Source organism: Uranotaenia lowii, chromosome 1, assembly GCF_029784155.1.
Source record: "Uranotaenia lowii strain MFRU-FL chromosome 1, ASM2978415v1, whole genome shotgun sequence".
NCBI lineage: Eukaryota > Metazoa > Arthropoda > Insecta > Diptera > Culicidae > Uranotaenia > Uranotaenia lowii.
The window spans coordinates 207,363,755-207,648,607 of NC_073691.1; the positions used below are offsets into that span (position 1 = coordinate 207,363,755).

Sequence of the window (284,853 nt, forward strand, 5' to 3'; positions counted from 1 at the left end):
GTTGAAAATAGATGGGGCGTACTTATAACGTGCTTAGTCATCCGCGCTGTTCACATTGAAATCGCACACTCTCTCAACACCAGCTCTTGTATTCTCGCCTTACGAAATTTTATGGCTAGACGAGGAACACCACTGGAATTATTCAGCGATCGTGGAACGAACTTCGTAGGCTCCAATCGTGAAATCACGGAAGCCGTACGCTGCTTGGACGAGAATAAGATGATGGAAGAGTTCACAACAGCTAACACCAAATGGACCTTTTTACCACCGAGTAGTCCTCACATGGGAGGAAGTTGGGAAAGGTTAGTTCAATCTGTCAAGAAGGTTTTAAGAAATATGAAAATCCCTAGGAACCCTACTGACGAAGTGCTCCACAATACTCTTTTGGAAATTGAGTTTATAATCAACTCGCGCCCCCTCACGTATGTACCAATTGACAATGCAGACAGTGAAGCCATAACCCCGAACCACTTTCTACTTGGATCCTCGAGCGGATCTAAACCGTTAGTTCCTTTCGAAGACAACCCTAATATCTTGAGAAATACTTGGAAAACGTCACAAACATACGCAAACCAATTTTGGAAAAGGTGGGTACAAGAATACCTGCCTTCAATCAACCGTCGAACGAAGTGGCACTACCCGGTGAAACCAATCGAAGTTGATGATGTTGTGGTTATTGTGGACCCCGACCTCCCACGGAACATGTGGCCCAAGGGACGTGTTGTTAAGGTCAACAATCGTGATGGACAAGTTCGAAGCGCCTTGGTGAAGACCGCATCAAACATCTACGAGCGACCAGCAGTGAAGTTGGCAGTTCTGGACGTCGGCGTATCTGATCGTAAGCATGATTCTACATCATGCGTACCGGGGGGGAGTGTTACGCAATGCGCGACCACGCCTCCTATTCCAATCAGCCCCCACTAGAAGACGGCTCCACTGGTTACTAGAAATGTAAGAAGTGTAGGACAGCATAGGCAAAGAGAAGTGAACAATAAGTAGGTAGATCTGTCAATCGTTTACTCAACTAAATTTAGCAAGTCATCATTGGAGTAAGAAGCGAATTCAGAATTTCTGTGCTGATTTATTTAGATAGCTCCTTATTTGAAAACTTCTACTGTACTTCAATAAATTTAAAACGCTAAGAGACGTGAACTAAAATACCAAAAGGTGAATTAATACAATATACATTTATAGTCGACATAAAAAGTTATACTTACCTATTCTACAACACAAGGTTAGTGACACGACAAGTGAAGGAACCGTGGTTAACAAGATTACGATTAACCAGGACACGACAGAAAACAGGTACTAGTTTTATTCTACACAATCATTGAAATTAGAAGCTAAAAACAAATCGTCTTATAGCTAGAGCTGCTATCGATCGTACCGTTGGTACCGTATAGGACTAAATACCGGATAGACGACAAATACAGAAAGAAACACTAAACGTAAGTCACTATTAAACATTAAAACTGAATCACTACTGTAACATCAATTATAATCCACATGCACAAGATTATAACAACGAATATGTATCAATTTCAGGAGAAATTTAACGATTATAATAAAATATCAGTTCAAATTTGCGGAACAGTTTCTGTCTTGTGGCCCTTACGGGAACACTTGTTTTCTCTTGTTGTTTTATTTTTGAATTGCGATCTCTCTCTCTCTCTCTTTGTGATAAACAAGAATTGTCTGTTTTGAGAAATAGTTCACCTTGACCTGTGCTATTTTTGATGATAAACCGTTCAAAAGTTATCTTCCTTGTAGGTTTTACAATCCGAAGTATGACCACAAAGATGGAATTAGTCCAACTGTTATAACATTTAAAATTCTTTTGTTTTTTTTTTTGGTTTCGTAAGATTTATCGTTTCAAGCTTTTCAGCTTATTAAGGATTCGTATTTTTACATATTAATTTTTTTAATATATTTGTATTCTTCTATGAAACATTTAATGCCACAAGCCACGGAGGAGTAGAGAGGAATAACACGATAGTGTTAAAATTCCAGAAAAAAGAACAAACAATCTATGAAACATTTCGTTTTTTTACAAATGCTTCTCAGGGCAACCATTTACCACGGACTGTACATTTACTTCATTTGATGCAACTCGCCTCAGCGTGTATGCAAATAATTAATGCTCCAAAACAAATCCAAGAGTAATGATGGAAAAGCTTCACCATCACTAAAAACTTAAGGTTTCAGTAAAACATCTTATTTGTATCTGTGTATCTTTCACTGAAGATCGTGCTGAAGGAATACTGTCAAGTATCGCTTCATACTTTGATTATCATTTGTTGTAGATTTTATGGATATACCCGGGGTTGGCCATACATTCAGTGATGAACTCGAGAAAAGTAAAATCTGACAAGGATGCCCAGATATTGTTATAATCTTCCCGGATTTTTCCCGGGTTTTTCCACGTTATTATTTGAATCAAATAAAAACATCCAAAGCAAAGTCCATTTTGAAAATTTTAGTTTTTGTGTCCATAAACGATTTTATATTTAGAGTAGATGTAAGTATTTATACCGTTTTTAATCCTTAGATGGTTAATTAAACCCCCCCCTCTTACTAACTCAAAGTAAGGAACAATACTGCCGGCACATACAAATTTAAAAAGTTAAATGCCTGAATAAAACAATTTGTAAATAAAAAAATGGATTGTTTAAATTTCAAATATTTTCTCTCACTTTGGTCTTGTATGTTTTGGAATAGTGCCCAGATTTTGTTCAGCTTTCGTCATGTTTTATTCTAAATTTCATTGGAATTCATTCCCTTTTTGATGAAAGCTCTAGAAGCGGCAAGTGATTTGATGTTTTTTCAGTAATTGGTGACGTTTTGAAAATCATCCCATCTTTCAATGGAGTGCGCTGGAATGAAATTGAACTCTTGAAATCATTGATAGTCAAGCAAGAGATCCATTCTTGAAAAAGATCTTTCACATCTGTTTAATTTTTGCTATTTGATGGATGAATAAGCAGGAAATTGAAATAGGCTTTGTTTTTTTTCTTAAAAAATCGATAAACAACATTCCTTGACTTCAAATATCTTCACATGCCAAATTTGGTTTGATTTGTATGATCAGTTTTCGAGCTATGCATACAGTTGCGTTCAAAAAAGAATGAAATCGCATTAAGCTGCGCACCCACTTCCAACTTTGACAAGCTGTCATTTCTCTCTCGGTTTATATTTTTTCATGAAAGTTTCACACAATCTAGTTCAACTATCCGACCAACACTCCACAAAATTTAAAGTCTTTTCAATGACGAGAAACAAAGATACAGCTTTTCCCGTAAAAAAGGGAAATTTGGAATGGCTTCACTAAATTTCCGGTATCTTTGACAATATTCATCGAAAAGTCTTGAAATTTGGTCCAAAAATGTAAAAATGTTTGATCTAATATCAGGCCAAGTTTCGTCAAAATCGATGAACGTGATCAAAAATGGTGCCGGATTGAAAATGAGGTTCATTATCGCCTAGCAGACGATTTCATTCTTTTTTGGACGGATGTTTGTATGGAACAATCGTAATCTATGTATTCTTGGTTTTTTCTTCCACAAAACCAACATTTATTACAAAGAATGTTGTAAATTAATAGGAACTTCATCCTTGCTTTGTTAAGAAATAGAAATTGTTCCAACAGAGCTGGTATTGAAACAAAAAAGCGAATAGAATATTCGCTTTGTGGATCAAATTTGTTTATCGGTATAGTTAGCAGGTCATTTCTGAAACTCTGTTTTTCTTATTTTGAACCCTGTTAAAACATTTTCTCTTTCGAAACAAAATACGAATGAAGTTTTTAGCAATTTACAACATTCTTTGTGATAACTTTTGGTTTTGTGAAATAAAAAACCAAGAATACATGGATTACGATGTTTTCCATACAAACATCCGTCCAAAAAAGAATGAAATCGTCTGCTGAGCGATAATGAACCTCATTTTCAATCCGGCACCATTTTTGATCAGGTTCATCGATTTTGACGAAACTTGGCCTGATATTAGGTCAAACATTTTTACATCTTTGGACCAAATTTCAAGATTTTTCAATGAAAATTATCAAAGATACAGCAAATTTAGTGAAGCCATTCCAAATTTCCCTTTTTTACGGGAAAAGCTGTATCTTTGTTTCTCGTTATTGAAAAGACTTCAAATTTTGTGGAGTGTTGGTCGGATAGTTGAACTAGATTGTGTGAAACTTTCATGAAAAAATATAAACCGAGAGAGAAATGGCAGCTTGTCAAAGTTGGAAGTGGGTGCGCAGCTTAATTCGATTTCATTCTTTTTTGAACGCAACTGTACATTTGTCTTTTATTTAGGAGACCCCCTCCCTACTTCCAGTGAAAGGGAGGGATCTCAAACCATAATAAGAACCTTTCCAGGCCACAGAAGCATCCGCCTGCAAAGTTTCAAGTAAATCGGTTCAGCAGCTTCCATTTTCGCTGCACTGAAACAAATCCTACTTGATTTGATAGGAAAACGGTTATTTTTAACGGTTAGTTTTGACATACGGTTGAAAAATAGTCATAATCCAAGTTTTTATTTTTGTTGTTGTTTTTTTTTTGTTTTTGTTTGGTTTAAAATGGCACTGATAGGGTCTAGAACAATGTTGCTTGTTATTCAGGTGGTTCGGTTTGATTAATTCACTAGTTTACAAAATTCAAAAAAAAATCATGAACTTTATTGATCAACTTATATTTTTAATGTGAAACCGGGTGCTGAATCCGAAAATGAAATTAAAAAAAGTCTCAGTAGAACAGTTTTTGAGTTATGCTCCAATTATGAAAATATGAAAAAATAAAAAAAGTACTTTTAGTAAGATTAAAATAACTGGGACTGCGTAACAGTAATTGGAAATCCATTTTTTGCTTATTAAAGGTGAATAAATTTTCTATAGATCATTTGAACTTCATTTCAGCGTATAATCAACAATATTGTTGATATTCGTGACTTTATGATAGAAAAAACTATCAAAAACGCATTTTTTTTAGAGAATTTTTTTTTTCAGTTGAAGTTTCAGACTCGATGGTAACATTTAAAAAATCTGATTTTCTATTGGTCTTAAATGTCAATTGAAAACAAAGATTCGAGTAGTTATTTATCAAAATCGGTTGAAAGTTGAAGAAGTTATGGTTACTTTACCATAATAGTAGGGGAGAGTGGGGATACTTGATCCCCTTTTCTTATTTTCACCATATCTTTTTTGAAAAATTTAGCAACTCGCCGTCTTTGACATTTTCTGACAGCTTGTAACTTCAAGTTTGTATGCTCCAAAAATAAGAACGATACTTGAACCCGTTGATAAACTAGAAGCATTTTCGTGGGAGTAAAAAAATTGCGATTTTTCTGAAGTTAGGGGAGATTTGATCCCCTATTGTAGGAGACTTGATCTTTTATGCAGGAAGCAATAATCCTTGTATAAAAATGAAACAAAACCCCAAGATAGAATGTTAATTGGCTATTTTGGTCATGTTTGTTCTCGTTTTACAATTTATAGCAGACATAAGAAGAAAATTCTATAACTTTGTCTCAACGCTAATAACATTGCATACTTAAAGGCGCTATTTTTTATAATTAAGAGAAAATTAATTATTTTTGCTCTTTTCTTCAGACAATTGTTTGATAAATATTAGTTTTTGGATAAATATTTGTAATTTCGTAATCAGCAATCATAACGATGAATTCAGAAGAAGAATATGCCGTTTGGAAGGGGGATCAATTGTACCCAACTCTAGGGGATCAATTGTACCTATAATCAACATTTTAGAAAACTTTTTCTGAAAAAAGTTGAGAATTTTCCATTGCTTTGAAAATGTGGCATTATGAAGTTCATTTTACGCTCGAACGATTGATACATTGGAACAAATATTTTTTTCATAATTTTCCCATGTAAGGAACATTTTAAAGTGATGAAAAAAGATCTTCAAGTAACATTTTGTGAAATTTTTCAAAAAAAGTTCAATTACTCAAACAATTATTTTGTTAAAATTTTTTGAACAACAAGCATTGTTGTTTTGCTCATTTTGGCACATTTTTCTAGAACATTTGATCTTTGTAAGACATTCCAGTTTCGAGATATAGCTAAGGAATCAAGTATCCCCAGGGATCAAGTATCCTCATTCTCCCCTAATGTTTACAACCAAGCCGTCGACGAACAAATCGAATTCACACTAATACGACGGCCGATTAGGAGCATCTATCTGACGTCGGGCAAAACAAGTTGTGAGTTTCGCGACAGTGTGCACTAGAATAATTTTTTGAAATTTTGAATTATGTTATTAGAAAATAAATTAATTGTGAAAAAACTTTCGAAATTTATATTATACTAGCTGATCCCGTACGAACTACGTTTCGTTTTTAATTTTAAACATGTGATAAGTGTGTGTAAATGGTAATCGGGATGCATTTTCAATACCATATTGCATAAAATATTAGTTTTTTTTAAACGACCCTTTTGATTGTCTATCAAACATCTGATCTGAAACATCTGAAGCTTCCGTGTATGAATTTCCGTCTCGATTCGAAGAATAGTAAGGTACTTATTGCAGAAACTTTTAATAATTAATTTTTGCTGACACCTGCTCCAATTAAGACTTCTGAAATCAATTTCCCATGCTGTAGAATTCTCATGTACTTTTTTCATTACAATCCGATATATAATCATGACAATATCGCGATAACAGTTATATTTCATATGGATGACCCTTTTTTCTGATCCCTGAACCAAAATTGGGCACCTGAAATAAATTGCCTGCCTTTCAAACCTCCCATGAAAAAAGTTCATCTCAATCTGATGCGTAACCACGGCAATGTAGCAAACAATTAGTCGTCCCTTAAAACTTACATGTGCAAATTTTCACCTCGATCCAATGTGTATTAGCCTCAAAATCGCAAAGATGGTGAAAAAATCATATGGACGACCCCATATCATATGGTCAAACCCTCAAAAATCAATTGCTCGTTCTTCAAAACACCCATGTGCAGATTTTTATCTCAATCCGATGCATAATGACGACAATATCGCGAAAACAGAGAAAAACTTACATAGACGACCCCTTTTTTGGACCACGATCCAAAACTTGATACCTGTAATCAATTATCTTTACTGTAAAACTCCCATGTGCCAATTTTCATTACAATTCTACACACAATCCAGACAATATTGCAAAAGCTGTTAGCAGAAAATATGGACGACCCCTTTTACCGACCCCTAACTCAAAATTTGAAACCTGAAAGCAATAGAGCGTCCCTCAAAACTCATATGTGGAAATTTTCATCTCAATTTAATGTAAAATAACGTCAATATTGATAAAACATTAATAGGTTGATATGGACGACCCCTTTGGCCGACCCCTGATCTTAAACTAAAAACCTGGAATTGATTGCTCGTTCCTCAAAACACTCATGTGCTAATTTTCATCACAATCCGATGTATAATACCGCCAATATCGCAAAAACATTCAACAGTTTATATGGACGACCCCTTTGGCCGACCCTTGACCTCAAATTTAATATTGGAATCGATTGCTAGTCACTTAAAACTTCTATGTGGAAATTTTCGTCTCAATCCAATGCATAATAACGCTAATATCGCAAAAACATCAAACAGTTGATATGGACGACCCCTTTGGCCGACTCCTGTTCCTAACTTTGATACATAGAATCGATTGCTTGTACTTCAAAACACTCATGTGCAAATTTTTGTCACAATCCGACAAAAAATAACGTCAAAACCGCGAAAACAATCTTTGTCTTGTATGGACGACCCCCTTCAGAAGGAGCCATCCGAAAATCTGAAAACATTTTTCATCATTCCTGGTCCTAATGAGCATCCATGCCAAATTTCAGCTCTCTAGCTATTAAGACGGCTGAGTCTATAGAGGACAAACAAACAAACAAACAAACCCACAGAAATTGCTTTTTATTTATATAGACTAGCTGATCCCATACGAACTTCGTTTCGCTTTCAACTTAGAATATGTCATGAACAGTTTGTTAATTGCCAAGCATTTTCTAGATTCATTGTTAAGTAATAATTGCAAAAATATTGGACGATCGCTTCGTCTGCCGTCTGCTACTAAATATGAAATCAGGAATCAAAAACCACATGTATAAATTTCGACTAAATCATTGCATAACAACGCAGTTATTGCCAAAAAGCTAAACCCCTATCGGGGGCTCTTATATAAACTTTGATATCTGAAATCGATTGCCCTTCCCTCAAAACTCCCGTGTGCAAATTTTCAAAGCAATCCATTGAACAATAACGTCAATATTGCTAAAAATAGTGAAAAATTAATTGATATGGAGGACCTCTTTCGTCGACCCCTGGCAAAATATTTGACATCTGAGATCGATTGTCCATCCCTGAAAACTACCGTGTGGAAATTTTCATCCCAATCCGATGTATAATAACGTTGATATTGCAAAAATATTGAAAGGTTTATATGGACGGCCCCCTTTTGCCGACACCTTAAACTGTATTGAATACCTGAATTCCATTGCTCATCTCTCAAAGCAAATTTTCAAAGTAATCCATTGAATAATAACGTCAATATTGCTAAAAACATCGAAAAATTAATTTATATGGACGACCCCTTTCGTCGACCCCTGGCAAAGCATTTGACATCTGAAATCGATTGCTCGTCCCTGAAAACTACCGTGTGCAAATTTTCATCCCAATCCGATGTAAAATAACGACGATATTGCAAAAATATTGAAAGGTTTATATGGACGACCCCCTTTGCCGGCCCCTTACACTGAATTTAATACCTGAAATCCATTGCTCATCTCTCATAACTCTAATGTACCAATTTTCGTCTGAATCCGATGTGTAATAACGACAATTTTGCATCAACAGTGAATAGTTAATATGGACGACCCCTTTGGCCGACCCCTGATTTCAGTTTGGATAAGTGAAATCAATTGTTTGTACCTAATAACTCCTATGTGCAAATTTTCACCCCAATCCGATGTATAATAACGTCATTATCACTAAGATACTGAAAATTTAATATGGACGACCCCTTCTGCCGGCCCCTTACACTAAATTTGATACCTCAAATCGATTGCACGTCACTCAAAACTATCATGTACCAATTTTCATCTGAATACGATGTATAATAACGTCAATATCGCAAAAACAGCGAACAGGTTATATGGACGACCCCTTTGGCTGACCCCTTACACAAAATTTGACACCTGAAATCGATTGATCGTCTTTCAAAACATTCATGTACAAATTTTCAACGCGATCCGACGAAAAGTAACGTCAATATCGCGAAAACAATATTTGTCTGCTATGGACGACCCCCTTCAGAAGGGGTAATCCGAAAATCCAAAAACATTTTTCATCCTTCCTGGTCCTAATGAGCATCCATGCCAAATTTCAGCTCTCTAGCCCTTAAGATGGCTGAGTCTATAGAGGACAAACAAACAAACAAACAAACAAACAAACAAACAAACAAACAAACAAACAAACAAACAAACAAACATACAGAAATTGCTTTTTATTTATATAGAGATGTATAGATTTCTTTTTAATTTAAATATATTTTTCCTGAGGATGGCTGAAATTCAGTAAGCCGAAACGTAAAAAAACAGCAGTTATATTTATCGTCGTAAATCACCGAAAAATATCAATTAAAGAAAACCACAAGAAAGTGCGGTGATCAAAACCACACAAAAAAAAAAGTGAAATTATAAAACAAAAGATTACAAAAACCAAATTTCTTACAGTTGGTGTGGAGTAGTTCAGGTTAGAATTTGTATACAGCATCGGATTATAATCAGTTCAATCAACCAGATTGTAAGTCACTTAAACATACATGTTTTATATCAATTTACTAACTAAACTCAACTGTATACAATAGATCTACGGGAGCAGATATAAGAAAAGTATCTTTGCATAAAACATATGCACGAGGATCGGGAACTAATTGTAAGTTACCGAAACTTAGTTATCATGGTGTGTCGAAATTATAATTGCCTCCTACTTCTAGCTTAGATCTTCACAATAAATTTTGTTTACAAATATTGCTAGGACTTATTCCGTCAAACGCTCCGAACAAACGGTTACGGTTTTAAAACATTGTTTAATGTACGGGAACTTTATAGTCAGGGTGTATATAAAAGTGTGTAACATGCTATCACATTGTAACTGTATGTCATAAAAAAAACTTTACCAAGTTAGGTGTTTTTAATGATTAAATCCAGTCAACCGAGAACTGCACTTTGCGTGTAAATCCAGCATCTTAAAGGTACCAGAGAAATAGGTCACACTGTTTTTGCGTGTCACCAAAACATCATCTTACACATGTTGGCTTAGTAGGAAACATACTTCTCTTCCTCAGCAGACCGTCATGGTTGTTCGATTGGATTCAGGTTTTCGGCGCTGCAAAACTGGTATTGGCTGGAAGACGTTTTGCGCACCGGATGATCGTACGGTACCGAATTGGCATTTCGGGATACGAGATTGACCGGACGGGCTTTTAAGCGCAGTTTCCTAGGTTATCTGCTTGAAAGTAAAAATAAGTAGGGAACATGTGTATGCGAGTTTGGAGCCACATGGAGACAAGTTTACTTTTGGGAATCGAAGCGGGAAATCCGTTGTTTTGTTTGGCTTGGCTAGTGAGATGCTGCAGGGGGTCACATTGGCTATCGATGCTAAGCTGCGACGATCGAGCGAACAGTTTCGCTGTTGTTTTCTAGGTTATGCGGTTAGGAAGTCAATTCGAAAGGGTAAGTCAATTTAGATCGAGCAAGAGTGAACGTCAAGCGCAGGTGAAAGGTTTGTTTTGGTCAGTTCCGCGTAGATTTGAAATTCGGCGAGTGAGGTTTTGTTTTTATCTGACTCACACAATGAAATTCATGTTACTTTCTAGTGGCAAAAAATTCGAGACGGTCGCAATTATGATGAGTATGAAAAGTAAGTATAAATTCAGAATAAATTTTGGAAAGGCTAAAATCATGAATGATTAATGCGTTCTTTCAACATCAGCAAGCAATTCGACTTGAAAGAATTATTTTGAGCTCCCTGCTAGGATGACTATGCAATCTGACTTAATGGAAATTTAAGTCATGTCTAAATGACAATCATTAGTTGCGATGGTATCATCAAATGTAGAACATCTATCAACAGACCACGACGATCAACGGTAGCGCAAGATTATTGCTCATCACCGGTCGTTAAGCATCCGCAGTTCGAGGTGACATTTATTTTTCATTTTTTGCAATCGCTCCTCCAGGCCCTCGTCATATTTGATTTCAGCAAATACACGCCACAGGACAGAAGATGAGTAAAACAAATGGTTGCGGCAGTAAAAGCTAACGCAAACAGCTTCTGTATACAACGGCTGAATTGGCTAAATGCAAGGTTCATACCTAGGTATTGTAGCTCATAAAGTCATTGAACAGAAATTTTGCTCCCCGCCAGTCGAGCCCCATGAACCATAAAGCGTGGATGGCATTTTGCCTCCAATCAATTGACTTCGAGCCAGTCAATAAGAAATGATTTCACGATGGCTTCATTGCCGTTTTGGTTCCATTAAGTCGTCGTTTGGAGCGAGAATGGCACTTGGTTAGCTCCGATTGGGAGGAAACGCCTCGAGGGAACAGCCCGGACCGGGATGGTTATTGTCGGATCGTAAAGGGAAACCGGTAGCTATTACGGTTCTCTTGTCGGGTGGAATGAAATGTGTGTCAGAATGGAGTCATTAGAACCGTTCTCGCGGTATTGACTCGCAATGTCAGCTGATCGGTTGAAAAAGAACATTTAGTTTTTAATATTGAATCTATTATCTCTTAGAATAATCTTAACTGAAAGATTCCGGCATGAAAATCTCCTCATACAAATAGTTGACAAATGAAGTGCTGGCTTACGACATTCAAGAAATGTAATCCAGAAATGGGTAATGCCACATATTTACAATTCCTCCTACAGGTAGGAAATTCATCAACAAGCTGGAGGCATCTCCAGCAGTCTTGACGGCTACGCATCAAGAAACGTTAGTTAGTTTGCCATTTGTTCAGCTGCATCTCGACGTCGTCTTCGCCTATTAATCTATCCATCATCAGTGCAAATCATTCGTTTCGTAGTGCATCGTTTTGGAACTAGCGGATCAAAAATAAAGAGAAAAACATGACTCAACTAGAGTGACGTTTGGGATTTAATTATACAATCCACCCGGAGGCCTGGAGGCGAAAATGGCTGTTTCTGTGTTCTGGGATAGGAAACATGACTAGGGATCCTGATCTGGGTGGCCCTTTCCCATTAACGACAACGGGGTGGACCCACAGCTGAGTAACTGGTTCAGCGCGGACTTAAACTAAATACATCAGGGAGACGTCATCATTCCGGTGGCGGGTGTCTGTCTTGTCTATATCAATCAGTTGATCAGTTAAGATATAGCGGTTTACTCCCCGGAGTCCAATGCGACCGTTAGATTCTGGAAAAATCTAGCTCAAGAATGGGGCAGTAGTATGGGGAGTCTTTTTTATTATCCACTTAATTTCTAACAGTTGTTTTGATTCTATTGTGAATTTTCTTTACAGTAGAATAATGGACATTTGTAAGTTCTATACCTTTGAACAGTTTGGAAAGTCTGCCAATTTGGCAGTGAGAATAGAAATTTGATGTCAAAAGCACCCACCAAAACACAAAACAATAATAACTCCTGCAGTATCCTACTTTTATATTTTTTTGTTCGGCTGACATTTTTAACTTGATACATTTGATTATCATACTCTTAACTAAAGCATGGATCATATTAAATCTGGTCTATCTCGGAGCTTTGTAAACGAAATAAAAAACTTTTCGTCGAGTACCACTCATCATAGTTTGGGCACCCTATTCGCTGACCTCAGCGGCCATTTTGTTCCACAATCTCTTCATCTCTATTGCATCCCGAGTCGTCCTACCATTTTTCTTCATCTGCTGCTTGACAATTGCCCAAATTTTTTCGATAGGGCGGAATTGAGGGCAGTTGGGTGGGTTGATGTCCTTTTTGACAAAATCCACCCGTTGTTCCGACTCCCGACTCCACTGTAGTACTTATTTGCTGTAGTGGCAGCTTGCTAAATCTGGCGAAAACTTAACTGGTCCTTTGTGAGATCTAATGCACGGAAAAAAATGTTTTTCAGGCACTCCTTCTTGTACATTTCAGAGTCCATGGTCTTGTTTTTCTGCAAATACCTTGCCAGATCAAACACTTTCTGGACAACTTATCGGCAAAAACGAATTTGAAATTGGCGGGGATATCACTCCGACCAGTGGAAGCCGTCCAAAATCCATCTTCACGTACGTTTCGTCATCCATGAGGATGCATCCGTCTTACTTCGTTAGAACCTTGTTGTAAAACTTCCGGGTCCGTCCTTTGGCTTCTACATTCTTCTTCAATGTCCGGTTTGATTGCTTACTGGCCCGATAAGATCGTATTCCGTGGCGCTGACGAATCCTTCAGACAATGCATCGGTCGGCATTGAATTTCTTGGCGATGTCATAGTCCGACTGCCCTGGGTTTACCTTGATCGTTTTCAACACCTTCAAATGCAGTTTCCGACCCTATGTCGCTTGGTATGAACCTGCCGATCGATAGTATGCATCTCACGGAAACATTTGAGAACACTGCACACGGTTGGTTTGAGCATTTTTAACGATTTCGCGATTTTTTTAACCCGACCACGTCGGTTTTTAACGTGTGTGTCCAAAATTTATTTTCGTCTCGCGGCTTCCATCACGTGTAACTTTTTTGAACAAAACGAATCGTAATGAAATTTTCAGCACTGATAGAGGAAACATTTCCAAACAAAGTACTGTCAAAACATTCCAGATCCAACAACTAGGAGCGCAATGGTATAATAAACAGTGCGTCCAGATTCATGGTGATCCATGCTTTAGGGGAGAGTGGGGATACTTGATCCCCTTTTCTTATTTTCACCATATCTTTTTGGAAAAATTTAGCAACTCGTCGCCTTTGACATTTTCTGACAGCTTGTAACTTCAAGTTTCTATGCTCCAAAGATTAGAGCGATACTTGAACCCGTAGATGAACTAGAAGCATTTTCGTGGGAGTAAATAAATTGCGATTTTTCTGAAGTTAGGGGAGACTTGATCCCCTATTGAAGGAGACTTGATCTTTTATTCAGGAAGCCCTAATCCTCGTATAAAAATCAAACAAAACCCCAAGATAGATTGTTAGTTGACTATTTTGGTCATGTTTGTTCTCATTTCACAATTTATAGCAGACATAAGAAGAAAATTCTATAACTTTGTCTCAACGCTAATAACATTGCATACTTAAAGGCGCTATTTTTTGTAATTAAGAGAAAATTAATTATTTTGCTCTTTTCTTCAGACAATTGTTTGATAAATATTAGTTTTTGGATAAATATTAGTAATTTCGTAATCAGCAATCATAACGATCAATTCAGAAGAAGAATATGCCGTTTGGAAGGGGGATCAATTGTACCCAACTCTAGGGGATCAATTGTACCCATAATCAACATTTTAGAAAACTTTTCCTGAAAAAAGTTGAGAGTTTTCCATTGCTTTGAAAATATGGCATTATGAAGTTCATTTTACGCTCGAACGATTGATATATTGGAACAAATATTTTTTCATAATTTTTCCATGTAAGGAACATTTTAAAGTTATGAAAAAAGATCTTCTGGTTACATTTTGTGAAATTTTTCAAACAAAGTTCAATTACTCAAACAATTATTTTGTTACAAAATTTTAAACTACAAGAATTGTTATTTTGCTCATTTTGGCACATTTTTCTAGAACATTTGATCTTTGTAAGACATTCCAGTTTCGAGATATAGCTAAGGAATCAAGTATCCCCGGGGATCAAGTATCCTCATTCTCCCCTACTGTTTGTTGTCATCAAAAACAAACAACAGATCGTCTAACTACTGTTTGTTGTCTGTTGTTTGTTTTTGATGACAACAAACAGTAGTTAGACGATCGCTAGATAAAGTCGACTGAAGAGGAGCGAACAACAAAAGTAGCTCGAAACGTTTGGACCAACTGACAAGTAATTTGTTTTATTCCTCGCCGAAAAAAGTCGATGAAAACAACAAACAGTTCATCGCGGCGATTAAACCAGTTTATCAATGTTATTGTTGGCGTCTTTTTCAGATTAATTGTTCTCATCTCAGAATATGATAATATTTGAAATAGATTTTGAAACGGATACAGGAAAACATACATATTTAGAATATCGATGTGCATTACTTATTGGTATTCGGCCAACGTCGATTAACGAATATTGACCTTTCAAACTATTCGGCCAAACGAATATTCGGTCGAGTATTGTATTGAGTTTTTAATTAAACATACAAATGTGATTATTTCAATTCCCTTCTATTTCTTTCATTTCAATGCTCCTCATGTTTTGAGTCGATTATTTTCAACCAGATGATGTATTACAAGATCTTTTTCAAGTAGGGTTCTCTCTTATTTTCAAAATATCATCAATTACTGAAAGGATATCAGATGACTTGTCGCTTCTTGGGTTATCACCAATAGGGTTCCTGTGAAATCTGGGATAAAACATTTCGAAACAAGTGCCAAGCAATTTAAAGTTTCTTGTTCGATATCGAATTTGGGCAAGATGTCTTCAGTATAGTTGTTAAAAACCACGATGTAGACATTATTCTAAAACACACAAAAGAAAAAAAGATTAAAGAAAATTGTATTTTAATTTTGAAATTGGTCAAAAATCGTTATGATCACATAATCTAAAAACTTTCAGAAAGAAATTTGAGTTTTTTATTTGGTTTGGCGATATTCTGAATAAATCCATGTAAAATCCGGGAAGTTTTAAATAACATCTGGGCATTTGCATAATAATACTTTTTAAAAAGTAATATGGAATTGTAACATTTTGTATGCAAAAATAGTAAAAAAAAAAAGGGAAGATGTTCTGAAATAGTTTCAACTATTAAATTGAATATCCTTACTTAGGAATTTGATAACAGCTTGCTACTTTTTGTGGATTATGGATAGACGAACTGATACGAATGAATAACGTAAGAGCAAGTTCACTGGTGTTGGAAAAAAGTGGTAGAAATTTTGACATTTTGAAAATTTTACAATGCAAAAATGTTTTCAAGATCTTTGGGCGTTGTATTTTTTTACAGCACTGTTTCTATTTCAGCCGTATTTGATAGAAATAAATATTGCTATTTTTGCATCACAGCATGCGAAACTACAACACGTGTTGTTAGAACACTTGAAGGCCACAGATCTTGAAAATGTTTTTGCATGGCAAAATTTTCTAAATTGGCTAATAGTGACATAATGTCTACCACTTTTCCCAACACCAGTGAACTTGCTCTAAGGGAGAGGGAGCTGAAAATGATCGAAAATTGTTCTACGAAATATTTAAATGACCCTAAGAGGGTACCGAAGGTGTCGGATTCTTCTAAGGCATCTTCCGTACAATCACTTGGAAAACGTCCGTTACTGCCAAAATTCGTTAATCAACTGATGCCTCACGAACATTTTATTTTGTTCTCTTTTTCTCTATTCTAACCGTTTTTAAAAAGGCCTTTTACACACTCAACTAGAACTTTTCATTTCCATTTGTGTATCGATCAAAATGTTAAATCATTATTTCAAACTTCTCATTTCTGCTATTATTCATCCATTTCCTACAGAAGGGTATAGGGAAAGTCGAAATTTTAATTTAGATTCCAAAGAACCATAAAAGGGTCAAGGCGAGGCTTTTTTCCCAACGCACGTAATTTTTTCATCCGTTCGCAAATTTTCTGAATTTCATCGAAAAACTTTTAAAACCGATGAAAAATCTTACTATTTACCTAACAATCGAGATCCAGTGATTTTGTTGCTACCAGTTTTCAGAAGAAATTGCGGAAATTCGTGTTCTTAAAAGGGAGAAATTCGAGGAAAAACTAAAAAAAATGTTTGTTATAGAAAAACACGTGCAAGTTGCAGAAGTGACTAACGTTCATATCTGGTTGTAAATTTCCTACTTGTTAAGAGTCTTCCTGTTGATGTGTGATCTGTGTTGGATGAGTGCTGTAAAAGTAACGGCGTTGGAAAATGATCATTGTGTCATGAGCGAATTTGAGAATTTGAAGAAGATAACTATTAAAAGCTGACAATGGTAAAATTAATTAATTAATGATATTTAGAGAAAAAACTTAGGCAAACTACAGTGATGTAGAAGTGAGAAGAGGAAGAGAATAGTTTTAGGCGATAAAATGAGTAGGAAGCAAAACGTAACAGATTGGTTATTACTTGATACGGATCGAGTGAGATAACAAACATTGCTTGAAAAATCCGAGGGCTAAAGGAATGCAAAGAAATAGAAAAAGGAAGAAAATATTGTCTAGATAATTTGTAAAGTACGGAAACTGAAAGAGAGTGAAAGAGAATTGCTGATTGCTGATGTCGAGCAGACAAAAGTTCCCTTCAATATTATACTGATAGTTTGAACCGCATTTGACGCTGTGTGATGCACGATTTTTTATCATGGAATTATTTTGAAGAAGTTTTCCTAGGGGAAGGAGGTTTGGGAACACTAATTATGTTTTTTTGTTCGTTTCAAGAGCGAGCAAAGGCGCTATCTCCAAGGTCATAGATCAGAAATGATAGAGCATTGCAATCCAAAACTTTATTTTTTTACTATTACTATCCACGTTCATTCAATACTTAAATCGTAACTTAAAAATACTAATACTAATACTAATAGTTAGTAATATTTAGAGGAGAAAATAAGGAAATTTGGAAGGAAATATTACTTCTACCATGGGGTTTTGGATTTCTGTGCAGAAAATCATCATTTCCATCCACAGAGGGACGCAAAAAAAACATACCTATGTGCTTCCAACGTTAAAATCTTAGTTATTGCCATGGATAGGTACATATGGTACTGTTGTCCACGTTTCTTCCTCCCTGTGCTCCAGCTGTCTTTGCGTCCAATACTGCACAGTGGGCATGGCCAAGTTAAAATGAATAGTAAATGTACATTTACTACTCACCGGGTTGCTGACTAGCATAAGCAGATGTCAAAGAACCTAAAAAGGCATAAAACGTCTAGATCTCTCTTTGGAATGATTCAGGGTTGCCTTGTAATTAAAACTCAAATCGCTTCATTTTCCAACGATTTAAATTTTTGTAAGGCTTCCATGATTTGTAAGTTTGGTTCATTCGCCTTTGAAAAGGATGGCCCAAAAATAATTAAATACCAAAAAATAAAATTATAGGGGAGAGTGGGGTATCGTGGGCCATGGGGAAACGTGGGCCACTTTTAATATCTGTTGAGATAAAAATCTCAAACCAACTGTCATCGCAGTCGCTTTGCGTGAGCATATATTTTTATATATTTTTGACTTAAATACGCATCATATGTTTCTTTTATTTATCAAGCTAAAAAAAGTTAGAGAAATTCTCTTACATAATTGAATAAAACACCCGCTAATTGCATCGATGGGGAACCTAAAGTTCATAACAAAAATAAGCTCATACGCTTATGATCTTAGTTTTGTGATGATCTTTCACGTGGAAAAGGAATTTTTGATGAAACATCAATAAGTCACACAAGCGCAACTAATTTTCAAATCATAGCTTGTGGGGAATCGTGGGCCACACATCTTGAACCTCATATATTTTTATGTTTTTATGCACATTCAGAACTTAAAATACGTTTTTCCTATCTATAATGTTTTCTAATTGCAAATAAAGAGTTATGAAAAATATTTTGTCCTATATGAGAAATTTTGCCAAAACGTTCGCGAGCCAGGTTTCGAAATCAATTCGATCATACACAGCTCTCTTTTTTATTTCACCATCTGAAATTGCTTTGAAATAACAAAATTAATTATGAAATCACAGTTTTGGGTCAACTCATAAACTTTGTATGATATTTGGTCAATTTAAATTCAGTGGCCCACGATTCCCCACCATTTTTTTAAAATCCATAAAATATAGCTTTTTTTTAAAACAGTCAGAATTTGGGGAAAATTACTTATTAAAAAATTTAAAAAAAAACCTTATGATACCTTGAAAATGTAGAAAACCATACCATTTTTTATTTTCATTTTGTCTTTTATAATAAAGAAGTTATGGAACAACGAAAAAAAGTGGCCCATGATTCCCCACTCTCCCATACAATTTTAATTCAATTTCAATGACAAATTATACCGTGCTATTAAAACGGAAAAACTGTATAAATGTTCAATATGCAAAATAAGACAAAATTAGAAAAAAATTATAGAAATGATGAAAATGACGAAAAATTTATTTCCAGTTGCATTAACAAGCCTTCGAAGATACGACGGGTAAAAAATTACGGTTCCATGAGTATTGAATAAACTGATTGAAATCATATACGAAAACAACTTGACCGAAATGTTTTGATTGATTGCCAACCGGTAAGGATGAAAGCATACATATTCTGGTACGAACCATAAAGCCTTCAGTATTCCGTTTCGTTTAGGATGCTTTAGAAAGATGTTAGGACGTGCTCAGCATCTCAATCGAAGGGTCTCACTGCCTAAGGGATTTCGGGTGACACTCGGAGAAAAAAACAATTCAACACAACACACCGAGCTATACTGAGTATTTTCATCATTCTGTTTTATTCATACATACTGGTTCTATAAATTAATTCGGTTACTTATAGCTTAAAGTTGCTACCACTGTTTTTTTTGTTTTCCGCTTCTGTTCTCCTTTATTACTTCAAGTCTTTTTGAGTTACTTTCATTGTGCGCGCGCTTATTTATTGTTTTCGTGTTTTTTTTTGTATTGTTTCCACTTGATTCGTTGTTCGTGGTCAATGAATGCAATTGGGTCGAGAAGCGGTTCCCGAAAATGGATCCCTCTCCTATGCACTTCGATCAGAAAACGACTAGCCCCCCTGCAGGGGGAGGATCAATTAAAATGCGCGAGTACCTACAGTCGAATGGAACCCATTTTCCGAAACCGCTCCCGAAGGTTTTCCGGTTTTTTTTGCCCTACTCGTTACAGAAGCAACCGTCTTTGGAATTTTCCTTGATCCAGTCCAGATACTTGGTCACCCGCGTGTAGACACCCGGATAGTATGGTCGCGCACAGCCATTGCCCCAGGACACCACTCCGATCAGCTCGTACCGTTTATCGGGTCGGGCAGCAATTAGAGGGCCACCGGAATCGCCCTGGCACGAATCCCGCCGGCCAACGCCTAGATATCCGGCACACATCATATTGTCCGTGATCATCGACGCGGTGTAGTTGGTCTGGCTGCTGCAGACGTCATTGGACAGAACCGGTACGTCGACCTCCTGCAGGAGACAGGACGGTTTGCCATCCTCCTTCAGGGTACCCCAACCCGTTACCGTGCCGTTGGTTCCGATGTAAGCTTTCGCTGTTGGTCGATTCGAATGGTGCGGAATTCATCGATCGTAGACCGTCGATCGCCCAGTCGTAGGTGGGATGGAAAGAAATGCAATGAAACGAAAAAAAAAGAAATGTTTAAAGTGTGGTAAGTGACACTGAAAGTCGTTTGTAGGTTCGTGACTGGAATCCGAACGAAGCCGGTTAGAATGTGTGTCATCCGCGTACTGACACAATTTACAGCTTGGAATTGTATGATGAAATAGAATTCCTCGACTAGCTTCAGCGGAAGCAAATTAAAAAAAAAAATCATCGTTAAGGATCGATTTTATCTCTCTGCATATTGGAAGCTTGTTAAATGTTGTGACTTGCATATGTCCTCAATAAACAGTAAAAGTATTTTGGGATCTCAAAAATCAAAGAATTTTGCTGATGTTATCTGGTAGGCATTTTGTGATTGATCTTCTAACCTTCAATGATCTTTTCAGTGAAAGGTACTGAAGCATTGAACATCAATTCACCAGTTGAGAAAAAACACTCAAACATAAATAAAAAGTCATTGCATAGTCATGAAAAAAATTACCTTATTGATAAGCATCCAATAAAACTTGAATAACAAGAATAAAATAACAAGAATGATAACATGTAAAAATTTCAAAATTGAAGACTTTGACAAAATTGATAAAATAAACAAAAATGACAAAAATTGACCAAATTGTAAGAATTTTCGGAAATAAGAATATTGACAAGTTTAAAAATTGACAAAACTAAAAAAATAACAAAAATGACAAAAAGGACAAAAATGACAAAAATGACAAAAATGACAAAACTGACAAAAATGACAAAAATGACAAAAATGACAAAAATGACAAAAATGAGAAAAACGACAAAAATGACAAAAATGACAAAAATGACAAAAATGACAAAAATGACAAAAATGACAAAAATGACAAAAATGACAAAAATGACAAAAATGACAAAAATGACAAAAATGACAAAAATGACAAAAATGACAAAAATGACAAAAATGACAAGAATGACAAAAATGACAAAAATGACAAAAATGACAAAAATGACAAAAATGACAAAAATGACAAAAATGACAAAAATGACAAAAATGACAAAAATGACAAAAATGACAAAAATGACAAAAATGACAAAAATGACAAAAATGACAAAAATGACAAAAATGACAAAAATGACAAAAATGACAAAAATGACAAAAATGACAAAAATGACAAAAATGACAAAAATGACAAAAATGACAAAAATGACAAAAATGACAAAAATGACAAAAATGACAAAAATGACAAAAATGACAAAAATGACAAAAATGACAAAAATGACAAAAATGACAAAAATGACAAAAATGACAAAAATGACAAAAATGACAAAAATGACAAAAATGACAAAAATGACAAAAATGACAAAAATGACAAAAATGACAAAAATGACAAAAATGACAAAAATGACAAAAATGACAAAAATGACAAAAATGACAAAAATGACAAAAATGACAAAAATGACAAAAATGACAAAAATGACAAAAATTACAAAAATTACAAAAATTACAAAAATGACAAAAATGACAAAAATGACAAAAATGACAAAAATTACAAAAATTACAAAAATTACAAAAATTACAAAAATTACAAAAATTACAAAAATTACAAAAATTACAAAAATTACAAAAATTACAAAAATTACAAAAATTACAAAAATTACAAAAATTACAAAAATTACAAAAATTACAAAAATTACAAAAATTACAAAAATTACAAAAATTACAAAAATTACAAAAATTACAAAAATTACAAAAATTACAAAAATTATAAAAATGACAAAAATTACAAAAATTACAAAAATTACAAAAATTACAAAAATAACAAAAATTACAAAAATTACAAAAATTACAAAAATGACAAAAATGACAAAAATGACAAAAATGACAAAAATGACAAAAATGACAAAAATGACAAAAATGACAAAAATGACAAAAATGACAAAAATGACAAAAATGACAAAAATGACAAAAATGACAAAAATGACAAAAATGACAAAAATGACAAAAATGACAAAAATGACAAAAATGACAAAAATGACAAAAATGACAAAAATGACAAAAATAACAAAAATGACAAAAATAACAAAAATGACAAAAATGACAAAAATGACAAAAATGACAAAAATGACAAAAATGACAAAATGACAAAAATGACAAAAATGACAAAAATGACAAAAATGACAAAAATTACAAAAATGACAAAAATGACAAAAATGACAAAAATGACAAAAATGACAAAAATGACAAAAATGACAAAAATGACAAAAATGACAAAAATGACAAAAATGACAAAAATGACAAAAATGACAAAAATGACAAAAATGACAAAAATGACAAAAATGACAAAAATGACAAAAATGACAAAAATGACAAAAATGACAAAAATGACAAAAATGACAAAAATGACAAAAATGACAAAAATGACAAAAATGACAAAAATGACAAAAATGACAAAAATGACAAAAATGACAAAAATGACAAAAATGACAAAAATGACAAAAATGACAAAAATGACAAAAATGACAAAAATGACAAAAATGACAAAAATGACAAAAATGACAAAAATGACAAAAATGACAAAAATGACAAAAATGACAAAAATGACAAAAATGACAAAAATGACAAAAATGACAAAAATGACAAAAATGACAAAAATGACAAAAATGACAAAAATGACAAAAATGACAAAAATGACAAAAATGACAAAAATGACAAAAATGACAAAAATGACAAAAATGACAAAAATGACAAAAATGACAAAAATGACAAAAATGACAAAAATGACAAAAATGACAAAAATGACAAAAATGACAAAAATGACAAAAATGACAAAAATGACAAAAATGACAAAAATGACAAAAATGACAAAAATGACAAAAATGACAAAAATGACAAAAATGACAAAAATGACAAAAATGACAAAAATGACAAAAATGACAAAAATGACAAAAATGACAAAAATGACAAAAATGACAAAAATGACAAAAATGACAAAAATGACAAAAATGACAAAAATGACAAAAATGACAAAAATGACAAAAATGACAAAAATGACAAAAATGACAAAAATGACAAAAATGACAAAAATGACAAAAATGACAAAAATGACAAAAATGACAAAAATGACAAAAATGACAAAAATGACAAAAATGACAAAAATGACAAAAATGACAAAAATGACAAAAATGACAAAAATGACAAAAATGACAAAAATGACAAAAATGACAAAAATGACAAAAATGACAAAAATGACAAAAATGACAAAAATGACAAAAATGACAAAAATGACAAAAATGACAAAAATGACAAAAATGACAAAAATGACAAAAATGACAAAAATGACAAAAATGACAAAAATGACAAAAATGACAAAAATGACAAAAATGACAAAAATGACAAAAATGACAAAAATGACAAAAATGACAAAAATGACAAAAATGACAAAAATGACAAAAATGACAAAAATGACAAAAATGACAAAAATGACAAAAATGACAAAAATGACAAAAATGACAAAAATGACAAAAATGACAAAAATGACAAAAATGACAAAAATGACAAAAATGACAAAAATGACAAAAATGACAAAAATGACAAAAATGACAAAAATGACAAAAATGACAAAAATGACAAAAATGACAAAAATGACAAAAAGACAAAAATGACAAAAATGACAAAAATGACAAAAATGACAAAAATGACAAAAATGACAAAAATGACAAAAATGACAAAAATGACAAAAATGACAAAAATGACAAAAATGACAAAAATGACAAAAATGACAAAAATGACAAAAATGACAAAAATGACAAAAATGACAAAAATGACAAAAATGACAAAAATGACAAAAATGACAAAAATGACAAAAATGACAAAAATGACAAAAATGACAAAAATGACAAAAATTACAAAAATGACAAAAATTACAAAAATTACAAAAATTACAAAAATTACAAAAATTACAAAAATGACAAAAATTACAAAAATGACAAAAATTACAAAAATTACAAAAATGACAAAAATGACAAAAATGACAAAAATGACAAAAATGACAAAAATGACAAAAATGACAAAAATGACAAAAATGACAAAAATGACAAAAATGACAAAAATGACAAAAATGACAAAAATGACAAAAATGACAAAAATGACAAAAATGACAAAAATGACAAAAATGACAAAAATGACAAAAATGACAAAAATGACAAAAATGACAAAAATGACAAAAATGACAAAAATGACAAAAATGACAAAAATGACAAAAATGACAAAAATTACAAAAATTACAAAAATTACAAAAATTACAAAAATTACAAAAATTACAAAAATGACAAAAATGACAAAAATGACAAAAATGACAAAAATTACAAAAATTACAAAAATTACAAAAATTACAAAAATTACAAAAATGACAAAAATTACAAAAATGACAAAAATTACAAAAATTACAAAAATTACAAAAATTACAAAAATTACAAAAATGACAAAAATGACAAAAATGACAAAAATTACTAAAATTACAAAAATGACAAAAATTACAAAAATTACAAAAATTACAAAAATGACAAAAATTACAAAAATTACAAAAATTACAAAAATTACAAAAATTACAAAAATTACAAAAATTACAAAAATTACAAAAATTACAAAAATTACAAAAATTACAAAAATTACAAAAATTACAAAAATTACAAAAATTACAAAAATAACAAAAATTACAAAAATTACAAAAATAACAAAAATGACAAAAATGACAAAAATGACAAAAATGACAAAAATGACAAAAATGACAAAAATGACAAAAATGACAAAAATGACAAAAATGACAAAAATGACAAAAATGACAAAAATGACAAAAATGACAAAAATGACAAAAATGACAAAAATGACAAAAATGACAAAAATGACAAAAATGACAAAAATGACAAAAATGACAAAAATGACAAAAATGACAAAAATGACAAAAATGACAAAACTGACAAAAATGACAAAAATGACAAAAATGACAAAAATGACAAAAATGACAAAAATGACAAAAATGACAAAAATGACAAAAATGACAAAAATGACAAAAATGACAAAAATGACAAAAATGACAAAAATGACAAAAATGACAAAAATGACAAAAATGACAAAAATGACAAAAATGACAAAAATGACAAAAATGACAAAAATGACAAAAATGACAAAAATGACAAAAATGACAAAAATTACAAAAATGACAAAAATGACAAAAATGACAAAAATGACAAAAATGACAAAAATGACAAAAATGACAAAAATGACAAAAATGACAAAAATGACAAAAATGACAAAAATGACAAAAATGACAAAAATGACAAAAATGACAAAAATGACAAAAATGCCAAAAATGACAAAAATGACAAAAATGACAAAAATGACAAAAATGACAAAAATGACAAAAATGACAAAAATGACAAAAATGACAAAAATGACAAAAATGACAAAAATGACAAAAATGGCAAAAATGGCAAAAATGACAAAAATGACAAAAATGCCAAAAATGACAAAAATGACAAAAATGACAAAAATGACAAAAATGACAAAAATGACAAAAATGACAAAAATGACAAAAATGACAAAAATGACAAAAATGACAAAAATGACAAAAATGACAAAAATGACAAAAATGACAAAAATGACAAAAATGACAAAAATGACAAAAATGACAAAAATGACAAAAATGACAAAAATGACAAAAATGACAAAAATTACAAAAATTACAAAAATGACAAAAATGACAAAAATGACAAAAATGACAAAAATGAAAAAAATGACATAAATGACAAAAATGACAAAAATGACAAAAATGACAAAAATGACAAAAATGACAAAAATTACAAAAATTACAAAAATTACAAAAATTTCAAAAATTACAAAAATTACAAAAATGACAAAAATGACAAAAATGAAAAAAATGACAAAAATGACAAAAATGACAGAAATGACAAAAATGACAAAAAATTACTGAAATGCAAAATGACAAAATATAACTTGTCATCTTCACGATAATTTCAAAAAAATTTAAAATAGATGGTCGGGATTCGACCAGACCGAACTGAACGCCATCAGCATTTTTTCGAGATACTTCAACTTTATGTGCAAATATTTTCATCTAGAGAAGAAATCTTTAATGTTTATGGACCAAAATCGACAGTTTATAATCCAAGGAATTCATTTCAGTCAGTCATATTCGTTTTTTTCGATCTTGAATATGATTTACATGAGATTCAATTTGGATTGTTTTTAAATTTTCTCATGGCGCTCAGTTCGGTCTGGTCGAAGCCCAGCCAGATATCATGACAATATTGACAGAATTGAGAAAATTGATTGATGAAATTTACAAAATTGACAATATTGACAAGATGAATATTTTTTTCACTTATTACTTCCAAAAACTGTAAAGATTATCATTATTGTAATTTTGAATCAATTTTTACCATTTTTAGTCATTTTTTCTCATGTTTTAGATGCATGTAGCATTTTTCAGTATTGAATCTGGATTCATAATTCCAGTATTGACCAGTGTACTGCATATTGTTTGCCCAGATGGACAGCTGACCTTTCTTAAATGATGAGAAAAATAAACTCTCTCTCTCTCGAGACCACCATTGATTGTTTTTCACACATTTCCTCAAACAACCTTCCGGGCTTAACCGGGTGTTCAGAAATGAAGCTCACTCGGCGAACGAGGGAAATCAAAACAAAACACAAAGAAAGTGAGCGTTTCTTCTGGTCCGGTTTACTTTGACTCACCCGTATCAGACGGTAAACAGATCGGCCGGATAAAGTCGGTTATCGGGACCCGATCGTTAAGCCGCAGCAGCGCGATGTCGTTGTCGAAGTTGAGGAAGCTGAACTTTTGGGCGATCGCTCGCAGCACGAATCGCGTCTCGGGCCGAACGGCATTATCACATCGATTGTGCTCCCCGAAGGTCACCTTTACCATGAACCACATGAATCTGGAAATTTTTTAAAGATAAAAAAAGAAAGGAAATAAGTTATTAAGAATAATTTTTTAAGCGATATCGATGTTAAACAATCGTGGACTTAACACTCACCCCTTGACGCAATGGGCCGCCGTGAGCACGTAGCGATCGTTGATGAGCACTCCACCGCAATAGAATCGATTGAAGTAGCTCAACCGGGCCATCCAGGGAAACTCGTTCACTCCCGTTGGTTGCCCTCCGACAATCCGAACGGCGTCGTTCCTTTCTCCGCAACCTGTCGCGAGAAATGAAGAAAAACAAAAAAAGAGCAATCGATACCATAAACTTGAAGGAAGTGGCTGAACGTTGATGGGCGATATCTTCGGGTGTTATCAATTCGGTCAGATCAGAAGCGAAATATATAGTTTGTAGCACAGAAAGAGAGAAAAAGAAAAAAATCCGGGAAAGTCAGTAAGGAAATCAACAAGTGCCAATCAAATATTGGCAGCAGCTGCCACACCCCGAGACGGGTCAGGAACGTGTAAGTGATTGAGTTCTTGAGATTGTTGTTTCTGCTGCTTTCTTTTCGAGGTGGGAAAAGTGTGCCCTCCGGCCTTCGGAACGCTGAACGCGGAACGAGCAATTGATTGGTTTGCTACCTACTCTCATCATACGCGAACTAAGCATCCAATTTACCGGTGTATCATCCGCTGGTGAAAATGGATGCCTTGTTCGTTCGCTTGTAAGAGGTAGCAAACCAATCAATTATCTTGATTATAGGGAAAGGTGAAAAGGGCGGTAGTGTTATCGTAATTTGGCTTTGGGGCTTACTGGCAAGATGATTCTGGTCAGAAGGTTCCATCCCATCTCTTGAAGTAACTTTAAGCAAAGTTGAAACATATAAACTAATATATCGCTATGTTTGGATGAGATTTGGCGAACTACGCTAACCTAATATGTTATTGTGGTAAATAAAAAATGATAAAAATTGTGTACCTAGCACTAAGAACAAATGTATCGTGAATAGCTGATCGCATAGACTTCGTTTTATGCCAAATGTAATGAATACTTTAAAAAAAACTTCATCCACACGTCCAGCTTCTTCGAAGTAGCATTTCATGTTCATTAATATTGAATAATGGGAACGTTCAAGCAAATGGATATTTTCGTTGAGGGTGCTATTTCAGATCCTAAAAAAAAGTCAAACTCTCTCAAACCGATCTAGTTTCATTGGGCTTAGATCATCTCGCTGGGTCGAACATTACTTGCTTTATAACTTTATTATTTATATAAGACAAAATGAAAAAAATGGTATGGTTTTCCACATTTTTAACATATTATTTGGTGTGCGTGTGGGTACGAAACTTGGTGCACATATGCGTGAAACCGCTGCCTGCGGAGTATCTTCCGCACTTGGTGGCCTGGCAACTGAATCTCAAATGAGGAACTGCATCGTCGGTGTCATCAAAGGGCGCCAGAAATCGAGATTCGGGAACGTAAGTGGAGATGGATTGGGCACACGTTGCGAAGGGATGAGAACGAGATTTGCAGAGAGGCGCTTGAATGGAATCCAGAAGGACATCGAAGAAGAGGCAGACCCAGAAACTCGTGGCGGCGAAGCCTAGCCGCCGAAATCCGAACTGTCGACGAGAATCTTAACTGGGACCAAGTGAAGACGCTAGCTCCGAATCGTCAACAGTGGAGGTCTTTTACCACGGACCAATGCACCGGAGGATCGGCGCGGGAACATTAAGTTAGTAAGTAAGTATTTGGTGTAGCATCTTAAACCTTCATGATCCGTGATTAAACTATAGTTAAACTATAATCTTTAGTTGACATAAGATAAACAGTATTGAAATACCTGACTTCTTAGATACTACATACCCTCCCCTTTTCTATTCTTCTATTTTTATTTATTTCAGTGTACTTCACCTGACCTATCACTTTGATCAGTAGATGTCACCTCCACTAGACTTGGAGTGGTTCTGATTCTGAATGTACCGATTTGCCTCCAGCCAAGGATTTATTCTCGACTGCATGGAAACATCGAATGTTTCCAGACTTTGAGCAACTGTTCCGAGAAAATTCCCAATTTACTGGGTCTCAGCAACAGTTCTTTAGAATCATGTGATGTGTCTGAGGTATTCCGGCAGCACAAGCCAGCCACTTCCAGCCAGGATTCATAACTCGACTGCATGGCCATATCAAACCGCCATACTTTGGGCAACTAATCCAAGAACTCCCATTTTCCCGAGCCTTAGCAATAAAACTTGATTCATTTAGAATTGGAACAAAAATAATTGCCAGTGTTTCAGTTATTTATTATTGGATTCCAGATCTTTTTTTCCTACAAATGTAGAATTTTTATTATTTTTTAAGAAAAAATACGGATAAAATTATTTTTCACGGCTCATTAGGCGGCGCACACCTTCTTCGTCCATCGTTTCAGCTATCTTATTCCACCAGGTCTTCATCTGATTGATGTCTTTAAAAAACTTTCCCTTTGCCTTGAGTCTTTTCTTCATGATTACCCAGTATTTCTCTACAGGGAGGAACTGGGGGCATTCGGGTGGGTTAAGGATTTTCAGAACAAACTGGACCTCTTTCTTTGCATACCATTCTTGAAAAACTTTGCTGTAATAACAGCTTGCCAAATCTGGCCAAAACATTACGTGATGGTCTTGGGATCGAATGAACGGCAAATTTTGTTTTTGGAGACACGCCATTGTCTTATTTGTAACGAAAACTTTCGTTTTACCACCTTAGCTGCAAATGCCCTGCCAAATCATAAATTTTCGTGCAAATTTGTCGGCAAAAACAAATTTCAATTTGGCTGGATCCCCCCGAGCCGTTGCCAAGTAAATTTTTTGACCTGGGATTTGCCCGAAGTCAGCCTTGACATAGGTTTCATCGTCCATCAGAAGACACCCGTCGAACTTGGTCAGCACCTGGTCGTATAGCTTCCGAGACCGGATTTTGGACACATTATTTTGTTTAATGGTCCTATTTGGCTGTTCGCTAGCTGATACGACTTGATTCCTTCCCGAAGTCGAATTCTCCTCACGGTAGATTTTCTGGTCAAATCACGATCCGGCAGATTGGAATTCCTCTTAATCGTCTACAAAATCTTACCACGCAGTTTCCGGTCGACAGTTCCACTCCGAAGATTGGTTTGAGGCTTCCGAATCGTCGTCAATGTCGCCTTATATCGTTTGATAACGCGCCATACGGTATTTCTGGCATATTTCAGCTGTTTAGCTGGCCTACATGCAGACCACAATGGAATTTTCCAAAAAACTGAGCACAATTTTTTCCTTCTGTCGGCTTCTTTGTTGATTGTTTGCAAAGCACAGTCGATTTGCGGAATGTCAAAAATACATACGCGAAGCTGTCCATCCACCAGGAGCGCCACAATATTAGCAAAAGTATGTTCCAATTCTAAATGAAGCAAGCTTCAGGTCCCTCAATTCGAGAGCCTGTTTCGAAGCTTTACTGTATTGACATACAAACTACGCAATAGAATTGGCACCTCCAGCCATTTCAATTTGTCGACTGCATAGTAATATTTGTGACCATACTTTCGGTAGTTACTTTAAGATTCACCCGTTCCCCGAGTTCAGTTCCTTCTCAGTCTCGGGCGAGGTCCGATGTTTTTTCCCTTCTCGCAAGATAAAGGCAAAAAAAACTTTTTGCAACTCAGGGTTAAAGTTTTAGTGGTGTGATGAATCCACTGCCAGCGGTTTCAGCTTGGTAGGACATTTTCAAACTGGATTGATTTACAGAACCTCCTCTATTATTTGATACTAAAAGCAGTAGATGAGCATGTACTTCCGAAAAATCCCTTTATTGTAGGTAGATCCGTCAAACAACGCTGCTAGGTCGAAGGTGCGTTTCACAAAAGGAGTTGAATGTTCTTAAGCTGCGTAACAAGGAACATGGTAGAGAACTGTAGGGGAAAAGTTCATATAACGCCCCATGTGGCTAATACGCGCCACTATTGTTTTGAAGAATCTGAAACATTTTAAGCCTGCAAAATATTACCAATTTGTTTTAAGTGCTGTGATTGGTCATGGCAAGTATGAATTTTTCCTTAAAATGCCCCTGTGTCGTGATAATTTCACAATTTAGGTTTTTCTTCATTTCGATCTAAATTTCAAAACATTTTTAATAAGGTGTCACCAAGCAGATAAAAACGAATAAGACAATATTTTCTGACACATCGATAGAGGAGAATCTAAATTATGATTTTATGCTAAAAATCAAACTGAACTCGCTAAGGTATGCTTTTCATGGGTATGTTCTATCACGGCCCATGCGTTCGTTATAACGCGCCAATCATAGTAGGCTGAAAATAGCATTAATTTTTCAAAATGGCCTATTTTCATTGAAAATGAACATTAAGTCTAAAACCATATTTTGAGCGTTAATTCAGCCCAAAAAATCAATTTTCCATTTTTTGGTTAAATTTCTATTAGTCCATTTTGATTTTCTTTTCAGTCAAAGTGTCTGTAAGTATTGGTGTGTTTTCGGTCTTCGGCTGCTCTCGGGTGTGTTCGGCTGCTAGGCGCGTATTGAATACACAGCGGCGCGTATTCGCAACACAGTTTTGTTCTGTGGCTTTCAATATGGTTTTTAAAAATCATGTTTTTGAAGAAACTATAGCAATTTAAGTAATGAAAAATCATAGGAATTTGAAGAAAACACTTTTCTTCAACGATTACACACATTTTTAACACAATTTGTGTGTGGAATACATAGAAAGTCAGCGATTCGCTTAGGTGGCGCATAATAGGGCATGTTCCCCTACACGTATAAAAATCGAATACTACCCCCGATTGAACCAGCGCTATTTTTGGTCACTTGCCCAGAATGTGGAGGTATTTCAGATAAAGATTTATTATCCGAACTTTCGTCACAAGGAATAATAGAAGTATGAAGAATCACCAAGAAATCGATACCTCTTACTAGGATCTTCAATTTATCCCTGTCTTCCAGAACACTCCCGCTAGCTTGGAAAATGGCGTCGATTGTACCAGTGCATAAAAACAGCTGCACTCATTGCATAGAAAACTATCGGCAATCTCAATCCTCAACTGTTTAGCAAAAGTTCTGGAGATTTTAGTGTAAAATGCTGTTTACCCATCCGCTAAACAATTAATTGATGATGCTCAACATGGATTTATGACAAAACGGTCAAACACCTCCTGATCACATTCACTAATCTCTTTTTGCAAAAGCTCGAAAAACGTCAGCAAGTAGATGCAGTTTACATAGATTTCTCTCTAGAGCCTTTGACCAAGTGCCTCACAAATTTGTGATAGAGAAAATCAGACACTTGGGACTTCTTGAATGGATTATTATGTGGCTTGAGTCGTACCTAAACTCCCGCTCAGCTTACGTCCGAGTTAACTCCGTCTGTTCTGTGAACTTCGTGATATCTTCTGGTGTTCCCCAAGGTAGTCTTCTTTGCCCACTAATGTTTATGATGTTCGTTAACGATTTGTGCTATCAGCTGTTCTCACAAAAGCTATTATACGCAGACGATTTAATGCTTGTTCGCCAAATCACGACACCACTTGACTGTACCTCATTGCATAATGATCTTGACGCTGTTATAAGATGGTGCACGTTAAACGGGATGTTGGTGAATGTGTGTAAACTAGTGTAAACTAGTGAGTTTCTCAAGATAACGTAACTTGCTCCGCCATAATTACGTTATGAATACTTGGATTTCTTCGTCGCAACACCGTTTTATTTCGACGATATTTATGCTTATAAGACTCTTTATTGCTAGATTTTCAGAAGCATTCTCGAGTACGCAGCTTCTGTTTGGGCCCCGTTTCAATCGACTCTTAGCCAATCTATCGAAGGAGTTCAGCTAGTCTTTATTCGCTTAGCTTCACGAAAATTAGGATGGATTTCAGAAATCGCAACTCCATGCGAATACCGTAATAACCTTATACACTTAAAAACGTTGTCTCGAAGAGGGAAATTCTTATAGTGTCCATTCACATACGACATTCTTAGCGGCAACATCTAAAATAGTGAGATGTTACAAAATGTCAATATGCTCACTCCTACACGCCCACTTCGAGCTCAACAGCTCCTTTGGATTGCCACTCAACGAACAACGTACGGATACTTCAACCCAATGGACATGAGCAACCGTTACTTCAGTGAGTATGCCAGCATTTTTGATTTTGGCCTTTCAAAACAAGTGTACAAAAATTGCTTAAGACGATTTTTAGCTCAATGAATTTGAGCGAAATTATCTTTCGAAGACATGAAATAAATGAATAAATAAATAAATAAATAATCAAATAAACTTATTGGCACTAACACGCTTATACAGTGAGCCAAATAAGAATGGTACCACTATGTGTTTCGCATGTTATAATATGAATGGGTGAAAATCACCAAACATTTTCTTTTACAATTTATTTTAAATTGTTCAACAGATAAATCAAGCTTAAGTATTTTTTTTAAAGAAGCAATTGGCGATGCGGACCAAAAATATGAAAAAAGGTGCGAAATAAGAAGTACCACTTAAAAAAAAAACTCATTATTATTTCTTTAAACTTAATGTGCAAAAGTGAATAATAATGCTTCTACGAACTATTTGAATAGATAACTGCATTTTTACGCGTTTCCTGGTATTCCAAAAGTTTTTAGGAGGTTTTAAAGAGATGCTCCTCTAGCGCTATGGAAATTGATATTTGAGCTATATCACTACTATTCTTAAAAGTTGCCAGTATGTAGATACTTTTAATTTGATGAAATTTTTTAAAACATGCTGTTTCGTATTTAAATACAACAGATTGTCTTTTCACGACAAAAAATTCTTGTGATTTGTCGTTTCAGTTTAAATTAGAAAATTGTTTGAATTGATTGCTAAATCTACCTTCAAAATTAATATCTATTACTCTATCAACTTCCATGATACGAAAGCATGTAAAGTTTTTTTTTCAAATTTTAAGCGTTATTCATTACTGTTAAACATTTTAAATTATTTGGAAGCTAAAAGAAATTTCAACTATTTTAACACTAGTTAAAGAAAACTATCGGAAAAAAATAAAATATAGATATAGAATATTTTTTTAATTACAGTTACTCAAAGTTATTTCCATCAACATAAAAAATTGTTGGACATGATTTTTAACAAACGTTGATTAACTTCTCATTCTCAAATGCCTATCTTATTACGAGTTCCAATAAATTTATTTCAAATCCAAATCTTCCCAACTTCCAAATGACCTTGAGCACATTAGCCTCGCGGTCCCAGCCAGCTAATAAAGGTTATTCCTTTTTTTAAATCAACCGCATCTCACGGATCCAGTCAGCGTAAGCTCATATATTTAAACCACACTTTGCAAATGCCACCAACAAACGGGATGGGAACAGAAACAAACACGAGATAAAAGATTACCTTACACATATGATGATGCCCCCAGCCCGAAAATGGCGCTCTTTTGGCATGAGTGAGTGGGGCCGAAAGCCAAATATCAAACCATCACCAGGCGATGCTCCGTTTTTCCCTGGTTCCCATTTTTTCCTTCCTTCCTCATCGAATCAGGGGAAAGAATTTGCCGCGATGAGGCGGTCGATAAATATTTTGAATTCAGCGATTACTCTTTTCTGGACTTCCAGTTGGGATGCTTTTGACAGAGGCTCTCAGATAAAAATAATTAATTTTTTTTTTTTTTTTTTACTTTATTTAGCGAATATAAACCGTATAAGTTAAAAAAAACTGTTGTCGGTCACTTAGTGGAGTATTAAGATTGTAGCGTGTGTGTGTTTATAAACGAGTGCTTAGATACTATTATTTAAAAAGCTAAGTTGTTTGACTACTACTTACGGAAGGAAAGGATCAAAGGACGGGATAAAGGGAAGGGGAATGGAGGGTAAGGATGAGGAAAGGATGTTTCAAAATTTTAATTTAATGTCACAATTCGTTGAATTGACCAGAAGTATATTTAGGTTTTTAATGGATAATTGAAATTTGGTTATTTTTTATACCGTAACTCGATTAAAAATTTAAAATTAAGATTTCGAAATAGTAATTAACCCCTTTTCAAAAGTTTCTCTCGAATTGAGAAATGCTCGTATCAGATGACATTTCCCCTTTCTCGCTGTAAAATACCAGTGGAAGGCAAAAGTGCTAACAGGTTCAACCGAACTGGTTTGCTATCGGGACAATTCTTTGCGATAATAATATGGCTATTAACTTAATCAGTTGCCGAACATCCATAAGCGAGCCCCGAAAATAACCTGATCTTTAAAGTTAAATGTCATTATTCGCGAAAGAAGTTTCTCTCGATCTTTCCTCGTTCGATTCAGTTGAAACGGGGTGAGTTAACTCCCGTGTGATTCGAGACTCATATTTCAACCACCGTTGGTTAATAATTTTCAAAAATCATTGTCCAACAGACGGTAGCTCACCCTAGGAGAAGGCTGGACTGGACCAGGTTCGTTGACTTAACTTTTTTCTTCTCGTTTTCTTATTTTAAGCTTCCGGCGCGAATACCCGAACCTATTCTTCTTTAACCTTATGCTATTTAAAGATCACAAAATGCTCCCGAAAGTCTCCCTTGCCAGACGGTAGATTTTGTTTTCCCAATTTGGGATATGAAGCGGGCCAATCAACAATGAACCAAACAATTGAGGAAGCGTGAGTTTTTTTTTCGGTCCATCCATATTGGTTTCATTTCTTTTCGAAGCTTACAAATTGGATGCCTACGGCTTACGGAGTCGATTTTTTTTTTCATTTCGATCTTCACTTTCAAAACTCCCTTTCGATTTCAATTCAAAAATTCATTTCTTATTCATTGATGGGAGGGCATAAGCCGAATACAAACTAATTAAAAGCACATTGGATCGCTTATCGGGTGCTAGATTCGACGAATCGAACGAGCCGATAATTTGGAAACGAAAATTTTCGTTGTGTTTGCTTTCACCAAATGGCAGGATGGAACTGTACTGCTCATTATTTAGTGAAATGATTTTTTTTATCTTGGGCAAATTTTAGAATATCTTGTTTACTATTTGAACATTCCAGCGTAACATGAATTGGATCCTAGATGCCAAATTGAATTCCCATTTTTTAAACTAGAATATCACATTATGATCCAGTGGAATAATATCAATGGAGGAATAATTATAAATGGAGGCGTATTCTTTGTAACACCATCACTTATAAACAGTCGGTCTGAATGAATTTAAATTTGTTATCCAAAGGGTTTTTGGGACAAAGATGGTTTGTATTATAGTTAAAAAATATCACTTTTTCTGGAAGCAGGCCTCCGATACAAAATCAACTTAAAATGGGACACAACGTGAGAAATCGGTTCACGAGCACGAAGAAATTAGCGAAAATTTTAAGAACGTGTAGATGAAGTTAAACATTTATAACGGTTTATTAAGTTAAAGGTCACCTTCCGTGGCGTAGAAGATAGCAATCAAGTCTCCTAAGCCAAGGGCCATGATATCGAATCCCGGTCACTGCATACATAGTACACTTTCTGTTGATTGGTGGTTTTAGCATTTGTAAGATGCTAACCATCATTTCCTCGAAAGATGTACGCTTAGTGTTATCTTCATGGAACCTCTTCGAGGAATCATCAAGTTTTATTGAGTTCCTGTATGTGTTCGTATTCTTTTAAAAAAAAGGCAAAACGAAGTTTACCGGTTCAGCTAATTTGTTAGAATTTTTAACTCTGAAGAAATAACAGCGATTTTCAATATTTCAAAAAAAAAAGTTCAATTTTTCCTACTTGTTTGCATACTTTCTTTGATATAGACATGCATTGAAATATCGTCAAAAAAATACCATGGCTCAATTTCTTTTAACTTATAGAAGATTTAATTAAATAAAATTTAATAATCAGCATAACAAGCGATTTTTTGTTTTAAAAAATAACAAGATATTTTTCCCCCTAGCCGAAGAGGGAAAAAGAGCCGCCGCCAATGGAGATGTCCGATTACCAGGGCCGGATTAAGCCATCGGGGGGCCCGGGGCAATTTTTCTCGGGGGGCCCCTTTGATTCGATTTTTTTTAAATGCTATCCTGGAGAATGCAAAACATTTTTAAACGTGTAAAAGAACTGGGGAAGAGCTCAGTATATTGTCTTCAAAAAGCCATGTTTACTGCATAGAAGATAGTTTCTGGTATCTTTTCAACCTTTATCCCCAATTACAATTCTCTGATTTAGGAAAATTCCCGGATAGATAATTTAAATGAATTTCATTTTACCATTGATCGTCTGATTTGTGTTTAACTAGCACCCAGGGCATAATGAGCACTACGCTTTTCTACGAAAGTACGTATTTTCTAGAATAAATTTTCATGAGGATTAGTTTCATACTTCTTATCGTATTTATTTTTTAGCAAAAAAGATATCTCCTTATCATCTCAACAGAGATATTTAAAAAAAACTAGCTTGGTTCTCAAGTTACGAAAATATTATAATTTTTGAGCACCACGAAATAAGCTCTTATGATTTTAAAATAACCTTGATCTATAATGTACGCACTGCAACATGATGTACACATTGTTTCTCAATTTTTACCATCATAAAATTTTTGATTTTTCACTTTTATCAATTTTAAAACACGTTTTTACTTAAATTTGTTGACTAGGGGCATATAGAGCACCATATTATCGAGGCATAATGAGCATTTTCTGCCGTAGAATCTAGCAGCGAATTAAAATTGATTTATAGCGCCACATCTTGACTAGTTTTCATCCGACGATTTAGCCTATTGGTAAGGTGTTGGAGAGGTAATCAAAAGACTAGAGTTAAATTTCTGTTCGAGGTGATTTTTTTCAATTCACAATTCATGATCGATTTTTTTATTGTTACATAATACGGCTAGTAGCATCATCCTCCGAACAAAGCACTTAATGTATGAGCGTGCGTGAATTGTTTGTATTCTACAAACAGACCTAGATTATTTTGTTATTGCTTTGTTTGATGAATCTACGACTCACCTGACTTCATCGAATTGAATTCGCTGCTAGATTCCCCGGCAAAAACGCACATCTTGCTCTGATTAATGGTGCTCATACTGCCTCAGGGGGGGTTCTTATTATGCCTCCACAGTGGCTGGTTTTTAGCTTTTGGCAAAATTTTTTAAAATGCCTTTTTTAACGTTTTCATCTAGTTTTTCACGTTTCAGCCCGTTAGGGAATAGGCTTTTCAAGTGTCTGAACACGAAACAATAATGTAACCTCCATATTATAGCTATTTTCTATGGTTAAATAACCGTTTTCCTTAAGGTGGCCATTATGCCCCCATCTCCCCTAATGACAATTGGGAAGCATCATGAGCAATTGAAATATAGAATACAAAATTCAAAAAATGAACAAAATAATTGAAATCAAGTTTTAGAGAGACACAGATATAAGAGTTTAAGAATTCAAAACTTAAATTATATTTAGAAACACAATTCAGTGTCTCAAAATTAAACCATAATTTCAAATCAAGTTTTGAGAAACAAAATAAGAATTAAATTTAAAAAAAAATCTAAGTTACAATCAGAGTCGAAGTAAAAATTGCATCAAATGTTAATTTCAATTTTATTTCTTTGAAACACGAAAAAACGTTTTCATGAAATGTTTGATAACAATTTTTTTCATCTGATGAGAATCATATTCATTCTCATCAGATAACAAAAAAAAATTACAAATTGTTATTCTAAACGTAACAAAATTTTCATTCCATACCCTCAAAGCCAAAGGGTTATAAGTGCAAAAATGATCGATTGAAAAAAAATTCAGAATAGATATTGAATATTTGAAACACATAATGAGTTATCATTGAAAAAAGTCAGATAAGGCATCCAAATGAGTGTAGTACCTTAAAAAAGATCCTGAGTTCTCAAAATTTAGAAATACTATGAAACTGAATCTCAGTTTCTCAAGAAACAACACAAGACTTGACAATCTTTATTAATTGACTCTGGAAAAAGATAAGATTGAAAACATAGAAATATTCATGTTAAGAGAATCACTCAATAATATTATAAACTCAACTGTAAGAGCATTTTTATGATAATTTGAGAATAATCAGTTGAAAAATGATATGCAGAATTCAGTATATTTACTTCAGTTGATGATAAAATTTTGGATGAATCAGTTTAAAATGTTATCATTCGAATTTCAAGTCAAGGACAGAATAGAGGGAAATTCAATAAAGAAACTCTGTATTATCGATTGGTCCAATTTAGGCAACTACAGTTTTTTAAAGATTTTATTTTCAAAAATAGGGAGAGAAAAGTATTTAGAATTTATAAACCAACGGAAGTTTCAATAATAAAGATTTAAAAATGAAAAGTCATAATGATACCGTAATCTGTGGTTATATTGATCACTTTTTCAGTACTGGACTCCTATGAACGTAAAACATGGTTGCAGAAATTTATTTGATTGCTTTAAATATGATTTAAAAATCGATTTCGTTGCTGTTCAGGAATTAACGCTTTGGGGTAACATTGATCAGTCTTCATTTTGACGGTTTTAACGAATTTTCTTGATCATAAACTATACAGAACACCTTCAACATTATTTACAAATACTAAATTCCCAATTTCACCTTGATTATTAACGTTCTCTTTAAAAAACATGTATAATCGAAAAAAGAACAATTATGCTGCATACATCTAGGGGCAAAAATTATAATAATTGCTAAATAGTTTTAGCTTCAAAACACAAATGAAATTTCACTTTCACACATTCCGCTAGGCCGTCTCACTATTTGCATTTGCATTTTTTCTTCAAAATCAATCATTTGATAGGATTCCTATCCATTTATCCAATAAGGGCTTACTCTAGGAAAATGTCCATCCTTTTAAATATCAAAAATTTATCATTAAATGACTAAAAAATAGCACTATAACTACACATATACAAAGTTTAAAAGTTGATCTTTCACATTCAACCTGATAGTATCCGGGTAAAATTCTGAAATGTTTATCATAAAGTTTCTCTGCTCTCTCTTAGCACTGTTGGCCAGTTTTGGCGAAATTATCTGTTATTTTAGTGCAGTAACCATTACTTAAAGTTAAAGTAATAATTAAGATCATTATTGTGTATGCAATGAAAACGGGAAGATTTTTTTTCTTTGTTTTACCTTTTCTGTACAGAATATCCTGACTGACATATTTCGATAAAAAAATTTAAATTTTAGGTTTTTTTTACTCATATTCTTTTTAAATTTTTCGATTTTTTTTTTCGAATTCGGTTTACATTATTTTTGTCCAGATTTTGGGTTGAAAATTTTGAAATTCAATATCACGTTTTTGATATTTTCAGCACGCGAAATGCGGGAGAACTCCTTCACTGCTTACTCTAGGGGGACACTAAACTCATGTAAGAGAAAAATTATTCTCGATACCTATTATTTCACGGGTGCCCCTTTAGTTGTTATATTTCAAGTTTTCATTCCGATTTTCTAGTGCTGACTTCTTTTCATAGATTTGCAGAAATTAAACTAGTATTATGTATTAAATTTATGTTAAAACTTTTTTTTCCCTCGGGGGGCCCCCCTGAGCCGGGGGGCCCGGGGGCAATTGCCCCTTTTGCCCCCCCCCCTTAATCCGGCCTTGCCGATTACTTTATGACATTTCTCGCCGCCTTAGTGGTGCAAGGACTAATGCAAAAATGCCGCTGAAAGGCCGAGCAGGTCAGTTATTGACCGATCGAACAGATCAGCTCAAACGATGGACTGAGCACTTTGAACAACTCTTCCAAGTCACGAATAGCGATGGCCAACAGAACCCGCAGCTCGAAGCGCCAACAGTAAGCCGCATAAATGGCGTCCTCGCTGGCTGAAATAGAAGCGGCAATCAAAAACATGAAATCTAACAAGGCACCTGGGATCGATTGCATCCCTGCTGAAATGCTGAAAGCCGATCCTGCCCTGTCAGCACAAATGTTGCACCGTCTTTTCGCTGACATCTGGGATACTGCAACATTCCCGGCCGACTGGATGCAGGGTATCCTCGTAAAGGTCCCGAAGAAAGGAGACCTGACAGAGTGCGGTAATTGGCGAGGCATAACGTTGATCTATACAACCCTCAAAGTACTCTGCAAAGTGATCCTGAACAGGATCCAGGAGAAAATCGACGCTACACTCCGACGGCAACAAGCTGGATTCCGATCCGGACGATCATGTGTGGACCACATCACAACACTACGAATCATACTGGAACAAATCAACGAATTCCAGGACTCTCTTCTGCTGGTGTTCGTTGATTTCGAAAAAGCATTCGACCGACTGAACCATGAAAACATCTTGGCGGCTCTAAGGCGACGAGGGGTCCCAGAGAAACTAGTCCATCTCATCGAAGCACAGTACGAGGCATTTTCGTGCAAGGTCTTGCACGATGGTGTCTTGTCCGAACCAATCCCGGTAGCTGCTGGAGTGAGACAGGGATGTATCTTATCACCGCTACTTTTTCTCATCGTAATGAATGAGATTCTGACTGGATCGATCGACTGTGCACCGAACCGAGGATTGCTGTGGAATCCTTCAGCAATGGAGCAACTGAACGACCTTGCACGCCCAAACACAACCGGATATGCAGAGCAAATTCGACGCCTTCACCGAAAGTTCCAGGGCAGCAGGTCTCAAAGTCAATGTCGGAAAGACCAAGTCGATGAAGATCAACACAGGAAATTCCTCCAGTTTCATGGTAGCTGGGCAACAAGTTGACAAAATGGAGTGCTTCCAGTATCTTGGTAGCCAGATAACGCCTGATGGTGGTACCAGGAAAGACATCGAAACCCGGATCAGGAAGGCCCGATTTGCGATTGCGAGTCTCTTTCTACGAACGAAAATCCGAATCTTCAACTCAAACGTCAAATCCGTATTGCTGTACGGGTGCGAAACTTGGTGCACATATGCGGTGACGACGCGAAAACTGCAAGTATTTGTAAACCGAGTGCCTGTGGAATATCATCCGCACGTGGTGGCCTGGCAACTGGATCTCGAATGAGGATCTACATCGCCGGTGCCAACAAAGGGCGCCAAAAATCGAGATTCGGGAACGTAAGTGGAGATGGATTGGGCACACGCTGCGGAAAGATGAAAACGAGATTTGCAGAGAGGCGCTAGATTGGAATCCAGAAGGACATCGAAGAAGAGGCAGACCCAAAAACTCGTGGCGGCGAAGCCTAGCCGCTGAAATCCGAACTGTCGACGAGAATCTTGACTGGGACCAGGTGAAGACGCTGGCTCCGGAGCGTCAACAGTGGAGGTCTTTTACCACGGCCCTATGCACCGGAGGATCTGCGCGGGATAATTAAGTAAGTAAGTAAGATATTTTTCTAAATTTTCACCCAAATTGCTCTTGAATGTCTTTACACAATAAACAAACAAATGCTTGGGTAAAGCTTTCATGTTCATAAATTGTTAGCATGATTTATTTGTTTTACTGTAAAAGTCACATAAGTTAGAATTGAGCACCTCTAAAAATAATAGAAATGTGCAAAGTAAAGACAGTAAGCATTTTATCAGTCTAACTCTAGCATTAACAAAAATAAAATTTTAATGGCAATAGGTATTTTTTTGTTTACTGCAAAACTACGAATTTCGTCATACAGAAAAAATATAGTTGCTACTGATTTGCTTCTCGACACAAACCCTTTCTAAAGGCTAGGTTGCTATCTAAAAGGTTATTAATTATTTAAAAAAAATAAATAAAGAATAAAGAAGATGTTTTTGAAACTGGTTCGCTCATTTTCACCAGGGCCGAAAATAAAAAAAAACAAGATAAGTTAAATTGCGTGTCAAATAATAAAATGGAGCTTGGCCGAAATTAAAAAACTTGAAAAATATTAAAACAAATTAAATATTTTAAATTGCACTCAGTTGTCCAAACCACTTGAAAAGCAATGTTTTGGTAAAGTTTAATGGTTTAATAACTGCCATAAGTGAGTCAAATAAAACCATTTTTTAAACATTTTTGAAGAATTCAATGGATTTTTTTATTCCTAATCAAATCAAGTAGTGTTTAAAGATAAATTGAGGTGCATTCTTCAAGAAATAATGTTTCATACAAAATTAAACCTCGTGAGGTTTCGTGATAAGTGAAGATGAAATACATTTTAAGCACTTCAACGGAATGCTTAAATGTGACTTGCATCGGAAGGATTAAGAATATATATTTTATAGAAATCAGTTATCAAAGAAAGAACAGGAATCATATGTGTGTGTGTTGTGAAACTTGGGTATAGCAGTTAAATCAATTTTAAAACAGAAAAATTATTTTTTTCATTGAAAACTTTGTTGAAAAAATCGGGACAGCGAGACATTAAGTAAATAGGAATCCTTCGAGGAAACATCAAGTTTCATTAAGATCCTGTTTGTGTTTGTGATCGTTTGAAAAATAAAATAAATAAATGGAAATTCAAACATATTTTGGTTGATATTTTCTGCTACTTATTGAATGATCATGTCATAAATATTCCATGCAGGTAAATCCTTCTTCGTACTCTCCAACTCGTGTTATCATCCCAGACTACGACAACTCTTCTGTCCAGTTTGATTTGTCTATGCAGCAAGAAATTCGTGGAATCCCTGATTTCCATCGTCCACTTTTGATTCCAAGAATTTTCGATGCTAAATATAGACACGTCGATGCTGACAAAATGTACTTTACCGACGGGTCTCTAATAGAGGAATCAACCGGATTTGGTGTTTTTAACGAAATAGCTAGCGCCTCATATAGCCTCCATTCTCCATGCTCTGTATACATTGCAGAGTTAGCAGCCATTTATTGGGCGTTGGATTGCGTCGCTTCACGGCCAGCAGGACACTACTATATTATAACGGACAGTCTCAGCTCTGTTGAAGCAATCCGCTCAATAAGACCGGGAAAGCACTCTCCATACTTCTTAGAGAAGATACGAGTCACATTGAGTGCTTTATCGAGACGTTGCTTTTTTATCACCTTTGTTTGGGTCCCCTCACATAGTTCGATAATGGGCAATGAGAGGGCAGACTCTCTGGCAAAAGTGGGGGCGTTAGAAGGCGACACGTATCACCGTGAAATCGTCTTCAACGAATTTTACTTCTTGGTTCGAAGAAACTCTCTTGTCAACTGGCAGCGCAAATGGGACGAGGATGAGTTGGGTCGGTGGCTCCACTCGATTATCCCAAAGGTAAGCCTTAAACCCTGGTTTAATAGATTGAACCTGAGTCGGGATTTTATTCGTATATTTTCTCGTCTCATGTCCAATCATTATTCCTTAGACGCGGTACTCTATCGTTTTGACATTGCTGGCAGCAATTTGTGTAGTTGCGGCCAAGGTTACCATGACATCGAGCATATTGTCTGGTCGTGTGAGGTCCATCTTGTCGCCAGAACGAATTTATTAGACTCCCTTCGGGCCCGAGGAAAACCACCTAACGTTCCAGTGAGAGACGTGCTAGCTGTGCTAGACTTGGACTACATGTTCGAAATTTACCTTTTTCTAAAAGCTATCGATCTCCGTCTATAATTTTTTTTTATTTTTATATTTCCCTTTCTATCTTCTTTTTCTTCAAACAAAAAGTGTTACGATAAGCAAACAATTGTAAAAACAAAAAAAAGGAGTCTGGCTCCTTAAAACCTGAAGGTACGAGCCGTTTCAAATAAAGATCTACAAAAAAAAAAAATGTCATAAATATTTCCGTTCATGCAAGTTATATATGTTAAATAACGGCAAAAAAGAAACTTAGCGTTTAACTTTTATATATTTGAACATAAGTCAGAAAGAAGATTTCATCATATTTTAAAAACATGAGTGACATCAATCATACTGTTTTAAAGTTTTTTTTTCCGGTGATTATAAACATTTTTTTAGAATATAGCAAAAAAATAAAGTTTTTTTTTTATTTCAAGTTACTTTTTCAGTAATATGTCCACAGGGACAATCAGGGAAGGGGGTAGGGGTTTGCCAAACGTCCACGCTTATCCACGAGTTGGGGAGAGGGTCAAAAATCTCTATTTTTTTTTCAGGGATTTTGATCCTATCGGATGATTCATCCCATATACCCTAGCTTCAGCTGGACATATACAAAAATTGGAACGATACAGAGAAGATTAGCATGGCCCCTGCCCAAGGTCAAAATTTTCATTTTTCTGTCCACCTTATATATCAACGACTCCTTCATACACTTTTTCCAAACGGTATAAAATATAAAAAAAAAATCTTCAACGTTTGATAGGCTTCACGGGCCACAAAAAGATAGTGGCGGACCACATGCAGCCCGCGGGTCCAGGTTTGGCCAATATTGAAAATAGACTTAGACTCAACATTATGGTTTTTCCAGAGAGGAACAAAATATAGTAGAACGATTAAATGGTAACTTTTTTCACTTAACTCGAAACTACATTCTGTTTTCGATTGAAATGATCGTAGAGAATACATCTTTATTAACATGTTTTTTTTTTTCAATTTGCTACACTGCCCCTATTCGCATATGAGTTCCATGTGTAAAAACTGCAAACCGAGAAAAACGCTTGTAAAGTTTGAAACTTGTTTTCAAAAAAACAATCAGATAAATCATTTGTTGGCATAACCTATCAATAGTTCGGGTAGAAAACACTTCAAAGAATACTTCTGTTTACTTTTGCGCTAATACTAACTAATAATTACGGAGAAATTTCAATAAAACACTCATGTGACTCATATGCGAATATTCTTAACCCTCGAACAAAGTTTATTCGCAAATGAGTCTCTGGTGCTAAAGCTATCGGCAAGTGGCAAGTACTTTTTAACATATTTTTTTCATTTGTTTACCGTTCTTTTTGATGACAGAAGAAAGTTATCGAAAGATCTTGATTCCAAACTGATTTCAATCAAGGTTTATTCGCCAAGTGGGATGTGTTTTCCAGTGTTTTTCAAAAACTTTGTTTTGATTTGTGTGAAATTGCTGCGAATTTATCATACATCATAATCATTAATTTCAATGTGTGTTACGGATAAGTAGATAACACCAACCAAAAGTCTGCTGGATTCAAGACAAAGAAAGAGATTTCTTCCGGGAAAATTTTCCTAGGTAATAAACGAAAACAGTGGTATTGATATTGTTGTGCATGTAGAAAAAAGTATTGAAAAAAGTTTGTTATTTTGTTACCGAAGCCAGAGCTTCAAGTACCACCCACCCGATCACACATTAGATCGTCGAAATTACCCACGAAGGAACCATCCTGACCGAAGAATGATCTATTGAGCGTTGTTCATCGGTTGATTTTTGTCAAAAATTATTTTGGTAACCAGTTGCTTATGAATTTTTTTTGTGACTAAGAACCAAATTTCTTCGAAATCATTTCGCTACTATACGTTCAATTTTATGTTAATTAATGTTTTAAGCATTAAATTATTGATTTACATCATTTTCTATCTATCCTTTCCTTCAATTGTAAGCTCTGGAGCTGAATTTTGGTCATGGGACTCATATGCGAATATTTTTCACATGGGACACATCAGGGGTCATATTTTTTCGAAATTTTGGGAACAAACTTCGAACAAAAACTTGTTTTATAGGTAAATTGGAGCACAAAGAAGCGTTTTCCATCGATAACTCAAAAACGATGAAAATGCACATGGAACTCATATGCGAATAGGGGCAGTACAGTGTTTAAAAGTTATTTTAAGACTAATTCTAGATAGTTTTTCATATTTTCATATTTTATATTTTTTTCGAAATTTGACGTTTTTGTTTGTTGACGTTTGTTAAAAAATATTTTTTGTTTTTATTTTTTATTTTATTTTTGATATTTTAATTTAAAATGTAAAATTTGGAGTTCCTAGGAAAAAAATTGGCGAAAACAATGTTGCCTATGTATTTTGTTCGCAAATCTTCAAAAAAAAAGTTCTTTTCAGTCCTTAATCGATTTCTTTCCTGAATAGTGCGATGGATAGAGGAGATTTCCTTTATAATGTGACAAATTTTCAGAGATGCCATTTTTTATTTTTAAAGGTAAAAAGATTTACTTTTTAAAGGTAAAGAAAAGAAAAGATATGCCTCTTGAAAGTTGTGCCGTTAATTTACTCATTTTTGACAAAACAGGATTTTGTACTGAATTCACATCACAAAATTTGTTGTTCGCTTTTTCAATTTTAATACGTAATTAATTTAATTTTTTTTTAATGTTTTTTTTTTTAAATTACGAATTATAATAGAATCTGACAAGCGAAGATTAAAGGGACCTATCTTTTTTTCTCGCTTAGGAAGGTTTCTCACATATCCAGGAATTCTCTCAAAATGTGATGTGTGCATTGAACAAAACTCGAAAAAAATCAATATGGCGATATGTGATAGAAAAATCTATTGACACATAAGACAACCCCAGTTCAAAGTTATTCCTAACATGTTTCTATAAAGAATTGTGAATATTTGTTTGAAAAACACTTGCTAATAAAGGTTTAACATTCTCACTTGATAAAATTTTTGCCATAAAAATCATGGGATCTGACAATTCCTCTCACTTGTTGTAGAGGTTTCTTGCTAATTAGATCTCGCAAATCCAGATACGGCTGCATTATTAAAAATTGTCATAATTATGTTAGAGTTTGAAAATCCAACCATCTGAAGAGTCAAAAGAACTTGCATAGCCCGTTTGCCGAGCAACTCTTAGACCACATTTTCCTAAGAGAACCATTTGTGAAGCAAATTCACTCAATCGTGCTTTTGTAACTCAACTGGATTTCGACAGATTTGTATGAAATTTAGTGTTTCAGATTTTTTTGTCATTTTTAAAGAATATGTCTATTCAACGTGTTAGAAAACATCAACGTTTTTTCAACCGTTTATTTAATAAAATAAAACGAGATAATAGATTTTTTTCTTTTTTTTTTGCTCGATGCGTTTTATTCTATAATGTTTGGTAAACTAAAGGAATGTGATTAAACTATGAAAAATAAATTACTGTTTGTGAAAATGGTTTTAAAACAAATGACGCATGAGGTTTACAGCTCAATTTTTGAAGTTGAAGATATACAAATTAATTTTCCATAAGAGAGATCCTTAAATTTTTTACTTGAAATACGCCATTAATTTGTCTATATAAAAAAAACCAAAAATGATTTTTATTTTGAAAAAATAACAACATCACTCGATGAAAAAAGGAAAATATATACAACAATGATAAACATAGCAAGAGTATGAACAAAAAAAAAGAAACACAAATATAAAAAGTGAAACAAATTCCAAAAACGACACGAGTTTATGATAAAAGAAAATTATTAAAGTAAAAAAAGTTTGACAAAAGTTATAAAATTACAGAGAGGACAGTTCATGTACATAAAAAAATAATAATAGCAAAAAATTTTTTAATAGTTTTATCGTGTTTCTTAGTTTTGCATGTTTACTCAAATTTATTTACAATATTAGCAATTTTTAACAAAACAAAAACTAATTTTTAATTAGAAATGTTACTTATTCTACTGGTTAACTACAAAATCTAAAAGTTAATTGCTTCAGAATATGTTTGAAAAATCAAAAGTCGAAGTCCAAAACACGATTTGATTGCTTCTGGTGATGTCCAATAACAAATAAAATGTTTCGCATACATTTCATCTTTGAATTTTTGAGTAGTGCTTTTTTTTTACCGGAATTTCGGATGTAGTCCAGATAAGAAGTGAGAAAATTAAAATTTTCAAATTCTCTGGATATGTGCGGGAATTTCTCAAATCAATTTTTGATCGTCCCTTTTAATTTTTTGTAGCAAATTTTTATTTATTTTTCTCGAGGCTGAGGACAGGATTAACCAGGGTCACCCATAAACACAGCAGGTGGTGAAGCAAAGAAATACTGTTTCATCTTGGATCGACCTTTGGAAGATCTGTTTTTCAAGATTTTTTTATTTTTTATATCGATTTTTTAGCCTGGAAAAGTTTGATTTGTTTGGTTCCTTTTTCAGTAAAAAATTTTCGATGCAAGATAAGCACAACTTTGAAGTTTCCTTTTTCTGCTACTTTTCTAAAAAAGCTGCACCCCTTTTTTAAAATGCAAAAGGTCGATCATCTAGTTCCGATTTTGCAGGTGGCTCGATCCTACGTTTATTATCTGAATCGAACTTGGAAATTGATCTTTTTATGATGATAGAAAGAATACTCAATTTTGGTTTAGAAATTAATAATAGTACACAAAACCCTAATTAAAAATACAGCATCAGAACTCAAAATCCTCAATACGATTCAACTGATTCAACCTTTAAAAATCTAGTTCAAAAATAATATGCAGAATCAGAAGATAGTGTAATCATTAGTTTACAAAACACCTACAAAAATAGTTTAGAAACATCGATAGTGATCCGAACAAAATTGATATGTATGATCTAACTGCAAATATGCTTGACCTATATTTCTTGTGTTGATGAAAATTTCTTAGATTCTTAAATCTGAAAATAACTCACGACAACTGCAGGTACTGGAGGGCGTATCATGTGCTGGTGCTCGTCCACTGACAGCTCCACCAAAAGCCGCCTTCACGTTATCCAGAATACTTCGTTCGTCGACATTTTTGTTCTGCGTGGCCATCATCTCATATTTTCCCCGAGCCATAAGCTTTCCCTCCGCGACTGCCAAAAACACTCCCAGCATCAACGCTTGAACCCACCAACATCGCCGCAACCCATCTTCACCACTTTTGGTTTTGCTAATGGAAAACCTCATTTTCGAAACAGCACCACTTTTTTTTCTACCACTCAAACGCTGTTTTTTTTTGGTTGGCACCGAAGCAGGAAAACGCTTTTTTTCGGAGGCAGATAACAGTTTTTCTTACGGGTGAAAATTGTATTCAGAAATGCAACAAAGTTAAACTCGTCTTCAAGCTACTGGAGCTAGACATTTTACACCAAAAATAAATTATCGTGTAAACCTCTATTTTCAATTTTTCGTTTACTAATATCACTTGTTTTTTTCTTCTATTGACATTCGATTGACTTCACGAAACCAAAAATCTCCCCCAACTATTTCATAAGCGCTTTCTCGACCCACAATTCGGCAACAGGGAAACTTCACACGACCTTCAACACATCACTGAGTCAAAAAAACAACAACACCAAATTTAATTCACAGCTCCCGGAAGCACGAGAAAACACGTCTTAACCGGCCAAAGATCTTGGATTGAACTGTTCAGCAATCGACCTCTCCAGCCGGATTGAAGGCTTATTTTCTTTCTTTTCCTCACGGTTTTGGGTAGGTGGTGGGCAATCTCCGCAGGTGGGTAACTTTATCACTGCGCCAACCAAGGTCTCTCGCGCATTCTCTTGGCTCTCTCGGGTGGAATTGCGCGCTACGCGTGGGACTTGAACTTTCTTCTACGGGAACTTGATAGATCCATCCATCGATCGAGCTATCATCGTTCCATCATCTGGCTAGCAGAAGCGCAGCATGATGAGAGATCTGTGATCAGAGATCCGCGGGATCCCCGAAACCGTTTGCCGAAATTCCTACCTATCTTCTGGCTGATTTTTGCTGCTGTTCCCGGCTGGCTCCCCAAAACTGATGATCGGTTGATAAATGCTCAGAATTGATGATTATAAGCAATTGATCAATTTAAGCAAGCATCGATCGATGAGAGTTTTAAGCACAATTAATTCTTAATAATTAATTTGTTAATTTCATGAAGAGTGGCCAATTGGTTTAAAAAAAAAGACTGTTACATGCAGGCTGACAAATCTGGAAAAGTCAACAACATAAAAACCTTTCATGACTTTTTGTTTTAAGCAGTTTCTTTTCTTTTATTCTTCTATTTATTACTTCTTCACTATGAATGCATTCTTAGGTAATTAAAGTCCAATACACTTAAAGGATCCTTTGAAGTTCGGATTTGACTGAGTAACTCCCTGAAATTCATAAAATATTCAAATTCCTGCCTGTTTTTGACTTTCAGTTTCAGAAGTAAAATAAAAACTGATATAATTAGCTTTAACGCACGTTTTACATGGTTTACGCACGACAGAAGACATTTTAGAGCTAACATGAAAAGCAAAAGCACTAGGAAAAAATGTTTCACTTTTTGCTCTTTTGAATCAAGTTTTGAGACAAACTTTGTATGAGACAGCTGTGACAATTGTAAAACTTCACATCTTCAATGAAGGTGTCAAGTCACTATTTTGAAGTTTAATGGTACTTTCTGGGTGATTTCTTCAAAAAATGGCATGTTTTCATTATTGCAAAAGTTGCAAACAAAAAAACAAAACAATAATCTATATATATAAAAAGCAATTATCTGTATGTTTGTTTGTTTGTTTGTTTGTTTGTCCTCTATAGACTCAGCCGTTTTAAGAGCTAGAGGTCTGAAACTTGGCATGGATGCTCATTAGGTCCAGGAAGGATGAAAAATGTTTTCAGATTTTTGGATGACCCCTTCTGAAAGGGGTCGTCCATACAAGACAAATAATGTTTTCGGGATATTGACGTTATTTTTCGTCTGATTGTGTTGAAAATTTGCACATGAGAGTTTTCAAAGACGAGCAATCGGTTACAGTTATCAAATTTTGCGTCAGGGGCCGGCCAAAGGGGTCGTCCATATTCACTGATTAATGTTTTTGCGATATTGGCGTTATTATACATCGGATTGTGATGAAAATTTGCACATGAGTGTTTTGAGAGACGAGCAATCGATTACAGTTATCAAATTTAGGGTCAGGGGTCGGCAAAAGGGGTCGTCCATATCAACTGATTAATGTTTTTGCGATATTGGCTTTATTTTACATTGGATTGTGATGAAAATTTGCACATGAGTGTTTTGAGAGACGAACAATCGATTACAGTTATCAAATTTAAGGTCAGGGGTCGGCCAAAGGGGTCGTCCATATTCACTGATTAATGTTTTTGCGATATTGGCGTTATTATACACCGGATTGTGATGAAAACTTGCACATGAGTGTTTTGAGGGACAAGCAATCGATTTCAAGTTTCGAATTGCGGATCAGAAGTCGGCTGAAGGAGTCGTCCATACCCAACTTTAATGTTTTTGCGATATTGACGTTATTCTACATTGGATTGAGATGAAAATTGCCGCATAGGAGTTTTTAGGGACGCTCTTTTGCTTTCAGGTTTCAAATCTTGACTCAGGGGTCGGCATAAGGGGTTATTATCTGTTCAATGTTTTTACGATATTCTCTTGATTGAGCATAGAAATGTAATGAAAATTGACACATGGGAGTTTAACAGAAAAGATAATTGATTTCAGGGGTCAAGTTTTGAATCGTGGTCAAAAAAAAAAGGCCGTCCATGTTAGTTGCTCACTGTTTTCGCGATATTGTCGTGATCATGCATCGGATTGAGATGAAAATGTTTAGATGAGGGTTATAAACTATGAGCAATTGACTCGGCGAAAGGGGCGTCTATATTCACTGTTCACTGTTTTCAAGTTCCTGACGTTATTTTACATTTAATTTTAAAAGGAAAAATGGCACAAGGGAGTTTTGAGGAACGTAAAATTGGTTTCAATTATCGAATTTCGGGCCATGAGAGGGAAAAAGAGGGCTTCATCGAATGTTCAGTGTTTTGTGCAATAATTTTGTTGAAAGCAGTTAATTGATACCAATTTAAGTGTGAAGGTCAAGCAAAAGAGTCGTGCACATAAACAAATAGTACATGTTTCTGCCATAATGTCTAGATTTTGCAATCGATCGAGAAGAAAACACTCTCACATAAATTTTAATAAAAAGCTAATCAACAGTTTAATTTGAATTTCAAGTAATAGTAATATTAGCGACTTTAAACACTGTTGAATTTTTTCCCTAAAATTGTCGAAAGAATGTTTCGAATTCATTTTCCAAACTCATTTTGACGTACCAATGATTTAAAGCGAAACGAAGTTCGTACGGGATCAGCTAGTATTTACATAAAAAAAGGACAATCTATTGAACTAATTTCTGTTCTGCGCAATGAGTTTTTGTGAGAAAAGTCCATTTCTCTTGAAAATTTTCTTATAAGAGTTCTAGCAAGCCCCTTTTAATATGAAACGATAATTTTATGATGCATGGTGGTTGTTGTTATTAGCAATTTAATGGATCTGTTTTAGATAACCGTTCAAAACGAACCGATAAAATTTAAAAAATCATAAACTACCAACTTGAAGAGAAATTTTACTTACAAGTTGAAAGTTAAAAATCTACATTAAATTAGAAAAAAATATTTTTCGCAAAAGCTTTTCTTGTAAAGCTAGCTCTTTTAATTACCTTTCTTTTGATGTTATAAACATACAAATTGGATATATAGCGGTCAAGTTATTAACAGATGTTTGCAACAAATTTGAATTGATAAAATATTTTTCATTCAAGTTTTCTCCTCATCAACTTGTCTACAAGCAAAAATATTTTATTCAATCTAGTACCCCAAGACTGGGCCAGGAGTAAAAAAAGCGCGCGCTTTGATCAAATTGTACACAGCAAAAAAAGATGTAACGATGGATGATGTAATTTCTGGGGACTACAGATTTCTGTTGTGATAATACATCTAAATGATGTATACAACGCGAATACGTCGTGAAGTGTAATATCACAACCTTCAATGTGATATCGCATCAAGTAGTCAATGTGTTCCTCTGTTGACGTTCAAATTTGAAGTCATTTCAATAATTAAGAAACGGATTGCAGACTTCAGCTACATTTGTTTGGCCTGTAAGTATTACCAAAAATAATTTAAAATATAAGCAAACCCACAGCTTGTAAAATAATTTCATTATTTTTCATTTTTTAGCAAATTTGGCCCATATGGATCAGCGGTACAAAACATATTCTTTGACTCCAAATAGCCGGGTACATCAAGACAATGTAAAATTAGGTGCCATTTGCGACTCAAGTTATGTGCAGGTATTTGATGTAATATCGCAATACTTTTTTTGCTGTGTATGCAAGTTCTCTAGATGCCACGTTTTTCAGATTGCATGAAGCTAAAACTTGAATAGGAACATAATTTTGATTTAAAAACTGATGCATTAGTATTTGAATAACTTTGTTCCTATTCTTGCGATAATTAAACTTTATACATCAAATGATTGATAATAAACAGGGCTACATTACAAAGAAAAGATTTTGTAAAAAATATTTTTTTCGGATTTACTGTAGATTTTAAACCTTCAACTTGTAAGTAAAATTTCTGTACAAGTTGGTAGTTTATGATTTTTTAAATTTTTTCGGTTTGTTTTGAACGTCTATCTAAAACAGATCCATAAAACAGCTAATAATATCAACCACCATGCATTCTAAAATTAGCGTTTAATATCAACAGGGACTTTCTAGAACTCTCATAAAAAAATTTTCAAGAAAAATTGACTTTTTCACAAAAACTCATTGCGCAGAACAGAAATTAGTTCAATAGATCTAAATTTTGGCAAAAATACTTGAAAATGCCTGAGGAACAACCCATATGAGTCCGGCTCTGATCTGCGAAAAAAGTCGAAAAGTGATCTATAGCATTTTACTCAGCTCAAGTTCTTATCGAAACTTTCAAGTTTCATAGTCGAAGCTCGATAGATGGCTGTTCAACTTTTAAATTATACCATAATAAAAAGTATTTCTAGAGAAAAGGCGATCATTTTATACCTACCTTTTAATTATTACATTCCCCAATTAATATTTTAATATTGCCTATATTCTTGATGTAAATTATGCTTGAAATATTTGGATGCTTGGAGCATTGAACTTAAGCCTTCCACATGATAGCTGAACACGTTTCCTTTGAAACACGACCTGTGGCTGAATTGGTGGTTTTAAAGAACCGGATTAAATAAAAATCTGTAGACTTTTTAAAATTAGCATTTCACCAAGTGAACTGACTTAAAATGGTTGAATTGTTTTTATCAGTCAAGTTACAGCATTTTTTATACTTATTAATATCTAACGCACTTCTAATTTGATCTTGAAAGCATGTCGTATGGAGAAATTCATATATTTATTTTGTTTTTGATATGCCATAAGAACTCAACCAAAGTCATGAAAAATTAAACATTCAGATGTTGAATTTCAAAACATATTTTAGTTATTTTTTTTGTCTTTATTTACGAGGTTTTCAGCATATTTTAGTTATTGCTCATACCTACATTTGATATTTAAATTTATGAGCTTCCCGTTCTTATTATTCACTTTAGCATAGAACAGCTCTCAGGCACCACCCCTCTTTAACAAAAATTTAAAAGATCGATCTTGCTGAGATCGATCCTTTTGCTTCGATTTTTTAGGTGAATCGATCCTGGAACCATTCAGCTAAATCGATCTTTTCCAAAAGATCGACTTATGAGTTTGCGAAACTAAGTTGGTTCATCGAATTCCGTATTTATTTAATTTGGACTTGTACTAGCAAAGCCAAAAAAGAGAAATGTTATAAATTGACTCCTTGACTTACCACTAATTTATTTTAATGGGTATTAAGATAAACGGATCTGCGGAATAAAGAAAATTTTGAATTCAAAAAAAATCGTATGGGCGTGTTTCAAATTGGAATTGCTCTCTCTCAACCTACGTTTTTAATAAATTGGTAAATCTTAATGTTATAGTTTCCTATATTTAAATTCTGTATCGAGGTTAATTGCTTCTATTCACATTTGTTCCCATTAGACTTTCTCCAGAATTTCTATTGCTGCCTTTCACCTCTCCCAGGAAGGTTTCTTGTTTTACGAATCTGATGAGGCTCATATCACACCGGAGATTTTCTGTTCCACTGATTGCGGTATAAGGTTGATGCAGCTGATGGATTGAAAGACCAGTAGATCTAAACAACTTCTGGCGTATTTTCCTAGTTGGTTCGAGTTCAACTGTTAACGAAAAGGTTATTGAATCGCAGTATCTTTATTGTTATTAAAATGCAGTGTTCGGCACAAAAGTGCTAATCCGCTAATCGCTAGTTTGTCCGCTAACTTTTTGTTAGCGGTTAAATTTTGGCGCTTAGTTTTGATTAAACTAGCGAATTGAAAGTTCCTCGAATCGAAGACCGCTAACTTTCATATACTTGCATCAACATTTCGAATTATTACTGATATTATATACTTCTTGTCATTTGTCTTGTGTTTGTCAGTTAAGGTGATATTAAGTTTCATTCTGATCCCAATATGCGCTGCAAGCGAAAATTGGCACTTCTAATGATCTCAGTGGAGGAATGCGTAATAGAGTCAGAGGAAATGTGTATTCTGAGTCATTTTTAACACTTTCTTTTCGCAACATTCATAGCAAACAATAAAACTCAATATGTAAATGGCGTTAAACAATACAGAACGATTTTCAACATCCTTAAATCAGTTGTTTGCTTTAAAGTGGTTGAGACATTTTTTATTCACAATACATTTTTTTTTATTGATTCTACATATCCTTTCATATGAAATTAAGATAAAATCACAATAAAATAAATTGACTGTTGAATTGTTAATAGTTCATTTCTGCCTTCGTTTTAATCTCGATTAGATATTGTATGAATGTCCACGTTTGGCAATGCTCCATGTGTGAAAAAAGTGAAACTGGTTAAACATTTTAAATGAGGAAATTAAAAACAAAATAATCACAAAAACAATTGGAATAAATTACACAACAGATTTCGTGCAACAAAATTGCATACTATATATTTAGCACAAAACCGATATATCGAGTAAATTTTAAATAATGAAGAAAAGGAATATAGTTCACATCTTCCACATTTTTTAAATTTGTTCTTGTGATTGTTCGGAAATTCGATTGATATTTATTTAATTTTTAGAACACATAGAGGTGATTAAATTCTCATCTTCGACAGATTTTGTTTTGCTTATATAGGTAACTAGCTGACCCGGTGTGCTTTGCTACACCTTCGAAAAATTATTGAAATTTGTGGTACCTACTTATTTAACTTTTCATTTATCTGCAATGAATTTTCCATTCAATTTTAAAATCATTCAAATGTTTAATCAAAATAAAATTGCAACTTTTTTATTTTGAAATCTTAATCTTTAAATCCATTTTATGACTCTGGATTTTTTTGCTTCATAAGTTTATAACTTATGCCAGAATATTTTTTTTAGATATCGAATCTTTGCTGCCCCTTTTTAATGTGGAGAGGGTCTCAAACTATCATAGAAACATTTTTTGCAACAAAATAACGTCACGGGACACTTTTTTAACCTATTCGTTCTTGAACTATTATCCGAATTGTGAGAGTGACCCCCTTCCTTATTCCTATATCCCTAATGGAAGGTAGGGGGTCTCATAACAGCAGATAAACACTTCTTGTAAAACGAATAATCCCATCTCATATATGGCTCCATTCTCGATAAGTTCTCGAGTTATTTAAAAAAATTGTTACCCTCTCCCCACTGTATATCTCTCCTCTGGCAAGAGAAGGAGGTCTCAAACCATCGAAGCAATATTGCCCGTACACAAATATGCTCCCATGCAAATTTGGTTCCATTTTCTCGATTAGTTATCGAAATATTAAAAAATAGCTTTATGAGTGACCCTCTTCCCACTTTGTATCGTTCCACTGAATGGAGGGAGGGCTGCTAAACCAACAGGAAAACATTTCTTGTGCTCGATTACCCTTCCATGCCAAATTTGGTTTCGTTTGCTTTATTAGTTGTCGAGTTTTGCTATGAAATTTGTTTCGGAGCCCCTCTTTCTACCTATCCCCTAACTAGAAGGGGGGATCAAGATCAAACATACCGTGTATTCAAATACACTCCCATGACAAATTCTGTCCCATTTGCTCGATTTTATAATCGTTTCCATGTCATATTTGATTCCATTTGTTAGATAAGTTCTTAGAGTAAAAACAATCGTATGTGAGCTCTCGTCTTCTCTAACTGTATCCACAATGTAAGGAAAAGAAGTCTCAAATAAGCAAATAACCATTTTATGTATGCAATTGCATTCCCATGCCAGAGCTGTTTCCATTTGCTCGATTAGTTCTCAAGTTATGCGAAAAATTGTTAAGAAGCCTCATTCTGTTCAAACCTGGAAAGAGGCAGTAGTACCAAATATCCACAGAAACATTACTTGTACTCAAATACCCTTCCAAGCAAAATTTAGTTCCATTCGCTGGATAAGTTTCCGAGTGATGTATAAAATTGTAAAGGAGTACCCTCTTCCCTTAAGATTTTCAGACTGGAAGAACGTAGGGTTCTCAATATATGATAGAAATCTTTCTCGCAATCAAATACCTTCCCACGCTAAATTTGGTTCCATTTGCTTGATTAGTTTTCCAGTAATGCTGAAAATTGTTGAGGAGCCCCCTTCCCCTTTCTATCTCCTCACTGGAAGGAGAATTTACAGAACATCAAATCGAAAAGAAACTTAGTAGTAAAACCTCATACATACGAATGGAACTAGTTGGCACTGCATGTCAAAAAGTTTTCCTGAAAATCGCCTATAACCTACAAGAAGTGATTTCCAAAAATGGAGTTACAAAAAAAAGGGGAAACGATGATATTTTGCAAAATAAAAGAATATCGTTGCGATAGGAATTTCACATATCTTACACAAAACCTCTCTTTTCTGCATAGATAAAATGCTTAAAAATTATAGTTGAATTTCAAAAAAGCCAAAGTTTTCCCCCAAAAAGTATGAATATAAGAAACACTATAAAAAGTTTCGAGCCAATTTGACAAATTTAATCTTTTCTATATAGACAACGGCAGATTGGATCCAATTAAAGTGAAAGTCAGGTACATTCATTGAGCTCATTTGTTAAGTTAAAGCTGCGAAATTTAATTACTGAAAAAACAAAAAAAACCAAAGCTCGTTCCATTTTTTGATCTCTTTGCTCTAAATGCTCAACGTGGGGTCCAATCAACCAATTAGTAGGAGGTACCAACCTATAGATACAGATGAATAGATGGGAAGAAAAACATTCCATCTATTCGAAACGAGATGAATAGCAGCAGCAGCAGCAGTCAATTGAATAGGGCAGGAATGGAGTGTGATCAACTAATGAAACCTGCCCTGGCTCAGGGATTTTTTTCGGAAGAAATGTATAAACCACCTCACTTACTGCTTTAATTTAGGCACTTTGTATTGACGCTTTCGAAGATAATGGGAGCCGTTTTATTTCAGGCTTTGATAAGAATTGTTGAATAGTGGGATGTAGTAAGATGGAATTTCACAATTTTTATTTGATTGTTAATGAATTTAAATAGAAATAATTAATCTGGATGATTGCTTACCTTACTTCTGGTTAACCACAGTTATATTAGTTACTTAAAATTGTTTGAAACTATTGCTGTTCCAAGAAAGCATCACAAAATACTCATTGAAAAGCAGTAACAAACTAGAGAGAAAATAGTTCACTATCCATGGGTTTGTTGCTTTATTGCCCCGAAAGAAATAATTACCATGAATGTCATCTCCATCTTTCGAGATACAGTGCTTTGGATTTGCGATAATTCCATCTTCATTTCCATTTGTGACAAAGCACAATGCAGCCATACATTGTTAAATTACGTTTCAACCATGAAGAGTTACATATGCTCCAAATTGAACTGAACGGGAAAGCTCAGTCATGTTTTAAGTGTTTTTTCTTCCTATCTCTTCCTCTCTTCCACTTTAGTGTCATTCATGTTCGGAACATCAGAGCAGGTTAGCTGGCTAATCACGTTCTCGATTTGTTTCAGATCCTTATCGACCCTTAAAGCTCAACCCACCATACTGAAGACTTCATTCCGTTTCGTGGGGAGCGTGCGCGCTCATTTGCGGGGCATCAGCGACATGAATCTTGTGATCGGCGCTCCAGATTGAGGGTCTGTGCGACTTTAAAAGATTTCATTAACTTCGAGAGTTCTTCGGAAACATCTGTGATGGCATTCGGTACCGTACGGTGGAACAACTTCGACTCCAATTGTCGCTGTTATCTTGGAGTTCTGATACACTCGTGTTTGGGGTTTCTCGATAGCGCCATTCAGGTACCCCACATTAAGATACACCACGAGATTATTGGAATAGTTTGGGAAGTTTGTCTCAACTTTCTCATAGGCATCCCCCAGAGATGTCTCTTGTCTCAGCTCAGAAGCTCGCTGGGGCTCCCTCGTGAGAAGCTGAAACGCAAAGCAGGAAAAAGTGCATCAATTGGCATTGTCGTGCGTGTCATCAGTATGGGGAATTGTTTTTTGGTAGGTATTCAAGATGATAGCAGCGCCTTCATGTTTTAGCTTTTCCTTACTTCTTAGCTCTGGATCTCGTGAACTGATTTGTTTGCTTTAATTGCGCGACTTAATTTTCAACCCAATGAACTCACTCCACTAACCTGAATGTTCCAAGGGAGGCTTTCATGTTGTTTTTCTTTGATTTGGTTTAGAAGAAAAGAAGAGCAACTCAAAACAGAAGAAAAATCATTATTTAGGTTTTTGGAAAGAATAAGAAAAATGACAAAAATGACAAAAATGACAAAAATGACAAAAATGACAAAAATTACAAAAATGACAAAAATGACAAAAATGACAAAAATGACAAAAATGACAAAAATGACAAAAATGACAAAAATGACAAAAATGACAAAAATGACAAAAATGACAAAAATGACAAAAATGACAAAAATGACAAAAATGACAAAGATGACAAAAATGACAAAAATGACAAAAATGACATAAATTACAAAAATGACAAAAATAAATAAAATGACAATTGTCATTTTGTCATTTTTGTCATTTTTGACAGTTTTTTATTTTTGTCAATATTTGTGATTTTTGTCATTTTTGTCATTTTTGTCATTTTTGTCATTTTTGTCATTTTTGTCATTTTTGTCATTTTTGTCATTTTTGTCATTTTTGTCATTTTGTCATTTTTGTCATTTTTGTCATTTTTGTCATCTTTGTCATCTTTTTCATTTTTGTCATTTTTGTCATTTTTGTCATTTTTGTAATTTTTGTCATTTTTGTCATTTTTGTCATTTTTGTCATTTTTGTCATTTTTGTCATTTTTGTCATTTTTGTCATTTTTGTCATTTTTGTCATTTTTGTCATTTTTGTCATTTTTGTCATTTTTGTCATTTTTGTCATTTTTGTCATTTTTGTCATTTTTGTCATTTTTGTCATTTTTGTCATATTTGTCATTTTTGTCATTTTTGTCATTTTTGTCATTTTTGTCATTTTTGTCATTTTTGTCATTTTTGTCATTTTTGTCATTTTTTGTCATTTTTGTCATTTTTGTCATTTTTGTCATTTTTGTCATTTTTGTCATTTTTGTCATTTTTGTCATTTTTGTCATTTTTGTCTTTTTGTCATTTTTGTCATTTTTGTCATTTTTGTCATTTTTGTCATTTTTGTCATTTTTGTCATTTTTGTCATTTTTGTCATTTTTGTCATTTTTGTCATTTTTGTCATTTTTGTCATTTTTGTCATTTTTGTCATTTTTGTCATTTTTGTCATTTTTGTCATTTTTGTCATTTTTGTCATTTTTGTCATTTTTGTCATTTTTGTCATTTTTGTCATTTTTGTCATTTTTGTCATTTTTGTCATTTTTGTCATTTTTGTCATTTTTGTCATTTTTGTCATTTTTGTCATTTTTGTCATTTTTGTCATTTTTGTCATTTTTGTCATTTTTGTCATTTTTGTCATTTTTGTCATTTTTGTCATTTTTGTCATTTTTGTCATTTTTGTCATTTTTGTCATTTTTGTCATTTTTGTCATTTTTGTCATTTTTGTCATTTTTGTCATTTTTGTCATTTTTGTCATTTTTGTCATTTTTGTCATTTTTGTCATTTTTGTCATTTTTGTCATTTTTGTCATTTTTGTCATTTTTGTCATTTTTGTCATTTTTGTCATTTTTGTCATTTTTGTCATTTTTGTCATTTTTGTCATTTTTGTCATTTTTGTCATTTTTGTCATTTTTGTCATTTTTGTCATTTTTGTCATTTTTGTCATTTTTGTCATTTTTGGCATTTTTGTCATTGTTGTCATTTTTGTCATTTTTGTCATTTTCGTCATTTTTGTCATTTTTGTCATTTTTGTCATTTTTGTCATTTTTGTCATTTTTGTGATTTTTGAGATTTTTGGGATTTTTGTGATTTTTGTCATTTTTGTCATTTTTGTGATTTTTGTCATTTTTGTCATTTTTGTCTATTTTGTCATTTTTGTCATTTTTGTCATTTTTGTCATTTTTGTCATTTTTGTCATTTTTGTCATTTTTGTCATTTTTGTCATTTTTGTCATTTTTGTCATTTTTGTCATTTTTGTCATTTTTGTCATTTTTGTCATTTTTGTCATTTTTGTCATTTTTGTCATTTTTGTCATTTTTGTCATTTTTGTCATTTTTGTCATTTTTGTCATTTTTGTCATTTTTGTCATTTTTGTCATTTTTGTCATTTTTGTCATTTTTGTCATTTTTGTCATTTTTGTCATTTTTGTCATTTTTGTCATTTTTGCCGTTTTTGTCATTTTTGTAATTTTTGTCATTTTTGTAATTTTTGTTATTTTTGTATAATTTGTTATTTTTATAATTTTTGTCATTTTTGTCATTTTTGTATTTTTGTAATTGTTTGTAATTGTTTGTAATTTTTGGTAATTTTTGTAATTTTTTGTCATTTTTGTCATTTTTGTCATTTTTGTCATTTTTGTCATTTTTGTCATTTTTGTCATTTTTGTCATTTTTGTCATTTTTGTCATTTTTGTCATTTTTGTCATTTTTGTCATTTTTTGTCATTTTTTGTCATTTTTGTCATTTTTGTCATTTTTGTCATTTTTGTCATTTTTGTCATTTTTGTCATTTTTGTCATTTTTGTCATTTTTGTCATTTTTGTCATTTTTGTCATTTTTGTCATTTTTGTCATTTTTGTCATTTTTGTCATTTTTGTCATTTTTGTCATTTTTGTCATTTTTGTCATTTTTGTCATTTTTGTCATTTTTGTCATTTTTGTCATTTTTGTCATTTTTGTCATTTTTGTCATTTTTGTCATTTTTGTCATTTTTGTCATTTTTGTCATTTTTGTCATTTTTGTCATTTTTGTCATTTTTGTCATTTTTGTCATTTTTGTCATTTTTGTCATTTTTGTCATTTTTGTCATTTTTGTCATTTTTGTCATTTTTGTCATTTTTGTCATTTTTGTCATTTTTGTCATTTTTGTCATTTTTGTCATTTTTGTCATTTTTGTCATTTTTGTCATTTTTGTCATTTTTGTCATTTTTGTCATTTTTGTCATTTTTGTCATTTTTGTCATTTTTGTCATTTTTGTCATTTTTGTCATTTTTGTCATTTTTGTCATTTTTGTCATTTTTGTCACTTTTTTCATTTTTGTCATTTTTGTCATTTTTGTCATTTTTGTCATTTTTGTCATTTTTGTCATTTTTGTCATTTTTGTCATTTTTGTCATTTTTGTCATTTTTGTCATTTTTGTCATTTTTGTCATTTTTGTCATTTTTGTCATTTTTGTCATTTTTGTCATTTTTGTCATTTTTGTCATTTTTGTCATTTTGTCATTTTTGTCATTTTTGTCATTTTTGTCATTTTTGTCATTTTTGTCATTTTTGTCATTTTTGTCATTTTTGTCATTTTTGTCATTTTTGTCATTTTTGTCATTTTTGTCATTTTTGTCATTTTTGTCATTTTTGTCATTTTTGTCATTTTTGTCATTTTTGTCATTTTTGTCATTTTTGTCATTTTTGTCATTTTTGTCATTTTTGTCATTTTTGTCATTTTTGTCATTTTTGTCATTTTTGTCATTTTTGTCATTTTTGTCATTTTTGTCATTTTTGTCATTTTTGTCATTTTTGTCATTTTTGTCATTTTTGTCATTTTTGTCATTTTTGTCATTTTTGTCATTTTTGTCATTTTTGTCATTTTTGTCATTTTTGTCATTTTTGTCATTTTTGTCATTTTTGTCATTTTTGTCATTTTTGTCATTTTTGTCATTTTTGTCATTTTTGTCATTTTTGTCATTTTTGTCATTTTTGTCATTTTTGTCATTTTTGTCATTTTTGTCATTTTTGTCATTTTTGTCATTTTTGTCATTTTTGTCATTTTTGTCATTTTTGTCATTTTTGTCATTTTTGTCATTTTTGTCATTTTTGTCATTTTTGTCATTTTTGTCATTTTTGTCATTTTTGTCATTTTTGTCATTTTTGTCATTTTTGTCATTTTTGTCATTTTTGCCGTTTTTGTCATTTTTGTAATTTTTGTCATTTTTGTAATTTTTGTTATTTTTGTATAATTTGTTATTTTTATAATTTTTGTCATTTTTGTCATTTTTGTATTTTTGTAATTGTTTGTAATTTTTGTAATTTTTGGTAATTTTTGTAATTTTTTGTCATTTTTGTCATTTTTGTCATTTTTGTCATTTTTGTCATTTTTGTCATTTTTGTCATTTTTGTCATTTTTGTCATTTTTGTCATTTTTGTCATTTTTGTCATTTTTGTCATTTTTGTCATTTTTGTCATTTTTGTCATTTTTGTCATTTTTGTCATTTTTGTCATTTTTGTCATTTTTGTCATTTTTGTCATTTTTGTCATTTTTGTCATTTTTGTCATTTTTGTCATTTTTGTCATTTTTGTCATATTTGTCATTTTTGTCATTTTTGTCATTTTTGTCATTTTTGTCATTTTTTGTCATTTTTGTCATTTTTGTCATTTTTGTCATTTTTGTCATTTTTGTCATTTTTGTCATTTTTGTCATTTTTGTCATTTTTGTCATTTTTGTCATTTTTGTCATTTTTGTCATTTTTGTCATTTTTGTCATTTTTGTCATTTTTGTCATTTTTGTCATTTTTGTCATTTTTGTCATTTTTGTCATTTTTGTCATTTTTGTCATTTTTGTCATTTTTGTCATTTTTGTCATTTTTGTCATTTTTGTCATTTTTGTCATTTTTGTCATTTTTGTCATTTTTGTCATTTTTGTCATTTTTGTCATTTTTGTCATTTTTGTCATTTTTGTCATTTTTGTCAATTTTGTCAATTTTGTCATTTTTGTCATTTTTGTCATTTTTGTCATTTTTGTCATTTTTGTCATTTTTGTCATTTTTGTCATTTTTGTCATTTTTGTCATTTTTGTCATTTTTGTCATTTTTGTCATTTTTGTCATTTTTGTCATTTTTGTCATTTTTGTCATTTTTGTCATTTTTGTCATTTTTGTCATTTTTGTCATTTTTGTCATTTTTGTCATTTTTGTCATTTTTGTCATTTTTGTCATTTTTGTCATTTTTGCCGTTTTTGTCATTTTTGTAATTTTTGTCATTTTTGTAATTTTTGTTATTTTTGTATAATTTGTTATTTTTATAATTTTTGTCATTTTTGTCATTTTTGTATTTTTGTAATTGTTTGTAATTTTTGTAATTTTTGGTAATTTTTGTAATTTTTTGTCATTTTTGTCATTTTTGTCATTTTTGTCATTTTTGTCATTTTTGTCATTTTTGTCATTTTTGTCATTTTTGTCATTTTTGTCATTTTTATCATTTTTGTCATTTTTTTCATTTTTGTAATTTTTGTCATTTTTGTAATTTTTTGTTATTTTTGTTTAATTTGTAATTTCTGTCATTTTTGTAATTTTTGTAATTTTTGTAATTTTTGTAATTTTTGAAATTTTTGTAATTTTTGTAATTTTTGTAATTTTTGTATTTTTTGTAATTTTTGTAATTTTTGTAGTTTTTGTAATTTTTGTAATTTTTGTAATTTTTGAAATTTTTGTTTTTTTTTGTAATTTTTGTAATTTTTGAAATTTTTGAAATTTTTGTAATTTTTGTCATTTTTGTCATTTTTGTCATTTTTAAATTTTTTAATAATTTTGGTAATTTTTGTTTTTTTTGTTACTTTTGTGATTTTTGTCGTTTTTGTAGTTTTTGTATTTTTTTCATTTTTTAAATTTATTTTTGTTACTTTTGTAATTTGTGTAATTTTTTTTATTTTTGTTATTTTTGTCATTTTTGTTATTTTTGTAACTTTTGTTATTTTTTTCATTTTTGTCATTTTTTTTATTTTTTGTCATATTGTCATTTTTGTGATTTTTATCATTTTTGTCATTTGTGTGATGTTTGAGAATTTTCTGAATTTTGTAATTTTTGTCATTTCAGTCATTTTTGTGATTTGCTCTAGTTTGTTGTAATTTTTTTTTTATATTCTGATTTTCCTTTTTGGTTTGTTTCTAGTTTTAGACTTTAAATTTTCATTTTTAATGTGAAGTCTTAAAAGCATTTTTCTTTTCATTTCACAATCAGTTCATAGAAATTTTATGCTTAAATAACAAATTCTGATTTTTTCTGCTTGGAGGAAAATGGAAATAGTGGGAGGACTCGGTAGGCTGTGACCGTCGATGACGGAAGTGTTTTTTTCCAGCGGAAAAATTTTCAAGGTCTCTCGAACCCTCATTTTTAAAGTTTAAAAAAAAAAAATTCAAGAACTGAAATGTATTCGCACTTACGAGCAAACGATAAATTGAGTATTACCTACAATGGAATGCAAGCAGGACTGCTACCGGACGTCTAAAGGATCCAAACCATTCTACGACTTATCGAAGCTAAGTATCTTTTGATAAGTGTTTTAATAATTTCTTATTTGGATATGCCACGGGGATATGCCAGGTGACTAGTGTATAAAAATTTATTTCTTTACCTTTACGCCCCCAGAATTGCATTTTTAAAGATTTATGGTTTCAAAGGTTTGATTTAGTATTCCCAAACAGTTATTTGTTTACTGCGTTCTCTGAATCATCGTTATTTTGAGCAAATTAAGAAAACTGTGTGCTGATGTGGATATTCTGCCCGGGTTTGTAGCAGTTGATTCGAGATTTTTAAAGATAAATTACAAAAAGGCAAAGTTCGCGTTTTGATAAGATAGGTCGTGTTCGGTAATTGTGTTTTAAGGATGATTATTGCGTTACCCACTAAACATTCGATTAAATAAAAAAATAGAATAAAAGCTTATTAATGGAATCATCATCAACAACGATAGGAATTTATCTGAGGCGATTGCTAAAAATACATATTTCGTGGAACGTGTGGAACGATGTTGTTCCACAATCCAAGAACCTTTTTCGAAAAAAAAGTTGCTTTAGAGAAACAAATTTAAATTTAGTTGCATAGAAATATGCTAAATTAAGTTGACATATGAGATTTGTTCGAGGTAATCTGAAAAAACTCAAAGAGCTTGCGTGAGATAACTGAGGAAACAGTTCGCGATTTTTTTTTATCAGTTGAAAAAATTTATAAAAACATGATAATGGAAGATTTTGAAAAATTGTACAAAACGAGATACAGAGATTTTTGTGAAGTTATAGTAACATAAGCTCATCAAGTGAAATTTTGTGAAATGTTATATAATTCCAGTAATTACCAAACCCAAAACATCTAGTGGTCAACCTATGTGAAACAAAGAAATTTTAAAAGATTTTTATTCTAAAAATTTAGTATTTGTTTCTTATCATTGCAGCGATAAGATAATTGACATTGACATAATTGACATAACTGAACTCTTTCATTTTTTGAAAGGAGAGAAGGTAGTATAGGAAATGAAAAATTATTTCTAAGGTCTAATCAAAATTATAGTCCGTCAATAAATGAATGTTTAAGACAATTGTGAAATAAAACTTCAAGATAAACAATAACTTTTCCAGACGAACATTTTGTCCTATAAATGACGAAGTTTCCTATAAAAGATCTTGTATTTTCGAAGCATACTTTCTTTCATATCTTCCAGTTGCCGGCAATTGCAGCTGTTTTAAATAGTTTAAGGCAATTTTGAAAAACAAAACATCGTTGGAATGATTTATATGTATTTCTCTATATCTATAAAAACTAGGTTCCATAGAATTATTAATTTTTCATAAATATGTTACTATTTTAATGATTTTGATATTATATAACTATATTGCAATTAATAAGATAATCGTCGATAGAAATGCTTGAGGAATACATTAGAATTTTGTATCAGAAACAAGATCTTTTCCATGACACAGTAGAGACGTTGGTGAATTTATGGTAGAAAACTTAGATCGTTACACTAGTCAAAAGTGTCCCCTTATCATATCCTTTCACCCAAACCTCCAACCCAAAAATTATTTGCTAGGATGCAGAGGTGACCTCGGTCCTAGAGCGCGACATTTGTCTTTCATCCCTTTCTCTGTTTTCCAAACCTATCTATTGACTACTAGGACGTGGCCGGCGCCGTTATTGATGTGTAAATAGAGAGCATCAGTTTTGGGCATTGTGAATGTTTTGTCAATCCCAGGCACCATTCATTTGACCTCTGAACAAAACTGATGGCCTCGGTCAATCACGGAGTAGCAACCATTGGCGATGTGGAACTTGTTCTACTGAGCCACGCCTGCGGTCGTGGAATTTGAAATGATGATAATGAGAAATGGTAGATCAAAATAAAGCTTTGAAGAAGCCGTTTAGAGATCGGTTTAAAAAAATAGAAGCATTTCAGATTCAACGATTAAAGGTGGGTGTGAGTAGTCAATCAAGCTAAGCTAAGCTAAGCTAATTCTGATTTTTTCTGCTTGGAACTTGTTCAAGTTGATATTTCTGTTTCAATTCTAAAACATCTGTTAAGAAATATGAAATTTAACTTACAAATCTAGAAATATGTACTCAAGCATCGCGGAAATAATGGAAAATGTATCACATATCTTGAAACAATAATTTTAAATACTCATTACAAATTCCAAAAAGTAAATTCTAATTTTCACTTCCAGAATAAATCAAAACTTATAAACTTAGCAGTAGTTGCAGACAAACAGAATAGAATATTCATTGTTTAAAATTCTTTTTCAAAAAGTTCAGCATGCAGAATATATAAACATAGCTATTTCATTGATTTAATTATTTATCTATTTAATCTGCCAAAGTTATGAAGTCAATAAATAGCCAGAAATATATCAAACATTCACAAATTTATGATAATGGAATGTGTTATCGCCAGTTCTGTTCCCACTTAAAAATTCTGATAGAAACAAATAAACCTAATTGAAAACAAGTAAACTCCTATTCAACAGATGAAAAATCTCCGAATCGCGTGCAAAATTGCCAAACCGTTCTGAATAAATTTCGCCTAATTTAGTGATGATGGAAATAATCCTTTATTTATGGGTTCGACCTATATGGCCTGTTATGGGGCAACCTGCAGCGAATGCTAACGAAGATCAGTTTCATTGAATTCTTTCGGCTGAATATGCAAATCAACTGGAACCAAAATAGTGTGAACTAGTTTTTCAAATTCTACGATTTGCTCACCAGTGGGGGTTGGGGGCAGAAGTGGAGTTTTCTTGATCGTCAAGAGCCATTGAGCACCCACCCATTGACCTGGAATTTCTTTCCCAATTTTTCCAACTCAAACTCAAACTAGCGGGCGCCCTTCGCTTGTCATCTGGTGGCCGTTCTTTATTTACACCTTTCAATCACATCAATCTCAATTTGTTGTTGTAGGGTCTTTCATCTCGATCTGCATCTTTGTTTCCATCTCAACTAAAAGAAGAAAAGAAATCCGTTCAGCGTCTGTGACTGTTCGAAATTCACGTGGAGCCATCAATGAGAGACAGAGTGCCCCCCGCTTGATCCATCCAACATAGAGGACGTCGATCGAGGGAGGGGGCAAAGAGGGACGATAGAGAGAAGATTTATGCTCACTTGCTGCATATACAAGTATCTTCCATGTTGGCCCTTATCCAGGGTAAGTACCGGACCACTTTCGTGTAGACCCCCGGATAACCGGCTCGTCCACAGCCGACGCCCCAGGAAACGATGCCGACGATTTCGTGTTTATCACCTTTCCGCACCAAAAGTGGTCCACCCGAATCACCCTGGCAAGAGTCCTGCTTGCCCTTTCCGGCGCACAACTAAAAGTTTCAAAAATAAATCAACTTCCAGATCATTTAAATACCAACCTTACCATATTGGAAGTGATTCTCGAGGCGCGATACTTCATGCTGCGGCACTGCTCCAGCGTTAGAATGGGCACATCCACGTGCTGCACGATGCCCGGAAGTGTTCCGCCCTCTGAGGTCCGACCCCATCCCACGACAGTTCCGATCTGGCCAGCTGCATCAAAACGATCCTTGGGCAAACACACCGGTCGTATTGTTTTGGTGAATTCGACCGGTTTCCGCAGCTTGAGCAACGCAATGTCGTGGTTGTACGAATTTTGGTCAAAACTTCGATGCCGGATGATGGCTGTCACCGCCCGCTGAATGGCTTGCGTTTCCGTCGTCAGGAATTGATCGTGATCGCCGAGAATGACCCGGATTTTGTTGCGCTTTAACCTTTAAATTTGAATGAAAATTTGATAATTTATTTTGACCTCAGAATAAGCCATCAATATTTTAAACCTTCTGACGCAATGAGCCGCCGTTAGGACATAATCCCGGGTGAGGAGCGAGGCTCCGCAATGGAATTGGCCATCGTAGACCAACCGGGCCAGCCAAGGGTATTGATTGACCCCCGTTGGACGTCCCCCAACAATTCGAGTTTCCTGGTTGGCGGTACCGCATTCTGTGGATTTGAAAGTAAGAGAAGAGAAAAAAACGGATAACTTAGTGAGCTGGGTACTATGACTGATATGAACATGAGAAATATACGCCCGAAAGGTATGCAATTTTTCTTAAGACTATGGCAGAACGGCGACAATAATTATGTATCAGTGAACAGGTTTCTCGTTTATTATTTCATCCAAATCTTTTTATTACTATGCCACTGAGATCCTTGAAATTTAAAGCTTTTTTTAAAATGATAATTTAAACTTAAACTACAACGTTCAAACTATTGATAATTCAATCGAAGCACTAACAAAAATCTCAAAAGGATGTGAAAATTTCAAAGCATTTGATAAAAGCTGAAAATTAATAAGAGGTTATATCAAAGCCAAAGTTGACAATTACCAAACAAAAATCCAAAATATCGAATGATATAATTTAAAAATATCTCAAAATAAAAAACAATTTAAGAGAAATTCATACAATAATAAATGCATTTATATCAACAGGAAATAGAGATCGTTTTGTTCAAGACAATTAATATACCTAAGTGAGTAAAATAACAATTTAAGCAAAAAGCGAAATTCACCTAAAAATTTTGAAGCTCTTGGATTTTTACCACTAAATTGCTACGTCAAGAATTATGATTACCCACATCTCATAAAAAGAACATATACATTTGTTACGAATATTCTCAGAACCTGTAGTTTTGAGAATAAACAAACTAAGCAAATAAACAGCACATAAAGAAAGTTATAAAACTATTTCAGGACGCAAAAGGTTTTCAAGTATAAAACGAAGAAAAACTAAAACCAAAGTTTTTAATAAATATAGGTGAAATTTTATTCAAAACATCTGTAAACTTTACTCTCTTAAAAACACATGCCCGTTTATTTTTTTTAAATTTTAATTTTGATATTTAGAATTAATCAAAAAAAACGATCAAAAACGGTAAATTTATTGGAATTTTTCAATATATCTTAACCATTTGTAAGAGAGTTTTTCAAAGGTTAAAGCTCATGATTTCAATTCTAAAATTGTCAAGATTTTTTTCCTTAAATGAAAACTCTTATTTAATTTATGTCATATCGGTAAATGGTAATCCTTATTAGGAAGTAATTAAGACAAACATGAATTTTTGGTAGGTGGAAAGATCAACCAGCTGGTGCTTGGGCAAAGAAACAAACAGGTAGTTCAAAGCTGTCCATAACATAAAGCACTTAGCTCACAATTTCAACATCTATTCGTTTCGTCCTCCCAAAGCGCTCTAGCTTCGACCTTTCCACCTATCAGAACTATCATTTCTGTCTTAATTACTCTCTAATAAGAATTAAAATTTGTCGATATGCCATAAACTTAAATAAGAATATAACCAGTGGCAATTAAAATAAGATAACATGAGATGAAAATTACAGGCAACATATTAAAAAAAATTAAAGGTACCGTAAAACGGGATAAGATTGATCACTTTTTTCAAATATTTCTCGATTATTTTTTCTGTTGAGGGGAATGTGGCAAATTTCATATTTTTAAAACCAGTACTGGACTCATATGAACGTAAAACATGGTTGCAGAAATTTATTAGACTTCTTCAATTTGATTTATTTGATTTTGATTGATTTCGTCTCTGCTTAGAATTTGATGCTTTGGGGTAACATTGTTCATTCACTATATTGACGCTTTTAGGTATTCTTGATCATAAAGGATACAAAACACCTTCATAATATTTACAAATGCTAGTTATTGATAAACTAAGGCAGATCGTGTGTAAAGCCCTCGCACTATTCCGTTTTTATTTTTTCCTTCAAACTTTACCGTTTGATAGGGTTTCAAGCCTTTTGTCCTTGACTGGCTTACTGGATCCAGTCGAGATGAGAGTTGGGACTGAAGTTTTATTGTGATTGGAGTACCCATCAAATCCAATTTGACCGAAGTTTGATTGTGATGAGAGTTTCAATCAAAGGTGTTGAAAACGCAAGTTTCAGTGGTGGAATAGAGCTAATCTTTATACGTTTTGTTCGCCAAGTCCATAAATATCTACCTACTAGCTGACCCGTTGTGCTTTGCTACACCTTCCGGAAATAAATATAATTTGTAAAAATTTATTCAAATTTAGATTTTAGAGAGCATTTTTTTAAATAAAACCTCATCATACTTCAGAACCAACAACTTTCAAATGAGAGCTGCAGCTGCAGTTCTGAATTGCAATTCAAAGATGGTATATATTATTTACTGAAACTTGATCTCTAAACTCGTTTTTCAAGATCTGAAATTTGTACTCTGTACCCAAAAAAAACCTTTTTTAATATGGTCCCTTCTTTGAAAAGCTCTTTATCTTAAATTCACATGGGAGCTCTCCCATCTTTTTCAATTTTGTCCCCCACTGCATGAAGAAGGTAGGCAAATTAAAACGGCTCGATACCCAAACAGCACTTATCATGGTAATGAAAAATATATTAAATTAGTTATGTTTTAAATACAGTGAAAATTTCTTTTTTTTTTTTAACTAAATTTACTACGGTAAACATATAAATATTTAAAAAAATATCAGTTGCATCACTAAATAAGTTCTCAGCGTTTTTTTTTATTTTCTCTTTGAAAGTCAAATATTCAAAAATGTAGGCAAAAACAAATTTCTAAGTTTACATTTGTCCCGTATATTGGGGCAAGTGTCAATGCAAAGCTTATTTACAGATGCGTCAGAGTAATGGCTTTAAAATGGATTTAACACGAATTCCTGTTTTATTTCTATCAAGTTTCACTGATATATCTGCAGTATTCCTGCAATATAAATTTATGTTTGTTACTCCACTTTTAACGAATGCTGTTCAAAGGGAATGACCTTCATTTACAAAGACACTTAAGAATTTTCAATATCTGCTGCAGTTTCAACATTCGGAATACCCCTTCTGGTCTTTCCAACATATTGAATCATTTTTAAGATGAATTTCTTAAAAGTTCGACGTTTGCCCTTGTCCCACCGTGTAAGGTGACCGAAGGGAATATTGTTTTTACACTTTAAGGGTAAACTAAAAATTTCTCTTAAAAATTTTGCGCCCAGTTGAATATCAGTTCTAAAGTCTCGCTTTTCAAAAACGAAGCGGATCAAAAGTCTCTTTTATGCAGCCATGTAACACAAAAACACTTTTCATGTTAAGTACGTACTTGAATTGGTATGTAAGCAAAAAGTACGATGGTTTTTTCAGAATTATTTAAAATAAAAAGCTCCCATTTTCACTTCTAAATTCGTTTCAGATGTGTATTTGGGCTGAAGTAACAATTTCTAGAAGAAAACATAATTTTTAATTTTTATTAACAGAAAAAGTTGAACGTTTGAACATGTTCTAATGTTTCTTGAATGAAAAGTCGAATGCTACCTACTACGAACTAAATATGGAAGTATTTTTGCAAATCTTTCAATTGGTTTTGATTCGATTGATAGAATACCAATCCGTGTCACATCTAGGCGTCATTTATTACCACGTGCTGTGTACAAATCAAATAAGCAAGAAAAAAACACATCTAGGTTGTATATCGCCCCACGTGTTTGAGAAACAGGCGCCTTATTGTTAAATTTTCCAGCAATCAATGAACTGCTTTGGTTATCCTTTTGCAACGACGTTTGCTCGCCCATGGAGACGAAAAACAAACCCCTCAAAGAAAATATGCTTGGTTGAGAAATACGCGCCAAAATATTAATACTTAGTATGCTATGCCTGGGTTACTTTCCTTTTGCGACGTTGCGTTGGCTCACGACGCCTCGACCATAGAGACGAAAAACAAACCGCCCAAAGGAAAAAAAAATCTCAAGAAAATGGATGTCATGACTTTAATTTGTTCCAAAAAACTACAACTTTTGTATGGAAGCCTCTCCTTCCTTAAGTCGGATGGAGTTTTGACTATTACAGAAACCATCCCCGGCCTCATAAACCCTCAGATGCCAGTTTTGACGATGATCGGTTCAGTAGTTTCCGAGTCTATAGGGAACAGACAGACAGACAAACATTCATTTTTATATATATAGATAACATAAGCGATAGCTATTTACATTATTCACTGAAGTGATATCCTTACATATTACTTTCCTCATATTCGAGTGAGATTCTAAGCTAAACACTCAGAATATCTAGCAACACTAGTGAGTTACCACGAACCTAAATTGAGTTGTTTGGCTTCACAGTGCACACTGGTATAGAACATCAATCTAGCGGAACTAAATTAATAGCGCCCAGGGATGAAAAGATAGGCTTTTGATGTCTCCAACAATATTGCATAGTTTTATAAGGCGCATACTTTGAAATAAAATATAGAGTCGAGGGGTCCACCAATAGCAAGATCAAAATGCTAACTTTTTTGTCAAGCATTTAAGAGCTTTGGTTTTTTTCTACAAAGTTGTTTATCTCAACGAAATACATAACTTTGCTGAACAAGTCAAAGTTCTACAATTTCATTCTAAGGAGTTACAATGAAATTAAAAATAAAACCTTGAAAAAACAGTTTTTTAAATCTGGATCGATGTAGGTAACGCAAAACCATTTTCAGTCTTCGAACAAAGTTGAAAAAAGTTAATATCTACAATCTTTAAGTAAATTATGATGTATTTTGAAATTGCTGAAGCGCTGTAGAAAGCATTTAGTGAAATATGTTAACGATTTTCAAAGAGAAGTTTATCAAATTTCGCAAATTTTCGCACCATCAGCCAATGTGGATTTTATTTTTGGTGTTAAGAGGAATAATTATCATTTAAAACTAGCGTGGAACTCGGTGGAACTCGAAGCAATTTTAAGATAAAAAATCTAGTATGTTGTTCACAAATATCACTTTTTTTAGACACTTTATTAGTTTCTTAGTTTATTTGATGCAATGAACTTGCAGAATTTGAGAATAAGAAATAATTAGATGATTTAACCGGTTTTCCGTTTCGAATTTATCAATAGAATCTGTTCTAGTACATCATATAAATGATATCTGTAACACGTGAAAGTGATTTAACTCCAAAAGTAAAGTAGCGTTCAGCTTTCAATAGCTGGTGGCAGGTCAATTTTTGCTCTATTTAACGAAAAAAACACTTTTGAGATAATAAGATTTCGTTGGATTACAAACTCAATTTGAGTAAAGGATCTATGACCATTTTGAAACCAGAGCTGTCAACACGTTGATATACACCATTTACTCCTGACCGAAGCAAATGTTGTAGAAACAAGTGTCTAAAAAAGTGATATTTGTGAACAACATACTAGATTTTGAATCTTAAAATTGCTTTGAGTTCCACCGAGTTCCACGCTAGTTTTATATGGTAATGATTCCTTTTAATACCAAAAATAAAATCCACATTGGCTGATGGTGCGAAAATTTGCGCAATTTGATAAACTTTTCTTTGAAAATCGTTAATATATTTCACTAAATGCTTTCTACAGCGCTTCAGCAATTTCAAAACACAACGTAATGTACTAAAAAATTGTAGATCTTAATTTTTTTCAACTTTGTTCGAAGACTGAAAATGGTTTTGCCTTACCTACATCGATCCAGATTCAAAAAACTGTTTTTTCAAGGTTTTATTTTTAATTTCATTGTAACTCCTTAGAATGAAATTGTAGAACTTTGACTTGTTCAGCAAAGTTATGTATTTTGTTAAGGTAAACAACTTTGTAGAAAAAAACCAAAGCTCTTAAATGCTTGACAAAAAAGTTAGCATTTTGATCTTGCTATTGGTGGACCCCTCGACTCTATATTTTATTTCAAAGTATGCGCCTTATAATACTATGCAATATTGTTGAAGACATCAAAAGTCCATCTTTTCATCCCTGGGCGCTATTAATTTAGTTCCGCTAGATTGATGTTCTATACCAGTGTGCAGTGTGATGATGTAAACATTTATACCGTGTTCACCATCATCAGCTGTCATCATCAACCATCACCGCTATTGTTCTCAATAGCGAGTTGGATAAAAACAATCGAACCAAAACAATAATGTGTTGGTTCTCGAGTAATAGCAGATGTCCTCTGCTTAAGCGAAGGAATGTTCCGAACTAGAGATGTAGGTACCGAATATTCGGTCGGCCGAATATTCGGCGCCGAATACCGCCAAAAAACCGTTAAGCCAAATATTCGGCCCACCGAATAGTTGAGCTAAGTATTCGGCCGAATAGGCCGAATAGGCCGAATATCTACTACAGACTTGTAAAGTTTTTCAAATGATTTGATTTGATAATTTATAAAATATCCAAAAATAATGTTGTAAAGCTACACAATCATTGAAAACGTATGGTTTCAACAAAACATCTAAGGTGTATCCACGTATCTTTCAAAGTAGATCGTACAGTTGAATGCTGACAAACATGCTTGGCATCGCTCCTCAGATTAGCCCGTTCAGAGTAAGAGCGTGTATTTTTTTCGCTGTGCTCTTCCCAAACGGAGAATCTGTAAAAAATGCTCAGTTACCTCCAGAGCGAGCAAGCGTCCACCCAAGTGAGGGCCAGAGAAGCAAGCAAACTGATGAAGTGCGTTCTCAGTGCAGATAAATTCGTTGGCACTCGGGCGAAAGAGACGCTTAACAGAAAACTCGGTTTGTCTTCATCGGTTGCGTCTGGATCGATGTTTCGAAGTGCGTCGGAATTTACAATGCAGAACATAAATCTAACGGAACTAAATTAATAACGCCAATGGTAGTCAAGATAGAATGCTGGTGTCTTCGACAACATTGCTCTGTATAATATAGCGCATATTTTGATATGAAAAATAAAGTTAAGAGGTCCACCGATAGCGTGATATAAATCATAACTTTCTTGTTAAGCATTTTAGAGCTTAAGTTTTTTCTACAAAGTTATTTATCTCAATAAAATACACAACTTTGTTTAACATGTCAAAGTTCTACAATCTTTACCCAAGGAGATACGGTTAAATTAAAAAAAAATACTTGAAAAATGCTTTTCTAAAAGTTATTGTTATTATCGCGCTATTTTTGAATCTCTCGACTTTAAATTTTATAAAACACCTATCTGGTCATTCCTGAGCGAGTTCCTCTAGATTGATGTTCTGCACCAGGATCAATGATTAGCTACGAAAGCTTTCTTCGGTCGAAAAATATCAAAAACGTAGCGGTAAAGGAAGATAAATCCTAAATTTTTACGAGTTGTGAAAGTTTTGCATTTTATTATTAAAATTTGTCCCAGATCCCTGCATAATTACGGTTTGTTTAATAGACAAAGATTTTTGGATAATTTTAGTAAATGTTACTTTGCGAATCGCTGCTTTTGTAAATTAATGCTACCCACGTACGATTTTAAAGTACATAAACCTAAGTATACAGCAATTAGCGGATGCCCGGATATTGTGAAAAAACTACTTGGATTTTGCCCTGATTATTTGGAAAATGAAACAAGAAAATCGAATTCAGTTTAAAATTGTTTGTTGAAAATTGGATTTGTGAAAGTTTGTTTCATAAAAAATCAAACCAAAACTTTCCTTCGTATTGTCGCAACACATCAGCAGTGTTAAATTTAAGTTTAAAATTTAACACTGCTGATGTGTTGCGACAAAAAAATGTAAGTCGTTTTTCTTCACTAGATAAATGTCTGGAATTTCCTCAGATTTTGACGGATATTGCTCAGTTTTTGGAATGGAAAATTTCAGATTATTGACCCGGTTTTCCCCATGTTTTTAAATAACTTGCCAGGAAGTGCCCTACCCGGCTACCTACAAAAATAGTTCATACCTAAACCTACATTGGACCTCTTCGACTGATGCTCGGTTCCGCTCTGCATAACGGCTTTTCTGAAGAAAACATTCCTGCATTGAAATCTTTCTGGCTTGATACACTGAGCTACTCAGCAGCGTCGCTAGAGCACAATTTTCTAGCCAGCTCCTTCTCTTTTCTGTAGAGCGAGCGACGTCCACCCGACCGTCAGAGCAACCGCATTCGGGCGCACTCGGCAAAAAGATAAGTGAACGTTGATCGGCTGAGCAGTGCACTCGGGAACCGAAATGATAAAAGTGTAATTCGTTCTCTGCTCTGTTCTGTTTGCGAGGTGTTGGACAAGCATGCTGACAAATATCGCTTTTTACTTTGATAATAGTTTATTCCAGATTTTCTGGATATATTCATGCTTGCCAAAAATCTAATCTGGCCGGAGTGTCCAGGTATTGTTTAAAGCTTCCCGAATTTTGCTCGGTTTTATTCAGATTATTTGCTAAATCAAATAAAAAACTCAAATTTCTCTTTAAAACATTTTAGATTTTGTGTTCAATAAAAATTTATCAAAAATTTTAAAATTAACATAAATTTTGCCCTTTTTTATTTTATTTTTTTTTAAATCGTCCTGGATGCCTGACCGTGTGGATACGTATGGTTGAAAGTATGGTATGCTTAAGGTTAAAGATCACCTTTTTTTTCAACAACTATTTTGAAAATATCTTGCTCAAATTCAACCTTTATCTAATTCAATATCAAAGAAGCAATTTCAAATGGCACCTGTTTCGACATGTTTTGTCCCAGATTTTACAGGAACGCAATCTCTTTGGTGATAAACGCCCTAGAAGCGACTAGTCATCTGATGTCTTTTCAGTTATTGGTGACATTTTTAAAATCAGACAGACCTGCACTCAATCCGATAATATCACCTGATTGAAAATAATCGACTAAAAACATAAGGTGCGTTAATATAGAAGAAATAGAAAGCATTGAAATAATCGCTTAAGTTTTTTATCATTAAAAATTCAATAGAATATTCGACCGAATATTCGTTTGAAAAGGTCAATATTCGGTATTCGGCCGTTCGCCGAATACCACTATTCGGTACATCTCTATTCCGAACCTATCCGAAACCGTACGTATCAACAAAAGGCTTAAGTTTCCAGTCGAAATAGAAGTTCCGACTGAAGTTGAAGATTGCGATGATTGTTCCAATAAAAAAAAGTTCACTTTTCAGTCGCGATTTGAGTTCCGACAGAAGTTGAAGATTGCGATGAGAGTTCCAATAAAAAAAAGTTTATTTTTCAGTGACTTGATCGAGAAGACCAATATGAAGAGTGTTCTAAAGGTTAACTTTAAAACTTTTCGCTGGATCGGGAGGACCAACTTTAATAGTGCTTTTGGATGATGTACAGAAAAAAGGGGGCTTGACAAACCTTCACTGTCGAGTCGTAATGACTAACTTGAATATTGTTTACTGAGTTTAGCTAAACAGTTCCTTGTGTTTGCAGCGTGATGTTTGATACCGAAGGAAGATTTTGTTTTTTTCACAACCTCTTGTGACAAACCGAGATAAATATGTATTTAACTTCGTTTGAAGCAAATGCATTTTGTCAAAGGTACACAATGATTGAGAGGGCAGATATTGTTGCAAATTTCATTAAGTAGACAAAAGACAGGGGTTGACTACTATTCATAGAAACATCATCAGGAGAAATTCCGATTAAATTATAGGCCATATACATATGTGTGTAGCATTTAATGGAGCTTTACATCCACCTAAGTATTTTCACTTCTATTTTAAGTGTAAGGAGGAGATGTGTAGCCGATGACTAGCTTTGCTACAAATACTATCATCCACAGCTTACACAACTGCACCTCAGGCAACACTGTCAGCTACGGTGAATCGACAAACGGTCGACAAAGCTTCTCGCATAAAATATAACGGGCTCACATTTAGGGCCTCATTCGGTTAACATCTCCACAGATACCTTGACTCGCCGTGTTGACTCCCCATACATACTTCAACGTGTCAATATCTACGTACTTGGTCTCTTCGACAACGTCAGTGGTGGATACCCTATCACCGTGCCGCATATGACAGAAATCATTACTATTAACAACTATTTTGAAAGTTTTAACTCAGTATGTCACTTGTTTGATTTTAATATGTGTAAACTAAAGTTGCCAGATTGCTCGGTTTTATCACGTTTATGAAAAAAATTATGAAAGGTTTTTCGGAAGCCTTCTATACGATTTAGAATCTGCCGATGAATTTTGAGGAAAAAAATTTCTTAGTTTAATTATTTTTTTTTCTGCTTTTTGTTGAGTAATTTCTGGGTTTTGACAAAATTTGCCTGGATATTGCCCGGATTTTTGATCGTCAAATCAAATGTCCGGATTTTGCCAGGTTTTTGTATAAAATTGCCCGGAGAAAATTCTTGCAACCTTGGTGTAGTACTAAGCAGAAATTTATAGTATTAAGCTATTAGTCTGAACGGTAATTCAACAAAAGACGATAAATAATAAAAAAAAACAAATTTTGTACAAAAGTGAAGTTGAGATGATAAATAGCAAGTTTATTCATCTTCAATATGAAAAAAGAAATTTCAAATTGATGTTATGTAGTCTGAGAAACTGTTCTACTGAGTTTATTTTTAATTTAATTTTCGGATTAAGCAGCCGGTTATACTTTGTTTAAAAATGCTGTAAACTACACCCCAAAAACAAAATATTGCCAAATTTCAATTCCGATCGGAGCTAGATCGCTTTCCTGTCACTGTCAGAAATGTGAGGGCAAATTTAAACTACTTTATAGAACTCCTCATGCTTGAACCGAACTAAATTTTGCCTCCTCTCGTACCTAATAAATAATACCTGTTGAATTCTGAAGTCAAATGAAAAAGACTTGTTTCATATTATCCGTACCTCACCATGGCCAAAAAGTCCACAGTTGTCCACATAACAATAAAGACTCGAACTCGAGCCCGCAAAATGATGCAGAACCACAAAAACATTCAAACGAAACAAGAAAATGTGTTATGGGATTGAACTCACAAAAATTGTCTACTTTCTTCTTGACCATCCGACAGCTTAACAAATGTACCACCTGAGCTAGATTAGGAACAAGGAATCATTAGCATAGTCTTTCTGCATGGCTCATCATTAAAGAACGCACAGTATCTGGCCTATGGCCGGGGTTTGCCAGTATTGTCTCATGATGGGAAAAAGAATTGGAAACAAGAGATTGTTATTTGGAGGTTTGAAACAAGCTGATGTTTTTCTCTCTACCTTAATCTAGTGATGGGATAAAAAGGGACATGAAAACGTTTTTATTTTGTTTCCTCCAGCCATACGCAATGTGGTTGCGCTGTGAGGTTAATGCCGGCGGCGCGGCGGTCTCAAATCGAATCTTCACCGCTGGCTTTCGCATCTTATGTCAATAGAGTCGAAATATTGAAAGCCCATGATTGGAGTAAAGGCTGAATATTGGACGAAGTGTGACGAATTTAATAAACAAAACAAAAAGAGTTCTTCTTAAATTGATACAAACTTACTTAAAATTGTCAAAAATTGATGAAAAGTGACAAAAATGACAATTAAAGATAGCCAGGAGAAAAAAAAACGGGTAAACCCATTCGATTTTGGCAACTCAAACGTTCATAAGCCAAATTTGAACGCACACTCTCTTACCTAATAATATTTAAAAAAAAGTCTGGTTTTTATCTAACCTCAGACAGTAGCTCATTTTAAATGATGTGTGCTCACGTCAGAACTTTTTTTGTTATTATTATTATTTCTTTTGATAATAGTCGATAACTGTGTTCGACTCTTGGGCTCGAACTCACAGACATCGGCTCGGAAGGAAACCGACATGCCAACTGAGCTATATCACAAGCCCTGTAAGAACTTTTACTAGACACAAAACAAACGACGTATTACAGGACACGACACTAAACGTTCTTAATTAACGGGAAAAGGATTTAAAATGATCTTTTTTGTCGACTGGTTTCGGGCTCGACTGATTACTTGAAGACAATTAACGAAACCAATTTCCTACTCTGCTGATGTATTCGTCGAAAGGGTGTCACATCATGCGAACTTTTGGTTGATCAGGTTGAAAAGTGGGGATATATTCGACGGGTCATCTCCGTTCATCAACGGTTTCTTTCAATTTAAACCTTTTTTCCGTTAAGTAAGAACGTTAAGTGTCGTGTTCTGTAATACGTTGTGTGTTTTGTGTTTCAGACAGTAGTTTAAACTGATACAATAACTTTTTTTTCAACTTTTCATTAATAACAAAATGTGGAATACTCACCACAGTCACAACTTTTGACCGAATTCCCCAGTTCTCCATCATCATCCAACGTGAAAGCTCCCGAGTCCAGCCCAAAGAGCGCATCGAACAGGAATCGACCCCCTCGAAAACCCGCATCCGTTAGGTTATACCAGGACGTTACGGCTTCACATTCCCGCACTCCGGAACCAGCTAACAAAAACATTAATACCACCACCATCACTACCCTAGATCCTATCACAGCTGAGTTGAACTTCATTTTTGTTTTGTTTTTATTTTTTGTGTTAATTAAAAATTTTCACTTTCTTAAGCTTGTATTTGCTATTCTATAATCCTTTCAAAGGATTAGATTTCTTCGCTAGTTACACGTTTGTTATATTTTATTTGTAGCACTTTGAGTTCTGTTCCTGATTTGGTAAGTTTTCAAAAAGGGTTTTGCACTGTTGATATTGATTCACCCCGTTAGCACTTCTTGTCGTAATGTTTCATCATTTCACTTTCTGCTGACAAGCGGCCGGTCTTCGCACGCGCTAAACATTATTTAACAACATTAGGAGTAGTCGCCAACATTTTTTCACTTCGCTGCTGCCATCGTCATTATTTTTCTCTTCATCAGCCTCCTCTACATCTCACTACATTCATCTTGTAGTCGACGCGTTTATCAACGATTACGCGGTTTCGTTCGTTTTGTTAGTTTGTTGGTTATCGTTCAGCTCTTTCACTTTCGTTGAGGCGCTGCTTTGGACTTGGCTGGAGCTTTATTGAGTGACGTCGTGCGTTCGGCTTCAGCAGCTGCCTCTATTAGTTAGGGGGAAAAGATAGAAATGGAAGAAATAAAACAAAAACAAAACTGCAACATGTTGAACTAAACAACTGAACACCGGACCGCAATTCTACTCTAGTGGGTACACTCTACTAAGCCGACCGGAGACCCCTTAGGTATGTTGATGTCTTGCTACCCACTATTAAAGCTGAACAACAAACATAACCTCACATGCGATAGTGAATTCCAGTAGCATACATTAAACGCCTCGAGGGTCTCACGCGGCCACACATCGTTTCCGTTGTTTGTTTTTCCTTCACGTGACCGTCTCAACTAAACTCCTTAACACAGTGGTTTCATTCTATGAAAAATTGTGGCCTAAATGGATACAATTGTTGAAATGAAGGTAAAGCTTTTTTATCCTTTCATCGTTCTATTCATCTATAAAATGACAAATATTTTCAACTTTTTAACCGAAATTACTTTCTTGTCTCACTGTGCGCCTGATTCCAACCACCCCACTACAGGCTAGCTCCCGGTTCGGTAAACGGTTAGCTATAATCGAAGAACTTGGACTTCAAAAAAGGAAATTAAATGCGGTAACGTTGCAAACTGCATTTCTTCGCCGTGTTGGAAAATTGACGGTTAACTATTTGTTAGCTGTCAGCAGCACACACAACACTTCCTACTCCTAATCGTTGTCGGTTATGATTAATGAGCTTATCATTCATATCGGAAAGAGGAATAATAAATCCCTAATTTTCTTCCTCGATCGCACGCCCGAAATCCATTTGAATAATATCTGTGTCACAGAGTTGCGGTTTGGCAAAACCCAAATTTGCAAAATATTTAAACTTTGACGATACCACCTTTAATCGCCCATATTAGCATGACTAGTTTTAGGCCGGTAATTTAATGGCTATCATAAATACGATTGTTGTATACCTTGACTCACATTCACGAATTCCGAAAAAAACTGAAACCATTTTGGTCATCCCCTAGACACGACGATCGCTCCTCCAGCACATATCGTGATGCTTCACAATTTTTATTCCCCACCTACGCACCAAAACAAAAAAAAATGGTATCGCTTTTTGCAAGTCTTCAGTTGCTGCAGCAGCAAGCAGCAAAAGTAAATTATATTGTGGGAAAATCCTACCCTGAGACCTACTCGCGTCGCGAAATTACCTTTCGCTTTCGCGGTGTGGTCCAAAAAATTAAAGCTTTCCGATCGTTTACACTGGCAGTGACCACTCGTAAGCCCCTTCTCCGGGTTTTTTTTTCTTTCATTTGTAGGCCTAGTACATTTCCTGACCGACACACGGGAAACAAAGCTGATCACCCGAGTGTGAACTTTCATCCAAGGGTGACCAGTTTCTGTCGAAAGTCCAAAGAACACCTCAAAACAAGTCTATTTTCTTTATATTCGACTAAAGGGCGAACACAAAATTATTGCGACATTGGGATAAAATCAACTTGATTTTGCACACTTTTTCATTGATGTGTATTGTTTACATGTTGTCAAACTCGAAGTCGTGAAAATGGAGGTGGACCAAGGCGAGTCAAAAGAACAAATTCTTTCCAAACACCTGGAATATCCTGACCTGTCGCACCGGCAGTTGGGAAAAATGTTGAACATTGAACAACCAGCCGTCGGTGTTGAAGCGGTTCCAGGAGCGGTTGACGTTGGACCACGGCAAAGGAGCTGGAAGAAAGCTGGGTCCAGAGAACAAAAAGACGGAGGGAAAGGTGAAGCAGATGCTGAAAGCAAATCCCAACGTCGTAAGCCATGATTTGCCTAAAAAGACTGGAATGTCGCAGAGCTACGTCCAGAATGCAAAGAAGGGAGTTGGACTACATACATACAAGGTACAGAACTTCCCAAACCGCGATGAGCGCAACAATCGATGGCTAAATCACGGGCGCACTGTGAAGTGATCCTTTCGTGACAAACGGCACAGTAAATGTTACAGTAAATGGCACAATAAATCTACAAATCTGAGTACCTCGAAAAGCGCCTCTTGCCGTTCTTGCAGCAGCACTACAAAGCTCCGCTATTTTGGCCAGGTTTGGCATCATGCCACTATTCTAAAAGTGTCCTGAAGTGGTATGAGGCTAAATCTGTCCATTTTGTTCCAAAGAACATGAACCCGCCAAACTGTCCGGAGCTGCGCTCGGTGGAGCAGTATTGGGCATAATGAAGCGGGAACTTGGGAAGAGCAAGAAGACAGTCAAAGACGAGAAGGAGATGTTAAGAAAATGAAAAAAAAAACTGAGAAACTGGTACCGGATGACACTGCAAAGACTTTGAAGGAGGGCATCAAGCGAAAATGCCTTAATTTTTACACTCAAGGCTTCATCGATTAACTTTTCTTTTGATTTTTAAAGTAAATAGATGTAAATAACTACCCTAAAATTTTGGTTTGATTCTAATCATTATAAGAAATTTGTCATAACATTTTCGGTATCGCAATAATTTCGATCGAAATTTTGATCGAAAAGTTATTCAAAATTCTGACCAAAGTTGCGATGTGCGATTTAACCTTCATTCATTTGGATGAGAATCCGTTGAGAATATACAAAAAATACCATAATGCGTTGTCAAAGGATAAAAAACACGATAACTGTTGTGATTTGAATTTGAACAACTCACTTCTTCGAAATAATCGCTTTTTTATGTTAGTGTTTTATTGACTTTACTTAATTACGAAAAATCTATGCCTATGAAAAAACTTAGGTTTCTAAAACCCCCAAACGTATGCAAAGATCAAGCAAACAATCAAGTTTATGGTTATCACTTTAAAATATATTTTTCGAATGAATTTAGGAAAAAACCAACCATTCCTAAGCTTCCAAATGAACCAATCAGATCTGCAATACGATATTAGATGTGAAAGATATGAATGAGATGAATTTGAATGTTTTTAAAAGAATGATCCCAAACTTTTGGCCGATACACCATTCTTAGGGGTGATCCCAAAATTTTGGACGATAACTAAAGTGTCTATTTCATTAATTAAAAGTACATTCTTAAATTTTGCACAATTTTTTTATTGTGTTTTAAGAAGTAAAGAATAAGGACACTAATGCAACTCAAATTTTGAAATTTGGTCCACCCTAACCCGAGATGATCGGCTTTGAATATTGAGTGCGATTTTTTTTAAATGTTCTAACTTTAGGTTGAGTTTAAGGTACAAATCTAAAACATTATTTCTGGGCAAAATACCTTCGAAATAGCTATTGCTTATTATCTTTCAGATGAGATCAGAAGATTTGCAATATGTCCTAAGACGGCTGAGACGGCCGATCAAAATTTGCTATTTTTTTAGCGGGTGATCCCAAACTTTTGGCCGGTAGTGTATATATTTCAATTCAACGATTTTTTTTTTACTCAAATGGAAAGGTTATTCAATAATGGTCAATCACACTTTTTGTTTAGGATTTTTTTTTATCTTAAACCAATTAGGGTTACGGACTTATTTTGGACCGGGTACATATTTTGGACCACCTTTCAGCTTTTTTCCTATATCTCCCTCATAAAACATCATCAATCATTTAAATATGATTTCTTTTTAACAAATAGAGTTCAAGCTGCTTCTTATGATTCTAATCGTACATAACATTCAATTTAAATAAGATGATAAGGGAGAGAAAACTGAAAATAAAGTTTTGAATTTCCACAGTTGAGCCGAATCAAGCTCTTTTCAGGAGGACGTGCCATCATTGGGGTCAATTTTCAAGAAGTTTTCTGCATAGATGTGATGAATTTAACAACTACAAACATGTTCACAGCTATGAAAAAACACTTGAAAACAAGTTTGCAAGCTTGAAGAATCGAAAAAACTTGTTTTGATAGCAAATTTACCCATGTCGAAAATAGGTCTTACTAAATTCCTTAGGAACTTATTTTGGACCATTCAACATAACCTGGCTATTATACTTGCTGTTAAATGTTAATCAACGTACGTATGTTATACGACGATATGAAAAGAATTTTGCAGACTATTTCAAACGCTCATTAAAAATAAAATTTGGAATTTTGGCATTATTTTATTTAATTAACTCGCTAAAGCTCAAACCCGCTTTAAAACGGGGTTTACTCCAATCGGCATAAAACCAAGCCAACGATTGTTTAAACTTATTTTTTAAGGTTAAACCTTGGAAATCAAACAATCCGCATTAATGGCAACTGTTTGATAAGCATTTGTCAAAAGCTACAGCTTAAAGAAGCTTAAAAACATGAAAAAAATTAACATGCACGGTTTTTAATTAAGCCTTTATAATTGATGCTTCATGAAAAATTATTGACAGTTCGGTCTAAGGATTACAACCAAAAATATACTTGGTGAGGTAGAAGAGACGAAATACAAACCCCGTCTAAAGGAGGGGAAAAAAGCGAAGAGAAACCAACAACAAATCGGCAAATATGCAACGAGTTTAATGATTGTAACAGTTGAAATATCTTAATAGTAGAACAATTTCATCAAAAAATATATTTTCAACTATAGCTATGAGATCAGCATTATTATGTTTCAAAATTTAGGAAAATATTGTTGAAATGTGTAAAAATTACAAGCAAAAATGTACTTTTGTGAAGTTTTCAGCGGTAAAAATATATCTTTCAAATGATTAAAACGATCGAATAATTCTCGCATAATTTTATCTTTTTTGAATCTATGTATTCTTCAAAAGTTTAGCCAAACCAAATCCACTAAGGTTTTGGAAGTCAAAATGCATCAACTGATGTCACGGAGTTTTCAAAACATTTGGAACACACTATATAACAGAGGAGTTTTTTCGCTTCTATTCTAATCTTTTCGAAAATTATTGTTTTAAGGGGGGGGTAGGGTCTAACGGGTATAAAAAAAACACCATTTTCACGATTTTTTTCTAGAGCTATCGTTCAAACAAATGTATTCAATTTTTTTGCATTATACAAAGCATTGTTAAAAGATCATTTAGTAATTTTTTCGTAGAAAAATATTGAAAAATGAGCCGGTGACGGAGCATTTTCGAGGATGCCTTTTAGAAAACAGGATTTGCAGTGGACACTGTATCTCAGCACAGAATCATCTGAAGTCAAAAAATCAGAGCAAAATATTTTTAATAGATGTTTTTCTGGACCCCAACGTTTTTATTTAACTTAAAAATATTTTTATGAAATTTTTGTGGTTGTTTGAAGTAAAAACTACGATTTTTCACTTAAAAATCCGCCATTTTTCACCTCTAAAATCTCCCCAAAGTAAAAAAATCAAAAAAATAAAAACGTTGGGGTCTGGTATTTTATATGTAGAAAATATGTTCCAAATTTGAAAAGAATCGGATAAGTAGTTTTCAAATGACGATGTCCACGGACTTTAAAAACGTGCTTTCGAGAAAACCGCGTTTGAAGTTTCTGCTCTTGCTTTCTTGCAGTATTAGATAGGAGGAGATAAAGGCCTATAACTTCTACAGTTTTGCTTCAATTGACTTGAAAATTTGACACAACATTCTTGAAATGTTTTGCAATAAGAAAATAAAAAAATAAATAAAATCGATTTTTTGAAAGTGTTAGACCCTACCCCCCCCCCCCCCCTTAAAGCATTTAAAGTTTTGGAAAAAGGTTGTAGTAAGAAATATTCAACAAACAAGTGTACCTAAATAGAGGCTGGAGAAAAGTTGAAGAAAGTTAGTCCAGGAATAAATAAACGTGAACAAACCAAACTTGTCTACAAGAACAACAAAGGAAAAGCATTACTGAATTATTCGCATAATTTCGCATCAATTGCTGTCGTAAATATGGCAACATTTAGATTAAGTATAAGGGTGGTCCAAAATAGCTCCAGAAGGTGGTCCAAAATAGAAACCTGGTGGTCCAAAATACCGGTCGAAAAAACGAGTGTATAGGCTTGAATCTTGATATATTGCAACTAACGACGATATGTTTCGATAGAAAAAGCCTCGATTTTTGAAATGAATGGATAAAGCAGTCAAAACTGTAACATGTACTTTTTTTTATTCAGAAAATAGCATAGCCACTTCCCTGAGCGGTCCAAAATAGGTCCGTTACCCTATATGAGCTTTAGCAGTTTCTCGAGTTCACCGTACGCGGCACGCTCCTCTATTGTAGAAATTTCTTTTCCCATAAGAATGCTGACGATTTTTATAGAGAGTCAAAATAGGTATCCTGTATTTGTTTATTCTCGGCAACATGTATGATATAACTAACCAATCCAAGAGAGATATATTTGAAGGGCAAGGCACTTTTTTTCTTGAGCCAATATTTCCAAAAACCACTAATTGCGTCGAAACGATCAGATTGCGAGGACTCACTAACGTTACCGCAGATGGAAAAGAAAAATAATATTAATCGCTCTACGTGAATTTAAGTACCACACGAAATCGAGAACTGGAAGATACTTCCGATGATAACTATTCCCATTATTTTTGCAACTCCCTGCTACCGCGGGTGTTAAGGCTATTGTTGCTGTTCATTCTTAGCCTGAAATTTTCTGTTTCCGCTTAAATATTCATGTTTTTTTATTTACTTCGGTAAAAATACCTTTTTATTAAAATGGACAATAGTATTCATTACAAGAAATAAAAAACCAAATACGCAAAACCGTTTTTTCCTAATTATGTCGATAATTTTAAAAAAATGCAGGTCGCTAAAAACTTCCCTGTAAAATACGGTTGAAAAAAACCATTTTTAACTTCTCCTCCAGAATCCCATTTGTTTGAAAAATAACCATATTCGAATTTCTCCGCTAGAGGTCATTTTATGCCTTCTTATGTAAAACTCATAAAATGGCATTTCTGCGGAAAAGGTCAAAAATGGTTATTTTTTAATCATAACTGTTTTAATAATTTCTAGCGTATATAACGACTTAAAATGCATCTTTATTAAAACAAAATGATTAAGTAATTTTCCGTAAGCTGTAATCCTTTCGTAGTTTTTGCAAAAGATGTGAAACAACCTCATAAAATGGAAGAAATTTGTTGGTTTCTCTGATCAAATGTCTTTCAACAAAAAAAAAGAGTACATTTGGTAAAATTTCCCAAAAAGAAGAGTACGCACATTTTTCGATCGAAAAAACGTACATGTACTCTCAAAAGAGTACGTATGGTATCCCTACTCTAGTGCTGCCTTCATTGCTGCTTTTTCTTCGGGCATCAACCAAGGAATTGAAACATCAACTTGCTCCTGAAGAAAAAGTAAAGTAGCATTAGGAAATAGTCTTAAGCGAGCTTCAAAGGTTGGCATAAAACTTGAATTGTACTTGGGTACCCAGGTCCTGACGGTAAAGTGAGATTTGCTACACTTCGTACTGCAAAAGGAGAGGCAAAACTAGGAATTGCTAAACTATGCCCTTTTCCTACGAACGAGTATTAAAATTCAATTTATTCATGGTTTGACGAAAAATATTAAACAATCATTTATATATCCATAAAGAGGGAGTATGAAACCAATGAGAAAATTAATTTCTAATATTCATTTATAGTTCTGGAACTGTGTTGGAAGGGGGCATGTTGGAATCTGGTAAATCCCAGGAGGCCACTTTCGAAGTAGACATAGCAACCCATAATCCATAACCATGGCACCCATATAGTAACCATAATTACGATATGGATTATAATGCCAAACAATTCTTCATATTTCAAACTGTTTTCGATAAATTTTTCAGATTTTTCTAAATTTGGTTTACATATTTTTACCTTCAAAAGGAATATACAAATTTTATCTTAACCCCTTTGACTCCAAGGCCCTTGTAAGGGCCTCATTTAACATATTGAAATTTTTTCTTACATTTATCATTTAACTCCATTAAAAATGTGGGTTATAAAACGAATAGGTATTAGATATAGATTAAAACCTACATAAACTAGAAAGAACGAAGTTTCACCAATTGAGAAGTGATTTAAGCGAACTTTATACATACGGAAAATGACTCATCTTCAAAGTAGTGGCCTTTCTTCCAAATATTTCATTTAAAATTTTTAAAACATTTTTGTTGAAAAATTGAGTGATAAATTATGCTTAAAAACATATCGTTCTGAATTTTCTATCCTTTGCTACTGCGCAATGTTTGAATATTATATTTTAGTGAAAAATTTCGTCAACTTCTCTTAGTGAATTCAGTAAATTAATGCGTAAACTAATCCACGTCGTTGATACAGTTGTTCTGCTTCTTTTTAAACCTATTTCTGTAAAATTTTAGCTTGTTCGAAATGTCTAGGTGAGATATCATCGAAGGATCAACTAACCCAAGGAAACAAGTAATCCTAAATATTCTTACAGACCCACGAGACAAAATACGAGAGTACTGAAAAACATAGATTTGTGAGTTTTTTTTTTAAATTGGCATTGTTTTTCTTTTGTCAGTGAATTTGTTTTAGATGTCTCGAATTATACTTTGATTGTATGAGAGTCCTTTCCCTTAAAGTGAGAGGCTTATAACTTTTGAAATCATTTTAAAAGAATTATCGTTTAAATTCAGTAGTTTTCTAAATCACAAAATGTTATTTTTAATGGTTTCGCCGAAAAGCAGATAAACTTTATTACTTACTCATTCAAAACAAACAGATTGTTCAGAACAGAACCAACGTACTTTCCTGACAGTTTATTCCCACCATGAGTGTGCATTTCACAAAATAAAACTAATCACTGACTAGATTTAACCAGCAACCCGCACAAATATGTACAAATCTTTCTTCGAAAAGATTTAATTAAAGGTAGAATTCAAATAGCTAAATGCTTAATCCTTATCACTCTGCATACTGGAAAGCCACATGCAGTGCCTAGCCAATCATATTTTACGTTTTACACGTAAGTCTGCTTGGAATTCCACTAGCAGCGTCACCGCGCTGTTACTATTTGTAGAGCTTGGGCGTTAGAATTTTAATTAGTTTTTCATTATTTCTCTTTTTGACTTTTAAATGTACTTAGAGCTAAAGCCAAGATAATGGAATTTTTTTAGCGAAAAGGCTTTCAAATGAATAATACAAAACATCAGCTGATCGCCTCTTACAATCTAGAACTGTTCACAGAATTCGGATAAGTTTGTTCGATGAGAAAACGCACTTGAATACACGCTGACTGTCACCGACGACTACAGCTTCCGTCTCGATTGAGCACTAAACTTGAACTGTTTTCTGGATATAAACAGAGACCCCGTCGTTTTTGTTTTGCATCAATCGACCGTCATCGATTTCGTACTGTGCCGAGGTGGGAGTTCCAAAAACAAAACCGCCAAATGCACTTTGACGCTCGTCAATCCACTATTGTCACACGAACAGCTGCTGCCTTAATCTCAAATACACGCACAACGCGCTCGAGATTCGATCCCTCAGAGCGGGTGTCAACACCCTTAATCTCGATCCAATCCGCCCCCGACGTTTTTTTTTGGTTTTTTTGGCCCCCACCGGCAATCCAACACCAGTTTCTTAAAAATATGGCGTTCGAATTTTCTGAACACAAAAATTTCTTCAACGGCGCCCCCAAACAGCAGTTAGCACCTTCCGATGAAATCGTTTTCGTTTCTTCGCGCTTCACTAGCTCAGCTCGCTACATTCAAAGGGTGAAATTTCACTCATTTCCACAAACCAGCCCCCAACCCCCACAAACTTCCTCCAGCTCGCAATGGCCAACCCCCTCGGAGACCCTGGTGACTGGTTGTGGTTTTGCTGTTGCTGCCGCCAAAAAGATTATGTAAATTAGCAAGTATGAAAAAATGCGTTTCACAACCCCATCTCTCGGTCGATCGGATTGCAGACACAGCAGCGTCACACTAACGCGTTGTCGGTGGCTGGGCCAAGATACCGATTATTTCGAACCTTTTTTTTTTCCTCCCATGCAGCTAATAGACGCTCGGTCAGCAAATTGTGTTATGACTAATCACATCAGCTCAAGGTACTTTGCATTTTCACACACACCGTACCGATTTCGATTGCAATTTTTTTCCCAACCCAACCCAAATTTCCCGCAAACACTTTCCCGCGACCCACGATTGCCGAAATTGGACCCAAGGTCCCCGTTACACTTTTTTTTAACAAACCACACTAATCGACCACAAAACGGCCTCAACTGGCAGGGTTCGTCGCTTGCGGAATTGAGAGACTTGGGCCGTCTCCAGGAGACAGACCTTGACAATGCGACCCGATCTACTGCACTGCGATCAATCGATCGATCGATCATCTGCTGGAGGGCGGTTATTGCAATCAGCTTTCTTTCAATTTGCGATTTGCCAACGAATCGAGTCGAATCGAATCAACCCGAGGAGAGTCTTCGTCACCTGTGCCAATGCGCCGGAGGTTCATCCGTTAATGGCCGGCTGTCAAACGGAAAAACAAGGAGACTCTCTCCTCATCGGCTGCTATCTCCCGAACGTCGTCGTCGGTCGGATCATCGACGACGCCCAGTCCAAGAAAGAATCACTTTCATTTTCAGCGTCCGTCACCTGATGGCTCAAACAAAACTAGCGGTGTTGTTTTGCACTTTCGTTTTCGTTCGGACGACCGACAACGAAAAACAAGAGCCAACCAACAGCTGATCAAATCACCACACAGACCCCGGACAGATGGCAAGTTTATCAGCGATCGCAGCCGAATGGGCGAACGATAATGGTGAACATCCACTCTCCGGCTACATCGTCGTTAAGTTAATCGATTCATCTTAGTTTGACGCAGATCCTAATCTCAGTAGCTAAAGCGTAAGATAAGAAAACGGCGAAGCCGCCCAGCCTCGAATCAGATAAACCCATTTCCATAAGAATGTTAAGAGAAAACTTTTCGAGAATTCCCGAAAAAAAAAACTTTTAAAACATCGAAAGATTTCGAAAATGTTGAAAAGTCAGTCGTAACAAAGTTGAATAACAAAACAAAAAATTAAAGTAAAAAAATTAACAACTTAGTAACAATTTAGGTTTTTAAAGGGACTTCATACAAACTGTAGATTAAAGCTATAAAACTAAGGCCATTTATGTAAGGATCAATAAAACTGCAAAACTACGCTTAGTAGCACAAAAAGGCCCTTTTTGTAAGCCAAAACAAATCAAAAGCTCTTTATAAATTGGGCTTATGAAACCTATTGATTATACATATTATTTTCATCTACAAATAATTATGATCCAGGATAAGGATCGTGGTAATAATTTTTAAAATAAATGAATCTCGTTCGAAATAAATATAAAAATAAAACAAAACTCAAAGCTAATACCTGTTCATCATCATTTTATTCAATAAGTAAATGTTTTTTTCTCATCCTTTTATTTTTTGTTTCGATTATAGTCGTTTTACCATCATTATGGCATTCGCGATTTTATCAACGTTTCAGTTGGGAGATCGTTATTGAAAAACTTATCCGGTACAACTGTGTTCAATGATTGCTCTTGGGCTGGAACTCGCGGACATCGGCTCAGGAGACAACAGACTTGCCAACTGAGCTATATCACAAGCCCTAATTTTTTTCTCATCCTAAATTTTCGTTAACTGTTGATTTTTTACTTGCACTTTCAAATTTACCGCAAATAGGTATGAGAAAATAAGGGCCTGCTGAAATTCGTTCTTTTAAAGAATAATAACCCGATTAATTGGATTGAATGAAGTTTGTTTTCAACTTTGGCATCTTGCATGTGGTTGGTATAAAACTTTTCAACTTTATCACAGCTTATACAAAACATGAACAAGATAACTGTTTTCTTTTTCTAAAATAGATAGACATGTGGTTGGTATAAAACTTTTCAACATTATCACAGCTTATAAAAAATATGAACAAGATAACTGTTTTTTAGATAGACATAAATATACATATAATAAATATTCATCATTGTTTTTTCGTACAAATGGTGCTAATGTATGAAATAAGGCCGGAACAATTTTCAAATCCTTCTTTTGTCACTCGGAGTTGGAACGTCGCAAGGGGGGGGGACAATAAAAAATAATGCGAAAAACAAATAAATTGGAATAAATTGCAGGAAAGCTTGTATGCAACAAAATTACACACCATATCATTGCACAAAACCTATAAATCAAGTAATTTCTTATTGATAATTCAATAAAATCAAGAATACAAAAGGTGAAAAAACTTCCACCTTCCTATAGGGGAGATGGGGGCATAATGGCCACCTTAAGGAAAACGGTTATTTAACCATAGAAAATAGCTATAATATGGAGGTTACATTATTGTTTCGTGTTCAGACACTTGAAAAGCCTATTCCCTAACGGGCTGAAACGTGAAAAACTAGATGAAAACGTTAAAAAATGCATTTTAAAAAATTTTGCAAAAAGCTGAAAACCAGCCACTGTGGAGGCATAATGAGAACCCCCCCTGAGGCAGTATGAGCACCATTAATCAGAGCAAGACAAGGCCGTGCGAACGGGGGGGGTTTTAGGGGTTTAACCCCCCCCATGGAGATTTTTTCCAAGTAAAATTTCAGTACAAGAAATGAATTTACCGGGAAATCACTTGATCCCGGAAGGTGTTTAAAAATAAGTGTTGATAAACATGTCAGAAATTCGGCGCGCCTCTGGCGGAATTTCGTCTTTAATCACTCTCTAGGCCTAAGACATTTCATTTTACGGCTCTATATGACGTTCACGAATTGAAACGAATAAATTTTAGATTTCAATTTGCAATTCAGTTAATATCTTTTGTATTGAAAATCAAATCTTGACACACAAAACTCCTGACTCGTGTTTAAAATGGGATTTTACTAAGTAGTGTAACTAAACAAGTTAAAAATTTGAAACCAACCATTTGAACTAAAAATTCAGAATACTAATTTTACACATCATAAGTTGGTAGCCCTGTGAAAGGTGTTGAACACTCACGATAGTCAACAGATTCAGCTTAATCAAAACAATATCCTAGTATCGCTGACTTTATAACTAACCACTTTGATTGTAAAAAAAGGTAAATGTCATTTCGAATTTTATGCTGATATGAAATATTCCTCAAGAAACCAATTTCAGCCTCAATTGTATTTTGTGTTTCTCATTCTTCTAAATCCTATACTCCATATTCAAAAAGTTTTTGACAAATTACTCAAGACCTAAAATTTCACTTTGTTTCTAAGTGCAAAGAATTTAAGAGGTGATTTTGAATAATTTGAGTGCCCGAAATCCGAATACGCAATTAAGTTTTTGTCTAAGAGCTTTGTTTTTGAAATCACTTTTGAAAATAAGTGAAAATCAGGCGACAAAACTTTAAAACATAATAAAAATATTTAAAAAAGGCTTCAAATCGATTATCCACTTTCCCCTAGATCGCAACTAATTTTGGGCTCAGCGAGAAAAGTTATAGCAGTCTTCTACTTGTTCACTTTACTCCATTTAAATCGAATTTAATTTCAGATATTTTTAAGCGAAAAACAAATGCAGGTTTCAACAAATTGATAAAATTAAGTAATATATTTTCTACATTAAATTTCTTCCTAGAATCGGATATGCTTGTAATGATTTAGGCCAAGTGATTATCATCATCATCATTATTATTCCTAAATAAATTAAAATATAATAAACAAATAAGAAATCAGTTTTTTTTTTCAATTTCATGGAGATTTGTTAGTGCATCAGTTTTCAATGATTGATTTCACTTAAAACTGATACATTTTTCAACTTATAAAATCCATATCATAGAAACGTATCTTTTTTAATGCCTTATTTGATATAAATATCCAAATAAAGTAACCCAATTTTATTGTTTTTTTGTTTTAAATTTTCACATTAATCTAACGATTTTTATAGTCGAACATTTTTAATTTCTTTCAAAATAACTTTAATAAGTTTCCCATTGTTTTTCAGTTTTAAATTTTTGTGTTCTGAAAACATATAAGCCTAATAATCTAAATTTTTAAAAAGAAAAACATAGTTTCTACCTTTTATTTTTTCTAGGACTTAGTCTCAATTAACGGATACAAAATATTCAGAGATTGAAATTTTAAACAACAAAACTTGCGCTTGAAAATTTATAAAGGTTTTACTTATTTCTATTCCCTGGAATAATCTTTTTTAATCGTTAATGTTTTTTGAATTTATGAACAATCGAAATTATTCTAAGTAGCAATTTTAAAGCTAAATTTTCATGCACAACATTTATAAAATAAGTATTTGCTTTGGGCTTTCAATATTTACAACAAAACTTCAAATTTATTATTATTTTGTTTTTATAGGTTGATTGATTGATTCAAGATCATTCAAGAAATCACTCATTTTACAACCTGTACTTTGGCAATACAATCAATGATGAACTGAACATGTTGTTTTATAAATATTTGAAGTAATTATTGTGAACTTTAGAAATAAATTATTTCAGTCTTTTAGGTTGATAACTGGACGAAATAAAAAATGTTGTTATTTCTGATTTTTATCACTGGTACTCTTGATGTAAAATTGATATTCTTCTTTTCATCAAAATTAATTTAATCATCAAGTAGAAATATGTTTCGAATAAATTCTCTTAAGTTCAAAATGAATTTTTTCCTTATCAAGAGTTCACAATAGTGATTCAACATTTCTTCAAATTTAAAATATTAGAGCGGAATCAAGCGTTCAATTGAAAATGAAAAAAAAAAGGAATTTTAACTTCGACGATAAATAAACAACAGTTATTATAGTTTTGCTGAACAATTTCAAATCATCGTTTTCTGTGTTTTCTGAAATATTTATGTTAGATTTGTAAACTTGACTGCTTAATATTTATTTTCATGCACATGTGTAACTCAAAATAAGGGACATCATTTTTAATAATTTATCAATGACTTGCCGGAAAGAGCAATGATTTAAAACTTTGAAAATCTTGATTTTGAATTTTGAATTTTGAAAACCCCCCCCCCATGAGCGGGTCCTTCGCACGGGCCTGGAGCAAGATGTGCGTTTTTGCCGGGGAATCTAGCAGCGAATTCAATTCGATGAATTCAGGTGAGTCGTAGATTCATCAAACAAAGCAATAACAAAATAATCTAGGTCTGTTTGTAGAATACAAACAATTCACGCACGCTCATACATTAAGTGCTTTGTTCGGAGGATGATGCTACTAGCCGTATAATGTAACAATAAAAAAATCGATCATGAATTGTGAATGGAAAAAAATCACCTCGAACAGAAATCTAACTCTAGTCTTTTGATTACCTCTCCGACACCTTACCAATAGGCTAAATTGTCGGATGAAAACTAGTCAAGGTGTGGCGCTATAAATCAATTTTAATTCGCTGCTAGATTCTACGGCAGAAAATGCTCATTATGCCTCGATAATATGGTGCTCTATATGCCCCTAGTCAACAAATTAAGGTAAAAACGTGTTTTAAAATTGATAAAAGTGAAAAATCAAAAATTTTATGATGGTTAAAATTGAGAAACAATGTGAACATCATGTTGCAGTGCGTACATTATAGATCAAGGTTATTTTAAGATCATCAGAGCTTATTTCGTGGTGCTCAAAAATTAAAACATTTTCGTAACTTGAGAACCAAGCTAGTTTTTTTTAAATATCTCTGTAAAGATGATAAGGAGATTCCTTTTTCTGTGAAAAATTAATACTATAGGAAGTACGAAACAAATCCTCATGAAAATTTATTTAAGAAAATACGCACTTTTGTAGAAAAGCGTAGTTCTCATTATGCCTCGGGTGCTCGTTATGCCCTCATCTCCCCTATTTGTATTTTGGTCTTGTAATCTTTCGGATATTTTAATTTTTTTGTCGAAATTTACGTCAAATACTTCAAACTTTATTTATTCCCCCCTTCGGGTTTTTGGAAATTCCGAAGGAGAGGGTGACAAAAGAAGAAATTGATATTTGTTCCAGTCTTAATAATAGTCGATATTAAACACTGAAAAACCGATTTTGTTTTCTTAAAATTGATTGTCGAACTAATACACTTTTACATAAGTTTTCTATCTTATTAAGGAGTGTGGAATTACAAAAAGAAGCTTGAACGGCATTTTATAAACCGACATGCGTTTTTTGAAGCATTTTGTTAATTCTTATAAGTACAAACAATTTCAAGGCCCTCTCGAAATCATTCCCAAAAGAACATTACATGTTCTTTATAAAAATGAAATTTTCTAAAACATTTGTTTAAAATTTTTAATATTTTGAAATTTATTCCACAATGTTTTGTGCACATGGGTAGGGGAGAATGAGGATACTTGATCCCTGGGGATACTTGATTCCTTAGCTATATCTCGAAACTGGAATGTCTTACAAAGATAAAAATGTTCTAGAAAAATGTGCCAAAATGAGCAAAATAACATTTCTTGTAGTTTAAAAATTTTTAACAAAATAATTGTTTGAGTAATTGAACTTTGTTTGAAAAATTTCACAAAATGTAACTTGAAGATCTTTTTTCATCACTTTAAAATGTTCCTTACATGGGAAAATCATGAAAAAAATATTTGTTCCAATATATCAATCGTTCGAGCGTAAAATGAACTTCATAATGCCATATTTTCAAAGTAATGGAAAACTCTCAACTTTTTTCAGAAAAAGTTTTCTAAAATGTTGATTATGGGTATAATTGATCCCCTAGAGTTGGGTACAATTGATCCCCCCTTCCAAACGGCGTATTCTTCTTCTGAATTGATCGATTTGATTGCTGATTACGAAATTACTAATATTTATTCAAAAACTAATATTTATCAAACAATTGTCTGAAGAAAAGAGCAAAAATAATTAATTTTCTCTTAATTATAAAAAAAATAGCGCCTTTAAGTATGCAATGTTATTAGCGTTGGGACACAGTTATAGAATTTTCTTCTTATGTCTGCTATAAATTGTGAAATGAGAACAAACATGACCAAAATAGTCAATTAACATTCTATCTTGGGGTTTTGTTTGATTTTTATACAAGGATTAGGGCTTCCTGAATAAAAGATCAAGTCTACTTAAAAAGGGATCAAGTCTCCCATAACTTCAGAAAAATCGCAATTTTTTTACTCCCACGAAAATGCTTCTAGTTCATCAACGGGTTCAAGTATCGTTCAAATTTTTGGAGCATAGAAACTTGAAGTTACAAGCTGTCAGAAAATGTCAAAGTCGGCGAGTTGCTAAATTTTTCCAAAAAGATATGGTGAAAATAAGAAAAGGGGATCAAGTATCCCCACTCTCCCCTATGCTTTTCTTAAACTATACAATGTATAGTTTACATAGACTTTTACAGATCATTTTCTAACTTATATCTTTGAAAATTATAAATTTATTGCGGCTCAGAACAAACGAAATAATTGCACCTGATGAGACTCCAAAACAACACTACGCACTCCTAGCAGGTGATCAAATAAACAGTATGCCACCGTTCCGGATGTTTGAAGAGATGAATTTTATCCTTTGTTGTTCTCATAAAAAATAATTGAACACAATTATTCATATCCTAAAACGAGGTAAGATTGATCACTTTTTTTAATTATTTTTCGATTATTTTTTCTGTTCAAAGTGTTGTGGCATATTTTATGAAATTATTTTATCGGCTATATCGGTAAAATTTTATATTCTTTGACAAAGAATATTTAAGAATTGAAAGATAATAGACGGATAGAAGATTAGAATAAGGTGAAAGATGTTGAAAATGAGCGGAAGGGTAATTTTAATTTGAAAAACTTATCATCACATTTCATCGTTTTGTTCTTTACGGCATGTTGTAATGTGGCATGTTTGGTATTTTTAAAACCAGTACTCGACTCCTATGAACGTAAAAAAATGGTTGCAGAAAATAATTAGACTACTTTAAATATGATTTAAAAATCGATTTCGTCTTTGTTTAGAATTTGATGCTTTGTGGTCACATTAATCGACAATTAAAATCGAAAGATGGACAATGATTAGAATTTTTCTAACATTACTTATAAAACTTTAACAACAAAAATGAAATGAAATTTTGCCTTCATTCAATTCTCTAGGTCCTTGCCCTATTCCCCCTTAATTTATACTCAAAAACTTTACCTTTTGATAGGGTTTCTAGCTTTTTGTCCTAGACCGACTTACTCTTGAAAAACGTCCCTATTTTTTTAAATATCAAAAATTTACCTCAAAATACAACAAAAACTACTCAAAAGCTATAATTTTACTAAGAAAAAAAGTTAAACCGTCACATAAATAAACCTGCTGCTTCTGAACGCTTTGATTGAATAAGGAAAGGTGTTTGTTTGCGAGCCTTCGAAAAAATAGATATTTCAAGATTTTAAAATTACATTTTTGCTTACATTTATAAGGTTTATAAGATAAGGTTTTTAAACGTAGAAAAAAGTTTTGAGATATTTTAATTTTAGACTTAGTTATTGACGATAACGTGGAAATCTCCATGTTGATCAAAGCTACCCCGATGATCAATGTTACCCCGTTTTACGGTGCCATGAATAAGAAAATCACAATATTCTTAAGAGACAACCTTATTAATCGATTACTTTCACGTAAAACTTCAATTATCGGTGGTCAAGACAAATTCCAGTGAGCTGTACATTTCCAGTGTATAATTTCACTGATTCCACGACATCGAGCATATTGTTTGGTCGTGCGAGGTCCATCTTGTCGCTAGAACGAATTTAATAGACTCCCTTCGGGCCCGAGGAAAACCACCCTATGTTCCAGTGAGAGATGTGCTGGCTGTCAAAGACTTGGACTACATGTTTGAAATATACCTTTTTCTAAAAGCTATTGATCTTCGTCTATAATTCTTTTTATTTTCCTATTTCCCTATCTATCTTCTTTTTTCTTTAAAAGTGAACTAGATATAAGCACACAATTATAATCAAACAAAACGAGTTTGGCTCCTTAAAGCCTAAAGGTACGAGCCGTTTCAAATAAAGAATTTACAAAAAATAATTCACTGAGCAGCATTCCATTCCTTTTTTTTTTTTGACAAGGGACGACGTCAATTTCATCCGTTGTTGTTCCTGGCAAACGCGAAATCACTTATTCCTTCCTTCCTTATTGTTGACATTTTGGTCGATTACTGCCTAACTTCCTTTTATAAAACCTTTACCTGGCCAAATACCTCTTACAATCTTATTTTGGAATATAGATGGATTTGCTCCATATAAACGTTTTAAAAAGGCTTCTATCAGTTAATAAATAACATTTATAAAACAGAAGTTTCTTGACTCGCAGCAAGCCGTGCTCGAGAACGGTCGCGTTTTCTGTCGGTCTCGTTTTTGGTCCTGTCGTAATGTGTTTTCTAGAAAAATTATAATTTAGTTTGGCTGATCGGGGATTTTTCATGTTTTGTTGAAGTGATGTATGTGACTGTGGCAGAAGTATACCTCGCGCCTTGCACCTAGATCAGGAGCAATTTTTTGCATGCGCCGCTGGGTGGAGAAAAGGCAACATCTTTGACGAATACGGAAAAACCCGGTGAGGATATTCCATGATGGCTTTTTTTTTCTTTTTTCTAAGGGATTTTAAACCAATGATGGCATTTTTCAAATTCACTCTCTTTTTTCATTAACTTTAACTGTACACTTTGTGTGCAGGGAAAATGAAACAAACACTTGTATATAGTAGGTTTCATAAAAGTTTTTGTTGAAAGACGGCGAACCAGCTCGAAGTGAGTTTGCGGCATTTCATTTACGCATATGGAAACATACTTTGTTAATAATCTTAATGTTCTCTTTTTTATTTCAATATTTTGAGTTTTATTTTCATAATTGCAGTTATTTAAAAAAAATAAATAAGGAGCTAGGGTTCACCCGGCACTTGTCGAGCAAGGACGTTTTTGAGTGTCCGACTCCCACGCGACTTATTTGTGTAGGATGTTTGATTTACCCGTTTTAACCCGGTCAGTGGGTTAGGTTTTAATTTGCGTAACCTGCTTTATGTGCGAAAATGTATTTAAAAGTTTTGATTATTTAAACATTGATTTGTACTCTTTGAGTATCAAAGGTCTTAAGACTTCTAAAATGTGAGGCAAAGGAGAGCAAAAAATCAAGGAGTTTTTTAAGAAAATTTGTCTCTAAATATTAAAATATAATTCATTTTCATTTAAAGTTGCTTTCCGTCTTTAAACAGTGAAGCATTTTTGAAAACTCTTTGCTTCAACAGGGATAACGTTTAGGGAAAAGAGCTAGTTTATCAAAGAAGAAATTTGAATGATATTGATTTGCCTTCAATATTTTATTCGATCCATTTTATTGGACGTTTATCAAATGCCTCAGAGAAATAGGAGTTTCATTAGGAAATGTCTAGGAGCATAGGAGGTGTAAGAAAATCATGATAGCACCATTTACCAAAATGGATCATGATCTCTACCTTTCACCAACTAACACAACTCCTTCCTTGGATACTTGAATATGGATTCGCAGATGTATAGACGGTTTCCATAGTTGATGATACTAGCTTATCTCTGGTTCTGACTATTTCCAAAAATGTTTTTGGAGTATGCAGGAGTGAGAGGTTGCTAGTTGAACTTAAAGAGTATCTAACTAACAATCCTTCCCTTTTCCCCATTGACTACTAGGACGTGGCCGGCGCAGATAAATCATATAAAAAAGGGAGAGCATCAGTTTTGTACAATGAGAATGGCTGCTAATCCCAAGCATAATTCTTTTGGGCTTTGTGCAAAATTGATGGCCTCGATTAATCACGGAGTAGCAACCATTGGCGACGTGGAACTTGTTCTGCTTAGCCACGCCAGCGATCATGGAATTCGAAATGTATAGTTTGAAATCAAATGTTAAAAATACTTCATTCCTTTAAAATCGATTTAAAAACAAAAACCTGTAAATTAAGCATTTCGAGTTCAATGATTAAAGGTGGATATGAGTACCTAGTCAAACAAGCTAAGCTAAGCTAAAACAGAAGTTTCTTGCAAAGATAGTAAAAGAACACGGGCACTGAGAAAGTATATAAAAAGGCTTTTATATATAATAACAGGTTTGTATGCAGGTATTTCTTGACTTTTTCAAATGGTAAATATTTTGAGATATAAAAATGTTTTATAGCAAGCACAAAGAGTCGAATAAAAAATCGATCGGAAAACTTTATTGCTTTTTCATATATTGACTTTTTAAGACGCTTGTAGTTGTCTTGGAGTGAAGTTGTGAAAAGGTTTCCAATGAACTCATTTTAAAATAGTTATCGGTATTATACATCACTTATAAAACTTCTCGCAAAAATTATAAAACCTACATATTTCACTTTTGTGTCTTACTTGGGATAGGTACATTAGCACACATATTCTTGATTTGGATTGTATTGAATTACTATTTGTCATGCGAATCATTTACGACTACCCTGATTCTTTTTGGAATATACTATGACAAAAGTTCTTTGAACTGCTCTTATGGATTGGCAGACCCTCTACGTTGATTTTGAGCAATATGAGAGCTTATACATTGCAGTCAATGCTTTGCGCAGGCAGCTCTCAACACTCTGATGTCAAAACTTTCCACCATTCCCCATACTTATTATGCTCAGATTTCTGGGCGTCCTCAAAATAGTGCTGGCATCGTTCTGAAGATTTAGATGTAAGTCAGAGTTCAGAATTCCTACAAGGGAGTTCAAAGCAGCGTGGGTAATATGGAATTCGGTAGACCAGTTTCGAATTTAATCAACTAGACTAGTGCTGGCAGCTAAAAAAAATCAGACTGTAATTTAAGCATATAGGTGTATAACAACAGTATCTTACAGTTTTCGGAGGTTTCCTGATCCAGTTTCCAGTGAATTTTTATTTTAATCGACAGGTACGATATTGGATACAGCATCGGCCTGGATTTCGGGTAGAAATGTTTCGCCGCCGCGCTCAATGTGAACACTCTGTGAAGAACTTTGATTACCAGCAGATACCTTAGTACTTTTGTATCGCTGAACTAATCGACTGTAGGCCGACATTTTATAATTTTTCTTTTTAAAATATAATCTCTCATTTTAGCAATCTTGTTTGATAGAAAAATGTACTTTCCACTAAGATCTAACACTTGGTTGTTATGATAATATAAATCGTATTTCATGTTAAAAAATCTTAATTTTCGAATTATTTTATGCATAGCACGACTAAATCTGTCAATCACGGATGATCATCGTATATCGGTGCGAATTGTCGTACACAAAGTTCGAGTTCATATGTGCATAAATACGAATCTCTCTTCTGGTCGTAATAAAATCATGCTATGCATTTAAATACGATAATGAATATACGGAGATGAGTTTAAATAACTTTCTCTACGATATAATCTGTAAAATAAAACCCGCCTTCTGCTTGTCTGCGTTAACAATCCATAACCGAAAACTTTGATTGACGATGTGATAAAAACAATTCTGACGAAGCTGCCCACTGATAAAACGAACGAAATAAGGGGGTAAAATCGTGCGCAAAATATCTGGACCACTGGTATATAGATATTTTTAAAAAATTTCGTAATGGACAGCCAAATAAACTCTTCAACGGGCACCTGGCAGGTTTCCAGCCAGGAAATTTTTGGAAGATGCAAATCAGTCAGTGATACTTTGTTTTGGTTAAAGCTGGAATCGTGCCAATATGCGAATACTGTGATGGAGTGATAAAAAGTCAAATATGATGTTTTTTTGCCGAAGGAGGAAACTCAGCTAAATTTGCCATAAATTCTATAGAATTAAAGTTTTAGAATAATTTTGAAGGTAGATCTTCAGAAACAGAAAAAGTGATCAAAAATAGCCTTGATTTGGAAAAAGAGTGATTCATAGTAAGCATTACAGATGGCGAACGAGGCGCTCAAAAATTAAAGTGAACTTAATCTTTGAACGCTATCTCAACAATCACTTGACAGAGCGTCACTTATATTTGCCCATGTGAACATTACAGTACAAGGCAGCTTCACTGAAAATTTCATCAATATTCATCTAAGTTATTCAGAAAACAAAGTGCTAATTTTTTAAATACACTCCTTATGCTAGAGTTATAGTAAAATGGAGTGAATCGGATAGTTTTTTGACCATTTTCATAATAGTTCTGCCAAATTCATCCCTTCTAGCTCACTGTATGCTTCAGATGGTGTTTTGTGGATCATAATCAAATTTAATATAAAAGATTAACTATATAGCATAGAGGACTGAACAGTAAATAATAGCCAGGATTGACTGGCAAATGGTAGATAATGTGCCACTCCAGACCCCATACACCCAAACTTCGGGTAGTGGTCATATCACCTCTGGTCTTATAACTCCGATTCTCAACCTCCCCATTGAAGTTTCTCAAATTCACATAAGTAAAAATTACTTCACCTAATTTAAAGTGACTCGTACTTTAATAATCGATATATTTAAAAAATATTTGGCATTACAACTAGACACTTTTAGGAAATGGTACTCTTAAGTTAAATTTGTTGACTAGAAACAATAAATAGATAACAGCTGTTGGATAGGTCAATTCAATGCAAATGAGATCGTGGAAAACTTCCGGACACCCTAGTTATTCCTTGCAGCAACATCCCGTGGTACACAAACACATTCACCCTCCAGTTTCTGCATAATCCATGGCAAATAGTTAACAATTCTGGTGTAAATCCCCGGCAGATTGGGTCTGGCACAGCCACGTCCCCAGGACACCACTCCAATCACCTCCATGCTTCCGGCGCTACCCATCTTGTGCATCGGACCACCACTGTCACCCTGTCGATTGAGAAACCAAAAAAAAAAGAGTCAAAGTACAATTATTTCAAACATCAATTGAAGATCCCTGACCTGGCAGGCATCCTTCTTGCCATCGTGGAACCCGGCACACATCATGTTGTCGGTGATCTTTTTGTTTCCGTAGCCCGACTCCAGGCACTGCTGCTGGGTCCAAATGGGCACCACAACCGATCGCAGCGTCTTCGAGGGCGGCCGCTGTTCCTCCACCCGGCCCCAACCGGCTACGATCGCTAGGGATCCGGCGAAATCGAGAGTGTCTTGAAAAAGGTGGAAGGTTGAATATGATTAGTTGATCAATGCTTGCAATCAGAAAAATCAGAAAAAGGCTTAGATTGTAGGCGACACATGTCTGTTTTATATTACTTCCGTCGGGTAAACAGGCTGGCTGGATTGTTGGTCCATATCTCAGTGGTTTGTCCAGCTCCAGCAGAGCGATGTCGTTGTTGAAGGTGAAAATATCGAAATCCTCGTGATCGACGATCCGTTTGATTCGTCGCAACTCCGTGTAGTCCTTGGCTATGTTGTGTCCTCCGAGATATACCTTTAATAGAAGAAAAAACTTCAGAATGGACAAACAGATTTCAAACCAATTTTTACCCTGATTTCACTCGGTTCAAAGGAGTTCACACAGTGAGCTGCCGTGATGAGATAGTTTTTGGTTACGACGGAAGCGCCGCAATAGAGTTTACCCTGACGGAACAGTCCAGCTAGCCAGGGATACTCGTGGGCCTCGGATTCCACCCCACCGACGATTCGATTCGATCGACCATTGATGCCGCATACTGTAAAAAAATGCATAAAATCGTTATTCTTTCTGTCTGAATTTGTTTACGTCATTGCTTTCTTTTAACTTATGCTTTCGAAACTATTTCGTTTTAAAGTTTTGTTATAATGAAAATTATCTTTTAACCATCATCAGATGAACATTCCTAACTCAAACCGCATTATCTCTCTTGTTTCTCAATTGATTTGTACAGATTTTATAGTTTCAGAAAGATCATGACCACATAAAATGAAAAAAGTGGTGTTAAACCGTACGTTTCCATCAATCAACCGTCAAAATTGTTTAAATCTTTCTAGATTAATTTTGTAAAGAGGATTGGGAAGTTGACGTAAATTGAAGTAAGTAGGCGTTGACGGAACCGGACGGTAATTTTTTTTTTCACGTGTTTCAAATTTGTAGTCGAAAAATTATAGTTTGTTCAGGTTTTTCAAAAATTAGTGGAATGGCAGTTCCCAGTAATAGCGATGCTGGATCAACCTGATAGCATCGGCATGCTTCTCTTCCCGAAATGTCCTAGTGCGAGTGAGCTAGTCCAATGGGGCGTAGTGTTGTCCCCCAGGCCGGGTGTGGCCTAGCAGTTCGAGATTGCAGACGTGTCTGCACAGTCCTTTCATGTAAAAATTGGAAAAATGAAGTGAATCGAAGCTAAGTACAAATTCATTTTCTATAACGTAGGCATTCTTTAGAAAGAAGAAATTGATTTATTTTTCCTTGCCATTTCGAATTTCTAGTCAAAATTCAAGGTCTATTTTAGGCCCTTTACAGTTTGTTTGACTAATTCAGTGAAGTTCCTCTAGTCTCATTTATTTTTTTTTTATCATATTATGATTTTGGTCCAACAGTTTTTCACGAGTTTTGTATTATTTTTAAATAGTTACAAGGTAAGATTCAAAACATGAGTAAAAATGGTTTTTGACACGGGTTGGATTTGTTTAATTCTTCTAACACGTTTTTTTTGCACTTGGCTTTTTAACCACTAGCTTGGTTCTTTTACACGGTTCACGTGATTTAACTCTCTACTGCATACGAGCCCGTATATGCCCTCGAAGGTTTTATTTTGCATTTTTTAGCATTATTCAGTATTGTAAGAGAATTCAAACAATGTGATTGCTTCAAAAAATCAATTTACATTTTTAAAACCTGAAAAAAAAATTTAAAAAACATCTCATTTCTAACACTCTATAAACAATTATAACTGTTGAAAAAACTATTTTCATTGTCCATGCCGTAGAGGGTTTAAACGATTTCGGAGAGAAAATAGACCAAATCCTATATGTTTATGGTAGACTTCATACAGTGTAAAAAAAAACCTTGGTGTAATCATTTATTGAAAGAACATTCCTATTTTCTTAACTCCATTATCGGAAATTAGTGAGGGGTAGGAGAGGGCCCAATAGGAAAACTGATATACATATAATGGATTGTGGGTTCAAGCCAGCCGAAGGATCTCGGCAAATTTAGAATCATCAGTAATATTCTAAAGTACCTTTCTAGGATTCCTTATTTGTTTCGGACTGTTTTTTTTTATTAGTTGATTACCCAGTTGGTAAATCCTTTTTACAGATTACATTCCAACGCACCGCAAGCCACCGCGTCTCCCCAGTATGCTACTCTGGGTCCATGGGTGCAATTGGTCGACTGTAGATACTATGTACCCTCTGCGCTCATCGGCTTACTCGCTTTCAAGACAAAACTCCAGCATATATACCCTGCCTCTTGTTACGATTCAAGACTATGGACCTCTCCTCTAACGACTTGAGGTCTTAGCTCTGCTTCGTACGGCTCGAGGCCCTCTTCTCTTTGCCCGTCCGTTTGCCGATCGAGAGCAGCTTATCTTGGACACGCGCCTGGCACAGCACACGTCCGTTGCGTTTACGAAGCTAATCAGATGATTTCCGACGAAGACGTCATCCTACACCGACTCGAGTGACTCACCCGCCGACGACATGAAGTTACTCTATTCAAGAGTATTCCACGGCGTGAATACTTTTCTCCCAACGATTTCGATTGCAAAGAAGGTCAAGACTTATCTCCACAGCTTCCGTCGTAGGGAGCACGGTCTGCTCGGTTACTCCGCGGCGATAGAGGCACCCTACACAGCGTTCGTGACGTACCTAGCAGGTCAACATACGCAGAAAGTATAGTCTTATCGTTGTATGCTTTTCTGCTAGGTTCGTACGCACTCTACTCAGATGCTCCCGGCGAAGGAGTCACCCTACACCGGTCGCGGACTGGTGCTGGTTCCAACGCCTCTGCAGAGCATTCATGATTTCGGTGAACCTATCACTGACCACGCGCCAAGTACTGGCATCCTTATGTTGTCGGCTGTCATGTCGGGTCCACAGACGGCAAGCCTCCGTGACCAATCAAGAACTGCGTTTTGCAGAAATCCACCTCTTCATGTTTCCAATCCATCCAAAATTCGACGTTAGGGACCGGCCGCATTCTGAGCTGTCCCACTGGTGCTGTCAATCGGACATCGAGGCCTCTCTGGCATGTTTCCGCATATCGGGCATGTTTCTGTGCTAACAAGACCGAGATGAGCATGACCCCCGCTACAACATCAGCAGCTACCGAGGACACTGTTTGGTATGTGCTGATAACCCGCAGGTTCATCAGCCGCTGCACGCTTCAGAGCTTCTGCAGATTACACTGCCTGCTCAAGACTGCCTTCCTGGGTGCTGCTACGTAGCGCAAAATAGACGAGGTCACGTTCGTCAGAACCTTTCTTCTGCTGCAGTGGATCGCTTAGTTGTTTTGCAGGTGTAGTCGACGTGGGCCGTAAAAGTCAGCCGATCGTCGATCATCACCCCCAAGTACTTGATCGCACGCTTGGATTCGATTTCGAACGGTCAAGCTGCAATCTGCTAGGTTCGTACGCACTCTACTCAGATGCTCCCGGCGAAGGAGTCACCCTACACCGGTCGCGGACTGGTGCTGGTTCCAACGCCTCTGCAGAGCATTCATGATTTCGGTGAACCTATCACTGACCACGCGCCAAGTACTGGCATCCTTATGTTGTCGGCTGTCATGTCGGGTCCACAGACGGCAAGCCTCCGTGACCAATCAAGAACTGCGTTTTGCAGAAATCCACCTCTTCATGTTTCCAATCCATCCAAAATTCGACGTTAGGGACCGGCCGCATTCTGAGCTGTCCCACTGGTGCTGTCAATCGGACATCGAGGCCTCTCTGGCATGTTTCCGCATATCGGGCATGTTTCTGTGCTAACAAGACCGAGATGAGCATGACCCCCGCTACAACATCAGCAGCTACCGAGGACACTGTTTGGTATGTGCTGATAACCCGCAGGTTCATCAGCCGCTGCACGCTTCAGAGCTTCTGCAGATTACACTGCCTGCTCAAGACTGCCTTCCTGGGTGCTGCTACGTAGCGCAAAATAGACGAGGTCACGTTCGTCAGAACCTTTCTTCTGCTGCAGTGGATCGCTTAGTTGTTTTGCAGGTGTAGTCGACGTGGGCCGTAAAAGTCAGCCGATCGTCGATCATCACCCCCAAGTACTTGATCGCACGCTTGGATTCGATTTCGAACGGTCAAGCTGCAATCTTCCCTGTTTGTGCTGAAATCAGGTTTGTGATCAGCACCATCTCTGTCTTGTGGTGAGCCAGACGCGAGCTTTAGGAGCGCATCCAATTTTCCATCTTCTCGGTCGCTACTGTGGCAAATAGCTGTACCACCTCGGTTGGGCCCACCAGACGAACTATGTCGTCGGCGAATCACAAAAGTTTCACCCCCGTGGGGAGACGCAGTGCAATTCTTGCCAAGACACTCCCTGTTTCCAATCCTTCGCTGGCCATAAACTGAAGTTGACGGTTACGGAAATAACACTCCACCATCCTACAGATTCATATATGCCGGAATCCTCATACGAATGAGTGACGACGAAATCGCTACCCAAGGTTTTCCACGTCAAGGGTGACTCTCCTCTCTCTTTCCGTTTGGCTTCGTCTGCTCTTTCCATGACTAGTCGAATGGCATCCACCGTGCTGCGGCCTTTCCGAAAACCAAACTGTTATCGGAAACGCTGTGCACGCCCTCGGTGTAGAACCGTATCCTGCTCTGGACCACCTTCTTCAGTGATGACTGGAACATTTCAGGGTGTTTCATGAGCGCGACTTTCACTGTTACGTTCGGGATGCCATCCGGACCCGGAGCTTTGTTCAACTGGAGCGACTTAGTAATATCCTGCAGTTCTACCTTCGAAATCTGCTTCTTCTCACACGTATCCCAGCCATATGGAAACCCTTGGCCACGTGACTTTTTCGTGCTGTGAGACGCGTTGACGATTTCGAGCAGTTTGTTCGGGCACGTTTCCTGCGGCACACCCCCGCTGCACGTCTTGGCCATAACAATCCTGTAAGCGTCGCCCCAGGAGTTGTCGTTGGCGTCCTCGCGCAGAGTTGCCTGAAACGTACCTTTTCGCTCGTCTTAATTGCACTGCAGGGGGCAGACCTCGCATTTGCGTTTCGCAGTGTTTCGAACAGTTTGAAGAGAGCGAGATGATTCTATAATCGGTTGAAAAACAAACGAGATACAGCAATTTTTAATGAGGATTGTTAAATTGTAAATCAAGGTCTGATTAGTGAGTTTCCAGTCTGGGCTTTCAGGATGCGTTCATAAATTGAAGTTGATTATAATTTTAATGGCATGTTCGGCGTAATGAAAAACTAGTGAGAATTTTATTTTATAGAAATTTGAAAGAAAGGTAGATAGACAGGCATTAGTGCGCCAATAGGAGAAAGCTTTATAGGTGTTGAAATTTTAGGATAGAGGGCATTTTTGATGAAAAGCTCCCATGAATTGTCCCGCCTTTGCTCTACACTAGCTAACTATACATGAGAAACTCAGAAAGAGAATTCCCTTGTATAGCGAGCTCAGTGGTTTGAGAGCGTGTTTTTACGCACACTTCAAACGAGCTGTGCTGTGCTGTGATCACGTGAATATCTTGCTGTTGCGAAAACAAAAGTCTAGGAATGGTATCCCGCAAAACAATTTCGCTGTAAAACTGTGAACTGTGTAGAAATGTGAACTGGAAACAGACATATACCTATAGGTTTTTGTGTAAACGCAACCTACTAGTATTCTCACAATGTTCGCACAGAAGCAACACAGTTCAGTATGTGAATGAAAAAAATGTATCCACTGTGCGAGGTAATACCTAATACTGGGTATTCGAACAGGAACAGATAGGGCCAAATAGAACAGGCTACATCAATCAAAACCTCTGATTTTATCTATATATATAAATTTTATATTCGATAAGGTGAACGACGGGTGTGATTTTTTTTCGCTGCCAATTTTAACTCCTGGAGAAAAATTCATTTTTTTCTTGTCATTTGTGTTGAAAATTTGTTCAAATGTTAGAGATTCTCAATCTGTTTTCAAAAACGCCCGGAACGATTACCACGACGTTAACAGCAGACAGTAGTGTCCTCTGCAATCAATGCAATCAGTATCAGCAATGCTTCGGGAAGTAACATCAACGCTTCGCATCAGGCCAGTTTATTATTAGCTGACCAAAAGGGCTAGCTACAACAGCCCTCGAATTCCTGATCAAGCCACGGGGATTCTGGTGAGGATGTGCCTCATGCGGCCTTTTTTGGTTGCCTAGCAGAGCACAATTACGAAGAACCTCGGGTCGACTTTGACGAGGGGGTGACACTAATCAAGAAATCCAAAATACCGTGTAGTGTGTACCCGAAGAGGTGGTCGGCCAACAGGAAATGCTACTGCGGGATGTCTAGGGGCTCGAAGATCGTACGTGGTGAACCGGGTGGCAATGGTAGTGCCGAACCTTCAATTTCGGAACTCGTTGAACTTTTACGGGTCCCAAATGTTGCTGATCAATTGCTGTTGCTCGCAAGGTGGGTGTTGTTGGTCACTAGCCGTTTCTCAAACCCTTTCACACGTTGGTCAACTCCCGGTAAGTGCAAGAAGAGCGATTGTTGGCAACTGGCGGATTTGTCTGCAGGCTTGCCCATTCCTTTTTTTTTTAATATTCCCGGAAATTATCCCTTTCAACATGTATCCTTTTCAAATGAAATAGAGGTAAGATGTAATAAGTGTTTTTTTTTTTCATATGTTCAAAATAGCTTAACTCTATTATGGGGTTCAGCGAGGGGTTGGACAGGACATCAAACGATCGGAAAACTGATATACAATGGATTGTGGGTTCAAGCTAGCCGGAGTATCTCGACAAATTTAGAATCATGAGAAGGATATTCAAGAACCTTTTCAGAATTCTTTATTTGTTTCGCACAGTTGGAAGGAAGTGAGATGAGTCAAACCTGTCCCAAGCCAGTGGTAACGGACCCCTTGGTTGTGCTGCAATTATTGTTGATGAGTTAAGCATTAACAATATTTGAATATGCGATCGAGACTTCCCGTACCGCCTCGGGTCGAAAGACCTATCAGCCACTGGTGGGTTTTCATACATACATACATACATACATATATAAATTTCATATTCGATAAATCGTTGATGTAAATTTGTTCATTGGCCTGTGATTGGTCAGAGTCTCTAGAATAAAATTGAGCTCATAAAAGAATACGCTGTGTTGTGTTTGAATCATTAACTAACGAGTTATGTTTTTTTTTCAAAATGTACAAAGGCGATCCCCTTGGGCCTCCAAACCATAAGTACTTAACTGGTCATTAGGATGCACCATCAGTATTCAGATTATGCACGCCAATCTGTGACCTTCCGATGCAATGCATATTTATGCCATCAGCGATAGCGTACAATGTATATCTACTAGTTATTGACACTGACCATACTACTGTCATTGAGCTAGCAAGTACTTGTCCAGTAGAGTCATTAAAAAAAAACTGAACATAACGAATGCCCTCAACGAACAGCTCAAGGTAAACAGAGTTATGAAATTTCAATGCGAATGTCGCTAATAATCTGCATGGCAGTTGTTGTCGTGCCGTATTTTTATCGGCCCTTTGTAGCTTAAGTTTCCCCTTTCCTTTACCACCAAACCAATCATACTCAATTGAGATGTGTTGTGATATTCATAGACACAAAAAACAAAAAACAAAAACAGGCCAATAAGTTTGGTTGATGACACAGAATAAACAGAAAACTTAAAAATCTGTTTTTTAATTTAAAAAAAAATTAAATAATTTTCCGTTACAATAAAATTGTCTCTTTATTTTTTAAGAAAAACTCCCGTCAAATACAACTAAGACAGTAAATTTTTTAACTCCATTTCACGAGCATCACTAGACTAGTTTTCAAGCAACTGAATGATTAAAAAAAATTCTTCATTCTCACCGCGAAATTTGTCCAATTGCTCCGTTCACAGGTAAGTTCACTATCTTCGAAAGCGATCAACACTCAATGTTAAACAGTCGAAAATTCGACCCCATTTCATTGGGCCCTCCACCCAAAACCAAAAAAAAAAACGAGCGATTCTCAACACCGTGAGGCGTCCAACACTTCCAGTCAACAACTGAGCCAAAGTGAGACTGAAACCGAGAGAGACCCCAACCCCAACGATCGATCGATCTGTCCACCCGCATGCAAACAAGCCCGGCTTCTAGCAGAAGCGTCTGCCGAACTGCATCGAAGCGGAAGCATCGGGTGGCGGCGCGATCGTTGAACCCTAGGAACGCCACTGATTGGCCATGCAAAATGAAGCGCAAAGCAGTGGGAATTGCCGAACGTGTGAACTTGGCCACCGAAAAGTGAGTAGATGACATTGACAGTGGTGTAGGCTGTCGGGCGCTGCAAATATTACTGTGACGCTCGTAAATCATACTGTTAATCAAAATTTTTGACAACTCGCGTGAATATAATAGGAATCACAATCCCGGTCCCTGTTCGGATTGAAGTGGTGGTTGTCTTACGGCGAGAAAAAAAAAACATGCTTTTGTAGAGGTCACGTGACGTGACACAGTGAGCCGGCATACCTGAGAGACATGGAATCTGGAAATAATATAGTGTTTTGGATTTTTATCATCAACATTATCTCCAACCAGTTTGATAAGCTTCTTCGTCAATTTTCTAAACTACTGAAATTCACATTTAAAGCAAAAGTTCGTGTTAATAACGTGAAAATAGAGTGAAGAAATTATTTTTAAAATACTCTGTAGGCATAAGAATAGGTTTTTATGAAATATTAAAAACACAATTTCAAATCAAATGTCCGCAATAATGAAATTTGTAATTGTTTGAATCAAATAAAAATCATGGCAAAGTTTCAATCTCCCATCCATATTTTTCACCCAGCCACCCCGAGAAAGGAGGCGCCAGAGCTTGAAATCAAGGCTTGCCGACGCTCATCGTTTTGAACGTCGCACATAGGAGTACTCTATAGAAAAAGTTGGGCAAAACCTGTTTTTCTCTTTAAAATGATTTAAAGTCTTGTTTTCGTTGTTTTCAAGTATACACAACTTTTTAAACAAAATATCAGATTTCATAATTTTGATATTTTCGGGTCATTCGCTGCCATTACGAACTCACTATACCGATACCGATCGATAATACTAATATGCAACAACTATCCAACAACCAAAAAAACTAAAAATTAGATTTTTTAAATTTTAATTTTGAGGTTTTGGCCAGGATTTGGGTGAAAATACTAATGTGTGCGTCGCCATTTGTCGCAAATTTCTAGCAACAAATGTACTCTTCACGTGGAACACCGAAAGGATGTTAGATTACTAAACTTTCTCAAGGAGTAAAGAAAAAAAAAGCGTGACCAGCCAGCTAGATTCGAATCCAAAGGTAGTTATTTTTTGTTTTAGAATAAAACAACTTTACAGATGTTGAATCCAATAACAAGTATTTTTGAGTTTTCAACCGATTTTCATGACATTCGTCATACAAGTAAGTTTTGACAAAACGAAATTGCTACGCAATTTATTGGGTTTGAAGACCCTAACTTTATTCAAAACGTGAAATTTCTTGATAAAATCAATTGAATTACGGCGAAACCACAACAGTTATAGAGAAATGTTCATCACATTTCATACACAAGCAATTTTTGACATAAAATGAAAATTTATTGAACTGAATCTCCCCTTTGCTCTTCAATTGTTCCAAAACAGAATCCCATCCCAAAACAGGATAGAGCAGTAGGCGATTGCTTTTGCTAATCACACACGTTTTTCTTTCCGTCCGTTAAAATTTTACAAAATTTTGAATTTCAGTGCGTTAAACAGTCGGGAATTAGCTAGAAATGGCTTAAAGTGAAAGCTGGAAAAAGGAAGACCAGAAGCTTCCACAGGAATTTCCGAAAATTTAGAGGGGAATAAGTGTTATTTCATAAAAAGAATTGCAAACCGGTAGCTGCAGAAACTGAGTGTTTACACAATGAATTTAAATTTTATTCTCGTGTGGAAATCTGGGGTTGTTATCTAACAGGAGAAGCTTTTATTGTAAGGAGTGTGTGAAAGTTTAGAAGTAATTTTGTCCCTTGAAAGTAACATACGTAAATTAATTGTGGAAAGCTTCGAACAAATAGGAATAATTCGACTCTTATGTATTTTATTTGGCCGTTATGGCATAAAGCCCTAAAATAAAAGTGCGACAGACTGTCACCGCGGAGTTTCAATCGAACAGTCAGAAATCGTTCCAATCAAGCATCACGTTTTTTACCATTTCCAATTCGTGGGAAGTATTGTAATCTGTGTGACTGTGACTTTCATTTTTTTCATTGAAATTAATCAAGAATGCTGAGAAAATTCATTGGAGCAAAGCGGAAAGAAGCACTTCATTTTTATTTTAACAATTGACACAACGGAGAACAAATTAAATAATATTCACAAAACGAAAATCAACTTCACAATCTGCGACACAGCTGCACATCCACAAGATGTTATGCGAATGTTTACGTTATTGGCAGTGTTGAAGGATTACAGAAGCTTTTTCAGTGCTGCCAAATCGGTGAGAAATTCAGTCTGCCGTACTTTTACTGTAGGGCTTTATTATGGCGGTCTACGCAAATATTTTTTTCTGCGCTCGGCTTGCTGCGATCGATATTTTTCCTGCGATTCACCTGTACTTATTCGAATGTTTATGAGGTTAAATGAATCTGAAGAAATCTGTTCTGATTCGTTTACATTGCAACGTGATGCCTACTTCCGGTCTCCTAGAAGTATGATCCTTAAATGTGAAGCATGAAAGGATCAACACAAGAACATTGGTGAGATCATTCCTAGTATGGAATTGTAGGAAACACTATGTTCATTCACCATTATGTACAAGTCGATCTTTTACTAGAAAGGCTAAAGTGATAATTTTGATGTAGGTTCTGGTACGGCACAGAAACCTATTCCAAACGCGGTATGTAATCCGTCTCGAATGGGTTGGAATGAATGCTTTGAAATTTCAAAATTGAAAATTTTGATATGATGGTTTAAAAATAGACAAAATTTGACGATCAAAACCTAGCAAAATCCGGGCATTTGATTTAAAAATTATCGATAAAAAATCCGGGCAATATCCGGACAAATTTGGCCAAGACCCAGGAATTACTCAACAAAATTCATTCTTATTTAAGTTTATGGCATTATGGGATCAACAAATATCAAGAAAAAAAACTGTTTTTCATCGAAATTCATCCAAAGATTTATAATCGTGCTAAAAGCTTCCAAAAAACCTTTCATGATTATTTTTATGAAACTTGCTCCAAAATTTCGTTTTGCACGCATAAATTTAAAAAAAATTCAACATAATTTGTTTTATTTGTTTGATTTGACAATGAGAATGAAAACCGGGAGAAATCCAGACTTTTTAAATTAAATCCGGGCAACCGGGTCAGACTGGAAATTTCCAAAATATTATATTAAATATCCGGACAAATCCGGATGAAACCGTTCAATCTGGCAACCTTAGTTTAGAAGCGTGCGCATTCAAAATACGACATTCCGACGCGTCGTAAACGGACACCTTATGGCGCTTTGCTGGATGCTGGATGACGTATCGTTTCGGTGTCTACAACGTCTTGATACTTTAGGACAACAATCAGAGCATTGAAAGAAAGCCCGGTTCCGAAGGGCGACGACCATGACAAGACAAGAAGCCCTGATAGGTGCTCAAAAGGAAGACCAAAGAAAAAGTTGCTACATCATTGCTTGCACTTACTCAGAAGGTCGGTGTTGTGGCCAGTGATGTCAACCTTCCAGATTTTTCCTGGATCTTCCAGACTTTTTGGATATTTGCCACACAATTTTTTAGGTTTCCAGACTTACAGACTTTTGTCATTTCTTCCAGACGTTTCCAGACTGTTGAGTTCCAACTTGAATTTTCTGACAAAACAATGAAAATTCACTCTGTGTGGTATGAGCCTACTTGGTTGAATGATTCAACTGAATCAAAGCAATCGAAAGATTCCTTTTAATTCAACCACGGTAAATGAAAAGTTCATATACCAGTATTTCGATAGCAACTTACTACCTTCTTCAGTGAACGTTTTCGATTGAACTCGATTTCGATCAATCGAAAACGTTCACTGAAGAAGGTAGTAAGTTGCTATCGAAATACTGGTATATGAACTTTTCATTTACCGTGGTTGAATTAAAAGGAATCTTTCGATTGCTTTGATTCAATGATAATTCAAAATTTTTGTTGTAAAATGGCAGGAAATGACTCGAATTAATAAATGAAGAGTAAGGAATGCCACGAAAAACAGGAAGTAAAGCATAAAACGTAGTACCGCCGACATCACCACAATAGTCTCAGGCATTGATAGTGTATAGAATGTATGATTATTATGAAGTAATAAATGTTATAGGCTAATATTGCGATCTGGTGACCAAAAAAAAAGTCATCACCTAGAAAGGTAGAGAGTTCGCCATTCAGACCTTCCAGACATTTTCAGCCATTTCCAGACATTTGCTTCAAAACTTCCAGACATTTCTGAAAAACAGTTGACATCACTGGTTGTGGCATCCTATTATATGCCCTCCTTGCTCTCTCTCAATGAGAGCCAAGTATGAGCGACGTGCTTTTAACATCAGCGATAGCAATTGCTAGCTTAACTGATCTCTCAAGTATCTAGAGATCGATAATGTAGGTTGTACATTATTCTCGAGATGAACCCTAAAAATGGGTCGTCCGGGATTCCACAGGTGCAACCGGTCAAACAGGTGAAAAAGTGCCTGCTTAACATGAACAAACATGTCAGGAAACTGCATTCCCCTCCGCTGGTCTCAGAGCTGCAGGCAGCGTTGCCAGATTGCAAACCGCTCAAATCCGTAAGTTTGTCGAACAACTGAACTGTACTGATATTGGAAAAATGAAACTTGATGACTTTTTCTATGGTCGTCAGGTAGAATTTTCGTTTATCCGAAAAATCCCTATAATTTTTCCGATAATCCGTAATCCGCAGGAAATGCTGAAAATCCGTAGATTCTGAGTCTCGATCCGTAGATCCGTAGAAGTGCTACGTAGATCAAGACAACGCTGACTGCAAGCAAAGTCGCAGCGACAGCGGCTGACTGAATCAATTTTGTAGTGAACATTGAGAAGGAATCAAAAAATAAAACGAGAAAAAAATCTCAATAAGAGGGTTTTGTCCATGTTTTTGTCCACCAAAGGGAAGGTTTCGGTCAAGTCAACATTTTGCAATTCTTATTTGCGAAAATTGAAGTTAAATTTATAAAGAAATCGAAGAAAGACCTTAAAACATGTCGACACGATTGTTTTTGTCCACCTTTTTTTATCTTTTGGAAGAAATATCGCAAGACCGCTCGGAAGCAGGGTTGCCAACAATTTTTTTTTTTCAAAAATCAGGGAACTGGTGAAATAAAATCAGGCAAAATCAGGCTACGTAAGGGACGGAAATTCCGCTCAAAGTGATGACCTTTCTTTGGTCATCACATTGTAACTTTAATATGTGTCGTGAGCCTACTTGGTTGAATTATTCTACTGAATCAAAGCAGTTGGGGGATTCTCTTTAATTCTCTTTTTCAAATAAGAATTAAAGGTAATCTTTAGATTGCTTCGATTCAGCCACATTTTCACTTTTGAACTTCAGCAATGGTACCTAACCCAGTTCCTTACTACTCATTTTTCATCACATTCGCAAAAATCAGGCAAAATCAAGCATATTCTCAAAAATCAGGGAAATTCAATGGCTTATCAGGTTGTCAGGCTGAGCAACAAAAAATCAGGCACTTTGGCATATCTGCTCGGAAGCGTAAACTATATATTTTTTTCCAGTAAGTTTATATTACTACCTTTTATGGAAAATTTACAGATCTTTCTAATCTGTCTTGATTATTTTTGATCACCATTTGAAAAAAGAACATTTTTATGCAATCTATCCTGTAACGGTAACAAGGCGCTTTAACTGTATCCCGAATCTTTGTTGATTTTGAAAAGTTTTAATGCAATAAATTGAGATGAATATAATTAAAAATATTTTTATTATATGAAAAAAAAAACAAATGCTGTATTTGCTATTTCACGATATGTTGACTACAGATCAAGTAAGATTTTGTCAAATTAAATAATAAAGAAATTTTATTTAAAATGGAAGACATTTTTAAACTATTTATAGTCAACCAAATATTCACGATTTTTCTTGTTATCACTGAATCATGAACTTCGCAACCAAAACGAAAAAATAAACTGTAAAATTTGTAAACATTTTAATTTTGCTAAGCACCTTAGCTTTACTAAGTCCCTTTAAACAGTTTTCTGAAGTATTAGAATGTAAAAGTTAAATGATTAGTTCAACTTTGAACTGATGAATATTTCAAGAATCTGCACAATGTCTTTTTTTTATCTTTAAAAAGAAAACATCGACATTTCTGAAAATTCGCCACATTACAGAGGAGGCTCTCCCCTATCCAACGCACTATTCAGGAAAAAAAGTGACGGGGGTCAACTTTTTTTGAAGATTTGTGAACAAAACACACGAGTAGAATTTTCAAGTTTTCGATAATAATTCTTCCCAAGAATTTCAAATTTTACATTTTTGAGCTTAAATAAGCTAAGATTCCTTTAAAATAAAATAATGACTTTAAAATTTTTAAGGAACTAAATTGTTTTCGATTGTGTAATTATTTTTCTTTGAAAGTTTGCATGTGGTATAAAAAGTTTTTGTTTGAAGATTTTGAGTGTTATATTTAGGTTATCTTTAAGATAACCTTATCATTGACAAAAGCGAGTTATTTTGTGATAAATCAAATCAATCAAAACTTGTTGAAGACGATTGAAAAAATCCTTCAAACTTGGTATTCCATTTCCATACTTCTGGTTTCAGTGATTTTGGCTTAACCTTCTCCGTCAATGGTAAGTACACAAAAATTGAAGACATTTTCCAAAAACCTAACATAGAGACAGTTTTAAATGTTTTCAGTTTCACTTCACTTGGTTCGAATATTCAGCTAACATAAACTATTTGTCAAACCGAAATTTCTACACAGTTTGTTAATGTTTCGATTTTCATATTTTTAACGTTCAAAAAAGAGTTTGTTTCCACTATCGCTACGCCACTGTCAACGTGCCGAATGCATCCTCTTCTCACTGCTAGTGCCATTTATTGCATAATTAGCGTCGTTCATGTTGTCACATTCTTGTCACCTTTATCGCCTTTCAACATTCCACTAGGAGTTGAACGAAGAGTTTTTTCGTTTGATTTTTCACTTTCAACTGTTGCTGTCACCTTTTTTAATTTTTTTAAAATTCTCTTCAGAACTCATCCACATACCACAATCACAGGAACTATTCCCACTTGCTGCAACGGTCTGCCCCAATCGTAGGAACGAAATCACACCAATCACCAACGGAAACAGCATCCTGGCAGGAACCTTTTGAAGATCGCACAACAAATCGGGATCACGCGAAATTGTTACTACGCTATCGAACACGGATCGCGACTTGCCTCAATGAATCTGAGGCAAATATGATTATAGTTCTTGATACTTTAACTCGTTTATTAAATGTTTAAAAGGGCTAGAAAAGGTGATTCCGAGTCCCGAGAGAACCACTCTTGTGTGGCGGTGTCGTCAGACGAAACAAGAGTGTGTCAGCATTGTTCTGTGCCTGGGGATTTTAATTCGTTCGTCTTTTATACATAGGCATATGGAATGGATAAGTGAATTTGTCGTGTGCGGTATCTGCGTATAATGTGCGCGCGCTTCGGTACGCCTCAAGTCCGGAGAGCGCGAGAGACCACGCACAGGTTGTTGTTACTGTGCGAGGACAGTAAACCCAAACCACGTGCCACCCTCCGGATGTCCTCTCCGTGGTAACAATTGGAAGAGACGAATTGCGGAAGTTTTTGCGCAATTAGTATCTCTGACTCTGCCGATGTTTCCTGATCCGAGCCGGACCCATGGTTTCTAACTCTCTGGCGCCACCACTATCAGTAGTTTTACTAGTGCTCAGAGAATTTATGTTCGAGGAGAATTGGAGTGATGTGGAGAACTTCTTCTGAGAATGACTTTTTTCTCCATTCAAGCTTCGATTGTCTCACCAAAGTCAACAGTAACAACAACAGAGAACACAACAAAGCCCGATGCATTCGAGGGGTTGAACTTTGCCAGTCATACTTCTCAGCCAATTTAAGAAATGCATTGAGGGGTGATGAAAGGGTGCGATGTCCTTGGTTCTACTAACACCAACCCAACCGAATGGATGGGTTGTGTTCGTCGAAAGCTTTTCGGAAACTATCAATCCCAAGCATATGCTCTCACGTCGTCGTTTCCATTTTGCATCCTCAAGTCATTCGTTTCGGTAGTTGTGAATGCAAAAGTAAACAATTTCCTGTGTGGCGCATTGTTATCTTAATGCGCTTGAGCTTTCGGTAGTAAATCATCTTCGTGGGGAGAGAATGTCTTCCGGGAATGAAACTTTTTCAATTTGAACTCATTTGAATGCAAAAACTAAAAAAATGTGATCATTGTTTCTAGATATTCTGTGACAAATCGACTTTGTCAATAAATTCGTTGGCCAATGAACTTATCTTAAGGGTTAAAACACTTTCTAGCACATTATCCACGATTTGACATTCAAAAATTTTGTTCATTTGCCAAAACATTGATCAGGGCAAAATTTCAAATCGAAAAGATATAATGAATAACTTTCAAAGCGTTCCAAGTTAAGGTTCAGGAACTCGCTAAAAAGAACTAAGGAAAATCTTAAATTTCTTGTCGACTTCCAAGATAACAAAAATGACAAAATGACAAAAATGACAAAAATGACAAAAATGACAAAAATGACAAAAATGACAAAAATGACAAAAATGACAAAAATGACAAAAATGACAAAAATGACAAAAATGACAAAAATGACAAAAATGACAAAAATGACAAAAATGACAAAAATGACAAAAATGACAAAAATGACAAAAATGACAAAAATGACAAAAATGACAAAAATGACAAAAATGACAAAAATGACAAAAATGACAAAAATGACAAAAATGACAAAAATGACAAAAATGACAAAAATGACAAAAATGACAAAAATGACAAAAATGACAAAAATGACAAAAATGACAAAAATGACAAAAATGACAAAAATGACAAAAATGACAAAAATGACAAAAATGACAAAAATGACAAAAATGACAAAAATGACAAAAATGACAAAAATGACAAAAATGACAAAAATGACAAAAATGACAAAAATGACAAAAATGACAAAAATGACAAAAATGACAAAAAATGACAAAAATGACAAAAATGACAAAAAAGACAAAAATGACAAAAATGACAAAAATGACAAAAATGACAAAAATGACAAAAATGACAAAAATGACAAAAATGACAAAAATGACAAAAATGACAAAAATGACAAAAATGACAAAAATGACAAAAATGACAAAAATGACAAAAATGACAAAAATGACAAAAATGACAAAAATGACAAAAATGACAAAAATGACAAAAATGACAAAAATGACAAAAATGACAAAAGTGACAAAAATGACAAAAATGACAAAAATGACAAAAATGACAAAAATGACAAAAATGACAAAAATGACAAAAATGACAAAAATGAGAAAAATGACAAAAATGACAAAAATGACAAAAATGACAAAAATGACAAAAATGACAAAAATGACAAAAATGACAAAAATGACAAAAATGACAAAAATGACAAAAATGACAAAAATGACAAAAATGACAAAAATGACAAAAATGACAAAAATGACAAAAATGACAAAAATGACAAAAATGACAAAAATGACAAAAATGACAAAAATGACAAAAATGACAAAAATGACAAAAATGACAAAAATGACAAAAATGACAAAAATGACAAAAATGACAAAAATGACAAAAATGACAAAAATGACAAAAATGACAAAAATGACAAAAATGACAAAAATGACAAAAATGACAAAAATGACAAAAATGACAAAAATGACAAAAATGACAAAAATGACAAAAATGACAAAAATGACAAAAATGACAAAAATGACAAAAATGACAAAAATGACAAAAATGACAAAAATGACAAAAATGACAAAAATGACAAAAATGACAAAAATGACAAAAATGACAAAAATGACAAAAATGACAAAAATGACAAAAATGACAAAAATGACAAAAATGACAAAAATGACAAAAATGACAAAAATGACAAAAATGACAAAAATGACAAAAATGACAAAAATGACAAAAATGACAAAAATGACAAAAATGACAAAAATGACAAAAATGACAAAAATGACAAAAATGACAAAAATGACAAAAATGACAAAAATGACAAAAATGACAAAAATGACAAAAATGACAAAAATGACAAAAATGACAAAAATGACAAAAATGACAAAAAATGACAAAAAATGACAAAAAATGACAAAAATGACAAAAATGACAAAAATGACAAAAATGACAAAAATGACAAAAATGACAAAAATGACAAAAATGACAAAAATTACAAAAATGACAAAAATGACAAAAATGACAAAAATGACAAAAATGACAAAAATGACAAAAATGACAAAAATGACAAAAATGACAAAAATGACAAAAATGACAAAAATGACAAAAATGACAAAAATGACAAAAATGACAAAAATGACAAAAATGACAAAAATGACAAAAATGACAAAAATGACAAAAATGACAAAAATGACAAAAATGACAAAAATGACAAAAATGACAAAAATGACAAAAATGACAAAAATGACAAAAATGACAAAAATGACAAAAATGACAAAAATTACGAAAATTACGAAAATAACAAAAATCACAAAAATAACGAAAATTATGAAAATAACGAAAATTACGAAAATACCGAAAATTACGAAAATAAGAAAAATTACAAAAAATCACAAAAATGACAAAAATTACAAAAATTACAAAAATTACAAAAATTACAAAAATTACAAAAATTACAAAAATTACAAAAATTACAAAAATTACAAAAATTACAAAAATTACAAAAATAACAAAAATTACAAAAATTACAAAAATTATAAAAATTTTAAAAATTACAAAAATTACAAACATTGCAAAAATGACAAAAATTACAAAAATTACAAAAATTACAAAAATTACAAAAATTACAAAAATTACAAAAATTACAAAAATTACAAAAATTACAAAAATTACAAAAATTACAAAAATTACAAAAATTACAAAAATTACAAAAATTACAAAAATAACAAACATTGCAAAAATTACAAAAATTACAAAAATTACAAAAATTACAAAAATTACAAAAATTACAAAAATTACAAAAATTACAAAAATTATAAAAATTATAAAAATTACAAAAATTACAAAAATTACAAAAATAACAAAAATAACAATAATTAAAAAAATTACTAAAATTACAAAAATTACAAAAATTACAAAAATTACAAAAATTACAAAAATTACAAAAATTACAAAAATAACAAAAATTACAAAAATAACAAAAATTACAAAAATGACAAAAATTAAAAAAAATAACTAACATAACAAAAATTACAAAAATGACAAAAATTACAAAAATTACAAAAATTACAAAAATTACAAAAATTACAAAAATTAAAAAAATTACAAAAATTACAAAAATTACAAAAATTACAAAAATTACAGAAAATTACAAAAATTACAAAAATTACAAAAATTACAAAAATTACAAAAATGACAAAAATGACAAAAATGACAAAAATGACAAAAATGACAAAAATGACAAAAATGACAAAAATGACAAAAATGACAAAAATGACAAAAATGACAAAAATGACAAAAATGACAAAAATGACAAAAATGACAAAAATGACAAAAATGACAAAAATGACAAAAATGACAAAAATGACAAAAATGACAAAAATGACAAAAATGACAAAAATGACAAAAATGACAAAAATGACAAAAATGACAAAAATGACAAAAATGACAAAAATGACAAAAATGACAAAAATGACAAAAATGACAAAAATGACAAAAATGACAAAAATGACAAAAATGACAAAAATGACAAAAATGACAAAAATGACAAAAATGACAAAAATGACAAAAATGACAAAAATGACAAAAATGACAAAAATGACAAAAATGACAAAAATGACAAAAATGACAAAAATGACAAAAATGACAAAAATGACAAAAATGACAAAAATGACAAAAATGACAAAAATGACAAAAATGACAAAAATGACAAAAATGACAAAAATGACAAAAATGACAAAAATGACAAAAATGACAAAAATGACAAAAATGACAAAAATGACAAAAATGACAAAAATGACAAAAATGACAAAAATGACAAAAATGACAAAAATGACAAAAATGACAAAAATGACAAAAATGACAAAAATGACAAAAATGACAAAAATGACAAAAATGACAAAAATGACAAAAATGACAAAAATGACAAAAATGACAAAAATGACAAAAATGACAAAAATGACAAAAATGACAAAAATGACAAAAATGACAAAAATGACAAAAATGACAAAAATGACAAAAATGACAAAAATGACAAAAATGACAAAAATGACAAAAATGACAAAAATGACAAAAATGACAAAAATGACAAAAATGACAAAAATGACAAAAATGACAAAAATGACAAAAATGACAAAAATGACAAAAATGACAAAAATGACAAAAATGACAAAAATGACAAAAATGACAAAAATGACAAAAATGACAAAAATGACAAAAATGACAAAAATTACAAAAATGACAAAAATGACAAAAATGACAAAAATGACAAAAATGACAAAAATGACAAAAATGACAAAAATGACAAAAATGACAAAAATGACAAAAATGACAAAAATGACAAAAATGACAAAAATGACAAAAATGACAAAAATGACAAAAATGACAAAAATGACAAAAATGACAAAAATGACAAAAATGACAAAAATGACAAAAATGACAAAAATGACAAAAATGACAAAAATGACAAAAATGACAAAAATGACAAAAATGACAAAAATGACAAAAATGACAAAAATGACAAAAATGACAAAAATGACAAAAATGACAAAAATGACAAAAATGACAAAAATGACAAAAATGACAAAAATGACAAAAATGACAAAAATGACAAAAATGACAAAAATGACAAAAATGACAAAAATGACAAAAATGACAAAAATGACAAAAATGACAAAAATGACAAAAATGACAAAAATGACAAAAATGAAAAAAATGACAAAAATGACAAAAATGACAAAAATGACAAAAATGACAAAAATGACAAAAATGACAAAAATGACAAAAATGACAAAAATGACAAAAATGACAAAAATGACAAAAATGACAAAAATGACAAAAATGACAAAAATGACAAAAATGACAAAAATGACAAAAATGACAACAATGACAAAAATGACAAAAATGACAAAAATGACAAAAATGACAAAAATGAAAAAAATGAAAAAAATGAAAAAAATGACAAAAATGACAAAAATGACAAAAATGACAAAAATGACAAAAATGACAAAAATGACAAAAATGACAAAAATGACAAAAATGACAAAAAATGACAAAAATGACAAAAATGACAAAAATGACAAAAATGACAAAAATGACAAAAATGACAAAAATGACAAAAATGACAAAAATGACAAAAATGACAAAAATGACAAAAATGACAAAAATGACAAAAATGACAAAAATGACAAAAATGACAAAAATGACAAAAATGACAAAAATGACAAAAATGACAAAAATGACAAAAATGACAAAAATGACAAAAATGACAAAAATGACAAAAATGACAAAAATGACAAAAATGACAAAAATGACAAAAATGACAAAAATGACAAAAATGACAAAAATGACAAAAATGACAAAAATGACAAAAATGACAAAAATGACAAAAATGACAAAAATGACAAAAATGACAAAAATGACAAAAATGACAAAAATGACAAAAATGACAAAAATGACAAAAATGACAAAAATGACAAAAATGACAAAAATGACAAAAATGACAAAAATGACAAAAATGACAAAAATGACAAAAATGACAAAAATGACAAAAATGACAAAAATGACAAAAATGACAAAAATGACAAAAATGACAAAAATGACAAAAATGACAAAAATGACAAAAATGACAAAAATGACAAAAATGACAAAAATGACAAAAATGACAAAAATGACAAAAATGACAAAAATGACAAAAATGACTGACAAAAATGACAAAAATGACAAAAATGACAAAAATGACAAAAATGACAAAAATGACAAAAATGACAAAAATGACAAAAATGACAAAAATGACAAAAATGACAAAAATGACAAAAATGACAAAAATGACAAAAATGACAAAAATGACAAAAATGACAAAAATGACAAAAATGACAAAAATGACAAAAATGACAAAAATGACAAAAATGACAAAAATGACAAAAATGACAAAAATGACAAAAATGACAAAAATGACAAAAATGACAAAAATGACAAAAATGACAAAAATGACAAAAATGACAAAAATGACAAAAATGACAAAAATGACAAAAATGACAAAAATGACAAAAATGACAAAAATGACAAAAATGACAAAAATGACAAAAATGACAAAAATGACAAAAATGACAAAAATGACAAAAATGACAAAAATGACAAAAATGACAAAAATGACAAAAATGACAAAAATGACAAAAATGACAAAAATGACAAAAATGACAAAAATGACAAAAATGACAAAAATGACAAAAATGACAAAAATGACAAAAATGACAAAAATGACAAAAATGACAAAAATGACAAAAATGACAAAAATGACAAAAATGACAAAAATGACAAAAATGACAAAAATGACAAAAATGACAAAAATGACAAAAATGACAAAAATGACAAAAATGACAAAAATGACAAAAATGACAAAAATGACAAAAATGACAAAAATGACAAAAATGACAAAAATGACAAAAATGACAAAAATGACAAAAATGACAAAAATGACAAAAATGACAAAAATGACAAAAATGACAAAAATGACAAAAATGACAAAAATGACAAAAATGACAAAAATGACAAAAATGACAAAAATGACAAAAATGACAAAAATGACAAAAATGACAAAAATGACAAAAATGACAAAAATGACAAAAATGACAAAAATGACAAAAATGACAAAAATGACAAAAATGACAAAAATGACAAAAATGACAAAAATGACAAAAATGACAAAAATGACAAAAATGACAAAAATGACAAAAATGACAAAAATGACAAAAATGACAAAAATGACAAAAATGACAAAAATGACAAAAATGACAAAAATGACAAAAATGACAAAAATGACAAAAATGACAAAAATGACAAAAATGACAAAAATGACAAAAATGACAAAAATGACAAAAATGACAAAAATGACAAAAATGACAAAAATGACAAAAATGACAAAAATGACAAAAATGACAAAAATGACAAAAATGACAAAAATGACAAAAATGACAAAAATGACAAAAATGACAAAAATGACAAAAATGACAAAAATGACAAAAATGACAAAAATGACAAAAATGACAAAAATGACAAAAATGACAAAAATGACAAAAATGACAAAAATGACAAAAATGACAAAAATGACAAAAATGACAAAAATGACAAAAATGACAAAAATGACAAAAATGACAAAAATGACAAAAATGACAAAAATGACAAAACTGACAAAAATGACAAAAATGACAAAAATGACAAAAATGACAAAAATGACAAAAATGACAAAAATGACAAAAATGACAAAAATGACAAAAATGACAAAAATGACAAAAATGACAAAAATGACAAAAATGACAAAAAATGACAAAAAATGACAAAAATGACAAAAATGACAAAAATGACAAAAATGACAAAAATGACAAAAATGACAAAAATGACAAAAATGACAAAAATGACAAAAATGACAAAAATGACAAAAATGACAAAAATGACAAAAATGACAAAAATGACAAAAATGACAAAAATGACAAAAATGACAAAAATGACAAAAATGACAAAAATGACAAAAATGACAAAAATGACAAAAATGACAAAAATGACAAAAATGACAAAAATGACAAAAATGACAAAAATGACAAAAATGACAAAAATGACAAAAATGACAAAAATGACAAAAATAACGAAAATTACGAAAATAACAAAAATCACAAAAATTACGAAAATTATGAAAATAACGAAAATTACGAAAATAACGAAAATTACGAAAATTAGAAAAATTACAAAAAATCACAAAAATTACAAAAATTACAAAAATTACAAAAATTACAAAAATTACAAAAATTACAAAAATTACAAAAATTACAAAAATTACAAAAATTACAAAAATTACAAAAATTACAAAAATTACAAAAATTACAAAAATTACAAAAATTACAAAAATTACAAAAATTACAAAAATTACAAAAATTACAAAAATTACAAAAATTACAAAAATTACAAAAATTACAAAAATTACAAAAATTACAAACATTGCAAAAATGACAAAAATTACAAAAATTACAAAAATGACAAAAATTACAAAAATTACAAAAATTACAAAAATTACAAAAATTACAAAAATTACAAAAATTACAAAAATTACAAAAATGACAAAAATTACAAAAATTACAAAAATTACAAAAATAACAAACATTGCAAAAATTACAAAAATTACAAAAATTACAAAAATTACAAAAATTACAAAAATTACAAAAATTACAAAAATTACAAAAATTATAAAAATTACAAAAATTACAAAAATAACAAAAATAACAATAATTAAAAAAATTACAAAAATTACAAAAATTACAAAAATGACAAAAATTACAAAAATTACAAAAATTACAAAAATTACAAAAATTACAAAAATAACAAAAATTACAAAAATAACAAAAATTACAAAAATGACAAAAATTAAAAAAAATAACTAACATAACAAAAATGACAAAAATGACAAAAATTACAAAAATTACAAAAATTACAAAAATTACAAAAATTACAAAAATTACAAAAATTAAAAAAATTACAAAAATTACAAAAATTACAAAAATTACAAAAATTACAAAAATTACAAAAATTACAAAAATTACAAAAATTACAAAAATGACAAAAATGACAAAAATGACAAAAATGACAAAAATGACAAAAATGACAAAAATGACAAAAATGACAAAAATGACAAAAATGACAAAAATGACAAAAATGACAAAAATGACAAAAATGACAAAAATGACAAAAATGACAAAAATGACAAAAATGACAAAAATGACAAAAATGACAAAAATGACAAAAATGACAAAAATGACAAAAATGACAAAAATGACAAAAATTACAAAAATTACAATTATAATAAAAATTACAAAATTTTACTAAATAAAACAGTTTCAAAAAATGTAAGTTATTATCTTAACAGCATTGTTGGATGAATCAGTCAGTCCGTTTTTTAATGTTCTTAAAGTCTATTCTGACGCCGCCGTGTCGGTTGTCATTCCCAATGAAAAGGGCTTTAGTTCTCCCCATCGCTTATCTTATGGCACACGGTCAAGTGCACCATCACACTCATCCCTTACCAGAATGCTGATATAGGCTGTCAGAAACTAAGCAAACTAATTACACCCGCCCTTTTGATTTGAGAATAGATCAGAGCGTGTTCTTGCCCCAGTTGCCTTAATTGATTTATTTCAAAGGAAAACAAACCTTGGGGCCTAATGAGTTTGAATTCTCCTTATTGCGAAATCGATTCATTCATTTCTTCGAAGCGCCAGAGGATAAAGCGGCTGAACGGATAGCTTCGAATGTCACGGTCGTTCACGATTCGGCTACATTTGCAGGATGAATGGTTTTTAATCTTTATTTCCTAAGCTTCAAGAATGTCGTGTGGGTGCGTTAACATCGGCCTCGCAGGTCCTCGGTCGTAAAAGTGAATCATATGCCTACCGGCCTGAAGCCCTGAACTTAGGAGAGCGTTGATGAACCCAGCTCAACCATATTTTGTTTTGACGCTCTACCTCATCCGAAAGAAGATGACGACGACGCCCGGTAGCTTAGGAGAGAGCAAAAGTAAATGTTGATTCGCGGGTAGAAATATTCTGTTTCTGGTTTTCACCAGACGTCTGCCTATAGTTTGTCTGTCTTCCGAGAGGGACGCATTATGAGGTCTGAGTGCGGGTGGCCATTTTCGGGGGAAAGTTAAACACAGAAGCTCTCTGGCATGATTTCAAGTACAACCGGCAGCTGCATTTGCCTAACTGGAAGCACAACGTGTATTTACCTGTATGTAAAAACCTTATGTTTACATTACGAGACGCTCCGTCAGGTTTGAACCATTTCAAGTTCACCGAGGTGAAGTGTCGATAGTGATGGCTCAGATGCTTCTGATGTCGCATAGTACACATTATCTTGAACTTGTAAGCTCAGGTGGTCCGTTAGTCAATTCTGGGGTCCGGAAATTTTCCCCATTGCCATCAAAATCAGCCGTTTCGGCGTTCAAGTTGACTAGATTTTATTGCTAAACTTTAACGAGAGAAGTTTTTCATACTCAATCTTATCCGCAGTTCAACTTCCTGTACCTTTCGGTTGGATAGACAAAAAGATGCATGGGAGATAGTCCAAAGCTGTACAAAACCATCACCCGCATGGCGCTTTTCCGTCAAAGGTGGGCGTCGCACCAGACGATTAAAATTGTCCCAACTGCGTAGTTCAGTGAAACCTTTTCAGGGCCTAGGGCAGACTGTCGATAACGCCAACCTATAGAGAGTATACAGCCAGCCAGGGTTTCCGGCTTGACTCTGCTCACAGCTACATTAAATATTTCAACATTGACGAAGCCCTGCAATGTCACAACATTGTGAAGAATCGTTGAGTCATCGGATCTTCGAACCGGAAGTACCATTGTATTGAAATTTTCCCTGGATTTTGTTTGAGACCTGCTACAATTTTGAACCGCTCCAAGGTAACGTTCAATCAATAATAACTGATAATCCCGATTTGAATCCGAGATTTGAAAAAAAAAAAAAATAAACAAGTCTCCGGTTGCATCCACAAAGCGGAAGTACACATTTCTCCCGTATTGAAAAGTGAAACCCGCGCTAGATTGTTGACTCTTAGAAGTTGCTCATCTGAATCATATCGGCACTTTGGCAAAGTTCGTCACTCCCTCTGCCACCTGACATTGAACTTGAACGATACATATTTGATGGCGGTTGCCTGCGTTTGTTGTTTTTGTTACGCTCAAAGTGTGTGCACCAAAGTGTCACTGACATCCGATTCAAGCGGGCGACGGCAGCGGCGGTGGCGTTGTTTTGGGGACGATGATGCTGCCGATGATGACGGGCGCAAATGACGACGACGACGACGATATCTTCCGCGCCCGCGAAAAGGTGTAATGAGCTCGTTGAAGGTCTTGCACGGATCATCGAGCGCGGATCGCATGAATCAACACCGAAAGTGTCAACTTGTGAAAGCATTAGCTTTGGATTTTGTTTGGTTAAACTCTGCAGTTCGATCGTAATGACCCGTGAATATTCGAATTTTCGAGGAGTGTTTTATTGAAGTAAAAATCAATAGTTCACAAACTGGTAAGTGTATTTTCTCGTGCAATAGTTCAGTTGATCAGAAATAACATTGCTACATTTGTGCACAATTTGATCTAGTTTATTTAACTTTTAACTAAAACCAAAAAAAAAAAGAAAGTGAAAATTATAACTCTCAAGTAAACTGGACTGTTGTTGATACACTCCAGAAAATTCTGATATTTCAAGCTTAGGAAACATGTTTATCATACTTGATGAGAAATTCCAATGTATGGAATTACAATCAGTATTAAGAATGTTGTTTCGAATTTTTGCAATTTCAAAAACTACAAAGTGCATCAATCAATTTTGCTTTCTTGAAGAAATATGAACGATTCAAAAAAAAAACAAAAATCAAAATTGTAAATGTGTATCTGGTCACTCTAGCACAGATTAATACAGACATGACTCTCATAAGAAAAATTCTTTCAATTTTTCGCAAGGATGATTGCATTGCCATCTAGCGTCGACATTGCCTCGCAATTCTAAAATTCACTGAATGAACCGTGGTAGCCATGAAATATTGACAATTCAAATTCAAACGTAAATATGTCAACAAACGGTAATTTAAATCTTATTGATTGCAGCTGATCGAGCAGCTCAGCTAGCGGAAAATCGGTCGAATCTCCCAGAAACACGTTAGCTTCGACAACAGAGTATGTAACCAACGATGGACCAACAAAAATTGTAGTTCAGTTCGCGTATTTCATCATTATGTTAACTAACGAACGAAGTTTTTTAGAGAATATCCGATTATCAGTGGGAGATTGATTAAACCTAGCTGTGCCAGAATTCGAAATCTATCTCGTGGTTATGTTGCATTAGAAATAGAATGCTACCATGAAACAGAAATGTTGTTTTTTTTTTGTTGTATGCAAATGCGAACGAAACGTCAAAAATTTGAATTCAGAAATGTTTACTATTTTTATCAGAGATATTTTATTAAATGAAACTCGTCAGGTAGTGAAAATATAACTTCTGCGGCACTTAATCTTGGAGTCTTTTCTCTATCTCTTTCTGACCCAGGCCCAGTTTCTAGTCCCAGTACGAGAAATCTTATGGAATCGAGACCAACTCAAGTGAAATCTGAGAAGCTGAAATGAATTATTTATTCAATAAATTACTTATTTAATTAATTGAAAAATACTTCTCAAAAATCTGCGTTTGAATAAGCACCTTTAGTTTTCTCGACCGAATAAACAAACAACAAACAGCTCACGGCAACTTGATTGTATAGTTCAATCAAGGTGTGTGTATATATAGGAGGTGTAACGGTATGCAAAACTCCCGAATCAGCCATTTTGTTTTGGCTACTGCGGAGTTCGTGGGGTTTGTTTACCAACAAAGCCCTCAGCTTAAACAAATTTACCAATGTTTACAAACAAACTCACTGAACTTCACCGCGTTCTCCTCGCCTACTTACTGACAAAGTCAGAAAAAGAGTGAAACAAACTGAAAAAGAGTGTCCTGTCTGTATTGGTCTGTGACTCTAGTGTGTGTGTATGTGTAGAAAGCAGGGACGGGATAATGTCATAATCATGAGCCAAAAATTGCAACTAGTGACCCATTCTTTCCCTCACATGTCGTTAGTTTTGGGATTTTTTCGAAATGAAAGCATGCTATGAATGATTGTTTTGGTAAAGAAACATTTATCCATGGCATTGGTCACTGGGATCTCAAATATTTCGGTCATGACATGATGGTTAAAACTGGTCATGAGATAGATCACCAGTGCTGTTTTTGACAACTTTGTTTACTAATTTTAAATATACTGTACTATGAGTCATGATGACAAAAGCTAACTAACAATAATATAAAAAATGAAAATAGAGATAAAAGTTTACTTTGTTAATTAGATTCCCTTTGGTTTCCAAATTTCATTCATTGCCAACCCTTCTCATACTTGACATCTATTTACATCACGAGAATATGAATGATTCTAACATTCACATTATAGGAAATATTTCTATCAAGGAAAGCCATTTCGTCAAATGGCCGTAGGCGCATTTAACCCGATATGCCCATTTAGGAAACCTTTCCCCTTCACGAAAACGATGATTGGATGGTCAAACAACCAAAATTCACGGCAGTTTTCGAAGTCGTCTATCTTTTTCACGTAGCAGAAGCAACAGGCTCAATAGGGGTCTTGCTACACACACATACAAGAGGTTTGTTGGGTAAACTTCAAAGGTTTTTATATGCAGAAAGAGCGAAATTTATCTAAAATGTTGTATTTTCCAGGAATGTATGTGTATTTTCTCTTAAAAAGAGTCAATTGGTATGTTTGAAATCATCTGCTTACAAGTGAAAATGACTATATGGATGTTTAATTGAAGTTTAGTCGTGAAACAAGCAGAGCAAAATTTAAAAAAAATCCCAAGCATCCATGAAGTGCACTAAGACTGGTTCCTGCAGATACTTTGTAGGCGAACTCTGGTTTTTCTTATAGAGTTTTCAATCAGGAGAATGAAGTTAATATAGGGATGAGATGAAGGATATGCAGAAAATATATCAAATTTAATTAAAAATAAAATAAAATAATAGTTGTATTCGGCAACACTGAAGATAAATAAAATAAAATAAATTTCTCTAACAACGTTTGCTATTTTGACAACACTAGACAAACAAACAAAACAAAGTCAGTCATTAATCTATTCTTGTGAGTGACAGACGTGTCTCAGTGAATTTCTGAATTGAGATTCGTAAAATTACGACAATGGCGTGGTTGGTAGAATAAGCTCAAATAACGCAGATATTTAAGGCTGCCGATTGTTTTGATTTGGCCCTCTGGTGGAATAAGACGGAATTTTTCTGTTATGTTATGATTTGGCTTTCCAGTGGAATGGATTTGGAAGCACAGATTTTCAGGACTGTTGCGGCTAATTGTTTGTTATGATTTGGCCATCCGGTGAAAAAAGATGGAATCGGCTTAGGAAGTGCAGATTTTTAAGGCTCCTGCTTGTTTGTTTTGATTTGGCCACCCTGTGGAAAAAGACGGAATGGATTACGAAGCGCAGATTTTCAGGCAGCTTTTGGTGATTGTTTACTTTGATTTGGCCTTTCGGTGGAAAAAGATAGAATTGGCTTAAGAAGCACAAATTTTCAAGAATACTGTCGAGTTATTCCGGCTCTGGTAAACAGAGACAAAGTGATAAGGAAAGCACAGTTTGAGAAAGCTGTTGTTAAGAATGGTCTCTTTTGCGGATTGTTCCGGCGACAGGAAAAGCACAAATTGGGAAGGCTTTGTAAAGAATATTTTCAGATGAAATGAAATAATAAATAAAAAAAAAAGATAAAAAAAAGATTTAAAAAAAAAGATTGGAAAAGCTTTTGCAGATAATAGAATGTAGAATTGAGATAAGGGATATTTGGGATATAAAATTTCCCAACAAATATTTTTGGCTGAACGACCGCTGAAACATTATTTAGTTCTAATTTTAAATCAGCTATCTTGCTGAAAGAAGGCAACCCAAATTCAGGAAGAAGCTGCTGTTCAGCCATTAAACATCGAGATTTGGAGAAATTAATCAGCGAAGATGACATGAAACGTCAATTGACGGATCATCGAAAAAAAAAACAAAAAGAATGATGTGCGATGTCTGTCCGATGTTTTCCAGCTACTTTTCCCCTCTCGTTTTGTTTTTTCTTCATTTAACCTTGTCTCGAACTTCGAACCTACGACTTCTTGGTCCCATGCCGCAGAACGCCGAACCAACCATGAACTCTGCTGAGCATTAGAAAAGAGTCGTACTTAAACAACCGAAATATCTCGCCCAATCAAGGTCAATTTCATATGAAGAAATTGAAAATGAAATGCTTCTAGAACATTAAAGTTCATGTTTCGGATCATTTTAATTATCAAAATGAGATCGGGTAATGATGAAAAAAAAATTCAATCTATTCGCTATCAAAAATTTTGATCTATTTGCTTTCATGCATTGATTGATAAACAGATGACCAACATATAGTTTGTTATGGCTGAAAAAGCGCTTTCAAAGCTACCTTTGTACAGTTGACGTCTGTCAAATTTGAATGGTGTCAAAAATAATTGAACAAAGGCTGAACAAGCTATTCTATAGCATATTCCCCTCCTACTTTCTAGTGGCTGAAATAAAACTTCCTTACACGCTGAAACAGCGCTGAAGTATTTCTTTTTTCAGCCAACAAGCTAAAACAGCAATCATCACATTACCACAGCATATTTTCAAGGAATTGGCGTTCTAAATCAGCAAAAATTGGGGTTTGAATGAAAAACAAGAGTCTGTAAATTGAGGATTCTATTAAGAATAGAATTGAGAAGGAATGTAGAGCTGAGATGAAGGATATGCAGAAATTAAATAAAATTTGTAGAATGGAAAATAAATATGAGGAATATGGAATAAAAATAAAGGATATTTGATAAATAAATTTTGTTCTAAAGAGAATAAAAAACAAAAGTCGACGCGTAAAAAGTATAAATTGGGAATAGAGGTGAGAAGGAATGTAGGGATGAGATGAAGGATATGCAGAAAATAAATCAAATTTAATTAAAAATAAACAAAAATAATAGTTATATTCGGCAACACTGAAGATAAATAAAATAAAGCTTAATTCTTTTAGAAATGGGACATTTACGAATGTATGTATCTCAAAAACCAATCGTTTGATCGAAATATGAAAAAAAAGCTAATCTTATAATAACTCATGAAAAAAATTGAAAAAATTATTTATCGTTTTTTGTAAGAAAAATTTCTACTGTATTCTTGTTATCTCCAATCGGCCGGCGCACACTTTTTTCAGTACGGTATTGATCAGTTCTTCCAATTTTTACTTCGTCTTATCTGTAATCTAGGTGGTTGCATCCTCCTCCTTCAATTTCTGCTACTTTTCGGTCCAATACTTCTCTTTTAAAAGAAACTGAGGGCAACTTAGTGGATACAGCTGTTTCGAAATTAACAAAATTTGATTATTTTTGAGCCACTTAAATGCGTTTTCAATGGAATTGGAGTAAAACCATCATGAGATTAAAAATGAAGTTTAATCGGTTAGTATAGATCATAGGTTGCAAAGGGTACATAGAAGATTACTCATTTTAGGCTTATAAAAAAGCAAAAACCAAAGTTTGCGTTTTGAAAATTGTCGTTTTTTCCACAGGAGCAGAATCTTGGCAAATCCTTATATTTTACAAAACAACCAGCAAAACCATACTTTAATATGCTAGGGACCTTACCACGAGCAGACATGTTATGGGATTCAAACGCTGGAATTTGTTTGAAATAGGGTTTTCATAAGTTTTGTCGTCCATAAGAAATCATCTGTCTCATAGCCTCGGTACCGGCTATACAGCTTACGAGCTCTGGAACTAGCAAAAATTTGTTGTTTGAGGTTAGGTTTGCATGGCTCATAACGAGGCAACAGTTTCAGCTTATCGGACAAAAAATTTGCTGGACATTTCAGTGATCTACACTTAGTTTTTTGCTTTTTAAAAATTAAAAATTCGGAAATGAGAACTGACTTCCCTGATGACCCTTAACCGTAGTTGCCGATCATGAACTTCACTACAATGCTCGATTTGAACATTGTGGACATTTTTGACAGTGTTTGCATACTTTTCTACCACTCACACACTGTATTTCTTTGAATAATCAACGGTTTTGTCAGCTATCAATTTGATAATGATGGTTTTTGAAGAAAATTGTACAAATATTTTTTTCTTTTTCTCTTGCATCGTTGATAGCTCAAAATGCGTGAATTTAAAATTTTGAATGTCCGACTACTTGTAAATGAGCTGTCAGCAAAATAAAGTGTCCCATTTCTAAAAGAACTAAGCTTTAAAATAAATTTCTATGACAACGTTTGCTATTTTGGCAACACTAGACAAACAAACAAAACAAAGTCAGTCATTGATCTATTGTTGTGAGCGACAGACGTGCCTTAGTGAATCTCTAAATTGAGATTCGTAAAATCACGACAGTTAAGAGCTTCCGTCGTGATATTTATCAAGAAATTTGCAGTATTTGTTTTGCTTCCACTGAAATTGGTGGAATCCATCACAGAATTTTCGTTTTTTCAGCGTACCTCACCCGAAATCGCGAAACAAACTTACACACAAGTAAATAAATATTCTGGCTCCCTATAAATATGCTGTACAGCAGAAATTTTACAAAGCTTTCATAAACTACTTAAAACTATAACTTTCTTCCTTCGAGCCGAATTCATTTTACATGAAGCTGTCACTAGTGTTTGCCCATCGGCTTACTTATACTAAAGTACTGTGCAAAAGCCCTTTCTTCATATTCACTCTCACCTGTGGAAAAAAATATCGGGCGATTTTTGGATGTGCTGGTCGAACAATGTGGAATGATTATTTACGCATGGAATGGAATTCAAACGACTAACCAATACTATTTTTTTGTTCTCCGATCAAACGAGAGTGCTTTCCATGATTATCAAGAACGATGTGTTGAGATTGTCTCAAACGATGGTTACAAGACTGCTTGTTGTCCAGCTACCACGAAATTGTATTAATTTTCTGTGTTGTTTTCCATCGACTTGGTCTTTCCGACATTGACTTTGAGACCTGCTGCCTTGGAGCTTTCGGTGAGGTCGTCGAGTGCGCTCTGCATATCCGGATACCTCTGGGCGAGCAAAACAATATCGTCAGCCAGGTCGAGATCGTTTAGCTGCTCCATTGTCGAAGGATTACATGGCAATCCTTTGTTTGACCTACAGATAAGATCTCATCAATTACGATGAGAAAAAGTAGCGCTGATAAAAATACATCCATGTCTCAGTCCAGCAGTAATCGGGATTGGATTGAACAAGACACCGTCGTGTAAGACCTTGCAAGAAAATACCTCGTACCATGCTTCGATGAAATGGAAATGGACTCGCTTCCCTGGGACTCCTCGTCGTCTTAGAGCTGCCGAGATGTTTTTGTGGTTCAGTCGGTCGAATGATTTTTCAGAATCCAGCTTGTGTAGCGTCAATTTTCTACTGGATCCTGTTTAGGATCACTTTGCAGAATGTCAGCGAAAAGACGATGCAGCATTTGTACTGACAAGGCAGGGTCGGCTTCCAGCATTTCAGAAGGAATGCAATCGATTCCAGGAGCTTTGTTGGATTTCATGTCCTTGATTGCCACTTCTATTTTGGCTGGCGAGGGCGCTTCTGAGTTGGGGTCGTTAATGCGACTTACTGTTGGCGCTTCAAGCTGTGAGTTTTGTTTGCCATCGCTATTCGTGATTTGGAAGTGTTTCTCGAACTGCCCAATCCAACGTTTGAGCTGATTTCTACGATCTATCAATAGCTGACCTGCTCGGTCATTCAGCCGCATTAATCGGATATCTTGATTGGCGTCAGCTCTTTCTTCCTGGATTTGTTTGGGAAATAAATCTGATTTTTTTTTGATCTTATAAATTCTCGTACGCAGAAATAATTCTTTAATAATCATGAACCACACACACACAAATCGTGAATATAAAAAAACGGATTTCAACAATAAGATAAATTGATATAGAAGTCTCCTTAGGTGAAAAAAGTCGGATGTTCGCGTTTAGCCGCAGAATGATGATGTGAAACCAATATTAAAAGATGAATCAAATTCATCCCGTCAATATGTAACTTCAAGATGCCATAAAAAATATCTTTCTGGGGTCTCTGTTTTTGTTAAAAATTTATAAAAACATACACAAAAATAGTATCATTCAGACACAATCCTTAAGGTTTAGCCTAATTGCTAGAACGCTTGTTATCCAGATTTATGATCACATGTATAAGCCCAAAAAATAATAATCGTATTCATTTTACGTTAAAGGTTTTTTGAGTTTATTAACTACAAGGACACGCATCACGAGTGTTAAAATTGATCCAGGACAGAAATCGATTCACACGCGCATATATTCCCGGATACTTGGGCTTAGCACAGCCATAACCATACGAAACAACTCCAGCAACGAAGTACTTTCCCGTTTCCTTGTCGATAATATGCATCGGACCCCCACTATCTCCTTGGCAGGAATCTTTGCCACCTTGTGGAACCCCTGCACACAACATCCGATCGTTGATTTGAAACGAGTAGTACTTGCTCTGATTCTTGCACTCATCATAGGACATGATGGGTACCGTTACTTGTTGCAGTTTTCTGGGGAACTTCCCGTCACCCAGTTTACCCCAACCGGTGATAATGCCCTAAAATAGAAACCACTATTAATTCAATTTTAATTTAGTATTCAATTTATAACTCACATCATAGCCTTCATACGTTAAACCTTCCGGCGGTAGACAAACCGGATAAAGATTGTTATCGATGGGGACCGTTTCGTTCAACTTTAGCAGCGCCAAATCATTCACTATGAAAACGACCGCATTGACGAACCAGTTGGTCATGATGTACGACACCCGTCGTTCGAAAGTTTCCGCTGTGGGTTTGGCTCGATCGTACAGGAGAAATTTAACGGAGAACAATCTTCGATCCGTCTGGACGACGCAGTGGGCCGCAGTGAGGACATAGAGATCGTTTATCAGCGATCCTCCACAGATGAATCGATTATCGTAGTACAAGGCCACCATCCAGGGGTACGTGTCATTAGGTGCATCCGCTCCGCCGACAATCCGAGACGTGTTGTGACGGATGCCACAAGCTGCATTGGATAAATTTGAAAATAAATCATTGGTGATATTTATAGACTAAACTTTCATTGAAGGAAACTCACAACACGCGTTACAATTTTTGGGTTGTCCTCGATAAGCAAAAACACTGACTATTGGAAGTCCGAAGATGGTCGTCATCCAGCTCCATAGGCTATTTAACGAAGGCGCCTTCTGGTTGAGTTGTTCCCTGTTTGGGAAACTATCTATGATAGTGTTGCTGTCTAGCGGATCTGTGGAGTTCTTAGAGGGTAGATCTTGAAATCGCAGTTCACTCTCACTTTACCCTATTATACAAACCAACTCAGGAGCCTCCGTGCCACGAAATCTATTTCCCAACCGAAATCTTCTCCTCCAATCGGCCAACCCTCGATCGTCTCTGTCGCCGACAGTCGTTGTTGTTGCTTTCCAATCGACCAAGATCACCCCAACAAGACACGATGCAACGATGCATCTTCCCAGCGACGGCAAACCAGAAGCCATTCGTTACAGACGACAAGTGAACTTGAACTAAACGGCCGACTCCAGGCCGACCAACAAATTACTATCCCATTTCACCGGATTGTGGAGGCTTCAGCGGTCAAACGAGAGACCAAAAGGTGATGACGGCCAATTTCCCCAAAAACAAACGTGCACGATCATCGATCAGAGCTCACAACAGCAGAAGACGGCAAATGTGCCAAGAGCAGACGGCGAGAGGGAAAGATGTTTGTCTAGTCGCGTGGACTCACGCGCGTCATTCCTATCAAACGGGGCTGTTAGGGAGGTTCATTGATAACTTTCAGGCTTTGGAACTCTTCTATCAAATGTATCTGTTTTATATAGGGTGAGTGACCCTACTTTGAGCCAAGGGCTTATTATGGTCCAAAAGTTTTGAAAATTGGAAATAATTCATTCCGTTGGTATAAATGTAAGATACTCCTATGCAAACAATGAACTCTCATTCTTCCTTCATCCTATCATATCGCTTTTTGTCATATAAAGTATTTCTAATAAAATTCTCAACGTTTTAAAAAAAATTTACTGTTCAATTCGGTGGTAAAACAGACAGCTCAATTAGTGGAAGGCATTTTATGAAAGCAGAGTGAGTAGCAAAAGTTCAAAACCCCAAAAGGGGTATGGGAGAAGGACTATCGACAAAGTTCCGAAAATCACTCATTTTCACTGAGCCATGCTCACCAAGGAATATAGTAGTGCTATAGATATGCTATAGATATGCTAGTATAGAAGGTAGTGCTAAGGCAGCCCTACTCTAGTATTGGTACAAACTGCGACGTCACAATCACGAAAAATCTTTTGATTTACAAGGAAACTTACATTTTTCGTTGATAACACGAAAGATCTGCTGAAAATTTTCCACTTTGTACGCATGTTATTGTAGAATGATTCTTGTTCTTCAAGATTGGTTCTAAAAAAGTTGGACTTTCGAGTAATTTTTCTATAAAAAAGAATTTTGATATTCGAGAAACGCTGAATTTTCCCAATTCAAATTTGCAAGACTTTAGAATTAGTTCAAAATTTTTCATGAAAATGTTAATGTCATGTCTATTGTTCTACATAAGAATTGTATATGATAAACCGGTTGGATAAAAATCTTGCCTATCAGTTGAATACTCGAAAATTAACAGCTAAATCTTTTAAAAGCTGTTTTTTAATTTTTGCACGTTTTAGCTTCAAGCTGACACTGCATCAAAAAATAAAATAAGAAAAGTATGGGAGAGTGGGGAATCATGGGCCACTTTTTTCGTTGTTCCATAACTTCTTTATTATAAAAGATAAAAAGAAAATAAAAAATGGTATGATTTTCTACATTTTCAAGGTATCATAAGGTATTTTTTTAAAATTTATAATAAGTTATTTCCCCCCAATTCTGACTGTTTGAAAAAAAAGCAATATTTTTTGGATTTTGAAAAATGGTGGAGAATCGTGGGCCACCAAATCCAAATTGACCAAATAACATGCAAAGTTTATGAGTTGACCCAAAACTGTGATTTTCTAATTCATTTCGTTATTTTAAAGCAATTTCAGATAATGAAATAAAAAAGAGAGCTGTGTATGATCGAATAGATTCCAAAACCTGGCTCGCGAACGTTTTGGCAAAATTCCTTATACAGGATGGACAAAATATTTTTCATAACTCTTAATTTGGCATAAGAAAACTATACAGATAGGAAAAACGTATTTTAAGTTCTGAATGTGTATAAAAACATAAAAATATAGGTGGTTCATGATGTGTGGCCCACGATTCCCCACAAGCTATGATTTGCAAATTGGTTGCGTTTGTGTGATTTATTGATGTTTCATTAAAAATTCCTTTTCGACGTGAAGGATCAGGAAAAACTATAAGATCATAAGCGAATGAGCATATTTTTGTTATGCACTTTAAGTCCCCCATCGATGTAATTAACGGGTGTTTTTTTTTTAATTATGTCAGTAATCTTTTATAACTTTTTTTAGCTTGATAAATTAAAAAAGCATTTGATGCGTATTTAAGTCAACAACATGTAGAAATATATGCTAAGAACTTAAAAACCGCAAAAACATGAATGGAACAAAATACTATAGACTAAGGTTGCCAGATTGCCCGGTTTTTTCCGGGTTTTCCCGGGTATCTAATACAAAATAAGGGGACAATCTGGCCCGGCCCGGTTGCCCGGATTTCGTTGAATAATGCTCGGATATTGCCCGGATTTATTTACTTTATTTGGCAATAAAAACACAAATTGTGTTCTCATAATTTTTTGAGCAAGTTTTATTAAAATGATTATGAAACATTTTTTGGAATCCTTAAATATAATTTAAAACCTGTCGGGGGATTTTGAAGAAAAAACTGTTTTTCCAGTTTTTTTCTTGATTTTTATTGATTAATTTTTGGGTTTTGACAAAATTTGCCCGGATATTGCCCGGATTTTTGGTCATCAATTTTGAAATCAAATGCCCGGATTTTGCCCGGTTTTTTTTTTATATAAAATTGCCCTAAATTGTCCGGCCCGGCTAGGTGCTGAAAAAATTCTGGCAACCTTAAGTATGCATCTATTTTTAAACAATGAGAAGAAGTCTGCTGTTGAAAAGCATTTCTCTGCTTATGTCATATAGGAGCACCTTAAAATCCAATCGGACAGACTCACTCTGTTCTCGTGAAAAAAGTTGAGAATATCCGTATCGTTGCAGCACAACCGTCGGAGAGCTCTTGATATTTTCCGAAATTAGGTAGTCCCTCGTCCGTTGGTGTCTATACAAATTAAACTCGGAAGTCAATTTTACCGTTTCATTGACATAATTTGGCTCGATCTACCATCCGGAATCGATTTGGGATTTATGCCCCGGCAAGGGCATCTGGTTGACTCCCACATAGCTTGTGTAAGAAACAATTCCCGGTGTAAATGAATCAATTGCTGAAATATTGATACCGTCCGTGGTTGTCAATTCAACGATTTTTTTGTCAGGAGTTGGAATGGTTTGAAACACAGTACAAGCGGCCGTTTGAGAAGTGACGACTGTTCTATCGAAATGACCATTATGATCCGTGTTGGCGGAATCTTTGAATTGTGGTGTGTTAAAATTGGTGATTTGAATGCATCTGAACAATTTTCACCGCATTTGTACATTTTGCTACGTTTTGAAGACTCTTTGGAAGTATAGACATTATAGGTTTCGTAGTGTCTGCCGGCGTTGGAAAACTATCGTCCATGGCGATCGACATCATCGCCACCAATGTGTAAGAAATCTTACGTGTCAGCAAAAATTCCGCTCCCTTGTATTTGTTGATATCGTGGGTCATTCCTAAAAGCTCGATGAAATTTCTCATTCAGTCGAAATTAACTAAACAATCCTTTTTCTCCAGGAATCTGTAGTGGATGATGGTTTCTAAATGAATGACCTGTTTCGGATGAATCATTTCGAAATGAATTTTCAACTCTGAAGGAATTCCGGTAGTCAGATCGTTGGCCCACGTTTGAAAAGAGTTGTATGACAACTAAGTGAACAAACTTAACTTTTCGTTAAACTGTTTAGCTTTTTCGTCAGTGATTGGAGATCCATTTTTGATAGAGTCTTACATTCGAAGAACTTTGCTCTCCAGAAGCACAAAATCCGTATCGCCAATGTTCGGATCCAGGATTATTTTGTTGAGCAATCGCGAAAATGCTTCAGCCCGATCATCCAGATCCGGATAGGCATTGACGAACAGGATCAGGGTAATGATGTTTGAGGTTTTTCGTTCTTCGTACTACCGTTGGATCATGTCCATCAGATGACGGGACTTCACGTCTCGGGATTGTACGTCTCGGTGGTCGAGTGGTTAGCGTGGTAAGACGATGATCGCTGGTCCACTGATGGCATGGGTTCGATTCCCATCTCGGTACTGGTTGTTAAATGTTAATCTTAAGTTGTCCATGTCGTTTATTCAGTCTGTAAAGCCTAAATCGGCTAAGACGGTGTATGTCTTTCATTTACTGCAGGTGATGGTCAGCTTTATCCAGGATTTTGCTGGTCAAGTAACTGTTGCATAGTTCTTTTTAGCAGCGTCAAGCTTCAGCTGGATTGATGATAGTTTTGACCTTAGAGTATTTAGTCGCTTCATTGGTTAGTTGACCAATAGCTCCCTTTAAACTTTCAACAATTCCACTGTTTTCGCTAACTAATTGACTTTGAGGCTTTGTCATTTCAGTCTGCAGAGCACCTAGTTGTTTCTTATGATCTTCAACCATCGTTTGTTGCTCCTTCTTAGTCACATATCCTTTGCTCATAAGTTTGTAACGTTGCGACAAATGCTTCAGTCGCAGTCAGATTCACTTAAACACGTCTGTCGCTCACAAGAATAGATCAATGACTGACTTTGTTCATTTTATTTTATTTATCTTCAGTGTTGCCGAATACAACTATTATTTTAATTTATTTTTAATTAAATTTGATTTAATTTCTTCACATCCTTCATCTCATCCCTACAATTGGCACAGATTGTTCCGACTCTGGTAGACAGAGAGGCTGGAAAAGTATAGCAAATTTTTTTGTAGAATTGAGATGAAAGCCGTTGATAAAAATTTGGTGTAGAATTGAGATGAAAGATATTTGGGAAAATAAACAACAGTTTTTGCTAAGGATGAAATATAATATTAAGATAAAGTTCATTTGATAAATTTAAATTTTGTTCTGGAGAAAAATAAAAATCGCATATAAATTTTTTTCTTGAGAATAAAAGTGAGAAGGAATGAAGAGATAAGATGAAGGATATATAGAAAATAAATAAAGTTTCTAAATGATTAATATAAAACAATGGATGAATTCAGCAACACTGAGAAAAATTATATAAAATATTTTTTTTTATGACAGCATTTTAAATTATGGCAACATTAGGCAAAACCCAGGGGAGCGAGGATTAAATTCACATTCACAAATCGTTTTTGTATCGTTTTTTTAACTGTCCGGCAAAAAGTCAGCAATTTTCGAAAAGATTTGTAATCGTTTGAATTAAAACTTTCGATGATAAATGTAATGTAACTCGGTTGTTCAAGCGCTAAATTTGAGTCTTCAGAGTTGATTGCAGCAGATTCAAAAGTAAACATCGAAATCGATATTACATCAGCTAGATTATCCAACGCCAGCCTGCCAACTCTGTCGTAAATATTAAGTTTTGAACTATATGAAAAAGTTGCTCGGTTTATGGGAACTATCTCTGTCTCTAATTTAGACTATTCTTAAACCAACTTTTAATCAAAGGATTATATTTAATAGCTTCAAAAGCTTCAACGAAATTTTAGCGAAATAACACGCACGAACCTGCAAGAATGTACCAGAACAAAACAAAACCTAATTGAATAATTTTCAAACGCGAAACGGGTTCTTTTCACCATTAAAAAAGTTTTATTGAAAATAACTTTACAAGAAAGTAAAATTGGAACTTTCGCCCTGGTCGGTAGATTGATGAGAGAAATTTAACGTTTGAACGAATTCTTTTATTTTTTTTTTATTCAGTCGTCTATAATAAACAAAACTAAGTCAGTCTGAGTGAATCTCTGAATTGAGATTCGTAAGAATCATAAAATCCTGACACTTTGTAACCGAGTCATCCAGCCATTTTTGAGCCAATCTATAAACCCTCTACCGATTTTTTTTTTAAATGAACAGTTTTACGAAAGAACGTTACTTCTAATCTCTCAACACTGCTCGTGCCTAACGTAAATGGCTAGCAAATAGTCAAGCAATACTTGTGGCACCAGCAGCCTAAAATTTTTATTCGTCTTCTCTACATAATGTGGTTGTAAAGTTTTTTAAACAACTTGAAGTTGTTTAAAAATAACGGAAAAAATTATGATGTTGATACTCAATTCAATTCCGTTAGAACAGAGAACATTAGAAAATCTCTCACATAACCAAAAACTTTAAACCAATTTTTGATAGTTATTGAAAAATGAAAATTAAACGACACTGATCTTCTTGACTGGACCACCTTAGTGGAAGAAATTTCTTGGTTGACTAAGTCCCACTTTATTGTGATCGAACAAGGAAATGCATGATGTGTGAAATGTGTGGTAAGGTTTTTTCCTTCTCTGAGCCAATTTTCATCTCACGTATGAGGCTACGTAATCTTTTCACTAGCATTGTGCTAGATCGACTGAAATTTAAGAGAGCAATATTCAAATTGTTGCGTTGCCACGAGTGTGCTTCTCTTAAGTAACGTATTGTTTTTGAACAATATTGTGTTAACGTATGAACCTTATTAATAAAACCTTACACGAACGACCGTGAACTATAAACAAATTGAAGCCCTAGAATGCATATCACAACCCAAAATCTTGCTTTCACAACAAACACAAAACTCAACTTCAACCAGATCGTTTTCAATACTCAGATTTTCATTAAATTCTAAAATTCTTACACTCCAGGATCATCATATTGCCCTATTCCGGTGGGTCACACAAACATCCGTCCCGTGAATTGTTCTTGATCCACTGCAAGTAGCGATTCACTCGAGTATAAACTCCCGGATAGTTTGGTTTGGCGCAACCTTCTCCCCACGATACGATCCCAACGACCTCCCTCAGGCTAGTATCGCCAATCTGAAGCGGACCTCCACTATCTCCCTGAAATAAAATCGATCAAAAAAAAATCCCGTTAAAATTATATCATCACGTGGCAACTTTCTCGCCAGACTGACTGATGATAGCTCACCTGACAAGCATCGTGACCTCCGTCGGGGAATCCCGCACACATCATGTTGTCGGTAATTCGTGACGCTCGATAGGCGCTCTTTTTGCACTGCGCATTGGTCATGATTGGGACCTGGACCTTTTGCAGAACCTGCGATAGACTACCGTTGGCCAGCTTTCCCCATCCAGTGACGGTTCCTTCCTTGTTAGCGTACGATTTGCCCGGAGTTGGCAAACAAACGGTCACAAATCGTTCCACCACATTGACCGCATTATGCAGCTTGACCAGGGCAATATCATTGTTGAAAGTGTCCAAACTGAACCCATTGTTACCGTGCAATTTTTCAACGGCCCTGATCACCATCTTACTGTGCTGGACGTCGTACAACTTGACCGTGATCTGGGCCGCCTTGAAGTTCAGCACACAGTGGGCCGCCGTCAGGATGTAGCGATCGCTTATCAACGTACCCCCGCAATAATACGTCCCTCGATAGAGCAGCTGGACCATCCACGGGAACTCTTTGATATCCGCCTTGACGCCACCGACGATGCGAGAAGTGATTGGCGAAACGCCACAAGCTGAAAAAGGGTGACACAAAAAATTAGAAATACAATTTTGACAATTTTGAAAATTTTGACAATTTTGACAATTTTGACAATTTTGACAATTTTGACAATTTTGACAATTTTGACAATTTTGACAATTTTGACAATTTTGACAATTTTGACAATTTTGACAATTTTGACAATTTTGACAATTTTGACAATTTTGACAATTTTGACAATTTTGACAATTTTGACAATTTTGACAATTTTGACAATTTTGACAATTTTGACAATTTTGACAATTTTGACAATTTTGACAATTTTGACAATTTTGACAATTTTGACAATTTTGACAATTTTGACAATTTTGACAATTTTGACAATTTTGACAATTTTGACAATTTTGACAATTTTGACAATTTTGACAATTTTGACAATTTTGACAATTTTGACAATTTTGACAATTTTGACAATTTTGACAATTTTGACAATTTTGACAATTTTGACAATTTTGACAATTTTGACAATTTTGACAATTTTGACAATTTTGACAATTTTGACAATTTTGACAATTTTGACAATTTTGACAATTTTGACAATTTTGACAATTTTGACAATTTTGACAATTTTGACAATTTTGACAATTTTGACAATTTTGACAATTTTGACAATTTTGACAATTTTGACAATTTTGACAATTTTGACAATTTTGACAATTTTGACAATTTTGACAATTTTGACAATTTTGACAATTTTGACAATTTTGACAATTTTGACAATTTTGACAATTTTGACAATTTTGACAATTTTGACAATTTTGACAATTTTGACAATTTTGACAATTTTGACAATTTTGACAATTTTGACAATTTTGACAATTTTGACAATTTTGACAATTTTGACAATTTTGACAATTTTGACAATTTTGACAATTTTGACAATTTTGACAATTTTGACAATTTTGACAATTTTGACAATTTTGACAATTTTGACAATTTTGACAATTTTGACAATTTTGACAATTTTGACAATTTTGACAATTTTGACAATTTTGACAATTTTGACAATTTTGACAATTTTGACAATTTTGACAATTTTGACAATTTTGACAATTTTGACAATTTTGACAATTTTGACAATTTTGACAATTTTGACAATTTTGACAATTTTGACAATTTTGACAATTTTGACAATTTTGACAATTTTGACAATTTTGACAATTTTGACAATTTTGACAATTTTGACAATTTTGACCATTTTGACCATTTTGACAATTTTGACAATTTTGACAATTTTGACAATTTTGACAAAATTCACTGGATTTAATACAATTGAACATAATATTAAACTTCCAAATTTAAGAATATCAGTAGGACAATCGTATAGAACATAAAAAGCCTTTTACTGAAATGTTGTTCCATTCATGAAATGCCCGAGATGGATATAGCTTTTCTTTGTACTGATGATATCATTTCCAGGGCATTGCAACTAAAGAGTTTTCAGCAAAATTGAGTTTGAACATAGCTAGAGAAAAAGTTTCAACTTAAGATCACCAGTGAAATGATTTTTTGAAAATGAGCTCTCAAATTATACACAGTTGGTTTTTTAAAAACTAAAATTAACCTTGAAAAACTCTATTATCTTATAAGATCCTCTCTTAGGTTGCTCTTAGCCTCTTTTGTAGTCAAATTTTTGTATTAAATAGCTCTTAAAAACATCAGAAATTTTATAAAGTTATCTCTCAATTGATTATCTTAAGAAAAAAATTATTGACAGATATTTGAGAAGCAACGTTTCTTTCCTTCTCCTTTTTCTTCTTCTTCATCTTATTCTTCTTCCTTTTCTTTTTCTTTAACCAACATAACCAAAACATGTAAGCATCCTTGAAATTAAGAGGGAAGTAGGGTCTAACACTTTCAAAAAATCGATTTTTTATTTTTTTATTTTCTTATTGTTAAACATTTCAAGAATGTTGTGTCAAATTTTCAAGTCAATCGAAGCAAAACTGTAGAAGTCATAGGCCTTTATCTCCTCTTATTTAATACTGCAAGAGAGAGAGAGCAGAAACTTCAAACGCGTTTTTCTCGAAAGCACATTTTTAAAGTCCGTGGACATCGTCATTTGAAAACTACTTCACCGATTCTTTTCAAATTTGGAACATATTTTCTACTTATAAAATACCAAACTCCAACGATTTTCTTTTTTTTTACTTTGGGGATATTTTACAGATAAAAAATGGTGGAGTTCCCTGCCAAACGCATTATATAGGTTTTCATGAAAATAATGCAATGTAAAAGTCATCTATCAAATGAATTGATCTTACCAAATAAGTTGTCTGTGAAATAAGTTTTCGATACAAGAAAATCCATTTTACACTAATTTTGATTCGTGCGCCATAAGTTGGCAGGAGCAGCTCGCCCCAGCAATTCTGCCACTTGGAAAGATATTTATTATTGAATGTTCTAACACTGCCTTTCATTTTAACTCTTAACTTTCACGCACAACTGTTCTAATTTCACATAACTTGTTTTAATCAAAACAATCTTAAATCCTTTTTTTTCGAATTAATTACAGGAAATTTCTCGACCAAAACAAAAACGCGTGCGTCACCCAAAAGTCATGGCTTACTTCTGAGAGGCAACGTTTCTTCCTTACACTGCTTAACTGAATCCGTCCTCTTCATTGTTATAAGCTTGATAGTTTCGAGCTGTGTTGATACCCACTATCAACAAGCGAAAAATAAACTGACCTTAATCATTTCAACCAGATTGTTTAGGTTTTTTCATGTAGTTTTTTCCTTTATCAGATTTTTACCTCATATGAATAAGTATCACCAATTAAAATACCACAGACATTTTATATAATTCCTGATCGATTGTATTTTAAGGTCATTTTAAAAACTTAATTCAAAAAACCTCAAAAAACATTTTTCTAAAAATTTGATAAAATCGATCAGCTATAAAATCACTTCTTCACGAATGGTAAGTCTTTTTAAAAAAACAAACTATCGTATTGGCAACATTTTTCAACGTTTGAAACAGTTAACATTCGTTTGTCGTGCCCAAAAACCATATTGCGCATTCCCACGAGAAAAAAAAAATCGCACCGCCCCATATGTAATAATGCCATCTATATTTACTGCACGCTGAGCAATAGTCCGGTTTGGTAACCGGTGAGTCTTCCTGCACCTCCGACGTTTGGCCAACGCCCGCGAAATTTAGCACATTGGCCAACCAGGACAGCAGCGGATTTCGCGCCCGCTGCCGCTCCGTCTCTGACATCACCGGGGTGACATAAAGCTCGTAGTTGATCTTGTTGGTGGAATCCTTCTGGTGGTTCCGCTTGTTCGCGTAGATCCAATTCAAATGCTCCAGCCGCTGGACGACAGACTGCACCGATTCACTTTCATTCAGCGCCGAGTTGCTTCGTTCGGCCAGCAAACATAACACGACACAACACGACGAAACCACGAAAACTGTTCTCATTCTATCACGCAGCATCCGATCGATCGAATGCCAATCCGAAGAGCCGATCAGATAGCCCACCCGAAATAGAACTTCTTCGGCCCCCCCACAAGGATATCGAACAAACTTTTCACGCGCTTCACCACTCAAATAGGAAGGTACCGGATCTTTCGGTCGGTCGGAACAAAACATCGACTTCCTCGTGTCGACTTCCTCGCACTCACTGCGGCAATCGAGCTGCCGTCCATCGGGGCGAACCTACTTCGGGACATTTTTTCTCTTTATCTTTTTTATTTTGAGTAACTGAGTCAACAAATGAAAAAAAATAATTGGAGAAATGTAAACTGATTCACAACTGACGGCAAAAGCGATTGGAACTACAACAACAACAACGGCGACGACGACCACCACTTTTCATTTGCAGCCAAGTCCAGCCGTGAGGGAGAAGTGGCAGTCCTCCCACGCTGCATCCACTCGACACCTTCCCTGATCCCGACTGTCCCCCTCGAAGACCACCCCATTCACTTAGGTAGGTACCTGAAACCTCCCGATGGTGATGACGGAGATAGTTCGACTGCCCCAATGCACATGAATCACGACGCGCCCTTGCTCAGTCAGTCAGTAATTACAATCATAGGTTGTGGAAGGGCCATTCAATCACAAACAACCAAACAGCCATCCGTCGGCCATTCGTCGTCTTCGTAGTCGACGGCGTTCAAACAAAAATGGGCCTCTTCGGGCGGCAAAATCGAACCTGTTATTACGATCATTGAAATCTCCACCAACAGCAGCAGCTGTGAGTGCAGTTGACTTTTGGATTGGACCATTCATCTCAAGTTAAGTTGCACCACAAACAGCTGAAGGAACAGTTCATCCAGGCGGAACCAGAGAGGAGATCGAAGAAGTAGGACGAGCAGCAGCGGACATTTCAACCCTTTCCCTGCAAAGTCGCATCCTGCAGAGGTCTCGTTGCGCACTGGGGAACTTTCTTCGTCTTTCGGATGCTGCACGAGTGAGTGTGATCCGCGCGTTTTCGAGACACCCACACGTTTCGCAATCATCCCACCGGGTCGCGCTCAGACTGAGTGTGCACCTCAAGTGGCCGTTATTCGTTCGACGTGATCTGGCCGGAGAGTGTCAGATGTTGAGGCTGCGCAAAAACAGATGGTATTGGAGAATGTATTTTTTTGCGCATACAAATTGTCTGCATTCTGAAGGAAAGTTTGGGAACCTAGTTGGGAAAAGTCTGTAATCTGTCGTCAATTTTGAGTCTGTAATCTGTCGTCAACTTTGAGCTCATCTCATAATTTTCTACTAATAAATAATGTATGACACTAAACTTGATTCGAGATCGAAACCTACAAAAATAAATTGGAATGATAATCGGACTAGGTCACAGATAGCACATCAAAAATATTTACCAAGACAAACAAGCAGTGCTGAGTCAATACTTCCGTATACCGCTAACTGTGTTACGACATGGGGAACCCTCGCCTCAGAGGAAGTTGCTCTACACTATTTCTATACCATGTGCATGATTAACACCTTTCTGAAAAAATTGCGACGATTATAAGCGATCACTAAAAAAAATCTATCTCAATTTGTCCGAAATCAGGGTGGATCGGATGAAACACATGAGAATTGAGACTTGAGAAGTGAGCCGTGAAATGTCATGTCTCATTCCTAGCTTCTCATTTCTCATTTTTCACATCTTACTCTTTATTTTCCTTCATGTTATGACCAAGAACTGTCCTTCAGTATACCATAAGTCTCGTTCCGATAACTTTGGCCTATTTCGATCCTGAACTGGCCATATCAGCCATGGGTAAGAATTCTTGTCCCCGAATCGATTCTCATATCGATTCTCTGCATGTTGAATCCAATCGCTTTCTTCTCATATGCCGCAAGTTTCGAACGATAACTTTGAAATATTTCAAACCAAAACCGGCCAGATTGGCCATAGCCACGACCCTTGTCTTCCATTCGATTCTCCTATGGTTTCCTTTCATGTTAAGGAAGGTCAAGAGCTTTCTTCTCATACATATGTCGGAATACTCGAACCGATAACTTTTAAATATTTTGTTCCGGAACCGACCAGATTGGCCACAGCCACGACCCAGTGTCCCCGAAATGCTTCTCCTATGGATTCCCTTCATCTTGAGGCCAAGAGCATTCTTCTCGTATGCGGCAAGCCTCGATCCGATAACTTTGGCATATTTCGTTCCGGAAACGGTTAGATTGGCTATGTCGGCAACCCAGAGTCCCTGTACTATTTTTAACATAGGTTTACTTATTCTTAGGCTAACAGCTCTTCTCAGATAGGTCTTGATTGGATCACATAATTTTTGTTATCATCACGGAACCAGCTAGACTACCTACATAATCGAAGCGGATTGTCCCAAGTGTTAATTTCAGGACAGTTTCACACACGAATTTGTCATTGTATTCTCAACAACGCGACCAGGGCGTGTACAGCTTCGAGTGTGTTCTTATACCAATACACGGAATCGTCCATCTTGTGACAGGCAATCGTAATCGTAGGCATGGTAGGCGAACAATTCGCTGTCAAAAAGCGCTCCGTCTCCACCCCCCACCAATGAGAAACTTTTGGTACCCCTTGCCTACTTTTCTTCAATATGCAACCACCCGCAACCACGCTGAACGCGACAATTCTAGATTGCCTATTTAATATTGTCGATACACATACGGGAGAGATAAAAGGTTGTCGTACAGAGAGAGGATAAAGAAAAAACCAAGCGTCGACTTTGTCGCTTGTTTTGAGACAATATCAGAGACAATTTTATTCACTGTACACAACAGAACACAAGCAACAAGATTAATTGTGGTCAAGAATTAATGGGGTAAGTTTTTTTTGAACACTAGTTCCATTTCCCAATAAGAGATGGCACTGATCAAAATGGTTCCTATGGACAAAAATTTGTATGGAAAAATTGAGAGTCAACTTTTTTAATTTTTTTTTTTTGACGTAACTGACACACTTTTTTAAAACTTCCAAAGGTTCCCACACATACCACTTGGACAACTTAGGGAGGGGGGGGGGGGGAGGGTATGCAAATGTCCACGCTTGCCCACGGAGAGGGAGGTAGGGGTTTGGGTCATGTCCACGTGGACATACTTACTTTCAAAATATTTTTGAAATGTGAAAAAATATATAGATGTTTAAATCAAAATCTTAAAGTTGCAAAGCTATCCAGTTTAAGTTTAAACAATTAGTAGCTACTTGAAAGCAAGTTAATAAATACGATTATTTAAAAATTTGAAATTTTTAAAATTATTTTATATCCAAAATCAGCCATTTCAATAACAAAAAGGCAAAAATTTGTGCTTTCTGACTGTCAAATTATAGGTAGTATTTAAAAAAAACTATTTCAAATCTGTCCACGTGGACATCCGTGGGAAGGGGGTAGGGGTTTTCCAAATGTCCACGCTTGTCCACGGAGGGGGAAGGAGGTCAAAAACTCACGTTTTTATCCACGTGGTATCTGAACGGCCCCAAAACTTGTAACTAAATTGCCTTACCCGGAGTAATAAGACTCGACACGCAATTGACTCAGTTCAAATAACGATTTATATCTCGAAGGCTGAAAGCCTGAAGTTCAGTCAGCGACTAGAAACGTTTTATCTTGCGCAAAAATTAAGCTCAATGATTTTGGTGTAATTTGCTATAAGCATTCTTATTTCTTTTTAAAGCTCGACAATTAATATTTTATGATGAAAACTGTGTTGGCCCAATGCCATTTGGATATGCTTAAATCTAGCCAAACCTGGTACCGCTACAAACAAATTGATCAGCTGCTCTCGAACGTCGACGGGGCCCCGGAATCGTATACTGCAACCTCTGCATGCACTCCTTTCACAAGCATTAAAAATGCACAATCTTCGCTTTGCGCTCTCTTCGCACTAACAGTAGCACTCACTATCTCCGCCACAGCATCGCCCATGCTCAGAGTCAGATCATGCGTACGTGACTCTCTTTCTCCTTCCACTAACATGCAATCATGCAAAGATGGGGCTTCATAAATTTCTTCACAGAAGAAGCGGTCGGCTGTTGCTGCTGGATGATATTTGGCTCTCCTCTCTATCCGCAAGTCGGGTGCGCTGGTAGGCGTTATTCTCTCCCACAGAGACTGGATGATGGAATTTGGCAATCAGCTGAGTTATGTTGATTTCATGCAATGATGTCGTTTTGTGTCCCTGCGAAAATCAGGCCTTATTTTAAAGATCCTGCGTCGTTGACGAGGACCTTCTTGATTTTCGTACAGTACCAATGTTGCACCTCGATGCGAACGAAACTGGACTGCCGCTTAATGGCCTTATGCGCGATTCTTCCCGTTAGATAGAGCGACCGAAGTGTCTTGAGTGACCGTAGTGATGGCGTCAACTGATGTTCGATAGTTTCCTTATGTGGTTCTTTTGCTAGTAAGCATATGCTTCTCGAGTTGCAATGTTGATTCCTATGCTTGTAAGCCCTTGTTGGCATCCATACATGCAAGGCTTGCCACTTGCCACCGTGTGGTTGTTGGATTGTCAATGTTGATCTGTCTGTGAATTGTGAATGATGTTAACCTTTTGTGGGGGTTTGAGGGTGGTCCTGATTACCTTCGAGTGGGTGTTCCGCTATCGAGTTAGCCTCTCTTGGTGATGTTATTGAACTTCAATAGGTGTTTTAGGTCGAGAAATCAGCCATGTGTAGCGTGACTATCGGCTTGTCTCGCTGTGTAGCGACCTTGCAATCTCGTGCCTGATGAATGCTCAGTGTGTGTTACCTGGATCCTAAATCGCGTGGCTTCAAGATTATAATCGCTTTTTGGGCTACTTATTTCGTCGACCGTAAATTGAGGCTTTGCCTACTTGCATGTTTTTTGCGGAACTGGTTATGACAGTTGAGGTGCTGAGAGTGGTGCATTTGCGAGAGAGCGGCACCAGCTTGTGCGATGATTTCAGTGGTACAGTGGTTTTGCGGTTTATATTCTGGCTATCAGTGTTTCTCATATCATATATTCGATGCTATGTTTTACAATAAACGACGGTGTAGTAACAAACTATCGGTGAGAGAGTAATTTTTTTTTGTTTTGATTTTCTATACTGGGGGCATCAGGGCTGCCAGTTGGAATGTATTTTTATGTTTCATTAAGTTTTCTTAGTTTAAGTAAATCGTTAAGGCTGATGTTAAGCTGTCCTGATAAATTCATGATAGTGCTGTTACAAGGATGAGATTGACCTTGGTAAATTGTAAACAATTCTTTTTGCATCAAATTTGTAACTTACAATCGACTTCCAGTTATTGATTGAATATTGACGTCTACGATGTATTTTAACCATACGATCTTATGGTTCCAAATCTATTCAGTATTTGAACCAATTTTGTTATATGATTATCGTCAATAATGTTTGAATAAAATCTATCATTTTTTTATACGAGGTTGTAAGCTTCTTCATAAAAATGGGTTACTGAGTAAATGTTATGCCATAAAGCAATATTGTTATTGTTATGCCAACAGGGTTGGGTTGTAGTTAAAACTAGAAGACGGCACTCTGTATTAGTCGGAGAAACGGGTTGGGACTAATTCCAGCAACCAATATTGATAAATCGACAGTTCTACATAATAAACATGAAATCACATTTATCATATTTCAAAAGGGTTTAAATGTTATCATTTGGCAACCCTTTCGATTCCAATCCGTTATTGTTTTGCTTTATTCTACACTGAACCCAAATTCACTCCTAAAATACACATGATTTTTCACTTAAATAAAAACAAGGATCCAGTGATTTTCTTCCATTCAAGTGCGACATATACATTTCACTTGGCAGTCACTTAAATTTCAAGTGAATTCATCCACATTCTCTTTAGTCGTCACTTTAATATGAAGTGAGAAAAAATATTCACTTCCCCATCACTTGAATTTCAAATGAATTTCGGGTTGTAATTGTGTTTATTTTCAGAGTTTGTAACGAGCACATAGACATTAGATAAACGTAAATATTAAACAGCAGAACCGACATGAAAATAAAATAGATTTAATTTATATTTGTGAACATTTGATAAAAAAAAGAGCCAGATAAATGGAATAAAATCTTAAATTATAAAATAGAGCGAAGTAACTCCTTCTACAAATTGCCACCCTAACTCCGTATCCATCAGTAATTTTGATGATCCTAATGATTCATGCACACATTTGAAAGCACTCGGCCAACCGAACGACACGTCTCCTGAGTAGGAATCATGGCTCAAGAGTTGTCTTCCAGAAGACTACTAACTGCAAACTTGTTGTGTGGTAGGTGAATGACCTCTTTCGGGGGTCTTTTGTACACTTAGGTTTGGGAGAGAAAAAGATGGGCCTTCAAATTCGGATTCGGAAGGGGAAGACAAGGCGTCATCGTAAATACATGGAAAAGGGAAACATTCGTTTAACTGCTCGATTAGACTTTCGTATCGGGTAGTTCCGGTAAGAAGTTGAACTAGTCTCAAGGGATCTGATAGTTGATGCGATTACTCAATTCACTTACTCTTGAAGTTCAGTTGGGATAAGATCGGTTAGTAGCGTGATAATTCCCTAATCTAACTCTTTGCCTGTGATCCTCGAACCAGTGCTTTGGTTGTTAATCATTTTTTGTATTCCCTTCAAGCTTACGATAAGGCTAATAAAAGTGAAGAAGGTGGAAGTGTGAATGCGTAACAGCTTGTGCTTACGCCGAGGTAAGGTGTGAGAACATTGGGTAGACGTGAACATCACGTGAAACGTCACGCCGTCTTTTTTGTGACAGGTTTGAAACACCCACGTGAATCTTCCCAGAGTGCCTCCCAGCGTCGCCGAAACGGAACGAGACCCGCCACAGGCGGAACATTAACTTCGAAGAGTCCGCGTTTCCAGTCAGAAGTCAACTGGCGGGCGGGCGCCGCCATCACCATACAACTAGTCCTCGTTGCTCAGAATCATCGCAATCCGCAGCAAAACCGACACAGCGATTGCGACCTGCGGGTTAGACCCGGAGGCAGAATCGACTGCATCACCGTTCGGTCCAGCACCAGCACCACCTGCATGTTAAGGTGAAGTCTCCATCAACTGCCAATCCGCACGTGGCTAAGGAATCCCAACAAAGGTTCCCAGCAGGTTGGAATCAAAAATGGGGGAATAAGTTTCCTCATAACCCCCGTCTCCAATAGCAGCAAACGTGAGTACTCACCCATAGCCTACTATATTCGCTAGCGATCGTTCATGTACATGACATTTTGAACGGCACGCAACTTTAGCCGCTTATGTTGCGATTTGCAAATTTCGTCCCGTAACATTTTTTGGACGTGAAATAAGTTTATCTTGGACTGGCGAGCCGGAAAAGTAGCCAATTTCCACCCCCGCACGGACATTTCAAATCATTTAATATGAGAACTGAAGATGATCGATCACACCGAATAATGGACCAACAACCAAGCTTCTCCACCGAATGAATGTTTCAGCAGTTAGAATTATAAACTGAAATGAAATGGTACACCAAACAGTAGAGGAGATCGCAATAAACATCATGTAAATATCGTAAGCAATTTCGTACTGCAAATGCTAATCTAGCAGGAATGTAATACTAAAATGATGACATGATTGAGGTATTTGGGAAAGGGGTCACAGGTTATTCGTTTGTTTCTTTGGTTCAGATTTACGGCGGAGATTGGCTGCAAAACCAATCACGATCTTTTTCCATTCCTGAGCAAGGTAAGAGGGTGGGAATTCGTTCGTTAATTTTCAGATTGCTTTAGTTTAACTTTTCATCGAACAACAGATAGTTCCCCTTTCCGTGAATTTGCGGGCTGTTCTCGTCTTCGGGGCGGATTCGAAATCGAAGCCGAAGTACGGATCCCTTTTTAGAGTCCCTTCCGCTTCTTCCCCAAAATAGGGGATCAAAAGGAACTCGCGACCGAGTCTCATTCAGCTGGGCAAAACAAGACTAGGTGGGTGGTCTTCCGTAAGGAAGTGGCGCTTAAGCCATTCACTGACGAAACGGAAGCGTGTCGGGCCTCTCGTTATAAGTTCAAAATGGCAAATTCTAAAGAGCAGCATTGAAAGCTTATGCTGGATTTGGATTTTCCCAATTCTTTACTAGGCGATTTTGGCAGAAGTTTGTGTTAAACGTGATGTAAGAAAAAGTTATTTAAAGGTGTTATCATGTTTCAGCTTGTGGGTTGGACTGGACAGATTTTCTGGTTTGCAGCAGGGAAGATTTAGAAGTCACACTATCCGCAGTAACCGGTCTGCCTTGGGATTACGATGGAATTTTCCAATCAATAAATTTTTGGCGAAAGCGTAATGTATGTATTTGAAATCGAAGTGGTGTTCTATAAATGTTCTTTTATTTAAAAAACGCGAGAGATAATTAACTTGAAACTTACTTAGAAATTCAGATAAATTTCACTCGAACGTCATAGTGTAATTCACTCGACCGGTCACTTAAGTGAATTCACCAGACCCATCACTTAAAATTCAAATCAAATTACGTATGGCGAGAATTTACTACAGATGTCACTTACTTTTTAAGTGAAAATTATTTTGCGTGTACTTTTTCTACATGATTGTAATTTTTTTACATAATGAACCAAATTTTTAACCATCACACACTATAATAAAGACACTTTACATCAGAGGTACCAACTGGTTTTGTCAAAAATCAGGGCACTGCAAAGAGAAAAATAAGGATTTTTCGGTACAGCACTCAGTTGATGGAAGTAAAATGCAGTTATGCTTATAGATAAAGGCAAAATATGGTTATCGCTGGTCCACTGATGGCATGGTTTCGGAATATAAATCTTAAGATGTCCACGTTTATATTCACTCTGTTAAGTCTACATCGGCTCAGGCAACGTATGTCTTTAAAAAAAAACAGGTGCAGTAGAACCATAATTTCTGAAACAGAAAGGAGCAGCTTCTTGGCTGGCCTGCACTTTGAATCGAAAAACACCACTTAAATATCATCTGAATCAGAGATTACCATCAGTCAGATAATTTGGATTTAGCTTGGAAATTGGGATTTTTTGAAAATTGGGTAGTTTTAAAAACCATCTTTTGAAAACCAGGACATTTCTAAAGTCAATGCAAATTCTGGATGGTTTCTCAAAAATCAGATTCTGAAATTTTCGGACACCTGGCACCTCGGCTTTTAAATAAATTGGTTTATTTTGCAACGAAAAATCACATAAAGTTAATAACCGTGTAATTAAACATGAAGGAAAAACGTAGACACGCTGAAAACTAAAATTATGTGAAATGGATAAACATAACAGGTATCGTCGAGCTGCGCGGGATCTTCGGTCGCTTACTGGGACATCGGTCACGTCCAGGAATGCGGAAATTCAACTTAACAACAGTCTAGTCTATACTCCAGCTACAATATCGCCAAGCAGCGCGACCATCTTGAGGGAGCTGATAGAACAGCACACGCTCCTTTTTTTAAACTCAAAATTAAATAGTTTTGGTTCAAAACAGCACTTCAGTGGCAGCCCTCAACTTTGAGTTTGGATGGGCAATCGCAAAACTAAGTTCTGATAGGCATACTCAATACTAAGTTCGGCAGCCGAACTCAAATTTATCCTTTTTATTGGAGGGTTGTTTATTTTCAGGAAATTAAAGGATGGTTTAAATTTTTTATACCTGGATGATGCTGTTCCGGTACATTGTATTGCAATTACAGAGCGGTGGAAAGTTTTGACACTTCCGGCCAAAGAAATCTTCCCACGGGTGGTAAATAACATCCGGAAGTTTCCGGACATTCCAAGCCGCTCACCATATGATGACAATGACGGACAGAATTTTACGGTGACACGGTGGACATTCCATTATGAAGATCCTTCATAATCTCCCGGTAATTGTTCCGGAACGACAACACTTTGCGTCATGGTCGTTGGTTGCTGTTCCGGTTAGAAGTGAACTCGCTAAGTGTTTTCAGTCCAACAGAAAGAGTTCAATTTCTAGTTCATAAGGTCGAACTCAGCTTTGATCCCTTGCCGAATGAAAAAAAGGGATTAATTTTGAGTTCGCAGTTCGAACTCCGATTTGAACCATTGCAAGGAGGAAAAAGGGTACTTAACTTTAAGTTCATAGAATCGAACTATGTTTTGAACCTCACTCGTACTTAATTTTGAGTTAAAATAATGGAGCGTGCACCGGCTGTGATTGCTGAAACCCAATCCGAGGATGGTAAGATTTTCATAAATTAGTGGTTTTCACTGTTTAGTTCAGGTGTGAACAGGAAAAGATAGATAAACGCAAGTTCAACGCAGTTTTTTTTCATAATTGTCAGCGATTGCGACATGGCCAACGAGCTGGACACCACTTCAGCGGGGAGAATATAAACGAATAGTCAAGAAGAAAAATGTTGAGGTAAGATTGTGAATAATTTTAAGCAATTTTGAATAGAGACGCGAAAGACCTCTGAGGTTAAAGCGTCAATAAACAATTTTAAAAAATCATTTTCAAATGCTTTTTGAAAATACTAGAAATCCGAAATGCCATTTTGTATATTAACAAACAATAATTTCAATAATATAAGTATCGTGTTGTAGGAAATGAAGGATTAATATTGAATTTCCTACAGTAATGTAACAATTTATGGGAATGATGCTTTTCACAGTCAAGCACTGATATTTCTTTTTTTTTTAAATTAATAATATATAAAATAAATTGAATAAGAGAAAGCGATTTTAGAAAATATATTCATGCTTCAGGACCGAGGTTACCTCAGCATAATTTGATTCCTCTGCTATATCTCGAAAGTGGAATGTCAAAGATCAAATGTTGTACAAAAATATGCCAAGTTTAGATAAAACGTTGGGAATCACGAATTCCACGGTGTCGCGAGTGATCAAGCGGTTCGAGGAACGATTGACCACCGATCGGAAGCCCAGAAGTGAAGGAAAAAGTATTCCGTACAACACCAAAAATCACAACGGCGTAGTTGGGGCCTTCAACCGAAACTTGAACGCCTCCGTTCGGGATGTGGCTAAGAAGCTGCACCTAAGCCGAAGTTTTGTCCAGAAAGCTAAAACTAAGGCTGGGCTTCGAACGTTCAAGGTACAAAAGGCCCCTTATCACGACGAGAAGCAGAACAAGTCTGTCAAAACCCGTGTCAGGAAGTTGTACCTCAACATGCTGACGAAAGTTGAATGCTGCATCATGGACGACGAAACATATGTGAAGGCCGAGTTCAAACAGATCCCCGGCAACCAGTTTTTCACTGAAAACGGTAAGTTCAGCGTCCGGAGCATGTCCGCACTCAGAAGATGTCCAAAATTGAGAATAAATTCCTGGTTTGGCAAGCCATCTGCACAACAATCTTCTGGCCAGATTTGGCATCATGCCACTACTCCAAGGACGTTTTGAAGCGGTATGTGACAATAAGGTCAATTTCGTGCCGAAAATGTTCAACCCTCCCAAAACTACGGAGCTCCGCGTACTGGGCGATTATGAAGCAGCACCTTCTTAAACGAACTAAGGTAGTGAAAACACTCGAGGAACTGAAGAAAGTGTGGGTTTACATGCAAAAAACGGTTGGTTCACAGGTTGTGCAGAATCTTATGGCCGGGGTTTTTTTTTTTTTTTCATTCCATCAATTTTATTATTCAATCATCTTAAACTAGATTACATTAGAATAGATTTTTACTGTTTTTTTAGCATTATAACTTTCTCGGTCAGTTTCAACAAAACTTTATCGAAAAAAAAAAACATTTTCAGTTTGACTGCATTATCATAATGAAATTGAACGCACAAATAAGCAGCATCTTTTAAAAGTATTATAAGATTATACTTTAAAGAGCTAATCCAACTAATACAATCGAGGCACTATCTTCAAGTTGCACTAAACACGTAAGGATTCTATTTGCTTGATCTTCGTCCCACCTTCCTCGTAGAGAAAATTTCTAAATTTGATTCTAAAGCTTCCAGTGAACTTTTTTTAGCTCGACGCGTCTTAGATCTCCCAGCTCTCACGAAACCATCATCTTCGGTGTTTACTGATGTTGCAGAATCGTCTGAGTGTATTCGTTTAAGTCCAGTACTAGTGGTATCGAAATCAGTCTCCATAACGCCATTGTCTCCGTTTAAGCTTTCAGACGAAGAATTCGAAAGCTTCTCGCCCGACTTTGATGACGCCTTTACCTCGACTCGGTTGTCTTTTTTCCCTCCCTCAGGCACAGTCTCCATTGGTCCGCTACGCACCGATACCGATTGAACGATATTCAACTCCTTACCCACTGTTTTTGACGGCGATCCGAATTTTTGCAGAGTAGCTGAATATGTTTGGCGTTTATTGTTTCCATCCGTGATTTGTGCCGATTGTGTTTCTGCACTTGTTTTCTTTTCTTGTTTCTTCTCTTGCTTTTTGTTCTGTGGACATTCTATTTTAAGGTGACCATCCATCTTACATAAGAAGCATTTCTGTTTCAAGCCCTCGTAGTAAATGCGCCCACGACGGTTGAGAAAATACAGCGTAGACGGTATTTCCTTTTTGAGCTCCACGTACACTCCTCGAACTCCGGTAAACAAATCCAGTTCTAAGTCTGCTGGAAACTTTTCACGTACAACTCTTTTTACGCTGCCATATTTCGAAAGTACCGCTATCAAATCTGAGTCTGGAATCTCTGGATTTGGTAAGTCCTCCAGCAATGCCCATTTTAACAAACACCTTATCACCGTTGGAATATTCAAATGTGTGCATTTCCGGATTTTGTGCCAGAGCGTCCTTCATGAATTCTTGAGACTTAAACTTTATGTAGACTGACCTTTCCTCTGCGATTTTGTACGTCGTTTCCATGGTGTTTCTATCTGCATCGAAGGCTTTAACAAATCTGGCCACCTCTACCAGAGATGGACCAGCAGCACCGTCCGGAAACCAGAACGATATCGTATTTCTTACCAGGCTGTCAGCCATTTTGGAACACGTGTTCCGTCGAAAAGAAGTTAGAACAATTGAAACCACAACTTGCAAAATGCTTTATCTTAGAGCTTGAACGATAACACGTCCTGCTTGAACCAAGTCTGATCGTCAACTGGGGTTAAGGCCAAGGTGCGGGCATTTGCGCATGGACTGAAAATAAAATACGAATTAAATAGTAAAATGAAGTTTAATAGTTTTTTTTGTAATCCCTGAAAATTTGATGGCAATCCGATGAACACTCGAATTTTGCGAATCAATTTTGTGTGTGACAATTTCATCGTGGACACCCCTAAGGATGAAAGAAGATCAATGCAATGTTGTTTCAGTGGGACGAACACACTCATGGCAGCAAACACCCGGCTTTTATGCTGTGAAGTCAAATTTCCTATTTGTGAAAAAATGAGATATGAGATATGAAAAAAGTTAACTGATTAACCTTCGTTCACCAAGTTAATATAGTTAGCTTACATTGAATTTCTCGCCAAACGGAAAACTGGAGTAATTACAAAAATAATGTGACATAATTTACTTTTCTTTTCACAAAAAAAAGGTCACCATCCGATGCAATTGCATCCAGCGACAGTATGATCCACTTTTGTTCGACGTTTGCACCGGACTTTATTGGGCGCGATTTATACCGATGTAACGATTCCGTGACCGTATTCACTGGGAGAGCGCCATTTTCTTCCGGTCAAGAGTAGTTAGCAAATGTAAAAAAAACCTAGTTTCCGATGTGAGATGAATAGCAATAGTTTATGGCTGGCAATTGCACCTGATTGCACCGCATTATGTGATTATGATTGCGAGCTCGCGAGCGAGTTGTGTGGATCGACAATAGTTCAAAAATCGAACCATAAACCAACTATCGAGACAGAAAATACTTGGAACAACCCCCCCAAATGGTGAGTGTGAGGTGCGTTTCGAGAAGCACGCCAGCATGACGATCATGACCAAGCAGTTGTTTAATGCTCCCTACTGATGGACAACAGAATGGGCATGCAAAACACATCGCCCGATAATTTATGCACATATCGGAGCGATTTCTTAGCGGTAAATTACACCTACGAAAATAAGCTGTCTCCAACGGTGCAAACTACCTTATGGTCCATTAGAGTGATCCACTAGCAGATCGAGTGAGAAGCTACGGTGATGATTAATTTTAAATTGAAATTAATATGCTAGTTATCTAACATGATTTTTGGAATTCCCAATATTATTTACTTTTGCCTACAAAATAAATATTTGTTTGTTAAAAAAATCCTGAATTGGTCTAATAACCCATGATCAAATAAGATAAAGAGGGGGTGGGGGCCGGATCCCCTCTCGGAGACATTGGATCTCATTTCGCGCAACAGAATTAATTTTTTTTTTGCGTTTGGTTGGTGGCACAAAAACCAGTTCTGATGGGACGCGACTTCGCGAAGAAAGGTGGACCGTGGACACTTCGAGGAGAAGTTAGCCAATGGCTCTCTAGGGGGCTCACCGCTCACAATTTGACCAAGTTCACCCACCACCAGCTGCGCAGAAATGCCCGCGAAGATGAACCGTGCCAAGTTCAAGATTATTAATATTATGTATGGGTACGTTACACGCGATCCGGTCCCTGGCCATTCGCTGCTGCAAGCACCAGTTTCTCCGGATCTACTTTGCATCCATTAGCGGCGACCTACGATCAGCCAATCGAGCGCTTAACGGAAGAAGTCTGATCGATACGGTGCTAGTTAGGTGAAAGTCCACTTAGGGTAGGATGTTTCGGGGTTTGTAAAATTTTCTCTTGTAAATACAAATCGTTGACTGTTAACGCACGAAAAATCCTTTTCATTCTTTTGAGTTGCTATTGAGTATTCCAAATGACAATTGAGTATTCCGAATTCCAAATGACCACCTTTATTCAGCCAATGTAACACTGTTGAAGCATTCCTTGAAGTTTATACGGAATTTTTTGTAACATTAAAAAGTTAAAAACATAAAAATGATCGTCCAACAAAAATAAGCAGAAAAGATCAACATGTTCTCCAAATTCAACCAGGATCTTTCTGCGAAAGATGTCTGTAATCCGAACCGAATTGTGTCCCCAAAAGTGTGCGCCATGACTGGGGCAGTTTTCGTGATCGTCGTTGCCGTGGTCGAAGGAAGGAAATCGATTTGCAAAAAAAAAAATGCCCCCCTAAGAAAGATGAGTGAGCTTTCTTTCGAAGCACGCGCACCTCCTTATGGCAGTTGTGGCGAGGCGGACATCATTTACCTACCCATCGAGGGACGTTTGAAACCCTGCTAGCTTCCCGGATCAGCGACCACCCACCGGCTGCCTCCAACACTCGGCCCCACCAAAATCGCACGGTTCAGCGAGCCCAGAACCAACCTTCGCGATTTAGTAGTGGACAATCGCGCGCCGTGATTAGATCGAGGTTGGAAAACGGCAAACACACGGGAAAAGTGCGCTAGCTAGGCCATTTTGCGCGAAGCTGATCTTAGAGGGGTTGGCGTCAGAACGCGTACGCAAAGTTTGGGCCCTTCGCGAAAAATTATTTATTGGCCCCCCCTAAAAAAGTGACGTAATTTCGGTGAAAGGGTTCTACCGATTTGAGGGGATCGCCATTTGGGGAAACGGCTGTTTAATATTCTGCTCAAGTGCGGCGGGCTGTTTATGCGATAATCGCAAGTCAAGTGAAAGTTCTGTGAGTGGTTTTTGTTTTATTCGAAAAGATAATTGTTAAGTAGTGTTTTTAAACATGAATTGGAGGGTGACATCTAGATTTGCAATCAAAGCGTTGCAACTGCTGGTCATCTGTGCTGTGATTGGAATAGTTCGTGGTAATGTAAGTGATCATTTTAGGAAAGAAACAAAGTTATCATTTCATTCCATTTTCATCCGAACGCTTAAAGAATATAAATCGAATAATTTTGATGTTTGAAAAAGTTTCTTCTTCCTAAATTCTCCCCCAAACAAAATTGTTTTGAAATTTTTCAAAAATATGTCAGGTTAAAGCTGCTCAAATGCTTTCTTTTTTTAAGAAGAAATCATAAAAATAAATGTATCAAAAATTCAAAACTAAATCAGTTCTATAAATAATTTTAATGGTTTTCTTTGATTGATATTTTTCGGTGATTTCTGTAAACAGAAATTAAAACTCATGTTTTTTTACGTTTCGGTCTACTGAACTTCAGCCATCTCCAGAAAAAAAAAACTTGTTTTGCCGCGTGTTTCTCAAACGGCCGTCTCTTAATATTAATATAAATATTAATATTAATAAACGGCCGTTAGAGAAACACGCGGCAAAACAAGTTTTTTCTGAAGATGGCAGAAGTTCAGTAGGCTGAAACGTAAAAAAAGCAGTTTTAATTTCGTCTTACATTAATCACCTAAAAATATCAATCAAAGAAAATCATAAAAAACATTGCGGTTATCAAACCCATACAAAATAAATATTATTTTTAAAGCAAAAATATTCTGCTTTTTAATCTATAAAAAGGAGGTAGATTAATTTATTTACCTTAAAATAACCGAATGTTTAAAACTTTATATTTAAAAAACTCATAAAACTTAAATTAATCAAAAAAAAAAAAGATTTATCGTATCGATATTCCTATCGGACCCACGTGGAGTGTGAATTACAAACCCTGCAATGATGCAAAACTATTTTTTTTTTAAATGGATCACTGGGAAAAGCTAATTTTCCGAGTGGAGTAGCCACTAGCGCTCAGAGCGGTCAAACCTCATGATCTAGGTAGCCTAGAAAACACAGAAATATCACAAAACATGGCATTGTCTTGCACTATCAGAGATCACGCATACAAAAATCGAAAAAAATCATCGAAATATTTTATGAAATTAGATACTTTGTTTAAGAAAAGCTTAGATTTAAGAACTCTCCCATTCTTAAGATAGCAAATTTTGATCACTGATAACAACTCAACTTCTGCGTATAATATATTGTTGTTAATGTTAATCTCTATAAAAATAAAGTTATGAGTGGCTTCAGAGTCACTAATAAAAAGATGAAGCATGAGAAAATCAGAAAAAAATAAAATAATCAAAGTTTTCGGAAGAGATCATAAAAAGTAATTATGAAACGACCTGATCAGCTTTTCAGGTCACCCTTCTTTGATTTTAAAATTATGCACCCTAATGGGCTACATATACTGTCCTAACGATTCAAACGTGTTTATTTATTATAGACACTATAATTTCATATAGTCTGGCAAAGAGAATGACGGTAGCCAATCGAACTGTCATCCGCGGGAGCCAATCGAGCATTCTACGATAATGTTCAAGCTCTTCATAACTCTCTCCAGTCCTGCTCCTTTTTGTTACAGGACATTTGCGTAATTTTACAGGAAATAATTTTTGCTGTGTATCTTATCGAACATTTTTATGTGCGTGCTTGTCTGAGTGGATCAAGTGTGAGCGGAGCCAAAAACGATGGAATTTTTTACCAAGCACTCCTGTAGTTTTCCAGCACGTTTTCGGCCCTAGCCTTTTTTTTAGCCCGGGGAAAACCGTGCATTCAATCTCAAATTTTCAAATACAAAAACCGACCCATATCCGGAACGAATGCTCTCCTGTCAGTGCTGTGTAAAAATGGGATCATCAGAATTTGTCTTCAATGAATTCCTTCGTACCTGAAAGTAAGAGTCCAATTTGTGAATATGGGGCATGCAAGATCCAGGGTAATCTTGGTCAACAGCTGCGTACCACAAGGGAGTCATTTGGGACTCCTTCTTTTCAGCATTGTTTTGAACGAGTTTCCCGGAGTGCTGCGTGGCGTGTTTATGTAGATTAACGCAGATTATCTTAAACTGTACCTTCCTGTGCGGCGGCACCCAAAGGATTGTTTGGCCCTACAAAATGCGCTTTACAGTTTTTCTGAGTGCGGCAGCGCTTTTGGATTGAAAATCAATGACTCGAAAGTACTTTTCACTGTGTTCAGATCACAAATTTCTCCAAACGAAGGACGTGGCAGTTTGTGCAACGCGAGACCGTTTCGTACCAAATCGAATACATAACTATGCTCGTAATGAACCAATCTATAAGAGGACGAATGACTGCAATGGTTAAAATCCTCTATAAATAAAGAAAATTAGAATTAGAATTAGAACCAATCTATAGAATGATGGCACTTCACGACGCACATGCTGATGTATGTCCAGAGAACAGATCAAAATTTGTCTTAAGATGTTTTTGTCATAGATATCTTGTAACTAGTTAGGATCAACGGCTGAAGTCTATAATCTGATAGATAAATATAGACAATAAAGCCACGTTAGACCTGTGCTTCTAACACCTACAACTTTTGAGTGTCCTGTTGAAACTCATCGACATTCCTAAAGAGGCCATATTTTAAAGAAAATTGTATCAGATTCTTTAAAGAAAATGTTCATTTTCTTCAGATTTTACAATGTTCGGTTTATCTGTACGTACGCCAAATTTAAGAATTATATTTGAGTTTTACTTCATAACTTCACGACAATTTTTCGAACCTTGAATCCATATCAAGTATCCATCCAAAGTATGAAAATTATTAGGAACAGATAAATTTGATATCATCGATACCAGCAAGGTTGCCAAAATCACAGAAAAATCTGTTCCTTTTTTTACATAATTTGGAGAAGATTTTATTGCCAGGCACTCAGATCAAACGTCAGGTTGATCAAATCTAACATCAAATTAATGTTTGATACAAATAAAATTTATTCATATGATAACAAGAATAACATTTATCCGTATGGAAAGTTTTTTGGATAACATGTTAGAGTCTGTATATTCACTCAAAACTTGCGTACTCACAGACTAGAGCCCATAATATGTAGAACTGCATTAAAATTGATTCCTAGGCCTCATTTCTTCATATTTTCTGTTGTATAGCTTATAGCATTACTAATAACGTTAGATAGTTTAACTGAAAATCACAAAATATTATCACAGAATTTTGAGCAAATAACACAAAATTCGAGAATTTATTTTGTTGAAAACACAGAATTTTTTCGGCAACCTTGAATACCAGTTAAAAAAAAGGCCCTAAAATATATATTTCTGTTGAAATGCGATCTATAAATAATTATTTTAACGGAATAATTTGTTAAATAAATGAGTTCACTTTAAGACTTTCACTCCCAAATATTTGATTTTTTTCAATCGAAGTACCAGATATCGTAGAAAAGTTGAACCGGAAAATGACTAAGATGAAGAAAGATGAAGAAAGTATAATTTTTGTTCATTTGTTTCATTTCGATTTATATGCAGAACCCTTCCATTTTTCTATGATTTTTAAATTTAATAAAAATGTTTTTTCAGACTTCTCCGAATTCATCTGTATTTGAAACAATTCTTCCATAAGTTTTGACCAAAGTATTGAAACTTTTTATCGATTATTTCTGCGAATATTAAATCTACGCTGTCACGATCGCAATCATTTTATACGAGTATATTAGTCGCAAAGAAAAAAATGACACCTTTCATTTAATGCACAATGCATTTTATACACAATGCATGGAACCTAACCCAATATGATTGGATTCTTCTATTTCCATAAAATTGATCATTTGTTTCATAAGAATAACCTTATAAAATCTTAGAACTTTTGCCCTTCTTATGACAAAATATTCGAAACCTGAACTTCCAGGTTCATTTTCGCATTTAAAATACAAATACCTAAGTGCGAGATCAAAATGAATCTAAAATAGTTAAACAAAAAATGTTAAGGGGTGAATTTTTCTATTCAAAATAATTTGTTTCATTACTGAATCAAAGCAATTAAAAAATTCTCTTAATTTTAACAACGGTATAAGAAAAGTTTAGATACCGGAATTCGAAAGCAACTTACTATTTTCTTCAGTGAGCGTTTCTGATCAATGAATGTGTATCGTTTCCCTCCCTTAAACTATCCGAGTTAAGTAAGCTTCTAAAAAGAAGCAAAATTTTCTACCCGATTCTGCGTATTGTCAGGTAAATCATTGTAGTATTAAAAAAAATTGAATTGTATTATTGTTGAATAATAAAAACAAGTTGTGAATTCTCAAATTTACGGCTCAATAACTGTCTACTTGTGGGATCGCCTTTTCGGAGAACTTATTAAAAACTCCGACCACTTGTTGTAATCCATACCGGATTTTATTGTATCAAAACTCAACTATTTTTTTTAACCACGATGTCTTGAAAAAACTTTATTGTTCGACCGAATGGTTGGAAGTTTGGATCAGAAGATAATCTTACTTCTTTGCTCTCGGTTTCTTTTTGGTTTTGCAATTTGATATCAATCTAGATCAAAGCATAACTTAACATAATTGGAGTGCGTTGAGCAGTTGAATTTCAAAGGTAATAGAACAGTTCAAAATTTGGGAAAATATAAGTTAAGAAATAACAATAACAATTAACTTTCTTCTAAATGCGTACAATATTCGATATAGAAATATAAAATTGATTGACTTATCTTGTGAATCCATTGGATTACCTTAACCAGTTCCTCGCACACACTTTTTAAACGGAAAATATTATACCAATGACACTTGTATACGATTAAAACCATTGTCAGCTGCTTTTTCGGACCAATCTTTTAAAAAATCCCAAATTCACCATATCTTCAATCACGAAAAAACGAACGGAACGTCTCAAACCGTGACGTCGGAAAAGCACGACCGTTCTCGAGCACAGCTTGCTGCGACCTCCCTTGAACTAACTCTGGTGTTGATCTGCTACAAAACTGCAACTAGAGATCAATCCAAAATACAAATAGGAAAAGTAATTACACGAGTACCTACATCTGTAAACCGCATGAGAGTCTAAAAATGTCAAGCAAAGTGTTCTCCTCTAAATTCATTTTTTTTAAATTATTATTCATTGATGATTGATTAAGTTATTCAAAAGTTACAATTTCGACCCAGAGCTCGTATAGGTAATATGATCTCAAGTTCAATTTTCAAAAAATTTCTCACTTGTTTATAGATAATTAAGGACTGCAATCGAAATTCATGCACCAACTTCGTTTGTGGTTAATTTTTGATTGCGTGGAAGAAATATGTTGAAATTTTCCATTCTCGCAATCAAAAGTTGTTCGCAAAGAAGTTGGTGCCTAAAATTCAAGTACAGTCCTTAATGCAGAATATCAAATTTTTCATAAGATTAGACTAAGGTGGCCAAATTTCCCGGTTGCATTTACTTGATTTGCAAAATCAAGAAATTTCGAACCGAGTGATCAGAATGTATTATGCGGCCAACACTATATTTAAAAAAAAAAATGTCCAAATAAACATAAAAGATTTTTTGACAGCCTTATAAATATGATTCAAAAGCGGCTAATATATTAAAAAAAAAACAATTGTACACCATTTTTTTTACTAATTGAAAAATTGTCTAACTTGCCCTGATATTGTTCGGATTTTGAATTGTAGACCTTGATATCTAATGCCCAGACTTTACTAGGTTTTTCGATAAAAATAGCCCGGATTTTCCCGGGTATTCCGGTTCAAAATTACAAAAAAAAATATTTTTTTTTGAATTTTAACTTCTGTATCCAGTTTATTCTTCTTAATTTTCAGTTTGGATCATCCTTAGACCATATTCCTGATTCGATTCTTGGTTTTGCTTTTTAAACTAAAATTAGAATAATTCTCCATCATCATTTTGAAACGTTAAAAGAAAATATTAAAAATTAAAATCCCTTTTTAAGATTTCGACTTTAATTTCCCCTTTACTCTTATGCAGGATTGAAATTTAAAAAGTTTCATAATGATGATCCAGAATTAAAATGTCAGAAACAGTTTCATAATTCGGAAACTTCATTTAGATTCACAATTTGTTAATAATAAACGAATAAATAAATGAATTTATATTGAAAATAATATAATCAAAATTACCAAAAAACAACTTTCTGGTTTCTGATGAAAAATTTGCTTTGGAATTGGAATTTGGTTTTATGAATCGATTAGGAATTCAGAACTTAAATCAGGTTCAAAATGCAGAACTAAGATTCTGAATTATATTTAAAATTCAGATTCACCGCGAAATTTTAATTTATAATCAAGATTAAAATATCAAAGCAGGAATTTCATTCCTCCAAGATGCCGCATTTATTTCTTAAAGCTTCATAGGAAATAAAAATGGCCATTTCCTAGGTCTTATTTTCGAAAGTTACGATTTTAAATGAATAACTATACTCGTAATAAATAACTTAAACTTCTTAAAAAAATGCTTTTAATACCTACTTATTTTTTACTATTCTTATATACATTGTACAAACAAAAATGTTATAAGTAAATTTTCGTTCCTTAAACTCTCTCCGTGAGGAAGTTTTTCTCTTCACACTCCTTATAACTTTTTTGTGATTTTTACAAACATCTTTGTGAATTTCGGAAATGCTTCTCTCAGTCCAGGTTTAGCGCAACTTTTTTTTCGATTTTTGAGCCTCAAACAATTAAATTTAATAGGTAGCTGGTTTACCGTAGCATGAAAATTAAAAATCACAAAGCTTCTTTTTGCAGCCAATAGTTTTGTTTGTTCTTAGAACGTTCGCATCTCATATTTTACACTGATGCTTGGTGACACAAAAGGTATCAAAAAACACACGCGAGCTTAAATTCAATTTTTTCTGCGGTCTAATGTACATGCCCATTCAAATAAAGACGTTAAAAAGACATAAAGTTGCTCAAATATTACGGTCTGAATCTATAGAAAAATTGTTTTATTTAATTACAAGCAATAGTAAATATTCCTAAATACTCAAATAGGTAGCCTTTAAAAATTATTCTAGTGTACTCGTGAAAATAATTATTAGTAATGAGTTGTAAGATAGATAGAATTTCTCACTGTCAGTAGCTGCTAGAACGAATAAAGCTCGATGTAAATACATAAGAAAGCCTTCCGAGCACTAGAGCATCGATAATGAGAATTCCTTAAGAGTGTCTAGATATTTTACAACTCACACGAGGCAATTATCAAGCAAATATTTTGCACTAAAATGAGTTAAATTAAAATCGTTTGCCGATTCAATCTCGAAATACCATACCTCAAACGTATTTTATCTCTTGAACTTGTAAAATTTTATTCTTTCTCAGAACAACTATCTATTCCATAAACAATTTCCAAAAGTTATTTTCATTAGTAGAAATTAAGCAGATTGATAAATATTCAAGGAACAATTTGCTTAGCGCTTTGACGGTGAGTATGTTATGATTCCAGGAACAAAAAGGCCATTCTGCAAACTCATCAATTTCCAAATATGTGAAAACATCGAGAACGGCAAAGCTTACGCAATTCCCATTCCTCATCGAACATCGTCATTAACGCATCACCTAACATTGCATACCCCTCATATCATCTCATATTACTAATAACACATTCCAATACATCCCGCCAATGAAACCTACTTTCCACTCAGTCCAACCAACAGACCAGAGTCCATGATCCGACCCAAATTCAACACGTGCTGCGGCAAAATCCTCCCCCACGTAATCCATTTCTGCAGTGGCTGGCTGGATTGATTGCCACTACCTCGACGACGGAAGCGCCCACTCTGGAACCGCCGACCAATTGTAAAACTTGCAGTGAGTGATCTTCAATTTAGACCCTTTTTCCAACAGTGTTCTAGAGTGTTGTTGTTTTGTTTCTTGCAGAATGTGGTCGCACCAACAAGCCAACCCGAATCGTCGGAGGAACGGAAACCCGGGTCAATCAGTACCCCTGGATGGCGATGCTCCAGTACGGGGGAACGTTCTACTGTGGGGGAACACTGATCAGCGATCGACACGTCCTAACGGCTGCGCATTGCGTGCACGGATTCAATCCGGCCAAGATCAGCGTGGTGCTGATGGAACACGATCGATCGGACCAAAAGGAAGCGGAAACCATCACGAGTTCGGTCATCCGGGTGATCAAACACAACGGATATAATCCGAACAACTACAACAGCGACATTGCGTTGCTCCGGTTGAACAAGACGATCGACTTCGATGACAAAAAGAGGCCTGTTTGTATGCCATCGAAGAAAAAATCTTTCTCTGGTTATGATGTATGTGTTTTTAATGGGGTTTTTTTTTCTGAAAGCCACCTTTGAGATCGTCGTTTTTCAGCAATTTAAAAATTTAAAGGATATGTTCGGCTTTCGGTCTTTCGTACTATTAGTAACTGTAGAAATTATACATATTAGGCTAGGATTCAGTGTGAGTTTTGGCACTCAAGTTACCTGTTCAAATAGCTATCACGTTTTAGTTTGTTCGTGTAAAATTCAGTAAACCGTACTTATTGTAGTAGTCTATTCTAGATTCAAGTAATTTGATGTAAAATGCTTCACTTTTTGTGCTTTTTTTTTTCGATTATAGTCGTTTTACCATCTTTATGGCATTCGCGACTTTATCAACGTTACAGTTGGCAGATCGTTATTGAAAAACTTATCCGGTACAACTGTGTTCGATATTTACTCTTGGGCTCGAACTCGCGGACATCGGCTCAGGAGACAATAGACTTACCAACTGAGCTATATCACAAGCCCACTTTTTGTGCTGAAATTCAAGTTCGGATTCATTTGAGAGCAAACACCCACGGAGCTCAAATCTGCTCCCACTCTTTAGGCTGCATGATGGAATGAGAAGGAGTTACCATTTGCCTCAATGATGCAATGATCCTAGGGAGTTCTTTATGCCTCTCGCTCTGCTCTGAAAAGAGAAATGAGCGCTCTACGGGAGTAGCTCCCTAGGAGCACGCTTATAAAGCAAACGTTTTGTGCTAGGTATCTGGCTGGCCCTTGTTCGTTTGTTTTGGTTTACGCCGGCGGTGTCATTTGGGTATGATTTAGGTAATACGAATAGCAATAGATAGAACGTGTCCCGGCTGATAAGTTTGTTGAGTAAGGTGGCCCAAATAAGCAGATTGCTGTGTGAAGTTTACATGAAAAGTTTAAGTTCGATAGCACAAGAAGGAATCGCGCAACGAGCCTCAAGTTAGTAAAGAAATTTGAGATATTTTGTTCGGGTAGCAAGTATTTCTTCAATAACCGTCAAACGGGGTATCAGGCAACAGCAGGGTTAGATGCTACTTTTGTATACCACAACTCTTATTCAATTTTTATTTGAATAAATATATCTAATGTTATAAAATTATCATTTAATGATAATGATGATTACTCAGTTTCTAACATCGCGAGATAGATTTTTAAAATTTTGATTCTTATTTTCTCAATTCAAAAAATTGAGCAATAGATGTACAATTTTTCACATTTTTCGATGTCGTAAAACATTTTACCAAGTTTGGCGGATCTAAACGATATCACATACAAACTTGATGCTGCTTTTATTACCCTACAATAACTCCGATACATATATTTTTAAATAAATAAAAAAAAATTATTCAGTTACCAGTCTGGGCTAAAATTCATCAAATTTAAATCTCTATTTCATATGCTTGAATATGATTGTTTTGCATTACGCGTTTGGTAATTTCAAAATTTCATCTATCATTACATGAAATTTTATGATTAAAGCTAGTTGATATTTTTGTAGTATTTTTTAACCCCTAAATGTAGGCAGCATCCTTATGCTTTTTTTTAAATCATTTTTGACAGAACATTTTTTTGAATATGATTGTTTTGCATCACGCGCTTGTTAATTTCAAAATTTCATCTATCATAACATGAACTTTTATGGTTTAAGCTAGTTGATTTCTTGTAGTATTTTTACCCCTGAATGTATGCAGCGCCCTTATGCTTTTTTTTTAAATCATTTTTGACACAACAAATTTGAACAAAATCGAAACTTACTAGAATTAGTGCTTTATACGTTATGACATCACAAATATATCTAGAGCTATTAATATTCAAACGTTTCCATTTGTTTTTCATTAACAACAAAGTTTGTTGTATCTTGCCCCTTTTTAGTAGGGTAATAATCGCATATTTTTATGAATTAAAAAATAGCTGGGGAAACCAACAATTTTTCTGACTACGTTAATTTGATGTCCTATCAATAATAATCATATGTGTGCGTTAAGTTTTTAGAAGCCATTCTAGGTGAAAAGTGTGCATGATTCACCAGTTGACGGCACTTCTTTTAACACCGGCCGATTTCTTTGTAATACATGTTATCTGAAAACCAAAAATACGACAAACGTTTTACATGATCATTGAATGTAAATTAGAGTAATAATGTAAACGTTGTTAACGTTAAAAATAGTCTAAAGCTCGTTGTGCTTACATCGTCGCACAGCCACCCCATCAGCCAGCCAGCAGCTGTGAGCTACTTGAAGCAATCAAATATGTACCTAACTCGAACGCAATTCTGAATCGTCACACGCAAAGTGATTCCTCCCAGGGAGGCCTCTTTGGGAGGAACGCAGAGCCTCTGGGAGAGCAAAGAGTGACTGGCGCTCTTAGAAATTCTGGCGTTAGGAGAAGCGAGAAAGAGTTATTTTCGACAGCCAGGAGTTTGGGAGTTCCTCCTCTATGAGTGGTACTGCTCTGCCTTTTTTGAGTCGCGCCTCAGGATTCGTCCGAAGTGACTCACCGGATCTAAGTTCCCCGGGATACCCTCTATTGCGTTTGCTGTTGCCGGCAAACGCAAGACCACCCTCCGTTTGGGCGAAGGCATTAACCTTTTCCGGGCGGATGGTATCCGCCCTCAAAGGGGTCTCTGCCGGCCCGCGCTCTTTCGATTTGGCTTGGGTTCCACGAGACGTTCCACCACAGCTTTATTAGCTGCAATAAAAAGCTGCAACGACCTGGCTATCTTCTCGCGTATTTCCTTGTGGATGTTGGACTTCCCCTTCACACATTCCACAAGGCCAGCGTTGCCAGCCGTGGCCGTCACTAACTCTACTGGGGCTTCCGGGTCTTGGAGTTCCGTGGAGCTCGGTAGCTCTTTCAGCGCTTCATGTACGGTTTTGTACGGGTCCGCTCGCACCTCATTCGGTGCGACTCCACCGTCGGTTCCAGCAGATTGTCAGGTTGCGTAACCAGTGAACGCTTCAGGCCACTCCCGCCGAACGGATTCTGACTCTCGCCTTTATCCATTCCGTCATTTTTTTCTATTAATGATATTTTTGCTCATATAAATCCCACGACTAGCAAGGTAAGAGAATTTCACTGCTCCAGTGACCTGCTTAACGCAGGAAGGACTGGGATACTGTGGGGTTTGCCTAGGTGCCTCACAGGCAACCGTTAGAGACTGACGTGATTTTACGGCCCGCCAGTCTTTCAGGCTCTTTGGCACGGTTCAGCATCACAGCTTGGCCAAGTGGAGTCGTTTCCGATAGTATATCCATAGCTATTTTAAAAGTTCGTTATCGAAGGTCTTCATAAGGGGGGGGGGGGGGGGGGGGGGCTCGGCCGTACATCTGCAATGAAGCAGACACGTTTCCACTCTGCGTGGAACTACTTCGCAGAGCAACGACGTCTAATACAGCAACCTTGATAGCCGGTCTCTCCAAGAGCCCCTTCCATGTCTGCACTGTCACACGACGAACCTGCCCATCTCGGGCTGCGATCGCCTTGACCACTCGTCCTTTTGCCCAGTAGTTCCTAGGGAGGTTCCAGGCGATGATGATTACTAGGTCGCCTTCCTGGATCGGTTGCACGGGCTGAAACCATTTTTTACTCGTTTAACGACCTCTTCCAGAATGTGTCTGCGTACAGTTAACCCATCTTCAAGGAATGCTTCAGCACAATCATGTCATCGAAAATGATCGGGGGCTTACTACCGTTAGATGACCCTAACAAAAAGTGGTTGGGTGAAAGGAGTGGTTCACTATCGTTTTCGATCGGTATATTGGTTAGCGATCAAAAGTTCAGGATCATCTTGATCTCCATCAGCCTTGGAAGAAGAATCTTGTACGAGGGTATACGCGGGGGGTCGAACTCATTCATAGTTTTTTTCATCGACTGTATGAGGCGCTCCCAGCAGCCACCGGAATGTGGAGCGGCCGGAGGGTTGAACGTCCATTTGGTGGTCGGGCTGACGAACTCCACCTTCAGATCTCATCGATCTGCTCGCACAGCTCCATTGAGGCTCCGATGAAGTTGGTACCCCGATCACTCAGGACCTCCAAGGGCAAGCCTCTCCTCGCGATGAAATTGCGCGGCGCCAAGATGCACGAGTCTGTGTTCAGCGCGAATGAGCGATCTCGATGTGCACACCTCTGGTGATCATACAGGTGAGCAGGACTCCCCATCGCTTCTCCTAATGTCTACCAACTACAAAAGACATCGGTCGGAGAAAAAGACGCGCAATATTGTATTTGAGACGATATTTGGCATGGTAACCCGCAATCACCAAGTTCGCCACGTCGTACTGTTTCGGAAGTATGACGGGATGCTTACTAGCCTAATCTGCCCACTCGCTAGTCCAACCTCGCAATCTTAGGACATCGTGCTCGTCGAACGCTGGATTCAGCTTATAAAACAGAATGGACTTCGCCAGCGTACGTTGCCATGACTTAACTCCTTCTCTGCGTCTCAGCAGGATTTTAATCTCGTCGGGATAAACCTGTCGTTGAACGCACCGGTAGATCGAATCTTCTGCTAGCTTCAACTCCTTCTGTGTTAGAGCGCCTAGCTCCAAAGACGCTTCTTCTTTCCTCTTGCGGATGTTCAGGAAGTAATGCTACACATATCCAATTATCTGCAGAAGTCGTTTTTAACAAGAGAAGCGTTGGATGTCGATCGTTGCTATGGAAACTGTATGATGGAGCACGCCAGGACGAATTTTCTTCATGGTTTTTCTTTGATATCCGAGCCATGAACTTTCGGGGTTCCACAAGAAGTCTGGTCCACGGAACCCACGACTGCTAGGTTGGAGATCGGGTATCCTCTGCCACTTAGTGCCTTCGTCCGCAACGTTTTGCTTAGTCTTCAGCCATCTCCATTCTCCAACTTCCGTCATATTGAGCAGCTTGCAGATCCTGAAGGCCACAAATTGGCTACAGCGACGATGATCAGACCGCAGCCAGCAAATTACGTCACGGAAATCGGTGCAGAATACCCTTCGTGTGGTCTGAATTCTATGCGCATTCATAATGCTGTCGGCGAGACGTGCTCTACTACTCAAGGCGAGGAATTTCAACGGGTGTCACACGAGTTTTCGATCCGGTCAGAACACACTCTGCATTCCTTTCTTACTCGAATGATATGAAATTCGACGTTGTTACTGGATTCAGCGGGTATCGTAGTAAGGTAGCAACGAGGAATCCTGACCTGTCGGACATTCTGCTGAGTTTCGATCCACGTCTGCCACTTTTCGGTTAGTCGTGCGTTGATCTTCTCGTACCAGCCAGATCCGGAGTGCCAAATCTCCTGCAGCAGAATCTTGAGTTAGATCAGGAAATTGTGTCAGTTGTAGTGTCCCACCACATCTCGGGAACCTTTTTTGTTGACATCTTCGGACCGAAGCTCAGGTTCTTTTCCACGGTTGGCTCTTCATGCAGACGTTCAACGACATAACTGGAGTTTGAAAGCCAGTTTGGAACATCCGTGGATCCATCGTACCTCACCAGCTAACTCCACCACCTCCTCCTCGGTTTTGACGCTTGTCAACATGTCATCCACGTAGTGCTCATACTTGATACACTGCACCGCCCTAGGATACTGCTCCTCGAATCGATTAGCGTTCCGGTTCTTCACGTAGTGTGTACTACTTGAAGAACATGCCGCCCCATCACTACCAGAATCATCTAACTCCCCTGGTCTTGCTTCTTCATGGCAATCTGGAAGAACATCTCTCTTATGTCTCCCACGACGGCAACGCAAAACTTCCGGAACTAGAAGAGAACTGATGACAGGGACGTTAGCTGATCGGGACCCGTAAGCAGAAACGAATTGAGGGAAACTCAGTTGACCTTCGCTGCTGCGTCGAATACAAGGCGAATCTTCTTTGGCTGAGTTGGATTCGTAACCGGAAGTATCGGCAAGAACCAGTCGTTCTAATGTTTTTCCGCCTTTTCGTCGTCTAATGAACCCCTTCTTCTCGTAGTCGGACATTTTCGCTGGCAACGCGACCGCTAGATCAGAGTCTTCGTTTCAGTAGACAGTCCAGACGCTTCAGGGCCTAGTTTATTCGGTTGTAACACCTCAACAATCCAGTCTCGTAGCGTTTCTCTATTAGCCACGTTTCAGTGGACAGGATCTTCAACGCACGGTCTTCATCCTTCGACAGCATCGCCTTCGACGATGCGACAATCCCCAGCGACTCGATCGAGTAATACTCCTTCAGGGCAGCGTTCAGTTTTTTTCTTCGTCCTCCTTGATACACGGGCCGATGTGGAAACTGTGGTTTTCGCACCGCGCTCCGATGAATAGGGATCCAAAATCCTGCCGAGTCGTGTCTTGGACACCATTGGCTTGTTCTCACCTCCTTCAATGCTCCTCAACGAGCTTTCTAGGTGATAGTTGTTCATTCCGATAAGAATTCGAGGAGAGGCACTGTCGTAGGACTGCAGTGGTAAACCGGCGAGATAGCTGTACTTCGCCACCATCTTTGGAATCGACACCAACTGCTTCGGAAGAGAAAGATCACGAGCCTCTGGCATCTCGAACACATCAGGCACTCCTCTGATCCCGGAAATCTTTACTGCTAGTTCGACCGATTCATTCTCTTCGCGGCTTTGACCACCGTCAAGTCAAGGTACAGCGGGTAGGAAGTGCCTTTCAACGCCAACACCTTAAGCAGTCTGTACTCCATCACGATAGCCGACAATCCATTGTCGAGGAACGCATAGGTTTTGACTTGATTTCTCCTACCGTAGATAGTCACCGGAACGTAACGGAACAAGACTCTCCGCGTTGGCTTGGAAAGTATGTTGTAGCTTTTCGTAGAATTCACCGGCTTGCGAAAACAAAAAAATCCTCCCTTTTAAGCAAGGTTTAACTTTCTTATCGTAGATTGTATCATCGTGTGTTCTTGAAAGGAAATATGTGAAATTACGTCTAGAGAAAACTTAATTTACGGACAATCGGTGTTTGTGCATAAAAGTTACAGCCAAACAATTGGTTCTGCAGTTTAACAAGAACAAATTATGTCAAATTTACATACGAACTCTTTGTGAAAAACAAATTTGGATGAGGTCTTTCACGATCCTAGGCCTCGTTTTCAACCTCCATAGTTTTGATGAAAATACAGTAAAAAAAAACTTTGTAATCTATTTACTATCAGCTTTCTATATGAAAGTTTTCAAGCCTAAATACCCAATGGGTGATTTTTTACAGCATTTGCAAAGTGATGCAATCTGTGTGGGATATCCTTAATATGTGAAAATATTATCTACAAATCAAGAATTTTTAAAAACCACTGCTTAAAGGGTCTGAAGTAGAGCTTATACTTTTCTCCGCATCTGAAAACTGTTTTTTAATTTTTTCCAAACAAAATTCTCGTAGAACGATATGTCAAAAGTGGCTTTCGGAAATCTTTATAAATTAAAATTAAGTTATAATCGATATTGATTCTGTCTCTCCCATAATCGCAGGGAATTGTGACCGGTTGGGGAGCGACGTCGGAAAACGGTCAGATTTCGGTCAATCTGAGGGAGGTGACGGTGCCGATCATGTCCAACACCGAGTGCCGCATGAGTGGGTACGGCGAGACGCGCATTACCGAGAACATGATGTGCGCCGGCTATCCGATGGGCATGAAGGACTCGTGCCAGGGCGACAGCGGCGGTCCGATGCATGTGATCAATCAGGATATGAGGAGCGATAATATCCACCAGATCGCGGGTATTGTGTCCTGGGGCGAAGGCTGTGCCAAGCCGAACTATCCGGGGGTTTACACGCGGGTCAATCGGTTCCACACTTGGATCACGACAAATGCCGCTGATGGTTGTTTCTGCTCGGAGTAATGGGATCGAAATAAAAAGGATTAACTCGATTGTGTGAAGTTTACTTGAAGAATCCGAAAAGTTTTATTATTGAAATAAAAATTGTAGAGTTTAACATTCTGTGGAAATATTTTTTCCAAACAACTTTTCACAGGTTATCAAGGATGAACCCGAAAAGGCTGTTGAACGACAGGACAGTGCATTCCTGGAGTGGCTTGAGCTGTTGACGGGGGTAGCTCGGCCCGGACCGCCACTCAAACCGGCTGAAAACTGTACGGAATGTAGTAAGTGTGTTCCTACAGGTTGATAGCGCTTTCTTCCTACATATAGTTTGCTTTTTCTATCTCAGAATGTGGTCGGACAAATCAGGTGAAGCGCATCGTTGGAGGCATGGAAACACGAGTCAACCAGTACCCTTGGATGGCCATCCTGAAGTACGGGGGTTCGTTCTACTGTGGCGGAACACTGATCACAGATCGTCACGTAATGACTGCGGCTCACTGTGTCCACGGCATCCGCAGACAACGGATTACGGTTACACTGATGGATCATGATCGTACCGTGGATGAGGACGCGGAAACCACTACGGCCAAAGTGGAACGCATCTTCAAGCACAACTTGTACAATCCGTTGAGGTATGATAACGATATCGCTATCCTGAAGCTGGACCAGGTGATAACGTTCAACGACAAAACAAGACCGGTTTGCCAGCCTTCGCCAGATGAGTCCTTTGCTGGATATGATGTAAGGACTAGTCCTTGAAAAAGTTGCAATTTTTTGACGAAACGTCGTTTTCTTCTATTTTTCCCCCCTCTAGGCCATTATTACCGGTTGGGGTACCACATCGCAGGGAGGTGAAGTATCGTCCACCCTCCTGGAGGTGACGGTTCCGGTCATGACCAATGAAGAATGTCGGAATACATCGTACGGCGAGAGTCGCATCACGGATAATATGCTGTGTGCTGGACTCCCCGATGGTGGCAAGGATTCCTGCCAGGGCGACAGCGGTGGTCCGCTGCATATTATCGATCGTGGATCGGAATCGGAAATGATCCACCAACAGGCCGGGGTTGTGTCCTGGGGTGAAGGCTGTGCCAAGCCGGATAAACCCGGGGTCTACACTAGGGTGAACCGGTATCTGGACTGGATCCGGAATAATACCATCGATGGGTGCCACTGCACTCAATGATTGTATTTCTTTTAATCTTTTAGTGAAAAATATTATCTTCATTGCCATATTTATTTTATTAAATTAATTAGGAAAAATATTTATTATACATTTCAATATTCTTAATTGGTTTGAAAAATATTTATATAGGTAATAGGAAAAAGTAATAAAAAGACAAAAAGTAATTTTTAGCATTATTTTAAAAGAATGAGAAATTTAGGATAAAAATTGCGGGGTCTCCCACTTTAGCTTGGTGAAATCATTTCTTCTTTGTAACTGCAACTGAATCGTAAAAATAATCCGATCCAAAACAACTTTTTTTTCTCCCAAAACTGGAACAGCAGCTGGACGAATCCTTTTTAAAGCGTTTCCCACTCTTTCTCGATATATGCGTAGGAATGGTTTATCACTGCTTTTCCTGTTGAAGATAAAATAAAGTCATGTAGCGCTATTGACATTCTCATAGGAAACGTTGTTCAGTAAAGATGGTTCATCATAAGAGTACCTACAGATTTGTAGCAGTAGTGTTGCTAATTTTTATAAACTTTAGTTGTGCTGAAACGGTCCCGGTAAGTACAAAATCTAGTTTAATCATATTAAGCTTGAATAAAGCATTGAGCCACTTCCAAATTCAAATTGCGCTAATGTGGGCTTGAAATTCAAGAATGAATTGAATTTTTTTTAAATCGATCTTGAATAATAATAAACAAGAAAAGTCGACAAATTAGGGAAGCTTTCAACTATCAATCATTATTCGACCAAATGTGGTTTAGTCGGGACAGTTTTCGGACTTTTTCTCTAAAACTTCTATAAACCCGAGCTTCAAAAGCTTTCGATTATTTTAGATGGTGAATTTTGTGAATCTAAATAACATCAAGGCAAAAAAAACCAACCCTGCCTTAATAACGGGTGGGGTTTACTAAAAATCGACAATAAACAAAAATTAGTCAAGTGCATTTTTGCAATATAGCAAAAACAAAATCACAGAAAATTTTGCATCGATTGGTAGTGCACGGGTGGTTTACTTAAATTAAATTAAACGGTAAATCGGCTACACAGGAACTTGCCGCTAATGTTGCAATGCAAATTCCGGTGCCACACTTCAATCAGATTTAAGACCGTTTTCTGCCGTTTCCTCAATTATTATTTTCTCTAGTCATTTCACACTAGTTACTTCACTTTACACTTCACGCACTTTGAAAAAAAAAATGAATCCTGCTGAACCAATCGGAAATTGCACCCAAATAATTAAAACAGGAGAACCAAAACACAACGCCGATTCGGAATTTAATTCGAAAAAAAACATTTCCTTCATTTCTACAATCAGACCCAAAACTTTTCGAAATTTAACCACATATAAAATTGCACGAGCGATCAAAACACGATCGCTCTCGACCAAGGCTTGCTTAGATCCGTATAGTACTAGATCAGGCATGGCAAAGACTACTAAAATTATAAGAATAGGTATTTAAGTAGTAAAACAGTTAATTGAAATTTTTATTTTGAAAAAAAATTAGGCTGGAAGAAATATCGATTCCTTCCTTTGTCACAACCTCCCCTCCCCGCTCCTTCGAAATTTAAAAAAACCCCTGAAGGGGTGAATAAATAAAGTTTGAGGTATTTTATGTAAATTTCGAAAAAAAAAACATCAAATATCCGAAGGATTACAAGTCAAAAAACAAATATTGGAAGATGGGAGTTATTTCACCTTTCATATCCTTGATTTTATAGAATTGTTCGATAAACAAGAAATTGATTTATAGGTTTTGTGGAATGATGTTCTATGCAATTTATTTGCAATTTATTCCAATTTATTTGTTTTTCACATAATTTTTATTATCCCCTCCCCTCTAACGATGTTCCAACTCCGAGACTCCGAGTGACAAAAGAAGGTTTTGAAATTTGTTCCGGCCTTATTGCATGTTCTTATGATAATATATTGTTTGATTCTCTGTGAGGTTTGACACCTTTTGAGAGATACTTATTTGTTGAAATTTGATTGAAGTTGGTTTGTCGCTGACACTTTCATCGCTATTGATAAATCAGATAACCTTGAACGATGAGAAGTCTTTGTAGCCATCATGATTGAAAAAAGCAGGAATTTTGTCAACAAATTTCCGCAGCTCAATATTACGTTCGGAAAAACTTGTCAGCTTATAAGCTTGCCAGATTGCCCGTTTTTTCCGTACTTGTCCGGACATTAAGTACAAAATACGGTTCATCCCAGCCGATTTTTTTTTCACTTTATTTGCAAAAACAGATAAGAAACTCAAATCTAATAACAATAATTTTTGATTTTTAAGACCAAAATCGAATTTTTTTTTCAAGTTTTGTCAAAAAATCCATAGGAATTCTATGGAAGCCTAGAATAGAATCTGCTGATGTCTTTTGATAAAAATATTTTGTTTCTAGTGTTTTTCTTCTTGATTTTTGTTCTATGATTTCTGGGTTTTGACGAAATTTTCCGGATATTGCTCAATTTTGAGTTGAAATTTTTTAAACCTATTGCTGGGATTTTGCCAGGTTTTTAGCCAAGATTTGACCTGCCCGGATACATGCGGGAAAAATTCTGGCAACCTTAATCTAATCACAACTCAAGGTGGAGGTAAAGATGTCAATGTACCTGATTTTTCATGATTTGCCTGATTTTTCGAGGTTCAGCCTGACAACCTGATAAGCCATTGGATATTCCTGATTTTTTTTTAAATAAGCCTGATTTTGCTTGATTTTTGCGAATGTGATGAAAAATGGGTAGCGAGGAACTGCATTCGATACCGTTGCTTAAGTGAAAATGTGGATCGACCACTTAAAAAATAAAGGTCATCACTTAGAGCGAAACTTCCGTTACTTTAACGTATACTGACTTTAATTTCTCCTTGATTTTGAAAAAAAAAATTGACAACCCTAGGGGAGGGCATTTTCAAAAAATGCTGCAGTCAGAGATGCCAATATGCTTGATTTTTCAGGTATTGGCTGATTTTCGAGGCCCGATATTTTGCTAAAAACCCTTTATGTGCTGGCTGGAAATTACGTGCTAATCGTGACACTTGGTGATGCGATGTTTAAGAAGTTTGTGGAGGCGAATTGCATGTAGGCTTAAAAGTTCTCCATCAACATAAAGACAACAACTGAACAGTTGTGTGCATGATGCGGAACGGATACATGTAAACAAACATCGTTCGGTCATCAGAAATAACAGCAATCTTGTTGGTGTTTGTGAGAGTTTACCTACGAGCTGTCAGCAGAGCAGTAGGCCTTGGAAAAGTGGGCTGGATCCAAAGGAATGCAACTTTATACGACACCACAGACAAAATTATTCTATAAAACGTTTAATGTTCTATTTGCTAAGTGCTAGTGGATCTCGTTTTTAAGTTTTTTTTTTTTTGATAAAATTCCTTAATAGCCTTAATAGCATTGGAGATGAAAGCCTAAACCTGATTAAAAAAAGTTTAAATCTGACCAAAAAAGCAAAAATCTTATAGATGTTCTCCACACGGGTTTAAGGCTGCATCCCTGTAGCTGTATCGAATGTAAACAAAGTGCATGCTGTCATTGCTGTCTTCAAAAGTTTAGCAGTTGCATGAAAAAATAGTGTTCCCACACACGGTATAAGTATATAAGGTAGGCTACTAAGACGAGTAAACAACTCGTTTGAATAAAACTAGTGACGTCATTACTATCTGCCTATAGCGTGCCAGGCAAAAAGTTTTGCGCGCGTAGGATAATGCTGCATACACCGAGGATCACTAGATGGATAGTAATGACGACATTATCGGGAAGATATCACCTTATTATATTGTACACCGTGGTTCCCACATATCGTTGAGGAAAATTGCAGTAACTGGAAGAAAGCAGGGGGAAGAGGATCCACCTGATGACTTGCATGCAAGCGCCTTGTTCCTGAACTGCCGACCAGTCTTTAAGTGTAATTATATGTGGAAATTTTCAACGGCTTTATGCTCCTACGCCAGCCAAGTTGAATTCGGCATCGAAGGAACGTTTCCTAGGCGTAATTAGACTTCTCTGTTCTTGTCAGTAAACTACTTAAGAGTAGTTCATGCAGGTTGACTGACAAATCATTAATTCTATCTATCACAGTGTTCCTTGTCAATAAATACTATGAAGTGATTGATACAGATAGAGTTGCATTTACCGCCACACATTAGTAGGCCATGCGTGGATCGCCGCCCCAGGCGGATAACTTGCAGTGCGAACGAACAAAACGATGATATGTGATCGCTCAGATATGCTCCCTTTTACTCAGAAACGCATCTATCGATGTGTAGCCTTCTTAGTTTGTTATCATCGCGTTCGTTACAACCGTTATAACATAACATAACATTGAAAATTGAATAATACCTACATGTACGTACATACTTACCAAACCTCATTTCTCTTACTCGAATCTCATGTACTAGGAAAAACGGAACATCACTGGTAAACTCTTGGGGGATGGAAACATTCCATTGTGGAATCCCCTACTTCCTGAGCTATTACAACCTAATCCACCGGCTGCAACTGACTGCAAGCCATGTTGTAAGTAAAAATAAAGCAAAATTTGCAAATTAATCTAAATATAAAATAACCTGTATCTTCAATTACCTTCTACCAAGAATGTGGTCTCTCCAACCAGGATGATGGATCCGATCCAAACCCGAACCTCTACCCATGGACGGTGATGATCAAAGTTGGTAATAAGCTAGCCTGCAGTGGAGCTCTCATCACCGATCGTCATGTACTAGCGGCGGCCCACTGTATTTATGAGGTACTGAGGTTCAGACTCTCCGTTTTTATAGTGAGTTCCATCAAGAGAGCAGCTCCATTGAAAGTCAACGTCGCGAAAGTTTTGGTTCACGAGCTATACGACCAGGATAGCACCGAAAACGATATCGCTATAATTCGGTTGGAACGAGCAATCCCGGTAGATACATACATCCGACCGATCTGTCAACCTGATCCGATAGATTCTTACGCTGGTCAAAATGTAGGCGTTGGTTTATTTTCTTCTCTCAGAACTACATAACTTATAAAATATTGTGCTTTGATACAGGGTTTAGACGTAGAATGGGTCGACAAAGTGGAACTGGGCCTGGTACTCTCAGAGATACGGCAGCTATCGTTACCGATCTTGTCGAACGAACAGTGTCAAAGCTCATTTGGAGCGGGTGTCATCCCTGACAACCTGTTGTGTGCTGGACCACCAATCGAAGGCGCTGGGGCTGGTGCAGGAGTACTATTTGCCGGGCGCAAGGACAGGGCGGCGCGTTACAATCTCGTAGGCCTCGTTTCGCTCAGAAGAAGAGTCAGCCTGAAACAAACGATATCTAGCCCCAGTGTTTACACCAGGGTTAGCACCTACCACGATTGGATCCAAAGCAATACGTATGACGGATGTCAGTGTGAGCTGTGAAGCTGTGAAACCACCTTTTGAATACGTTTGAACTTTAACATTTTATGCACTTTGTAAAAGCGTTTGACAAATTCTTATGACCCGTTCGAAAATTTTGAAAATAAGATGTTATTGAAAAACCTATGAGGGGTCCTTAGAAAATATTATTGTAAGAAATATCTTCCATAATGTTTTACTAATCCTGATTTTGGAAAACAAACCACAATAAAAAGCTTAATTTTGCATGAGTTGAGTTCAATTATTTTCACAACCAACGGAGAGAGAGAAAACTTTAAAAATATATTCTAGGTAAAGATATTTAAAAAAGAAATAACACAATGAAAAAAAATAAAAAAATGTCAAACATGTCACATGAAAAAATGCCGAAAATAACAAGAATTTCATAAATTTCAAAAATTACAAAATTGACAAAAATGACAAAAATGACAAAAATGACAAAAATGACAAAAATGACAAAAATGACAAAAATGACAAAAATGACAAAAATGACAAAAATGACAAAAATGACAAAAATGACAAAAATGACAGAAATGACAAAAATGACAAAAATGACAAAAATGACAAAAATGACAAAAATGACAAAAATGACAAAAATGACAAAAATGACAAAAATGACAAAAATGACAAAAATGACAAAAATGACAAAAATGACAAAAATGACAAAAATGACAAAAATGACAAAAATGACAAAAATGACAAAAATGACAAAAATGACAAAAATGACAAAAATGACAAAAATGACAAAAATGACAAAAATGACAAAAATGACAAAAATGACAAAAATGACAAAAATGACAAAAATGACAAAAATGACAAAAATGACAAAAATGACAAAAATGACAAAAATGACAAAAATGACAAAAATGACAAAAATGACAAAAATGACAAAAATGACAAAAATGACAAAAATGACAAAAATGACAAAAATGACAAAAATGACAAAAATGACAAAAATGACAAAAATGACAAAAATGACAAAAATGACAAAAATGACAAAAATGACAAAAATGACAAAAATGACAAAAATGACAAAAATGACAAAAATGACAAAAATGACAAAAATGACAAAAATGACAAAAATGACAAAAATGACAAAAATGACAAAAATGACAAAAATGACAAAAATGACAAAAATGACAAAAATGACAAAAATGACAAAAATGACAAAAATGACAAAAATGACAAAAATGACAAAAATGACAAAAATGACAAAAATGACAAAAATGACAAAAATGACAAAAATGACAAAAATGACAAAAATGACAAAAATGACAAAAATGACAAAAATGACAAAAATGACAAAAATGACAAAAATGACAAAAATGACAAAAATGACAAAAATGACAAAAATGACAAAAATGACAAAAATGACAAAAATGACAAAAATGACAAAAATGACAAAAATGACAAAAATGACAAAAATGACAAAAATGACAAAAATGACAAAAATGACAAAAATGACAAAAATGACAAAAATGACAAAAATGACAAAAATGACAAAAATGACAAAAATGACAAAAATGACAAAAATGACAAAAATGACAAAAATGACAAAAATGACAAAAATGACAAAAATGACAAAAATGACAAAAATGACAAAAATGACAAAAATGACAAAAATGACAAAAATGACAAAAACGACAAAAATGACAAAAATGACAAAAATGACAAAAATGACAAAAATGACAAAAATGACAAAAATGACAAAAATGAAAAAAATGACAAAAATGACAAAAATGACAAAAATGACAAAAATGACAAAAATGACAAAAATGACAAAAATGACAAAAATGACAAAAATGACAAAAATGACAAAAATGACAAAATGACAAAAATGACAAAAATGACAAAAATGACAAAAATGACAAAAATGACAAAAATGACAAAAATGACAAAAATGACAAAAATGACAAAAATGACAAAAATGACAAAAATGACAAAAATGACAAAAATGACAAAAATGACAAAAATGACAAAAATGACAAAAATGACAAAAATGACAAAAATGACAAAAATGACAAAAATGACAAAAATGACAAAAATGACAAAAATGACAAAAATGACAAAAATGACAAAAATGACAAAAATGACAAAAATGACAAAAATGACAAAAACTGATAAAAATGGCAATAATGTGATATTTTTGCTCATCCAATATATGAATGTAGAATTTTTATACTTTTTATTTGATTTTTCAAATTGAAGTTCTTTTACATTAACATTTTTTCGTATGAAATAAAATTTTTATGAAAATTCATCCTTAAATCTTTGAAATTTTAGGAGGAATCCTTTAGTAACAAAATGAAATTTGAATTGAAAGTGAACTTAGTTTTTTTTTATTTGAACATAGAATAAGTTTTTTTTAAAGAAAATTGTGTGGTTCAAATTTGATTTTTGCAAACATTTTCCAAGTTTTAGATTATGGTTTGAAATTTGGCTTTTGAATAAACAGCAACTGAAAATGTTAAACAATACACACAAAAATATGAACATCCTAGCAATTTGTTTTACAGGAAGATAACAGTAAATACTTTTCGTCGTGAATCAATTCTATAATTAAAATTCGAAGGATGACTAAAAAAAATCACGTTTTTTCATTTAAAAAAAATGGCAAAACAAACTAAAATTTTACATTAAGTTCGAAATTTTCTGCTTAATAATGTATTCAAAATGACTTGTTGAAAAATTTGAAATTTCGAAATGAAACAAGCAATCAAAATTTTAAGCATGCGATCTCTTGCAATATAAATTACCCAACGAAAAAGCCATCCAGGAGGGGGGGGGTGGGTTTGATGGTTAAACCCCTCCCATGAGGGTCCCAAATGAAAAGTGAAATTTTCTTCTCTAAACTCAATTTCAAAATTGCTAATCAAATTTTGATGAACGGCTAAATCGATTCAAGAATAACATTCTCGATTCGACTCAGAACTAAAGCCAAAACCTCAAAATAATATTCCAGGTCCACAATTCTAGATCAGTTTTTTTTTTAATTTCTCACTTGTTGATTGAAATTTAGAACCGAATATCGAATTTCAATAAGATAAAACTAAGCTTTCCAGATTGCCCAGATGTTGCCCAGTTTATTAAACTATATTTGCAAATGAACATTTGATTTGATTGATTACAATTTTATATGTTGCTTCCCATTTTTTTCAAGCTAATTTCATCAAAAGTATCATGAATGATTTTTCGGAAACTTGAAACATGATTTCAAATTGACTGATGTGCGTAAAAAATTTTGTTTGGTACAAGTGCTTTTCTTCATCATTTTTATTGAATAATTTGGATATTGGCGGATATTGGGGAAAGTATATGGTAAACTTGGGTTAGAACAATTCCAGATATCGCATTCTTTATTTAGTGTTTTGTTCTTGATATCCAGTTTGGATCATCATTAGGAAAAAAAAACCCGATTTGAATCTTGGTTGGGCATTGCCAACCTCAACTAGATGCATTTTTTATATTCGAAACTCATCATTTCGGAATGTGAAAAGGAAAAAAATACAACCTTCAATTATTTTGCACCATTAGAACATAAGAAAGTTTCGTAGTGGTGATCCAGAATTAAAAATCCTGAAACAGTTTCATCCTTCGCAATATTCATTTAGAACTACAAATTGAATTTCATATAAATAAATAGGGAAAGAATTCATATTAGAAGCCGAAAATTTAGAAGTGAAATGAATTCTTGTTAAAGATTCTGATTCTAATTTCGCTTGTTGGTTGATAATTAAAAGAAATTATTATCTGGAACTAAGATAAAAAAAAACGTTTTCAGATTGGAAATTAGGGTTCAAAAGGCAGGATTCAGATTGGGAATTGAAATTGTTAATTCAGATTTAGATTAAGCTCAAAGTTAGGTTAAACAATCAAGATAAAAAAATTCAATGTAATGTGAAAATTTCATTCGAGATTCAAATTACAGGAGATCGCAGTTCCATAGTTTGAATTATGGATCGAAAATTAAAATTTTATATTTAAACAAAGTAAGAAGAAACCACTAAAACAAATAAAATTTTGATTCAATTTGAAAATTTAGTTTTTTGAATATTTACAGCATTCTTATTCAATTTATTATAAATGATGAATTTCAAAGAGATTGTGCCTAATTTTCATGCATGAATTAGACTGTTAATTCAATTTATTGATTTGTATTTTAATATTATTTATAAAGCAAATTATTTGGAACCGAAGTAAACAAATAAAATCTAAAATTTTCTTCGAGGTTACGAGCGTAGAAAATAAATCTGGTTCGAGCTGCAACTCTTACTTTAATTTCTGATTATTTTGTGATTGAAAAAAATTAGCTTATTTTTTGCTCATTTAAGAATTAACAAAAAGTTTTTCAGTTAAACCAATATTATTTTTTTAAATCCTCAAAACAAAATTGCAACTTCTTTGTCTGCATTTCGAAAATTAGGATTAAAAATAAATACCTTACTTTTATTATTAAATAAATCCAAGTAGAATAATTACATAGAACATAAACATTTTTATAACATTCGTTATGTATAAATTGCTTAAGAAAAAATGATATAGAAAAAGTGTTGTCATCAATCTGAATATCAATTTTGAATATTAATTGTTAATCTTAATTCTGCACCTGAACTCATAATGCGATTTCTGAAATATAAAAAAACTATTCCTGAATTTGATTTCAAATCAGCAATTCCATTAGAAGCCAAAAATTGAGTTTTGTTTGAGATTCTAAACCATGAACTTAAAATTTAATTTCTGATGGTTTCAATCTGAACGTATTATTTTTACTTTTACTTTTCATACGACTTGCGAATTTGAAATAAAGAGCGTTAAAGTTTAGAACTCGAACGAGATACGTAATACCGTTCTAATTCGATTCGAAAAAAAAACTCGAAACGAGTATCTCGAATCGAGAAGGATTCATAATTTCACCCCTGATTCTAAATTTTCAATTCTGGATCGCCATTTTGAAGCTTTATAGTGTTTGGATTTATCAAAAGAAATAATTTTATACTTTTTTTTAAATGGGATTTTAAAGAATTGCCTTTGGAAACTTCGAATGAAAATCATACAAAACTCAGAGTGATTTTGATTTTTTTTAATATTTGGGAAATTATTATTTAATTATTGAAAATGCATACGAGTTATGAAAAACATGTATTCAATTTTGAATGAAATGTAAAACCAAATTCGAGCAATTTCAAAACAGCTTTTCATTGATGATGATGATTCGAACCGAAAATCAAGAATCCCAAGCTGGATACAGAATCCGAAATATGAAAACAGAAAAGCAAATTATATTTTATTAATATGGAACCAGAACCTATGGAATGGATATAGTCTGGAAGTTTAAAAACGAATTTCTATCGAAAAGCACGAAAATTTAGAAAGAACGGAAGCAGAATTCTAAACTGGGAATTGGTTTTCAAGGATTTGACTATCTCTGAGTTAAGATTGTTACTCATGAATAATCTTACTTAATGATGAAAATTTGACTAAGAACTTGAAATTACATATTATAGAATCATTTCAATCTGTGAGAAATAAACTCCACCTTATTGAAAAAAAATAAGTTTAAGGTGGTTTCTAAAAATTTTAATTTATGGTTTGTAGTTTGAGACGTCTGGTAATACAATTGAAGCCAATTCTGAAATATTTCGCTTGAAGCTTTCGGCAAGCCTACACAGCAAAAAATTTCTAAAAGTATACGCAATCTAAAATACGAGTGATCTAATTTTTTACCAGTGTAATTCAAAACTGATGTAATTTTACACTCTTTTTGATCTATTTTTGAATCGTTAGTATAAACTTAATTTTGTATAATGTATGTTTACACGCCCTGATCTAAAAATATATCTCAATATAAAATTAAATCGAAAACAATTTAAAACACGACAGATTCATTGTGTTCCTTTTTTTCGCGGCATAATTGTTCTGTTTTTATCCGAGATGGTGGTTTATCGTGCGAAAAGAAAAACATTCGCTTCTGCAGTTAATTTTGTATTAAAACCGAACCAAATTCTTTCAGAATTGAATTAAAAAATGGTAGGTTATAGTTATAGACGAAATGAAAAAAGTGGAACTTCAAATTCTCTTTCGATTGCAGGAATTGCAGTTTTATATATGGATCAAAAGCCGAATCAATGTTGAAGATTTCTAATGTATAGGGGATTCCTATTACTATGCTGTTCCGGAAGGATTCAAGATGGCTGCCTGACGCTGATCGGCAAAACATCGCCCTGCTGGGGATCATCGGACACAACCACAATTCTAGCTGCCAGTGATGGTTGGTGTTTTTTGAGTTTGCAGTGTATCGGAAATATATGTAAAATAAAATGACACATGTGGCGTATTTATTCATAAACAACACCCAAAGTCTGATTATTTAAAAAAGATTTGTAATATTAACGGTAATATGTTTTGAAATTTACATCATTGTGTATTTTTACACGACGGTTTATGTCATCCGTTTTCGTGCATTGTTTTCGATCTAAATTTACACGCCTCAAAAATTACATTGTTGAGAAAAATACACCGTGGTAGAATTTTATATCAAAATCGATGTTCCGTTTTCGTGCATCGTTTTCGATCTAAATTTACACGATTTTTTCTTGCTGTGTAGAAAATCGATGTTCGACCATTTTTTTCGATGTAACATATGATTTATATGTTTGAATAATGTTTACAAATGCTAGTAATTGAGAAACTAAGGCAGTTCGTAGGATAAGGCCGAACAACAATTAAAATCGAAAGATGGACCATGATGCTGCATAAATTCAGGGGCTAAATTTTTAAACATAACTTATAAAATTTCAAAACATCAAAAATTTCCAAAAAAAACTACACCCAAACTATACATTTACTAAGAAGAAAAAGTTGAACTGTCATATAAATCAAACTGTTGCTTCTAAACGCTTTGATTTCATCAGGAAGAGTGTTTGTTTGCGAGGCTTCGAATAAATAGGTATTTCAAGATTTTGAAATAACATTTTCACTTACATTTGAAATTTTCAAAACCAAACCAAGATTTTTCTTATTTAAAACTCAACATGTAGGCTTTTAAACGTTGAAAAAAGTTTAAAAATATTTTAACTTTAGGCTTAGTTATTGATGACTATGTGGAAAAATTTCGTGTTGATCAAAGTTACCTCGGTGATCAATGTTACCCCGTTTTACGGTACTCATTTCTTCTGATATCCAAAGTATATGATCCACAATACCAGAAAATAACGTCATGTCGATGTTAGTATAAGGTATGTGATATTATTTCGATTGACTTATTACACTGGATATACAAAAAGTGCAATACAAAAAAAAATTAATAAATTAGAAAAATATTTAGAACTTTTATAAATACATACCTACTTAAATTTAAGAAATCGTTATTAAGATTTTACAATCGAGAAAAATCTTCTACCTACAAATTGAAAAAAAAAAACAAATCGCAAGATTACCGAAACCTGTTCGAAATAACTGTTTCGATTCCGTTAGTCCCGAAAAAAAACCTTTTCTTTTCATTCGAATGTGAAATGCGCGTCTAAGTACGCCGCCGTCGCAATCGAAGCCGTGTTGCGTTGATTTCCTACAGCCTCGTATCAGGGTTTAAAAGTCTTAAGATTCAATCCACCGAGAAGAGGTTGATGCACCCGGACAGGCTGACCCACGGAAATCGGACTCATCTCGCGAAAGAGAAACTGCACCGCTTGATGGACCCTAAAAGAAAGACCCCGAAAAATAAAATGGGTCTTTTTAATTTCGGTGCGTCCAAAAACCGGAATCGAGTGCCCTGTTAAGGGCAGGTAAGAACACATCGAAACTGGTTCGTCGTTCTGTTCTTGATTCGCTTCTGAAGTTGAAATGCATTAGTGATTTTTTTTTTGTTTGTACGTTCTTAGTCTTGAATCAATTATGTTTGTGCTGTTATGCCAAAAGAAAGTTCAATGCAAAAAGCGTTCTTGGTCGGGAAAATACTTTAAACCGGGTGTGATCGGGAAAAACCGTTCAGAAGCTTGAAAACCGTTGTGCAGTGTACAGCATCCTTGCCAGGATGGTGAAATTGGGGACGGTTTTGGTGGTTTTAGTTCTTTTAGTTGTTTTTTCTATTAGCTCCAGTCGGGCTGATGAATCAGAGGTAAGACTCAAGTTTTGCTGTAATTATGAGGTTTTTAAATCACAACAACACAATTGACAGAAAACGAAGCATGATCATCATCGCCAAGAAAAGGAAAAAATAAGTCATCAGCCGGAACATGAGAAGAAAGTTGCAAGTGTTCAAAACGCGAAAGAAGACAGGATATTCGTGACGCGTAAGGATAGTCAAGGGCCTAGCCATCAAAAGCCAGCAAAACAACCAACGAAAACGAAAAACAAAGTCAAAGTTGACCGTCCGAAAAAACCATCCGAACCCGTGCTTGCGGTTGTGGCATCTCCGGCGGCTAAAGTGACCAAAAAACCGGATAAACCTGCCGAGAAAGAAACCGTGGTCAAATCTGAGTCGAAGGCTCCACGGCCACCGTTATTTGCTTTGCTCAATGAAAATAAATTAAATGAGCAAGCAGCATCTTCCGTCGGAAGTGGTTCAACAGACTCTCCAACGAGGGGAAGTCTAAGTTCTTCAACAGTAGCTAGTGAGAATGAAGCTGCGGTTTCGGATGATCAAAGCACAGTGGCATCTTCTTCAGATCTTCCTACCGAATCAACCACAGTAGAAACCAGTTCGGTCGATCTCTCATCAGTCAGTGGAAGCTCAACTTCCGAGAGCTCTCCTTCAGATCAAAGCTCGAGTCCACCAGTATTGCCTCATTTTGAAAATATTTTGGCAAGTCTGCAACAGATCCAAAGTCTTAGCAGTAATCCTAACTTTACTGGTGGCATTGCGCACGAAAGCGAACTTGATAAATTGCTAAATGCAACTACGAATGGAACTTCTGCAGCCGGATCCAATCCATTTTCCTTCACAGTGCTTAGTGAGGAAGTCAAAAATCAAAGCTTAATTATCCAAAACATTTCAGTACCCGCTTACACGAGCCAGTTACAGTTACTTTTGCTTCAACAACCATCTGTAAACGTTACCGGGCTTGATTTAAGCACTGTTGCCATTGATGGTGATTTTTCTACAGCGGCTTCTACGGCATCCAGTACGTCTGAAGCAGACTCCTCTGCAAGTGTTACTACCGACACATCAACAGATAGTTCTACGGTTACGGATCCTGAACCACAAGCCTCCACAACAGGAGAAGCTGACTCAGCATCGAATAGTGCTTCGGAGTCTACAACGCCCGGTGAAGTAACAGAGGCATCGCAGTCGGTTAGCGAAGAAGATTCAGTGCCAAGTAGCATGCAAGAGACTTCCTCATCTGCTACAGACACTTCTCCAGCAGAGTCTTCTACGGCTGCTGGTGAGAGTGATTCGACGCCAAGTGAAGAATCAATGGCTTCAAGCTCTAGTAGTGGGGATGAATCGGAACCTACCACAGCTGTCTCTGAATCGACTTCTCCTTCAGAAACAACCGATTCCGCTAGTTCAACCGACGCACCAGTAGAACCATCAACGGAGATGTCGAATGCAGAATCTAGTGTATCATTTGCAGCACCAGTAGAACCATCAACGGAGAGTTCGAATGCAGAATCTAGTGCATCATCTGCAGCACCAGTAGAACCATCAACGGAGATGTCGAATGCAGAATCTAGTGCATCATCTGCAGCACCAGTAGAACCTTCAACGGAGAGTTCGAATGCAGAATCTAGTGCATCATCTGCAGCACCAGTAGAACCATCAACGGAGATGTCGAATGCAGAATCTAGTGCATCGTCTGCAGCACCAGTAGAACCTTCAACGGAGAGTTCGAATGCAGAATCTAGTGCATCATCTGCAGCACCAGTAGAACCATCTACGGATGGCGCTGGTGCAGAATCGAATACTTCAGCAGCACCATCAACAGTGGGTTCGGATGCAGAATCTAGTGTATCATCTGAAGCACCTGCAGAATCGTCAACGGAGAGTTCAGCTGGAGATTCGAATGCAGCAGCAGCACCAGTAGAACCATCTACAATGGGCTCCGATACGGAATCTAGTTCAACATCTGCAGCACCATCAACGGAGGGTTCGGATTCAGAATCCAGTGTATCAACAGCAGCTCCAATAGAACCATCTACCGCTGGTTTAGATGCAGAATCTGCCTTCACTGGTGATCTATCATCAATCGGATTCCAGCCGCCTTTCCTAGCTAATTTCAGCTTGTTCCAATTTTTATCGGTGAATGGTTCGTCAAAACCTAGTCAGCTCCAGCAGCTGTTGGCCAACTACACTCAAAAGGTTAATCACACACGGACTCCGATCTCGGAAGAAAACAAACCTAGTTTCCCCAGCTTAATGAACCCACACCTTCCCTTGATCTACCAAAATATTTCACATAACAGCAGTCTGATACAACTTTTAGCAGCTACCAATATGGGAAGTATTAAAGGGCCTTTGGATCAAATTACCAATACACTCACTGGTCTCACAGCTGGTTTTGGAGCTGGTAATCCGTTCAGCGGAAGCACTAACTCTACTGGAGCGCCAGGAACGAATCCATTCGAAGTGCTGTCTGGATTGTTTCAAGGAGGACTCAACAATGCTAGCAACATCGGAACCGGTTTATTCGGTCAGCTTCCCTCTTTGAATACCAACGGTAGTGCTCAAAAAAATCCATTATTTGCCCCATCACCCGGATGGTTCAACAGACCTACACTAATCTACAACTTCACAGCAGCAAATACGTCATTTGAAAATCTTGCACTCAACTCAAGCTCGTTGAATGATCCTCTGATTATTTCGGCATTCCCAGCGAAACCAGCTAGTCCGGTGGATGGACTTAGTGGTGCAGGTCAAGCAGCTTTATTGCAAATTTTAGCCACCATTCCAGCACCTGCTGATTCAACCAACGCGGGCAATGAATCACCGATTCCGGCAATCCCAGCAATTCCTGCTGTACCTGCGATACAAGAAATCCCATCAACTTCAGGAGTCCTTAATCCTCTCCAAGGAAATTTCACTAACACTCCTTCTAGTCCTATCAGTGGCCTACCTTGGTCAGGTCCTGGTGCTCTTCAACAATTAGTTGCAAAACTTCCTGCACCTTCCAACGCGGGAAATACAATGAAAGATCCTCCAATACCAGCAATCCCCGCAATACCTGCGATACCAGCGATACCTGCTATTCCATCCATACCAGAGGTGCCGAATCTCCAGGGACTCACAGGAAATCTCACCAACGCGTTCACCAATCCACTGGGTGCCCTAACCGGTCCTGGACAAGCAGCCCTTCAGCAAATCATTGCAACCGCTCCCACAACTTCGAATGCTACAAATACGATGAGTGATCCTCCAATACCTGCAATTCCCGCAATACCTGCAATTCCGGCGATTCCAGCAATCCCGTCAATTCCGGAGGTACCGAACCTTCAAGGACTCACAGGAAATCTCACCAACGCGTTCACCAATCCACTGGGTGCCCTAACCGGTTCTGGACAAGGTGCTCTTCAGCAACTCATTGCAACCGTTCCCACAACTTCGAATGCTACAAATACAATGAGTGATCCCCCAATACCATCAATACCTGCAATACCTGATCCTTCGTTGAATGATCCTCTGATTATTTCGGCATTCCCAGCGAAACCAGCTAGTCCAGTGGATGGACTTAGTGGTGCAGGTCAAGCAGCTTTATTGGAAATTTTAGCCACCATTCCAGCACCTGCTGACTCAACCAACGCGGGCAATGAATCATCGATTCCGGCAATCCCAACAATTCCTGCTGTACCTGCTATACAAGAAATCCCATCGACTTCAGGAGTCCTTAATCCTCTCCAAGGAATTGCAGGAAATCTCACTAACACTCCTTCTAGTCCTATCAGCGGCCTACCTTGGTCAGGTCCTGGTGCTCTCCAACAACTAGTTGCAAAACTTCCTGCACCTTCCAACGCGGGAAATACAATGAAAGATCCTCCAATACCAGCAATCCCCGAAATACCTGCGATACCTGCGATACCTGCTATTCCATCCATCCCAGAGGTTCCGAACCTTCAAGGACTCACAGGAAATCTCACCAGCGCGTTCACCAATCCACTGGGTGCCCTAACCGGTCCTGGACAAGCTGCACTTCAACAAATCATTGCGACCGTTCCCACGACTTCGAATACTACAAACACGATGAGTGATCCCCCAATACCAGCAATTCCCGCAATACCTGCAATTCCAGCGATTCCAGCAATCCCGTCAATTCCGGAGGTACCGAACCTTCAAGGACTCACAGGAAATCTCACCAACGCATTTACCAATCCACTGGGTGCCGTCACCGGTCCTGGACAAGCAGCCCTTCAACAGATTATCGGCGCAACTTCAGGAAACTCAACCTCCAGTAACGCTCCAAATGATCCCATCCAAGGTTCAATCCAACAACTTACCGGTGGTTTAACCTCTGCATTTTCGAATCCCTTGAACGCAACCGGTGTTCCTGGTTCACCGATCGACGTCATCTCCAATGGCACCAGTGCGCTCCAACAAGTCTTCAACAACACGGCACCAAACATTCCTGTTTTCGGACAGCTCCTGCCGGCTCCCTCCTTTTCACTTCCCCTGCCGTCGGACAGTTCTAAGGACGTTCTATTCCTCAACACTCTCGAGTCGCACACCAAAGCCCTCCTTGAAAGCCTTCAAAAAGGCAACCAGCATCCAGAAACATCTTTACCAGTCGAAGAGATTTCCAAGCTCATCCAACATCTGGGATCGCGATTCTCCGGTCCTCTCGCATACCCTTCCCATCTGTACGCACTGCTTCTCGCCAATAACATCACTCTTCCACCACCACCAACCGAAAACAACAATAACAACAATGACGCCAAATTTGGACCACCCTTCCTGAATGCCGCAGTTCTCAACTGGAACGCAGTGAATCAGTTCCCCTTCCTCGCCAGTTTGTTTGGATCATCGCCAAGCGCTTCCAAAAAGCCTCTCAGCACTCGACCCGTTCTCGAGTGCCCGGCTTGCTCCGCCACCTGTGGAGTCGTCAACAATGTTCGCCAGGAACGTATCATCGGGGGTGAAATCGTGAACCCTCCCTCGAAGTATCCCTGGAATGTGCGATTCACCTATTTCGGTAGCGATGCCGGCCAGGGAACGCTTATCAACGATCGAGCCATCATAACTACTGCATCGACTATCCTCAACATGCCGCTGTACTCGCAGGCAGCTGCCGTCTTCAACGTGTTCGACCGGGCTTCGACAGTGGAGCAGCACTTTGTCAAGGGCATCGCGAAGGTCGTCGCTCATCCCGACTTCGATCCGAAGAAACCCTTTGACAACAACATCGGCATAGTGGTACTGGAAGGGCCCGTTCCCTTTAGCGATACGCTGCGACCTATCTGTCTTCCAATGGCCTTCGACTCGTACGGCGGAAGTCAAGGCGTGGTCGTTGGATGGGGCTCCAATACCGAGGATGGTGAACCATCCCAAGTACCGCAAGAGGTCCGCATACCCCTGTACAGCGAGAAGGAGTGCAAGATGGCTAATTCAGACCTGACCAGTGGTAATCTGTGTGGAGGCGTCGTAAAGCCTGCCCCGAACAGCGCCATTAAAACGACCTGTGAGGTGAGTCATTCGAAAAAAAAAAACCACTCTTCTAAGCAGGAATAAATTGTTGGAATTCAAATTTTCAGGGTGACGATGGAGCGGCTCTGATGATACCAGCTCGCGATAATCCGATGCTTCAGACGCTCATCGGAGTGGCCATTACGGTTCCCTACGAGGGTTGCGGCAACGTTAACCAGCCCGCCGTTTTCACGAACGTTCAGAACTTCATCGATTTCATCATCTACCATGGAGTTGGGTGCGGTTGTTGAGAGATCGCTGTTAGTTTAAACTGTAGATTAGAGTTTTTTTTTCTGAAAAGCTTGATTACAATGCCTAAAAAATTAAATAAATTAAACAAAACAATTTTACACATTGGAAGTTCTTTCACAATAAGTAAGTCTAGACAGCATCCAAATTCAATACATTTATTTAAATCAACCAGTTACGCACCTAGCCGTCCACCTAGGGACTGAGTCGTGAGTCTTTTCGTGAGCTTGTATGTATGTAGATTGTTAGGTCCTCTAAGTAGATGTGTTTCAAATTGCATAGAGTGAAGGCACAGTCTGTGGGGAAAACAATCTTTCCAGCGTACTAGTACTAGAAACATCCAAAAATTGATCATTTGCCGGAGATCTTCTTGCTAACGCTACTGGGACCACCCTCCAGCCAGAAGGTTTCCATCTCGCCTTTACCCTGTATATTTTATGAAAGTAAGAAACCAAAAAACGATAAAATTTCAAATTTTATTTACCTTCACAGCCACCTTTCCACGGAATGTTAACTTGTAGCCATACTTTTTCAGCTTGTTAGCCGTGAAGCCGGAAACCTGAATTTTGTTAATGTCGCTGCTGCTCTCCATGCGCGATGCCGTATTGACGGTGTCCCCGAAAAGGCAGTACCGGGGCACCTTCAGCCCGACGATTCCGGCCACTATTGGACCGGTGTGGACTCCAATTTTCACTCCAACTCCCGGCAGCTTGAGGTCGAGAATGCTCTGCAGCATCCCCAACGCCAAATCGGCCGAGTGCTGTACGTGGCAAGGATTAACATCTGGCGCACCGCTCACCGCCATATAGACCTTGCCAACTGTCTCCACCTTGTAGGCCATCGGCGACTGGATCAACTCGTCGAATGCGGTAAAGGCCGCATTCAGCGTGTTCACAGTCGTCATCGCGTACTTGATGGAGTCATCGGACGTAAGCGATTCCTGAATCTCTGCAAACAGAACAGTCACCTCTTCGTGGCTCTGGCACGTCTCTTGAGGGTTCTGCCCTTCTCGCAGCCGTTCAGCTATCGACCTTGGGATCATCGAGTACAACAGCTCGTCACCCTGCCGTTTCCATTCGTCGGCCAAGGCCAGTGACGTTTCCAGCTCTTCAGCTCGCTTTTCCTCGCGCTCACACATCAGATCCAGCCGGGAGTTGTGTGAAAATCCGGAAAATACCATTTCACGGCTGAGCCCGTGAGTGTTCAGATCGTTCAGGTACAGGCCAACTTCCCGCAGCTCCTCGAGGTTGTTGATCCTGTTGGAAAGATCATCAAATGAAATCGGTTCCACGAGGAAAACCTTGATCGTTTAATGAATTTGGAAATATGTTCTTTGAGATTGGCAAAGTTTACAGAATTATGCGAGTTTCTTGCAAACAGTGCGATCTCGCTATCATATTCCCTACGCCGCTTTCAAACGTCAACCCTAAATTAATTTTATGCATCGGATCATAAAAACAATCGAGGATCAAGTCACAGATCAAGGTTTTCCAAACATTCATGTTCATACAGAGGACTGCACAGAAACACCAACGAATTGATGTCCCGAATGTAGCGCATCTCGCCCTTCAACAGAATGCTCCTCAGCCCTTGGGAACCCCTCCGAGCAATATTCATCAGCTTCCCGGGATCATCGGGTTCCTGTGGACCTTCCTCAGCTCCATCGGTCGCCGTCGCTCCCTTGAGCAATTGAATTTCGAAGTTAACCGTTTGTAGTCGCTTCATCTGTGAAATAAGTTTCGTTTAGAAAAAGTTCAAACTACCAACTTGATCCCTCACATTATCCCAGGTAAACGTGATTCCGGTGGGTCGCCGCAGTTTGAAGTGATCAGTAACTTTGGAGCCCATCAGCTCCGTCGGCGAACGGTTGATGTTGTTCAGCATCCACGATTCGATGAGCTTCTCGCCGGCCGCCGTAATACGCATCTGCTCGTTCAGGATCAGCGCGAAGGGGAAAAGGTCCAGCAGCAGGCTGCTGCTCACCGGGGACAGGGCCAGCTGCGACGGGTGGGCCTTCATGTGGACCCGTTTCTGCATCTGTGTGCGACAGGATAGCGGGAGTATTACTTGGTATTATGATCACGATAATGAGAATTAGATTGAGAATAAAAATATAATTTCCTAAAGGTTCTCCGGGGGTCAACAGGTCTCTCGGAAGTTGCCAGTCCTCAAAGTCCCTTAAAGCTTTTCGAAATGCGTCGGTCCTTGAGAATGTCTTTAGGCTTTTGAAAAATTACTAAAGGTCTTCAGGCCTCCAGACAGTTTTAGACCTTGAGAAGATCGACAAGTTCGTGAATGTTTTTCAACCCCTCCAGAAGGTTTTAATACATTTAAAAACCGCCCGTAATCTTCAGTTGTCAGACTTCTAGGAGGACGTCAAAAAATAGTCAGGCCTCGAGATGATAATTGGGTTGGGTGAGACTTTTCGAAGATCCTCAGATCCCTCGAAGGTCATCCGACCGGTGTTTTTCGTCAAACCTGTAGAAGATCGTTTGAGTCCTTAAAGGTTATCAGGGCTATTAAAGAGGCGAAGTTCGTAGGTCTTCAAGCCTCTTGGAGGTCGTTAGTAATCTTAAAAGCTACCCGGTAACCTTCAGTTCATCAAACCTCTCGAAGGTCTTCAAGCTAGTGAAGGTCCCTCGAATTGTCTTTTTTGACCCATGATTTGATATCACATCAATTATTTAAAAAAAACTGAATATTCACAGTACTCAAGTTTGTCAAGTATGTCTTAATGAAATTTTGTATCCAGCAAAATTTCATCAAAGTTTTCGAAATATCTAACGTCATAGTCGTCACCTGAAAGTCGAAAAAATCTCTCAAAGGACTAGTGAAAAACAAATGCCGCCTGCTTTCGAGAAGGTCGTCAGGTCTCATGAAGGTCCTTAAGCACCGAAAAGGTAGGTCACCTAAGATCAACAGGTTTCTTGGAAGTTGCCAGTCCTCAAAGTCCTTAAGTTTTTCAAAATACGTCAGTCCTTGAGAATATCTTCAAGCCTTAGGAAAATTATAAATCAGGGCCTTGAGAAGTTGAGAAGTCGACAGTTTAGTAAAGGTCGTTAGCCCTACAGAAAGGCTTCGAGATGATTGTTGGGTTGGGTGCGACCTTTCAAAGGTCCTCAGACACTTCGAAAGTCATCCGAACGGTGCCTTTCGTCAACCCTATCTAAGCTCGTTTGGGCCCTTGAAGGTTGTCAGGTGTATTAAAGGGCTGATGGAGGTCAGCAGTCTTGAATATGATCAAACCTCTTGGAAGTAGTCAGTAATCTTAAAAGCTACCCGGTAGCCTTCAGTTCATACGACCTTTCGAATGTCTTCAAGCTAGTGAAGGTCCCTCGTATTGCCTTTTTTGACCCATGATTTAAAATCACATTAATAAGGTATTTAAAAAGAACTGAACATACTCAAGTTAGTCGAGTTTGTCTTAATGAAATTTTGTATCCATCAAAATAACATCAAAGTGTTCGAAATACCTTACGTCAAAGTTTTCACCTAAAAGTTGGAAAAAACCTTTCGAGAAGGTCGTCATTCCTCATGAAGGTTCAGCATCAAAAAGGTCGTCTTGTCTATTCAAATTCATCAGGTCTGTAAAGGCACATTCCTAGAGCTCGGTCATGGGGGGGGGGAGAGAAGATGATTTTAGAAATTTTCAAAATTCTGCCAATAAAACCAACTTCAAATTCTAGTGAAAAAAATATCATATCTTAAAGGGGGAAGGGAGTCCTGCACACTGCCCCTTCTCCAATTTGATCTCATTGAACTTGTAACCATGTGAAAGTTACTGTTCAAGATTACTAAGATTCGTCGCGGTAACGTTAAATGTCGAGGAAGTGCTAGTGATTCAGTGGAGAGTGAAACGGACCAGCCTTTAGACCTCGAATATCCCGGACGCAGCCCAGCAGCATAAAACTGACAGGCAGGAGCTAGCAGTCGACAGATGGCAGCATGGACGTGCTATAAAGGAGCAGGGCTGGTGTTAGGAGATGAATGGATCGTAGAGCAGGAAGCAGGAGAAAGGGCCTGCAATGCAGGGAGAGGCGGTCACCGGTCGGGTATGAGGGGCATTGACCTGATACAAAATGGTCATTTTACGGTGCGACTCTGAGGAAGTAAGGTTGAGTGCTAATCGCTTTTTGTGAGCCAAAAATACCATCCCTCAAGCTGTGTAAAGGCAAATTAAATGCGCAGCGAGTCTTGTATTAAGTCGCATCGTGAACGAACAAGATAATTGTGCGTGCAAAACCGACCAGGTAACATAACACCCTCGCTGAAACTTGTGAACATACCCGACCTGACGCTATTTTGTTTCCCTCTATTGTGCGCCAGGACCCCGAAGTTTTGATCTGGATCTCCGTCGCTGAGATCGCCCATAGTTCCTGCGAAAGCCTACCACCAGTGCCTCCGAGGAAGCTCATTACCTCACCGCAATCGTTGGAGTATTCCACACCGCAGTTCCGGAGTCCGGTAACCACGAAGCCACGAGTGTGTTTTCGCCTCAATATCCGGTGAACCACATGGCATCCGGCGCTGCAAGGACGAAGCGGACTAAGGCCAAGGACATGAAAGCCGAAGTGTGAGGTAGGAGTTATTTGTGCTAGTTTCGGGGATATTTGGAAAAATAAGTCGACAAGTAGGTAATAAAGGTTGGCGAGCGAAGCTCGAAATTGAATTTGCTAGCGTTTCCTTGTAGCTTGAAATTGACGAAAAGCCGACCCTGAGGCTTATCGAAGAGGGGGTCTTAGTAGTGCTGGGCAGTAGCCAACCCTTGGTTACAAACTAGATAGAGGTAATTTGTAAAATTTCATAACTAAAGAAGGAATCAAGTCTTTTTAAACCCATTTTCTGCATAAGCTTATTTCGATATCCTTTGGTAAAACTCCGATTTGCGAATCTATAGTTTCCCATGCCAGAAAATTTCGATAGTTGATTCACGTAGTTTGTAAACCAAGGAGGCGCAAAAATTTCGACGTATGAGATCATTCAGGAATCTTTCATTATAAATGTATTAAATGAAAGTGCATTATACACTTAAAAAAAGAGCATTTTGAGATATCTTTAAATAATCTTTTTTTCATGAGATTGTTCATATTATGGTTAGTGCAACGAAACTTTAATGATTCTCATTTGCAACTTTACGTTCGAAAAAAGAAATGTTTGAGATATTTTTTTTAAATCATTGCTTTGAATTTAAAACTTATTTTTAAACATTGATATTTTAGTATTATTCTGGTCAGGGCCGTAGGAAGAACCGCCCAGGGGGGGGTTATTTTGATACCGTAAGGTTGGGGTAAACTGGGGGATCTTTGATCAACGGGGTAACTTTGATCAACATGAAATTTTTGCAGATAATCATCATTAACTAAGTATAAAGATGAAATATCTGAAAACTGTTTACTATGTTTGAAAGCCTGTAAATTGAGTTACAAATGAGCTGAATTTGGCTTTTATTAGGAGATTTTTTATATTACTTAAAATTTAATTTTAAAATTTCAAAATATCTGGTTTTTCGAAGGCTCACAAACAAACATCTCTCCTGTTCAAAATTAAGCATTTAGGAGGAAATGGGTTGGTTAATGTGAAAGTTCAACTTTTTTCTCGGTTTAGGTTAAGTTTAAGTGTTATATTCTTGGTCATTTTGATGATAATTTTTGGATATTAAAAAAAACGATCATTTTCCATGAAAAATCCTGTATAGAAAAAATGGCTAAAAACCCTATCAAATGGTTAAGCTTGAAGAAAAAAAGAACATGGAAACAATACGAGGACTTAGGGAATTGCATGAAGGTAAAATTTTATTTGTTTTTGAGGTAAAAAGAATATTGAAAAATGTTTATATTTTTTGCCCCTAAATGTATGCAGCAACTATGTCCATCTTTCGAGCATATTTGTTTTTGAAAGAAAACGTTGAAAAATTCAATTGAGTCCAAGCAAAAAAAAATATTGTTGTCATATTTTAAGCCTTTTGTACTGAATGGCATCAAAACAATAAATCTGAAGATGTTGAGATACGTAAAAATCAAAGTGATCAAATTTACCCCGAAATTCGAATTCTGGTTTTGTAACAAACATTTAATTATAACCACCAATGTCGCTTGCATTTACTGCAGTCAATGATTATATTTAATACTCCTCACCTTAGTAGGGGTTTTAAAGCTTTTAGGTATAACGGAAAAGCAACCCCTTCCAAAATATTCAAAAATGAATGAAAAAAGTGATCAAAGTTCCCCCAGTTTACGGTAACCAATTTTTTACTATGATATTTTTGCTCAAATAATTCATGAATAATATAAACTTAAAAGTTTTTTTACTTTACATATTTCATTATCATTTTAAAGTTATTTTAACATTAATAGTTTTTCGTATTGAATAGAAACTTTGGAAAAGACAACCTTAAAGCTTTGAATTGGAAAGCTATATTTATATAAGGATCCCTTTAATAACAAAAGAGCTAACTTTAAATCATTGAATTTGCTAAAAAAAACTGGTGAGTTTAGTTTATTTGATTTCAGCATAACGGTTCAAATGCGGTTCAAATCAGATTCTTGCCAATTAATTCATTTTTTTTTATTTTAGATTGTAATTTGGCTTTTGAAAAAAAAACTGCAATATTAACAATGTTAACAATACACAAAAATATGGAATTTACTGCAATTCGTTTTGCAGGAAAATTACAAAAACTATTTTTCGTTACAAATCAATCAGTTAAAATCACGGTGTTGATTTAAAAAAAATAAAAACCTGGTTTTTTCATCAAAATGATGCCAAATCAACTCAAATTCTACCTTTAATTTTTAATTTTCAGCTGAATTTTGAACTAAGGTACACCGGGGTACGTGTGGACGCGGGGTAAGTGTGGACGATGGCTATAAAAACAATACTGTGTACTATTTTTTCAAACTTTTGGTGCAGAATGTTCAATTTACTTGTAATCTATCCAATAACTGTGAAAAAGATACGATTCAGACAATAACGGATATTTACAGCGACTTTTTCGGAATTTTCTATTTTCAACTACGATGTCGAGTTGATGTGCATCTTTTTCAATTGCAAATTTCTCCTAAACTAGCTGGCTCTCGATGAAAAACTCTACATTGAAACAATCCTTACATTCCAAACAACCAGTTAGGAAAAGAAACGGCGGTTAAAAATTAAGAAAAAAGAGTTTATTTACAAAAAACTAAAATTTTGTCTCCAACCCCTACCTGGGGTAAGTGTGGACGGCTTTAAAAAGACTTGATGTTTACACATTTTTTCAATTTTCTGTCCTTCATCCTTTATGAGTTGTATTATTTAACGATGTTTAGCATTCGGATCATGAAAATTTGAGTAAAGTACTTATTTGTTCTGAGTTTTTGATAAAATCGGATCTCGTGTGTTATAACATAAATTACACACTATAATTATAGTATCATGGACTTTTTTCAAAATTTTGGACGGTTCGAGCAATAAAGTAACGTATTCAACCAAGAAAACACAAATTTTTTGAAAATTTCCTGAGAAATCAAAGGGAAAATCTACCGTCCACACTTACCCCATAAAGCGGGGTAAGTGAAGACACCAGCCGTCCATAACGATTTACGTGATAACTTTTTTCGCTTTGCTTCTATCGAGCTCATCTTTTCAGCTTTTGTAAACAACATGTTCTGCATCACATTGAACGTCAATTTATCAAAATTGCTCCACTGCTGATTTTTTAATGATTTTTTAAAGTTGAACTATACGAAAACCCGTCCACACTTACCCCGGTGTACCTTATAGAAATGAACGTGAATCGGGACGCAAATAGGAAAAATTGTTGTGATCCGAATATCAAGCATTCAACACATTATTTTTTCACCTTTCAAGACCAAAACGTTCCCTGATTTATTGCGTAAAAATATAAATTTAATTTACTTCATGTTGTTTAAATATATTTCTTTTAAAGTTTTTTGAAGCATATTAAATTCGCCAAATTTCATACAAGTGTTGTTTGGCATCGCTTTAAATAGTGATGTGACATGTCTACAACTTTGGGCATAAAGTGATGAATTCTTTCAACATGATTTAGGCGAAAAAAGGAAGAAAATTAATTTAAACTGCTTCGAACTCTGACACCTTTTAACAAAACATTATTTGGCTCACCAATTGTGGGGTTAGTCGGAACATGCCCATAAAAGTGTTTGAAATCATCCAAGATTGTGAAAATAATGTAAATCTTAGGAAAATTAACTTTCAAGATGATCCAAGAAGAATAGAGCTTTGAGCTTTCACAGGAAGTCTAGAAATAAAAATCTAAATTTTATTTGAGTTTTTTTGCCCCTTGAGTTAGGCACCACCATCACCACGGTATTCAAAATGACTTGGTGAAAATATTGAAGTTTTGAAATTGAACTCCCAATAAAAATTATCAGCATGCGATTTCTTGAAATTTTAATTCCCAAACAAAATTGTCATCTTGATAATTATATCTTGATTGTAAAACTCATTTACGAGCTGAAACTGAATCTGAATTTTGTATAGATATTCGTTTTAAATCAAAATTGTGTACCTGAACTCAGTATTCTAGTTTTTGTTCTGTTTCCGAATTTCAATTCGATTTCTGAAATATAAATAGAAGAAAACGATTCCAGAACTAATATTCTAAAACAGCGTTTCCATTATGAACCAAGAATTGAAATTTGTTACAGACTCTCAACCATGAATCTATAATTTTAATTCTTACGGTTTCAAACTTGATTCATAATTTTTCATTTTAAATTAAAACCTGACTAGCAAATTTGAATTAAAATGTGAATGAAAAGAAAAAAAAATTAAAATTATCTACCTGATTCTGAGTTTGAATCTCTTGCATAAGAACTTATCTTCAACGGTTTGTAATGGGATTTAAAAAATTTGAAATTGAAAACTTCGAATAAATATCAAACAAAAACTCAGGATGGCTATAGGAAATATCGTTTTGTTTTTATCAACTCTGGAGTTCATTTTTCATTTTGCATTTTGGTCGAAGATTTTTTTTCTAAATTTAAATTTAATTCTGAATTGAAATTATGATTTGTGATCCTCTGATAACGGGCGCTTTTGGAACTCTACTTTCATTGAATTTCAAGCTCTTATCCAAAGTTTTGAACTTTATTTAACCTGGAATGAATTAAATGATTTTATTTTTTGCTACAGAGAATGTATGAATAAAGAGAAAATTTGTTTTTTAAGGGTTGATGGACACATCATATCATTTTTTTTTAAATTCATTTCTAAGATATAATTGAAAAATTACATGAAAGATCAGTTTCTGATATCACAAGGCAACGAAATTCACATTTTTGAGATGCAAAAACTCAAAAAAAATGGTTTTGACTGGTTTCAGCGTGTTGAATTCAGAGAAGCATTTAATTTCATTTTACCTGCTTTCATTTCTAAGATTCAAGCTAACATTCGAAAATAGGTAAAAATTCATTTAATGAATTTGTGCACTTCAAAAAAACTGTAAAATGTTATAAATATATAGAAAACTAGCAGACCCGGTAAACTTCGTCTTACCATTTTAAACTTGGCGTCTATTTCAATTTTTTTTTGCTGTTTGACTTAAAAAAAGCATCTCATCTTGAGTTGTTAATCGTCTCGCTTTCTTGAACATGTCCTAGTTTTTAAACATATCCATCTTTTCCGTTTGCTCGAATTGGCCCGTTCAATTATATCGGAATCAAATCTAGGAATTTTAACTCAATTCTACGGGTCTTTAAACTGATTATTCAAAAAATATCTCCAATAAACTTTACATACATCTTACATGAATCCTTTTCATTTACATTTCTTTGATTCGGATGCTTTGAATATTGCCGAATGATATCAGGTATCAGCTTCCCGTTGCAACTTCGATTTTTTCAGCACTCAACGTTACCATCAAACTTGGCAAACCTCATGCTAAAAAAAATCCACTCTTTATAACTTGTTCCATAAATAACATATGTTGATTATATCTATGTTTCATTTATTGTATACAATTTAGTTAATTGACTCCGCTTTTCTCGAGTTCACTTTACGGTTTAAATCGAAATCAAAAATTTCTCATTTATTGGAATTTATTGCATATGAAACCTTATGGAAGAAGAATTTTGAATATCGGGACAATTTTTGGAGTGTTTGCTCAATATTCTGCCTAGCGCAGCACTTTTAGCTCCCGAGTAGCTTTTGATGGTATATTTTTTAGAACTGAAGAAATAAAAACATTAGAGATGATTTTTTTCAAACCATTTTCAAGCAGCTTCACTTTCCTCACATTTGGAAGCAGTGGTTATTTATATCCATATTTTCATCAAAATCATGTCCAAAAAAAAAGGTTCGCCCTTTTTTTAGCAAAAAATGCTAATTAAATAAAGAAGTCTTGATTTATTGGGTTAATATTCAAAGAAATTTAATTTGGTTTTGAAAGGAGAAAAGATATGATTAAATTTTTTGTTATTCAACCGAATTAAAGCATTTTTAACTTCTTTTTTATCCTTAAATACATACCTGCCAATTTAAACCATTGTTGTCTGATTTAAAATTTTCCTAAACAGTGTTGAAGGTGATTTGCGATTCTGTTTATGATTATGTGATATTTTCAAGATTCAATAAGATTTAATTGGAACGCAGGTTTTAAAAAATTAAATACATAAAAAAGAACTAATCTTTCAAGGCTACGATGATTTCATGAATTCATTCTTTTTTCTGGAAATTTTCATGTAAATTTACCTCGACATTTAAAATTTTTTAATATCCGTTCAGATTTAACACTCGGGATACCCTATCTGACTATTTTAGAGAAAAATTTGAATATGTTTCATGACTTAAAGGCGCATTGCCACTTGTTTCACCGTGTGAAATGACAGGAGTTAATATTATTTTCAACACTTTTGGGTCATAACAAAAACTTATCAAAAAAAAAATCAGCTTCTGCTATCAAAAAAAAATATGCTTCTGGAATATCAATCACAAAAAAATTGTCAACAAAAAATCGGATCTAAAGTTTCACCTACGTAACCCAAATTTGTTAAACAAAAACACACATTTATGTTAAGTACGTACTTGAATTCTGTGTAAACAAACAGGGAACCTGTAAACAGTTTTTTGGTGAACGATTAAAAAAAAGTTAAGTTTATTTAGTTAGATTGTTTATTTGGGCCTAACCATTTATAAATTTAGAAATCATGTAAACATTTTTTGTAAATGTTGAACGTTTGCACTTCTTTGCATTCGGCCTTTAAATGGACATCAATCTTATATAATCCATTTCAAAGGACAGGCTCTTGTTCAGTTCATGTGTCTGTTCATTTGCAACGGATTTTGTGGTTGTTCTATAAATTTAATGGCGCATGATACAACTTCTGTGATGCACATTTGTACATGTTTGAAAAATATTTCTAGCATTTTGGATTATAAACCAAGTCTTTCCACTTTTCTTTTTTCAAATGTCCGCAAAGAGTCATACCATTATTTCTTACGCAGCAGTACTAAATTCATTTTATCTAGACAACAATTCCTTCTTGAAATAACACGAATTGAAGTTTTAATTTTTTCAAATCGTTCGAATGGTTTTGATTTGATCGGCAAAATATTAATCTGGGTCACATCTGGGCGTCATTCATTACTACATATGTGCTGTACAAATGATCTAGGAATCAAGAAGAAAAAACACATCTAGGCTTCATGTGGTCACCACATGCATCGAAATTATGCTTGGTTGAGAAATGCGCGCCCAAATATTCCCACTAAACAGTATGCTATGCCATAGTTACTAACCTCCTACGACGTTTGCTTGCGACGCCTTGACCATAGAGACGAAAAACAAACCGCCCGCCCGGCGCCCAAAGTAAAGAAAATCTCGAAAAAATTGAAGGCCATGACTTTAATTTGATTCAATTTATTACAAATTTAATGATTACGGACAATTAATGCGACTTTTTGTTGTTTTTATTCGATATAAACCGATTCGCACGCCCACAGAATATTCTTAAAATAATTTCATTTGAAACGGTTGGGTCATTTCGGAGGAGTAGTACTACAAACACCGTTACAAGAGAATTTTATATAATAGATAAAGGTTTTGAAGCAATGGTCCACTTTCTCGATGATTTCTGGTAATTTTGACTTCTGAGAAAAAGTTACCAGAGTGTTCTTTTTTTTCCAGTTCAATGAAAATTCAGGAATTTAACGAAATTTGAAAGAACTTTTAAATCAAAATGCTTCTTAGATATTTATAAAACCAAAATGAATTGCAGTCTTCAACAAATTTGTAGATAAAATAAAAAGTTAAATATTCGTACCTTAAGTTTGTCAAAAAATAAAGCAATTGTCAGAAACTACAGCTATTAGAAGCTTTAAAACTTGAAAGAATTACGAAAAAATATCATTTTGTTGGCATCAGAAATGTGTTTTCATGTTGTCATGTTTTTTCGGTCTCAAATATCTAAAACCTAAACGTCTAAAATTTACCACAATTCCGCTTTTTTATGAAAAAAGCTTATGTAGCCAGAAAAGAAGAAATATTAATCCCGTCTAAATTAAGCATTTCAGATTGCCCAGTTTTATCCGGGCTCGCCCGAAAATTCAAGGAAAAATTCAAGACGAGTCCGGTCCGTCCCGAATTCCCAGATTTTATGAAAAACTGACCGAATTTCGCCCGAAGTTATTTTTTAGTTGTTTGCAAAATTTACCAAAAATTCAAATTGAGCAATGGTAAGCTTTGATTTTCGTATTCGAAAACGAATTCGTCAGAGTTATACTCAGCAAAATTAATAAGAAATTTTTTTTTGGAAGCATCGAGCAAAATTTAATGAGTTTCTAAAACAATTAAAGTTGCAAGTGATTTTTATCTATTTTTCTCTTAACTTTGTTCAAATAATGGATAAGTTTTGCCCAGAATTAATAGTTGGGTTTTTGGATTGACAAATTTGAAATCAAATGACCGGTTTTTTGTCAGGTTTTCCAAAAAAAATCCCGAAATTGCCCGACCCGGACACGTGTTGGAAAAATTCTGGAATGGTTAGGCTAAAGAGGTAGGAAAAATGACAACAATTTGACATAAATGTTCAATATTTGCAACCGAAAAAGTACTGACATTAAGCTCTTCAGCTCATGTGGTTAGGCAACTTTTGTGAATTTTTTTTCAAATGATAAAGTTTTTTATAGAACCAAAAAATAAAAGTTCTGTGAATGGTTCAGCGAAAAAAATGGGTTTTGTGGGTTAACATAAAATAATTGTTACAATATTAAACGAAGGATAAGAAAGTTAGACGTGGTTAGACTTCCAGTAAAAGGCCTACGCTTCTGGAGCGATCATTGGAAAACTAGTCATTTCTTATCATTTAACGGCAAGTTAAAAAAAACTTCTTTTAATTGAAAAATATTCCCACGTCATCAGGCCTGGTTAAAAATGTCAAAAATACTCACATACTCAAGATTATCGAAATCCAACCGATATTTCACGATGACAGTTTTCAAACCTCCCTGAATCGAGATTGGCCCCGCCGTTCCACCGGGCACATCGTTTTGACTCTCCAGCACCTTGATAGTGACATCCATATTGTACAGCTGCTTAGCAATCTCCATCAGCTGCCCCCGCAAGTACTTGGAAAACCCCGAACGTGTACTCCGATAAACCAGCACCGCCCCTCGTTCGTCGACCTCGATCAGCTGCATCGATGGGCTCTTCATCTTCCGGTAGGTGAACCGCATCTGCAGATGGATGTTGTCCACCGAGTGGAGAAAATCACAGAAATACCGTCCGGTGGCCTTGATCAGCTCATCGTAACCAAAGTTGCTGAAGAATCGCACGAAACATCGCCCGAAAAACACCATAAACTCGTCGATGCTCTGGCCGGTAATGGCCGAAAGCGCTGCCGCCAGATCCGGAATCAAGCTGTCCGGATATTGCTGCGGAATTAGCACGAGAGAATTTGAAAATTATTCATGGTGGGTATTATAAGCGCCCGAAAGGTATGCAACACACATAGCAGAATTAGTAAAAGTGACAGCATTCGTTCAAACTCACCTGATAGGTGTTGAAAACGGTTAGTTTACAGCCGGCCGCTAGCAGGGCCTGTTTCCAGACCGGCTCTCCATATTCCAGCTGCATGATCCAAGTGCCAGAGCGATGCGTGTGAACAAAAAAAACATTTATTAATTTCCATTTTAAAAATTGACATGAACCAATCCAAACCAAACACAACTCCAAAAGGAGCGTTTTTTTGTGCGTCACACCCAAAACAAGAATTATGTATACCAAAACTGTTCACAAAAGCGAATGATTTGTAACACATGGTTTGAAGGAAAGAATTGGCTTTCAGACAGTGCGTTAGTACCTAAATCATGAAGCTATCCTATGGGAAAAGTTGTTTCACAAAATGTCCTAAAATCCGATTTGCATAAGCTATGTAACTTCTTCTTGTCACTGACTGGGACCGGAAATGTCCACAATTTCATAAGCTGTCCCTTTTTTAACGCCTGACCCTGCCGCATCCTTCATCCCATAAACTCGAATCTCGAAGTTTTCCTTTGAGCGCTGATAACGTGCGAGGGTAACAAATTAACGACCGAACCCGAAAGTGCTGAACTTTATCATAAATAATATCTCAGTTCGAATGTGAATTCCCTCCCCATGGGAGGTCCGTCATCGGATCAATATATTTATGTGTGCATAAAATCAAAATCTAGAGTGATCCCAGTTTTGGAATCAATCGCTTCGAAAAACTGTCGATAGAGCCACTCGTGTCGTTGAGCCACAGCATATGTTTTCGTCCGTTTGGTTTCGATGTTAGCAAAATTGGAACTGAAAATAGGGATTCCAAACTTAAAAACTGAGCAAAAAATAAAAGAAAAAAAAACAAAAATTCAGAAAGTTTGTTGGACATGATTGAAAAATTAACTTAAACATTCAGAGACCACTCTTCAAAAAAAACTCTTCAAAAAAACAACAACCACTTGCTGTTGCCTAAAAAAAGGCGTTTATTTGCATCCGTTTCGAAACTTTAAATGACTTAGTTCCAAAACAGTAAAAAATAAAACCAGTTTCAAAAAGTTGAAATTCCTTGTAGACAAACTATACGCACCTCCTACCAAAGTTATAGCTGCTTATTTCAAGATTTAACATTAAAATGTCCTTACCGGAATTTGAAAATAAATCCTTATCACCAATCAAACAGTTTCAAGGTAGGGGAGAGTGGGGTATCGTGGGCCATGGGGAAACGTGGGCCACTTTTAATATCTCAGATGTGTGTTGAGATAAAAATCTCAAACCAACTGTCATCGTCGTCGCTTTGCGTGAGCATGTATTCCTATATGTTGTTGACTGAAATACGCATCTTATGCTTCTATTATTTATAAAGCCAAAAAAAGTTGGAAAAATTTACTTACATAATTAAAAAAAAACCCGCAAATATCATCGATGGGGAACCTAAAGTGCATAACAAAAATATGCTCATACGCTTTTGATCTTAGTTTTGTCATGATCTTTCACGTGGAAAAGGAATTTTTGATGAAACATCAATAAGTCACACAAACGCAACCAATTTGCAAATCATAGCTTGTGGGAAATCGTGGGCCACACATCTTGATTTACCTATATTTTTATGTTTTTATACACATTCAGAACTTAAAATACATTTTACCTATCTGCAATGTTTTCTTTTGCCAAATGAAGAGTTATGAAAAATATTTTGTCCATCCTATGTAAGAAATTTTGCCAAAACGTTCGCGAGCCAGGTTTTGGAATCTATGCGATCATACACAGCTCTCTTTTTTATTTCATCATCTGAAATTGCTTTTAAATAACGAAATGAATTAGGAAATCACAGTTTTGGGTCAACTCATAAACTTTGCATGTTATTTGGTCAATTTGGATTTGGTGACCCACGATTCCCCACCATTTTTCAAAATCCAAAAAATATTGCCTTTTCTCAAACAGTCAGAATTTGAGGAAAATAACTTATTAAAAAAATAAAAAAAATACCTTATGATACCTTGAAAATGTAGAAAACCATACCATTTTTTATTTTCATTTTATCTTTTATATTAAAAAAGTTATGGAACAACGAAAAAAAGTGGCCCATGATTCCCCACTCTCCCATACTAATTTTGGTTATTCAAACCTTTTTCAAATCAGATGTTCTCTAAAATACAAATCTTCAATGTTCATTGTAAACACGGAATTTCGTTTGAATTCATTGGTCAAGTTTACAGCTTTTTCCAGCTCAAAAAATTCCAGCTTCAAAAACAAATTTGAAGTATGGTCACCGCTAGCAAACTGAAAAAAAACGCATGTTTCTAGCTTCGTCTTACATCGGCTAAGCCAAAAAACGGACAGAGTTGAGAGGGTTAAGGTCGAGGGGTTATAAAAGTTGGAATCAATTGACCCAAACCTTTTTTTCGACGTAAAAAATACGAAAAGATACACCATGTCCGTCCATGATGATAAACCATAGCAGGAGGGATCTTCTCAACTAAGTAGGTATAATAAACACATTCCAACTCTCAGTTGAGCCCTTTTTGGTGGGTAGCGAACGGCTGTTTCCTTTTTGCAGCAAAGAAAACCCCAGAAAGTTGACTTTCCATTAGCCAAAACTCTTCGAAATCTTACCTTCAAGGAAGTTTTTGAATAAAGTTCTTCAACAAAGTTTCATCTCTCTTTGTAGCCACAATTTGCATTGGATGGCAAATGGATACGTTTGGAGATAACACTCGGCGAAAGTGATTTAGACTTACTATACTTTCGCATCTCAACGAAATTTTTAATTTTAATTTTAATAATAATACTAAAAAATTTCTTTTTAAAATGTCAATTGAAATATGGAAAGAAGCTGAAACTAATCTTGTAAGAAAGTCAAAGTCTAAGAAAAGGAGTTTTTTGTGTGTTTAACCTTAGAAGGAAAAAAAATGTGGTGAGCCAGCATAAGACGTGGTGGATCTGAATTTCATCCCCTATAATAATACCAATTATTTCTTTATTCAAAAAAGAAATCCATCGATATCCTTTCCGATGTTCCGATGACCGATGGTGGGTTTTATCTGATTGAAAAAACCTTCAATCGAACAGTTTTTCCCCCATCCGAACAGCTCTTGTCAGCATTTATTAGCCTTGAAATGAGCCACACGAACAGAAAAAAACGCCAACAAACAATGGATGGCTTATTCCTTTCGATCGACAAAAAGGCGCTCCTAGCCTTAGGATTCCGAAAGCGAAAAAAATAAGGCTGACACACTGAGTTCCACTTCCTTTCTTTCCTTTGCCAATTCTATTTTCATCCTTTTTCTAGGAGAAAAAAAATAACATTCGCCTCGCTGACCGCTGCTGGACAGCTTCGGGGCAATGTATCCTAAAAGTTTTTTTTTCTGTTTCATCCTTTATGACATCTTGGCAAAAAATATTTTTCCTCCACATTTCCGGTTTCATCAATGCAACAAAAAAAAGCTTACTCCGGCTCCAAACCGACTACGCTAGAATTGACGATATTTTCCTCCCCACAAAAGAGGGGTCACTTTCAAATGGAAGAAAATTATGACATTCTAACCTACAGGAAGGCATTTTCTTTTCTTTTCAATCAAATTTTTAAAAATTGTATCATTTCATCTAAATACAGTAAGAATTTGTAAAATTTAACGAGACACCCTTAATTGACATAGAAAAAAAAGCCAACAGTAGCTCCATTATCAAGGAAACATTACGAACGATGATTACCGGTTTTCTATTGAACCATTTTCCTGTTTATCGAAAAAATGGAAAAGTCATTTCTCGCCATCCACGCAGAGATAGGCGGGGGCAAATGTTTACATTTCTAATCGTGTTTTAATGATGGCGTGTTATCTATCGATAAAGGTTGCTAGTGTCCAGCAAGCTTTTTTTTTTCTTCCTATATTGAGCTGCTCACTAATGAATGGGGGGTAAAAATTGGAGCATCTTGATCAGATGATATTGGCATGGTCGTTCTTTTAATGACTGACATTGAAAGTATTTGTCCTTTGCGAGTTGCGGAAGGAAACATTAAATTAGACGAGAAGGTTAGAATTAAACGCGATGGCTAATCAACCATCGCCGGTTACAAACATAACATAAACACGATGGTAACATAAATTCCAAGGCATACATTTTTCAGCCAAATTATTTTCATAAAATTTGTAAAACTAACAATCAGTTGTTAGAACATAGATAATGCTTCAGAAAAAATTGAAGCTGCTCATAAAAATTAGCATCAATTTAAAAGACCGTCATCAACCTTAAAACACTATCTTTTCATCCCCTCACCCACTAAACTTCTCATCTTTTCATCTTTTCATCTTCTCATCTTCTCATCCTCTCATCTTCTTATCTTCTCATCTTCTCATCATCTCATCTTCTCATCTTCTCATCTTCTCATCTTCTCATCTTCTCATTTTCTTATCTTCTCATCTTTTCATCTTCTCATTTTCTCATCTTCTCATCTTCTCATCTTCTCATCTTCTCATCTTCTCATCTTCTCATCTTCTCATCTTCTCATCTTCTCATCTTCTCATCTTCTCATCTTCTCATCTTCTCATCTTCTCATCTTCTCATCTTCTCATCTTCTCATCTTCTCATCTTCTCATCTTCTCATCTTCTCATCTTCTCATCTTCTCATCTTCTCATCTTCTCATCTTCTCATCTTCTCATCTTCTCATCCTCTCATCTACTTATCTTCTCATCTTCTCATCTTCTCATCTTCTTAACTTCTCACTTTCTCACTTTCTCACTTTCTCACTTTCTCATCTTCTCATCTTCTCATCTTCTTAACTTCTCACTTTCTCACTTTCTCACTTTCTCAACTTTTCATCTTTTCATCTTCTCATCTTCCTCATCTTCTCATCTTCCTCATCTTCTCATCTTCCTCATCTTCTCATCTTCCTCATCTTCTCATCTTCTCATCTTCTCATCATCTTATCATTTCATCTTCTCATCTTCTCATCTTTTCATATTCTCATTTTCTAAAATTCTCATCTTTTCATCTTCTCACTTTCTCTTCCTCTCATCTTCTCATTTTCTCACTTCCTCATCTTCTCATCTTCTCATCTTCTCATCTTCTCATCTTCTCATCTTCTCATCTTCACATCTTCACATCTTCTCATCTTCTCATCTGCTCATCTGCTCATCTTCTCATCTTCTCATCTTCACATCTTCCCATCTTCTCATCTTCTCATCTTTTCGTCTTCTTTTCCTCTCATCTTCTTATCTTCTCATCTTCTCATCTTGTCATCCTTTCATCTTCACACTCTCCCATCTTCTCAACTTCTCATCTTCTCATCTTCTCATCTTCTCATCTTCTCATCTTCTCATCTTCTCATCTTCTCATCTTCTCATCTTCTCATCTTCTCATCTTCTCATCTTCTCATCTTCTCATCTTCTCATCTTCTCATCTTCTCATCTTCTCATCTTCTCATCTTCTCATCTTCTCATCTTCTCATCTTCTCATCTTCTCTTTTTCTCATCTTCTCATCTTCTCATCTTCTCATCTTCTCATCTTCTCATCTTCTCATCTTCTCATCTTCTCATCTTCTCATCTTCTCATCTTCTCATCTTCTCATCTTCTCATCTTCTCATCTTCTCATCTTCTCATCTTCTCATCTTCTCATCTTCTCATCTGCTCATCTTCTAATCTTCTCATCTTCTCATCTTCTCGTCTGCAAATCTTCTCATCTTCTCATCTTCTCATCTGCAAATCGTCTCATCTTCTCATCTTCTCATCTTCTCATTTTCTCATCTTCTCATCTTCTCATCTTATAATCTTATCATTTTCTCACCTTCTCATCTTCTCATCTTCTCATCTTCTAAACTTCTCATCTTCTCATCTTCTCATCTTCTCATCTTCTCATCTTCCCATTTTCACATCTTCTCGTCTTCTCATTTTCTCAGGTTCTCATCTTCTCATCAACTCGGTTTCTCATTGTCTCATTTTTCGTTTCCGTATCTCCTCATTTACCCATTTTTCACACCTTCTCCACTTCTCATCTACTCATCGCTTCAGCTTTTCATTTTCTCATCTTTAATTTTTTTTGTTTTCTCGTTTTCTCATTTTTCATATTCTACCTAGTCTGAAATTCGATAAGCTAGAAGCAGGAAATTTTCAAATCTACTAAGCACATCTTTCGAGTTGGTTTTCGGAAAAACAGAAAAAAACATGAATTAAACTTATTTCAGCGATCTAACAGAATATACAGGTTGAAGATAAGAATTTGTTATTAGACCTATTTCTTGAATATAAAAAGTCAAATGCCGAAGAAATGTATCCTATATAAATGTCCGCATTTAGACAAGCAAAGATTTTTTTTTTTTGTTTCGATTATAGTCGTTTTACCATCTTTATGGCATTCGCAACTTTATCAACGTTACAGTTGGCGGATCGTAATTGGAAAACTTATCCGGTACAACTGCGTTCGATGTTTACTCTTGGGCTCGAACTCACGGACATCGGCTCAGGAGACAACAGACTTGCCAACTGAGCTATATCACAAGCCCACAAGCAAAGAATGATTTTCGTATGTTTTTTAGACTATGAGAAGCCTCAATGAACATAAGATTGAGGGGTTCATCCGGGTGTCGCCATATAGGAATTGGAAATAAGGTAGCACCTTGCTATTACGGGCATGAGAGAATTTTTATAAACTTGTAATGGTGGGCTAGATGTAACAAAATTTATTTCAATTTACTTTAATCCTTTATGATTAATCCTTTACAATTAGGCAATAAAGTTCAGGTAAGATAGTCAAAAATTCACAGGCATAACGGCCGCCAGCATTTGAACTAAATTGGTTCATATCATTCGGTCTGCTGAACGGAAATCGAGTTCATCGCAATTATAAGATCCATTAGATATGATGTGTTTATAAAAAAAACATAGATTTTATTCTTTCAATCCGGTACCGCATAAATATCCCATTTCAGATTCATCACTCTTACCTCTCAAATTGATATTTTTACTGGCGAAACTGCTTTTATTCCCATATCATACTATTTAATCTTCAATGAGGTTCTCATAATTTTTACAAATTTCTTTGTTGTTATATGATTTATGAGCGTGATAAGAGCACAGAGTATCAACAGGAATAGGATTGTCCGCAGACATCAAAGAACAGACAATACCAGCGAATTCGTTTACTAACATTGAACAAAATCATTCTTTCAGCATAAAGCATACACTTTATCATATACAGACCCCGTTCGTTTTTGGCAACACCCCCGTAAATTTTATGTTGCCAAAACCGAATGTTGCCAAAATCGATTTTTTTTTGTCACTTTTTTATTTCAAATTTTTATTTCAAATTATTTAAAATTGATGTAAGGTCTTGTATAGGCATGAAGTTTTTCAGTTTGGCTCAACTATATTAGTTTTGAGCAATATAACATGGAAAAACTCGTGTTTTTACAGTTTAAAACTATTATAAATAAGCCAAATTGAAGAATTTCATGCTAATATTACGTTTTGCATTGATTTTGATCAGTTTGAGATGAAAGTAAAAAATAAAAAAGTTACAAAAAAACCGTCTTTTTTTTATGTTGCCAAAATCGAACGGTTTTTAATCGAATGTTGCCAAAATCGAACGGGGTCTGTAGTTTCATCAGATCATTCATTATAATTATGTCTCAGGAAATATGACTATCGTAGCTATTTCATATTTTCTCAAGTATTTAATGTAGTTCAATAAATATAAATTTATTCAGGGTTTTGCTACAATTCCTCAGAACCAATCTTCAAATCAACTAATATGTATCGAGGACCACACTGTGGGATGGAAGATGCTGGTACGATATGTTTCTATTTAACTAACAGCATAAAAGAAACTCATTTTAGGTCGGACCCACGCATGCAGAAAACACTTGAGCAGTTATTGCATACATTATCTTACGTTTGATTTAAAACTTCTTTATTATATTATCACGTTATATGAAACATATTTTATTACATTCTCAGATAATATCTTAGCTCATTGATACATTTAATTATTTATAATTCCTGTATATTATTATGTTCATTTTCGTATAGGAATATTCATGAGTAGATATTATCATGGAATAAGATATCCTTATATTTTCATATTAATATTATTTTTAAATAACACATGACATATATGACCTATATGACATATTCTCAGCCGTATTTCTTATTTAAACTTATATTGGGTCGGAATTCGACCAGACTGAACTGAACGCCATCATCATTTTTTCAAAATACTTTGTGTGCAAATATTTTCATCTAGAGACAAAATATTTGATGTTTATCAAATCAAGTTTATAGTTTATAAACCGAGGAATTCATTGTAATCGATAGTATTGGCTTTTCGATCTAGAATATAAATTAAAATAGATTGAGTTTCTGTTGTTTCTAAATTTTCTCATGGCGCTCAGTTCGGTCTGGTCGAAGCCCGACCGTTTACAGTTTTTGACTTTTTTGATATTGTACTAAATTATATTATTTTAACACAACATCATATATATATTACATTACATTACTTTGCATATTATATTTCATTATATTATTATTTTTTTTTTGTTTCGATTATAGTCGTTTTACCATCTTTATGGCATTCGCGACTTTATCAACGTTACAGTTGGCGGATCGTTATTGAAAAACTTATCCGGTACAACTGTGTTCGATGTTTACTCTTGGGCTCGAACTCGCGGACATCGGCTCAGGAGACAACAGGCATTAATTATATTATATATATGTTGTATTATATTAATATCTAGGGTAGGGGCATCTGGGTATCCTCGTTTTACAAAAAGAGCGGGTTACCGTGTATGGTTGAGAAAAATAAAGTATTTGATTACTTTTTGTAAAATAAGGACGCACTCTTTTTTCGGAAGCCTTGGCGTCGGGATTATAATTTGCATGCTATCGTGTCTAGTCAACAATATGGTTATAGCTTCTCGAGACTTTTCCCCTTTTCACCCTGGATACCGTAAGTGCCTCTGCTTACGATTCCATTCCCTTAGAAGTCTCATTGAGTGGTTATGATTGTGTCGCGTGGTAGCCAAGATGGACGTGTGGGTTATTTTTTTTGCCACAACCGCGGCGCTGCCGTAAACCCAAGGTGGATTCAATACATACATACATACATGAGAAGCCTCAATGAACATAAAGTTTTTTTTTTAATAATATCTGTATTATTAAAGTTTCGGTTTCGATAAATGTTCAAACTTGGACATCTTTAGTCCATTTATCAAATTTTTCTGCGGATCGTACAAAAACGAACAAAAACTAGCTCAATATGAGAGAAACCTAGTCATTTTGTTATTATTAGATGATAAGTAGAATACAGGAGGTGTAGGCTTTTGCTAATCGCACGCGTTTTTCTTTTCGTCCGTGAAAATTTCCAAACTAATTAATTTCAGAGCGTTAAACAGTCGGGAATCAACTAGAAATGGCTTGAAGTGAAAGCTGGAAGGAAGTGCAGAAGTGTCCACCGGAAGTTCTGATAATTTATAGGGAAATATGTGTTATTTAAAAAAAGGCAAACCGTTAGCTGCAGAAACGAGATTAAATTTTATTCTCGTGTGGAAGTCTGGGGTTCTTAGGGGAAGCGTTTATTATGGCGAGTGTCCGGGAGCGCTGTGTGATAGTTTAGAAGTAATTTTGTCCCACAAAAATAACACACTTAAATTAATTGCTGAAAGTCCCGAACGCATAGGGAGAAATCGACTTGATGTGTTTTATTTGGCCCTTAGGGCATCTGTATTCGTGGTCTATTCTCGGGTCTAATTTATAAAGAATTGAACCAAAGAAATTAGATCCGATCCAATGAAAAAACTGGCAACTGCACTCGTGTTCCATTAACTGTCAAACGGTTTAGAACTGCGTCAAATTGGATCCAAATCTCATCAGTTTTGGATCAATCCTTATACCAGCTCTAAAAAAAGTTGAGTTGAAACTGGTATAATGGATCACCAGTGCGGTTGCTCGGGTCGGAATTTGGGTCTAAACCGGCTGTTTGGACCACGGATACAGGTGCTCTTATACGGTCTACGCAAAAAAAAATTTCTGTGCTCGGCTTGCTGCGATCGATTTTTTCCGGCAATTCACCTGTACTTATCCGAATGTTTACAAGGTTAAATGAATCTTAACAAATCTGCTCTGATTCGTTTACATTGTAACGCGATAGCTACTACCGTTCTCCTGGGAATTCACAAAAATATCGGTGAGATCATTCTTTGTATTAAATAGCAAGAAACATAATATTCATTCACCATTATATACAAAACGATCGATTACTAAAAAGGCTAAGGTGATAATATTGATTTAGATAGTTAGGTTGCCAGATCACCTGGTTTCATCCGAGTTTGTTCGGATATTTAATACAAAATTTAGGAACAGTACGGCCCAGCCCGGTTGCCCGGATTTCATTGAAAAATGCCAAGATTTTGCCCGGATTTAATCACTTTATTTGGCAAATCAAACAAAAAAGAAACAAATTGAGTTGTACATTTTTTCATTATGCCTCCAAAACGTAATGTTTAGAGCAGGTTTTATAAAAATAATCGTGAAAGATTTTTCAGAAGCCTAAAGTACGATTAACAGGTTGCTAAATTTTGACGAACAATTTTTTTCAATTTTTTTTACCATAAATCTGGGCAATATCCGGATCATTTTGTCAAAACCCAGAAATTTCTAAACAACAATCATGTTAAACAATGTTCAAATTTGGACATCTTTAGCTCTATTTTTCAAATTTTTCATGAGGATCGTACAAAAACGAATAAAAACTAGATCAATATGAGAGAAACCTAATCATTTTGTAACCATTAGATGATATGTAGATCTCAGGAGGAGTAGGCGATGACTTTTGATATTCGCACACGCTTTTATTTCCGTCCGCGAACACTTTACAAAATTTTTAATTTCAGTACGTAAAACAGTCGTGGATTAAGTAGAAATGGCTTAAAGTGAAAGCTGGAGGGAAGTGCAAAAGTGTCCACCGGAAGTTCCGATAATTTAGAACGAAAGAAGGCAAACCGTTGAGGCTGGCGCACAATAGCACGTCGCACGTCGCGTCAGCTGTCAACGCCGTCGTTGAGTACTAAAACGCTGACGCGACGCACCCGACGATTTTTGCATCACAATACAGCGTCACCAGCGTCCCGGATCATAGAAACCACAACACAGTTTGTTTTGGTTCGCTTCTTTCGTCCTGTTATATTACCACACGATACAGAGTTAGATTTCCCCGGTATTTCTACTGTTAGAAGGACACCGGAAGGTAGATTTGCGTAGGAAAATTTCATGGAAAAGTAAGACAACTGAGGATTTGACAGGTTGGAGTTACGCTGATCCATCCTGAAAGTGTACTGAAGAAAACCTAATAAATATTGGAAAGGAAATGCTGTTTGCTACAGGTGAGAGTCCTGAAATAGTTCTGAGAATTTTAAACCGAGTTCAATAAAAAAAAAACATTTCTCTTCTGTTTTAAGGTATGCTATACAAGCTTTCATAGGAGTCGGCCTCCAGATGATTTGTCGAATGTTCGGTGGCCGATCGGTGGCGGGGATTGCACGGTGATGACTTAAAAACATGAGGAGGAAGAATGAAAATTGGACATAAATGTGAGTTAAGCAATGAAGCAATAAATTTATTGTTTTTAATTAATGTTTTAAGAAAACCTTCAAATCCGAAAATCCATTTACACCAACATAATGTTGTCATAGGACGGTTCCGTATCATTATAATTAATCATTGATTAGCTCAGAAATAATTCTCAACGACATAATTTCAAAATTTTTGTAATAGAGCATATTAAAAATTGGATGATTATTTGATTTTTGGACCTATTTTTGTAAAACTTCAACATAAAATATAAAATCGGAACATTCAGAACGTTGCTGACGCGCAACAGTTTTGAATATTTTCAAAAACACGACGTCGACGCTGAAGAACGGTATTGTTTAGAACAAGTTTCGCGTTTTAGTAATATGCCTTCGCTGACGCGACGCATCATTGTGGTGGCTCAAGCGGAAAATAATATTCCCAAAACAAAATGTCAATGCGACGCTGACGCAACGCGACGTCCGACGGGCTATTGTGTGACGGCCTTTAGCTGCAGAAACGGGGTGTTTACACATTGAATTTAAATTTCATTCTCGTGTGGAACTCTGGGGTTGTTAGGGGAAGCGTTCATTGTGACGACTGACAAGTGTCCGGGAGCGCTGTGTGATAGTTTGAAAGTAATTTTGTTCCTCGAAAATTATGTTTTGAGCAAGTTTTATAAAAATAATCGTGGAAGGTTTTTGGGAAGCCTAATGTACGATTAACATTTGATAAATTTTGACAAAATTTTTTTTTCAATTTTTTTTACCATAAATTTTTACTATGAAATTTCTAAACAAAAATCAAGAAAATAAATGGAAAAAAATATTTTTTCTTCAAAATTCATCGACAAATTTTAAATAATATTTTTGGCTTTCAAAAACCCTTTCATGATTATTTTTATAAACCTTATCGTTTTTTTTTGTAAAAGAAATATTTTTACATTATTCTTGGTATGTCTCATCGGCAGGCGCACACTTTTTCAGTCATATAATTAATCAGTTTTTCCATCATATACCACTGATAAGATTATACTTCGTCAAATCTGTATTTTAGGTGACTGCATCGCCCTCCTTAAATTTCTGCTACTTCTTGGTACAATACTTCCCATTTAAAAGAAACTAAGGGCAATTTCGTGGATACAGCTGTTTCTAAATTAACAAAACTTGATTATTTTGGAGCCACTTAAAAGCGTTTTTAATGAAATGTCTTCTGGCAAAATCTGACAAAAAACAAAATAAAACCATCATAAGATTGAACATAAAGTATAATCGGATAGTAAAGATCGTAGTTAACGGAGGGTACATACAAGATTACTCTTTTTAGGCTTTTAAAAACAGCGAAAACCAAAATTTTCGCCTCGAAAATTATTTGGACATTTCAGCGATCTAATCTTAGTTTTTCGTATGAATCTGGAATGAATCTTGATTTCCTTGATGACCCTTAACCGTAGTTGCCGAACATGTGCTTTATTCCAATGCTTGATTTGAACTTTGTTGACATTTTTGACAGTGTTTGCATACTTTTTCACCACTCCCACACAGTTATTCTTTGAATAATCAAAGGTTTTGTAAGCTGTAATTTGATAATAATGGAATTTGAAGAAAACTGTACAAATATCACAAAAACGCTTGAATTTTACATTAAAAGAAATAGGTTGGGTAGTACTTTTCACACAGGCAACAAAATGCTGTCAAAATTTTGAATGTCCGAATACTAACTAGTCAATGTACTACACGCAAAAGTAAGCGTCCCATTTCTTAAAGAACTAAGCTTCAAATGGGAATAATCCGGGCATTTTTTTTAATGAAATCCGGGCAACCGGGCCGGGCAGGACTGTTCCCAATTTTTTTTATTAAATATCCGGGCAATCGGGAACCTTAGTTTAAAACAAGGATACGTATCCTAGTTCTGTGTACTTGTACGTCTCGGTGGTCGAGTGGTTAGCGTAGTGACACGGTAATCGCATGGACTACCTGAGGCATGGGTTCAATTCCCATCACGATACTGGCTGTTTAATATTAATCTTGAGTTGTCCACGACGATATATTTTTTTTATGTTTATAGTTCACAATCACGACAATATCACAGGATAACCACATTTCGCATGCTAAAACGAAATAATTTTCATTTAATTTTCCTAATCTGAAATTTGGGATAATATTTTTTTTTGTTTTTTTTTTTATTATTTTTTTCGATTATAGTTGTTTTACCATCTTCATGGCATTCGCGACTTTATATCAACGCTGCAGTTGGCGGACAGTTATTGAGAAATTTATCCGGTACAACTGTGTTCGATATTTACTCTAGGGCTCGAACTCACGGACATCGGCTTAGAAAGCAACTGACTCGCCAACTGAGCTATATCACAAGTCCCCATTTTCTTTCTATTGAATACTTCAAAAATTATAAAAAAAAATTTAGTTTTGGGACACATAGGCATAGAATTGTGTATTTTGAGTGCAAAATAGAAGATCACTCCTAAAATAAATATACATATGTGTAAAATATACATATGTGTAAAAGTGATGCCAGCTAAATTTGAACCACTGAAAATAAAATGCTGTGAAAAATTGGTTGCAGATAATGCAAAATTTGTGTTTGAATTTGAAACCTTGACCTGGTTTCAAATATCCGTCAATACATCTCTTCTTTCGGTAGGATATGTTAACGTAAAATATGTTTTCGAAATGCCTTTAAATTTCTATCAAGCGTTTTTCCCTGGAATATCATAAAACCAAAATGGGTTTCGTTTCCTCGTATCAACCAAAGCTAGCTTCCACCAGGGTATACCTTACCAAAAATGATTGATTGAGATTGGCTTTTACTTTTCTCTACCGTATTCATTTTTTTTTTTGCTTGCCCTTGGGCTAGGTAATCAATGATTGGAAATAGCTTTCGGCCATGAGTGATTTCCGCTGTGAGCAAATATTAATTCGCTCGAACCACAAGTCAACGATAGCAATCCTTTCTCCAGAGGCGATCCTTTGACATTCGGAATGAAAAATTAATCATTTTCAAAAGTGATTAAGTTCAGGACTTCTGGATGAAACTGCCTTCCATCCATTATACTTTTGGATCCCTCGGTTAATGAATTTTTGAACCATCTTATGAATCTTCTTCTTCTCTGGAGAGCCAACCCTGTGTGCCGATTCAGAGTCATCATCCCATTCCAGTTTCCGCCATGGCAAATGGCAAGCAATAATCATAAAACCTACCAAAAGAAGCCAACCCTTGTTTTAGGAGCGAACGAACAAATACTTAGTCTACGAGCTTCGTTTGGTAGGCAGGTAGTGAAGGTAGTCGCTGCAAATGTGCGTTATCGACGGCGACTGCTGTAAAAGCAACTCCCCCGCATTTACTTTCCTGCTTTCCTGCAAGTTGGATTCCCGTATAAACTCTACTCGGCTATGTTGAGAAAAAAATTGTAATAAAAAATGTACAGATGAATGATGAGAGATCTTCTAAAACACTTCCAGAAATAAAGACAAATAGTTTTAATTATTTATATCACTAGAACTTGATCTGGAATACATCAGAAATGAAATCTAAGTTTTTGTTAATTTAAACGCATGAGAAGCTAGAAACTTACACCGAATTGTTGACGAAACGCGTACCGCAATCTAATTAGCATAACTAAATCATCGCGCTCATCCGTTTATCATCACGTATCATCGTTGCTAATCTGAAAGCCAATTTCTCGGTGCGGATGGTGAGCAAATTTAGATTGCATCTACACATGTCCTAGTCTGCTTTCTTGGAGGCTGAATCCGAACCTTTGGATGGATGTGCACAGGATGAGAGAAACATTTTCGGCTAAAAAATTCATGCGTGTGGTTTTTGTAATCTCGGAGATATGTAGAGCTCTCACTTTACAGTAGTCGCAGGAAATGAGCCTGAAATAAGGTGTCTCTGGTTCCCGTTTTTAGCTTTCTCGTGCACACAGCACACGTGCACAAAACCACACTGAGAAACATAAGACCTAGCAAACCAAAACCTGAACATCATTTCTCAAAAACAGAAAAACAAAACACCTTGCGATGTGTCGCAACAACATGATAACCAAGAGCAAGAAAAATGTATGACAGAAAAATAAAACCCAAAAGCCAAAAGCTGCCGGTCATCCAGACAAATCAAGATGTTGAAACCAAACGAACACGTGCATATGGTGGGGCTTACGAGTATTTGCTATTTCATCTGTACCAAATTTGGAACCCTTATTAGCCAGATTCCACATAAGTCTCGTCTAAGCTTTCGGATGAATTCGGCATTCACGTACGGTATGATACGAACAGATCTTAATAAGCTTTGAGGACAAGGCACACACTCACACCAGACGGGATCAGAACAAATAGTTGAACACATGTTTCGAGGTTAATGGAGAAATGAACACGTGGCCAAAATACAACACTCACACGATTTTGTTTTTTTTTTAATTTTGGGAAATCAGTCCAGCTAACCGGATTACTTACCAGTATGGCGTTCTGGACACCCTCCAAAATAAGGCCGTACATTTTTTTATTGGTTTTTATTGGTGATCTAGCTATTGGTTTTCAACTCAGTTGATACAATTTTCCTCAATCCTAAATTTTACGTACGTGTACTTTTTTTCCAAATATTGTTTATATGCTGTAAGATACTACCGAAAAATGTTTGGCGATTGTTGAGTCATGAAACTAAAATCAATTAAAATGCAATTGAAATTTAAAAATGTCCTCCGGCTCTTCGCTAGGTTAAAAATGAGTAGGTAAAAAGAGAGTCCGGACAGAATTGATCAAAAGCCTAACAGAAGATCACCTGCAAAAGTTTTGTCTGTAGTTTGTATAGATATTTGAAATATTTTGTTCTGGATAAGGTTATTCTTCAAGCGCTTTTTTCATATGCGGCCACGAAATTCTGTTAATTCGGTTTTATTTTGTAAGCGTAATCTCTAATTCAACACAATTCTACTTTCCACTCAAAAAATATGCAACACTTTATTTTGTGAATTACTTTTGAATGCATGGATGCTAGTAAGCCATGACTTTTGGGCGACGTACGCGTTTTGTTTTCGTCCATCAAAAGTTTTAATAAATTGTGGAATCAAACAGGAAAATGATTGATTAAGTGACCGGCGGAAGTTCCCGGAGGGGTTTGTGCTTTGTTTCAGAATGCTGAATCCTGGTTGGGACAGTGCTGAGTGCGGAAGGAATCTAAACAACAGCTGGTCCGGACTAGAGGAAGCAGTTGCTAGTCGAAAACTTCGAAGACTTATTTGGTGAGATTCAACCTTTTCAACTATTGTATAATTTTCCCAACACACAATGTAATGAGATAAGTGTAGCAATTTTCAAATTTTGTTGAAGGTATATAAGTGGTTAGTGAATGAAGAAGAAAGGATTACTTTTGAATGCATGGATGTAAATGAATGAAATTTACTTTCAGCGAAGCTGCTTGTTAATGTAGAAGTTTGTACAATGAAGAAGTTTTGCTACTTTAATTTTTTGGGCATCACGTGCGCAATCTTGAATGTATATTTTTTGGAAATCAAGGCAATTTTTAATAACATTTCTCTGTTTCCTGAAACTTGACCTTTAAAATAGCTCAAAATTTTGAATTTAGTGAAAGTTATGACAAATTTAGCCGTGATGTGAATTGAATTTATCGTTTATCAATGCTAAAAGACATACCCCCGTTAAACAGCTAATAGCTTTTTTGCCTAATAAGATACAAAGTTACGGTCTTGGACAAAGTTGTTCAGCGGATAATTTCTTTCAGAGAATGTATAAATTGGCACAAAAACCACAAGCAGGCTTGGTTTCACAGAAGAATAAAAAATGATGTCGATTTTTCAGTACAAAATATTTAATTTTGCCATTCAAACCTATTAATTCAAATTTACTTATGTAAACACAGAGAACAGACGTCCAAGCTCGAGCAGAAAATCTTCAGAAAAGTGTGCAAAAATTTAAAAGCTAACATCAGAACAATACGTTAAAAAATGACTGTAAGCAGTGCCATCTGGTGCGCCGTTGAAAAGTTACAAAGCAACTTATAGAGCGCTCATTTTTCTAAACGGCTTAATTATAATGAACTCATGAATAAATTGAATATCTCAATTTATTGCTTGATTCAATTTATTGCTTGATTCAATTTATTGCTTGATAAATGCAATTAGATTTACTTTGACCTTGGCAAAATTTTACTTTTTAATTTAGTACAACTGCGGCAAAGAATAACTGACACCTTTTGGATTAAGCTTTCGCACTTCTTGAACGGTTATATAAATCAGAGGGAGCATCGACTATGTCCAGTCAAATATTAACATTCTTGACAATCATTCTCACCCAGCAGTACTGATTCAAGACATCTCAAAGCGGATTTCATTCTCGTATCCAATTGCAGCTCATTGTTCAAAATTTAGTAGGTACTTCTTGCAAGTTTGAAGAAAATATCGGATAAACTTTTGAATACACTTTATATCCAACGTGACGACTGTGTTACGAAACTCCATCAGTGATTTTTTTTAAATATGCCAAGTAGCTCATACGACCTATTCAAAACTGACTTAAATTTTGTTATTTTTCTCAGTTTTGTTTTGACAGTTCTCTTTGGTGTGTTAGGAGACAACTGGTGTCCCAGCCAAAAACCCAAGCCAAAAATGACCCCAAATCGACTCAACCTATTGGTATACTCTTGTGAGTGATAGACGTGTCTGAATGAATCTGGGAGTTGAGATTCATAAGAATCGTAAAATCACGACAATGGCGCAGTTCGTATGATGAGCACAGACTTGCAAGGCTGATGCTCAGATTGTTGAGAAATGATTCTGGCTCAGGTAAATAAGACGGAGAGGATGGAAAAGCGTAGATTTTAAAGGCTGCTGCTATGATTGTTTGCTTTGATTTGGCTTTCTGGTGGAAACAAAGGTATGGCTTAGAAAGCGGAGATTCTTAAGACTGTTACTGCTGCATATTTGTTTTGGTTTGGCCTTCCGGTGGAAGAAGACGGAATTGGCTTAGGAAGCGCAGAAGGCTGCTGCTATAATTGTTTTATTTTTTTTATTTGGCCTCCCGTTGGGAAAAGACGAAATTGGCTTAGGAAGCGCAGATTCCTAAGACTGTTGCTGCTGATTGTTTGTTTTGATATGGCCTTCCGGAGGAAAATACGAAATCGACTTAGGAAGCGTCGAAGAATACTTTCTATTTATCCTGGCTCTGGTAAACAGAGACAGAACGACAAGAAAACCACAGTTTGGGAAGGCTGTTGCTAAAGGAAACCAGAGTATAAACTTCTATTCTATTTAACTATTATGCAGGAAGAGTTGCTGCATTTGGAATTAGTCTTCTTTGTATATTTAGTCATTAATTGTGTCAATCGTTATGAAACACTGACTTTGGTCAAAAATTTGGTCAAAGATCTTTTGTATTCAACGCTATCTAAAAAACCACTTAACAGATATATAAAAATACATATTACTAGGAAACATCAATGAAAATTCCAGTTTCCACCCATGCATTCAAAAGTTTTGTAAGATTTGAGATACTTGACGTTTGATTTCAGTACCTGGCAGCTAATTTATGGAATTTGTAAATTTTGTAAATTTTGTAAATTTTGTAAATTTTGTAAATTTTGTAAATTTTGTAAATTTTGTAAATTTTGTAAATTTTGTAAATTTTGTAAATTTTGTAAATTTTGTAAATTTTGTAAATTTTGTAAATTTTGTAAATTTTGTAAATTTTGTAAATTTTGTAAATTTTGTAAATTTTGTAAATTTTGTAAATTTTGTAAATTTTGTAAATTTTATAAATTTTGAAAATTTTGTAAATTTTGAAAATTTTGAAAATTTTGGAAATTTTGGAAATTTTGGAAATTTTGTAAATTTTGTAAATTTTGTAAATTTTGTAAATTTTGTAAATTATGTAAATTTTGTAAATTTTGTAAATTTTGTAAATTTTGTAAATTTTGTAAATTTTGTATATTTTGTAAATTTTGTAAATTTTGTAAACTTTGTAAATTTTGTAAATTTTGTAAGTTTTGTAAATTTTGTAAATTTTGTAAATTTTGTAAATTTTGCAAATTTTGTAAATTTTGTAAATTTTGTAAGTTTTGTAAATTTTGTAAGTTTTGTAAATTTTGTAAATTATGTAAGTTTTGTAAATTTTGTAAATTTTGTAAATTTTGCAAATTTTGTAAATTTTCTAAATTTTGTAAATTTTGTAAATTTTGTAAATTTTGTAAATTTTGTAAATTTTGTAAATTTTGTAAATTTTGTAAATTTTGTAAATTTTGTAAATTTTGTAAATTTTGTAAATTTTGTAAATTTTGTAAATTTTGTAAATTAAGTAAATTTTGTAAATTTAGTAAATTTTGTAAATTTTGTAAATTTTGTAAATTTTGTAAATTTTGTAAATTTTGTAAATTTTGTAAATTTTGTAAATTTTGTAAATTTTGTAAATTTTGTAAATTTTGTAAATTTTGTAAATTTTGTAAATTTTGTAAATTTTGTAAATTTTGTAAATTTTGTAAATTTTGTAAATTTTGTAAATTTTGTAAATTTTGTAAATTTTGTAAATTTTGTAAATTTTGTAAATTTTAAAAATTTTAAAAATTTTGTAAATTTTGTAAATTTTGTAAATTTTGTATTTTTGTAAAAATGTTGTAATTTTTGTAATTTTTGTAATTTTTGTAATTTTTGTCATTTTTGTCATTTTTGTCATTTTTGTCATTTTTGTCATTTTTGTCATTTTTGTCATTTTTGTCATTTTTGTCATTTTTGTCATTTTTGTCATTTTTGTCATTTTTGTCATTTTTGTCATTTTTGTCATTTTTGTCATTTTTGTCATTTTTGTCATTTTTGTCGTTTTTGTCATTTTTGTCATTTTTGTCATTTTTGTCATTTTTGTCATTTTTGTCATTTTTGTCATTTTTGTCATTTTTGTCATTTTTGTCATTTTTGTCATTTTTGTCATTTTTGTCATTTTTGTCATTTTTGTCATTTTTGTCATTTTTGTCATTTTTGTCATTTTTGTCATTTTTGTCATTTTTGTCATTTTTGTCATTTTTGTCATTTTTGTCATTTTTGTCATTTTTGTCATTTTTGTCATTTTTGTCATTTTTGTCATTTTTGTCATTTTTGTCATTTTTGTCATTTTTGTCATTTTTGTCATTTTTGTCATTTTTGTCATTTTTGTCATTTTTGTCATTTTTGTCATTTTTGTCATTTTTGTCATTTTTGTCATTTTTGTCATTTTTGTCATTTTTGTCATTTTTGTCATTTTTGTCATTTTTGTCATTTTTGTCATTTTTGTCATTTTTGTCATTTTTGTCATTTTTGTCATTTTTGTCATTTTTGTCATTTTTGTCATTTTTGTCATTTTTGTCATTTTTGTCATTTTTGTCATTTTTGTCATTTTTGTCATTTTTGTCATTTTTGTCATTTTTGTCATTTTTGTCATTTTTGTCATTTTTGTCATTTTTGTCATTTTTGTCATTTTTGTCATTTTTGTCATTTTTGTCATTTTTGTCATTTTTGTCATTTTTGTCATTTTTGTCATTTTTGTCATTTTTGTCATTTTTGTCATTTTTGTCATTTTTGTCATTTTTGTCATTTTTGTCATTTTTGTCATTTTTGTCATTTTTGTCATTTTTGTCATTTTTGTCATTTTTGTCATTTTTGTCATTTTTGTCATTTTTGTCATTTTTGTCATTTTTGTCATTTTTGTCATTTTTGTCATTTTTGTCATTTTTGTCATTTTTGTCATTTTTGTCATTTTTGTCATTTTTGTCATTTTTGTCATTTTTGTCATTTTTGTCATTTTTGTCATTTTTGTCATTTTTGTCATTTTTGTCATTTTTGTCATTTTTGTCATTTTTGTCATTTTTGTCATTTTTGTCATTTTTGTCATTTTTGTCATTTTTGTCATTTTTGTCATTTTTGTCATTTTTGTCATTTTTGTCATTTTTGTCATTTTTGTCATTTTTGTCATTTTTGTCATTTTTGTCATTTTTGTCATTTTTGTCATTTTTGTAATTTTTGTAATTTTTGTAATTTTTGTAATTTTTGTAATTTTTGAAATTTTTGTAATTTTTGTCATTTTTGTAATTTTTGTCATTTTTGTAATTTTTGTCATTTTTGTCATTTTTGTCAGTTTTGTCATTTTTGTCATTTTTGTAATTTTTGTCATTTTTGTCATTTTTGTCATTTTTGTCATTTTTGTCATTTTTGTCATTTTTGTCATTTTTGTCATTTTTGTCATTTTTGTCATTTTTGTCATTTTTGTCATTTTTGTCATTTTTGTCATTTTTGTCATTTTTGTCATTTTTGTCATTTTTGTCATTTTTGTCATTTTTGTCATTTTTGTCATTTTTGTCATTTTTGTCATTTTTGTCATTTTTGTCATTTTTGTCATTTTTGTCATTTTTGTCATTTTTGTCATTTTTGTCATTTTTGTCATTTTTGTCATTTTTGTCATTTTTGTCATTTTTGTCATTTTTGTCATTTTTGTCATTTTTGTCATTTTTGTCATTTTTGTCATTTTTGTCATTTTTGTCATTTTTGTCATTTTTGTCATTTTTGTCATTTTTGTCATTTTTGTCATTTTTGTCATTTTTGTCATTTTTGTCATTTTTGTCATTTTTGTCATTTTTGTCATTTTTGTCATTTTTGTCATTTTTGTCATTTTTGTCATTTTTGTCATTTTTGTCATTTTTGTCATTTTTGTCATTTTTGTCATTTTTGTCATTTTTGTCATTTTTGTCATTTTTGTCATTTTTGTCATTTTTGTCATTTTTGTCATTTTTGTCATTTTTGTCATTTTTGTCATTTTTGTCATTTTTGTCATTTTTGTCATTTTTGTCATTTTTGTCATTTTTGTCATTTTTGTCATTTTTGTCATTTTTGTCATTTTTGTCATTTTTGTCATTTTTGTCATTTTTGTCATTTTTGTCATTTTTGTCATTTTTGTCATTTTTGTCATTTTTGTCATTTTTGTCATTTTTGTCATTTTTGTCATTTTTGTCATTTTTGTCATTTTTGTCATTTTTGTCATTTTTGTCATTTTTGTCATTTTTGTCATTTTTGTCATTTTTGTCATTTTTGTCATTTTTGTCATTTTTGTCATTTTTGTCATTTTTGTCATTTTTGTCATTTTTGTCATTTTTGTCATTTTTGTCATTTTTGTCATTTTTGTCATTTTTGTCATTTTTGTCATTTTTGTCATTTTTGTCATTTTTGTCATTTTTGTCATTTTTGTCATTTTTGTCATTTTTGTCATTTTTGTCATTTTTGTCATTTTTGTCATTTTTGTCATTTTTGTCATTTTTGTCATTTTTGTCATTTTTGTCATTTTTGTCATTTTTGTCATTTTTGTCATTTTTGTCATTTTTGTCATTTTTGTCATTTTTGTCATTTTTGTCATTTTTGTCATTTTTGTCATTTTTGTCATTTTTGTCATTTTTGTCATTTTTGTCATTTTTGTCATTTTTGTCATTTTTGTCATTTTTGTCATTTTTGTCATTTTTGTCATTTTTGTCATTTTTGTCATTTTTGTCATTTTTGTCATTTTTGTCATTTTTGTCATTTTTGTCATTTTTGTCATTTTTGTCATTTTTGTCATTTTTGTCATTTTTGTCATTTTTGTCATTTTTGTCATTTTTGTCATTTTTGTCATTTTTGTCATTTTTGTCATTTTTGTCATTTTTGTCATTTTTGTCATTTTTGTCATTTTTGTCATTTTTGTCATTTTTGTCATTTTTGTCATTTTTGTCATTTTTGTCATTTTTGTCATTTTTGTCATTTTTGTCATTTTTGTCATTTTTGTCATTTTTGTCATTTTTGTCATTTTTGTCATTTTTGTCATTTTTGTCATTTTTGTCATTTTTGTCATTTTTGTCATTTTTGTCATTTTTGTCATTTTTGTCATTTTTGTCATTTTTGTCATTTTTGTCATTTTTGTAATTTTTGTAATTTTTGTAATTTTTGTAATTTTTGTAATTTTTGTAATTTTTGTCATTTTTGTAATTTTTGTCATTTTTGTAATTTTTGTCATTTTTGTCATTTTTGTCAGTTTTGTCATTTTTGTCAGTTTTGTCATTTTTGTCATTTTTGTAATTTTTGTCATTTTTGTCATTTTTGTCATTTTTGTCATTTTTGTCATTTTTGTCATTTTTGTCATTTTTGTCATTTTTGTCATTTTTGTCATTTTTGTCATTTTTGTCATTTTTGTCATTTTTGTCATTTTTGTCATTTTTGTCATTTTTGTCATTTTTGTCATTTTTGTCATTTTTGTCATTTTTGTCATTTTTGTCATTTTTGTCATTTTTGTCATTTTTGTCATTTTTGTCATTTTTGTCATTTTTGTCATTTTTGTCATTTTTGTCATTTTTGTCATTTTTGTCATTTTTGTCATTTTTGTCATTTTTGTCATTTTTGTCATTTTTGTCATTTTTGTCATTTTTGTCATTTTTGTCATTTTTGTCATTTTTGTCATTTTTGTCATTTTTGTCATTTTTGTCATTTTTGTCATTTTTGTCATTTTTGTCATTTTTGTCATTTTTGTCATTTTTGTCATTTTTGTCATTTTTGTCATTTTTGTCATTTTTGTCATTTTTGTCATTTTTGTCATTTTTGTCATTTTTGTCATTTTTGTCATTTTTGTCATTTTTGTCATTTTTGTCATTTTTGTCATTTTTGTCATTTTTGTCATTTTTGTCATTTTTGTCATTTTTGTCATTTTTGTCATTTTTGTCATTTTTGTCATTTTTGTCATTTTTGTCATTTTTGTCATTTTTGTCATTTTTGTCATTTTTGTCATTTTTGTCATTTTTGTCATTTTTGTCATTTTTGTCATTTTTGTCATTTTTGTCATTTTTGTCATTTTTGTCATTTTTGTCATTTTTGTCATTTTTGTCATTTTTGTCATTTTTGTCATTTTTGTCATTTTTGTCATTTTTGTCATTTTTGTCATTTTTGTCATTTTTGTCATTTTTGTCATTTTTGTCATTTTTGTCATTTTTGTCATTTTTGTCATTTTTGTCATTTTTGTCATTTTTGTCATTTTTGTCATTTTTGTCATTTTTGTCATTTTTGTCATTTTTGTCATTTTTGTCATTTTTGTCATTTTTGTCATTTTTGTCATTTTTGTCATTTTTGTCATTTTTGTCATTTTTGTCATTTTTGTCATTTTTGTCATTTTTGTCATTTTTGTCATTTTTGTCATTTTTGTCATTTTTGTCATTTTTGTCATTTTTGTCATTTTTGTCATTTTTGTCATTTTTGTCATTTTTGTCATTTTTGTCATTTTTGTCATTTTTGTCATTTTTATCTTTTTACAATTCAACTGCGGAAATGATCAAATTTTTAAATTTTAGTTTTTACAATTTTGGAGGCTCTGAAATTTGCCTTTCTCTCGCTAACTGAACATGTTTCAGGCAATAGCTAAAAGACCTGCAATGGTAGCCCATCTAAGACTTAATCCCAAAGCCTTGGTTCTAGATAACGAATTATGAATAATAACACATTTTTCTGAAGAAGTGCCTCAAAATATACTGAACTTCACCACAACCATACGCTTGAAATCGATCGGAGCCTTGAGGACCATTATGACTTTCACTTTACGCAAAATACCCCAATCCCATATTCATGACTCAACAATGCCCATACACTTGAACCTACTACACTCGATTGGTATTCTTCTCACGCAGCCCGGCAGCTGCCGGCAATCATCCCCCCTCACCTCACAAAAGCACTTCTGCTGCTACTGATGTCTGATAGCTTTCTTCTTCCGGAGAAAATTCTTGAGAGTTCGTTTTCCGATTCACTTTTACAGCAGCTTTCTTTGCAGCGAGCAAACATCAACAATTTGTATTATGCACGAATTCGTCGTCACCGGGGGTTGCCTATATCCCTTTCCTTAAAAATGTTCTCAAGAAATGCCTCCGCTTTCCGAATGCTGTCGTCAAATCTTTACGGTTACGGGTACTGAAAGCCAATTTTTCAATGTTACCATTTTTGTTTTTTGGTTTTGGATGTTGTTGTTGTTTGGGGTGGGAAAAAGGTTGGGGTACAAACAAACACATATATTACATTTGTTGAGATACGGATCAGTAAAGCGTCAGAATGAAACGGCTACAAAACGGAAAAAAAACTCACAGCATTCGTTCTCATACACAGGCCACCCACACGCTCTGAAACATATATCCGGGCACACAATCAGACACACAGTAGCACACAGTAACCCAATCAATCAGGAGGAAATTAAATAAAATTATTGCTGTTTTCCGAGGCTCAGACCCAGGCAGTCATTGGATCGGGAAGGTTGAAGGGCTTGTGTCTTGAGCATGGTCAACAAGGAAAGCTAACATTTAGTTTTTGATTTTCAGTAAAAACTCTCTGTATTCGGTCCTTTGAGCCGGATACAATCCCTAGAATATAGCATCACGAGATAAAGTACAAAAAAACCGAATAAAAAGATAATCAATAAAAGAATATTTACCGATCATCCCCCCTTACTGATTGAGTTACTGAGCTCGGCTCTTCTTTCGTTCCAATGAAACACTCATTTCCACAAGTAAAGCTTTTGCACATTTTTTTCAAACAATCTTACCTGTACAAAGTGCTGGACACTCTCCAACAGCATCCCATACATGATGATGATCGCAACCTTGAACGCTTCAACGAATTGACACGGTTAGTTCTACTAGGTTGCCAATTGACGATGTCACTGGTACAATTTTTAATTCACTTCAAGAGTCACACATCACTGCCACCTTTCTTTTGCCGGATCAGTCTAATGTTTTTTCACTCATTACTTTTCAACCGTTATGAATTATACTTCAAACCTCCACTTTCGGTCAAAATGCGTTCCGTTTAATTTATCTACTCTCGCTTCTTAGCGTAAACTGTCGTAGAAGAAAAATGGAAAGAATAAATATTATTTTTAGAAAACCACCCTCCTTCCCCTATCCGGGTTCCAACTTCCTGAGCAAAACAAAAGAAAAAAAAAATCACAAACAACATCGCTCTTTTGTCGGAACATCTGTGTGGCAGCGCCGAGACAAACCCCGAAATAATACTATGCTTTAGCTGCCACTTTGTTCTGTTCATTTTTGATCTTCGACTCATCTCCTCCGTCGGCATTTCGCTCTGGTCCGAAAGATGCTGCTAGCTGGGTGCCGCTGACGATGTTTTCATTTTTCCTAGGTTTTTGTCTCTCACTCTTGCTCTCACCCACTTTTCTCGAGATTGCCGGCTTTGTTGATGTTATGAATCAGTTTTTCAAACTGTCCTATGTCACCGATTAAACCTGGTGTTATTTTTTGTCAAATTTTGAGGACTTCAGAGCGAGAACCTAAAGAAAAATTCTAAAAAACTGGAGAAAAAATTGTACCTTACAACCATTGAAAATCCTACCATCATAAAAAATATGATACTGTTGATAATGTTCTCCAGACCAAACCCCCCACCCCCAAGAAGTGAACAAACGTTTGTTTCAATGATAACAGCCACCATCACCGCATTGAAACGATTTCGTGTGTATTTGCTGTGTTTCTACTTTCTACATTGCTTTTATCTTCCCAGTGAATGCTTCCAGCATTTGTCGCAGCGCGCTTTAAGGAGCTTTTCTTTATGAATTTACAATTTTTCTCCACAATTGCACCGAAAAACATACCGATGTTGGTGGCTAGAACGATTTACTGGGGATCTTAAAAGTTGTGCCATTCGAAGTCAGAGCGGCTAGATAGAGACACAAACGTCGGGAAAAATCTGAAGGATCTGAATAAATTTTATGCTCCGCTGGGTTTGTTTTACAGTTCATCACAGAAATGCTTCATTATGACCAAAAGTAGCCGTGTTTTTTTTCAGAAAATTTAGCCATAATTGTGAGGTTTGCTATTAGTTATGCCAAAAACTTGTAGTTGGTAACCAAAGGTGGAATATCCCGGTTTATGGCTTGTATCCCAAGGCACGACGAGCCACCGAGCGCCCTTCCTCCCCCAGTTTTCAACTTTGAGCCCATGGGTACAATGAGAATACTCGTGATATACTTCGTGCATACGTCCTACTCCCTGAACTCCACCTGGGGCCGCAGACCTAGTTCCCAATTTGAACTGTTTAGCACACTATCCTTCAATAGTGGGAGGTCTATTCGCGCTAGTGGCAATGCTCAAGAGATCGCTTTCAGCAATACCTCTCATCATTACGACTCGAAGTCTGAACTCTCCACTAACGACTTGAGAACTGACCTCGCAATGACTCGAGATTGCCTCATAAACCTATCCTCTTGGCGACTCGAGGCTTGATCTCTCCCCTTACGACTCGAGATCCGACCCCTCCTCGCATTCCATGTGGTTTATCTATAGGTGGGGACAAGACTACCCTTGCACGAGTGTGAGAATCAGTTTTTTCAATGTTTTGATTGCTACGTCACAAACGTCCATGAGCGTCTCGACGTTGAAGTCGCCATTCATCGACGACATGCAACGTTCCATGTTATTTAAAAAATCACAATCAAAGCACCCTTTTATTTACGCTTTTTCTTCCTTACACCCAGTACGGCGCGCTATGAGTGCTAAATAATAAACAAACTTATTTGCGTCCCAAACATTCCTCCTAATAAGTTTCTATGGCTACATTCGGACGCCTAATACTGGACTCCGTGATAGCGTCGCGTTACGTCACAATCGTTCATAAACAATTGTATAAATACCAATGTGGTGGAAAGAGAGGTGATGAGAAAGGAACGTTGCAAAAGTAGAAGTAAAGTTTTTTCTTCGTAAACATAGTTACCATGACAGAAGTGACGTCACTACCGACCATTTTCGCGACGCATTTTGCCTAGGATAAATGAAGCTCCCTGACAACGGCGCGTCGCGACGCAGGGCTTGTTTATGTTTATTTTCTTACTTTCTCTCCGACGCGCAATAGTGTGCGTTCCTTTGCGCCACCTTAGTAAAAGTGTACCTCATTGTATGGATACAACAAATTAATACTAAAGATTTTTGTTGTTCCCACCTATAGATAAACCGCATTGACTCAAGGTTGGCGTACACATACCTCTCCTCTGCACATACCTTCGTCTTGTTGATTGGAGGCCTGATCCCGCAACTCGAGATCCGACCTCTTATCGTAAAGCCTCGGGGTTGACCACACAAACTTCTCCTTCTGAAAACTCGAAGGCCAGAGCTCTTATCTAACGACTCGAAGCCCACCCTCTTGTCTCCAGGATTCGAGGTTCGGCACCTTTATGCCGTCGTGTGCCGATCGAGAGCAGCTTGTCCTAGACTCGCGCCTATCACAGCACACGAGCGGGACATTACGCAACTACTCGGATGATTCCCGACGAAGACGTTATCCAACACCGATTCGAATAGCTAACTCAGCGTCCAGAGCCACTCTGCCCGTGGGTATTCCCCGTTCGTGGAATAAACCTTTCCCAACGATTTCCTCTGCGAAGAAGGTATAATCTTATCCCCGCAGCTTCGATCGATGGGAACGGTACTACTCACAAACTCCCCGAAGGAGGAGCATCTTACGCACGAACGCTGCATACCCACGGCATCCGCTACGCTGAAGATGGTGCCTTATCTTTGTAGCTTCGAATCGTGGGATCGGACGCACTCTACTCGACAGCCCCCTGTCGATGGGGTCAGTCAACTCCTACCGTAGTCTGGTCTTCTTGTATCCCCTTGGCTGGCAACCCTAGGATTTCTGGCCCGCGACTTTTTCTGCCCGTCTTCTGCCATATCGAGAGCAGCTTGTCCTAGACTCGCGCCTGTCACGGCACACATTAGGGACTTTGAACGCTAAGACTCGGATGTTTCCCAACAGTGACGATATCCTACACCGACTCGAGAGGCTCACCCAGCATCGAGAACCCCCGACAGTGGTTTACCTCCTTCCTACGAGGTCCGTCTTATCCACGCAGTTTCCCCCGTAGGAAGCGGCACTACTCGGATACTCCCCGGCGATGGGGTATTCTACAGACGATCACGGAGCACCTATGACCTTCTCTACGTAGAAAATGATGCCTTATCTTTGTAGCTTCGATCAAGGGACGCACACTACTCAGATGCTCCCCGGCGATGGAGTAATCCTTCACCGTTCAAGGTCTGCCGTTGACTCCAGTTCCTCTGCAGGGCAGTCATGATCCGGTGAACCCATCGCTGACCACCTGCCAAGTGTTGGAATCCATACACATCCACTGCCCCACGTTGTCTACTGTCATGTCGGGCCCACAGGCAGCAAGTATGTTGGTACGTACCGCCACAAACCTCGAACAGTGCTCGGATTTTTCAACCAATTCATTTTTCAGAGCCATACAGTTGTTACCGATCTCCTTCACGCTTATAGAATAGACGAACTGTGGCGGGCGTCATGCCGATCTCGGTTTTGTTATATAGAGGAGGATGTCTATTGCTATGACAATAAGTCCAATAAGCCCAACGTGTGAGAACTCGCTAAGAAGGAGAGCATTGTCTGATGCTGGATGCTTCAGGAAGTACCACTATCAGAGGTGCAAAGAGATCCCTTTACGCTACATGCAGTGCCGATTCTAACAACTCGACGTCAGCCACGAAAGAATCATCTTACCACTATCGATTCGGAAACGTGGCCTCGCCACTCTGCCCGGCCTGTGGTGACGAAGAGGAGACACCAGATCACGTGATGTTCGTTTGTCAAAAGTTCGAAGCGCACTAACCAACATATTTGCCGCCTGTGGACCTGACACAACGGTTGATAACGTGGTACAGAGGATGTGTATGGACTCCACCAATTGGCGTGCGGTCAGCGATGGGTTCACCGGATCATGATTGCCCTGCAAAGGAGCTGCAGTCAACAGCAGTTTGTGGCTAGTGTGCGTCCGATCTTATGATCGGAGATACACAGATAAGCCATCAACTTCTACGTAGCGGAGGTCATGGGTGCGCCGCGAACGTGTATAAGACTAGACCTTTTTCGCAGCGGATCTTGTAGAAAGGGGGTAGACCACTGTCAGGGGGTAGACCACTGTCAGGGGGTACCCACGTTACCCTGGGTCGATTCTGGGCGAGCCTCTTCAGTCGGTGTAGGATGTCGTCACCATCATGAAACATCCGAGTCGTAGCGCTCAAAGTCCCGAACGTGTGCTGTGACTGGCGCGAGTCCATCACAAGCTGCTCTCGATTCGACGGGCTGAAAAAAGCCGCAGGGCCAAAATCCTAGGGTTGCCAGCTAGAGGGGGGAAAGAAGACCGGACAACCCCATAGATGGGGGACTGTCGTGTAGAATGCGACCAATTCCAAGGTTTGAAACTACTTGGATAAGTCAACCCGATCAGGAGAGCATATCAAAATAATTACTCAAACATATCTCACCAAGATATTTACATCTGGTTCAGTTAAAATTAAGTACTCCAAATTTTCGATTTTAAGTTTCTCCAATCCGAATTATATCTTATTCTGATTGACAGACTTGAATGGGGTTGAGCTCATTTTCAATTATCAAGATTTTTTTCGGATTGTCGTAAAATAAAATGATTATATCTTATTTTGATATACGTACAACTTTTTCTGAAACACGGACATCGAAGTCAACGGCCCAAACCGTAAATTAATGAGTTTCGCTCAATTTGGAATCTAAAAATGGGGCATGGTTTTAGCAAACAATGTGGTTTATTGACATCCCACTAGAAAATTTTCTCGTAGCACTCATATCTTGATAAGTTATAATTTTGATAGGTGTTGTTCTGCCCAATATCAAACTATGCTATCTGAACGAGATATAATCTTGAAAGGAGCATATCTAAAATTGATATAATTTAGCTATGATCGCATAGATTTTTTGATATCATTTGAGATATTTTAACATCCTAGTAGTACTGAATAATAACTCATTAGGATAGGAAAAAATTAGTATCAAAATAACTTATCTTGATATAATTAAGTTTTTCTCTCCTGATCGGGAATATCTTCTGCGTAGCAGATGCCGTGGGTATACCGTTTTCGTGAGTAGGATGCTGCACCTCCGTATCTGACTAACGCATTTCCCAATGATCGTTGGGAAAGGGTTATTCCACGGTCGGGTAATAACCACGGGTAAAGTGGCTCTTGACATTTGAGTCGGTGTAGAATGAAGTCTTCGTCGGGAATCATTTAGACTAAATAATTTTGAACAAAAACAAACCTATCTTGTGTGTTTTTCCCGAAAATCGAATAAAGACTGTTTTAGCCACCGCACGTTTCGCAAACTGGAGTTATATCCGCTTTACTCTCAATTTCCCAATATTCTTAATATAGTTCAGAAAAAGCTTGTTCGGACTAGAAGGTTTTGGAGCAAATGATAACTATCTAGTGTGTTCTTTAGGAATCGAGTGAAGTCTATTTGAGCAACCGCACGCTTAAAAAAATTGAGGTATGCCTGATTTAACCTCAATTCAATTCCCTCAATGTTTTCAATATTTCAGAAAAAGTATGTTAGGTCTTGAAGATTTTGACCAATTCACAAATAAGGCCGTAAAAATTATATTAAAAATGTTGGGAAACTTAGGATAAAACGGCCATTACTCCAGTTTCCGATACGTGCGGTTGCTCAAACGGCCTTAATTCGCTTCCTCGAAAAAAATCACTCAAAATAAGTCTATTTTTTTTACTTTTTTCATAATTAATTGAAAAATATAGGGAATCTATGGTAAAATCAGCCATAATTCCATTTTCTGAAGCGTCAAACAGTCTTATTTCGTTTACTCGGAAAAAAATCTCACAAGATAGGTGTACTTTTGTTCAACATTTTTGAATCTATATCAGTGTTTTGTCTGGATTGTTAACAACAATTTAGGGAAATTGGAGGTTTAAAAGGGACTATATCTCCGTTCGTAAGCTCGTGTGGCATCTAAAACTATTTTCAATCGATTTTCCGGACATTTTCACTGGAGGAAAGTATATTTTCATAGATTTGGTTCGAGTAGAAGGGAAGATATTGAATTTCTTCGCGATTTATACACTTTTTCCCCCATTGTGTGCTGCCTGTAATCAGTTTCTCGATACGACGACTAGAGGCGCTACAAAAGAAAATGGCCCGATACTTACTAAATACAAACCTCACCTACAAACTTTCATAACTTAATTTACCGCTACAAACTAATTTTAAATATTTTAAAAGGTATTTTAATTATAAAAACATATTGTTCTGATTAAGGAATCGAAAAACTTCAAAACTGTGGATCAAATTAAAGTTTCAAGAAATTATCTCGCAAGAATTTGAGCCAGACAAATCCAAGCTATTTTACCGGAAAAACTGGCCAAATACGGGTATTTGGCAAAATTTTCAAACCAAAATCCGTGCAAATTTGGACAAAGTTAAAACATTTTTAACAACAATCAAGAAAAAAAACATTTGAATTTTCTTATCGGAACACATCGGCAGATTTTAATTTTATTTCAGGCTTCCAAAAATAGTTCAAGATTATTTTGATAAAACTTGCTCCAAAAAAAATTTTTTGGACAAAACAATAAATCGGGCATCCGGGCCGGACTGGACCTTTCCCTTTTTAACAAAAAAAAAAATGATTGAACTGAATGCAAGTACAAATCATGCCATGTAAATCAGTTTAACAAAAAATTATATGATATTTATACATTTTTGTATTTCAATTTATAATCGGTCATTTTATCATAGGTGTAAAGATATCAGCTGCAAAATCTTTCCATTAAAACTTGTGAGAAAATCAGGCTGAGTAACATTCGATTCTTCATATACCACAACATTCGTTTTTTTTTGCTTCCAACCATAATCCGATTACCCGTTCTCTGTATCTCGATGGCAAGCCTCCGGTATACATAGGAAATCCTTCCCATTAAGCCGGAAGCTTGATTCATTAATGGAAGCCTATTTTTGGACGATAACGACGGCAGCGTCATTTATGTTTATGCCATCTGCCGTCAGCAATCATAAATATTTCGTTCCACGATGATTAACATTCGCATCATGATGACTCCTCGGTGTCGCCTAAGCCATCGAGGAAATTTCTGAGTCTCGCTTTAATCAAGTTGAACGTTTATCCTTAAGAGTGATAAGGAATTTTCTTTTGGCTGAAAACTCGGAAACAAGTGGTCAAATTGAGCGACAAACGTATGTCACAACCTTGAAAAAAATGTCGATAGAAAGAAATTTATTCCTATTTCCGAACAGGTATCTCTTTGTGAACGTGTCTGATTTCGTCTAATCGAAAAGTAATTCCTCGAAAGTATCAACATCCTTCGTGGGCGAATAATCTTCACCGTCCCCATCATTGGTGAGACAGGTGGGTGGTCGATGTCTTAGCCGAAATTGCCTCAATTTTCGAAAAATGCCGTGGAGCTCCATTTACAAAATCGGCGACAAATGAGGGAGCTGGAAACACAAACCTTAAACAGTTTATCTTTTTCGGTTATCTTTTGCCGTTTCGTTTTCGCGACCGCGAATCACAACACTACTTTGGCTTGGTCGGAAGATGGGGCAATGGCATTTCAATCAATTTCTGATCCCAGCTTGTCGCCCGAGATGGAGTACTGCGTGAGATTTTCTTCGAGGTTTCCCGCTTTTCGAACGATAACAGAGCAACGTCTGTTTATTTGGGTTTTGGTTTTCAACTACCGGATGCCAACGGCAGGGATGTTAATCGTAGTTTTTTGAAAAAATTACTACAATTTTTATGTTCAAAAATATTTGAAAAAACTGAATTTCGGAAAATTGAATGATTAATCTTCTATGTTATTAAATAAGTCAAATCGCTTCAAAATCATATTACTCAAAAGTGACTTGGCCAACCCTGTTCAGCACTTTACAGGGCAATGTGGATGGGAAAACATAAAAAGTGGAGGTGTCACATTGGCGAGTGAGATTTATGTAAAGCGAGCGTGACGTATTGCAAAGAAGTGGAGCTTTCACCCAACTGAGCGAGTACAATCGATACAAGCTTCTATTCAGGAAAAGCAGCTGTAATCGGTTTTAAGATTTAAGGCCTCGAAGCGTAAAATTGGAGTGCTTGACAGTGACATTCATGAGAATGTAACCCTAAATTTTTTTTTCTATTCTTGAAGTTGGCTTCCCGGTAAGCAGATTGTAAAACTTGTTTAAATTTGAATTTTTAAAAATTTAGTTCTTTCAATCGTAGTTAATAATTTATTTTATCTGTATTTAAAAAAAACTGAACCAACTTTCCGATGTCATTGACTGCAACCCAGGCTAATAATGGTTTTTTTTTTCAAATAGGCACGTTCCCAAAATTTAAAGAAAAGAATTTCCAACATGCCGGCAACGACGACGCCTCACACGACAAGAAACCTTTCACGGTCAATTACCATTAAGGCATGCCGGAAAATTGCCGAAGTTGTACATTGAATGGAGTAGAAACTCCCGGAATAAAAAAAATTGTCCCCAAAAGGCACCCCATGAGTAAATGAGATAACGGCACATTGTCGCACCCCGATAATTTCGATTCGCTTCCTGAGAGAAGGCTCTCCTGGGGACACCGGAAAACAAAATCAGATTTGCCTTTTCTGCCATTATTCCGGTGGCTCCAGCGAGGGACCAAAATAAAAAAAAATTAATTAAATTCCCGAACCAAGATTAAAGGTTTTCACCTCCCTTTGGTCGGTTGGATTCTGCGAGCGAGGTTGTTGATGATGAATGGAACAACTTTTTGGCAGCGGAGATTTACATGGAAGAAACATTCGTGTAGCCGGTCAAAATCGTTACGGACCGAAAGAAGATGGTTCCAGTGTATGAGCCCTTCTAGTTGGACCCTTCTATGTAGGGACGGATAGGCAGCTTTCAAGGGAGAAAGCGTGTTGAAAAGCAGTGCGATATGATAACGTCAAGCGATGGTGTTGATGAAAAATGAAGGATGTGTTTACTGTTGATCCTGGCGATTTTTTATTTGGTGTTCCCATTCCGGCTTTTTGATGGAGTCAAGGTGAACTCGCTTCGAAGTGTGAAAATCAGAATCCTGGGCATCTGAAATGAGTGATGATGATTGGTGTGGACAATTGATATAAGAAAACAATATATTTAAAAGTATCTGGTGAGTTTGCATCAAAGTTTTTGAAATATGTCTTAGTTCAAATGTTCCGTATTTTCAAATTTTTTTATCGTTGCCTTGGTTTTGTCTAAAGCTGAATTTGATTTGAGTCTTAGTTCCGAGGTTCCAACATACATAACGTCGTTTGGCCTAAACGGCGATCGGATCAAAAGTGGAAAGTGGTCAACTTAAATTCGCCGAAACCTACACCGAGGCAGTCTTCACACAGCTTCCTGGAAAGGAGTATTATAATTATACAGCAACCGGAGGGGGGAAAGGTTGCAAACATAGGCCCTTATTTATTCAGCTTAATTGAAGTTTCGTTTAAAAAAGAATAACACTGAAATGTTGATCGAATGAAAAGGACAGCTTGAGCAGGCTCAAAATATCAACAGGTTGAGATGACAGCTTGAAATAGAAAGGCGATTTGAGGAGATAGCTTGAACATATCGATAAAGATTTCAAGCAGGTTGAGAAGAAAGCTTGAAATTGAAAAAACGAGTTGAAAGGACAGCCTAAACACATCAATAGAAAATTCAAGCGAATTGAGAGAACAGCTTGAAAATGAAAGGCGAGCTGAGAGGACAGCTTGAAATTTGAATCGAGTTGAGAAGACAGCCTGAACATGTCGATAGAAATTTCAAGTGAGTTGAGAGAACTGCTTGAAATTGAAAGACGAGTTGAGAGGACAGCCTAAACATATTGATAGAAAATTCAAGCGAGTTGAAAGTACAACTTAAAATTGAAAGGCGAGTTGAGAGGGCAGCCTGAACATATCGATAGAAAATTCAAGCGAGTTGAAAGTACAACTTGAAATTGAAAGACGAGTTGAGAGGACAGCCTGAACATATCGATAGAAAATTCAAGCGAGTTGAGAAGACAGCTTGAAATTGAAAGACGTGTTAGGAGGACAACATGAACACATCGATAGAAATTTCAAGCGAGTAGAGAAGACAGCTTGAAATTGAAAAGCGAGTAGAGATGCCAGCCTTAATATTTGTATCTGTACAAATTTCATGCGAGTTGAGAGGACAGCTTGAAATTGAAGAGGACAGCTTTAAATCTTAACAAATTGATAATCAAATGGGTTGAGCAGACAGCTTGAGATAAGATAGCAATTCAAAAACAGGTCGAGAAGACAGCTTTAAATTAAAAAAAAAGTGGGTTTAGCTTGGATATCTTATACAATTGAAAATCAAGAGGTTTGAGAGAACAACTTGAGACAAGATTTAACTATGAAACGAATTGAGAGGACAGCTTGAAATGAAGAAATTATGTTGAGAGGTCAGATTTAGAATCTGATCAAATAAATAATCAACCGAGTTGAAAAGACACCTTGAGATGATATGGAACAATGGGGCGAGTCCAGAGGACAATCTGAATAAATTGTTTAATATCTCAAGTAACAAAAAAAATTGTTTGTCGATTGGAAAGCATGAAGTTTGTTAGAATATAAATACTTTATAAAAATAAATAAGTTACGAGGACTGTTTTAAATGAGAGTAAACAGGGATGAAAGTCGGGAGACTGCTAGGATTAATTGTTTTGAATTTCGATATGAGAAAGCAGCTTGAAAACGAAAAAAAGGCACATCGATAGGATAGCTTAACATTTCCCAGATTGGAACCAAGTGGTTATGTTAAAAATTTGAAATTAAAAATGAAATGTGAGTTGAAAATGCATCTTAATCTATCAAAGAGGTGTATTATATAAATAGTTTTTCAAATTATGCAGCACCTGAGAGCACCTGCAACGGTTCAGGTCTAAATATTGGTTTTGTTCACGACCATTTAAATCACCGCTGGATGTAATTTTTCGGGGTTTCTTTTGTTGATTTTGTTCGGTGATGTTTTTAACAAAAATTCGCTAGTTTTACGTTTCGGTCTACTTTATTCGACCATCTTCAGAAAAAAAAACAATTTTTCCGCCTGCTAGGGCCGTCTCTCTGCTCTAACTTAGAGCTCTAACTTAGAGCAGAGAGACGGCCCTAGCAGGCGGAAAAATTGCTTTTTTTCTGAAGATGGTCGAATAAAGTAGACCGAAACGTAAAACTAGCGAATTTTTGTTAAAAACATCACCGAACAAAATCAACAAAAGAAACCCCGAAAAATATTGGTTTTAGGTATACCAGTTTTAGCAAAGTTTTAAATTATGGAATCGGCTAAAACACGCGCTCCCCACCGGTGTGATAGCAAATTTAAAACGGGTACACTTTTATTGCAGACACTGAATAATTGAAAAGAAAAAACTCATTTTAATTGAAAAATTGCTAAGTTTTGAATTTTACACCGTCATTATTCTACCAGGATTTCCTTAACTTAAAGTCTTTTTAATGAAGTTTGTTCGAAACAAGTAGAAATGGATTGACGATTGAATAACTTTCTTTTTCCAATTGACTTCGACCGATTTCTTCCAGGCCGAAACGAACCCCCTGTCGAGCTGGATCGGTTTTTACTAGTTTCAACTTGCTTCATTGACAACGACCTGACTAGTTTCAACCAAAACATTGGCTCATTGAACAAATACCAGTTGGCAGAAACCGATTTTTATCTATGGTTGAACGAAGCTTTAAAAGCCAAAATGACTATACGCAGCGAGAAAAAAACTTAATTGAAACAAAAAAACATGTTTCTTTTAAAAATTGACTCATTTTGGGGTGCTGATTCCAAATATTAATTTAGTTTACCAGTTCTTGTTTATAGGTAAAAATTCATTAAACATATTTGTGCTTTTGTTTGGGCAATCTAAACAGATTGGTAAACATATGCTCCTTTTAAGTATTCTTAAATAAAATTTTCATGATTATCAGTAGTTTGTAATGTAGCAGAAGGCTTTTTAGCCAGAAATTGAAAGGAATTTTTTCTAAGAATCATGTTAGTTTAGTCAATGTTATCGAACAATATATCATATTTCACGGTTTTTATATTAAAACCGTGAAATATGATATATTGTTCATGTAGATTATAAATATTGTTAACAACTTTTGACAAAAATCGGTCATTACACTGATATTCAATTTTTTTTAAGTTTATTATTGTTTTGCGTTAATTTCATTAGGATGCTTCTGTTATTTTCCTTTTCTTATTCATATAACGTTTGAACTCGAGAAACGCTGACTGGGCTCTCTAATTCGTTGAGGCCAAAAGCTATTTATTAAAATATGAAGTCAAGAATAGTGTGACATAAATTATTTATACTTGATACGGTTTTTTGTTAACATGTTTTCTCAATTTGTGTTACGTATTGACCGGTTTTGGCGGAAAAAAAACTTTCAAATAATTTCACAAAAAGAAACAATTATTACACTCAATGCTACCCAAACATGTGTGAAAATAATCATTATTGGCTAAAATTTTCTCACCGTGAACCCCAAACATCTAAATCGGTCTGTCGTATAATTTGAAATTCTGTTCCAAATTTGCATGAATTTGGAACAAAGGCGTATAACTGTTGGGAATTTTGAAATCGATAACTGTGCTAAAACCGAACCGAAAACCGTGTTTTACATACACCGTTGGGACAGCCCTGATGATTTACACAATTTTAAACAACGTGGTAACACGTAATTTATGAAAGAAATTTAGGATATTAACCAGTGATTTGCATTTCAATTGAAAAACAGAATAGAGAGTATATCAACATCCGCTACGCATTGTAACGTAAGTTCTTCATACTTATTCCACATTCATTTCAGAGGAGTAGGCCTTGATTTGAATGCAGTGCACGTGTTTTTTCTCGCCCGTCGAAAATTTAAGAAAATTTAGAGTTTCTTGTGAAATTACCTATGTTTAGATTTATTGAATTAACCTTATGGTAGTGTTGATAATGGATGCCTTTAAGTAGCAAGTCAGATCCTGGATTGAATCCGCTGGATGGAGTGTGCTTGGTGGAGAGACCAACGGTGTTCGAAAACGGACGGGTTTTTTTCGTTTTGCCGCATTAACTACTTTATTTGGTTTTCAGTATGGTTTGATTATCAGCATATGAATGGGTGCCCCTTGCTGGAGAATATATCGAATATGGATTTCTAGAACTAGTGTATTATTTGTTTTTGGAATATTGTGAATATTAATTGTAAATGTTCTAAACGGTAACAAATGAGAGTAGGGAATCGACATAGGAAGTTTACAAGTTTTCAATCAGTGCCTTGGCGTCGATGTTTTTTGACTTGCTGCGTCCAAAGTATTTGCTCGTTAGCTTTCGTGCGTATATGCAATTTTTTATTCGCCAGAATTATTGCCATTGTGTTTTCGTCGCCAAAATATGCTGAAGATAATTTTATGATTACCTAGTGATAAAGTTATGGTTGTTTGGAATAGACCAACACCATGGTTGACTTCCCCCTAAAATTGAAGGAGCTGTGCTTCCCGGTGGCCTGCCGCAGATCAGCGATGCAATTCTAGATTTCTTGAACATAAGAGACGGATAATGCTTTGGTAAGCCCGTTCTTTTTTATCTATTTTTTTTCCTACTCTCGATCATACTAAAGGCTGTTACATATTTGTAAGTCGTGTATCAACAAAACAGATACATCAAAAGCAAGATAAGTTCCATTTGAGGAACATTTTAACCAGAAAAAAATTAACTTTTGTGTAATATAGTTGAACAAAACTTTGCATTTTACTTTGTCTTGGAGAACTTTGTTATTTTAGCTAGTTTTTGGATTTCATCTCTCATTTATTCAGAAATACTTTAATTAAATATTGAAACATTACACTTTATTTTCGGAATTATATTTTTGGACAGTTTTTAACGTGTTCGGGAAGCGTAAATCAAACCAAATCCTAACATCAAATGTAGATTTAACAGTGAAATGACACATTCTCCACATCTTTTGATTCGCCTTTACGAGTTTTGTAAAATTATTGGATTAAGTCATGTCAAGATAACAGACACGTTATTTTCTTTAACTTTCTACTAGTAATAAACAATATTTTGGTTAAGTAACAACTGTTACTAATGAATCGGAGGTTAACAATTTTCTGGAAATAAATCTGAGGAAATCAATTGACTAGGTAGTGAAAGTTTCAAACATTTTTATCCAGATTGTTATGATGATTGGCGGTTGAAATGATGGTGAAAGGAGATTTTTATGAATTAAACTTACGAAGACCTGAAATAAGCATTAATTAAAATCAATTTTGACGTCCATGTTGTATGTTGTATGTTGGTAATCCACCATGGGTGCACGGATTCACCGCAGTTTTACCAAAGTATGAACACTTCTGCATTTTTGTATTAACTGTTCTGGATATCTATAATGCAGAATTCCCCATACCCGGCACCATGGCTTCGTGTTCTCTGTTGTGGCTGTGCGTACATCGTGTTAATGTCGGTGTTTATTTTGGATGAATATTTCAATCAGAAAATCAATTTTGACGTCCATGTTATCTTTAAACATTGTTTGCAGCTTTGCTTAAAACTAATTTAAAAAAAACATTCCATTGAACTATAAAGGCCCTATCATTCTAAATATTCTTAAAGCGAGAGAACATAAATGATATTCATTCATCATTCAAAATCACGCCGTTTTCAATTGTTTTTCGGTAATATAGTTTAAATTATATTTCGGGTTGATAAATAAACTATAACTATCATTATAATCATTAAATTATAACTATAGATGGATGAGCTGATGATTTGTTCACGAAATATAATAAAAAAAATTTCATCCATTCGGCCGCAGATGGACCAAAGTTGATAGCAAGCTCAAGCTATTTTTTTTCAGGAGTTGTTTTGAAAATATATGATGTGTTAGATAATATAGTGAGGGAAACAGCTAAATTGCTTGTAGAAAATTTTGATGGTTGATTTTCTACCTATTTGAGTGTTCATAATTTTTTAGGATATTCAAATTAATAACAACTCGTAAATATTAATAGGAGTTTCCTCAGGAAATGTCTAGCATAGGAGGTGTAGGTGAAACGAAGATCGCACCATTTTCCAAAAAATGACTCCTGAGCCAAACCTCTCCCTTACTAACACAACCCTTCCTGAGATACTTGAATATAGATTCGCAGACGTATAGACGGTTTCTATAGCTGGTGATACTGACTTATCATTGTTCAGCGCTTTTCAAAACAAGCTTTTTAAGAAAACTGGAATAACAGATTTATAGTTGATCCTAAAAAGTATCTTAATAACAATCCTTCCTTCATCCCTCATTGACTATTAGGACGTGGCCGGCGTCGTTATTCATCATTTGTAAAAGGAAAGCATGAGTTTTGTGCATTGAGAATGAATTGCTAATCCCGAACAGCATTCATTTGTAGCAACGTCAGTCAGTAAGTCGGCTAGAAAGTGAGCAAGTCAGCAGTGTGTGTCGTTCCCCCAGCAGCTTGTGAATTACATACACAATGAATTAACAAAATCGGGCAACATTTGCGGCCAAGGGAACGCCAACAAACTACAAGTAAAATAATTCCCAAGCGGATATTTTGCGAAACAGCTTTGGAGGGTTAAGGGACTAGCAAATGTTCCACAAAGGTCAATAAATGAATTGGTACTGTGAAACGAGGCTGGGTCATTCGGCCGAAGGTTAATCGGCCGATAGACGTTAGGCCAAATGCGTTATCCGGTCGAATAGGTTACAAGGCCGCATGCGGCCAACGGTTATCCAGACCAAAAGGTCGTTAAGCCGAAAAAATGTTAGGCCGAATAATCACTAAGCCGAATGGACGATAGGCAGATTGATCCTAGGACCTCATTGTTGTTGGGTCTTGCGGAATGCTGATCAGGCAGAATGGTTGCTAGGCCAAATGGACGATGCATGTCTACACGTCAGCCCGAATGGTCACTAGGACGAATAGTTGTTTGGCTGAATTATCGATAAGCCGAATAGTCGTAAGGTCGAATGATAATTAGGTCGAATGGATGACATCATTGACGCTTGACGTAAGGCCAATTCAGCCTAATGAACAGTCGGCCTAACGTCTATTAGGCCAAGTGCAGCCTTCGGCCGAATGTCCAGGAACCCTTTAAAACCCCCGACGGGAGTTATTTAAAACAAAAAATAGATTCCTCATATTACATTCCAAATCTTAAATTTCAGTTTTTTACCTTGATTGACAGAATGGAAAAAATAATTTCCTAACAAGATCCCACACTGAGAATTGATTTATGTCTGATATCTTCAGCAAGAGTAAGACGTTCTGACATGGAATTTTAACCATCCCACCATAGCGTCCTACACACATAACTTCTCGCACGCTTTCGCAAAAGGTTGATTTAAAATAATTCCCTTCAATGAAGCTGCAACATTCTTCATATACAGTTACCAACCTCTATGGTTTGGTCCTTTCCTGCAGCAGCCGTTTTCTACCTTCGTTGCTTTTGACAGCTCATCTCCCGATGGGGACAGCCAAATTTTACCTTTCCTCTCACTTTACTCTCACAGACTTATACCAAGACGAAGGCAGGGTAGGGAAAAAAACCTTCCCAAATATACTGCAAAGTGTGTCGTATATTTCGGTCGTTATTTTTTTCTTCGTTCGCCATTTTTTCTTGTCCTCTAAAATAAGGTGAAAAACCTTATAATCGCAATAAAATGGGGAAAAAAGTGTAACGATGAGGAAAGTCAGCCTGCAACGAGATTTCACTGTTAATGGTGTTCTGGGGAAGGAATATTGAGAAGAATAAAAAAATGAAAATACTGCAAGTTTATTTTCGAGCCCAGACTCGGCAAAACAGTCGAGCGTCTGGTGAAAATCCCCGGCAAAAAGACGGTTTGGGATCGCTGTCACCTGAAATAAGAAACCTTTTCCCGGAAGCTGATCCCAACATTCAGTGGGTGAATGGAAAACATTTCCTTGGTAGAGCGTTCACATGTTGAAGGTACTATTCGACAGCATTTGTGGAAGGGTCAGTTGAAATTGGGCGTCAAGCTTTCAGGTTGCGGTTTTTGCATTTCCTTCTGGATTTAACGATGTTGGGTTGAGTTTTTTTAAACTAAGCTTATTAAAATCTGAACAATATGAGAATTTGATAAATTTAGATTTTTTTTCCAGTTTGAAAAAAAAAATTAAACGATTGAAATATTTATAGAATTTAGAAGTCAAAATTCTTAAAACGAAGTTCCTTCTTCATTTCAATAAATCATATCAATTCTTGATAGTAGCAAATTAACTTTATTAATTAGCTCTCCATACGGAAACAAAAAACTTTCAACCTTAAGCTCGTCTCATTTGATGAGAAATGTTTCGCCCCCCCTGATCGGAAAGATTACAATCTTGGAAAGTTAGCTGTGGATGTCGATGGGCAAATCAAAAGTTTTCCCTTTGCTTTCATAGAATTTTTTTCCCATCTCCTCCCAAAATGTCTATTAAAGTCCAGAACAAAACATGGTTTCGAGCAGTTTTTTTTTCGCTAGCTCACACCAACCATGAAACATGGCCATTTTGTGCCAGACCATATTGTCACGTTTTTCTCGGTAAAGTTTCGATATTTTCGGAGATAGAATTTGTACTTGTTTGTTCGTTCGTTCGAACATTCCGTCGTCGCCGGATGAGTTTTCCATTGATGTGATTATGGACGGAAATTAGACGTAGAGCTTTGATCACATTATGAGCCATATTGGATTTTTTTCTCTAATACCAACCATCCTTTTGGCATCTCGCGTGTCCAATCGTTTTTGGGATTAACCGAGCGTGACAGTGTTAAGGAGATTACATTCTGAGTTTGGAGCTGGTAGCAGAGATTAGGTCATTTGTATGAGTTTTAGCACCACATATCTCCTAGAAGATAATTTTTTTTTTCTAAACACCTATTGAGCAATTTAGTGTCCTATTATTGTCTTTATGATAAAAATATGTTGTTTTGGGCCAAATTGTGTAAAAATAAGCAGAGGAGTAACATTTTTAACCCTCTAGAAGCCAATTTTTTCACAGGTGCTTAATTTTATGATTATAAACAACTTTTGTTCTGAAAAACTTTATAGTTGAGATTTTTTGTTTGGCAAATTTTCCTAAAATTGCATAACTACAGGCGCTAAGTGTAGTATCTAGAATCAGGAACAGTTTCTAACCCTTTAAAGTGTCCGTAAAAGAGAACTAACTTCAGGAGATCTGCACTGCCGCTCATAGCAAGTCCGTCCCATTTGCGTTTTCATCATTTTTCAGTTTATCGCTGGAAACACTTTAATTTTATATGTTATTTCAAGAGAAAACTTTGTTGTCAGTACTTTGTTCTGGAGAACATTAAAAAAAACCTCAAGTAAATTTGTCCCATTGGACGAATGATCGCAAGTCGGTCCCTCAGCCATAAGGGCCCAGCAAATGATTTTCAACAGAATCAAAACAAAAAAATAATCCTTATAAAGCGGGAATCTTTCATAAGCCGTCAGAGTCAGATTCTGTTGATTACTTTGATTAAAAACGCATACAAATGCCGAATTATCGAAAGACTTTTTACGAATTTTCAATGCCGTTTTTCTCATTTCAACAAAAACGCAAATGGGACGGACTTGCTATGAGCGGCAGTCAGCACTTGATGGTAGTTGACACTAGAATGTTTATTATATTTTCTTGTTCTTAGGTTGGCATGCTTAGTTGTAAAAATAAAGAACAAGAAAGCATATTCCAATGTATTCTTTTCTGATACTACACTAAGGAACTTGACTTTCAGATGCTTTTTCGATTGTAGTTTTTACACATTTCAACATATTAATAGTGACCCATAGCTATATTTTATATTCGTTAGAGCCAGTTCACTGGTGTTGGGAAAAAGTGGTAGAAATTTTGGCACTTTTAGCACATTTTGAAAACTTTTCCATGCAAAAATTTTATCAAGATCTTTGGGTGTAGTATTTTTTTACAGCACTTTTTCTCTTTTAGCCGTGTGTGATGGAAATAATGCTATTTTTGCATCACAGCATCCAACAATCCAACACGTGTTGCAAAAACACTTGAAGGCCACCGATCTTGAAACAGTATTTGCATGGAAAATTTTTCAAAAAGTGCTAAAAATGTCAAAATTTCTACCACTTTTTCCCAACACCAGTGAACTTGCTCTTACCGAGAACGAGATTCAGATCATAGTAGGCAGTGGCATATTTGAATAAAGCTTTCATTATTACGTCAGACAGAGGAAAATTTACACGTATTTTTTGCCTGTACGAATAAATTAAAGTGTTTTTTGTAAAAACAAATCTTCTTTTCCTATCAAGGTCCGAAATTTGAACTTACCCCTGCTGAAACCTCCAGAAGCGGCAAGTAAAATCCGTTAGATTACTTCTCCAGTAGAGTCCGAGGTTTGATATTTGGTTCCTCCCACCGTCAGGTAAAACCTCTTAGATTACTCGGCCAGTATAGTCCTAGGTTTAATATTTTTCCATTTGTTTTCATAGTTTCCCAACTCCACCTTTAGACGGTGTTTATGTTTCATCTCTCCTTCCGAACATAGGATATTTTTATCTCTAAAAACCAATCCAGAATGATGGTAGCTCTTTGATCAAACTGCCAATCATTTTTAGATTGAAAAACACGTCGACAAAAGATTTCTGAGGCTACCGAATAAATCTTTTTTGTTTAGAAAAATTGCTCCATTTAAAGTTTTCTCATGTTTTTAAGCTTCACTCAGCTTTTTCTATTGACAACTGCTGTTCAAAAAGTTTTCAGAAAAAAGGATTATAGATTAGCATATTTTAAACGACTAAGGGAAAAAATGCAAAACCAACTATTCCGTACGGTTTCATGATTATTTTAGTATTTATTGTCTTCTGTTTGTTTCAATTTTGTCTAATTTTTTTTATTTCGTTTTTATCTCAAAGTTCATTTTTTTTATTTGCGTCTCATTTTTGTGTCCATTTTTTTGAGTATCATTTCTTGTGTCATTTTTGTTTAATTTTTTGTAATGTAGTGCAATTTATAAAGTTTTTAGTAATTTTTGATTTTCAGATTTAAAGAGTAAGGACGGATTATTTTTAAAATATAACCTTTACTGAAATTACATAAGCAGCGTTCAAATCTGTATCTGTATTTGAGCATTGAAAAAAATTGATGTTCATTTGAAATTTTTTTCTAAATAATTGTTTTTGAATACAAAACTAATAATTTTCAAAGAGGAATGTGCATTTTTTATTTGATTAAGTAGATAATGTGGTTACAAATCCGGGAAGTTTTAAACAGTGAATTCCTGGGCGAAATTTCATAAATCTCGAATTCTTTATTGAATTTATGGTCAAACCAAGGTATATCCAACAAAATCTGAAATAAACTTTTATCAAAGTTTAAAACGTTATCTACTTGTCAGCATTCTCCAGCACGATCCACCAATTTTATACAAAAACCTGGCAAAATCCAGGCATTTGATTTCAAAATTGACGACTAAAAATCCGAACAATAACCGGGCAAATTTGGTTAAAACCCAGAAATTACCCAACAAAAATCAAGAAAAAATAATGAAAATAAAAATTTTAAACCAAAACTCAACGACAGATTTTTAATCGGCTTCCAAAAAACCTTTCAAGCCGGAATGTTCCCAAATTTTGTATTAAATCCCGGATAAAACCGGGAAATCTGGCAACTTTAATCTATAGTGGAAGATACACGGATACTCTTAAGATATTTTACTGAAAGCATAAGTTTTTGGTGATTGTGTAGCTTTTCCAACATTACTTTTAGATATTTGTTAAAGTATCCTATCCTATCGATCAATTGAAAAATTTGACAAGTCTGTTATTGTTATAATTTTTTTGGTCTCACTTTTGTTTCAGGTTTGTTTTTGTTCTGTCAAAAAATTGTCATACTGTCTTGTTGTTTTTTTGTTTCGTTCTTGTTCCATTTTATTCTCAATTCACTCATTTTAGTCCCATTTTTGTCTGATTTTGTTTAATCTGTGTCTGATTGTAGTCATTTATAAATATTTAAACTCATTAGGACCTTGAACACAGACACATTCCCAGATAAAGGAACACTTTACATTTTACAGCTTTTAAACTCAGATTTTTTTCATTTTTGACAGTCTACCAAAAGTTTCCCCGATTAAAAGAAATTTGTATTTTTTTTATAATTGAAAAATAATTTTCATTTTTCTTTATACAATATGGTCCATCTTCTTACTCTTGTGATTCCTTAAATTAGCTTATCAATTTTTCATTCCCAGCTAATCTTTCAGTTAGCTCAAGCCTAAATAAGCAACATCGTTAACGTGTTTTCGTTCAGAATCGACTACCATCCATCGTCGCAGAAATTAGTCGAAAATTTTGCTCCAATTAATTCATTATGCATGGAGCCACCGTACCGTATCCGGATTTTCGGAAATCCTCGGTCCCTCGTTTGCTTCTCATGTCGGCGAGGGCCCTGTCTTGTGGGAGCTGCTGTATATTTTTTTCTACAGATTTCTTTCGAGGGAGCAGAAAATTACCTCATCAAAAAATTAAGACAGCTTCCCTGCTTTGAGATCTCGCCATAAGGTTTCCCTTTAAAAGGATATGTTTATTTTTATTTATTTTTTCAATTTAAGAATGAGATTTTGAGCTGAGTCATACTTCTTCTAAAAGCTTTGTGAGAGATTTAAAAAGTCAGGCTGATGAACTTTTACAATCTTTTTCTCGTGACAATCACTTTCTTTTATAAATCGAATGAATTCCACTTCAATCGATGTAGCAGATGATTATGGACAGAATCTGTATAGTTAGGACATCTGGTTGGCAAAAACCATTGAAAATTTATGCTCGGTTCAATATCTTTCTCATTGAATGGAAATCCATTCAAAGACTATCGTTTGCCCTCTTCAGACAGTCAGCATAAAGGAATATACTTTTGTCATATCTTTTCCTCCAAAGATAAAAAGGAAGGCAAACTGCATAACCTGACCGGCGAACGACATTGGAACAGACAAGGTGAGAATTTCAATGCCAAGCTTCACTTAAAGCACTTCAGAGCTTCATGTTGACACATTACGGTTTGTAACACGAAAATCCATAGAATCGAATTTCTTTCTCACGGGTATCATTCGTCTGCGTTTTGTCCGTCGCCTGATGGCCTTGTTACCGTTTTTTTGGGTTATTCTCTTTAAGTCTAAAGAAAGTTGTGCTAGGAAGAGTATTGGAGAAAGCAATTCGCTTCACATAATAATGGAAGCCGTACTTTTGTATGTCTATTTCATTTGTAATGAAGTGGCAGATTTGAAAAAAGATGATTTTTTTCAATTTTTTTAATTGTTATTGTAATCGTACAGAAAAACCTCAAAAGCAACAAAATAATTTTCATTCAGATTCACCTTCACCCCAAATCGACAGAAGACTAAATTTGACTCGAAAACTTTTCATTTCTTTCATGACGAGCTCACAAGTTTCACTTTTCACGACCCAACTTCCAAGAAATGGCACGCTCTCGGAGGCAGAACTTTGGCCAACATTACGCGATAACTGGTGGACGCACGTCTTGGGGTTTGCATTTTTTTTCCGTAGGAAGGTATGTTTTTGGTTAATGGTGGTAGTATATCGAACGCAGCTTGTGTTTCATTCGCGAGCAATTTTCTGTATGCCATCAATCGCGGACGACTTGTTTACGAGCGAAATAAGGTTTGAACTGGTTAGAAAAAAAAAACAGAAAATATTGAACCCAGTTATTCTTACGAATTTAAATTTTTAAAAATAGAGACTCCAGAGAGTACTTTATTCACAGTTTTATCATATCAACAGTTCTAGAAACTGATCGATAGAAGTGGCTCCAGAGAGTGATGATCTTAATATTCTTGCAATTTCGATTTTTGTCATTTTTGTCATTTTTGTCATTTTTGTCATTTTTGTCATTTTTGTCATTTTTGTCATTTTTGTCATTTTTGTCATTTTTGTCATTTTTGTCATTTTTGTCATTTTTGTCATTTTTGTCATTTTTGTCATTTTTGTCATTTTTGTCATTTTTGTCATTTTTGTCATTTTTGTCATTTTTGTCATTTTTGTCATTTTTGTCATTTTTGTCATTTTTGTTATTTTTGTCATTTTTGTCATTTTTGTCATTTTTGTCATTTTTGTCATTTTTGTCATTTTTGTCATTTTTGTCATTTTTGTCATTTTTGTCATTTTTGTCATTTTTGTCATTTTTGTCATTTTTGTCATTTTTGTCATTTTTGTCATTTTTGTCATTTTTGTCATTTTTGTCATTTTTGTCATTTTTGTCATTTTTGTCATTTTTGTCATTTTTGTCATTTTTGTCATTTTTGTCATTTTTGTCATTTTTGTCATTTTTGTCATTTTTGTCATTTTTGTCATTTTTGTCATTTTTGTCATTTTTGTCATTTTTGTCATTTTTGTCATTTTTGTCATTTTTGTCATTTTTGTCATTTTTGTCAATTTTGTCATTTTTGTCATTTTTGTCATTTTTGTCATTTTTGTCATTTTTGTCATTTTTGTCATTTTTGTCATTTTTGTCATTTTTGTCATTTTTGTCATTTTTGTCATTTTTGTCATTTTTGTCATTTTTGTCATTTTTGTCATTTTTGTCATTTTTGTCATTTTTGTCATTTTTGTCATTTTTGTCATTTTTGTCATTTTTGTCATTTTTGTCATTTTTGTCATTTTTGTCATTTTTGTCATTTTTGTCATTTTTGTCATTTTTGTCATTTTTGTCATTTTTGTCATTTTTGTCATTTTTGTCATTCTTGTCATTTTTGTCATTTTTGTCATTTTTGTCATTTTTGTCATTTTTGTCATTTTTGTCATTTTTGTCATTTTTGTCATTTTTGTCATTTTTGTCATTTTTGTCATTTTTGTCATTTTTGTCATTTTTGTCATTTTTGTCATTTTTGTCATTTTTGTCATTTTTGTCATTTTTGTCATTTTTGTCATTTTTGTCATTTTTGTCATTTTTGTCATTTTTGTCATTTTTGTCATTTTTGTCATTTTTGTCATTTTTGTCATTTTTGTCATTTTTGTCATTTTTGTCATTTTTGTCATTTTTGTCATTTTTGTCATTTTTGTCATTTTTGTCATTTTTGTCATTTTTATCATTTTTGTCATTTTTGTCATTTTTGTCATTTTTGTCAATTTTGTTATTTTTGTCATTTTTGTCATTTTTGTCATTTTTGTCATTTTTGTCATTTTTGTCATTTTTGTCATTTTTGTCATTTTTGTCATTTTTGTCATTTTTGTCATTTTTGTCATTTTTGTCATTTTTGTCATTTTTGTCATTTTTGTCATTTTTGTCATTTTTGTCATTTTTGTCATTTTTGTCATTTTTGTCATTTTTGTCATTTTTGTCATTTTTGTCATTTTCGTCATTTTTGTCATTTTCGTCATTTTCGTCATTTTTGTCATTTTTGTCATTTTTGTCATTTTTGTCATTTTTGTCATTTTTGTCATTTTTGTCATTTTTGTCATTTTTGTCATTTTTGTCATTTTCGTCATTTTTGTCATTTTCGTCATTTTCGTCATTTTTGTCATTTTTGTCATTTTTGTCATTTTTGTCATTTTTGTCATTTTTGTCATTTTTGTCATTTTTGTCATTTTTGTCATTTTTGTCATTTTCGTCATTTTTGTCATTTTTTTCATTTTTGTCATTTTTGTCATTTTTGTCATTTTTGTCATTTTTGTCATTTTTGTCATTTTTGTCATTTTTGTCATTTTTGTCATTTTTGTCATTTTTGTCATTCTTGTCATTTTTGTCATTTTTGTCATTTTTGTCATTTTTGTCATTTTTGTCATTTTTGTCATTTTTGTCATTTTTGTCATTTTTGTCATTTTTGTCATTTTTGACATTTTTGTCATTTTTGTCATTTTTGTCATTTTTGTCATTTTTGTCATTTTTGTCATTTTTGTCATTTTTGTCATTTTTGTCATTTTTGTCATTTTTGTCATTTTTGTCATTTTTGTCATTTTTGTCATTTTTGTCATTTTTGTCATTTTTGTCATTTTTGTCAATTTTGTCATTTTTGTCATTTTTGTCATTTTTGTCATTTTTGTCATTTTTGTCATTTTTGTCATTTTTGTCATTTTTGTCATTTTTGTCATTTTTGTCATTTTTGTCATTTTTGTCATTTTTGTCATTTTTGTCATTTTTGTCATTTTTGTCATTTTTGTCTTTTTTGTCATTTTTGTCATTTTTGTCATTTTTGTCATTTTTGTCATTTTTGTCATTTTTGTCATTTTTGTCATTTTTGTCATTTTTGTCATTTTTGTCATTTTTGTCATTTTTGTCATTTTTGTCATTTTTGTCATTTTTGTTATTTTTGTCATTTTTGTCATTTTTGTCATTTTTGTCATTTTTGTCATTTTTGTCATTTTTGTCATTTTTGTCATTTTTGTCATTTTTGTCATTTTTGTCATTTTTGTCATTTTTGTCATTTTTGTCATTTTTGTCATTTTTGTCATTTTTGTCATTTTTGTCATTTTTGTCATTTTTGTCATTTTTGTCATTTTTGTCATTTTTGTCATTTTTGTCATTTTTGTCATTTTTGTCATTTTTGTCATTTTTGTCATTTTTGTCATTTTTGTCATTTTTGTCATTTTTGTCATTTTTGTCATTTTTGTCATTTTTGTCATTTTTGTCATTTTTGTCATTTTTGTCATTTTTGTCATTTTTGTCATTTTTGTCATTTTTGTCATTTTTGTCATTTTTGTCATTTTTGTCATTTTTGTCATTTTTGTCATTTTTGTCATTTTTGTCATTTTTGTCATTTTTGTCATTTTTGTCATTTTTGTCATTTTTGTCATTTTTGTCATTTTTGTCATTTTTGTCATTTTTGTCATTTTTGTCATTTTTGTCATTTTTGTCATTTTTGTCATTTTTGTCATTTTTGTCATTTTTGTCAGTTTTGTCAGTTTTGTCATTTTTGTCATTTTTGTCATTTTTGTCATTTTTGTCATTTTTGTCATTTTTGTCATTTTTGTCATTTTTGTCATTTTTGTCATTTTTGTCATTTTTGTCATTTTTGTCATTTTTGTCATTTTTGTCATTTTTGTCATTTTTGTCATTTTTGTCATTTTTGTCATTTTTGTCATTTTTGTCATTTTTGTCATTTTTGTCATTTTTGTCATTTTTGTCATTTTTGTCATTTTTGTCATTTTTGTCATTTTTGTCATTTTTGTCATTTTTGTCATTTTTGTCATTTTTGTCATTTTTGTCATTTTTGTCATTTTTGTCATTTTTGTCATTTTTGTCATTTTTGTCATTTTTGTCATTTTTGTCATTTTTGTCATTTTTGTCATTTTTGTCATTTTTGTCATTTTTGTCATTTTTGTCATTTTTGTCATTTTTTGTCATTTTTGTCATTTTTGTCATTTTTGTCATTTTTGTCATTTTTGTCATTTTTGTCATTTTTGTCATTTTTGTCATTTTTGTCATTTTTGTCATTTTTGTCATTTTTGTCATTTTTGTCATTTTTGTCATTTTTGTCATTTTTGTCATTTTTGTCATTTTTGTCATTTTTGTCATTTTTGTCATTTTTGTCATTTTTGTCATTTTTGTCATTTTTGTCATTTTTGTCATTTTTGTCATTTTTGTCATTTTTGTCATTTTTGTCATTTTTGTCATTTTTGTCATTTTTGTCATTTTTGTCATTTTTGTCATTTTTGTCATTTTTGTCATTTTTGTCATTTTTGTCATTTTTGTCATTTTTGTCATTTTTGTCATTTTTGTCATTTTTGTCATTTTTGTCATTTTTGTCATTTTTGTCATTTTTGTCATTTTTGTCATTTTTGTCATTTTTGTCATTTTTGTCATTTTTGTCATTTTTGTCATTTTTGTCATTTTTGTCATTTTTGTCATTTTTGTCATTTTTGTCATTTTTGTCATTTTTGTCATTTTTGTCATTTTTGTCATTTTTGTCATTTTTGTCATTTTTGTCATTTTCTTCATTTTTGTCATTTCTGTCATTTTTGTCATTCTTGTCATTTTTGTCATTTTTGTCATTTTTGTCATTTTTGTCATTTTGGTCATTTTAGTCATTTTTGTAATTTTCGTCATTTTTGTCATTTTTGTCATTTTTGTCATTTTTGTCACTTTTGTTTTAAGAGGAAAAAACCTGAATGCTTTTATGATGCTGTTAATGATTCAAAATTTTTAGGCACAAACAAAATTCCGTTTTCAGGTTAATGGGTTTCGCCCAAAATTAGTCCCCTGATCCATCTTAATTACTTTCTTAACAGCACTTTTCCATCGATGGGTTCAACAGCTTCCAATAAAGAAACGCAAGGAGGCAAGTTAAAAAAAACTTCTCCGACCGGAACTCGTTAATCCTTCGTAAACCCACCGGTTATCATCCATTCAACTTAACCGCCAAACCGTCAAAAATTCATAACACTTCTCCAATAGCTGCTGGAAACAACCTGTCGAAGCCACTTTTGCACCACATCCGAAGGGATTATCCGGCTTCCCTACCACTGTCTTAGAGCACCGCTAGCACAAAAAACACCACAAAAACAGCCTGGGTTCTTGAATATTTGCACCGAATAAAACGGAAATGTTTCTTGCACAGCACCCGCAAAAAAAACTAACACACCGGAACCGTAGAGAACTTACTTCCTTACGCACCACAAGACCTAGCTCTTTTTCCCATCCGGTCGCGGCGGTCGCTCGAAACCGACTGAATTCGCAGTCCACCGATGAGTGCTGTTTTTATAGCATAACACCAAACTGAACCGTTTGTTTTTCGTGACACGAACGGCACGAAATGACCGACACCTCTGATGTTTGAACGGTTTTCCCATAAAATGAACGTTGAACATCTCCATCTACAGGATTCCTGTTTCCGGTTGGAGGTCAGCACTAAGCCACCGAGTCCGTAGCTGGCCTATCCTATGTGGTGAGCCTTCGGGGGTGGTTTGAATTCTCCAGTTTTTTTTTATCGTTTTAGAACCGGGGCAGCAGTTGCTTGATTGCTTCTAAACAGAAACAGCACCGTAAGTCTGTGATAATGCCGAAAACGTGAGGAGCTAGTGCTGCTTCTACTAACCGGGAGGGTTCGTGTTTATGGCAAACGCGTCGGCCGCCGGGAAAAAAAAAGACAACTTCTTCCAAATTAAGCCGAACAAATATCTTTTTAATTGTGTGATGGTCTTTGACCGGGGCCGGACCGATTGGTGTCTTGTGGAGCGGAAGATAATAACAGTTAAAGTCAATAGGATTGCACCCCGCTGCCCTCATAGAATTTTCGTCGAGGTGGGGGGGGTGGAAAAGCCACTGGCCTAGAAGAGGTTAGGTTCGAGAAGGGCTTTCACCCATCGTGATGCGGAAAACGGAGAAAGAAGGATCACTTCTCTTTGTTTAGTTGAATAATGATAAATTGGGTTGATTGATTGGAGTTTTTCTTCCGTTCATGGTGAAGGCTTCAAGGGACGATGTTTGTCGATATTATTGAATATTTCTTCCTCGATTGTTTGTTTGAGGTTTTGAAATGCCACAACCACAGCAGATTAAAAAGTCAACTTTGTCAGTTTGACATGATCTTTTTGTACTTTTCCGTCTCTGAGATTGAGATTTAAGGTTCAATGTGAGAGATAGTGAAATCTTTTTACCTTCTTAATCAGTTGCTTTTACCTTGATTTTTATGACATCCATGCAAGCTTCGAGATATGTACACCCAAAATAATTTCGAAATTAATTATACGGAATTTTTCACGTAAACTAATCTTTTGTGGCATAACATAGATTCTACGTGTGCCTTGTAGTAACTACTGTATTTCAAATGACTGTCACATGAATTTCACGTAAAATCTAAGTGGATGGTTTGAAAAAATTATTGGAAAAGGGATTTGTCGTCAGTGAGCTTGTTGATATTTTTATGTAAAACTCCAGCAACGGTTATGGCAGTTCGGAGGGTTCAACGTCTGAAGACGAGCAGTAGATCACACTGAACATCGTGCGCGGAATCCAAGGAGGTAAGTGTTCATTTATTAACCCGTCGAAAATTATTTTTATTTAGTCTGTGGTTTGTTTGTGTTTTTTCCAGCTTCGGAAAAGCTTCTAGAAGTTTGGTCATGTTCGCTCATGCTTTGGTGGAACTCCCGGAATTGATGTTCGACAAATTCATGGCACAAGGAACAAATTGTACAAGGTAAATTGTCTTTCATGAAAGTATTTAAATTTTAATTAATTCATATTTTTCAAATTTTACAGGATCGTAAAAACAAACTGCATTGGTCAACCACTCGGAATCCAGAGAATTTTTTTCCATTCAAGTGATAGTGATTGCTGTAGTGAACGTGATTAATTTAGTGGTAGTGATTGTTTATAAAATAAATTTAAATTTATAATCATGTTTGTCATTCTTATAATTATTTCTAACATCAAGAAAAACGAGAAAGAAAAAATCAAATCGACCAATATTTCACACATCTTTCACCATCACATTCGTGTTGAACTGACTAGAAATTCACGTAAGATGTAGGTGATTTTCATTAAGCATCAATTCCTATAGGGATGCGTTTACATATTCATTTCGTAGCTTTTACGTGAAAATCATTTGGATAAAAATTATGTAGTTTTTCACGTAGCCGCTATGTGTAGATTATTTTGGGTGTAGCGTTCAAGTTTTAGTGGAGTCGTAGAGTAAGCCTAAAGCTTTTGTTTCGATCGAGTAGTAAAATATCGTCAAAATAGGTCTACTATCACTCGATCCAGTAAAAATCGCGTTCATAACGATCAGAAAGTTATGTTGATCACCAACTTGTATAATGCATACTTGTTCTTATTGCAGCAGAAGTTAGCGAGATGAAAGCAGACGAAATTGCTGAATATTTTACTAGATGGGCTAGTTTCCCTACTTTCGTTGAGTTCTCATTGATCCTTAAAGAGCTTTTAGCTGACTTTGCCCATTGGTGTTCGTACGGGAACTCATCGTTTCCTTGGACCACGCCAGACATCTTTTTGTATGGGAAACTTTCCTATCACGCCTAAAGGGCGAACACGAAATTCTTGCGACAAATTCAACAGGGCATAACTTTTTTACCATTGGGTCAAAAAATCAACCAAATTTTGCACGCTTTTTCATTGATGTGTATTGTTTACATGTTGTTAAACTCGAAGTCGTGTTTTTCGATTCAACGAAAATGGAGGTGAATCAACGCGAGTCGAGAGAACAAATTATTTCCAAACACCTGGAATTTCCTGACCTGTCACACCGGTGTAGCATTGAAATGAAGGAAGCTGGGGAAAAAATGGTGAACATTCACCGTTCAACCGTCTCCAGAGTGTTGAAGAGGTTCCAGGAGCAGTTGACGTTGGACCACGGCAAATGAGCTGGCAGAAAGTCTGGACTGAAGAACAAAAAGACGGAGGGAAAGGTAAAGCGGATGATTAAAGCAAATCCCAACGTCTCAAGCCGTGATTTAGCTAAAAAGATCGGCATGTCGCAGAGCTTCGCCCAGAATGCAAAGAAGAGAGCTGCACTACATACATACATGGTACATAACTTCCCAAACCGCGATGAGCGGTAACAATCGACGGCTCAAACTCGGGCACGAAAGCTTTACGAGAAGATGCTGACAAAATATGGCTGCTGTGTGATGGACGACGAAACGTATATAAAAGCCGATTCTCAGCAAACTCCGGGGTTGGAGTTTTTCACCGGCAAGAACATTTCGATGTAGACGACAAATTTAAGAAGAAGAAAATGTCGAAGTTCACCTCCAAATATCTCAGGTCAAACCCCGCTGTTTCGAGTTTGAAACTCTCTTAAACACAATCAGAGAGCGCCCTGCGCAACGCCCTACAGCCTCGATCGACAACCGCTACAACGTCGGTTTGACCTGTTCCAGTAGCTGGTTCAGCACCCAAGTTGGGACCAGGTACGCTCGTGCCACAGTACCCGGTTCAGCACCAAAGGTGGGGCCGGGTACACTCAGCGAGAACCAGCTGGCCTCCAAACCGACCTCAACGACCCCGAGTTCGACGCCGAAGGAGGAAGGAGGAGTTCATTCCCGCGAAAAAGGTTAGATAGTACTAAGAAATTGGTGGGTGGAAACTGCAAAATTATTTTATTTTATTTACATAGTATTCCGTCTCACGACATAACTTGACGACCATAATTCCTAAAATTCACTCGGTCCATGGCAACCGTTCTCCAATTTCCCGGGCACCCCACGTTCGCCAGATCACGCTCCACTTGGTCTAACCACAAAACTGCAAAATTAATAAAGGTATCAATTTTTAAGTCTAGGAGTTTTACCTTAGTCTTCCCGAACTTCCCTGCAACATAGTGTTGAATGGTAAGCGTGCCAACCCTAGGGATCGTTAGGGGTTCACAGCACTTTCTACCGTTTGGCTAACAGCCAGACTTACACATCCAAGGATTTCACCCGAGGATAAGTGTTCTACTGCTACACGGATCGACCTGCAGACCCTTAGTGGTCTCGTGCCTAAACGTAAAAGACCAGCATCATCGTCTTCGGGCTCTGCGGAACTCTAATATCTAAGGAGGACTTCCCTTCTCGGCCTGTCCGGATACGGTGCACTCTCGTGGGCCAACGAAGGAAAACGTCTGCAACGACTGTGTCCAGCACCGCCCGCTGGCGCTCTTAGATCGACGGTCCTCCTGCTTCCGGAACTACGACGTCGCGACGCAACAGTAGCAGCACATCACGGTTAGTGAGTTTTTACATGCCACATTACAGACAGAACATTGTTTAATACACACAGACAACACGCCACATAAAAACATTAATAAAAAGCATAGAAACATGAAATTTCCGGTTTGTTGTATTTTATCCGTGAAGTCCTTGGTTACCCAGTAGCCAGCCGGCCCTGAGATTTCGTACTCTTAGAGTATCTTGCCTTGGTTGGTCTAGCCGCTGCTTTTCTATCCGTAACACCGTAAACCTCGTTCAATGTGTTGTCCTCGCGACCATGTTGAAGGAAGGAAGGACAAAGACCTTCTAGCTTTCCTCGCCGGCCCAAGCGTCGTCAAGGTTTAACAGTTCCTCAAGAAGTCTGGCGAGCGTTCGATCCCAATTCGATCTTCACATCATTTTTTCTTCATCCGTACCGAAACACGACAGTACTAGGACTCCCGCACATTAATTACTATGTAGCAATTACGGCTACACCAAAAAACGTTGCAATTCCTCCCCAATCTGCCTTGAATACGATGGGCCCAGCCCCCACGATTACTGCCCAAATCTACCCCACTGTATCAATTGCGGTAGTGAGTGACCACTCAACCAACAGTAGGCCATGCCCCATTCACCAGCAGGAGCAAACCATCGTCCTGCTTAAAGTGGACCGCGGCATCTTCCAATCCGAAGCAACAAGAATTTTCCGGAACCAATTGACCAACCAGAAAGAAGTAACTCGACGGTCCCAGGCCATCAACACCGCAACCGGAAATGACAAGAAATTCCAAGAATTCTAAGGTCTTGTCTCCCAGCTTATGAAGGAACTTGCCAACTACAAACAATCCGACGAGGAATCCATCCTTGTCGACAACTAAACCACCACCTAGGAACCCGATGACTTGGAATCCGACACTGCCCGTCAGACGATGACACCTCGCACACCAAACATCACCTCTACCCCGAAACGGAATCGCCAGAATACCCCTAAGTTCAAACAATTACAATCGCACCATTCTTACCATCTGGGTACGATATTTTTCCTGTTTGAATTTATTATTACTGATTAATCTCTTGACTCATTAAATAGCCCTCTCACTACTTATCATAATTTTAATAAAATCGAAGATAAACCCCAAAAAATCACTGATTTTCTCCATCCAATAGAATACTCGCGGCCTAACGTGCCGTTTGCCTGAAATTCAACTATTATTGAACAAATTTTTCCCAGTTTTCCTGGCAATTTAGGACATACTCCATAATGCAAACATTCCCCAAAATCTAATTAAAGGATACACCCTACATACAACATCTGATTCTAGATTCCGTCAAGCAGCGGGACTAGCCATCAAAAATGATATTCCCTATAAAAAAAAACATTTTTAAAAACTATAAAAACTAAGCCGCTTTTATCAAGCAAGAGTACCAATTTTTTGCGCCGTGCATTTGTGATATTTTCAATGAAATTATATGTACTGGAGTTTACCCGCCCTGTATGAAGACTGCTCGTGTTGTTCCGGTTTTTAAATCAGGCAGTCCCACGGATGTAAACAACTACAGGCCGATTTCCTGTTTATCTGTTCTAGATAAAATACTCGAAAAATTGATAGTTAATCGGATCGATGCGTTCACAAAAAGATACGACCTAATCTATTCCTGCCAATACGGATTCCGGTAAGGTTCCAGTACTCAAACGGCATCTATTGAGTTGGTTCAGGTTATATATGACTCTTTGGACAAAAAGAAACTTGTTGGCGCACTCTTCATCGACTTGAAAAAAGCGTTGGATTCCATTGATCATGGTATACTTGTGCAAAAATTAGAGTACCTGGGTATAAGAGGAACCGCCAATGATTTAATATCAAGTTATTTATCCAACCGAATGCAATATACAACTGTTGACGGTGCGTGTAGTTCCCTTGGGCATATTTCTACAGGAGTGACCCAAGATAGCAACCTAGGGCCTATACTTTTCTTATTGTTCATCAATGATCTGGCTAAATTGCACCTCCACGGGAAGCTTCGCTTATTTGCCGATGATACCTCACACTCTTCTACCGCTGTGGGAATTGTAATGTAATACGTGTAAATATGGAGCACGATATTTCGCTGCTAAAACAATATTTCGCCTCCAACCTTCTCTCCCTGAATCTCTCCAAAACGAAACATATGTTCATTCGATCACCAAGATATGCATCGCCAGCCCACGATCCATTACAAGATGAAGGCCAAATCATTGATGAAGTTAAGGAATATCCATTCCTTGGATTGGTTCTAGATGCCACGATGTCTTGGTCTACCCATATAACATCTTTAAAAAAGAAGCTTAGTACGTTCTGTGGATTGCTCAGGAAAATTTCTGCTTTCGTTCTGCGTTTCTTGTCTATAGAAAATATATTTTGCTATGGTACACTCAAGACTGAGCTATCTTGTTTCCTGTAGGGGAGCTGCCAGTAAATCAACTCTACGTGAACTTCAAGTTATCCAGAATCGCTGTATTAAAGCCGTTTTACGCAAACCATACCTGTATCCAACACGCCTTCTTTACGCTGACGAAGCTGATTCTTTTCTACCCTTAAGAGCGTTATACGAGCTCCAGATGCTAGTACACGTGAGAAAAATGGTAACTGAACCCAGTCAGCATCGCAACTCAACTCTGCAGACTTCATTGAACGAAAGATCATCAAGAAGAGTCGTTACTTTCATTCTATCGCGAACAAACAACGAATTCGTATGCCGAAAGATAAACTCCTATCTTACATAAAATTTCTTTTGCTCTTCTCTTCCGCCTCCCCTAGCCACCGCCACACCTCGCCGCCAACCGCCTGCTCCATCAGATCAACGTGCACCAGAACCATACAGCATTTATAGTGAAACATAAAAAAAATATTCTTAAATATCCTGATTAATGTAAAGTGTTAATTGATAGCTAGCTATGTAACTAGAAACAGCAATCCCTTAAAAGAGTTCAATTCACTGGGATTGTATCTGCCTAACTGAAAAACCATTGTAAAATGATTGTAAAACTGATTTGAAGGGTTTTTATGCCAATTGAAGAATAGGTTTCAATGTAACTTAACTTCAACTGGCTTTTCCCTAAGGAAAAAAGCAGAAATAAATAATAATAAATAAAAAACCGCACACATTCTTAAAAACATTATAAAAAGTGGACTGTATTACTAAACTTCAACTTATTACAAATTTGGACTTCCAACAAACAATTATTGTGACTGATGACCATTCTGGACTCTGAAACTGGCCCCAAAGGCCGCTGGTTATGTTACCGTCTCCGATGATGGCTGGTTGAGAAAAGAGGCAGAGCCTTGGGATGATTTTGGCTGGACCCTTCGGAAAACCCTCTTCGTGGCCGAGGAAAAGCCGATGATTTTGGCGCGCATCTCAACCGTTAATGCGCGCAGCATCACCATGTTGCTACTGGGTCATTTCGTTTCTTAGGGTGGTTCATGATGACCCGTTCGTTCCAGAACAACCACGTTGAGGCCCTTTCACTCGATTCATCGAAGGCCTCCGATCGAGTCGATCGCACAGCCATTTTCAACCAAATAGTGAAGTGGAAAATTGGCGACCGAATGTACTTACCTAGACCTTAAAAATTTCCTGTCTCAAAGATACATATATGTCCTTATTAACGTTGTTCGCTCTCATATCCGGCCTGTTCCGAGCGGCGTTCCCCAAGGCTCGGTCATAGCACCAGTCTTGTTCCTTATTGCCACTAACACGCTGTTTGAAACAATACCCGACGACATCAAAACTTATATATACGCCGACGATGTCCTTTGTTATCTATCTCCCCTTTCCCCTTTATGGCCCGGAAAATACAACATGCGGTGGACCTGATCGCCAAATGAGCCTCCAAAATGGGCTTTCAATTCTCCGGATCGACAATCGCCTTAATTTCATATGTCATCTGAATAATATCCGTAAAAATGCCTTCAACAAAACCAATATATTCCGTATTATGACCAACAAAATCAGCCTAGCCCATCATGACTCTCTCCTCTGGTTCCAATCACGCACTCGCTAACGGTGGCTACATAGATACTCTCCTTGTTGAAAGAACTAACACACTACTAGTCAAGCTTACCGGCTAACCCCTTCCTCCTGTCTGTACAAGAAAGGGTTAAATTATATATTGGAACGACACTTATCCAAAAAGAAGAGTCTGCCCCTTCCAGGCCAATGCTCCGTCTTTTGTTCAGTAGCCTACGCCATGCTTAATGCCGTTCAGAAATCTACCAAAACCGTAATCTTTTCTGACTCGGCCAGTGTTCATTCCGCATTGGCAGCCGACAACCTAAACACCCTTGAATACAATCTATTTTCAACCTGGCTCCCAGTAAATACATAACAATCTGCTGAATACCGGGCCACTCCGACATTCCATCCAGGTAACAAATCAGCCGATCGGCTTGCCTCAGACGGCTCCAGAATAACTCCTCTCACGATTCCCATTCCGCAATCCGATGCTAGTCGAACCATTGAAACCCAGACACTGGAAGCCTGGGAAATTGAATGGGCTTCGAACAATTGTTCGAAGTTGCTAGAGATTAAAAACTGAGATAGATTGACTTAGATCCTGCACTTCTGAAAGAAGATCCCTAACACGACTCCACATGTCCAAAGATAGCCCCCTACCAGCTCTGTCTCTACGCATTCCGGGCAATAAGGCGAGCTGATAAGCTTAAACCGATGAAGGTATCGCTTAAAGCACCCATGACCCGAAAGGAACTGCGTCAGGTAGAAGTTGACCTCTCCATACTTCCGGTTTACCCTGTCTGAAAGTCTCGGGATTAGCCTATGCGTCCATCTTGCGTTGTTCGGTGCGTCCCATTGCTCCTGCCACTTGAGCATTGACGCTGCTCGTTGAATTTTACGCACTCCTCTAACAGCTCTTGCTTTGTAACATTCCATATCCTCCGCCAGAATTATGTCGATGGGAATCATGCCCGCGATGACAAAAGCTGCATCTGCTGATATGTTCCTGTACGCACAGGAAACTCGCATGGCTACCAACCGATGTGTGCTCCGTAATTTGGATCTGTTTCGCTCTACCTCTATTGCGGAGCTCCAGGCCGCTCCTCCGTATCATAGTTTCGACAGTGCTACGCTCGCAAGGAGACGTCTCTTGCTTCTCATTGAACCATGGCAGTTCGGCATAATCCAGGCCAATGAATCTATGACCTTCGATGAACTTTCACAACAGTATTTGACATGCGCACCAAAACTTAAGCGATGGTCGACCATTACTCCAAGGTATTTCAGCTGCTGTTTCGAAGATGTCGTGTGCCCTCCAACAGTAATCAATGGAAATGGATGGAAATTTGACTTCAAACCATAACACCCGGCTGTTATGGTTTGAAGTCAAATTTCCATCTTGTAAAAAAAACCCCTACCAGCAATTCCTGTCTTCCCGCTACCTCCATCAAACATATGTTACCTCCTGTCTGAAAATTATATCCTTCCTCCACAAATAAACACTCCTTCATGAATTATAAAAATTTTGCCTTCCCATTCCTTCAATAAAAAAAAAAATTGTAATATGTGTAACACAAAAATACAAAACACATAAGAAAGTGTAAAAAATCAAATACGTGGAACGCTAACGCCGGTGGGATGAATCAACGAATTGGTTTAAAATCCCAAAAAAAAATGCTAGTGATGGTTTTCGGACTAATGAGACTATTCCACATTCAGCCGGCTGCATTCAAGTGTTGCTTTCGCAAGTACAAAAAAAAATCTCGTCATTTTATCCTGTGCCTGGGTTTTCAAAGGACCCTCTTTCAATCGGATTGTGATCTAGTCTCTATCGACCTTACACAATCTACCAGGACTGTTCGTACCTACGTTATTTTCTGTCGTAATCTCGTCCAGGTTTTTTATCCGGATGCCCACTTGATCAAACTTTTTTTCAGAATGTTTTTTTTTTTTTCAAATTTTAAAGGGAATACGAATAAATACTTCTTATCAATACTTACAAATCTGGCTATCAAACTGGTAAATAAACTTTTCAATCAACCTAATTGCTTTAAACTTTCTGACTTTGCACCTGTCAATCATAATCAACAAAGCAAACGCTTCAATTTTGGTTTACCGTTTGTTTCCA

At 35.4% G+C, this 284,853-nt stretch overlaps 8 protein-coding genes and 1 non-coding gene across 9 annotated transcripts; 4 read left to right on the forward strand and 5 right to left on the reverse strand.

Annotated features, from left to right (window-relative positions):
- Positions 1-19,591: 19,591 nt before the first annotated feature.
- Positions 19,592-143,888, reverse strand: LOC129738327 (uncharacterized). The gene is made up of 22 exons (XM_055729511.1): positions 143,674-143,888; positions 143,439-143,616; positions 142,972-143,366; positions 142,563-142,914; positions 134,435-134,627; positions 112,237-112,326; positions 111,832-112,175; positions 107,616-107,800; positions 107,382-107,559; positions 107,070-107,275; positions 106,833-106,997; positions 93,033-93,118; positions 82,708-82,979; positions 70,556-70,718; positions 70,120-70,489; positions 69,858-70,066; positions 60,558-60,624; positions 60,126-60,348; positions 49,760-50,122; positions 27,488-27,650; positions 27,183-27,388; positions 19,592-20,372 (listed from the first exon to the last, which is right to left on the reverse strand). The coding sequence occupies exons 1-22, from the start codon at positions 143,854-143,856 to the stop codon at positions 19,984-19,986; spliced, it is 4,980 nt and encodes a 1,659-aa protein (XP_055585486.1). The 5' UTR covers positions 143,857-143,888; the 3' UTR covers positions 19,592-19,983.
- On the forward strand, positions 45,392-45,495 carry LOC129740751 (U6 spliceosomal RNA). The gene has a single exon (XR_008736367.1). It is a non-coding gene; the product is annotated as a U6 spliceosomal RNA (small nuclear RNA).
- Positions 106,644-122,808, reverse strand: LOC129745374 (trypsin 3A1-like). The gene is made up of 5 exons (XM_055738423.1): positions 122,491-122,808; positions 107,616-107,800; positions 107,382-107,559; positions 107,070-107,275; positions 106,644-106,997 (listed from the first exon to the last, which is right to left on the reverse strand). Exons 1-5 carry the CDS (start codon positions 122,576-122,578, stop codon positions 106,794-106,796), a joined length of 861 nt encoding a protein of 286 aa, XP_055594398.1. The 5' UTR covers positions 122,579-122,808; the 3' UTR covers positions 106,644-106,793.
- Positions 111,768-115,270, reverse strand: LOC129745378 (uncharacterized). Its single transcript, XM_055738436.1, has 2 exons — positions 115,101-115,270; positions 111,768-112,326 (listed from the first exon to the last, which is right to left on the reverse strand). Exon 2 carries the CDS (start codon positions 112,166-112,168, stop codon positions 111,785-111,787), a length of 384 nt encoding a protein of 127 aa, XP_055594411.1. The 5' UTR covers positions 112,169-112,326; positions 115,101-115,270; the 3' UTR covers positions 111,768-111,784.
- A 6,318-nt stretch (positions 143,889-150,206) lies between the features above and the next one.
- On the reverse strand, positions 150,207-155,033 carry LOC129745372 (trypsin-1-like). Its single transcript, XM_055738407.1, has 3 exons — positions 154,207-155,033; positions 150,544-151,100; positions 150,207-150,455 (listed from the first exon to the last, which is right to left on the reverse strand). Exons 1-3 carry the CDS (start codon positions 154,721-154,723, stop codon positions 150,273-150,275), a joined length of 1,257 nt encoding a protein of 418 aa, XP_055594382.1. The 5' UTR covers positions 154,724-155,033; the 3' UTR covers positions 150,207-150,272.
- A 14,709-nt stretch (positions 155,034-169,742) lies between these two features.
- Positions 169,743-187,611, forward strand: LOC129738328 (transmembrane protease serine 9-like). The gene is made up of 8 exons (XM_055729513.1): positions 169,743-170,290; positions 177,845-178,010; positions 178,080-178,474; positions 185,908-186,275; positions 186,330-186,339; positions 186,413-186,542; positions 186,608-187,002; positions 187,076-187,611. The coding sequence occupies exons 1-8, from the start codon at positions 170,204-170,206 to the stop codon at positions 187,445-187,447; spliced, it is 1,923 nt and encodes a 640-aa protein (XP_055585488.1). The 5' UTR covers positions 169,743-170,203; the 3' UTR covers positions 187,448-187,611.
- Positions 187,612-191,878: 4,267 nt separating this feature from the next.
- On the forward strand, positions 191,879-192,836 carry LOC129738329 (transmembrane protease serine 11D-like). Its single transcript, XM_055729514.1, has 4 exons — positions 191,879-191,962; positions 192,060-192,180; positions 192,223-192,410; positions 192,477-192,836. Exons 1-4 carry the CDS (start codon positions 191,879-191,881, stop codon positions 192,834-192,836), a joined length of 753 nt encoding a protein of 250 aa, XP_055585489.1.
- Positions 192,837-200,608: 7,772 nt separating this feature from the next.
- On the forward strand, positions 200,609-206,745 carry LOC129745396 (mucin-2-like). The gene is made up of 3 exons (XM_055738457.1): positions 200,609-200,946; positions 201,007-206,442; positions 206,511-206,745. The coding sequence occupies exons 1-3, from the start codon at positions 200,863-200,865 to the stop codon at positions 206,691-206,693; spliced, it is 5,703 nt and encodes a 1,900-aa protein (XP_055594432.1). The 5' UTR covers positions 200,609-200,862; the 3' UTR covers positions 206,694-206,745.
- A 140-nt stretch (positions 206,746-206,885) lies between these two features.
- LOC129745402 (soluble guanylate cyclase 89Da-like) lies at positions 206,886-274,818 on the reverse strand. Its single transcript, XM_055738470.1, has 8 exons — positions 274,702-274,818; positions 246,812-247,106; positions 220,700-220,777; positions 220,099-220,581; positions 208,471-208,728; positions 208,202-208,416; positions 207,176-207,947; positions 206,886-207,117 (listed from the first exon to the last, which is right to left on the reverse strand). The coding sequence occupies exons 2-8, from the start codon at positions 246,851-246,853 to the stop codon at positions 207,043-207,045; spliced, it is 1,923 nt and encodes a 640-aa protein (XP_055594445.1). The 5' UTR covers positions 246,854-247,106; positions 274,702-274,818; the 3' UTR covers positions 206,886-207,042.
- Positions 274,819-284,853: the final 10,035 nt, after the last annotated feature.

Excerpts from the sequence above, each read along its gene's own strand:
- LOC129738328 (XM_055729513.1), top strand. The coding sequence starts at position 170,204 with ATGAATTGGAGGGTGACATCTAGATTTGCAATCAAAGCGTTGCAACTG. Across the intron at positions 170,291-177,844 it reads TTGGAATAGTTCGTGGTAAT|TCCAACCAACAGACCAGAGT; the intron begins GTAAGTGATCAT and ends CTTTCCACTCAG. Across the intron at positions 186,543-186,607 it reads TGAAAACTGTACGGAATGTA|AATGTGGTCGGACAAATCAG; the intron begins GTAAGTGTGTTC and ends TTTCTATCTCAG.
- LOC129745378 (XM_055738436.1), bottom strand. The coding sequence starts at position 112,168 with ATGGCCAAGACGTGCAGCGGGGGTGTGCCGCAGGAAACGTGCCCGAAC.
- LOC129745402 (XM_055738470.1), bottom strand. The coding sequence starts at position 246,853 with ATGTATGGGATGCTGTTGGAGAGTGTCCAGCACTTTGTACAG. Across the intron at positions 207,948-208,201 it reads GTGTTTCTGTGCAGTCCTCT|GATCAACAACCTCGAGGAGC; the intron begins GTATGAACATGA and ends TCTTTCCAACAG. Across the intron at positions 207,118-207,175 it reads GTGGAAAGGTGGCTGTGAAG|GGTAAAGGCGAGATGGAAAC; the intron begins GTAAATAAAATT and ends TAAAATATACAG.
- LOC129745372 (XM_055738407.1), bottom strand. The coding sequence starts at position 154,723 with ATGTTTTGTTCCGACCGACCGAAAGATCCGGTACCTTCCTATTTGAGT. Across the intron at positions 151,101-154,206 it reads GGACTATTGCTCAGCGTGCA|CTTGTGGCGTTTCGCCAATC; the intron begins GTAAATATAGAT and ends ACCCTTTTTCAG. Across the intron at positions 150,456-150,543 it reads GAGGTCACGATGCTTGTCAG|GGAGATAGTGGAGGTCCGCT; the intron begins GTGAGCTATCAT and ends ATTTTATTTCAG.
- LOC129738327 (XM_055729511.1), bottom strand. The coding sequence starts at position 143,856 with ATGGCTTCTGGTTTGCCGTCGCTGGGAAGATGCATCGTTGCATCGTGT. Across the intron at positions 134,628-142,562 it reads CACTCGTGATGCGTGTCCTT|TTGACACTTTCGGTGTTGAT; the intron begins GTAGTTAATAAA and ends TGCTTTCACAAG. Across the intron at positions 60,349-60,557 it reads GCCTCCCTTGGAACATTCAG|CTTCTCACGAGGGAGCCCCA; the intron begins GTTAGTGGAGTG and ends TTTGCGTTTCAG.
- LOC129738329 (XM_055729514.1), top strand. The coding sequence starts at position 191,879 with ATGGAAACATTCCATTGTGGAATCCCCTACTTCCTGAGCTATTACAAC. Across the intron at positions 191,963-192,059 it reads AACTGACTGCAAGCCATGTT|GATGATGGATCCGATCCAAA; the intron begins GTAAGTAAAAAT and ends CTCTCCAACCAG. Across the intron at positions 192,181-192,222 it reads TGTACTAGCGGCGGCCCACT|TGAGTTCCATCAAGAGAGCA; the intron begins GTATTTATGAGG and ends CCGTTTTTATAG.
- LOC129745374 (XM_055738423.1), bottom strand. The coding sequence starts at position 122,578 with ATGCTGTTTCCGTTGGTGATTGGTGTGATTTCGTTCCTACGATTGGGG. Across the intron at positions 107,560-107,615 it reads TTGAACCGAGTGAAATCAGG|GTATATCTCGGAGGACACAA; the intron begins GTAAAAATTGGT and ends CTTCTATTAAAG. Across the intron at positions 106,998-107,069 it reads GCAAGAAGGATGCCTGCCAG|GGTGACAGTGGTGGTCCGAT; the intron begins GTCAGGGATCTT and ends CTCAATCGACAG.
- LOC129745396 (XM_055738457.1), top strand. The coding sequence starts at position 200,863 with ATGGTGAAATTGGGGACGGTTTTGGTGGTTTTAGTTCTTTTAGTTGTT. Across the intron at positions 200,947-201,006 it reads GTCGGGCTGATGAATCAGAG|AAAACGAAGCATGATCATCA; the intron begins GTAAGACTCAAG and ends CACAATTGACAG. Across the intron at positions 206,443-206,510 it reads CCATTAAAACGACCTGTGAG|GGTGACGATGGAGCGGCTCT; the intron begins GTGAGTCATTCG and ends TCAAATTTTCAG.